We start from the raw sequence: 288358 nt of genomic DNA, 5'->3' as shown, positions 1-288358 counted from the left end.
TCATTTCTTAATTACTCTTTTTTTTTTTTTTAATTAATTATTGTGGTTATTTAGAAAGTATTAATTTCTAACTAATTAATTCCTCTGTTTTTTTTTTTTTTTGTTTTTTTTTTCTGTTCTTCAGACATGGGTGTTAAGAGTTTCTATTCATTGTGAAGGATGTAAACGGAAAGTCAAGAGAATTCTCCATAGCGTAGAAGGTAATTTACAAACATTTTTCACATTTTTTTTTTAATATAATTGTTGTTTTATAATTTAATTTTCAAAGAATATTTTTTTTGTAGCATTTTTTTATCTGAGTCTTTTTTTTTTTTGTTTTCCTTCAAGAAATGCTGAATTTGTTATTCCTACTGCAAAATATATAAATTTCTTGACCTTATTTTCTCCGTTCTTTCTTGTTCTACCCACTTTCTGCAGTACGAAGTAATTCTGAGCTGAATTAAATTCCATCTGTATCTCTAAAAATGCTGAAATTCTGTTTCATATACTCATAATTTAAACAAAACTAAAAACTATTGTTATGTACTATCTCCGATCTTTTTCTGTTCTACTCACTTTCCGTATTACAGAGTAATTTAAATTTCATTTTTCACATAAAATGCTGAATTCCTTACAAAAATTGCATGAAAATTCCGCAGGAGTTTACACAATAGATGTGGATACAAGGCAACATAAAGTGGTGGTTACAGGAAACGTTGATGCAAACACTCTTTTAAGAAAGCTTGAAAAATCTGGTAAACATGCTGAGTTATGGCCTGATTTCTACAAAAACGAACAACAACAACAACAACAATTTCAAAACCAAAACCAAAACCCAAATGTTGTTGAAGAACAGCAGCAGAATAACAACACAGAACCCCAAAAAGTACCTGAGAATAATCCACCCCAACAACAACAACAACAGCCACAAGTTAAAGAAGTTAGATTCGAAGCTAATATTCCGGCCACCGGAGATTCTCAACAACCACCCGGGAACGGAGGCGGCGGCGGAGGTGGCGGAGCTAAAAAGAAGAAGAAAAAGAAGAAAGGAGGGCAAAATGGTAATAACACTACAAACAACGCCGCGACACCGAACAACGGTGGTGGTGGTGGGAATGGTGAGACAGTTACGGAACAGGTGGCTAATGGTGGACCGCCAAGTGGCGAATCACAACCTCCACCTCAGCAAAATCCGAATCCGAGTCCGAATCCAAACCCGAACCCGTACCCGGAAAATGTGAGTCCGCCACGTCAGCACCCGCCAAATACTCGGGTATACGAGTACCCACCAACTACATACTACGCGCCTCCACCAGTGTACGCTGTTAGTTACAATACGGCGTATCCTAGCAGCAATTACACTGCTTCGTACTATTCTGCGCCCCCGCCTTATTCCTACGCGTATGTACATCACGGGGGTGACGTGGAGGGTTTTGCGCCGTTGGATTGGAATCCGCATGCTGCTCCACCGTCCGATTCGTTTGAGATTTTTAGTGATGAAAACCCGAATGCTTGCTCCGTTATGTGAGAGGAAACGAATCGGGTTATTTGATTTTAGGAAACGGATATCGATAATCGTATATCGTATATGTATGTATACAACTCGTATAAAGTGGGGGGTAATTTTGGTAATTTAATTAATGTTTATATCTTAATCTAGGTGCCAATTTGAGGAGAAATAAGGGGTCCTTCAAATGATGGTGTAATTTTCTTTATTCACTTTTAGAATTTATAATTGTTAAAACTAGTGCTAAATTTGGTTCTAGTAAGTTCTTTGTTACGGAGTAGTTGTTTAATGTATACAAACCCCCCTTTTTAATGTAAAGTGTATTTTGGCTTTTAGCTAATGGTCTAATCAGTATAACGGATGGTGTAAAAGGTTAAATTTTACTAGTAAACTTTGCAACTAGCCAACAACCACTAATTGTAAGATTTGTAACTACTTCTTGAAAATAATCAATGGGGAATTTTATTGTACCCCTTTGGCAATGTACTCCCCACCTAGGCAGCATCATTTTGTAGTGGATGCAGCCAATAGATAGATCATGTGTTTTCGGGTGGTTTTAAAGGTGTGAAGAAAAGGACTCGCTTGAGGGAGAGAAGGAAATTCCCTCACTAAGCCCTATAAAATTCAATCACTAGACTACAAATCTGAATTAAGAAGCGTTGTCACTACTCCACTACCTTAACTTCTATCGAGGTTGATATGATGGCAGGATGGTTGTGCCGTTGTATCTCATTCATATTCATATGTAATACAAGTACTCTGTATTATTTAACTTAACTTTTGGTTTGAAGTATGGAGGGTTGTAAAAGTAATAAAAGCGGTGGTGAGTAACTATTTTACAATGAATAGTAACACACGTTAATTAAGGAATAATGCGCGGTGATTTTCAGATAAACTTTAAGATCGATTAGATCAAAATATCAATGTATCAAATTACAAAGACTGAACAAAAGCTCTAGCTCTCGGAGACTTGGGGAGTGTAAATGCATAATGGTGAATTACAGACTTAGGCCCTATTTAGTTTACCTTATTTTTGCCTAACTGAACTAATCTGATCTGATCTGCTCTGATCTAATTTGATCTTATTGTCTGATTTGACTAAACTCTGACCTTAAGTATACGATAATCTGTAAGGAGGGATCTTGTTAGATTCATAATAATGTGTATTTTATTAATAAGTAATTTTTATAATTTTTTTCATTACGAAATTAAATATATTTAGCGATAAAAAATTGCAAATAAAACAATCACCTGATCTGAACTTATTTTTTCTAAATCTGAACTTATTTTTTCTGAAATAAGTTGAAATAAACAAGATCTTACCGTCACAGCTTTATACTTGAGTTTTGAGTCACTGGAAAAGAGCCTAAACCATTACAACTGACAAAGTAAAAAGAAGTGTTACATAAAGTACCTAAAAGTAAATGACTACAAAGTAGAACTAAAACTCAGTTTGAGTTCAAATAAATGGAGTACTCCACTGATACAATTTCATCTAGTGCTAGTACTAGTACTAATGTACTACTCCAATATAAGGTGTAATTCAATTTGATATTATATCACTCGTCTGGTAAAGGATATCTTTTCTGCTTTTGATGACTTGGAAAGAGTCAACTACTCATTTCTAAGTTTTGACTACTAAGGGTGCGTTTGGTTCGCTGGTTTCAGGAAAGGGAATGGGAATCATTCCCTTTCAACCTGTTTGTTTGCCACTTTTTCCCTCAATCATTCCCCCATTTCATTTTTCAAAATACCCCAAAACCCCTCTTCCCCATTCCCCACCCCCCCTTTCCCATTCCATTCCCCACCCACCCTAACCCTAACACTAACACCCATATACGTCGGTGGTGGTCGGACGGCGACTGTCGGCGAGCACCGGGGAGTGGTCGGGGAGGCTCGGCGAGCACCGGGGAGTGGTCGGCGATGTGGTGCTGTGGTGGAGGAGGGAGATCGAGCGTCGGGGAGCGGGGCTGGAGCATCGGGGAGGGAGTTCGAGGTGGTGCTGTGGTCGGTGGTGGTCAGCGACTGTCGGCGAGGGGGACTGGAGGGTCGGCGAGGGGTCAGCGACCGTTGGCGAGGGGGGCGCGACTGTCGGCGAGGGAGTTCGAGCATCGGGGAGGGAGTTTGACGGTCGGCGATGGGGGCTGGATGGTCGGCGATGCTCGGGGATGGGTCGGCGACGGTCGGCGGAGGTCTGTGAGGGTTCGGCGGTGGTCGGAGCTGCGCTGTGGTGGTGGTGCTGTGGTGGAGGGAATGATTCCCTGGTTTTTGTAACAAACAACCTTCCAAATTTTCCACTTTGCCATTCCATTCCATTTCATTCCCTTTGTTCATTCCATTCCGATTCCCTTCTGTCAACCAAACGGCCCCTAAGAGTTTCTTACTCTCACTTTTTTTTTTTCTTTTTTTGGTAATGATATGGCAAATTTTAAGGCCAGGTTTGATAATTACCGGAAAAAATAAATATTATGAGTAGGTTTGTTAATCAAAAAGTGATTTAAATATACTTGTGAGAGTATTGTTTTTTATGTTTCTTTTACGTAGAGATATATGTTAATTTTAATAATAAGTGCATTAATACCTACTTTCATGATAATGAGAGAGATAGAGATAAATGACAACTGAAAATGGAAAGAAAACATTAGTGACTTGTGATTAGGGGATTTTTATCCACCAAGCGCCGTTTGACAAGTGGACCAACCAGGTTCCGCCACGCGTCCTCCACGGACCACTTAAGACACGCCACGTGTCCACCCATGCCAAATGGGACAACCGGCCATCAAGGCCCATTTCAGTCTAGAAGCCCGTTCGGCCCTAGGTTTACCTTAAACCTAGAGAGTTGCACGCTTCCCAAGGCTATAAATACTCGATTAATCCTCATTAATCGGGGGACCGAATAATTTACAGAACACACTAATAGCCGGCTGATCTCGCTAGCAAAGCAGATTACCTACATTAAATACTCTCACCTAGAGAGACCTTATTACTTTAATTTCTGTATTAGTTACTCCTTAATCAGGTACTAACTTGACCGTTGGAGGCGGAGCTCTCAGGAGTCTCCGTTATTTTGCAGGTACAGGCGTCCGGTTCCAGTCTCGGAATTGTAACTCTCCCGCAGGACATCAGAAAACCCCGAAACATTTGGCGCCGTCTGTGGGGAGAGTACTTCAGAGATGGCATCCAAGTCTGTACCGACTCCAGAAGAGAGGCGTCCCCTAGACGACCCTCAAGTTCAGTCGGACCAAGATACCGAAAGTGAATTTGAAGTTGAAACTCATACAGCTCCAGACGGGACCCTAAGGGCCCGCCGTACCCGTCATACTGAAATAAGGGAACGGGAGTATCTTCAAACAGGAAGCGAGCCAGCAGGCGCACCGCTTGCTCGGCAACAGCCGACTGATGGGTCTGCTCCGATCACAAGGAACGAACTCATGACCTTCATGAGGGGATTCAAGGGAGAGATCCAAGAGTTGATCAACAAAAAACCGCCTGCTTCAGTCAAAGAGCAGGCGGCCAAAAGACCTTCCACTTCACTGAAGAGGAAGCCAGTTCAAGGGCGAGAGGCGACTCCCCATCCTAAATCTAAGAAGCGGGAGCCGTCTGCTCTTGATTTCACAAAACTCCGTTATCCTACGGGAAATAGGAAACCGGTTCGTCATATTCAGGCGGACGGGTCAAAGCAAACGTTCACAGATGCTCGGCACCTGCTAGAGCAGAAGAAGAGTGACCGATTATCAGAGTCGGCTTCTACTTCAAAGTTTCAGGACAGTTTGCGAAATGCCTCGACGAGGCCAACTCAGTCGTACCATGAGAGTCAGTCAGGCGGCACCTCCCGTCAGTCTGGCTTTCATAGTGCGCAGGCGGTACCAAATTTACCATTTGTGCCGCAACAACAATATTTTATGCAGCCACCTCCATTTGGTGGACCTGTAGCAAAAAACGTCCAACCTATGGACTGGCAGCTACGGCTGCTTAGACTTGGTGAACAGCCGTCGGCCTTCTCCAAGGAAATTACTGAAGCCGCTCAGCCGGCCAAAGTAAAAAATGTTTTAGTAGGCGCCTATGATGGCACTACTAACCCGGAAGACCATCTGATGGCATTCACCAACCTGATGTACCTTCAAGGGTTGGATGATCCCACTTGGTGCAAGTGTTTCCCAGCAACTCTCAAGGGAATTGCACAGCAATGGTTCGGCAACCTGCCGACTGGTTGTGTAAACAGTTTCAGGACGCTTGCTTACTTATTTGCCTCCAACTTTGCAATGAACATCCCTGCGAAGAAAACGACCCTTGATTTGGGAACAATTCAGCAGGGTGAAAAGGAGGGGCTTCGTTCCTACATCAGGCGGTTCAACCTGATGAGAATACAGATTCAAGGGTTACCGGATGAGGTAGCTTATACTGACTTTTTTAGAGGTCTCAAAGACGGGTCTACCTTCAAATTTGATTTAGTTCGAAAAAGGGTGGCGACTCTTCAAGAGGCCTTGATTGAAGCAGAAGCCTATATACAGGCGACTGATCTGTGTACAATGAAACAGTCGGACGGGAAGAGGTTCGACAATAGAGAAGGACGACAGAAACAGTCGTCCAACAAAGATGAAAAAAGAAAAGGGGTCTGGGCGGCTGATTCCTCTAAACAGCCGGCCAAGAAGAAAAAGGAATTCAAACCATACTCCCCAAAGTATGTGTTTAACAAGGATAACCAGTTTATCCTAAAAGAAATAAAGGGACGGCTCTCAATTGAGAAACCGCTCCCCATGAAGGGTTCTGCGAGCAACCGGAACCAAGACAAAATCTGTGCTTATCATGATGACATTGGTCATCACACCAACGACTGCATTAGTCTCATGCGGTACCTAGACCGCTTGGCTGATCAAGGTGATCTTGACACTTATGTCAAGAAATCTACGGGGAATACTTCCTCAAAAAAGCAGTCGGCCAAAAAGAATCAACAGGCCGACAGTTCCGATACAGATGATGCAGTCGTCTACACCATTGCAGGCGGCTTCTCAGGAGGCGGCCCCACTATTAGGGGCAACAAAGATAATATAAGGCGGTTAGATGTAAATTCCGTTCACCAAGAACGACCGTCCAAATATACATTTCCTGAGATTGTCATCACTGAAAAGGATCTAGGAGGAATAAGGGGGCCGCATGACGACCCTCTCGTTATTGAATGTAAAGTGGCCAACCAGAGAGTTGGTCGAATCCTCATAGATACTGGGAGCTCTTCAGATCTCATCAGCAGCAAATGTCTGTCAAAACTGAAATATCAGACGGACTGCATACATCCGGCCTCCCACCCTTTAATAGGGTTTGGAGGAGGAGTCGTCCACCCACTGGGACGAGTTGATCTACCCGTCCGCCTGGGCGAAAAAGGGGAAGGACGACACATGGTAGTCCGATTCCTAGTTGTAGAGGAACTCTCTGCCTACAACATGATTCTGGGTCGCCCAACCCTGAATAGTGCCAAGGCTGTTATAATCCCGTCACTTATGCTGCTTAAGTTTGAAAGGGACAATGGAACAGTCGGCTCCCTAAGGGGAGATCAGAGGATGGCCCGAGAGTGCTATCTCTCGGATGTCAAACCCACTGCTAAGGCCACTGGCTCAAGTGGAGAAAAAACAGACCTTGACAATGTCAGGGAAAGTGCGCCTGTTCAAGAAACAGGCGACAGAAAAAGAAAGGCGTCCCAGACAGAGTCCGCCAGAAAGGCAAGAAAATAGCAATCATTGGCAGAGGACCGGCCGGATGAGTTCCGCCCTCAGCCGGCTGGTGAGCATACGGACCTGATATTAGACGACTCCCGCCCTGACCGAACAGTCAAAGTTGGGACGACTGCTCTGAGAAACCTTGGTGATGACTTTCACAACCTGTTGAAAGAATACAAGGACATCTTTGCATTTGAAGTCCATGAAATGCCAGGCATTAGTCCTGATCTGGCAGTACACAAACTCGCTGTGGATCCGAAAAAGAAGCCGGTACGGCAAAAGAAGCGGAACCATGGTGAAGAAAGAGGTCAGGCGGCCGCCGCCGAAGTCAAAAAATTACTTGATGCAGGGTTCATTCGGCAATGTTACTTCCCAGATTGGGTTGCAAATGTGGTACTTGTTAAAAAGCCGAATGGCACCTGGCGAATGTGTGTAGACTACACAGACTTGAACAAGGCGTGCCCCAAAGACAGTTACCCTCTGCCAAAAATTGATAACCTGGTCGACTCAACAGCCGGCCATGCCTTGATGAGTTTTATGGACGCCTATTCTGGTTTTCATCAAATTCCTTTGTGGAAGAAAGATCAGGAGAAGACGGCCTTCGTCACTGATCAGGGATTATACTGTTATACGGTCATGCCGTTTGGTCTTAAGAATGCCCCGGCTACATTCCAACGAATGATAAACACAGTGTTCTTTGATCAGATTGGGAGAAACGTCGAGGCATACATTGATGATATGATTGTTAAGACTAAACTTCAGAAAGATCATCTGACGGACCTCCGAGAAACTTTCGCCACACTCAGGCGGCACCATGTCATGCTCAATCCCAAGAAATGTGTATTTGGAGTTGAGTCTGGGAAATTTCTCGGATTCCTTATCAACCAGAGAGGAATAGAGGCGAACCCTGAGAAGGTACAGGCGGTCATTGACATGCAGTCGCCTCGTACCGTCCGAGAGGTTCAGAAGTTAACAGGTTGTCTGGCGGCCTTGGGAAGATTTCTAAGCCGATCAGGCGACAAATGCCTATACTTTTTCCAGGCAATTAAGAAAAAGGCAAGGTTTGAATGGGGGCCGGATGCTGAGGCCGCCTTCCAGAAATTAAAGGTTCACTTGCATTCCTTGCCAAGGCTGGTCAGCCCTTTGCCCAAAGAAAATCTCTACATGTACCTGGCCGTCTCTGATCATGCGTTAAGCGCGGTGCTCCTTGCTGAAAGGGACGGCTGTCAACTTCCGGTCTACTTTGTCAGTCACGTACTGAAAAATGCCGAGTTGAGGTATCCCCTAGTGGAGAAATTTGGTCTTGCACTCTTCATGGCTGTTAAAAAATTGAAGCCCTACTTTCTGGCACATGCAGTCGTCGTGTATACCGACCAACCGATCAAACGGCCCCTTACCACCATGGAGTCCTCCGGACGAATGATCAAATGGGCCATAGAAATGCAGAGTCTCGAAGTTACTTTCGAGCCTAGAAAAGCAGTGAAGGGGCAAGCCTTTGCTGACTTTATTGTAGAGATGACTCGTCCTCCTGACTCTCAAGTTCCAGACCAAGTCTGGAAGGTATATGTGGACGGAAGCTCTACTTCAAACGGTTGTGGAGCAGGCGTCGTATGTCAATCTCCAGAGGGCGACAGGTTCGAGTATGCTCTACGCTTCAGTTTCCAGGCTTCAAACAATGAGGCAGAATATGAAGCTTTACTAGCCGGGATCCGCATGTGTAAGGCGGCCGGGGCAAGGAAAATAGACGCCTGTTCTGATTCACAACTGATAGTGAGTCAGTACAATGGCGAATACGAAGCAACACATCCGGCCATGATCAAGTATTTACAGGCGGTCCGACAAGCAGTCGGCTCCCTTGAGGATTTCCATCTGATCCAAGTACCGAGATCAGAAAACAACCAGGCAGATGCACTCTCGAAATTAGCATCATCCGCCTCCTCCGATACTCCTCGAACTGTGTTTTGGGAAGTAATGGAGAAGAGAAGCATCGAGGAAAATCCTATTGGAATTCTAGACAGAAGCTCAACCTGGATGGATTCAATCAGGGCATATCTGACAAACGGTACACTGCCGGATGATCCTCAACAGGCGGCATCACTGAAAAAACGAGCCTCCTGTTTTGAAATGATACAGGGGGAACTGCACAAGAGGGGGCACCTTCAACCCTTCTTAAAGTGTGTTACTCCTGAAAAGGGACGAGAGATACTAGATGATCTTCACTCTGATTTCTGTGCTTCCCATATAGGTGGTAGGATGCTTGCTCAAAGGGCAAGGCGGCAGGGCTACTTTTGGCCTACTTTGGAAGCAGATGCAATGGAGATGGTGAAAAAATGTGACAAGTGCCAAAGGTTTGGCAAATTAATTCACCGTCCGGCTACTGACCTCACTACCATTCACAGCCCACTACCGTTTGCTAAGTGGGGCATGGACATTCTGGGTCCATATACGCCTGCTACAGGCGGCAGAAGGTATATACTTGTTGCCGTTGACTACTTCACTAAATGGGTAGAGGCGGAGGCTGTAAAGGGAATCAAGACGAAAGATGTAATTTCATTCATTTGGAAAAACGTCATCACTCGGTTCGGGGTTCCCATGTCTATGGTTTTTGATAATGGTCCCCAATTTGAGACGCCTGTTCTCAAAAGCTGGTTGGGAGACCAAGGAATTGGACATTACTTTGCATCTGTCGGCCGTCCACAAGCAAACGGCCAGGTAGAAGCCTTTAATAAAATCATCTCAGACGGTCTCAAGAAAAAAATTGAACGAGCAGGCGGCCTATGGGCAGATGAACTACCACATGTTCTTTGGGCCATTAGGACGACTGAAAAAGGGGCGACTGGAGAAACTCCATTCCTCCTAACTTATGGTGCAGAAGCTGTTCTTCCAATAGAACACTACGAGCCGACTCTTCGAGTAATGCTATATGACGAAGAGGCAAACTGGGAAGCTATGCGCCTGGCATTAGATTCACTTCCTGAAAAGAGGGGCAATGCTGTTTTGCGCCATGAAATCTACCGCCTGAGAATGACTAGATCATACAACAAGAAAGTGCACAGGCGTCCACTCAAAGTAGGGGACTTTGTACTTAGAAAAATGGAAGCAGTTGGTAGGGCTAACGAGTCTGGCAAACTAACTCCCAACTGGGAAGGACCCTACCGAATCTATGCGGAAGTCAGGGACGGTACCTACCGTCTGGAAACACCAGACGGACAACCGTTGCCTCGAACTTGGAATGTAGATAACCTTAAGAAATATTTCTTTTGAATGATGTAAAGTAAAGAGCTACTTAATAAAGTTGGCACTTACTATTCAATTTTGTATTACGAGGGGCATGCCGTCTGTACCTTTACAGTCGGCTACTCTCCATTGAGTTTTTTCACTCTATCTTCAGAGGGGCATGCCGTCTGTTCCTTTACAGTCGGCTACTCTCCATTGAGTTTTTTCACTCTATCATCAGAGGGGCATGCCGTCTGTACCTTTACAGTCGGCTACTCTCCATTGAGTATTTTACTCACAATACTTAGCTAAAAAGATTAGGGCCTGGCCGACCCTGTGCCTAACAGGCGGCTACCCTTCTTTGACTTAGCACCTACGTTCACCAAGAACTTACCTAGGCCACCGGCCGAATGATCAGACCAGGCGCCTAGTCAACTGATCTAACTTTTAAAAACTAATCCGACCTGTCCCAACATTATAGCAGGCGTCCGGCGGCATCCATTCGGATGAAATTCGTCGCAGAGAGCAGCTCCCTTTTGGGTGGAACATTGTTCTATAAACTAATTACACGGCACCTATACGACTGTCCCAAAGGGCAACCACGTAGCCGTTTTTGAGACAAGGATAACTCTATCACTAACCAAACCAGTGGTAGCAGTTGACATCTGAGTCAGATGACCGCCTGTATTACTTGGGATAAATGCAGGGGGTACCTATTGAGTTAATAGCCAACAAACATTGGCGAATAAAGGGGTCTAGCCGGCCTACGCCGCCTGGTACCTCTACTTCTCAAACAAAAGTGACGGAGACTGAGTAACTCCAAAGTTAACTCATAGTCACTCCTTCAAATTTGGTATGGAACCTAAAAAGTTTGAGTCGTCCGCCTGTTTTATACAAACAAGGGCACTCGAACCCCTATTCCTACTGGATAACCTATTGAGTAAATAGCCAACAAACATTGGTAAATCAAGGGGTCTAGCCGGCCTACGCCGCCTGATACCTTTACTACTCAATCAAGATTGTGACGAAGACTAAGTAACTCCTATGTTAACTTAATAGTCACTCAAACTTAGTACTGAGCCTAAAAGGTACGAGTCGTCCACTTGTTTTTAATAAACAAAGGCTCTCAACCAATACTCTTGCTAGGTTAACAAATAACAAATTAGAGGCCAACATTGGCAATAAAGGGAAACAACCGGTACCCGCCGCTTGTTTTCCTACTTAAATTCCTTGGCTACTTGGTAATTCTATTTACTTGGTCAAATTGAATAAAGAGTTCGAATACCGATTGATTAAATGGCCGACTGATCATCTATCCTGGAAACAGACAACCAGTCGTCCAGGGGCATAGGCGGCATACTTACTATTTGTACCTGTCTTAACGTTCGGCCATACACAACAGTCTGTCTAGTGAGCAAATTTCAAATACTTAGACAAATTTGAACAAAAACAAAAAATTTGATTAAAATGAGCCGGCCATAAAAGACCAGCAGAATATTCAAAACCCCGGCCCCCTGGCCGGGTAATTACAAAGCAAACGGCACGCAGGCCGTGAAAAGAAAAAATATACTTAAAGCTTAAGAAGGGGGCAGTTCAGTATCAGCAGCAGCCGCCTGGTCAGCACTCTTCTTGCTGGACTCGGCCTTCGCTGCATCATCTTTTGATGCCTTTCCCCCAAGTGGCACAAGCGCCACAACCGGCTCTTCCTCCTCCAACGCAACGTCCATCGCCTCTTCTTCAGCAGCCGCCAGGATCTGTTGATTATATATTTCCGAACACTGGCGGTACGTTCTTTCCCATGAGGCAAAGTCGGCACTGGGGAACAGTCGTTCCCAGGTCATGCGTTGGATTTGGGCGGAGTCTTCCACCATCTCCCGGACGAGCTCTTGTTTTTCTTGCTCGGCCTTGTCCGAGAGCTCTTGGGTAAGACTCTTCTCCTGGTTCACCAGGCGTTCTTTTACGTTAGCCAAAGATTTCTCCATGGCTTCGTAAGAGTGCATTTTCTGACGAAGGGGCTTCAGCTCGGCTTTAAGTTTGGTGACGGTCCCCTCCAGCTCGTCAACCTTCTTTTGGGCCGCCTCTAGCTGAGCCCGAACAGCGGCGGTCGCCTGCGCCTGATAATAAAGAAGATCAATGGTCAGTACTTCATTTTGGGCAATTTGAAACATTGCTTTATCACAGCTGGAGGCGGCCATAGCCTTTGCGGCCTTTACCTCTTTGTTTTTCCGATCAATCGGCTTGCGAAGGCTGTTGACTCGGAGCAGGGCCTAAGTACAAAGAAAAACAGGCGTCAGTTTCCAATCAAAAGGGTTAACAGGCGTCCTGGAACTTCAAAAGGGTATACCTCAGCTAGGATCCCCGAAATTCCATCGAGGTCAAGGGTGCCGGCACCCTTGACCGCCTCCCTGTCAGAGGGAGGAACTACTTTAACCATTGACTTGGCTACCTCAACCAAGTCAAGTCCCTGGGGGCCTGCTGCATTAAGCAGAAGGAAAAACAAGTTAGACCTAATCAAGAAGGAAGCAAGAGTGAGTTTTTACAAGCAAGGGTCCATACATCTAGGCGGCCCCGCTTGGGTTTTTGAAGAAGTGGCCGGCTGCTTCTCAGCCGCCACTGTTTTCCTGGAAGACCCAGGAGAGCTTGCAACAGTCGTCCTCCGGGCCTTGGGGTCCGGCTGTTGCGAGGAAGAAGCCCTTGGAGTGCCAGACTGAAAACAAAAAGAGTTAGTATATGCATAATACAACTAAAAGGAGAAGAGTTTTCAAAGCTTACCAAGGGTGCCTCCTTGCTGGGGGAGTCGGCATACGACTGCTTCATTAGTGAAACCCGCAGCATGGCCGCCGCAGTCTTAGATGCTGTTATTTTACTCATGGCGTCGGCTGAAAGAAATAAACAGCAAAGTTAGTAAAAATCCCAAGTAAACAAGGCGTGAAAAAACAGAGTATTCGTCAGGCCGGCTACCTCTAGAGCACCGACTGCCGAGGCCACAGGCGGCCAAGAAGTACTCATCATAGAGCCACTTGAAGCTCGGGACGCAGTGTAGGGGTACTTGCTCTCGTACCCCTGAAGTAGAGTTCACCCTAGTCTCTACTTTGAAGAGTCCTTTGTCTAGGATCTCTCTTTTAGCCTTTGGGGGAACAGGCGGCATGCTGCGGCCGCCTGCAAGAAGAGGCGGATCCCTGTTCCACTTGTTAAATCGTTTGTTCAGCTCCGTGTCTGAACTCTCGATAATAAGGAAGGTGTTCCGCCAATCCTTCCATTTGTTTGCCTTACCTCTCGTCATGAGGTAACCCCTGTGGCTTGTTAGTTGATACCAGCCGGTACCTCCCGACTTAGGGGTCCGGCTGAGATAGTTCATGTGGGCGAAAGCCTCAAAACTTGGCTCCACCCCGTTCAGTTCGCACCCGGCCACATAGCCGAGTACGTTTACCCAAGAGTTGGGGGCTAACTGCCATAACCCCAGATCATACCCATCTAAAATCCGCTGAACAGCCGGATGTAATGGGAAGCGCAGACCAGCTTTGATGGCCGCCACATAGCAGCCAAAACAGCCGTCACCATAGCTGGTACCAGCCGGCCAGACGACAGTATCTTCTGGATCCGGCACAAACAGTAAATACTCCGGGCTCATTTTGTGGTTAGCAATAAAGCTCGCCACGTTGTCTCGCATGGTTGCGATCCGGCCCCGGGGCACCCTGCAGTAGTAGGGGGTGTTTTCCTCTCTGTAAGAGGCGGACGGCTCTGCCCAATTATCCCCCTTCTCCACTGCATGGGAACTTCTCGCCTCTTGTAGGCGGTTATGTTTTTCTTCTGAGTCAGAAGAACTATGCTCAGAAGAGCTGGAATCGGACTCGTCCCCTGACGAGTCCGAAGAGGACGACTCCTCCCCTCTCCTAGAGGGGCCCGCCTCCTCTCCCTTAGAAGGAGCAGAAGGTAAATTAGACATGTCCACGGTTAGATGAGAAGGGAACACCTTGGTCCCTCTCTCAGAACTGTCAGCTTGACAGTCGCCTCGTTCCACATCTGGCGCCTGGTCAGATGTTTCGCTAAGGAGTACCCTTTGGGAGGAGCCGTCTGAGTTTGATATTCTAGCAGTCTTTTTTGTTCTGGCCATCACGTTCTGCATAGACACAGATTCAGTCGGACTTTGTATAAAGGGCAAAGATGGGTCCAGAAAAGGGCAGGCGGCACTCCTAGTCCTAGATTCAGCCGTCCCCGGTGACCGGCTGATCACTAACTTAGGGCGTGTCGTGTGCTTCCATGGTGCCATTTCAAAAAATAAAAAGAAAATTAAGAGTAAGAGAACTGAGTTACCTGAATGGATGACAGTTGATGAAGTCCTGAAAGTTCGGGTCAGTCGGCTTGTCAGAACAGGCGGTAGGCAGAAAAAGTCCGAAAATGTCAGAGCAAGTTCAGGGGTCCGAATGTTCTCGCAAAAATTCTCAAATGTGAAAATGACCGAAGTCAGCACTTCCTTTTATAGGCAAAATGAGAAGGCGAAGGGTCGCTTCCGAATTCAAATTTGGGCGGGAGAGTCTCCCGGCCGTCTGCAAGGTGACACCTGTAACGGGCTGTCGCCTGTCACCGTGCGACGCCTGTCACAGGCGACACGTGACCAGTCGCGTGCCACCTGTGAGGGGCAAATGATTAGGGGATTTTTATCCACCAAGCGCCGTTTGACAAGTGGACCAACCAGGTTCCGCCACGCGTCCTCCACGGACCACTTAAGACACGCCACGTGTCCACCCATGCCAAATGGGACAACCGGCCATCAAGGCCCATTTCAGTCTAGAAGCCCGTTCGGCCCTAGGTTTACCTTAAACCTAGAGAGTTGCACGCTTCCCAAGGCTATAAATACTCGATTAATCCTCATTAATCGGGGGACCGAATAATTTACAGAACACACTAATAGCCGGCTGATCTCGCTAGCAAAGCAGATTACCTACATTAAATACTCTCACCTAGAGAGACCTTATTACTTTAATTTCTGTATTAGTTACTCCTTAATCAGGTACTAACTTGACCGTTGGAGGCGGAGCTCTCAGGAGTCTCCGTTATTTTGCAGGTACAGGCGTCCGGTTCCAGTCTCGGAATTGTAACTCTCCCGCAGGACATCAGAAAACCCCGAAACAACTTGCACGTGTTATGTAGTAGCCGTTTTTAATAATTACGAGTATTGCGAATAATATGAAGCAGAGACTTTACATCCAATGAAAGAAGTCCACGCATGGTGCAATGCAGTGACTTTGGTACCAATAATATTTTGGTCTTCATACCAAACTTTGTAGAAAGTAGGTGAAGGTATGTTTGGCTTTGTAATCATGTCTAATGTTTGTATTTGTCATGCACACATCCAACTTTCTAGTTTAAAGATAAGTTTTAAGGTTGTTTAAGTCTTTTCCCCCACAATGATTATAAATTTTATCAACGGAATTGTTTACTTGGTTAATTAGTTAAAAAAAATTGGTAATGGTTTTACAAAAATAAAATTGTAATGGGTACTATGGCATATCCTATTGTCTATTGATTTTTTGTAAATTTAAATTGTATAATTGTGAACTGCATTTTTCGAGCACTTATTAGGTACTACTCATACTAAATTACTATGGTCTTGTTCAATTCATCTTAAAAAATAATAATATTCAGTAAAAATAATTTCAATTTAGTAAAAATAAGTTCAGATCAGTAAAAGTATGTAACTTTAAAGAAGAAATATAATAGAAAGTCTTCCTTAAAAAATAATAATAATAATAATAATAATAATAATAATAATAATAATAATAATAGAAAATAAAAATAATTTCAGTTCAACAAAAATAATTTCAATTTAGTAAAAATAATTTCAATTCAGTAACAATATTTAAAGTTCAGAAAAAATAATTTCAATTCATTAAAATTATTTCAATTTTAGTAAAAATAATTTAAGTTTAGCAAAAATAATTTCAATTAAGTAAGAATAATTTCAGTTCAGCAAAAATAAGATAAAGCCCTAAATTAGACATAAAAGGCGTTAGCCGTGTTACATATCAACAATACGTTAAATTTTCCACTCAAATATATATAGCATATATTTTCTTTATCCCTTAAAGCATTTTTCTAATTTAAATTTGCCCATCAACTTTAATCATAGTTTTTTTTAGTAATGTAATAAAATCAAATTTTATCAAGAAAAATATGTTATTAAATAGGTATTAATATAAGGTTTAATAATATCAAATTTATAACAATATTTTTTACTAACATTTAATCATATACTTTCACTGTTCCACAAATATTGCAACAAGGATGAAATTATGCATCCCAAAACACGTTTTATATGCTAAATATCTATAATTATATAAGAGTAAAAATTATAAAAAGTTGATATTGTGAAAGTATTTTACGAGACGAATCTAACAAGACCCCTCATGACTATATTCTACTTTACGTATAAATCATAATATGTGGTCAAACAAGCATGATGAATAGTGTAAATAGTCTAGTTGTTGCAATATTACTAGAATGGAGGAAGTATATTTATGGTCAAATTAATACATTGATATACGTATCAACTTTGACTATGTCAAAATTTTTGAGATAAAGGTAGTATATTAGAAATACTCCCTTTGCACACATGTCAATGCACTAGTTTAGCTGTATTTTTATTTAATTACATATTAATGAAAATTATTTTTAAAATAATATTATGAAACTTTATATTAATACCCATCTAACAACATATTTTATGATAAAATATGTTTTTATTATTTTAGTAAAAAATTATGGTCAAAGCTAATATATAAATAGTGAAAAAATTCAATGTCCCAATTATTCTAAAACGAAAGGAGTAGATACAAAGTTTAAAAAATAATTTCAAAGTGTCAAATTCATAAAAAATAAAATAAAAATGACATAGTAAAAAGAAGCAAAATTTTATCTGATATTCTTAGGAAAGAAGGTGGAAATAGCCAATTATACTAATCTATATCCACCCCTCTTCCTTAAAAGTTGTGAATTGATTCAGAAAAAGAAAGAAGATCACAAATGCAATTCTTCCCCACCACTTCCTCTCTTTTTCCATCTTTTTCATTTTCATCAAAATCTAGAAACATCCCTTTACTAATAAGGTTTATTCTGTTGGATAATCATCATTCACTTACTTTGACATACCCATGATTTGCAAATGACAATTTTTCTTTTTTTTCCTTATATATACTTGTATGTATGAAGATATGTGCACAACATTACAACACAATAGAATATGATTTTAATATAAAAACTTTTGAAATTACTATCTACAGATTACAATTTTATGATGACTTACTCTTTTTGTTTTTAAAATAACTGACATATTTTGACTATTGATATTATTTACAGACTCTACTTTCACTAAATTGTAATTTATTGATAAAAAAAATAGTCATATTTGATTTTGTTTAATTCCCCTTATATATATATATACACGGTTTAATTCATGAGTTATTAAACTTGTCAACTAATTTGAAATATACTTCGTATGAAGTAATATATGTGTCTATTGATAAACATTTTCATCTATACACGAAGACACGAAATATGTAGTAATTAGAAACCATTAAATCTTAGACTAATTTAAGCTATTTCCTCTTTTATTTGTCTTAAAATGGTTTTAATTTTAGCAAGGTTACACTGTTTTTTTTTTTGTTTTTTATTTATTTATTTATTTATTTATTTATTTTTGTAAATATGTGTAATAATACAATACATCACTATGTATCACACTTTGTACATGGACTAAGAACTAAAATATGAGTAATTCATTACAAAAAAAAGAAAAAGAAAAAAAAAACTAACTACCATCACATATACTTGTATTTTCAATACAAAAATGTATGGATGGATAATTCTACCATAAATTATTCTTACGGAGTAGTAATAAAACTTTGTACAATTGTACATAGATCGATATTGAAATTAATGGGATAGAGAAAGTATCACACTTATAATTTGTTATACAAAATTACATTTAAATTCATTGTAACTACTCCTATTAAATTACCCAGTCGTCATACTTCGTAATATTCTAGTCAAAGTGGTATCATTGTCGTTACACATTCATGAATCAAAAAGTTGAAGAAACTAGTTAGTGTCAATAATAGGGCCTAAGCTAAGCTAAATATGTGAAAAATGGTTAACGTCTTAGCCAGCATGAAAGTGATTGAGATAGTAAAACAAAAGAAATGATACTTTTTAATCTCTGTAAGACTTTGATAAACTTTAAAGGATCATATAGAAGCGCACGTCGGAGGAGAGTTTGACAAATTTAACAAGGCTCCATCTTAAAACCAATTAATAATAGATGGAGTAGTCCATTAACCTTATACTTCGTAAGTTATTAGTTACTCCTTTTCTTCTATAATTTTAGTATGGAATAATTAGTTTCAATTCACATATTGATTATTTTGTAACAAAATTGGTCACAATAATGTATTCACATGCTGACAAGATCAAATTTTTTGTAAGAGAATCAATTAAACTGACAATTATGTATATATACATACTTCCTTTATTCCACAAATATTGCAATAAGGATAAAATCACGTATTCCAAAGCACATTTTATATGCTAAATATCTATAATTATATAAGAGTAAAAATTATAAAAAGTTAATATTGTGAAAGTATTTTACGTGACGAATCTAACAAGACTCCACATGACTATATTTTACTTAACGTATAAATCATAATATGTGATCAAACAAACGTGATGAATAGTGTAAAATTCCACTTGTTGTAATATTACTAGAACCGAGGAAGTATAATATATGTATACATAATACATTAGTAGGCCTTCCTCTCAAAGGTAATGAGTATGTAAGGCATAAACGAACACATAATTGCATACTACATATATATATGGTACGGAGCATATGATTCAACTTACGCCAATTAATTGTAATTCAATCAGTCGATCATGAGACATAGAAATGAACTTTTTGGCTATGTGTAGTGACATAGTGGCTCATGTTGGAAGCAGGAATCGGATTCCCTTAGATAAAGGAATCCAATACATGGGATATCTTTCTTATGAAGCCTCTCGATTTGAATTTTCTAGAAAACCTTTTGCAATTTCTAAAAGGTTGTTTGTTCATAATTTCTCTGTTTGCTATTAGTAGAACGAGAATGAAAGCCACCAAAAACAAAAAGGAATGAAGGAAAAGGAATGAAAAGAAAAAGAAGAAGTGTGTCATCTTGTTGTTTCCTCCCCTACATTGACTAAAATATACCTGTATCGGTGGTGGCGTATTGAAGTGAAATATACTTATAGACCCATTAGGTCTTTTTATACGGAGTATAGCTATTGTAAACTTAGTTTAGTATTTATCGTTTTGAGACCCACCCAATTTATATTTTTCTTATTAAGTTTCATTTTGGAAAAAATAAATGCATGTAACTATTTTTTTTTTTGAGGAAAAAAATGCATGTAACTTAGGCTCTGTTCACTTCACCTTATTTTTGTTGAACTTAAATTATTTTTACTGAAATGAAATAATTTTTGCTGAATTAAAATTATTTTTACTGAATTGAAATTAATCTTACTGAACTGAAATTATTTTTGCTAAATTGAAATTATTTTTACTGATTCTCTATTATATTTCTTCTTTAAAGTTACTGATTTTTACTAAACTGAAATTATTTTTACTGAACTGAAATTATTTTTGCTGAACTGAACTTATTTTTACTGAATTGAAATTATTTTTATTGAATTAAAATTAATTTTACTGAATATTATTTTTTTAAGGTGAAGTGAACAAGGCTTTACAAATGTGCAATCTAGCTTCTAAAATCATCTCTCAACTTGAAATCATTGGCTCACAAACTCACAAAAGCATAAGATTTAAAATCCTAAGGGCTTGTTTGGTAGAATGTGGGAAATGCAAATTCCTTGGAATTTTATATTCCCATGTAATTGAAATTTCTAGGAAATGCCAAAGTGTGTTTGGTTAAGCAAGGGAAGTGGAAATTCCCATGAGAAGTTCCACTTACCTAAATCTCCCTATGTAATTAACTTTCTCCATTTTGTGGGAAAGTGAAACTTCCTAGGAATTTCAATTTCCCATGAATTTGTCAACCAAACAACACCAAAGAATTTTAATTCCTAAGAATTTCAACTTCCCATTTTTTTATTGTCAACCAAACGATACCTAAGTGTAAGAAGACCAACTCAACTAAAACGTTTAACCAATGGTTGAAGGTCATCAAGATTAGTATATATACCCTATCGCGCCCCCTCACATGAGAGTCTTTTGTTTTTAAACTTGGATGCAACATGGAAACTCCCCCCAATACCCAGCCCAAAATATTCTACTTGAAAGTGAAGGGTGAATAAGATTTAAATCCGTGTGTCACGTTGACTTTTGATATCATGTTAATTAACCAATTTAATCAAGAGTTTAAATTGATGACTAAAGCTCAAGATTAGTTTATATACTTTATTACAAAGATTTTTACATATCACATATTTACCTAGGGAAGATTTTGAGGTCTCCCCCACAAAATTTGTTCGCATACTCGAATAAGCACGATTTAGTAAAAACATCTTATTCCTCTAAACGAAATGTTTTGCCACTAGATTAGTATTTACGTGAGGCATACGACTTTACAATTAAGCATGTATCAAAAGTTAATGTGCTAACTTTAGGTTCTAATATTGATTTTTCAACAAGTTAGGTTAGCTAACGTCAATAATTAAGCTTGTAGTAAGATGCATGGTATATACATTCATTAATTTCAAAACTATGGTAATACAGAATTTTAATTTCATTAATTGATCATGGTAGAGGAAAACGATTATTCATCAATTCTTTGTTTTATTCAACACAAAATATCAAAAAATGAGTTGATAATTTTGTAAGATAATTTATCAATATTTATCATTTTTATTTGTTTATATATGTGTCACAAATTAAAGGACAGGTTTTGCTATTTTTTGCAACAAATTTTGGCTGTCGCAAAATAGCTTATTTCTTATAGTGACCAATGTAAAAATTTCGACAAAATAAATTAGTTGAAATCAATAACGGATTACTAATCCTAGGTGCATGGAGGATCTTGTTTCGTCTGTTTCATTCCCTTTCCCTTCTTTGAAAGTTGAGTAGTTTTCATACTACATTTATCTTATAGCATGAAATTAAATTTTCTATTATTAATTCATAGTACACTCCATTTATGACTTTATGTAGCATCTAATTTTATGCGATATCCACACCCTATCGATAGCTCATTAGCTTGTCATTAGACAATCGGCAATAGATAGGTCATAGCATAGGTGCTTAAAAAGATCGAAACGTGACGCTATTTCCAAATTAAATCTGTATACATAGGTCATATTTGATTAAAGAGTAAATGTTAACAATAATGTTTCCCCTCTCTATCTAACTTCATAGTTTCACCATACCAGAGGTAGTCGATCTTTTCCGTTTTAAAATAAGTTCATTTTGACTTTTTACATAAACTATTCACATAATCTGACCAATGTTACTGATTTATACATAAAAAAAATAGTCTTGATTACTTATTGGAATCATTTCAATGTATAGCTTTTAAATATTTTTTTAAATATATAATTTTTACTTATTGATAATTAAGACTGTGGTCAAAATTTTACATTGGCGTATTTGCTCAGTCAAAATGGGGCATTTATTTTGAAATAGAGTGAGTATTAATTTTGGAGCTTGAGTCAATACTAGTTATAGAAAAATGCTACTCCCTCCGTTTCCATATGAATGATATGATAGACCCATATGGAATTAATCACATAAAATACGAAAAGAATTGAAGAATATTTAGAATCTAACATTAAAGTACAAAAATAGTTCATAATTAGTTTTGGCTTATTTAAATTTTTTGATTTTTTTGGGATAGCAACAGCCATAATTGCATAATTTAAGGGAGGGATTTCCTTACTTAGAGGCATGCCATCAATCAATAATCAATTTATTTTAGCAATCAGAATTGGATGATTTTACAGCGGTCGTTTGAAAAATGACTACTATATTATTTTAATGATATATAATATGATCGATTCATTTTTCACGTTATAAAAGGGCCACAATTAGTCTTATAATATCTACAATGTAGATATAATTATTAAAAAAATTTAATCCAACATAAAATAAATATTTTTTGAGAAACTATAAAATAAGAATAAAATTTACATAAATAAAACAAAAAATTTGATAAATAAAAAAATGTTGATAATACTATTTAATACCATTAATAAAGTTATATAATTAATTATTTGGAAAAAATATGTCAATTATGAACTATATAATCATTAAAACATTATGGTAGTCATATTTCAAACGAAAACTGTAAAATTTTCATCAGAATTTAATATGTATAAAATAGGAAATAAATACTAAGTTAAAAATGGAATACATTCAATATGGGTAGATTTTTTTAAAACGCCCAAAATAGTATATGGGACTAACAAATATAAACGGAGGGAGTAATTATTTTGGGAAGATCAAATGTTGCTAATTAATTAAGATTGAAATAACTATTAGCTTTGGACTAACCCTAGAGTAGAAGTGTAATTAAAGTCATTCATTACTTAATTTATTAAATTGATTAAAACAATCAACCGTTCAATTTATCATGAAAACTCTTCTACAATCAATCTGTCATTATCATATAACCATAACATAATGTCCCATAATCCCACATACATACAAACACAATTAAGGTCGATTAATCCCACAAGTAACGTTTTAGTTAGTAAAAACAATGTAAGCTAAGCATCGTTGTCTAAACAACAATAATGTAAATGATTATTATGATCTCATTCGTCTTGTATATATATGAGTTACTCCGTACTTACTTAAATCTCACAAATCAAAGCAAACCAAAATTTTCTTATCTTTCCTTTGAAATGAACTTTCTTTTATACAAATCTTTTTCATTATCATGTTTTCAAATGTTAATCGTAATTATAACTCTCTTAGGGGCAATCAGTTCTGTGTACTCGGGTGTTGATTCGGACCCTTACAGTACCTCGGGTGATGATCTAGGCCTTTACGATCCATTTTATGATAGTAACAACCCGAGTAACCCTACTTGCCAACCACCAATCCCACCTTTTGTGTTGCCTATTTACAAAGTTGATATGATGCAATTGCAGTTTGCTCAAAATATAGAGCATTTGGAAGCTGAGTTTTTCTTGTGGGGTGCCCTAGGGTACGGCCTTGACAAGGTTGCCCCGCAATTAACTCTTGGCGGTCCGCCTCCCATTGGAGTTCGGAAGGCCAACCTTGACAACTTCACTGAGGGTATTATCACAGAATTTGGCTTTGAGGAAGTTGGACACTTGAGGTTTGCAAATTATGCTTTATGTCCTATTTAATTATTCATTAATCAAAATATACTAGTGTGTGGCTCGGGATGAACCTTGTTTTACTTTGAATATCAATAAATATTATTTGAATATTTTGAACCATAAAATCATAAACTATATAATTACAAAAAATAAAAAAATTAAAAAAAGTAAACAATAATAACTATTGAAACTAAATAAACGCTTTCAAATTGATGTTTTGTACAAATTAAAGCATTTAGTGTGCTGTAATTGAATATGAAGCATAATTAAAACATAAAAGCTGGCAAGAACATTAATTCATTTGTTAATGGTCTTGTGTTCAACCCTTGTGATAAACATTTTTATTACCATTGAAACATGTTTATAGTAAAATAGATGATGTGGCATATTATGGTGACGTGGCATACTTCTAATACATGTGAAGGTTGCCACGTGACACATATCTTGTATTAGGAACTTAACGCTATTTAATAGATACGTATAGATATAACGAACCCTACTAACTTCTAATAAGTAATTATTATGTTAATTAATTTCCTCCCTTTTTTTTTGGTAATTTTCTATAATTAGGGCCTTAAAAAGGACAGTTGGAGGCATCCCCAGGCCATTAATGGATTTAAGTCAACAAAATTTTGCAAGGGTTGTAAATCAAGCATTTGAAAGTGATCTTAAGCCACCATTTGATCCATACAGAGATAGTCTTAGCTACATGTTGGCTTCATATATTATTCCTTACATGGGACTTACCGGCTACGTTGGTGCTAATCCGCAGATCAAAGGCTATGTTACTAAAAGGGTATGAAACACGCTGTCTGTTTTTTTAGTTGTTCCACTTCGATTTTTTACACTGTTCACAAATCAAATATTATATTTCCAAAAACGGAGTGAGCTAGTATTAGCTTAATTATTTTATAATTATTTGAGTTGTTTTCTTATTTAATTTTGCTTGCTCACTCCGTTTTTGGAAATAGTACATCATACTAGCTCACTCCGTTTTTGGAAATATTTTATAATTATTTGAGTTGTTTTCTTATTTAATTTCCAATAGTACATCATACTTGATCTTTCCATTATTAATTTTCCGAATTTAATTAAAATTTGAGTACAGTATCTAATGTCGATTAATTGGCTAACTAGTAACTACCCTTTTCATAGACTTTTAGCACGATAGTCCAGTAGAATTAATAGTTATCAGTCACGTTATGCAACTGATCATTTGGCCATTTAAAAACGTGTTTAGAATTTGATTTAATTTGTGGATTGTGACAAATTAACTATGACTAGTATAAGAACCTACCTTTCTTATCATATAGTAGTTGCTATAGAAATACATAACCCATTTAGTCAAATAACCAACACTTAAAAGCTGAACATCGGGATTTGATTCAATTCTTGTGTGTAAACCATGGGTTAAAATTTATTTGTATCAAATTGTCCGATTGGATAGGATTACATTCGATTTGGGCTTAAATTTTCAACAAAAAAGTCCAAACATAAATCGGACTAGATTTGACTTGCCGAAGTCCAATCTAGACCATCCAAATTTATACCATACCTATCACAAATTTTGTGTACATATATAGTTGGCAACTTAAGCATAAGAGTCTACAATGTATGTTCCAATTTGATTTTATATTGAATTGATTTTTATGCAGCTCTTATCAGGATTACTCGGAAATGAAGCAGGCCAAGATGCAGTAATTAGGATGTACTTATACGAAAGACGAATGAAACTAGTGCACCCATACAACTTCACCGTGGCAGAATTCACAAATCGTATTTCAATTCTAAGGAACAAATTGGGCATGTGTGGCATCAAAGACGAAGGTGTCGTTGTCCCACCCGAGCTTGGGGCTGAGGGTCGGACTAGCACCAATGTGCTATCAGCGAACCAAGACTCGCTTTCCTATGCGCGAACACCTGCTGAAATACTTAGAGTCTTGTACGAAACTGGCAATGAGCACCACCCTGGTGGGTTTTACCCTAAGGGAGCTAATGGTGAAATTGCTAGAATGTATCTTAAAGACCAATACTAGCTAGTTTATTTATGTTCTTCAATAAGTTTGTAAAAACACTAGAGATATATGCTTCATTATGAACACTAGTAGTAACTAGTAAGTCTTCCTTTGCGTCATACTATATTCTCCATCCATTTCTTATTACATGTAATAATAATATGATTTTCGCATTATCAGCGCACAATTTTAACCTTAGAAATGATAAAAATTTAATCTTTAGAAATATTTATTTTGATTAATCTAACAAAATTTTACATTATAATTAACATAAGTAGTGTTTATGTATGAAAAGAAAATGTAGTCAAAACTAATCTATATTTTTGCAAAAAGTCGATCATAATATACATTATTGATATGGTTATGCATGCATAGCCTTAGTTAGAATTTCAAACACGAACGTCACAATAATTTTAATTCGTCAATCATGCAATTCCACAAATCAAATCCACGCTCATCATCTCAATTCTCAACACAGTCGTCATCACCAATATAATGGCCAAATACGAATTAAATCAAAGACAAAACCACTATCTTCAATTCGTAAAAAAGTTGATTTCGTCCCATTGAATTAGATAGTTGATTTTGCATACAATTATTTTGTTTAACTTTCCTACACGACATAATTACACCATTCCATAAATATTTATCATCTTCTCTGTGGCTGTAGTACGTATTTCCAGCATTAAAGTAAAGATGGCATTGGTCAACATGGATACGGGGCATGCACAACAAGTTATTGTGAATTTTGCGCAGTACGTGAGCAATGCTTGGGCTACATTTTTTAATTTATTGAAAATTCCGGCAAAACACGCACAAAAAAAAAAAAAAAAAAAAAACCACGTTAAAAAGGTAAATTTTGGTTCAAGTACGTATGCATGAGTTAGCTTGGTGGCACATGGGTTTGGGCCATGGGACGGACCTAGCTTAGTTAGCTAGCTCAAATTTTTTCTTTGTTGCGTAAACTTATTGCCAAAAATCAATTTTCTTGTAGTGAATTAAAAATTCTTCTAACCCGTACTATCATATCATATTCATATATCCCCAGATCTGAAAATAAATAATGTCATGTTTGAATTGAATATTACTTTCATTGTGATTTATACTTTAAGGAGGATCTTGTTAAATTCATGTCGATTTATGCATTTATACATCAACTTTTCATAACTTTTATATATATATCGAGAATTAAAAATATTAATGACTAAAGTTGTGTTTTAGGAAGCATTGTAAACTCAACATTGTGCAATATTAGAGGAACGAAAGAAGCATAACAACAAAATCACCTTGAGGCCCAAAGTACGTACATAAATAAACTTGTCAAAGATAGTAAATGCACAATGCACATGATTGAATAAATCGATCCTATCAACTATCAAGATGTAATCTTGATCGTATTATCTTCCACAAAACAATTGTACAGAGTACTGATAAAGGTTGCTTAATCTTTAGAATAAAGTTGGATACTATTACGTATATTTACCAGGAATGTTAGTAAAATGACCCTCTTAGGACCCATTTATTTGGTAGATACAAGACTAGTATATATACAAGCTACTTGAATTTTACAGACAGAAACATCTCAAAGTCCCTTCTAAAACAAACACAAAATCTTTCAATTCATCGTGCTAAAATGAGCATTATTGTGTCCAAATTACCTTCATTATCATTCTCACAAATGTTATTAGTGATCCTAATTTTCCTAGGGTCGATTAGATTAGTATACCCGAGTATTGATTTAAATCCCTACGATCCAAATGATGTTCTAAGCTTTTTAAAACCGGTTTATGATAGTAATGATCCGAATTGTCGATCACCAAATCCACCTGGAGTGCTTCCGGTTTACAATATTGATATTAATTTGTTGCAATTTGCACAAAATATTGAGCATTTGGAAGCTGATTTCTTCTTGTGGGGTGCACTAGGGTTTGGCCTTGACGAGGTTGCCCCTGAGCTAACCCTTGGTGGTCCGACCTCCAATCGGGGTCCGAAAGGCTAACCTTAACAACTTAACTGAAAATATTATCAAAGAATTTGCTTATGAAGAAATTGGACACTTGAGGTTTTCAAATTGCACCCTTCATACTAATCACAAGTCATTTCTCATGTCTTATAATAGCAAGTTATCATATTTAATTCACGTATTGTACGTCTCAAATAGCTATTACAAGTATAACCATATCTGTAAAGGATTCGAATTAACCAATTAGCTAATTACTTATCATATATTTGCGCATCATATCACACGAGTATTGACCTAAATTGTAATATTTTAAATGGATTAATGCTTTAACATCTAACATTATCTTGTATTATTATTAGGATCATAAAAAAGACAGTTGGAGGACTCCCAAGGCCATTGATGGATTTAAGTCCAGAAAATTTTGCAAAAATCGTAAATAAGGCATTTGAAAGAGATCTCGAGCCTCCATTTGATCCATACAGAGATAATCTCAGCTACATGTTGGCTTCATACATTATTCCTTACTTGGGACTTAATGGTTATGTTGGTGCTAACTCACAGATCAAAGGTTATTCTTCCCGAAGGGTAAGATAATTGTTTTTTTTTTTTTTTTTTTTTTTTTTTTTTTTTTTTTTTTTTTGAGGAATTGTTTTCTTTATTTTGCTTATTTGCGTATGATTATTTTGTTTTTTCCTTCATTAAAACGTAATTACATTACTTTTATAAAATATTGTCCATTTACATATTAAAATAATATTGGGTTTAAAATTACCCAATGTAAGGTGAAAAGTTATTTTAAATTGGCTGAAAATAAAGCCTACACAAAAACCATTCGATATACACTAATACTTTTGTAAAGGGGGTGTATACAAAAGTTTTTGCTTTTTTTTTTTTTTTTTTTTTTTTTGTATTTTTGTATTTTTGTTTATACTTATTAAGCCATATATTTTTTTTAACTTAATCTTATTTTGAACATGTTAGACTTGTGAAGACATTATCTTTGAATTCAACTCTTAATGGTTTCTTTGATTAAAATTAATTGTTAAGCAGCTCCTAGCAGGACTTTTGGGAGTTGAAAGTGGACAAGATGCTGTGGTTAGGACGTACCTATACGAGAGACAAAGGAACAGAGTACAACCATATAATTTTACCGTGGCAGAATTTACAAATCGCATCTCAACTCTAAGGAACAACCTAGGCAAGTGCGGCGTCAAAGACGAAGGCGTCATAGTCCTACCGGAGGTTGGAGCTCAGGGCAGCTCTTCCACAAACATCTTATCGGCGAACGCTGACTCAATTTCCTATGCTCGATCCCCTGAAGAAATACTTAGGATTTTGTATGATACTGGCGATGAGCGTATTCCTGGTGGGTTTTACCCCAAGGGGGGTAATGGTCAAATTGCTAGGTCGTATTTGTAAGATCTAATCGCAAAGATATACAAAGTACGTGGTAATAACTATCTTTTTAGCTCGTGCAATACGTTTTAAAAAATAACATATATTTACGGTGTACTTGTATAAGATACTCTGAATTGAATAATGAAGTTGATGAATAAAATTATTATATGGAGTAGTACAAATGGAGTATATGCTCCACGTAAAAGTTTTTTTTTTCTTTTTATTTCCTACGTTTTACATAATTACTCGTAATAATTAACATTACTCCGTAATAATTATGTATTTAAATGATCGAACATTTTCGGGGGGAATTTTACAATTCTCTTAATAATTCAATTGATCATGCAATTCCACAAAAAATTTAAAATCAAATCCATGCTCATCTCATAACCACTGACCAAATTAAATCAAGACAGTACACTAAGCTAGCTTCATAACAATGTTGACTTCAATTCCCATCAATTTAATTTCGTTGATTTTGCATACAAAAACTTAGTTAAACATGCCTACACGTAATTATTCCATTAGTCTTTATTATCTTCTATATATGTGGCCATAGTATTTCCATTAATGCTTTCTTGTTAATACAAGTAAAGACGGCATTGATCCCAAGGTGACATGAAAACACATAGCACAACATGGATACGGTCGGGTAGGCCAGGCACAACACGTTATTGTTTATGTTGTGTCATTGTGAAGGTTTTATGTCTTCGTCAATTGCAATTACTAAATATATAATGGATCAAATTATGGAGATAATTAAGTTCGTTCTTTTGGATCATCATTTTATCATATCTAGAGGTACTTACGACCTTTGGGCAAGTAAAATAGTTCAAAGCTCAATTGAACGGATCCTATAAGGTCACACAAAGGGGCTAGATTGAGCATAAGAGGAAGAGGCCCATGTTGGGCCTCATCCCTCTAGGTGGTCGGCCATATGAGGAGTCATAAGGGGTTTTGGTCTTTGCTTCCTAGTCTAATTATAATAGGATTATAAATAGACTAGGTTCCTAGGGTTGACATACAAGATTTAGTGATCATTAGATCAAACCCTAATTAGCAAACATAATCCAACCCCTCTCAAACTCTCTCTCACTCTCGTCCATCCCTCTACTTGTGCGCCGGTGATGTGTACATGGTGGTGGTGGTTTGTGGTGGTGGCCGGTTGTCCGTAACGGTGGTGATCGTGGTCTTTCCTTCTTCATCCGACCAATATAGTGTTGGTGGACGGATCGTTCGAATCCCGTGGACTATGTAGAGGAGCAACGCTTGGGGCTCTATTCTCTCCCTAATTGTCAATCAATTGTTACGTGGAAATCACGCTTCAAAGGCATAATTATGTGATTCTTGTGTGTTGTGCATGTGATCCCATTTTAGGTGCGTATGAATGAGATTCATGAAATTCCGCTGAGAGTACCTAAATCCTTATAGTGGTATCAGTTAGCCTCTTGCATGAACACGTTTGATCATAATAATACGATTATTTTGAAGTCCGTATTCATAATTTTATAATCAATTAAGAGGGAGAATTAATTTAATTATGGGTCAATTATTATTTTAAATGTGATTTAACGTTTAGAATTGATTAAATGTGATTAAATGTTGCTCAAAATAGCCTAGAGAGGACAAAATTTTTGCCCTAATATGTTCGAAAATTTCGAACCCTATTGCTAATTTTCAAATTTTTCGAAAACCCTAGCCCTAAATTTTGATTTTGTGCTTGTGTTTTGATCAAATTCGATTTGATTCATGTTTTATAATTTTAATTAGGTTGAATTATGATTAAAAATGTTTTATGTATGATCAACAATTTAATGTTAAAAGTTAGAATTAAATTGGAATTGATTTTATGATGAACCCTAATTTTAAAATTGAATTGGTATTTAATTTTAATTCTTGGACTGATTTTAATTATTTAATTTTTCAAAAGTTGTTTTAATTAAATTAAAAAAAAAAAAAAAAAAAAAGTGGCTGGTAGCCACGGCTGGGTGGTGCAGCCACGGTGGCTGCCGACCGGTGTAGTGTCCAAGAGGGAGGGAGGGCAGTCGGTTCGAGGTGGCTGGGCAACAGCTGTGTAAGCGTTACAGGTTGCTGCCGTGGCTTCTACTGCTGTTGTCCGCTACTGCCTTGCGATAGTGGGTGCTGGAAAGCGCCCAGCCACCTGGCCAACTTTGGCTGGCCAACCAAGGTGGCTGGCGGTGGTGTGGTATATTTTTTTTTAAAAAAAAAGTTATTTTAATCATTTTCAAAATAAAATTAGATTTTATTTTGGGATAAAATCAAATTTCAAAAGGTTGTTATTTTGGTAATCATCCATAATTAAAGTTGTTAATTTCGGATAGGATATAATTGATTTTAAAATTATTTGATTGGCTAGTAATTAGGATAGAATCTCCTAAATTAGTTAGGATAATCATGAAAAATAAATATGATTTATCTTTACATATTAAAATAAGATTTGATTCTATCTCATACCAAATTTAAAATATATGATATTTTATATATTGTACTGAATAATATACGATATTATCTAATTACGAATTAAAAATATGAGATATTTTAGGAATTGCGTTGCCTTAATTAAGAATATTCGATATTTTAGTTTAGGCAATCAAGCATGTTGAGTGATTTCATTATGTGACATTTTTATAATATATGATATTATTATGCTATAATTAGACTAGTATGGCCCATAGATACTAAATACGATCAGCGCATAGTGATGTATTTTTGTAATCTAAATACGGTCTGCGTACCGTTAAGTATTTTTGTAATCTTTAATTTAAAGTAAATAAATTAGTTATTTAAATAGTTTAGTCTAATGAACCCATGAAGTGAAGGCCCAAAGGAGCAAGGTGGATGGAGATCCATGAAGGTTCAAGTGGGAGTTTTTTAAGATTAGTTTATTAGGATTAAGGGGCCATACTATGTCATGCTTTATTTTATGCATTAGTAGATTATGCATGCTAGGTTTTATTTATGTTGCTGATGATGCATGCGCTAGAGTTCACTATACTAATCACAACATAATAAATCTAGGTCCCGGTAATATTGATATTGCTTTTCCAATTAAAAACCCAACAACTCTTTGATAATTAATGATAGGTCATGCCAAAGCTGAGTGTCATTTTTATATCTTAGGTAACTTGGAGTAAATAAAGTTTTACAATTTTAATTGGTTATGCTCAACAAGATTACCTAAAGAGTTTAAAATCTTTAAGCAAAGGGTAATAATTAAGCATGAGATGATTAATTATTCAACCAAGAGTTGCAATTAGTAAAGAGTTTACTTACCTTGAAAATGTAATGGTTGATGGTAGGGCTAACCGGTCAACTATTACACGAATAAAGGATCTTGGAATCACTTAATTCAAATGGGACAATTATTTTGAATAAAGTGTTAAACTTGCCTATAGTTTTAATTTAGGTGCTTTAAAGATAAACATAGTTGAATTTTGCGTTTATTGAGTAAGTAATATATATTCTAGTTTTATAATTATTTATTATCTCCTCGATTGAAATAGAGTTGAGAAATATTCTCAAAAGTTAAAAAGATAATCCGCAAACCTATATCCTAATTTTGCTAAGATGGTTATAAAAAGACAAGTTTTAGATACCTATGTCACATGTCTAAAGTTGTTTTTCCTTCAACTCAAAATGTTTGAGTAAATCGCCAACACCATCTTCATTTTAAAAGTATTTCAAAGGGTATAATGAGATGGGAGGTACAAATCCTCTAAAAGACAAGTATGGAAACCCAATAAAATCCCTTATCTTCAATGTGATTGAATATAAGAAAGTGATTGGAGGTACCTATGATCAAAAGTTGATAAAACGACATTATTCTTCATCCATTTCATATGGTATTAAATAGTTGATTAAACTCTAATATGAATAATGATTGAATAGACTTAGAAAAATCATGAAAAGTGCTTAAAAAAGTTAAGCAAAATATTATTTTGAACCTAAGAGAAACGTTCTAAGTGGCTCAAAAGGGAAAGGTTTAAGAATATATGAGGACGACATTAAGGAGCTATATGCTAAGAAATGCAAATTAGTTGCTACTTCTAAAACCTAAAACTACTTATATGCTAAAAGTTGTTATGAACAGCAAATGTTTCCAATTAAATGGACCAATTCCAATTTATTAGAAACTATCTCATACAGTTGGAAGGTAAAAGTATGGAAATGTTCCAGTTTAAGAAGTATATTATACTTATATAGTATATTATTACGTCTTGGACATGCGATGTCATTTTAGTTCTCTTATTGAGAATTTAGTTGAACTAAAGGAAGAAGTATAGCTAAGGGTGAAATAAATCTACAAGTTAAGTTTAGAAGCAAATGTTGCTACGTCACAAGTAGAATCTACAAGTCTAGAAGCAAAATTTGCAACTTTACAAGTAGAAGCTTACATTCTCACCTTACCTTGTAATTTAGCAAGAATTAAATATATGTTATTTATTCTTGTCATTATAGAACACCAATCAATGTTGGTAATGACTAAGCATTGAAGATTCAAAAACACAGTGTGTTTTGAATTGTTATTCAATAATGACTAAGCATGGAGTAAATGTTATTCAATGCTTTATTGAATCACAGTGTGTTTTGAATTGCTAAATGGGTTAAAAATTCTATATGGTAGATATAGATAAACTATATATATATATATATATATATGTGGAAATGAACATTGCATACGGAAGATCTAAAGGGATGGACTTTCAATATCATTAGATTATGAATCTATTGATGTATGTAAACATCATTCTAAGTTTGAAAATTGACAAAGTCATCCTTTAGAGAAATGATGATGTGAACTCAAGATCGAATACATATTGATGTAAGAAAACCTAAGGTTCAAAGGCTAGAAACGGATAATGAAACTTCATTTGTGATATGATCACCTGTGTTTAGTTGAAGTATAAGTGTGAATATTTTGAAAAGTTCAAAAGGTCCAGTATGAAGTTCAGAATAAAACTTGGCAAAACAGTTAAAGTACTACGATCTGATTGTGGTGGTGAGTATTTAAGCCAGGAATTCAATAATCATCTAAGGGATTGTATGTGGAATTCTTTCACAATTAACTCCTTCTAGAACACCGCAATTGAACGGTGTGCCAAAAAGGAGAAATCCATGATGAACATTGAGATGTCAACTAGACAATATAATAAATGCATTACAATATAATTGTAATGGTGAAAGTTTGAATCAAGACATTTACTTGGTAATATATTCGAAGTATTGCGATATGATCGTAATAATGAGAATTTGAGTCAAGACCTTGATACTACATAAGTTAAATCAAGATGCAGCAAAGACTTCATATATGATATGGATAAGAAAAGTTCTTATAAATTCTTTCTACAAAACAAGGAATAAAAGTTGTATTAAATCGTTTAATATACATTCGATTCCTATATAGAGCACGGGGTACTACTACACAAATCATACTTAGCACAAAATGTTTGTTGCTCAAGTAGGTGCCCTTCTGGAAAGATGTCATTTCCAAAAGGTCAATGAGAGTAGTATAAATCTCGAAAAAGTTCGAGAAAAGCAACAAACAAACCATGATTGGTTCACCTCATGCCAATGTGCCTCTTCAAAAGGCAAGTGGGAGTATGAATCTCGAAAGAGTTCGAGAGCCTCGAAGGCGTTCGAGAAAAGTTAGTTTGAGAATCTCGAAGAAGTTCGAGAAGTAATCGAATAAAAGCAACAATATGAGGATGATTCACCTCATGTTATAAATGACAACGTGGGTCTTATTAAGTGTAGTGAGAATAATAATCATGTGTCGAAGGTAGCAATTCCAAGTGCACACCCTCCATTGTCGTTTCTCATAGAAAATTAAATAAAGTTGTTGTATAAGTTTCAATTGTTGCATAAAAACCCACAATGATGACTTGCATATCTAAACTTAGCCAAAGAAATATGATTTCATATTGACTAATTAATAGGTCTAAAAATATTGATTTTGAAACATAATGATTATGCAAGTGACAAGGATGATTTGACGACTCATAACTTCAAGTGATTTAAAACCAGGATAATCTGAAATAGATTTTATGTCTGAAAACAAGTGTGTGTCACTTGATCAACTTGCCTAATTGGGTAAGACCCATAATAAGCAAAAACAGACAAGGAAGGAAAATGTTTTCTGACCAAAGCAAAGACTTATTGTTAAGGGATTCAACTAATTCATAGTATGACTATAATGAAACCTTTACATTAGTCATGTTGCCAAAATCTATTAAAGATATTTCTAGTGATCTCTATCTAATGAAATTTGGTAGATGGATTTCAGAAACGCTTTTTTGAAATTGTTCATGAAAGAAGATTTGTATGTCATACAATCAGAATGGTTTTTGAAAATCTAATAATCCTAAGGATGCATAAAAGGTCCATCCATGGACTGAAGTTAGCATCATGGAGTTAGAATCTTCAATTTAATGGGTTAATCAAATCAGTTGATATCCTCATAAATGAAGGTCTTGTGTATACAAGATGTTTAGTGGGAGCTATATAGTCTTCTTGATCTAGTATGTAGATGACATATTTCTTACAACGAGCATTTATTCCATGCTTGAAGGGTCAAGTATGGATAATGCATTTTGTATAAAAAACCTTGAAGAGGATGATGAGTACATATATATGGGAATCAAGATCTATAGAAATAGGTCTCGAAGAATGTTTGAGCTTAGTTGATAAACTTTTTATATTGATAAGATTCTTATGAGGTACAACATTATATTGAAAGGAGTTTCAATCCCATAAAACATGGCACGTTCCTTAACAAGATTCAAGGCTTTGAGAAAGATTGATAAAATTAAGGGTTTGAATGATGCTCCTCGTGAATTTGGATGCATCATGTGTGTCATGGACTATACTCGTCTATTTGATTCACATATTTTAAAACATGTGGTGATAAATATCAATCGAAATCCAATGTAACATTGGAATACAATTTAGAAATTCCTAAATTCCTTGTGGGAAGGATGAAGGAAGATTCTTAATGAATGGATATTAATATTATTATAATATATAGAAGTTGCAAAATTCATGTTAATGAGAATGTCTCATGAATTGTATTATTAAACTATTTCAATGACCTAAAGACACAAAAGGCTCATTTGAAATGAACATGATGGTGGATGGTTTTGATTGTGTGCTAGGGAGTCACAATTCCAAAATCATCAGTTATATTTCCCTATGTTTATAAAATGTCCAAAATAATTATGAATTGATGGGATCATCAAATACGTGATTTGGTGAATGAAACTCCATAGGCGAACTAAATTCATAAATTATTTAAGTTCCTAGTTCAAAATCATTAAATTGGACGTAAATGGTTTCAATGAATGGACTGGCATGTAAGATTGATTGGATAGCGTAATTTCATCGGCTATAGGGGCATAGAGATGCTCGGTTAATCATATGGATATGTATGAATGATATATGATCGAACTATTGACCTACTTTGAAGTTCAAGTATAGAACTTCCGGATATATTAGTGGATTCCTTTGACATGAGTGGAACACTAATTTCATTCAATGATTGATTTAAATGTGGGACATCAAAACATTATTCCGTAAAAGGGGACTATAAAGAGTGTTACCTAGTTACTTCAAAAGTTGAATGGAAGCTTTGGTTGCCACAAGATTGAATTGAGTCTACCTATTTAATTAGGAAAAGTGTCATGGCCTCTTGAAGAGAGAGAATTGAGAAAAATGCATGGTCGTGCTCAAATGGATTACATAGTAATCATTATTTGTTTTGCAATTCTAACTCAGATTTCAAGAAATGATTTGTAAATTATTATGATTTCGACATGTGATTCAATTATATCATCAAATTGACACATATTGACTTAAGGAATTTGAATATTGCACACTTAGCTTGCCTCAGACAAGTGGGAGATTGAAGGTTTTATGTCTTCGTCAATTGCAATTACTAAATATATAATGGATCAAATTATGGAGATGATTAAGTTCGTTCTTTTGGATCATCATTTTATCATATCTAGAGGTACTTACGACCTTTGGGCAAGTAAAATAGTTCAAAGCTCAATTGAACGGATCCTATAAGGTCACACAAAGGGGCTAGATTGAGCATAAGAGGAAGAGGCCCATGTTGGGCCTCATCCCTCTAGGTGGTCGGCCATATGAGGAGTCATAAGGGGTTTTGGGCTTTGCTTCCTAGTCTAATTATATTAGGATTATAAATAGACTAGGTTCCTAGGGTTGACATACAAGATTTAGTGATCATTAGATCAAACCCTAATTAGCAAACATAAGCCAACCCCTCTCAAACTCTCTCTCACTCTCGTCCATCCCTCTACTTGTGCGCCGGTGATGTGTACATGGTGGTGGTGGTTTGTGGTGGTGGCCGGTTGTCCGTAACGGTGGTGATCGTGGTCTTTCCTCCTTCATCCGACCAATATAGCGTTGGTGGACGGATCGTTCGAATCCCGTGGACTAATTAGAGGAGCAATGCTTGGGACTCCATTCTTTCCCTAATTGTCAATCAATTGCTTCGTGGAAATTACGCTTCAAAGGTATAATTATGTGATTTTTGTGTGTTGTGTATGTGATCCTATTTTAGGTGCGTATGAATGAGATTCATAAAATTCCGCTTAGAATACCTAAATTCTTACACATTGGCTATGCTTGGCTAAGTTTTTACTGAAAATTCCACCACAATAAAAAAAAAAAAAAAAAAAAAAAATCGTTAAAATAAGTGATATTGTTTTGTTCTAGTACGTAAGTATGACATTATGTACATAGAACATAAAATGGGAGGATAATTACTTTTTTTTTTTTTTTTTTTTTTAAACCAAGGGGAGGATAATTACCTAACTAGTCAAAGATATTAATATATGCATATATGATTTGATAAAGGACACTCCATCAATGGTAAAAAAGATTTATGGAAACTATATCAAGAGTTGCATGCATGAGATGTGTATTAATCAATGTAAAGTACATCAAGATTAGCATGAGAGTTTATGACTTTTATTACATTGACAAGCATTATAAGTAAAAGACAGGCCTAGTGACATCAAGCTTATCTTGTATCCCAAAATATATAATAATCTTAAAGATTATACTTAGAGATCGAAGGATCACTCAGGCGGTGATGCCAATTTATTACTTGAGCTCTGAAAGTAGCTAGAAAAGGATAAGTTATAGATGTAAAGGAAATAGCAAGTTATAGATAACCTCTTGCTTAGATGGACCTTTGTTAATATTTGCCTTGTGAAAAACTCCTTGATTAGAAAAGAATCAGATGAAAACTCAATGCATGCATGCATGGCTTCAAACAACGACGACATTTTGGATAGTTTGTGGAAAAGACATTTATACCCTGATATAAACAAGTTTTGTTAATATAGGATATTAATTTGTATTTTCACAATAATGAAAATAGAAGTTTTAGATATTAACTAACCCATATGGGAGGGAAAATGAATAGTGTCAATTTTATAGGATAATTACATGACATAGTAATATAGCACAAATAAGCTATACGTTAGGAAAGGAGATTACGTTTTTGATATAGAGATATATGTACATAATCATGGAGGATATATGTACCTATATATTGTAAAAGTTCATAAAGATGCAGCTAGTCAAAGGTATTATATGCACATGATTTGATAAATCGATCATATCAAGATATAACCATGATATTATCTTCTAAAAAAAAGACGTACTAATCAAGGTTAGTAATTAAATGCCCCTCATAGTATATATACAAGTAACTTGAATTTCACAAATCATACTCCACATAAACAAAAACATCTGAAAACCCCTCCTAAACAAACTAGCATAAAGTTTTATATATCATCTTGCTAAAATGAGCATTCTCCTATCCAAATCTTCTTCATTATCATTTTTGGTGATCCTTATTTTCCTAGGGTCTATTAGATCGGTATACCCGAGTATTGAATTGGATCACTACGATTCAAATACTGATAAACCTGTTTACGATATTGATGTTAAGGTGTTACAATTTGCTCAAAATATAGAGCATTTGGAAGCTGATTTCTTCTTGTGGGGTGCGCTAGGGTTTGGCCTTGACAAGGTTGCCCCTGAGCTAACCCTTGGTGGTCCACCTCCGACCGGGGCTCAAAAGGCTAATCTTGACAACTTCACTCAAAGTTTTGTCAAAGAATTTGCTTATGAAGAAGTTGGACACTTACGGTTTGTCAATTATACCCTTCATACTTACAAGTCATTTCTCATGCATGTCGTATAATAGCAAGTTTAATCTTAATATTTTAATTCACGCATTGTCTCATAAAAGAGTCATTACAAGTATAACCATATATGTAAAGATTCTAACTAACCAATTAACAGATAAATTATCATTCGTGCATCGAACGAGTACACTACTAACCTAATTTATTATAATGTATTATATATTATTTTAACATTATTTTAATTGTCTTATTGTTAGGATCATAAAAAAGACAGTTGGAGGACTCCCAAGGCCATTGATAGATTTAAGTCCGGAAATTTTTGCAAAAATTGTAAATAAAGCATTTGACAGTGATCTTGAGCCTCCATTTGATCCATACAGAGATAGTGTCAGCTACGTATTGGCTTCTTACATTATTCCTTATTTGGGACTTAATGGTTATGTTGGTGCTAACGCACAAATAAAAGGTTATGTTACTCGAAGGGTAAGATAATTGCCTTAATTTGCTTGATTAATTACGTATGATTATTATGTTTTTTCCTTCATTACATTGAATTACCACAATTGTTGATTTTACTTGTTGCCAAATTACTCGGTTATTACACGTTTAGCACGTCAAATTGACATTTATATTATTTGAGATGTTTAAGAAATTCTATAAAATGTTACTATTCTAATAATAAGTGAATAAATATTGGAACTTATATCTGTATGAACAACTTACACTTGCAAAAACAATACACTTCGTATCTTTGAATTAAACCCTTAATGTTTTCTTTGATTCAAAGTATTCCTTAATTGTTATGCAGCTTCTAGCAGGGCTTTTGGGGGTTGAAAGTGGACAAGACGCGGTGATTAGGACGTACCTATACGAGAGACAAGGTGACATAGTACACCCATATAATTTTACCGTGGCAGAATTCACCGATCGCATTTCAACTCTAAGGAACGACTTAGGCAGGAATGGCTTTAAAGACGAAGGCGTCGTAGTCCCAGAGAAGCTTGGGGCTGAGGGCAAGTCTACAGCAAACATCTTATCGGCTAATGCCGACTCGATTTCTTATGCTCGAACGCCTGCTGAAATACTTAGGGCTTTGTATGTAACCGGTGATGAGCACACTCCTGGTGGGTTTTACCCTAAGGGGGGTAATGGTCATATTGCTAAGTCGTTTCTTAATATATAACCTCTAGCGTATATTATTTAATTAATTATCTTTTAGACTCGTGTGATATGGTTTAAAAATACAATGTACCTGTATAAGGTACTCTGAATTGTAATCATGTTTATAAATAAAATTATAATGGAAGAATCATCTATTTCCTGTTAATTACTTCTTTGCTTTATTACATTTGTGACATTTGAAAGTAGCAACAGAAACAATGCATTTTCTGTGTGTTCGGTCATATCGTGTGCCCGGCTGACACACAATAACATTTACTGAGTAACCCTTGATAAAGTAATCCCTAACCGTGACTCTTAAAATACATATAAACATTTATTCATAAAATGGAATAAAGTTGAAATTTTATTATTAAATCATGTGCAAATCAATGTACTTAATATTTATTTATTCTTGATCTTTCCTTTTTTTTCCTTATTGTCCTCGCATTACACTTAATTTCATTTGACTTCTAAAATACAATTTTTATGAACACGTATATTTTGGCTTAAATTCAATCCAAGAGCAATCCTAATATGCAAATGAACGATCCTTAAAATAAAAATTACTAATAGCAAAAAAAAAAAAAAATTACCCATGCATCCCACTGGTTAAATACTACGAGTAGTTCACAAATTTTCAGAATAACTGGCCATACAGACATATAATGTAGTAGAGGTTACTCGGTCGATTAGGGATTACTCACTTCCCTGGTTTGATGTGTGTTAGTTTGCCGTACGGTGTGGCTGACCACACTAAAAAGCGTTGCATAAAAAAATACTGTAGAGAAAAAGGAAAAATTAAAAATAATAGTTGGAAGACCAGGAATTGATTTTCGTGGCTGCTCGTTTAATGGTGGCTTCATTTCCATGCTTTCCAAGTATCCAAATTCTACACTTCTCTCAATTTTTCAATCATGCAATTCTACGCAAAAATTGAAGCAAATCCACGCTCATTTTATAATTACTGCCCAAATCAAAGATACTTTTCTAGCAACAAAATTGGTCGAAACTTTCGCTGTTTCGGCTAGAAACGTCGTTTATGCTCATCAAATCTTCAATCAAATCAATTCTCCGAATTCATATTCATGGACAACTTTAATCAGGGGTTATTGCGAGGCGAAAAACCCAAAAAAAGCTATTCAAAATTATCGATTAATGAGGTCTAATGGGGTTGAAGAGAACAGATTTACGTTTGTTTTTGTGCTCAAAGCTTATGCTATGAAATTGTGTCAAATTGAAGGGAAAATGATTCATGGGATGGTTTTGAAACTGGGTTTTGAGTGTGATGCGTTTATTAATAATGCTTTGATTAATTTGTACTCGAAATGTGAAGATTTTAGTAATGCACGTAAGCTGTTTGATGAAATGCCTGTGAATAATGTTGTCAATTGGAATACATTGATTACAGCGTGTTTTAGTTGTGGGGATTTGGAGAATGCACGTAAGCTGTTTGATGAAATGCCTGAACGGAGTGTCGAGTCGTGGAATGCTGTGATTGCTGGGTATTGTAAGTTGGGTCAAGCTGATGTTGCTAGGACTTTGTTTGATGAGATGGAAGAGAAGGATTTGGTTTCGTGGGCTTCAATGATTTCTGGTTATATACAGTGTGGATATGCAGCAAAAGCTTTGGAACTGTATAAGGAAATGCAGTTTGTAGGGATCAAACCGGATAGCGTGACAATTACTAGTGCTCTATCAGCTTGTGCTCAAATGGGAGCATTGGATTTGGGGAAATGGATTCATTCTTACATTATTCGGCATAAACTTACAACTGATGTACATTTGGGTACCGCGCTTGTTGACATGTATGCTAAATGTGGTAGTATTGATGTAGCTATGCAGCTATTTCGCGATATGACCTATAGGAATATATGCACTTGGAATGCGTTGTTATCAGGGCTCTCAGACCATGGCTATGGTTTGTCAGCATTGGAGCTTTTCAGGGAAATGAAATCTTTTGGTATGGCACCGAATGATGCTACTTTTGTTGCTGTATTATCAGCTTGTAGTCATGTTGGCGCTGTTGATGAGGGGAGGCAGCAATTCAACAGAATGCAGAGAGAGTTCAATATTACACCGAAGATTGAGCATTATGGGTGTATGGTGGACATCCTTGGCCGAGGGGGGCTTGTGAAAGAAGCTAAGGAGCTTATCAAAAGCATGCCCATGAAACCGAATATAGTCATATGGGGAGCTTTCCTGAATGCTTGCAGGATTCATGGTTATATGGACATCGATGATGATATAGTCAGCGTTCTCTTTCAGTTAGCTTCAGAAGATGGGGGAGCTTATGTGCTTTTATCAAACATTTTTGCGGCTAAAAGTGACTGGAGATCAGTGGAGGGTCTAAGGAAGGAAATTCGTGAACATATATCTGAGAAGAAAACTCCAGGTTGTAGTTCAATTGAAGTGAACAGCACAGTTCATGAGTTCTTCGTAGAAGACAGATTACATCCTAAGTGGGTTGAGATAAATGATGCTATCATGGGATTGAAACAGCATTCACAAACTGAGGATCATACTTGAGTATTATTTTTGCTTACTTGCGCAGTATGACAACAGATATGGGAAGGCACAGAAATTCCAGTGATCAACTGATCATGCTTGTAAAGAGGCAACACAACCTTGGAGTAATGCCAACAATAACATAGTATCGTTTTAGACCGTTAGAGACTTAGGGCAGCAATCTTACACTTCTTCTGATCCATGAATTAAAAAGCAGATGTAACTACTATGTCATTTTATGTCAAGTGGTTGAAACTTGAAAGGGTTAAATATAGGTAAATTTGCATTTGTATTGTGAATTGACATTCAATATTGTATTGAATTGATATTATTATATGACCTAATTAATTTTTAATACTAGTATAAATTTTGACATTGTATGCTACATTAGTTCAAAGTTAAACATTGTATGCTACATTGTATTTTGGGTTGAACACTTGAAATAATAATTTTAACCCATATTTTATTGTATTGGTGCATGTAACATTAGTTCGAAATTAAAATCACTTTTGGTATGGACGAATGCAAATATGCAATATTACTTTTTTTGTTACAATTGAAAAAGAAAAGCCTAAAACAAATCTGTCATACCATAGAATAAAGATGTAAAATGATTTAACCCATTAGACACCTAATAATTTAACCTACATGTTAGATATTCCTTTGAAATATAGTCAATCTTCAGTTACGTTCACACGGTTAATATCGAGAAATTATATAATAAAAACCGACGTGCACTACCCCACGCCATTTGCTTGGCATTTTTTCATATGTTCCTTTGATCTCTGTAATTGTTTTAGGGAGCTATGTAGTTTTCTCTGATTAGTTAATACGTTGCTAATGTTCTTCATAACGGAATTGACAAGTAATTTTCTTTCAAAAAAAAATTATCATCAAACTTCCTCGATAAAAAAAGAAATGTTTAATAGGGATGAATAAAAGATATTCGCAGCTTTTCCCGCCAAGAAGAACACAGAGTCTGGAGGAGAGAGAAAAATGGAGGTGAGTGTTAGCGGGAACGCGCTCAAAACTTTTGCTCGCTCCATCAACTGCCTTGCTAAAATCGGCAACGAACTCGCCATTCAAGCTTCTTCTTCTCAGGTTCTTTCACTTTCATCTCCAAATTCCTATTTTGTAATCAATTTTTTTCAAATACATGTTTCTAGGGTTCTGCTCCAAAAAAAAAAAAAAACCCTGTAATTTTAATTAGTGAAATTTTTTGTTGGAATTTATCTGAATTAGCATCAATTATCAGTATATTTGATCATTTTTTAGAAATTAACACCTTTTTAATTAATGATTTGTTGTTTATTATGCCGCCTGTTGTAAATTTTGATTAGTATTGATTGAGGATTGATTTCTATGTCTATGTTTTGTTGATTGGATTTATCTGAATGCAGCTTGCTTTCTACACTCTTAATGCGTCCCGTTCTGCCTATCAATCGATATCGTTTAAACCCGATTTCTTTGATGTTTGCTCGGTTCCTGGTAATCAGCAAGTTCAGTTTAGCATCCTCTTGAAGGTAGTACCTTGAAGGCTTGAAAGATCTATATATGGACGAAAAGTCATAAAAACATAAAATTACTTTTCTACTTGCATCAATGATGTTTCTAATTTCGAGTTTGTTAGGCTGTGTGTGCTGTCTTAAGGACTCCTCTTTCAAACATTGATCATTTGAGGGTGCATTTATTGGATGCTGATGCAGCTAAAGTCAAGTGGACATTAGATTGTGTCAATGGTAATCGATTTTGCGTGGCATAGATGATGATTATTTTGTACTTAAAATGGAATATTATTCTTACTTATTTTTGCTGTACTGTAATATTGGGTAGGCATGAGGAAAACCTATTGGATAAACTGTAATGTGGAACCCGATATTCAGCATTTGTCTCTCGACAGGGGAAGATTCACTAGCAACTTTGTTGTTAGGCCCCGTGATCTCAACAGATTGCTTTCTAATTTTCAGTCTTCTCTTCATGAGATCACCATCATTGCTACAGAACCATCCTCTTTTCCTTCAGAAGCTGAAAGTGAGATTGGTGGGAAGGCTGTAGAACTTCGGAGCTACATTGACCCTACAAATGGTATCGCTTCAAACATTCGAGGTTTCAAAGCTGATCTTATTATTATCTGAAATTCTGCGTGTTTTTAATGTTAATCTGCTAAAATGCAGATAGTGGTTCATCCTTACACACTCAGCTTTGGATAGATCCAGTGGAAGAATTCCTGCAATATGCTCACACTGGAAATCCAGTAGATGTTACGTTTGGTGTTAAGGAGTTAAAGGTACATCGTACATTCATACATGTGCAATCAGTACTGACCTATATATTAGTGATTTATATTGTTACCTTTGACTCTTGTATATCATTCTATCAGTAACTGAGAATTTCTCTCAATATCCAATTTCAGGCATTTCTTTCCTTTTGTGAGGCCTGTGAAGTTGATATCCATTTGTTTTTTGACAAGGCTGGCGAGTAAGCTTTCCTATCTGTTAAGTTTATCACTGTTCTAGATGATACAGGAGAATTCAAACAGTATATATTACTTCACAATTTTAAAGTATACACGTTTGTACTCAAGGATAATATTTGCTCAATTTGATATGATTTTTCTAGTCTCTAAGATGCTATGGTTAATGAATACTTCATGATCTAATATGGTTTTGATTTATCAACTGAAGGGCTGAAGGCTTCTTAGCATATGATGTGCAGGGATTAATATTTTTATTACACTATTAATATGTCATTTATTAGTCTCTTTGGAAATTGCATTGGCTCTTGTAGTCTGTAAAGATGAATATGAAATGATTGGTGATACTACTGGTGAAACAGGCCTATTCTCATGACACCCAAATTTGGTTTGGATGATGATGGATCTACTTCAAACTTTGATGCCAAGCTAGTTCTCGCAACAATGCTTACATCCCAGCTGCATGAAGGAAATCCAACTGGCCCTGTTCCATCAAATGGAGCCTTGAACAGAATGGCTAACAATGAGACAGGACCAGAACCTCAGCAAGAAAGATCAAGGGTACAGGCCTCTGCTCATGCATCTGAACATACTAAAATATGGTCTGACCTTTCAGGTATATGTTGATTCACCCTAGAAACCTATAACATTAAAATTATAAAGAAAAAAAAAAAAATCAGTCACAGTAACTTGGTTGTGAAACAAAACAGCAAGTGGTCCCAAATCTGTTGGTGGCAGTAGGCTGGTTCAAGGTGAAGGAAACACCATTTCCAATGAGCAGAGGGAACTTCAAAAGTTTGATGAAATGCAAATTTCAGAGCATCCCCCTGGAGGAGAAAATGCCGCTGGTGGTCCAAATTCGTATCCTTTGCACTACTCCCATACCTTTGAATGTTAATACCTTCTGGTTTCTTTGATTTTCCATTTGCTTTATTTCTAATTTTCACCACTAATTGCTGGGAAATGAGTCGCATGAGCTGATTTTAAGACTATAAATGATGTGTGATATCATTTCTAAAACAAATAGTTGATGAACTGGCATGTTGCTCCAATTTTAATCACTAATTTTTATGAGCCAGTTAGGTGTGTTCACCGAGCCTGATTCAACAGCTTATTGATATGGTTTGTAATACTGCATCTGTTAAATCAAATAACTTATGGACTAGTGTGTATGTTGATTATGCTTAGCAAAACAGCTTCAAAATATATGAGCTAGCTATTTGACTTGTTTAAAATAACCTACAATTGTATATAACACTAAATTTGAAATTTCTTAGAATTTTTTCTTGTGTTATAACAAACTTTCAAGCTGATTCAACATTGAGCTTTCCCAAGAACTTCTAATTTGTTTAACTAGCTTGGGAACTTTCGTCTCTCAACAAGCTGCTATTTTGCTTTCAACTACCTTTCAGCTATTTTAGCCTAACAGAGCTCAACAATAAGGAGTAGAAAATTTTATAATGAGTGCATTATTGTTAACCTAGCTATTAGCTTTTTAAAACCCCCTCATGGGGAGTATATTATGATGTTTAATAGAAATTGAAATTGTTTGATTTGTTCCCAAGATTTTGATTGGGTTTTCTTAATTAAGCCTTTAAGCTCTCATCATATGGAAACTGTTCAACGGGTGACACATCAAGGTATATAAATGTTCTAAATGTTGCAATTTAAAACTAAATTCATATAACAAAATGGTTGAATATAATCTTTCTTGCAGGGTTGCAAGAAAAGGGGGAAGGCTTTTCTCAGCGCCATCCTAGGAATTGGGTAGATGCAGATGAGGATGATGATGAGGAAGACAATGAACTATGTGTTCAGTCTACACCACCATACTACGAAGAACAATGAGAGTAATGGGTGACCGCTCTTCAATTGTAACTTTTGTAAGCCAATTGTCTCTTCCTTTGAGTGGATTGATTGGTCTTTAATCAACTTAATTGATTAATGCTAATTATAAATAGTTATATATTGTTGAATGTGAAAGCACACATGTATATGACCATATGCAATCCATATTTCAACCTTGTGATGCAATATAATTTCAGGATTTTTTTTTATTTTTTTTTTTAAGATTTTACATAAAATGCAGTAAGCTATCCATCACAATTTTGTGTCTAAAGGTTTGAGCATGTGCCTCATCAAATAACTTTTTCCACACTCAAGTTCAAAGAAATTCTGAGGCCAGATAATTTCTCAATTTTCTGTCTGACCCCAGAACTTTTTTTCATTCCCTTGTGTCCTCAAGCTTATTTGCTTCCTCGGTTGAAATTCTCAAGTGCTGGTTAAGATCTTAAATTGCTTTCAAAATTATCCCTATGTTCTTTTGGGCATCTATGATGCTACCTTTTGGCATAAATTAGACATCTCCCAGTTCTTTGTTCTATTCTCATGAAACAATTGATTGTGACATGCTTACCACTTCTATCTGTTAGTTATACTCCAAGTAGCCCTGAAGAGCTAATTTTCTTACATAGAATTGAAAAGCTTTTTATTTGGATGTGAACCAATATGAAGTACAAAAACTGAATTTTTTCTGACCTGTTACCTTATGAGAGAACAGAATGTTGCCTTTTAGTCAAGATCGGAGGCATGAAGTCATACTGACAGAATGCAGCTATCTGCTCTCATTTGTATTAAGATAACTTAAGCAATACAATACATTGATTGATTCATTCATGTATCTTTCTATTTTGCTATATCTGTTTCTGCACGAAGATGGCCTTTTCTTGTTTCAACAGAATGAAGGCAAAAGGACCCTCCATCCTCTGATTAAGAAATACAAGATTATAAATTCCAAACTTCATGATTTTTTTTTTTCTCAGTATATAGTAAGTACTTTTTCTAAGCATTGGCATCTTTGTCAAGTCCAAAATCATCTAAGTCTCTTACAATAGCAATTTTTATTCGAGTTGATGTTTGCCAGATCATGGAGGTATTGAATTTAAATTGGTGGGCAGCATCAAGTGGGGGGTTTTTGAATGATACATGACAAAGACAGATTACACACACTCTTTGAAAATCGATAATGAAGTTTCTAGGAAGAACAATACTTTGTCAAACTGTCCTTGTCAATTTATTACCAATCCTAACATCTTTTTATTCTCTTTTATGTCATCATTTCAGATAATCTACAATCAAAGTAGTGGTTCTCCTTCTGTTGACCTAATCTTATGAACTTTGATGCTATACTATACCCCCTCTGAAACTTCGCTATAATCCAATATTCTGAACTGATGACATCCGAGGAAAAAAGTTTGTTGTTTTGATCTAGGTGCTGGCCATTGAAAGTGCTGTTTTATTATTTTTGGGTTATTGAAATATGCATCTAGAGTAGTACTCCGTATCTAACATGCAAGTGATATTGTTTTACTTGTCTGAACAGAAGAATGCCTGCCTTAATTAAGCGTTTTGCAGTTTGCTGATAAGAAATATTCTTGTGACAGCAGATGTCAAGAGGCGACTGATATAAGCAACGAATTCCATGCCTAGTATTGCTCTGGTGTAGGTATGATTGAATGATTCGTGATCATATAAAATATATGATACACCTTTGATTTAATTATTTTTGTTATTAGAAGTAAATAGTTTTTTAATGATGCCATATGAATGTGATGTGTATTTTGACGGTTTATATTTGATGGAAGGATTTGAGTGATTTTAAGGGTGGAAATTTGAAAGATAGTCTTAGAAGGCAACGACTTCTAAGTTTGATTTTAGGAGTAACGATCCCAAAACCCTAGTTAACAACTAGTTTGAACCTTAACAAAGTTCTCTTCAAGCAAAAGCTCAATAATCTCAAATTATAATTCATAAAACATCTTGTTAAAATAATTGACATACAACTAGTATATATAGGAAAAATAAATCTATCCTACTTGCCCTGCAAGCAAACTAAATAAAAAGCCCTAATAATTAATTAATGAACCAAGAGAGCCCACTAATTAATTAACACAACTTTGGAAGCCCAAGGCCCCATAACTACTACTAAGAAAATAATAAAAACATTATTAAAAACTCACTTGTAAAACCCCTACTTTAAGAGTAAGGCAAAACCAAGAGAGTACCTAAATAAAGCAATAAAAATAGTTATAAGGAAGGGGACTCGATTCACATCATTCCCTCCCTCTTAAAAAAAAACTTGCCCTCAAGTTTCGTTCGGAAGACAAGGTACCAAGTCACTAGCCCTCATAGTAGCGCAAATTCCCGCTCCAAGAAGTACTTGAAAAGTATCATAATTCTCCCTATGCACAATCTTGAAAGGTCCTTCCTCTAATGGTTCATTCTTACCTCTAGAATTATTAAAGATTTTTTGAGCATTTAAAGATAAGAAAACATACTCACCAATCTCAAAAGGGTGTTGGTTTCTCAATGACAACATATTAGCCCTTCTTTCCTTTTTGTTAAGTTTAGGCATAATCAACAACTCTCTAGCAGGAGCTTGAATAGGTGGCGCCTTAGGGGGTAAAGGATGTAATTGGACTCTCTTATCCCCAACCTTCACTGAATAAACATTTGTAACACCATTAAATAACACCCCTCGATCATATTGCCAAGGACGACCCAAGAGTATAGAACAAGTAGTCATAGGTAAAATATCACACCATACACTATCAGAATATGAACCCATGGAAAAGTTCACCAAAGCTTGCCTTTTAACCTGTAGTCCATCTCCATCATGTAACCAATTAAGCTTGTAAGGAGTAGGATGGTCCCTAGTAGAAAGATTCATAGTGTCAACCAACTTAGTAGATGCAACATTGGTGCACGATCCCGTATCTATAATCAACGAGCAACTCCTATCACCCACTTTGCATATAGTATGGAACAAATTTTCCCTTTGCTCATGTGTAGTAGGAGGAACAAAATTAGCATGCAAAACTCTCCTTAAGATACCGATATGGTGATGTTCAGGTTCAGGAGTAATCTTTTCTTGACCCTCAAACTCTTCAAAATCAAACTCTTCCTCTGTATTGAGCAAACATGTACTCTCCTTCTCTTTCTCTTCTTGGTCAAGATAAGCCAACAACATTCTATGTTCCTTCTTGGATACCGTCACTTTGTTACCACAATCTCTAGCAATGTGTCCCATGCCTTGACACTTGAAACAAACTTTTTTCGCCAATGCAGCTTGTTCGGGAGTAACAACAATCATCTTCCCTTCATTGTTTGAATTGTTAGAGTTGATATTCGAACCCTCACCATTAAAGAATGACTTCCTCTCCTTGAAATAAGAAATTTTCTTTTCTTTCTCCTGTTTCTCAAATCTCTCTGCCAACCTTAAGACATCATCAAAGAACACATAATTTGATGTTTCCACCTTGTGAGAAATCGAAGGTGTTAACCCTTTTATGTATCGTCCAATCTTCATCTCCTCTTTTTCCTGCAAATCACAAAGCATGCACAATTTCTCAAACTCTTTAGTGTATTCAGCGACACTAAGATTCTTTTGTTCAAGATGATTCAACTTCAAGAATTGATCTTGGATAAATTCCCGTGGTAGGAACCGTTTCCTTAATTGTCTCTTCAACTCGTTCCAAGTATTAATTCGTGGCTCATCTTCTCTCAATCTCTTGGCACGTAAATTCTCAAACCATAGAGAAGCATATCTCGTCAGTTTTAGGTTTGCAACCTTGTAGGCTTTTTGCTCATCAAAACCTTTATAATCAAAGACCTTTTCCATCTGACGAACCCAATCTAAAAAGTCTTCGGCATCCCCATCACCTGTAAATTCCGGAAGTTCCAACAACTTCAAATCTCGATCATTGTCAATTGGAAAATTTCTCATGATTCCCCTAGGTTGTTCGTTGTTGATTATTCTTCCTTCCCCAATCACTTGAGTAGACAAAGTTTCAACCCTTTGATTGGTTTGAGCAATTTCTTGTGTACTCTTCTCAATTTTCTCATTCATTCGTTCAAGACTCGCATTAAAATTTCTCATCATATCAACAAGCATAGTATCCAGATCTTCCTTTGTTAAAGTACTCATGATGTCAAAATAATCACAGTCCTATTCGTGGCCAATTATCTCCAAAAATAATAATCTTGCAGCAAGTCGTACTAAAGGCAATAAAAATATTTTGATAAAGCAAACAAAGCAACTAATTACCAAAATACAATCACCTTAAATTAGTATGCTTTAAAATTCAATTAATACCACCGACTACGATAACTGCAACACAACAATAATGACGGCACAACTTATTCTTCTAACTAAACCAATACTTTGTAATTTGGCAGCAATTCCACTAACTCACCAAGCAAATTAAGAGCACATACCAACAAGTAAACTACTATGTAGAAGTTACGAGTACCTTTTGCACAGATACCAACGAATTCTGCAATTCATCCGCTTGAGTACGAATAAGGATTTTTTTTTTTCTTCTTATCAATCGTGTAAGTCGGGAGAACTTACAAAACCTGGCTCTTGATACCAATTTGATGTGTATTTTGACGGTTTATATTTGATGGAAGGATTTGAGTGATTTTAAGGGTGGAAATTTGAAAGATAGTCTTAGAAGGCAACGACTTCTAAGTTTGATTTTAGGAGTAACGATCCCAAAACCCTAGTTAACAACTAGTTTGAACCTTAACAAAGTTCTCTTCAAGCAAAAGCTCAATAATCTCAAATTATAATTCATAAAACATCTTGTTAAAATAATTGACATACAACTAGTATATATAGGAAAAATAAATCTATCCTACTTGCCCTGCAAGCAAACTAAATAAAAAGCCCTAATAATTAATTAATGAACCAAGAGAGCCCACTAATTAATTAACACAACTTTGGAAGCCCAAGGCCCCATAACTACTACTAAGAAAATAATAAAAACATTATTAAAAACTCACTTGTAAAACCCCTACTTTAAGAGTAAGGCAAAACCAAGAGAGTACCTAAATAAAGCAATAAAAATAGTTATAAGGAAGGGGACTCGATTCACATCAGAATGATATGATACACTGAGCTCATCTAGTTATTGTGAATAATATAAGATTCTCCTGGAAATGTCGACATGAATTTGTATTGTAACCTTTTTTTGAAACAAATTTTGTAGAAATGGGTGTTTTATATACTCATGTTTCAGCACTATGTCCAATGAACTTTACGGCTGAAATTTTGTCAAACATATGCGACTCAATCATATGCTATTCACAAATTGAATAAGCTTTTTTTTACTTTTGGAACTTTCCTATTCTAATTATTCCTAGAATTTTTTATTTTTTATTTTTTTTCCTTATGGAAATTCCAATGTAAATATTATTAATTTTGAGAAAATATTTTTGTGGTATCTATTTTCTAATAATAGTCCTTTTTTCTCAATCATTTATAAAATAAAATTGTACAACACAATTTCACTTACCTTTTGTAATAGTTTTTCAATTATTTATATTCAACCATACAACACAATCGCTCAATAACTCTTGTGAGGAAGTTCTATGATTGTAAAATCAAATACAAATCGACAAAAAGTACTTTCCCCTTTGGGATCATAATATTGATAATATAATTTGAACTAGTAATATAACAATTAAATAAATGATATATATGGTTCAATCGATTGTATCAACTAGTTATACAGCTTATGTTAGTTTTAGTTGTCACATTAATTGATATAATTTTGAACAGATGGAATATATTTACAACTATTACAAGACAAGTATGATTAAGTAATTAAAGAGTTAGATTGACAAAAAAATTTAAATAAAGATAGATGCTTAGATACTTCCTGATTAGATTTAGAAGATCAGAATCCAACCGTAGGTGGTGGAGAGTAATTTTTCCCCCATTTATATTAGTAATCAGATTTCAGACAACGATATTATGAAATGTGGACCCATATCTTTAAGGGTCAATGATTGGTTGAAATACTCATTGCATATTTACGTATTTATGTATTTCTTCACTTCATACGAAATACGAGTACAAGTATATGCTATGAGCCTATGAGTATTGAGAAACGACTTTTCTATAAAGATGACAGATTGACATTATGACTTAGGCTATGTTAGTTCAATAGAAAAAACTTACATGGATCTAGTTCACAATAATACTATTGTGGACATGAGCTTTATACACATGCAATTGACGTTATATTTAGTATAGTGACCCTAATTTTAACATAGTGACCTTTATTATTCATATTTGACCAGTATATAAAAAATTCATTATAAAAAAAACCCCCTCTTATAGCCTTTATAATGCGGTAAATACAAGTTAATCTCAGGGAGAAACAATTTTTGTTTATCTCGGGGGCAATATAGACATTTCCGTGCAACTTTATATTTGACAGTTGTGAGCCGTTACATAGCAGTCATAGCTTGACTAACGGTCTCCAAACTACCGTTAATTGAAACCCTAGAATTTAACAGAGGGATAAAATGCTTAGAGAGAGAGAGAGAGATGTATGTTCGCGAATGGGACGGCAACAAAAGAGCACTTGTGAAGCTGCTGGAACCGTGATATAGTTGCTGCATAATGCAGAAGGTCTGCGGTACATCAATTTTGTTATAGCAATTGAAAATTAGCAACTGCGGTACATCAATTGAGGAAGCACGATAGAGGTAAATCAATTTTGTTAGCGCGATGAAATCGATATTGTTGAATTGATTCAGAGTTTGTTGTTTGAATTATGTTAATTATTAGTAATTTGTTGTATATTTCGAATTCAATTGAATATATGTGAACTGTAAAACCTTAATTGTTATTGTTGCGTTCCATTGGCGTACCGTTAATTGTATTGTTAGTGTCGCATGCAGATGGCGTTGTGTGGCTGTAACTATTAGTTGCATTTCAAATCGTTAATTAACCCAGATGACGTATAAATGTAGGTTTGCCCTTTACAGCTTTGTTTAAATGATCTCGGATGAAAGAGTTTCGTATGTTTTTAGTTGTGGCAAAACTTCTCATTAGTATGTTGTTATATTTTGCTTATACCTTGTATGTCCTCCATAAGTAGTGTGTTTATCAAATATTGGTAACAATGTGCTAAACTGATGATGGATGTGGATTGGTAAGAATGGTAATGTAGATAATTTTGCTGTTGTGGTCATATTCCATTGTGAATGTGGTCATATTCCATTGTGAATGTTACCAATGTTGGTTTTGTGGGAAAGTTGGGTTGTAGATATAATTATAATGATTGGATTATGTGAATTGTACAGAGTATGAACCGAAAGCGAGATTTTCAAAGGAAACAAATGTCAACTGAATTGTTTAAGGTAAGGATGTTGAGATCTTGTGGTATATGAAAATCACATGATGGTAATGAATATGTTATTTAAAGGGTGAAGTTGTTGTGTAGGATGACAGTATTAGTGTTGGAGGTAGTGTCAAGGCAATGGGTGAGGTTATCAAGCAACAAGGGGAAGTATTTGGACGGGTATGTTACGTTGTTGCTGGTTATATTTGGAGACCTGGTTGTTTACGTGTGTTTTGTTTGTCTTATATGTTTCCTTTAATTTGCAGCCCCCCAATATGAGTTGTCGCATTCAAACCTTTTCTAGAATATGCCGCACTTTTGATGAGAGGAGAACTCGTTGGGTGAATGAAATGGGATTTGGTGTGTTGTTGAATGTTCCAACTGAAATTCATTTACCCCGGCAACTAGGGTATTGGTTAATGACACGTATTGATCCTTTGAATAGGCTTCTAATTGCTCCGGATGGTAATGAATTTAGGTTTTCTGCCAATCAGGTGCATTGGGTTTTAGGTATTCCAAATGGGGGTTTTAGTGTTCCAACTGGAAAAGCGATGTCGTTTGAGATGAAAGAAAAGGTGAATAGAATCGTACAAAAATATGGTCATCCCGCCAAGACAAATTCGCGTAAGTATGCAGGCCGTGTGTATACCTCTGTTGGCATCCCAGTTAATTCAAAAATGATGGAAAGGGTAGAGGGTGAGTGGCAGGCTGATGAAGAGGAGGAGTTTAAGATGTTGTTCCTGTTGTTGTCATTGGAGATGGTGTTATGTCCTACGCAATCACCGAGGCTCGGTTGTGATTTGATCCTCGCGCTTACCTGTGCTATGAATGCTGCGTCATACAATTGGTGTGATCTAGTGTTGAATAAGTTGATGGATAGTGTGAATAGGTTTGCACACCGCTTTTACTCTACTGGGGTTGCCGGGGGTTGGGGTTGTACCTTTTTTGTAGTGGTAAGTTATTTTGATTTTTCAAACCATGTCGTATGCACCATATTAGTTTTGTTGTATGAAATTGTAACTAAAGTTGGTCTAATGCAGCTGTTTTATTTGGACAAGTTAAACCGGTTTCCTGTGAAATGGGGTGAATTCCCACGAATTAAGGTGTGGGAATCCCATGACATCAGTGTCGCAGCAAAAGAGGATCGATTTGGCGTAGGAGTTGATTTTGGTCAGCTGGGGGTAAGTGAAATTAAGTGATAGCCAATGTCGTATGTGCTTGCTGGGATTTAGTTGTTGTTGAGTGTTGCTAATATCTTTTACGTCTTCTTTTTTGTTTGGGTAGACTCTAGATGTAGCATATGGGGAGACCCATCCGAGGGAAGCAAGAGATAGTAATGGGCCATCTTTTACTACTGAGGTAGAGTATTTGTATATGCGCTGACGAGCTGAATCGAAGTATTTGATTTGACGAACTGTCTAATTATTTATGTCTGGTAGGTTGTTGTCCATGAATATGTTAAGCCTCCTGGGCATATGGAAAAATTGAAGCAGAGGCGGGGAGCACCGCCAAAGTCTTTTCCACATCAAGGCAAACGACGGAAGCTATGTTTAGGGAGCACCTCCAAATTCTGTTAGTGTACGTTCTTCTGTAATGTACGTAATTTAGCAAAAGTTTTAGCTCGTTTTATTGAAAGGAATAATTTTTATGTGTTGAGTTTGGGCCTATTCATCTGTAATGACCTACATTATAGTAGTCCTGGACTCCTGGTGTTATTCACAAAGTTATCTGGGCCTATTATGTAATATACTCTAACTGTCTTAGTGAGTGGTGAGTAGTAATTAGGCTGGGCGGTTGGGCCTAGGAAAAATTTAAAACAAGGCAGTTCAGTTTCAGTAAGATTGGTTTATTTATGTATTTTTCTAACCGGGTATTCGGGTACCCGAAAGTAGCATACTTTCTCTCGTGTCCCGGGACCCGGCCCGTATGAAAGAGTTAAATTTATGTCTATCAAGGGCAATGTAGACATTCTATCACGTGGCTAAAACAACTACAATTAACACTTTACTTCTTTTGAAGCAATTATTAGGAGTCATTTGCTCCACTAAACCATACAAATAACAACAATCAATTTAATTCTTCTTTTTATTGACTTCATAATTTGTAATAAAACCTTTTGTCAAACAAGCCTACAGGAATTTACTGATAAGAATGGTTATTTAGTTGGTGCTAGGTTAGCACGTATATAGTAGTATGAATTATTGATATAATTTGATGATATATCGATGACAAGATTGTGAAGGTTAGAGTAGTGAAGGAAAATACCAATGATGTTTCTTACATGGTAAAGAGAGATTTTGCATTAGGAAGGTTATTGGCTTATACTTGTCAAATTGTAGGTGTTGATTTTAACTTAAGGCGTCTAAGTTTACTTATCTTGGTAAGCAAATTTCTGAATTACGTACTCCTAATCTCCTTCAAATGAAAGATGAAGAAAAATGTTATTGATTGTTGGCCTGGGCTGATCAAACTGGTGGTCATCTTCTATCTACTATTTAATTCGTAACGTACTTTACCTTAATTAATAGATAATTAAAGATTAAATATCCTAATATCAAACTCTTGGATCCTAAATCAAACACTAATAAAAATTGTGCAGATAACTACGTGCAATCCTTATAAGTCACAATTACAAACACCACTTAGTTGGCAAAAATACATCACTAACATGTCCATGTTCTAGTTAATGTACCAAAATGACCCAAAGATGCATCACAACTTCACAACTACGGCCAGCAACAACGCAATCTCAATCCCACAAATATGCCAATCTAACACCATTGTCGAAATGAAGATCACCATCAAATTCAAGTAGAAATGCCCAAAAGGATAAACAAAGGAGGAACTTTGCAGATCACAAATTCACATCAATAAATAATGATAAAACTATAGACTTTATCAATATGCCAACTTGCCAATCTGAAATTCAACTAATAACATTTCACCAAGTGATAAAGGATTTAGCAATGTACCATAACGATGAACAACGTAATTACATCTAAATCCTAATTTAGCATTGTCGAAATACAAAAACCATTTACGGACTTAATTACATATTTAGGGTTCGTTCATAACAGTAATTTAACCAAAAAAAAAAACCAAACTTACCAAAATCCATTCTTGTCTGCTTCAGGTAGGACTATTCCAGCCGTACATATCGGAGTCATAACTTGATCCTTGGCTGTCTGCGTAGTAGTTCCCGTATCCAGAAACAGAGTCGTCCTCGGAAGCCATACCAGCATCTTCATTTTCTTCATCTTCAGGAATGTCCTCCCTTGGCGCATCCATTATTAGTGCATCTTGTTCTTGATTGCTGGTTTCTTCACGAGATTTTGCGATCTTCTCGTTGTCGGGTTGATTCTCATTGTCAGTCTCTTGATCAGTCTCTTCCTTAGTCTCTTTGTCTTCCTCAGTCTCTTCGTCTTCCTTACTCTCTTCGTCTTCGTTAGTCTCTTCGTCCTCCTTAATTTGAGGTTGTTGATCTGAAACCCGTCGTTCCCCGATTATTTTGACATCGTCATCAAATTCTGGTTCAGGAAAAAACCGTTCGACTTCACGGACATCTTGACCTAAATCTCACTTCCTTTTTCGACTCGATTCCCCTTTTTCCATTTTTCGCACCACAGCATGTTTACCTTGTAGAAGAAACTCCAAGTGTTTGTTCATTCAGTTGTTCATTTCGGCAACATATAACAAAAAATCAGAAATTTTTTGGGGTTCTGTCTTGCTTTGATTTGGTATCCAAGACGGAGGGGTGAAAATTTCTCCGGAATTGGCAGTGCTGTCGGAACTAGCCATTGTTGTTGGTTTTTTGGAGGTTGAAGGAAAAGGAAAACTGATGAGTTGATGTGTCAGGGTGAAAAGTAGATGAAGGGACTTTATTAAGAAAAAAAAATGGAAAAGGGGGAAAAAAGTAAAATGAACAATACGGTTCAAGTACGGTAATCATGACATCATTGGGAGAATAAAACGGAAGTTTATTCTTCCAAAAGTACGGTAAATGTCTTCAAGTAATAAAGAATAGGAAAAAACTTTTGATATGTATCAATTCATGCACAGTATGTATGCACTCGTGTGTTTGGGAAATTTTTCAGTACTTTTATTTATTTATATTAAAATGATTTAAAAATATAAGGGATTATATTTACGTATTAAACATATACAATATATTTCGTATGAATCGTTAATTTTTCTTAAAAAAATTTCCATTAGTAGTTATTAAAATATAATAGGGGTTTTAGGGTATGTTGTTACTACTTATCTGCTGTATGTTACATAACATAGTAATGTGATATCTACTGTGACTTTATGATCCTGCACCTCATTTTATCAAATCCCTTTTTTTTTTTTACAACTAGTGTAACTAAATTTAAACCTCAGTTCTCAATATTAAAACTTTGGTGAAATATATTTTATAAACTCAATGACTTTAGTTTTAATTTTCTTTTTTTTTATTTATTTTTTTAATAAGATTGTGCTATGTATCAAACATATCGATTCATTTTTTAGTTTATTATTTTTCACAATATTTTAAGGAAAGAATAATACAATGCAATATTGTCAATGAAATTACATATTTAAAGTATACTTCAATTCATTCTTTTAAAAAGTTTTCTAAATACTTGGACGTTTTTACCTAGCTTTGTTCTGCAATTCATTTATATATTTATTTATTGCATTTATTTTAGTTGAATTATTTATCCAAAATAATTGTTTACACGTAACAAACTTATCGACCTTGAATATTATACGGAGTATTATTTACGAATACTTGTATATTCATAACAAGTATTTACCAATTTTCTCGTAATTAAACGGGTTCAATCATACAAACAACTCTTTTTTCTCTTTTCGTTTGGTTGATTTCCTCCGAGTTTGCCTTAACTCAAGCAACAACAATAACCTCACATCATCCATGAAAAACAAGTCTAGAGTATCAAAACCAAGATATATACATGCCACTAGTAATTGTACTTAGCTACTCTTAGTAGTAGCTTATATACATGGATATGATGCATGTTTTGGATTAATTCAATAGTAGTAAAAAACTTCTAACACTGGAAAAACAATGAACATAAGAAGTACATTGTACGGGTCAAACTTAAAATAGTACTCCCATTCGTTTTGATGTTTCCCCTAAAATGGTTTGCATTTGAAAGTATAGTTTAAGTAGAAGTTTAATTAACAAAAGGGGAATAAAGTCAATTGTACCATACTATGCGATTTTGTAATAATAAAAGCACCAAAAATATAGGGGGTAACTAATTTCACACTAACACAAATGGCTATCATGGTTGCCTTGCGTAATCAAGGATTAGGCCTTACTATGCCCAGTAGTACTACAATCTAGCAAGCATAACGATTTAGAACATAATGTCTTAATTACTACGCTAATACTAACGTAGGATAACGGTAAATATAAAATTACACATAAAAGTCCATGATTTAAACATACATTTGAAATGGCCAATCACAATAGATACCCCTTTTCTTAATCACGGTCCAACAGCCTACTACGAACTGTTGTTCATGCATCTTGGGCAAACACCCTCCTCCGTGGCAGTGGCATTGACAGTAGCAACCTATTAACAACACAATAAAAAATTTATGACAGGACTATGAAGTAAATTGTCACATAATTAAGGAGTTACTAATTAATAAATACCTTCAACTCCACTAACATCCTTGTTGGGCTGGAGTCCATATCTGTATTAGCAATGATGCACTGCCCAGATTTGACCTTGTTGTCATTCCAAATCACTGCTACACCCCCTGCATTGCCTACACTCTCGTCCAAGAGATAATCAACTTCAAAATTAAAGGCCTTCACCACTTCCTTCAAAGACTTTAGACCAATTCTTGCTTCGGTTATGATGAAAATGATGGGTTTGTGAACGGCCACAATTTGAAGGATGTTTGACTTAAAAGAAGGGCGACTAACACCACGTGCATTCCACACAAAAATTGAAGCACCTAAGGGAAATACCAAACTATCTTGTTTATACTTAGTTAGGAGTGTAACATCCATGAACCTTATAAATGGTTCAATCCAAATCCTACTAGCACGAACTCTGACAGTGATTTCACTAATATCGGAATGCAAATAAAATGCTTGGAAACCATCGGAGTAACAGGCTAGTTCAGTTGTTACCTCCCTAGTAGTGAGTGGGTAGACAGGGCCCTCAATGGCAGGATCAGGAGTAGGATCAATTATGTTAGGAGGAAATCTGGGATTACCTCACTGACGTCGTGAGGATTGTAAGTAAGCTCTTCCTTGTTGTCCTCGTCATTGAGCTTGTCAAAAAGCTCTCTCACATCGACCACACCCGCACTATCAATAATGTTAGGAAGGTGTGCAGGCACAAAGTCTGCTACACCGAAACCATACATGAGCATTGTTTGCAACCTTGGCTCCTATGGGGTTTCAGGGCTCCTTATGATGTCCCTAATGCATTGGTCATCTACAATCTGAAGCTTACCGTTTTCGGGGTTTGGTGACAAGTACATCAACATGTTAAAGTTCATTTCGGGTCGGATGTTGAGGTTAGGTTTGCGAAAAGAAGTTTTGTTTGGGGTATGAACAGCGTAGCAGCGAGGAGGGTAAACCGGGTTTTCGGGATCAAAGGGTTGGTTGGCCATTGTGAATGTGTTTGAACAAAATTAGGGTTTAAGGTTTGTAGAAGAGCTAAAGGGTACTATATTTAAAGCATTAACATGAGTACATGACCCATATAAATTATAATGACCTAGCTCCTACCCTACACATATAATGACCTAGCTACTACCCTACACACATATTTGCTTTGAACAAGTACAAGGCACATTTACAAATGAAGTGGGATGTATGTCTTGTCACTTCACCAAGATGACACAAATCTTCACTACTTATTATACGTAGTACATAAGCTCATAATTCGGTATTGGCGCATATGAATTATACTACATTACTACATGAAATATATTTGCATCTTGTCAAGTAAGATATGCAACTTATCTTTTACATTGGTAATATAAATAAGGTCTTCTGTAATTGCCGAATAATATTTAATACAAATAGTAAAAATAGGATTTAGGGTTAAAATGCTTAATTAAGTTCAAGTATGAAAATAAGTTATTAGAAAAAAATATAAAAAAATCATAATAATACATACTCGTATATACATTTAGGTGTGTATATATATATATTTATATATATATATATAAACTTATATATATATATATATATATACACACACACACACACACATATGTTCTATATATATACACCATTATATACACATACATATATACATATGTGTATATATATATATACGTATATATATATATACTATTTTATACATACTCGTTCTGTTTTTGATATTGAAATAAAATGAATCTAGTAAGAGTATGCAAAAAACCTGTTTAGGGTTTATCCAAAATAGAAATAAAATCGAAAGTTGCAATTAATTTTGATCGGACTAACAGGGCAATATAATTTAGAAATGATTAAAAAAATCGGAGAGAGTATATAAGTTAAAGGGAGGCTATGGTGTTCGCTTAAAAAGACCATTACAACACCCCTCGTCATCAACCTTTTGGAATAGTGTTAATTAGAACAAAATACATTAATAAAACACTGATTCTAGAAATCATTAGGTTAATTATGATTATATATTACTGCCTTAAATATAACATTCCTTTCATCATAATAAATAGTTATGTTGAAAATTATACACATTAATTTTTATAAACTATGTCTTGTAAATTACATACAGATTAATTTTTATAAACTATGCCCGCTAAAATACGCGTTGTACATTATATACAAATTAATTGATATAAACTGACACACGCATCAGATTAAGTTGATAATGTAGTACGAAATTGTTTCAGTAGATTTAATTATTTCTATAACTATGCTGCCTAAAACAAACTATCTAGTTTTGAAAACAAACCATCTAGTTGTGAAAACAATCAAATCATGCGTCAAGAGAGAGAAATATTTAATAAAACAAAAAATATGAGAAAGCCAACTGTTAAAGGACGTTGACAGCCACAGCCTACTATCAGGTGGTGAACCGTCACTCATGGCATTTATTCATTGGGATACCAATGCTATTCAAAACAAATTAGGTAGGTGTTACTTTTAAGTAGTAGAATAGGCTTAAAGTGCATATCATATCAAATAGCGTGTCAACATGGTTATATTCAGTAAAATAGAGGTTTTATTCAGCATGAACTACACATGAAGGTGTGAAGGGGTTATAGTCATTGGAGGAAGCGTGCGTATATCAACTTATACATTTTGGTATAAACACACTATATGTGGGAAATAATATTAATATGAAAAATGGTGGCTCTATATATGATGGTGCCATGTATGATTGGTGCCATGTATTCAAGTATGATGTATATGGATAAAATCAGAATAGAGTTGTAGGATGATACTTATCTAATACAGAAAAGGAAAGAGATCAAACATTAACGGAACACTTCGCACAAATGTTAACACTCAGAATAATATTACTCCGTACTGCGTATTAGCTCTACAATTTCTCCTGAAGTAATAGTATTTGTTGTAATGTTTCACCCAAAATGGTATGCATTTCAAATTTGGTTTAAGTAGTGGGATAATAATATACGATGGGCCCTAATCAATTTTCCATACGACGCGATTTAGTTTTTATAAAAGAAACATTAATATCAAGGTTTACAATGTTGACACACACACAAATGGCAATAATTGTTGCCTTAATTGATTACGGATTAGGCCTTACTAAGGCCAAGTAGTAGCAGAAACTACCAAGCACCAAAGTTTAGAACATATTGTCTTAATGACTACCCTTATACAAACCAACAGTACGGGAAATGTAAAATTACAAATAAAAGTCCGTGATTTAAACATTAACTGAAATGGCCAGTGACATCAGTCAACCCTTTGCTTCATCACTCTCCAGCAGCGGTCCTTTATGCATCCTCGCCAATCGCCCTCCTCCGTGACAGTGGCAGTGGCAGGAGCAACCTATTAATCTAAAAAAAACACCAAATACTTTTATTAATAAAGCAATCAGAGTACATTGTGACATAATTAAGTTATTCAGTAATCAGAAAATTACCTTCAACACCCCTAGCAGCCTAATTGGGTTGGAGTTCATATCCGTAGCAGCAATGTTGAACTCCCCAGAAATGACCTTCTTCTTATCCCAAATGACAGCTACACCACCTGTATACCCTATACTCTTGTCCAAGCAATAGTTCACCTCAAAATCAAAGGCCTTCACCACTTCCTTGAAAGACTTCACCCCAATTCTTACTTCGGTTATTATGAAAATGATGGGCTTGTGAACAAGCCCAATTTCAATGATGTTTGACTTAAAATAAGGGCGACTAACACCACGTGCATTCCAAACAACAATTGATGCACCTAAGGGAAATGGAAAATTACCTTCCTTATATTCAGTCTGGAGGTTAACATCCATGTACCTTAAATATGGGTGAACCATAAACCTACAAGCACAAACTCTGACAGTGATTTCACTAACATTAGAATGCAAGTAAAATGCTACAAATCCATCGGTGTAACAGGCTAGTTCAGTTGTAACCTCCCTAGTAGTGAGTGGGTACACAGGGCCCTCAATGGCAACCACATGAGTAGGATCAACAACATTGAGAAGGAAAATTGGGATTACCTCACTGATGTCGTGGGGATTGTAATGAAACACTTCCTTGTTGAGCTTGTCGTAAAGCTCTTTGACATCAACTACACCCACAAGATCAGTCAAATTGGGAAGGTGTGCAGGCACGAAGTCAGCTAGGCCGGGACCAATCATGACCATCCCATGCAACTTAGGTTCCCATGGGCTTTCAGGGCTCCTGATGATGTCCCTAATGCACTGGTCGCTAATAATTTGAAGATTGCCGTTTTCAGGATTGGGAGAAAAGTACATATACTTGTTGAAGTTTATTTCGGGTCGTGGGCCGGTGATGTTTGGTTCACGGAATGTGATTTTGTTAGGGGTAGGAACAGCGTAGCAGCGGGGAGGGTAAACCGTGTTTTCGGGATCAAAGAGTAGGTTGGCCATTTTGAATGTTAGGAATTGTAGAAGAGGTTAAGGATACAATATTCAATGCAATAACATTACTTTTATAGAGATGCAAAGGGGGTAGAGCAGAAGACAAGTAACTGAATTGCTACGTATGCCCTAACGTCTTAATACATTAAGGAAGCCTCGTCATCAACCTTTGTTCACCTAGTACCATATTACCTATAATTAAGACACAACTGATGAAGTGGTGAACAATGAAAAAAGAGTACTTATTACGTAGTATTTGGTCTAGAGTAGAATAACATGATTTACCGTCTAATATTCAAGAAAAAAGGATGCATACTACCCTACCCTTATTCTCTGAACAAGTACAAGGCACTTTTACCAATGAAGTGGGATGTATGTCTTGTCACTTCAGCAAGATGACTTAGTTCTTTACGATATTTGTGGCACTAAAACTGTAGTACACGTTAAAGATATGTAACATACAAGTGAACCATGCAATTTAGCTTTTACTACAAAACATAAAGAATTCCTTCTATAATTTCCGAATTATATTACATATAAATATTATATTAGGGGGGTAAGGTATAAAGTTCCTAAATAAATTTATTATGAAAATGTATTATTAGCAAAAAAATCCTTTACAATTCTATATATATATATATATACACACACACATATATATATTTATACACACACACACACACATATATATATATATATATACACACACACACACACATAAATATATTTATGTATATACATATATATATATAAATAAATGCATGCATATAAATACATATGATTTTGTTAAAGAACTGAAATCAAAGTCATAAGTATTGAATATGCAATTAGCTTATACATAGAATTGTTTTTTGGAAACTATTAATCACTCTCTCCTATGCAAACTATTATCGGTAACGTAGTACGTAACTATACAATATGGCCTGTAATGGATAGGGTTCAAGGTGTAGGGTTTAGGGTTTAGGGTTTAGGGTTCAAGGTGTAGGGTTTAGGGTTCAGGGTTTAGGGTTTACGGTTTAGGGTTTAGGGTTTAGTGTTAAGGGTTTAGGGTTTAGGGTTTATGGGTTTAGGTTTTTAGGGTTTAGGGTTTAGGGTTTAGGTTTTTAGGGTTTAAGGTTTAAAGTTTAGGGTTTAGGGTTTATGGTTTAGGGTTTAGATTTTTAGGGTTTAAGGTTTAGGGTTTAGGGTTTAGGGTCGAAAATTGATCATTCAATAATATTAGATTCAAGAATAGATATATGTATTACATTATATGCATCATTTTATGTGTACGCAATTTAATACAATTCCCCGAAGTACATTTGATGTTGTTATATACTACGCAATTTTATTTGACATTGTGTAAAAGATTTACTTATACATTACATTTATTTCCCCTATTTTCCAGAAAACTTTTGCCCGTATTATTTTCTTCTATGCAATTGTGCATCTATTAATATAATTTGATATTAATTATATTTGCTTATTTTTTTACGTTAACACTGTGATTTGAATGGAAGGCACATATTAACTTCTATCCATGGCACTCTTTTTTGTAGCGACAAAAAATATGCAATTTAAAACTGCTTTGATGGTCTTTTCATGATTGATTTTTGCTGCAATATCTACTTTATATTAAAGTCTTTCACCTATGACAGCCTAATAGCTTTAAAGTACCGTCACTGATGCCTATTATTCAGTAGGATACCACACCTATTCAATGCAAAATAGGTAGGTGGTAGTGAATAGGTAGTAGGCAGGAAAGAGAGTGCATAACTTGTCAAATAGCGTGTTGAACTGAATATATTCAGTAGGATAGAGGATCTATTCAGCAGAAAATATGCATTGAGCACAGGTAGTCTAGTCAATTATGTACGAGTGATGTATTATATAAATTTAGTGGTTTTTTTTGTAAAGAAAATATGCAGTAATAATTAAAATGAGGTCACTGAATTGGCTGGAATTATGACTTAGGTAGTAATCGGTGCAATTTACGATGTTTATAGGTAGTTATTTTCAGTATATTTTTTATTTTATTTACAGTAATTCACAAAATCCGTTTGGTGTATTAAACGGTAGGTAGTAATTAAACGGTACTTAACACTATTCAACCAAAAAAAAAGGTAGTAATTAACTAAGACAAATTTTCTGAGTTAACTAAAAACAATTAATTTTATCTTAAGTAGCGACTCTCCATATTCTTTTTTTTCATTTCGTCCAAAGGCACGGTTGCTCACAGTCCCAAACCCTACTGTCTCTTTTAACCCTTCGTAGTTCATACGTCGTCATCTCAAAGTTCTTCAAACGCTTCGTTTTCAAGGCTCTTTTTCGTCTCAATTGTTGTCCATCCTCCACCCCATATCTGACTTGTCTGAAATAGGGAAATTTGATCCACTTGTCAACGCTTACCTTGCCACCGACGACGTCGAAGAGGAGACATTCATTAAGTCCCTTATTTTGTCTCTTGGTCGCTCGTCTCCCACTCCACAAGAATTATACGACTCTGGTGAGGCTGGCCAATTATGTTCTGCCTCCACTTACAAGGCTCTGGGCGAGGCGCTTGAACGGTTTAGGGAGGAGGACCGTTCGAGTAAGGAAAAGGCAACCCTGAAGATCCGGCCTAGAAGGAAGGCGGCTATGGTGGCTGGAAGGAAGATGTGTGGGCTGCCAGATGTGAAGTATGTTGTTATCTCCTCAGATGATGATAATGAAGGGGTGAAGGCTTCATCACCTCCTTCTAATAAGGCCTGCCTTCCACCGGAAACTGCTTGCCCTCCACCGGAAACTAATGAGGCCCTGCGCCCTCCATTGCTATACTATGTGAGGAGGAAGAACCGTACGGTTTAACCCTCCAACTGATTCCTTGCGTAAGTGAGTAACGATTCGAAACCCTAATTACTGTATTTATTTTGAATTCAGAATGTAAAATTTTTTTTACATTCTGAATGTTGATTTCATCTGGTGGGTTGTTGGCTGTGATGACTAGTTATCTAACATGTTGGAATGAATGGTTTTTAGGAGCTTGCCCATTGTTTAATCTGATATGTGGGATTGTAGTCACATCTCATGGATTGTGGGTAGTTTTGTTGTAAATGTTGGGATTGTTGTGGTGCGATACACTGATCTGTTTGTTTACTCGAATATGCTAATCTGCCGAATTTGAAATCTATCCTACTGATTGTTGTTGATTAATGTGTATTCAGTCCCTACTGGATGGATGTGTTAGTTAATTAAATTATTTGATGGACTACGTTGGATACGGTTATTTTGATTCATGAGTCATAAGGATGATGTGTACATGATTACCACCCTCATTGGGTAAAATCTTCAGAATCCCTTATTATGTCCCAATTGTTTTAAAGCAGGGGTAAGTAGGGGCTCAGAATTTATGCCATGGTTTCCTGATTTGTACTGAGTCCCCTTTCACCCTTTATAGTGTGTTGTATACCTATATAAAAAGTCTACATGATGAAGGCAGTCGAATAAATTTCACTAAACACAGGTGTTTTGCTCCAACTTTATGCATATTGCTGTTGTTATTGAGCTAACCGTGTGACTTAGTGATGTATGCAATACTAACAAAATGGTATGCATCTGATGGATTGAGTACAAACATAACAGGTCTTTGTAGTGCAGTTCTATTTATGTACATATGTACTAAACTATTTCAAATAAAAAATCAAAACATTTATAACAAAGGACATCTACAAGTTGAATTGTTCTTTCAATGCCTCTGTTAATTTACACCTCCGTAACTATTTAACTATTTTGTTGGTCTATTTACTTTGTTCCAAACAGGTATATAATGTGGAGGGCGTGTTAATTTTTTGTGGAGGACACAAACAAAGCAGTTTCATCTGCAGTACCAAAATCAGCTTATCTTTGGATATTTTGGGTATATATCGCGTAGGTTCTTTTGGAATTATGTAACATATATGGGTGAATGTATGTTTTAACAACAATTAATTGTAGAATGTAAATTTGTGATTGTTTAAAAACGTAGTGTATGCTTGAATTTTTGGATTAAATGTTTTGGATTTAAAGTCTTTTGTTTGATCAAAACTATGAATGTTTTAATGGTGGACATTTAAGACATTTGTTTGTGAATGTCTAATGACTTAATATGTTAACGGGACCGTGATAACGAAATCTTTGGTAAGATGAACACATCATGTAGTAGTAACATTCTTTTTGCATTCCAAAATTATATCTTTTAGGTTTAACTAATAGAGAATCAAACCATCCTAGTTGATCAACTTTCTTGAATTAGTTCTAATTTATCAAAGATTTGGTCATAAGGTATTATAATCGATCTCACTTTTCAGCATTTGAAAGGAATTGGTACAATGGTAGTCCGTATTTAAGGTAAAATGACCTAAACTTAAAAAATAATTGATCAAAGTTATGGAGGCCCCCACGGAGTACAGTAGTACTACCAATTTTCGACAAATTTGGTACAGATTCTACCAAATTACCTTGCCGCATTTATTGAATCGCTTTTATTGTCTAATGCAACACAAAGCCCCAAACGCAACCCTTTTTCTCTCTCCTTTCCCCCCGCATCTTACTCATCCTTTCCCCTCCTTCTCTCTCATGCTACTCCAACCGTCTTCCCTATCAACTATTCCAGTCAGATTTATCCAATTCACCGGCCGCCTACTTTACTGCCGTTTGTCTCCATTTCGTTGCGCCATTGCGGAATTTTCCTATTAAGGTGAGATTTTTCCAGTACATCCATACGTATTTATCGACCTATCTTACGACACTATACCCAGATCTAAATAATGAACTCTTGTTTTGTCGATGAAACGTAATATTGATGGAATATTGGTTTCAGTTATTTATAACATGTAGTTGTTTAGTTTCTATGTTTTTGTTGGACGATGAAACTATGAACTCTTGAATTAGTGATTGATGTTTTGTACTTTCTTAAATTTTCCGGATTGGTCGTGACCTTGTTTTTCGATAATGTCTTTGTGTATTTTGTTGTTGATAAGGACCTACATTCTAGGAATTTACATCTACTCATCTCATTGGGTGTCATTTGGTATTTCATCAACCATGTCATAAGTGTTTAGGGTTTAGGGTTCATGCTTAGGTGTGTTGATCAAATCATGTAAAAGGGTTGTTTGTTGCGCGATTAGGGACCCAATATCGAACGGATCTTAAATACATAGTGTTGGTGTCTTTAAATTACGGCTCCTTCCTTATTTGAGTGAAAGTGCTCGCCCCTTAATTTTGTGATTATATTAAAAAGTTTTTGAATGGTGACATTGTACTCCTTGTTTTGTTAAGGCAATCATGACTCATCCTAAGTACCCAAGTTTTGATGCTGTGGTCGACCAATGGAGCCAAGTTACCTTGGTGAGTTTATATTTTTCAGTTATTAATGCCATGGTTTTATTTAGGGTTAAATTCTTAATTTATTGCACCTTTACAGCCAATTCCAAACAGAATTGGTAACATCATTGAAGGTGCTCCGATTGTCAAAGTTCATCGAGGAAACGAACCTAAGGTGTACTCTGTCCAAGTGCGGTTTTACCCGTTCGGAACTGGGGCAGATGAACATTTTGGCAGAGGATGGAGCAAGTTCATGGTGGAGAACGACATTCAGCAAGAAGACTTGCTTGAAATCACTTACCAGGGAGATAACTACTTTCATGTGGTTGTTTTCAGGGGAGGGATAGAGATCCGAAGTGTCGATCAGCCCGATGTCATTGATATATCGAGTTCGACTGATGGTAATCCCAATGATGGTGATGACTCTAATGATGGTGGCTCTGGTGAACTGGCGGGACACCCTGAGTTCACAACGCGATTCACGCAACCATACATTAAAGTAGGGAGACTGGTACGAAGTTTTGCCTTATTTTTTGGTTTTAAGCGTTTATGCAGAAGTATAATTTGGATCGCATAATGTGAATTGACTTAAAACCAACAAATTATTATTCAATAACATGCTTAATTACCCTTCCCGTTCCCCCAACATTCCTAAGTTTAACTATGATATTTATAAGGTCAATGCATCGGGTGTTTTACCTAAGTTTCACTTTGTTAAAGTTAACTTCTTTGCCTATACGAACAAGTAAAATATATCAAAGAACTAGATTAATTTGTATTCCCATGACAACTCAAGCAAAGCCCATTTTAGAGTCATGGACTATAATTATGACTTAACCAAATTTGTGTAATTTTAAAATGTATTGTCTGGATTCTCTTTAGGCTTGAAGTTGCCATTCTCAGGTTATATTGTTAACAACACCAATTTTGTAGAATGTGCCATTGGCTTTTGCAAGAACCCATTTGGACTCCTTGGGCCCTGAAACGGCGGTTGATGTGTGGATGAGGAATACGAAGTACACCTGTACTCTGTATGTCAAAAGGGACCAAGGAGGCGTAATTAGGCTATGCAACATCAGGAATGGAATAGCTGCCATAATCCGGGAGTGGGAGATTATGAACGAGAACGAAATTGTGGTAAAGCTGAGTTCAAAATCTCCGCCGGCTTTCAAATTGTCCTTTGCGTAAACCATTATTGTTCTATTCAGATGTAAATGGGAAGTTGTATTTGGTTTACCTAGTAATGCTACATTAGGTCGTTGTAATATGAACTCTGTTAAATTAGAAGTGTATTTTGTGTCGACTATATAATAACTGAAAAAGTCTATTATCATAATTTGGGTAACAATGGTCAATATGATGTGCTAATTGTGCATGTCGTGATAGAGTGGAGATAAATAACGCTGAAGTGGGTCATAAGTTTAAGTTTAGTAAACTATAACTAAATAATATTCAGAATTCCAAATTTTTAAACTAATAAGTAATCTGTACAATTCATAATAAGCATATTCCAGAAATAATTTACTTAATTATGATTATATATTACTCCGTAATAAATTTGATATTGTTAAACCGTTCTTTTCATTATATATGTGTGAAGAAATCATAATAAGTAGTAAAATTAAATATAAATATTATTTTGTAACTGACACACGCATCAGATTAAGTTGATATAGTAGAACGTTTTTTTTTTTATTTGTAGGGTTAATTATTTTCGTAACTATGCTGCCTAAAACAAACTATCTAGTTTAGAAAACAAACTATCCTAACTGTGGACAACCGTCACTCATGACATATATTCCGCAGGATACCCTTGCTATTCTACACAAAATAGGTAGGTGTTACTTTTAGGTAGTAGGAAATAATTAAAGTGTATATCATATCAACTGAAGTAGCGTGTTACCAAGACTATATTCAGTAGGATAGATGTTTTCTTCAGCTGAAACTATGACACAAATCCGTCACTACTATTTCCTTTTCAAACTTTGACAGCCTACTTACTATTGCGTTCCGTCAGCCACGCCCTATATTCAGCAGGATATCAATGACATATAAAACAAAATACATAGGTGATAGTTGTAGTTAGTAGGCAAGAAATGGCTTGTGAAGAAGATTGTATTCAGTAGGATCAGCACCGTCAAAAACCGAACCGAACCGATCCGAGTAAACGTTAAACCGTTTAAGATCCGAACAAAATCTAAACCAAACTTAGAGGAAACAGAACCAAACTTTTAAATGGTAGAATTGACTAGTAGATTAGTACATAAATACAAATTACTTAATTAGATATGACTACATGAGTGATTGACTAATATGACTATACGAGCAATTGTCAATTTAGCATAGTTGCATAACATATTAATTAACAGTGTACTAGACCATCCTACTCGGTAATATACTAATAGCATTTCAGTATGTGATCTATTAGACTCAAGTTAAAAGTTACTCTTTCTTATTAACGAGTCTTGATTAACAGTCTTGTTGACTAATTATTTTAACCGAACTGAAACCGACCCGGAAGACTTTTGAACCGATTTCAAACCGACCCGATTTCAAACGGAACCGAGTTCAGTACCGAAACGAAACCGAACTGTCAAACCGTTTTGACAGTAATAAGTAGGATACAAACTTCCTTAAGTACAAACACATGGGTCTTTGCGTGATTACCTCAAAGTATAGATTTTGGTGAGCCATGGCTATTTCTGAAAATTAAAATTAAACAAAATTCAGTAGTTGTTGTAGTGATGAGTGATGACTACTCCCTTTGTGGTATTATTTTTTCCCCAATGCCCATTTCCTTTACAGTTTAATCCTTCATGAGTTTTTACCCTTATCTTAAAATCTTGATTCGTAATTTTGATTTAGAACCACTTAATTAATTTGTTACACATTATACTTTCCAACTTAACTAATTACAAGCATATACGTACGAGGATATAGTTTCGTAGAGGACATAGTTATTACTAACTTAAGTACGTTAGTGGAGTACATCACCGCATTCACGGGGCATGTGTATGCCTATTTATTATACGTGAATGTATCAGTTTTATGTGTAATTGAGTTTGTCGATGGACTATCTAACATGCGTTAAGTATATATTGCATTAACGTATATACTCTTCATATTGAGCATTTTGCATGTTGTGTAGCCGTGTACGGTGAAAATGGTTTCCTAAAATGAAAATCAAATAACCTAAGATAAAGTTGGACTGCACTATTGCGTTGGTAGTGGAGCTTGTACATAATCCAGAAAATGGAGGTAAACATTCCCGCCAATAAGATATCCCGCCAAATTACATGAAGGCCCTCAGCATGTGGCAAAAGGCTATTGGGTAAAATGACATATAAATATACATGCCTCTGTGAAACCATTTTGCATATCCAGAAAAACCCATGTGTACATGATCACCATGCCTTCAACACCAAGAACTATGCATACCCTATCACCCTTAGGACGACCTCATCCTCACACAATTCCAACCAACTCCAACCGTACCACTCCAAAGTCAAACAAAAAAACACCGATTCGAAATAGGAGGTTTCATAAGAAAAACAGCCTTCTGGCTACGATACTCAGTCGGAATGCCATTAGGACCCTCCTGAAGCATAAGGTTGGTATAGAACAACCACTCCCTAAAAAGGGAAAACTGAAAGAACAAGTGGATGCTGGCTTAGCATTGACACGGTCAATTGAGGCCATCAACAGAGCTAGGTTGCAGCTGGAAGATCCTTCTGGAACAGAATTAAGTGTTCCTTTGATGGGGGATGATGTCTCTGAGCCCTTAGAAGGTGAGGGGCCACCTCCCTTAAACCACACAATCCTTGTTAAGAGTAGGCAACGTCATGATACAGGCATTACCTATGAGATAAGAGATGATGAAACCTTTGAATTCATATACGAGGATTATTCATCACGAGTTGATGTTTCAGTCCATGAATTACTTATTAAGAAGCATGGCTTGTTAGTGGCACGTACTGCCACAGCCACATCAGCCAGAATTAAGACCAGAGATATACTATATGTCTGTGGTGTGGTACGAGTTATTTATTGCAATGCAGTCCATACAAAATATTGTTGTTATGATTGTTCATATATATTTCAGTATATACATGTTCAATGTCGTGATCTTTGACAAATAATAACGGAATATTGGTTTACCAAAAATGCCAGGATCCCTCGAAGAACATGGACACAAGAAGGAAATTTTTTACATGCGCAACACTTGCACACCTATCCATGAAGTGAAGGTGCAATGCAAGCTTACTTCAAAGCTTAGGAGGCTATGCTTCAAGTGGGGTGAAGTGGTGGGCAAGGAACCTAATACAATAATGCTTCTACACCAAGATAGAAAGTTAAATAGAGTGCTCACAGTTGGTGAGGCTGGCATAAAGAACCTAGACTACGTATATGCTTGTCCTGAAATTTGACGTTAGTAGTTGTTGTCGTAGGCAACTCTAATTTATGTTAGCCAACAAATACAGGTGAAATTAACGAACGTAATGTGGTTATTTTGTCACTTTTTTAGCCACATTCTCTTAAGTCTCTAATCAATACCCCTTTTGGTGTAGTTTAGTACTGGGATAGTTGCTTTGTTTTTTATTATTACTAGGTTGCAAAGTCGTCATCAATTTATAACTATTGGCTAACTTGTTTTATATTATGGTACGTACCGTCGATCTTTTGAACTATATGAATGAAATGTTAGTATCAAGTTAGACGTAGTTGTATTCATTCACCATTTTACTTTTGGTACTATCAAATGTAATATATTAGAAATTCTTTATCCAATGTTCTTTCAATTGCAAATTTTATAAAATAAACAGATAACTTGGGCCAAATAATACCTCCAATGGTTTCTCCATTGTGAATTTTAAAAATAAAGAGATAACTTGGGCCAAGTAATTTACCCCCTCCTGGTATTTCAATTGTAAAATTTGTAAAAATAAAGACATAACTTGGCCCAATTAATTTACCCCCTTTTGGTCTTTCATTTGTAAAATTTTTAAAATTAAAGAGATAACTTGCCCCAAATTATTTACCCCCAAAACAGTTCTATTAGTTGCAGAGTTAAAATTGGGCGAGCCCAAACTAACTTATAACATTATAAACCCAATCTTGAACCAAAAACATTTATTTCGATTGCATGCAATGCACCATATGCTTACATATTGTATCACAATTCAACAAGTTCTGATCCAGTGGCTATCCTACGATTTCGAATTCTACCATTATCCTACAATATCAAATTCGTTCCTATGTTTACCAACTCATTATCTTGGTCATCAAACGATATCAAATTTGATCTTTTATCTCTCGTTTTAATGGTACTTTATAAGGTTTCAAGTAAAGCCGGACTTCATACCACACTTTCAATCACTGAAAATAGGATCAAAAAGGGTACTCTAAGTATGGCACTTACACTTACTTTTATCTAAGAACAAGACCAAACATTATGACATAAGGGATAATATACTTCAACGTCATTAGCACATCTAATACAATGCGTGGGAAACAACTACACGCCCAAACATAAAGTAATTAGGCTTGATGAGTATTAAGTTCCTTCGTGAAAGTTCAATTCGTGATCACTAGTCCACCCCTGGGTGGAGATGTTGAGCTCAAAGTCATCACATGGAACATCATCAGCAGGAGCAGTTGCGAAGAACTCCGCGTACGGGTTCGGATGTTTCCTCCTTTTGACCTACAACCAATCAACCATTATGAATGAATTGCCGAACTAAGATAGCATTTTGACAGATACAACAAGCAATTTCCATACCGGCAACTTAGTTGCTTGGAGTGATTCATCTACGTATCCTACATGTGATTGTTTCTGGGCTCTCTATCAAACAAAAAATCAATTACATTACCAAATACGGCCAAAGTCATTGAATGAAATGGATGCACCAAAACAAAACCATAGTGGGCAGTGGCACCGTACACATACCTTAGTGTTTTTCCCTTTGGCTGCGTTGTATCCTAATTCAGCCAACGTCTTGTTCCTTGATCCCTTTGGCCGACCTCTAGGCCTCTTTTGATTGACTGGGTTTTGTATAAAATTTCCTGAACTTTTTCCTCCATCGACATTACATTTCTTAGATGCAGACTTAGGAGTGCCTTCTGGTGGAGGTGGATGTGATGACCCTATTTCTGATCCAGGGCCATTTGTAGACATGACCTTTGCACGTTGCTCATTAACTTCAGCTCGGATCTTCAACACTACTTGTCTCACTAGCTCAACTGTTTCGTCATCAACGGCGGCTGCTTCATCACACAATGCCTCAAGGTCTGGAATTAGCTTGTTCCATCGCACACATTCATCTGTTTCAGTAGGGTCATGGTATGCAACTTTGACGCGAGTGTGCTTCCTCAACACATCCTTTCGCCACCGATTAAGCACATAGTTCGATGGAATTTCAGTGACCAAGTTTTCATCCCACACTCTAATGATATGCTTACAAAGAATCCCATCCTTTTCAAACTTCCTACAGTCGCATCTAATATGTTTACTGACCGGGTTAAAATTAAGTGTGTAAAACCTCCTGGAATCAGTTATTATTTCCTCATTTGTACCTTCTCGAATAACCCAAACGCGATCCAAAACCAAGTACTGAATTTCAACTTCACTGATAATTTTCTCCTCCTTGATCTGAACATATAACAACCTAGCACATTCCTTTTGAAGTTCTTGAAACTTCGAATCAGTATATATTTTTTGAAAATACCTTTCCACTTTGAATCCACTCACAAGTCTTCTAATGTACTTGGAATCCCTTGCATCAGCATCTTTCTCATCCGCAACCCGCTTCTTCATCGCTCTGTTATATTTTTCAGGAAACTCGAATAGTTTTGTTTTACGGGTGACAAAGCAATCGAAAAATCGGTTAATACTCTCTACCCTCTGTGTAGTTTTCATACCCGCCCAAAAGTACTCTTTCATGTAGGTCGGCACCCACATGTGCCTCTAAATAAATAGATCTTGCAGCCATTCATTGTCCTCCAACCCATAGAGCTTCATTGATTCACACCATCGGCTTTCAAACTCTTCTACAGTGAAGCTGTCATATATTATATTCTTCAAAGGATTCTGGAAATCATCGTACCTGTCCTTGCATACAAACAAAACTACGGGTTGAGTTTTTCATAAACTCAGCAACACTAATCAAATTCTGGACAACAGTGTATGCTAAATAAAATAAACACAACACCATGGATTGATCAACAAGCATTCCTGTATAATGAACAATACTACTTGTAACGGCATGAACAATCACATAAAGACCAACGACAACATTAGACAATAGTGAAATTATCTTAGCCTCCTGCAACAATGCCTTAAACCACCCAATTGTGTTGTACATCTTAACTACAACTGACAGCGCAAATTAAGCCAACAAATACAACTCACAACTTACAACACACATCTTTAACCTATAACAAATATTGAATGAAAATGTACCAACGTAGGCAATACTTACAAGGCACACTTGCCAAGTTTCTCTGGAAATTTCCGCATAATATGCCATATACACCATCGATGTCGTGTGTTAGGCATCACTTCAGCTAAGGGCTTCCGCATAGAAGCTGCTTGATCGGTGAGTATGGCCTTTGGAGCTTTATTACCCATACAAGATACCCACTGTTCAAAGATCCATCTGTATGTATCACAATCTTCAGCAGAAATGAGGGCACAACCTAACAGAATAGACTGGCCATGGTGATTAACCCCGACAAAATTTGCAAAGGGTAGCTCATACTCATTTGTTAAGTACGTGGCATCGAAGCAAACCACGTCTCCAAAGTCCTCATAAGCAACTCGACTCCTTGCATCCACCCATATGACATCTTTTAACCGACCTTCATCATCCAACCTATTTGCATGGTAAAAATTCTGATTATCTGCTTGCATGTAATCAAAGTACTCCATCATGGCTCGTGCATCTCCGCCTGCCATCTTCAGCCGCCTTTGCTTGTACACTTCATGCTGAAGATCCTTAACACTTGGCAAGCTTCCATTCTCAGTGCCTAAACAACCGCGAATTTGGGTCACGGTGAAACCTTCATTAAAAAAATTTATCAACCTCCTTCGTACCGTTGAAGTCAACTTCTTCATGCGATACTCTTTAACCAAATTTTCCATGCTAGGACATAGAGTGTGAGTATGCTCCAACACAACGGTTTTCAAAGTCCACAGGCCATCAACGTTTAAACTCCCATAAACCCTAGCATTGCACTCACATTTCTTCGATTTACGTTTTCCATGTTTAAGCTCTACCTCCCCTATAGCCCCATTCACATTGCCAAGACTTCCCCCAACTTCCATGTACTTTTCCCTTTTCTTTGCCTCACGCTTCGCCCTCATGTTGGGTGCACCCCAACATTCGCACCTCCAAAATATTCCTCTTCTCTCTTTTGTACTTGTGTATGATCCTTGCACTCTAGTAACGCCAAATCCACAATGCTCAGCATATGTTTTGTAGAACAACTCAATTTCCTCCCAAGATTTAAAGAGCATTCCAACTTTTGGAGGCGGAGCACAGTTAACCCCACTCCCCTTATTGGTACAAACTTTACTCTCCAATGTCTGAATTGTCATTGGACAAGGGCATTCAGTTGGATTGCAAGTTTTGTCATTCGTAAACAACGTAGATGTATTACTTTCAACTGCCTGAGCCAAGGTTATTACCTCCAACTCAACTGCATTCACATCCTCATATTCTTCCTGCTCATTTCCATCTATACCAATCTCCATCAAGGAACCAACCTCTTCACAGTCCCTTGGAAAGGTACTGAGGCTATCTTCTCCCAAATCAGACATCTTACCTAACACTTACTACCACATATATCATGCAAAGGTCACAAATGCTGGACGAGTACACAACACAATGCACTACAACACACAATAATCATAATCCCAACTGAATGATTTCAGAACCCACTGCATAATTTCTACAATACAAAATCAAAACAACAAAATATATCAAATTAATCAACAGAAGGGTCCAATTCCAAAGTAACCCAGTACCAATTAAAATTGGGTCATAATTAATCAACTATGGTGAAAATAATCTAACCTTTACCAAATTCAAACAACGAAATATATCAAATTAAGCAACAAAGAGTGCAATTCCACAGTTACGCACAACCAATTACCAAAAAATGGACCCATAAGTAAAAAAAAAAAATCAAATCAACTATGGTGTAAGTAAACTAACCTTCAACAAGAACCAGAATTAAACAAACGCCGTAAACTGGGCACACGTACACCACTGAAGACGAAAACAACAGACTCCAACCACGAAGAAGACGGCCAAACCACCATTCTCGAAGTTCTTTGTTACTGTGAAAATGCGATTGTGAGAGAGAGTGAGGTATATGGACTATTTCAAAAAGAAAGCAAATTAACGCTTCAAACGTCTGTCACGCCGTCTGTTAACGGCAAAGTGGGCCAACAATTACAACAACTATTTTTTATTCAACTACTGTTACGTGGCAGCATAAGGTTGAAGGGATAAATTTTGAGTGTTGATCCCAGAGATTAATGGGGCACCGCTCTTTATAATGTCATAATGACTTTTATTTCAATATGATAACCTTTATTTTAACTAGGGCTTTCAACGCACGCGATGCGTGCGGTATGGCTAGCCCTTTGAGAAAGAAATATTAGTGTGGCTTTTTATGTCCTATGCCTATTTGCATGATATTTTATTATAACTATTTACCTATAGACGATAAATGTGTTGGATGTTGTGTAGTTGTATCATGTTCGAAATTTTTTAGTAAAGCTCCTTTGATTTAGCGAGGGAACAGTTAAAAAAATATTGAGTTCTAAAAATACAAATGTCTAATAAAATTTAAGTACTTGTTGAGACTAATTGAATAAATTAAACAAGACATCACACCATTATATACTCTGTAATTCTTGTACTCCATATATATATGAAAATTAATTTATACTACTTTTTTAAATAGTGTTTAAATTCTAAATAGAAAAAACAAAAAGAAATAGTGAGAGTAAAAGATAGCTTTAAATATAAAAATAACCTTTTTATTTATGAATCATTAATCAATTTAGGGGATTTAAGAGACAATTTTAAGGCTTTGAAATCTTGGGGGCAAATATGTAAAAGAACATTTTTAGGGATATAAATGTCCATGCACTATTCATAAGAGTTTTGTTATACTTTTGATAAGGTAGGTAGGGATATAGTGACTTTCTTTTTTTATTAATAAAACAACTATAATGGCTCTATTATTAGTGGTCCACAATAAATTAGTGTGAACCAGGTCCATTTAAGTGTTTGTATAGTTCAATTTATTTAAGCGAATACTCGGTATTAGTGTATTTCAGGAATAAGGATACATCATATTAGATTTTTCTCTAAATTTGAGTTTAGTTTTCGTTAAATATTTTTTATTTCTTTTTTTTTTTTTTTTTGAACAAAATTTTTGATTTCCTTATAAAAAAGAATTATGAGATGTGAAAAGTACATATTACTATAAATATATTGACATCTCACTTCATATGTTATTTAACAAATTAGTATACAAATAAGGTTAAAGTTTACTCAATTTTAAAGTTAGACCAGTTCTAATTAGATTAGAAAAATTCAAATCAGATTATGTAAACTGAACATACTCTATCTATCTATGCCTATTTTATTATGACTCTTTGAATTCTTTACAATGACATAATATCGTATATCAAGTTGAAGAAAATAGCAGAAATCTACATAATTATGTTTTTTATAGATCATCACCAAAATAAACAATGTATAAAATTTGAATAATATAAACTGCAAAAAGGAAGTAATCATAAGTCTCATCAAAATCTTCCTCTCCAACCTATTCACATTCTAATTTTTCATTAAATATTATTGAGTTCAACAAAATTGATACGAGTATCATGTTACATGCATATTTTCTTTTTTGTAGGCATCATGTTACATGCATATAATCACTATAATATTGTTTAGGCTTTTTTTTTTAGGCTGATTAAAGTTAAGGTAAAAGCTAATGAGCGTCCCCGAGGTATTAGATAAGAGAACTAAAAGTGAAAATATTAAAGTAAAATTAACATTAATTACACCGATCAATGCGTATTTTGTCATGCATTCCGAACTTAATACTATTTTCAGTAATATATTAAATAGTTATCTAACGTCCCGAGACACTTGTTAGCAAGATCCTAAAGTTAAATAAGAAATAGAGAATATACTAATACTTGAGAATACACTAATACTTGTTATTTAGGTCTAGATTATTAGAGAGACAGGCGAAAATCATGGAATACAAGTGAAAATAAGACAGCTGGGATGAATAAAGGCTGGGCTTAAGACGCGCTAACAGCATTGAAGCCGTTGTCAATTAAATAAGTGGGGCCCAATCTTCATTTAAATCTGGCCCAAACTTCTTTTGTGGGCCCACTTCTAAAGCTTCTTATTCGCTTTTTCTCCTAACATGTGGCTTCACTATGTTTCTCATCTATCATATGTTCGGTTGTTCACATATTTCCTTTTCAAAATATTTTTCATTTCAAAAATGACCATAATTAAATTCAATTAAAATTGTGTACAGAAATAAATAAATGACTATGATGCAGCTTTACATTAAATAATCATGTAAACATTTATCTTGAGGTATATTCATTATTTAAGTGTTTAAATTTATTGCAATTCATAGTACATTTTAAAATCGATTCTTTTAGTTATGAACATGAATGGGTAATTTACATTAGATAATCAAGGTCGGCTTAATGGCTGGAGGCGCTCCTTCGGTCTTTCCACCTATGTCGGAGGTGCAGTGCTTGATTCTCACCCTAAGTAAGTGGAATCCCAAGGATATTTTACAATATATTTCCAATAATGTTGACAATTCTTACATTAAATTTGGTAGTTAGAGCTTATTTTTAAAATCATGAAGTCATCTGTTTGTCATATTAAGAAGTTTAATAAGCGAAATCAAGTGAATAATTGCACCATTAAGATAATAAAAATAGAGAACAACATGAGCTTGAATTTATAAGCATTTATGATCAATAAATGGGCCGAAACCAAAATAGAAAGACAATCAGTTTCTTTTAATTGGAGTGAGTTTTTATTAAATTATTAGTACTAATTACTAATACAATTTTTCCTAGTCATTGATTTTGAAATTTTTATCTGCACCTATCACAGGATGGGGGACTATGAGGAATCGAGCCCACATCACATTGGAGGGACTCCTCCATCCTCTATAGGTTTATCCTTATAGTTTTACTATACGTCATTAATTTTCCTCCATGGTAGAATGTAATTCCTCATTTTTTTTATGTTTTTTTTTTAAAAAAAAATGAAAAATGAATTCCATCAATAATTTTGTTTAATTTAGGGGATCAAATTTAGCTTTATTATCATTACTAATTTACTATTCATATGACTCGTGAAATACATTGATTAATCAATAAATTTTTTTGAAGAATAGAAGCAATTAAGAGATAGAAAAAGGAGAAAAATATCTTCCGTAAATGAGATGACATGCATATGCGAGAGAAATGTACTGAACAATTTTCATTAATTAATTCTCGACGGTAAAGGTGAACTTAAGGTTAGGGTTTCCTCGCGTAGCCAAGGTTAGGTTCAGTGAGGGGTTCTTTGCGTTGGCGTTGATGATTGTTCTTGGTGTTGGGTTGGGTTTCTGCTGGTGAGGTTTTATCAGGTTTTCGTTGCCTTTTCCTCTATTCTCACGCAAATTTGTGTGCTTGTTTTCTTTTAGTTGTTGTTATTGGTTTTGCTTTAGTTTATTTATGTTGTTATTGTATAAGTTGCTTGTTTTGTTGCTTGGGTTTTTGTCAAATATTTCTCTTTCTCTAATCGGTCATGAGTTAGAGTTCCATAGAGTAGTTCTAGTTTTGGAAGTTAACGAAGTGTTGTCGTGGTCTTTTGAGCCTTGTTGGTTGGTTTTAAGGGTTGTGAGATTAAACAATCCCTTATTAGTTGGGTTGGTGGTCCTGCTAGTAGCCTTGTCGGGGTATGAATGTGTTACCCTGGTAGTTAAAACATTTCTCCAGGGGGTGAAGTTATTTGCGCAGGTGGATAGTTTTCCCTACAATACATATGGAGTTTGCAGGAGGAGTGTGGTCTTGAGGGAAGAGTTTGGTTTGCAGGTCTTGTTGCTAGCTAGGTTGTGGGATGATATGGGCATTCATGCAATTGCTATTATCCTTTTGTTAGTTTGGGTAATGACAAGGTCAGTCATCGCTATTAATTAATCAATATCTTGAAGGAGGCTGCCCATCTTTGATGTTTGGGTTAAGCAAAATCCTCCATTTTCTGGCATTCTCTGTTCATAGAGTTGCAAGAAGAGAACCTGCATTTGGATGCACGGTTTCTCATAGAGTCGTTAAAGTATATGACTTTATAGGTTTCGTTCCCAGACTCCGAGGATGCAGATATGCTTTTCAATCCCTAGGAGTGGAATGGTGTCACAGGTCCGTTCTTCAACAACAGGGTGCACATTTCGTGTTCTTCCATCTCCCAACAATTTCCAGCACGATTTTCCTTCGCTGTCAATGCCAGTCCGGGTTTTCTTCAATGTTTATGATCTGCGCTCTTGGTCCATTTCGATTCTTTCAGTTAATTCGGCTTCTCTTGATCCACAATATGGATGTGGTTCGGTTTTCTTGGTTTTCCGGACTCCGCAACTATTGGTTTGCTGCATGACCTTTTCAGTATTTTGTTCTCTTCGTTCTTCCTATAATGGTTCTTAGTGTGTGTCTTTTAGGTTGTTTTGTGTTCTTGTATTAGTTTGCGTTTAGGTTGTAATACTGTTTTTTTTTTAAATAGAATTTTTTGTCAAAAAAAATAAAAATAAAAATAAAAAATTCATTAATTTTCACTTGCGACTTTCGATTTTTATTTCAATAAGAAATTCTTAGGACGACACATGTCTAGCTTATGCTTTTATAATATAGGTGTAGATTTGTGTAAAGTTAATTCATTAGCACTTTGTGAGGGAACGACATCAAAACATGTACTCATCGTTGTTTGTATTATATACAAGTAGATGTTACTCCGCATTTATACATGTTGTGTTCGGCTTTCAAGTGAGAACAAAACCGTATTATTTGTAATCTCTTTGCCCTTTTTGTGTTTAAGGACTCCTGGGAAGTTTATATTATTCCTATATCATTTTATTTTAGGAAAAATTGCATTAAATAATACCACCTTTTACCCGCCCACTAAAAACAAGTCGACCTTTTAATTATATCTAAATAATACCATCTTTAATTGGTGTCCGCTTTAAACAAGTTTTACCTACAACCTAAATAACCGGTTATTTTTTTTTTCTTTTCAATAAATTCTTAACAATGTTGTTTAACAATGTAATTAATTCCTAATTAAACTTTAACCATGATCTTTAAAAAAAAAATTAACAATCAACTAAATTTAATTAAAAAAAAAAAACACCCCTCCCCTCACCATCAGCCACCATATATCTTTCCACCACACTCCAACCCACCGGCGTCAGCCCCGCCGGCACTGCTAGCCCAACTGCCCCTACGTCACCCCTCCCCCGAAATCCTAGAAATTTCCCTCCCCCACCCCTGAAACCCCTAACGCTTCTTCCCGGAGACTTCTCAACTTCAACCAAACACATACGACGATTGTTCTGGGGTGGGTTCAGCGGCGGTGGAAGCAGTGTTGTTGAGTTCAAGGAATCAGGGGTGGAGACGATTGTGCAAATGCGAGAGAAATTGTGGGATCTGGTGGTACTGGTGTTGTGGAGGATTCGTCGAATCATTGCTCAATATGTCAATGAGCTTAACCCCATGATTTTTGAGTTTTCTGGGTTCTCTATTTGTTGTATGTCAATGACCACAACCACCACGAAACCACCACGAAAAATAGGAGTATAAGTTTAAGAAGGAGGAGATAATAGGAGTAGGAAAAAAAAAACTAATAATAATCATTTAAAAATTAAAAAAACAAATTAAATTCTAACGAATAAAATAATGACACGTGTCCTATATAACTTGTTAAATAGTCACTAACCGGTTATAACTTGTTATTAGCGGATAACCCCCAAAGATGTTATTATTTAGAGATAATCAAAAGATCGACTTATTTTTAACGGATGGGTGAAAGGTGATATTATTTAATACAATTTTTCCTTTATTTTATGTAAAAGAATGATTTAGGTAGACACTTTTTAATTTACAGTTGCCTTTGTTTTTTTCTTTGTTTTTTTTTTAACCAAACATGTAAAATAAAATAATTTAACAATGCTATTGATAGTAGTTGGGAAGTGGATAACATTTTGGAGTAACTATATTTGCATGACTAAAAAAGTGGAGACGCGTTTCAATTGAAATGCAGGAAAGTGCAATGATTATTCAGGTGATATTTTTGTGGTGGCCTCAGGCGGCCCTAAGGTGCCATTTGTTGTGCAGTATGGAGTATAAGTTTGGAAAAATATAACATTAATAAGAGCTACTCAATTTATAATTTTTAAAAATAAATTTATATACGAGTACCAATTAATACCATATTTTTATGAATTATCAATGGTTATTGGTTATAGTTACGTAACATACTTAAAAGTTAAATAGTTGTAATTTTTATGAAACAAACGAAGTACTAAGTATAAATTTGCGGAGTGAAAACATATAATCTATAGAGTATAGACTATTTATGTTGTTTCCATATTTTTGTTTGCAAAAAGTAACGAACGGGTCCTATATTAAGTTCAATTGTTATAATAATTTAACTTAAATACCAAAATATACACATACTTTATGTTATTACTGTATGATCATGTATTAATGTTGTTATAGGCACCTAATATTATCTGTGACATACAATGATTGGAAACATTATCATATGATGTGATAATGTTGGATTTTATATGCATCTATTGCTCTTTTTGCCTAAAAATAAAACAAGGGCACTAAAAACAAACCACCAAAAAATGCTATAGACTTGCAGTTGAGGTATATATGTTATTCTTAATTAAAGTTGATAGCTAGTAGCTAGAAAGAACAAATCAAAGAAGGTATAACAGACAAACTACGCATTCATATATAATAGAATTGAAGTAACTACTACTATTATTACATAAATTACCAAGTTGGTGTTCTTGGTTAGTAAATCTACCAAACTAGCCTAGCTTTGCTGGTGTGATGATCAGGCAGGTTGTTAATTAAAAATAAAATCGGAAAAATAACACTCCGTATATATTAATATCATATACTTCTTATAGCATTCACCATATATGGAAAATTAGGATTGGTATGTAATCGTTCCCTCGTTCACCTTAATCCTTCTTTCTTCTTGTTTTATCTATGGCGGGTAGATCGTAAAAGGGTTCTTTAATCATCTTGCTTAACCTTGTTCTTCCCTTTAGAACTTAATATTTAAATCAGCTTACATTAGACTTTCTTTGTTGTCAACAAATAAGTTTCTTAGGTATGTGTTTTTAAAATTTTAATATGGGTTAGGTTGTTTCGAAAATAATTTAAAAACAAGACTTAATTAAAGTGACTACTAGATAATTGTAACTTTGTAAAATCGTTAGTGGGTGAGAGAGCTCACACCTTTATCAATCTCATGAGAAACGGAGGTATGGTGTAAGAGAAAAATGTGGTGCGGGATGATTGAAGATTTATTTACGAGTATTCGGCCTAAGAATGAATACCAAAATATATATAGTTATTTGTGGACCAAGCAAGTATATATTTAATAATTAAAATGCATTTTAATTTGCAAATGAAATCACTCCAAAAACAGAACAACCAAAGTCCAAAGGCACAACATATGAACTAAAAGAAAAATGACGCAAGAATGTACCAATATGCGATTAAATGGTCTAGTTCTACATTGAAGGCGCAACTAATTAAAAGGCCGGCCTAAACAAAAGATAATAGGCAATAATTTCTAATTATGACATTTAAAATTGTCCAAAATGTTATCATGACATTTGAAGGCAATAATTTCTAATTATGCACACTAGGTGCAAACCAAGGCAAACTTTTTTTTTTTTTTTTTCTTTTGTTTTTTTGTTGTTGTTTAGAGAGTCACAAGGGCGGGTGATAGAATCGATCCCAGGATCTCCTGAAATCAGGAAGGAAGCTCTAACCACTTGAGTTATCAGTATAAAGCTTAATTAGCTTATAAATAATCGATTGTAAGCAAATTCTATCCTATTTTCACTTGTGTAAATTTTTTATTTTTTATTTTTTGACAGGAATTTCACTTGTGTAAGTTAATTGTATCGAAACATTAATTTTTTTTTCTCTTTTAAATATTTAAATAAATTAAAAAATTATTTTAGTTTAATTTAGTTATTGGTGGATTAAGTCCTAGCACAATACATACCTCCTCGTGTCATACAATTACAAGATATATCTCCATCTATAATTTCCGCGGTGCTTTATAAGGTTGACTAGATCATCAACGCGGCGTGCAAATACGGTATTGATTGTGAAACTACGGCAGTCACCAGTATGTAAATTGGAATATCCTCGTGTATTTTTTGCGATTTTTCGTTAATACCCTTGTTGTTCGTAATTAGAATCCTTCTATACGACAAAAAAAAAAGTAAGAACAACAAAATGAAATGGAGGGAATATATATTTTTCCCATTTAACTTGCAACGCATATTATAAACTCGATTCTAATTATGTACTCCGCAATGCATGCGTACATGTACTTGTAATTACAATCGTAAGAACAATAATTAATGAAAATCGATAACAAAGAACACCATACATATTCAAAGGTTATAATGTTAGTTAAAATTATAGCATATATTGATGAGTTTAGGGTATTGGGAATGGTTCATGTCTTCATGATACGCAAAGTTATTGATGTTGCTCCTAGCAAAATCATTATTAATGATTGAATATGAAGTAAAAGGACATTAAAGATGTACATTAGAAGTTAAGTGCAATAAAATATGATAATAAAAGTAGTTTCTTAATTTAACAATTCATTTCATATATATTGTCCTTTTTTAAACAACTTTTTTTTCGGTTGTTAATCTAATTCGTTTACTCCTACTAGTTTATCATAATTATCAAGACTAAGGAAACGTAATTACTAATACAATTATATGCAATTAACTATCCTTTGATGTTGTAAAGTAAACTCCTAATAAGCATTACATGAAGGTTTCATGCCTTGCCACTAAGTCAAATTGACTATGTAAACTTGTTAAACCATCACCTAGCTAGGAAGAGAATATACTAAACTTCAATTCTAAAAGTAATATATGGGTAACTATATTACGTACATACTCTATAAGTCTAATTTATACTTCGTACTAGGGGTGCTTATCGAGTCGAGTCGAATTTTGGTCGAGGGTTGATCGAGTTGAGTTCGAGTTGCTCCCGAGCTGCTCAACTCAATTAGCGCCCTTACTTCGTACTTTAAAACTTTATACTCCGTAGTAATTAGTAATAAAGACTAAGAATCATACACATATAATATTTTACGAAATCATATAGCAACTCATCAATTTTCACATGATTAATGGAGTATAAAATGGTATTTGTAGCAAGGCCTGCAAGTTAGTGCTCAAGCATTACACGAAGACATGCAAGCCATCTGATAATAACAGATTTTATATTTTACGATCAATCATTTGTTTATTTTGCAACTATATATCTCTAACCCACCAATACAATTTTTCCTCTTAAAAACATTTACAACACAAATCATAATAATAACTTCAAAAAATTGGTTTTATGTTATGGGCGGTCCAAAATGTCTCATTTTAATCTTAGCCCTTAGTTTCTTTGTTGTAGGAATCCTGACCGTTGATGTAGATCCCAAATCGCTGAGTCAACCCGATTGCACCGATTCGATGGTGGAGTGCACGGTGGGGGACGAGTTCGACGAGTCGGAGTTCATGGTGGACTCGGAGACAAATCGGCGTATTTTAAAGGCTAAATCAAAGTACATTAGCTACGGTGCAATGAACAAGAATAAAACGCCGTGTTCTCGACGTGGTGCTTCTTACTACAATTGTAAGCCAGGTGCACAAGCTAATCCCTACAAACGTGGGTGTAGTAATATCTCCCGTTGTAGAAGGGGTTGAAACTTTAATTACGGGCTCAATCGGTCTGTCCGTATTTAGTTGTCACGTTAAAGATTCAGATGACACGATTAATATTTCGAACGGTGGTAACATATACGTTAGTTTATTTCTGAACTCTGATTATTGCTATTAGTCTCTTACTTTGTATTGTATATGTCAAGTAGTTTAATTTGGGATGATCCTGAATACACGAGGTTACATATCAGCTACAACGTTTATTCTTTGTGGCTTTGTTTACCAAATATCTTTTTACTTTTACTTTTACTAACCTCTTATAAATTTTTTACCACTTTTTCTTCGTGGTTATGATTTATGTGTCAAAATTCCTTAACCAAAGGTTTATGTTTTAATAATTATGTCATCTAGAATATTTGATGGATTATGTGCATTATTATTAAATGGATGAAGTTGTTGTTTTGACTTTTTTGGTTAAAATGGGGAATGACTAAATTAAGTTGGGTGGATTGGTTGTTGGTGGGTAGAATTGGCATTTTGTAAACTTATACGCGTTAGACAACTATTGTTGTGGTATTATTTGTAGAGAATTGGTATTTTCTTTGTAATCCCCTTGGTTTTTATAATATTGTACTACTTCTTGTTTATAATAAAGGTCTTTCTCACATCATCAACATGTGATTGACTAATACTTTATTTGTTCTCCTAATTCTTGTTTATTGTAGATGTCAACTAATTAGATTAGTAACATTTTCTTTTAAATAATTACATCTTTTGACTTTTCATGTATCAAAAATTAGGATTAGGCATGTAATTATGTAAATGTACATTTTTTTTTCATGACTATGGCTTCAAAACTCTTCATGAATATTAAAAGTAGGTAAAAATGTACACAAGCATATAGTTTTCTCCCTACTTTTTTTTTTTTTTTTTTTTGTTGTTGTTGATGTCATAATTCTCCGTAATTTTTAATATTAGGAAAAGTGCATAAATGTAAGTACATTATCTTTACAGTTATTGCTTTCTAAGAAACTAGAAATATGCTTAGAAGTCAATTTTGTTTGGATAAATTCAAGGTTGATCACCCTATAAGATGACTAAACTCTAAATTAAACTCTTTTATGTATGAGATTGAGCTGAATTAATAAATAAGAAATGTATAAAATCCTTTTTTGGTGAATCCTCTAGCAAGTATGGCGTCTGCATTTATTTGTTTTGGGGTTTTTGGACTATATTTGAAATACGACTCATAAACAAATGAACAATTGTATTCAATTCTATTCTACATACTCCGTATTACTTTTGAGTTGATCAGATTATGTCAATTTTTATACCTATCAAGCTTAAAATCACAAGTTTTATACATCTAATGTAAATCGGATCAATATTACTAAGTTTACTACGGAGTATGGGAGTATATATTGAAATGTACGGAATATAATTGACAATTCGATTCGATTTAGATAAAATTATTGCCTCGTCAACCTTCACGGATTGCGTGACATACATGTAGTACAGTAGTAGTTCATATCATCTCTGAAGTCTTCAAACCAATTTACCATTTCTCAATTAATGAGACCGCTTCTCATATCGTCTTTTCGAAATGCAATTCATAACTTTGTGAGTTGTGACAGTACATCATTTTAAATTTTCCAATTTTTTAAAGGCAGTAGGAACGTCATTTTCAGTTGGACTACTTCCAAAGTTTGGAGTTCTTTTTATTAAATTAAAATAATCTCCAACTTATACTCTATTATCAATTTTGGTTTTTGTTTTTTTTTTTGATATACCAAAATTACAACTGCTTCTCAAGAATATGCTCGCCCCCTTGCTAAAAGGTCTGCAATTATCCTCCACGCCGCCACTCCCTCAAGTCCTAACCTCAATAATTACAAAACTTTACCATCATGGCCAATTTTCTAAATCGCGCAAGGGTTAAAAATTAATCTGTTAACCTAAATTCAAATAAATTCAGATAAAATAAGTTACAAAGATTAATAAGGGTGTTTAAATACAAATAAAAAAAACAAAAAATAAAAAATAGAAAATTACATAATAATAATAATAATAATAATAATAAAATCTGATAAGTTCAAATAAATTAGTCGAATACAGGTGTAAGAACAACATAGATAGAGCCATTTTTCATATTCCTTCCAACAGGTCAACCTTTACCTTCTTGTCTATTTCAGGACAAACTTTCCATGAATGAATGAGAAAACATAAACTCGTATCGTAAAGCTAATGCTTCATTTGGCATCGCTATGGTTTCCTTTTTTGGTTTTTGTTTTTCAAAATTATATGATATATGTAATATAATAAATAAAAAAAATTAGTCAAACTTATTTAAATCATGATAATTTTGAAAACTGACAACAGAAAAGTGGAAATACCTTTTCTTGTTTTCTATTGTTGGTAATTTGTTTTCAAAAAAACATAAAACTGAAAACAAAAAATGATGTCAAACAAGCCCTAGTGAGGGAGCAAAGGTGTGTAATCTTCACTCTAACTTATTTTATTAGACATGACTATCTCCGATTTTCATATTATATGCACACCTGATTTGGCCTAATCAACCCTGATAAAACCTAATACAAAAATCTTAATTTTTTTTAAAGATAAACATATCACAACCTTAAATACAACCCTGCACATATCATTTCCGCATGATAAAAGACAATTGAATCTCGTAATATTTTACTCACAAGTCAATTTTCAAAACTATGCAACAATTGATGATATAAAAAATTGTTGTTGAAACAATATAATTCTCCAATTGTAATTTAATTTAATTAATTTATAATATCATAAGATCTAAATTTAGTAAATTAACAAAGTCAATTAATTTTCTTAATAATTTACCTTAATAATGTCACACTACACCAATCCTTGCACATGTTAATATCTCCCATAAAAAAAAAAAAAAAAAAAAAAAAAGTAAATCATTGAAATGTCCTCAGTCCAATGTCAAACGTCTCACTTACCAGCTACCACCTCTCAGTCTCTCACGCAATTTTCTTTTTTTTTAAAAAAAAAAAAAAAACAAACCTCATAAATGGCAATGTTCGTAAATACTCCAAAAACCAAGTCCAATTTCCTAACAAAACCGCTACTTATATTACTCTACTTCCACCCTCTAACTAGCCGTTCCCATTTCACAGCTGTCCAAACAATCCCTTATTCTAGTGAGAGAAACAAACCCCAAAAAAACCCTCATTTTAGAGAGAGAAACAAACTCAATCCCAAAAAAATTCAACCTATTTTCCAGAAGTGAGTGAGAAAACTATCCCACAAACAAAAATGGCCGACAATAGAAAGCTAGTAGCAATAATAGCCGTTGGATTATTCCTAGCACTAATCTCAACCGTAGATGCAGGGGTGGATCTTGATCCAACGGTAATGGGGTTATTCGGAAGTGGATCTGGGTGTAAAGGAACAGTTGGTGAATGTTTGGGTATGAATGAAGAAGATGAAATGGATTCAGAAATCAACAGGCGTATTTTAGCAACAAATAACTACATTAGCTATAATGCGCTGAATAAGAATCGAGTTCCATGTTCAAGACGTGGTGCTTCTTACTATAATTGTCGTCCAGGTGCTCAAGCTAATCCTTACTCTCGTGGTTGCAGTCGTATCACTCGTTGTGCAAGACGCTAAGAATTTTTTTTTAATTTTTTTTAATTTTGTTATTATTATTATTCCCCACTTCTTAATTTTCTCAAAAAAAAATTGGAAAAAAATGTTGTAATTTTTATTATTTTTTATTTTATATTAATTCTATGATTTGGGGTTTGTTTGGTATACATGGATAAAAAGAAGGTAAGAGGAATTTAAAGATGGGTCTGTTGTTAATGTTAATTTGATTATTGTGATACACTTTTTTTTTAATGTGTTATATTGGTAATAAATATTTAGTTATTCTTTTTATTTCTAATATATGAGATGAGATGAGATTTACTCATTAGTATAAGTTGTCAAATTGAATTTTGCTTGCTACTTTTTTGTTCCAATTTTACCCCTTAGTGTGTTAATTTTTGAGATAGGTGGTGTGGTTGGAATTAATTTTGGAGTGTTTTTGCATGAAATTTAGGCTTCAATTATTATTGTTATTTGGTAAAAGTTGACATTGACTTGTGGGTAATATGAACTAAAGGTAGTTGTATAGTTGTATTGCATCTTTAATTGGTGACTTTAGCTTTTGAAATTTTGAATTGTTCATAGTTACTTTTCTTAGCCTTTGTATAAAGTCACAAAGTTAGAGCAAGAAAAGAATAGGAGAAAAATAAAGTTCGAGATTTAAGAAATGTAAAGTATTGTGTGAATAGAATGAAATTCTTTTATCTTATGATTGAAAAATAGGAGGAGGGATTGTCTAATGTAAAGTAATGCACCACGGGAATTTCATAAAAGTTCCTGTTTATAAAATTTCAAGTGGTTCTAGAGTTTAGGCGATGTTGTAGACGAGATTCAATTTGGTGTTAAAATGGTAGGAACTAGGAAGTGTGTAATGAGTAACATGAGTAGGAAATTAAGAATAATTTTGGGCAGAATTAGAGGGAATTTCTGCTACATTGTTGCCATTTTTTGATTAGTTCCCAAATTCCTGGATTTTTGGCTACAAAAGGGAGATTTTGTTCTTGCAGTCCTAGCCTCCTAGGAAGTGACTTTTGTCCAAAAATAAGTAATCTGAATTTTTAGTATAAGTTATTTCTTGATAGATACTCAAGTTTCTTCCACATATCAAGCCGATTCTAGAGCATTAGACCAAGAATTTGTCAAAATTGTTTCAATAAATTACTCCGTACACGATATATGACTTCCTAACATCGAATTCAATCCAATCCAAGGAACGATTCCTTAACTCTAAGGGGCGGCAATTGCCAAAATACAATAATTGTACGATTTTGATCTCCCTTTCAAAAGGGTTGGTACTTGGTAGTTGTCATGTTATTCAAGTTTTTATCCATTGCTAATAAAAAGTTACACGACATGTACAGTAATTTACTACTACAAAATTGTAGTGAAAACTGGATGTCCTTTTAATGGGGAAGATTTTGTATCCCAGCTAAAGAAGTGGATTAATGAGTTGGCAAGAATAAGCATATGGTCTTTTGTCATTTTGTACTAATTTTGTAAACAAAAGGAGATTAGTGAAAGGGATCCACCAACTATGTCATTAACCAAACATTACTATTAACATTAAGGATTATATTATACTTTGTATTATATTATTTCTACCATATTGAAATATTATAATTGTACAAGTATGATTGAGATGGCTGGAATTTGGTGGCTTTGTAGTTGCAAAATTAATTTGCAACTATGAAAATGTTTGGTTGTAAAATTACAAATAAGGCCATATCACATGGGAAATGGGTGTACCTAATGATTTTTGGAAGGAGTATATTGTGGATTGATGAAATTTCTAAGAAGAAGTTGTTAATAATTTGTCTGTCATATTTAAAATTTCAATTAATTTAAAAAAAAAAAATTGTTGAGCTGTTTTGATTGAATAAGGTGGGGTCCATTCACACCTATTGTAGATAATCAATCAAATCAAAGAAATAGAGGAATCGGTTTGATGGTGTATGTTGTGTGATTTGCCAAACAATATTGTGGGGGAATGGACCCCGTACTAGATTCCTAACTCTTTTCTTTTCAACACGGAGCTTTCGTAGATTTTTGTGGTCACTTTACAAGTTTTATGGTTCTAGCTTGTGAGTGTGGAAAAGGGAAACCCAATTGCATACACTGATGACGTGTTGTGTTCGAGAATTGGATGAAATTTCGTTTAAATCATGTCCTATGCGACTTCGTAATTTACTTCATATAACATTGTAAAAAATAACGTGTTTTTAAAATAATTTTACTTTTAAAACGGTCACACTAAATTTTGAGTTCATTGAAAATAAGTTGATTAGAGAGGGATTTTTTTGTTGGAAATGCCAATTTTTTTTTTTTTTTTATTATATATATATATTTTTTTAATGTATGATCCCATTTCTCTAGTTTTTAGATTCCTTTAATCCTTTTACTCTCACGTTCAAGTCTAACAAGCCAAACCCTTGAAAGCAAAAAAGAAAGATAAAGAATCACCTCTAAATTGTCTATGATGATTGATGGGATTCGATTTCATAACCTTAAAGTCATGAAAATTAACCACAAGAACCAATGGTATTTTGTACTTAGTAACATGTTCATGTACTAGAGTAAATGGATGTAAGCATACATGCACAATAAATAGCATACATTAAAGAGTACTCATGAATTCATTATTGTGTGCATGTTTTCAATACTTAGTACAGTACATTTAAAGAACATTAGGTAAAAAAAAAAAAACAATCCCTACCTAATTTTAGTAAGATGAGCAAAATCAAACCAGACAATTTGCTCTTGGCAACATGAACTTTCAAGTTATTTGTGTAAAGAATTTCTAATAGCTCTGTTCGTAAAATTTGCACTTCTTGAATAAGACAGTAGTATTCTCTCCAAATATGGATTGAAAACTGTAAGAAAAAAGAAGAGTTTGAAACAACTTACCGACAAGGAGGAAAGAAGAGAAATTCTCACTTGTAATAAGGTTTCATATGCTCTAAAAGCTCATATCTTCACTTGTTGATGGTGATCGTGTCATCGTGACATGAAAGAACTTTTCAACTACCAATCTAAGTGAATGATGTTTGTCTATACCTTTATTTATTACTCTGTGTTTCTGTGTTTGTAGATTTTTTTTCAAATACGTTATTGTGAAGTGACAAATATAAGAAATGTTAATGAGTTTCCAAAATCTTAATACGTAGTAATATACTCCGTATTATGTTAAAATCTATAGTACAAAGTTAACAATATGCATACACACATGACACATGCACGTACACCAAGCTTTAGAGTTGGTGGGGAACTCACGTTGTGACTTTGAGATCATGAGTTTGAGTCTCACTAACTACAAAATGTTTGGGAGCAAGGGGATTCCCTTACCTCCCCCTTTACACTCAAGCAATGACCTGCGGAGCTTGCTGGCTAAACCTGTGAGGAGTGTCGGTTCAGTAAGATCCTTTAACCAAACATATCTAGGTGTGAATTTGTCATCTAAATACTAGTACCAAAGTAATAACCAAGGAGGGGAGCCGCTGCAAATGCCACTGCGGCTTGGACTTGTTGGGTGGTCTTAAATGTATCATACAATCTATGCTGTAAACCGTTTTTGCTAATGCTAGAACAGCCTTGCTTCCTTTGCATAATTGTTGTCATCCCCAACAAAGAGAGGTGATGTTAATGTAGATGCCGCGATGATTAAGGAGAGTTAGAAAGGTGTCACCAATGGAAGTTGCTGCTCGTTTCGGGGTGATAATTGCCCTGAGACTTGAGTTAATGAAGGTTGTGGTGGAAACAGATGCAAGAAATGTGGTGAGGGCAATTAATTCTTATGAGTGGCAGATCCCCTAATGACTTGATTTGTTGATGATAATAGAATAGGCACATTAGTTCATGTTTTGATGTTTATAATATATATCTGTCAAAGTAAGTAACCGAGAATGTAGCTGAACATCTTGCTGCTCACTTGTCCCCTTTTTCCAACCTCCTCCGAGGCATTTGGGCCTAGGTGGAACTTCATATAACTAGTTAATAAAGTTCCTTCCCTACTGATTGCTTTCCTAAAATAATATTCTTAAAGTAGGTTTTTTTTTTTTTAAAAAAAAAAAAAAAAAAAAAGTAAAGAGCTTATGCCAGGAATCAAAAGAGGTAATAAATCATGACAAACCAAAATAGAAATGAGGACACTAAATTGGAGCGTAGGGAGTGTGTTGTTATTTGTAAAAGACGCAAGAAGGATTGACGAAATTAATAAGTGTGATTGCATGAACACCGGTTTTACGTGCAGTGGTTTACTTACGATGAGTTAGCTATGACTATGTCCATAAACAAACGAGATGAGAGTTTCATTGATTTTGAGGATTGTGTAGATTGATGAATTCTTAAAACAAAGGGTGTCAGCGGAAAATCAAAGCCTACGCAACAGATATCGTGATTCATAAATCCTCAAATCACTAAATAGTGCATTTCACCCCTAGACCTCAACAGCTAATTCACTAACCGATTAGCAAGACCCCTGTGATCGTCGTTCAAATAAGGCTAACTTTTTTTTTGAAAGGAAATAAGGCTTAACTTATTCGGGGCATTTCCTAACATCGTACAGAGTACTCCGTATTTTGTACAAATTTTAGCCTTTTAGGGGGGGGGGGGGGGAAAAAATCAATATTTCGGGATTTCAAAAGTAGCACAGTACTAGTGGTCTCGATCTCGCTATCCCAAACAAACTACTAGCGTCAGCGTTGATCTTGTAGGTTGAGATACTGTAAAATCAGAAAATAAAGATTAGAATGTGGGCTGAATTTCTTAATGTATGTATAACGCTGTAACGTGTTAGAAACATTGTCTTAGAAGCAAAATTCGTCCCGACTATGGTGCAATCGGAGATGGCGTTGCCCCCCAAGATTTAACACAGCGATCTCCCTTAATGTGCACTCAAAAAGAGAGATTAAGAAAGAGGAAAACTAAAAATAATAGAGGAAGAAGAAGAAAGAGTTTCTGTGTGTGTTTCAAAAGACACGAAAAGATCAGTTTATAAGGATGAAGAAAACCGTAACCGTTGGAGAGAATCAAGCCACAAAATAATAGTGGAGAAAAATTTACTAACATGTTCCAATAGGGAACGTATAAACACTTCAAACATCAAAAGTATAAACACACATATTTAAACTAAGTGCCTAAGATTGAGGAGAGTAAATCCGCGTACGTACCACAAACCGGCTGGACGGCGGCGGCACCACGCATATGGGGATGCCCCTTTCTAGCCCACAACAATTGGGAAAGCACTTTAAACATCAAAGTATAAACACACATATTTAAACCAAGTAAAATTTACTTCTCCAACCAATATGGGACAAAACCCCTTTTTTTCCAATATATAAATCAAGTAAAGCCTTCTTTATCCCATCAATGTGGGACAAAGAGTTTTCATCCAAAATAAATAAAAACTTCCTTACCATTATTTCCAACAGAGGTTGTTTCACTGAAACTCGAAACCTCGATATTGTTGGCATCTCCACATTCTTGTAGTTTAAAACTAGAACACTTTATTTTTGTAATAATATGAATATGATGAGCTTATCAACTATTCATGTAAGAGTGTAAGACAACCATACAATAATTAACATTGGCATTTAGTACCAACCATTTACTAAAGTTGAAATTTAGCATTATCCTTGGTTGTGGGCCTTGTGGCCCATATTCAAATGAATTGTAACTTTTTTACATGGTTTAAACTTAATTCTAGATATTTATGTAGGGTAAAGGATAAATATTTGCCCCACAAAAATTGAAGTTGTCAAAATAGCCTTTCTTTAAACTTAGATAACTAACACTTAGATATTCTACCTTACTCTCCTCAATCTTAGGGATTGTCAAAATTTGTACAATATGTGTTGAAAATGAATAGTAAATAAGGCCAAAATTTGTACAATATGTGTTAGAAAATGAATAGCGAATACTGACAATGTAAAGGAGAAGTTAGAGTAAAGCATAAATACAGTCCTTCAACTTTTGTATTTGTGCACTTTTAGTCCCTCAACTCTTGTATGTGCACTTTTGGTCTCTCAACCACCTTAATTGGTGTTTCTAACCAAATAGTTTGGGACTTAGCCTAATTAACATTAGTTTATGGACCATGACTCATAATTTTTTTTTTTCCTTTTTTTTTCGTCAGAATTTATTATAAAAAGAATTTTTTTTATTATTTGTCATTTTTCTTCTTTTTTTACAGCATTGTTTTTATCATCAATATTAAACTATTAACTAATACTAAAACAAAACGTTGCTGACATCATCCCTTCTTCAAATTGTACGCATGTCACTCTGATATAAATTTTTTCCCGCCAATTTGCTACGATGATGTCATTAGTTTTTTTTTTTTTTTTTTTTTTTTTAACTTTTACTTTTACCTTTGTTTTTTTTTTCATATACTTTATCCTTTGTCCCTACCGAGTCCTTTTTTTTACAGGTATATTAATATTTTAATGTTTAAAAGGTCCATTGATTTATATATATAGGGTTACAACGATGAGTTCTAATCACGTTGGGAAATCTCAAAAGATATTTACAGAATATTCACAAAACTATATCCTTGTATACAAAATAATATCTAGAATATTTACCATATTTTATCAATTATGACTTCTTTTTTTTTTTTTTGTATATTTTATAAGTAATATGCTTACAAAAGAAATTACTTATCATGTATACAAAAGAAATTACAGAGTAGAAAACTTTCTTTCTCCATATTATAAAAAATCTTACAATGTGGTTTGTTTAAAACCGTGCATCGCACGGGAACTAAACTAGTTTAAAATCTAAAGTAAGTAAAAACAATACTTTTCTTTAAAAAAAAAAAAAATCACCTGTTCTTTTGATGGAAAAAAAAAATAAAAAAATAAAATTAAGCTTGATCTTTTCATGGCTTCCACTCTCCCCCCCTCCCCTCCTTCTCTCTCCTCCCTTCTCCCATGTCTTCCAACTCCCTCTCCTCCTTTGAAAATGGCTCCCATCCCTAAAAAAAACCCAACATCAACCACCAACAAAACAATGAACAAACCCTAAATTCCCCCTTCGAAATCTCCGTTGAATCCTCCCACCATGACCCAACAATTGCTCGCATCAACAATTATTGCTCGTAATTAAGGATATTTAAGAATGTGTTGAATTTAGCCGGATTTAAGGATTTATCTGGGTTAATGTAGATGTAATTGTTCTCTAATGGTGGAATTAATGGTGATTCGGATGGTACGATTACAAGGATTAAAATTACTTCGATTGATGAAACATTTTAGGCTTTGGTTTGGATTGCAATTGCGGGCTGGTGTTGGAGATGCGGCTCCACGAATTAGGGTGTGCGAAGGTGGAGGTTGTTGTGGTGGAGATGCGGGAAGGGGGAGCTGCGGTTGCGGCGAGTTGAGAGGAGGAGTAGCGGCAGAGGTGGCGTTGTGAATTAATGCAAGTTGCGAGGTTAGGGGCAACAGGGGCTTTGTTTGGTGGTAGTTGCGGGGGGGATCGAGTAGCAGCAGTGGTGATTGGGGGATTAATTGGTGGATGCAGGGGAGTGAGGGTTGCTGGTGTTGTGTTGGCTGTAAATTGGTGGGTTGCGTGGTTGATTAATGACGGTGGTGATGCTGCGGACTGGCGGAGATGGGGCTATGTGCCTATGTGTTTGTGGCAGGTTGTTGTTGGTGATATGGGGTGAGAGAAGGTGAAAGCAGGGGAAATTAATACAGTATAGTTTTATTGATGCAAACCATAATCAAAATATTAATGTTGATGAAAAAATAAATATTAATGTCAGATAAAAAATTCCTTTTTAAATAAAAAATTGACAAAAAATAAAATAAAATAAGTTATTAATGAGTCATAGTTTATTCAAAAATAAATAAAAAAAATTAATAAGTCAGCCCCTAAACTTTTGCTAACTAGGCTAGGTCCCTCAACTTTTTGGTCAGAAACACCAAGAGTGGTGGTTGAGGGACTAAAAATGCACAAATACGAAAGTTCAAGGACCGTATTTATGCTTTACTCGGAGAAGTTATCCAAACTCTTTAACTTAAGAACCTTGGACAGTAGGTATTTGCACAAAAATCTGAGCATTCTATGGGCCAAAAGGACATGATCAAATTATATTTGATAAAAATGATTGTGTTAACTGACACTCATGCTATGTAGTTATCTATTACGGAGTACAAGTATCACCATTCTTCATTACTTGATGATCACCATAAACAATGATTTACAACGGATTCGTAAAGACTAGAAGGCCAATGAAGGCATAGATGACTTCAAATCAAAACAGAAAATAGCCACTCATCAGACCATGCCAGTATTTCTTTTTAGCCCAACAAGTTCGCAAATAAAATAGCAGTCACTATCTAGAAGAATCAAAATGAAAGTACTTACATTCTAAACAGTGAAGGATCTACGATATTCTGACCCTAAAAACATGCATGTTTTCAACAAAAATGCAACTGAACTGAATTCTGCTGATGTCTATATATCTGCATCAAGGAAATTATTTGACAAAGAAACCTGCAACATCGAAGGATCCAGAACAATTACACTACAGAAGTCACATTAGAAGAATACATTATCAAACAATGAAGTTTCATAAAATTAATTTTTTGAAGAGATATGTTTATTTTGACTCCCTTATGAAGCAGAAATCTCTGAGTAAAATTTGATTTCCCACCTCACAGGAGCATATGCATCATGAATTCATAATGATGCACCATACACAAGAACCATACAAGTGATACGACTATATAATCTATTATTCATAAAGGATTATAATGGATTATATAAGATATACTTCCACTGTTTTTAATTGACAAGTTTCTTTTATCATGTTTGCCACTGCATAATTTCAACCATTAAAAACTTTAATTGCCAATAAGTAAAGTTCAAATCTAACAAGATCTCACATGATTAAACTTTTCCTTGTGTATAAATCATAAAAGACTGTCGAAAGGAAGTGTGTGATTAGTGTTAAAAGTTACAACTTGTCAACTACAAAGACCAAGTATTTGTTATCACCAAACTTATAATAAGCAAAACACAAAGTCACTATAATCATAATATACAGTGTTTTTTTTTTTTTTTAATTTCGATACTGATTGAAATGGAGAAAATGGAAAGGAAACTTAGGGGAGAAAAAACTAAAATTCCTTTGGGTTACTTGCTAGGTATTGGATACATTCATTTGTTTGGATAAGGACTTCTTGTTATCAACTTTCCTTCCAGCCAAAATCGACAATTTGGGATGAATAAAATACAGAGTTTAAAAAGTAGGTCTTTATTATCGCACCTTTTCCTTCCCCATCAATTCCATTATAATATTAAATCCAAGCGTAATGCTCTACTTTTTTTTTCCCTTCCTTTTCTTTCCCATCCACTTCTGTCTTACCAAACAAACTGATTATAAGTATATACTTAATTTATTCCAAAATACTTGCAACTAATCATCTTGACACTATATCTAAAAATGTGAAAAAGCTCCTGTATATATTGATAAATAGGCAGGAAACTAGAAACACAGGGATAATAAAAGCAGTAAATAACAACATATATAGCTGAGTAGAGCAATCAAGTTGGGAACTAAGAGATATACCTTTTCCCCGAGTTTAAATGCAGGAAGACCTTTGTATGGGCATGTGCTGCACCTAAAAGCATCTCCTAGTCCACACTGTAAATTTAGGAAGCCCAACAATAATTTCAATCACATTGACAACAAATAATAAGCAAACAAGCACTATAAAAAATATAAGCAAACAAGCACTATATTCAACACCAATTAGATCTAAACACAAAATGCAATTGCAGCCATCTTCCAAAATAAAAAATATTCTGCATTAAAAATATCAAAAATTGAACTGATTAAACACATACGCTGCCACATGCAGACTGAGGATTATCCAGTTGTTCCATTGTCAACCCCAATTTTTCAACTTTTTGCTCCTCCTCAGCCCTTCCACATGTACAGTTCTTGCAAGCTTTCCTAGTGCTTCCAACTTCACAGTCCCCAACTGTAGTGACAAAATGGTAATTCCTTGAAATTTAAGAGGGAGGGGGGGGGGGGGGGATATAATTATATCAAGCACTTACCAGGAGGCAGTTGTGGTTTCTTCAGATCTTCCTCGGTTAATAAAGAATCCTCATCAATCAAATCCATATCATCATTGATTTGAACCTTTGGCAAACCTTTAGAGGCTTTGAGGGAAAAAGAAGATCCAATGTTCCAAGATGGCTTCCTCGCTTTAACCTATAATAGAAGATATATTCATCAGATGAATTCAACAAAAGACGCATAAATCCATTATCAATTTGTTTCAAGGATGAATTCTGTAATTCGTTTCAATCTATGACGAACCTAGTTATTCTTGCCTCTATAAGGAAGAGAACAATGACGCCAAAATTGCCATAACTAAAAAGTCTCAAACCCAACATCAGTGAAATTTACACCCACTGCAACATCAGGAATCATCAGAGAGAGAGCGAGAGACAAAGAAGTGAACAGGCATAGAACACTGGCATAAAGGATAGGTTCTAGAATAGTAGATATTATGTTCCCAATTAAAAGAAGTTTTCATAATCAAGCAAGCAAATGTAACATGTTCAACTCTTAATTTTTTAATTCTACATATCCATATCATTTGTATTGATGTAGTTTTTCTACTATTTACATGGATCAAATGACTTCCTTCTTCACAATTGTAAACATATAAAGACATTCACGAGACAAATCAACTTTGTTTTCCATAAAGTGGTCTCGCTAGTTTAATAAACAAAGGACCTATGGAATAAGAATCCAGCTCACAAGAGTCATAAACTCATAATACGAAAAAGAAAAAAAATAAATAAAAAAAAATTCATCCATCCCAAATTACTCATCCCATTGCTTTTGGCATGCTTGTTAATGTAGGGGAAATATTAGAGAGAAAAAAGCAGGTCGAGTCTGGTACACTTAAACGCAAAATTAGGAAGGAGGGAGTATAATTTTCTTTAAACCCTAGTTAGAAGTTATGGAGCCATCCACTAAAATGGAGACAATACCGAATCATTTATCTAATAGCCTAACAAGATCTACTTATTATGCAACCTAATTTAAAGATGTGGATGTATCTAATGATACCACATCCACTGAATGTCATCATTGCTTCCATAGCCTAGCAAGAGCACCCCTCCTTTCCCCAAAGGGCCCAATAAAAAGGGATATGGAAAAAATAAGCAACTATGGTAGGAATCCTAGAACAGAGTTTCTCTCCAGCAATATCTTCAAGTCACGAAGAAGATTCAGCAAACTTATTTCCAACATTTACATAGGCTCATGTTCTGGTTGAAGTAGTATGTAGGCAAACATTTATGAATAGGTGAGAACAGTTTAGTAGAGCCTAAAAATAAATGATGCAAGTGGAAGAAAAGAAACTTTCACAAAGCCACTTTAAGTTGTTTCTTCTGGCCATACGCACAAACAGTTTTTGAGAAAGAATATCTACGAAATGACAAATTAACAAGGACTTGACGGTCTAGGGCACTGGCATAAATATTATCTTGCATGTGCAAACAAACAAAACTAAAGCCTTGTTACCAAGTGGATGGGGTTGGGCCGGTTGGCTACATGAACCAAGAATCTATTTCCTTTGGTCATCATGTAGATTTTCTCCTCCATTCACTTCTATCCATTACTACTTGCTTTTGCAAACCCACTTTCTTTGTGCTATCTTTAACTCCCTCCATCCAAGTCATCTCGAGCCACCCTAAATGCCTTTTGAAATCACCATAATCCCAACCACATACCTTCCTTACCAGTGATGTCTCACACGCTCAAACCAACATAGTTGACTCTCCTTAGTCGCATCCTCCAGCTTTCCTTCCAAACATCTACATTCCTAACTCTATCCTTGAAGGAGTTTCTACACATTCATCTCAAAAAGTACATGAAGCTCCCCATAAGCAGCCATGTACTATGACTGGTAAATATAGAATATTATTTTCTTACTGACAAATAACAAATCTCAGGTATTCTCAACACCACTCCATACAGGTTATTTATCACCTCGTTCTTTTATTCACTTTTTTCAGCCATAATTCAGAAATATCTCATTTAGAACTCTGATATAGATCTATCAGAATGCATAGAAGTTTTATTCAGGAAATATGAGAATCGGTACAAAAGGTACTTTTTTTTCAGCCATAATTCAGAAAGATATCACGTAGAACTCTAATATAGAACTATCAGAACGCATAGAAGATTTATGCAGGAAATATGAGAATAGCACTAAAGGTAATTCACTAACTTGCATAGATTGAACTCCCGTAAAAGTGTCTGGTTGCTGCAGGCTAGCTTCTGGTTCCAAAAATCCTGCTACAAGTATCTTCCGCTCCAGAGAAGAAAGAATCTGCAGATCACCAAAAAAAATTATCAAGTTTTAATGGATAGGTGGACACATGCAAAGCCACAAACCATCAATATTTACATCAACCAAACAATATATTACATTGTCTGAAGGTAAATCAACAGCAAGTCCAGTCAGATGAATGATAACATTTCCATCTGGCTTCAAAATTCTAAATATTTCAGCAAGCAGTGAAGCAGCAGGAAAATCGTGTACTTTGGAGACACCAATAACAGTATCCATGGATGATGGGTCCAAAGGCAGTGTACCTGATAAGTTCATGCCATTAAAAAATTCACAGTAAATGTTGTGCAATAAATGAAGGTTATTTTTGCAAAAAAGGATGTTGAAAGATAACACTATTGAGAACACTATCACAAACTCAGGATCAAGATGTGTGACAGCGGTTCACAAGTAGACGAAATTAGAAATCAAATATCAACCCACTTTACAGCAATGCCTTCGACACAAGCAAGTGAAAAGGAGGCACTCAAACAATAAGCTGATATTTTGTTTAAGATAAGTGTAAATATAATAGAAAAATGACCAATTATTTCAAAAACAACAAAAAGAAAAAAAAAAATAATCAATTGCATTAAATCTTCTGAAGTCCCAGAAAACCTCCAAAGCCCAATAGCATGAGTCTCCATGTCCCAAATTGCCAAACAATTCTGGATAAACAAATTCACAAACTGATTTGTCTAAAAAAAATTGGCTTAGAACCATTCCTAAAAGTCTAAAACCATTCATTCTTATTTGTATGAATGTGCTACATAAACATTTCCAGTTTAGAGAACTTTCATATACAACGAATATCAGTTTTTAGATATGAACAAGTTTCTGAAAAATTACTTTGAGTTGAAGCCATAGTGATAATCAATGCATTATCGGTCATCGATCCTTCTAGCTTCAGCTTGTTTACAATACTAAGATGCAAGATCACGTCATCAGTAAGTGCAAGCATTGCCATATTTTCCTCCTGCAATAAAATATGGCTTTAAATAAATCAAATGTACTTCTTTACAAAGCCATTCAAGTAGTGGTACTCAATATGAAAGAATATGAAATGCATTCAAGAATAGGTGTTTGAAGATTGCAAAATATAGGAGTTTGATTTGAATTGATTATACTAATAAACAATAACTAAGGAACATTGCAACAAACAACACTCTTTCCTATCCTTTCATAATTTCATTACATAATGTGCTTTCAATGCCTTCTCTCCTATTTTTTCTTAAACAAGGACTTTGGCAATTAATAAATAGGCAAAATTACTTGTATTTTTTTCCAATTAACTAACTGTTTTTAACTCACTTGCTACACTCTCTCTCATCCTTCTTTATCATTGTGCAATTGGTAACTGTAAGTAACTCAAAGAAAGACCCCTCTCCATTTTGTAATTATGTCCTTGTTTTGACTATGTGTGCTTGTCAATACACATCTTGGACCATTGATTTCTCTAATTACATATTAATAATACTATTCGATATTCTTACAACACCCACTAAGACAAATCAAGCAAGGCCCCAAAGTGAAATACGGTGGTGGGCAGTTCAAGCCCACATCACATGAGTTGGATGAGTAGGATGGATAATATATGGTCAAAGTGGAGCATGTTAAACAAAATAACAGATAAAGTGGTTGTTAATTCACTGGTGTTCATATTAAAACTATTGATACAAACTAAATTTTTATACAGCCAAAGCATGATTGAACTATCTCAAGCACCAAAAACTAAACACAAACTCAACTACACCATACAAAAACTAAGGACGCAATCTAAAACATCAGTGGCATGTTTTACACAAACAATGGAAGGTCTATGACTATTTCCATCAATACTCAATAGCATCAAAAGAACAAGGTGTAAGCTTGCTTAATTCAATCCTCCTTAAAGCCTAAAACTCATATGCCTCAAAAGTCACATTAGTAACCACCCTTTAAAGTCTAAACACTCAATTTAAGATGTATGAATTTTAACTAGAACTCATACGATAATCCCTGTATAGTCAATTCAACCAGGCCCGTCCCTGAGCGAGCGCGGGAGGCGCGGCCGCCCTGGTCCGGGGAAAAAGGTACATTTTCATAGTTCCGTCCTACAGTAAAGAGTTATAAACAACAGTATGCAACACATTTGCAACCAAAATTGATTCAATCATCAAATTAGGCTCCAAAGATCTTGTTTAAGAATATCAACGTAAATTGCACATAGAAAAAGTCTAGCATCAAAATTGATCGCAATAATCTTTCATGACCTGAGTAGTTATTGCATTAAGTTCAAGAATCCACCTTAGTAGAACCCTAAATCAATTATACTGACAATTAGATCGTCGATAAACCCTATATCATAAAATTGATATTCGATTATTAAAATAACAAAACCTTACCTCAGAAGCTGCTTCAATGGAAGAGAGAAAGCTCAAAGCTACTTCAATGGAGAGTTCAGAATACGCGCTGGACTACAGAGATAGAGAGAGCAGAGAGGTGAAGTGTAAAAGTGAAAAGGAAAAAACAAAATAAGAAAACGTACTAGAAAGTACGAATTGCCGAACTGGAAGATTAACTTGCGCTCATATACCCCGTACGGAGTAATGTCTCAATGGGCTAGGAAATTCCGTTTACAAATGATAAACGGAAAAATTTTAAATAAATTAATCAATAAAACATAATACTAAAACAGACATCAGGAATAATATGTGTCACTTTTTAATGCTATATTTTTCCTTCAAAACTGTTTTTTTTACCTTTTATTGTAAATATACTTTATATATATTCATCAAATTATTTGATTGTGAGAGTGAGGGGTAGCTCAGTTGGTAAGAGCTTCCCTCCCGATTTCAGGTGATCCTGGGATCGATTTATTATTATTATTATTATTATCTATACTATTCAATCTATAACGTAATATTAAAACAAACACTAGGAAGAAACCGACTCTAGAAATAACATGTGTCACAATTTGGTGCTGTTTTTTTCTACGGTGACATCAACTACTTATTGTAAAATATACTAAAAATATTCACCAAATCATTCACTTACTGAAACAAAATATATATTTGTGACTCACATATTTTCCATAAAATATTATTCTAACGTCTATTACTTTGTATATATATAGAGTATATATTATTTCCTAATCCTTATGCGGTATTTTATTCCTTTAAATCTTCAATATATTATATATGCAGTAATTTTGTAACAAAAATAAATATGCGTTTTAGAAATAATTGATTCATACTTGATTATTACTATTACTATTACTATTACTATTATTCCCTAGGCCTTCTTTTGTTATTCATATATTCTCTATTTAGAAATTTCAAAATGTTTTAATTTCTTGTTAAGAAACGGCTTTCTAATAGCATAATTTATTCTTTTTACAATATCAATCTTATTTGATTTATTTTTAATTTTTATTTATTTATGTATGTCAAAAGCACGATAAATTAGATATGTTTTCCACTATCCTAAATTGTATCAAATACACTATAGTAATTATTTATGTTACAATCTCATAGTGTTTAATATACAATTTTACAATACTTAATTATTTAGTTAATAAAAAGAAAAACGATATCAATTTATCATTAAAATTTTAAACTTATTTGCCTAAATACTCTGTCGTCATTATATTTCATGTTTCATTTCATTATATGCATTAAAAAAAAATACTATGGTTACATATTTTGTCCACATGCAATATACAAAATATTTTATTTTTGATTTTAAAAATTTTTGTATTAAATTATAAACAATAGTGAAATTAATTACCGTGCATGGCACGGGACCTAATCTAGTTAATAAAAATACCTAGTCAGTATAGCATTTTTGTGACTATATTTTGTGCCCATTTTTAATAAAAAAATGTTGATTATTTACAGTTTTACAAGTTTTGTTTATGAAGGTGATAAACTTGTATTTTATCCACAATAGATACCTTGAATCTGCGTTGAAGCTGAGGATCCTTTTATTCTTTTGTACTCCGTATTTAATCAAAACAAATAATTCAAATAAATTTAACATGTCAAACTGATCTTTATAATAGTAATTTTTTTAAAATGTAACTATCAAAATCAAAATGTAACCATATAATTAAGACAGTAAGTAAAACATAAGAAGTATCGTACTGTTCATATGCTTTAATAATGGTATGTAAAAAATGCTTGACTTAAAACCTTTGAAGATTAAGAAAGTCACAATTAGGCCAATGGGTGATATGAACAGTATAAATTGCGTATAATTTTTAACATAACTTAATCAACAACCATAGCATATCATATCATAAATCACTAATAAATAAAGTCGGTTTTGCAGCCAGGTCATGAGACAGCGACACTTAGCATTCCAATTTTTCGCCAAGTGTCGCGCCACGTATAAGATAAATAGGTATTAGTTATTTACTTTCATTTCAGTGAAAATAATTGAAGTTCAATAAAAATAATTTCAAGTCAATAATAACATAAATATCTATTTACAAACAAAACTATATAAAGTACACTACATATGATATCGTATGTCAAAATATCCTACATTATCAGAACGAATTATTTGACCGTATTTAACATTCAAGTAAAAATGTGATCTTAAAATTTTATCAGCCATCTGGGCATCGCCTGGGCACAAAACTAGTCACTAATAAATAAAGCCGGTCACACTGTTAGGCCACGAGATAGCGACACTTGGCATTCTAGTTTTTTGCCAAGTGTCGCGCCACGTAGGCGACAAATTGGTATTATTGTGACACATATGATGTTAAGTAAGCGAGTTTGGATAGATTTTTTAAGATAAAAATGATGTATAGAGTTTTATTACCACTACACTTCTAATATTTCATATATACAAAATTAATCATAACTTTTAATAAATATCCTATAACTCGGTTTTATTTCCATCCTAAAATTCGTTTCAAAAAGTTCTTTAAAATAAGATCCATTTATAATATATTTAATTTAGTTAAAAAAAATAACAGAGAATTAGTAAAGATAAATTTTAATCAGTAAAAATAATTTTGATTTGGTAAAAAGACTTTCAGTACAAAATAATTTAAGCACAATAACAATAATTTCAAGTCAATAATAACATAGATATCTATTTACAAACAAAATTATAAAAAGTACACTATTCTATAAATAAGCGATAGGATATCATATGTCTAAATATCCAGCATTATCAAAAGGATTACATGACCGTATTAATGAACATTGAAGCCAAAAAATTTATCTTAAAATTTTATCAACAATTCAGGCATCGCCTGGGCACAAAAGTAGTAACTAATATATAAGCCTAAAATTTTAGCTAGACCACGAGACAGAGACTCTTGGCATTCCAACTTTTCGCCAAGTGTCGCGCCACGTAGCGACCGCTAATTATCAGTACGACACGTAGGATTTTTTTGAATATATTTTTTGTAGAACTGGATAAAAAAGTTGGTTTAGTGTTTTATTTTCAATAAAATTTGGATAGATTTAGTAGGATAAAAAAGTTAATTTAGACTTTTATTTTCAATAAAACTTTTGGTTTAGAGTTTTATTTTCAATAAAATACCAAAATTTCTATACAAATGACGGATCCAAAGAGTTACAATAGGAATTTTTTTTTTTTTTTAAAGAGACTTGTTATAATACATAATCGTTTGCTTAAGTCTTAACATGCAACCAACCTTTCCTTAGGTGTTCCGAGAAAATGAAAAGAGATCACAGCTTTAGACAACCGTTCTTTGTGGTTGTACATTATTATTTCTATTTTTTTTTAATTTGTGTGATTATTAATCCATAAAATACCCATAAACGGACAAGTATGATTGTCAAGTGATTATTAATCCATAAGTAGAAAATTTAAATAACATATATATTTTAGATAAAAAGTTTTATTTTAAAATTAAATAAACAACTCAAGCATCACACGGAACACAAAACTAGTTATTATATATAAACCTAAACTAGCTCATACAAAAACACACATACAATAATAAAAATCTCTAAACAAGTTCATGTACTATTCAGTGCTCCTTATTTAATAACTCTTTCCTTCCATGTTTTTGCAAACATTGATTGTACATGGTTTGAACCCATGATCCACAAGTTTGAACACTAAAATCACATCACTCAAAACAAAATATAAGTAAATACATTTTAAAAAAAATTATAAATGTTCTCATGTTCATGACATTTGTGTTACAGTTGAATTTTCAAATGGGTCGAATCCTACTTATAAATTACGGAGCATTAAAATAAACACACTAATTTTAAAATCATACACATCATCAACATAAAACTTCAAAAAGAAAACACCAAAGGGAAAATTAAAATTATTGTTAGGAACCTTAGGATATAATCGAAACTACTTTTTTTTTTTTATAAAGAAAATATAGGGTATAGTTGGAAGGTTTTTTTTTTTTTTTTGTTGTTGTTGTTGTTGTTTAGACAGTCACAAAAATAAGGGTGAGAATCGATCCTAAAATCTCCTGAAATTGGGAGAGAATTTTTAACTACTTGAGATATCCCTCACTCTCGACATAGTTGGAAGATGACACTTATCAAACCCTTAGGATTCGGTAATTGGATTTTTACAAGATAATCTATTTAATTAAAAAAAAAAAAAAATTAACATGCTTTACTCTTATGATAGGTCTTATCCCATGATCAGTAGACAACATACCATACCCAATCCACACGTATACGTAGTCCATAACTCCATATACATAACCTTCAGATAATTATCATTATCTCCATGTCCCACCGCCCATAATTTCAAAATGACTTCATCATTGATAAAGACAAACAAAACAAATCTTACCATATCTCCCTTTAATATGAACTAACTCTACGTAACTCTACTAATTAAGAATTAAAACAAAATGTTTCTAGACTTAATTTTGTACGATATAGATGTTTCTAGACTAGATTTTGTGTAATATTAAAAACATATCTGAGATAATAAGTTGTAAGCTAGAATGGATTATAATTAGAAACATTTAACACAAATAATAATGAAGTATTTACATGTCAAAAATGGTACTAGTATTACGTAATAAAGTATAAACTTATGGAAAAATCACTCAAAGATTGTAATCCGTATTTTCAAAAATGTGTTATATGACAAAAAATGATCAATCATACACTAGTGTTAAATGACTTAAATATGTAACTTCTACAAGGTACAAAGTATAATAATAATAATAATAATAATAATAATAATAATAATAATAATAATAGTTGTTTGGGTCCAATTTAGTCAAAATTGGGCCTAAGCACTAAATGATCGAATTAAAATCCCAAGGTCAAGGTTCAACTCTCCAATTGCTCAAAGGTCAAAGGTCAGCCCACAAAGTAAGCCAATTGGGCTAAAGCCCAACCTCTCCATGTATGATGAGGTATAAAAGCCATCATATTGACACATTCACGGGGAGATAGGAGATTCAGATTCATATGCTCATTCTGGCATTCAGAAATATTCCACAAAAGCCTCAAGCTACAAACTCTCTTGCATAGTGTCTTCCTTTTACACATTGTACTGACTTTAGCATCGGAGGGGCCTTCCTCGGAAACACCCCCGAGGCTAGTTTACGCGTGTTCACTGTGCAGGAAACCTTCGGCCCAACACAACTTGGATCGAATCCAGTCTTCTCCATTTCAGTGGACCTTCGGCAAGGTCCCATTGTTTTCAACCGAAACAATTTGGCGCCGTCTGTGGGGAAGACTTTCAAAAATCTTTAAGCCAAATTCCTAACCAAGATCATCTTGCAATTATCTTAGCAGCCATGGCTAAGAACCGCAAGAGCAAAAGCCTCCGTCAAGGAGCGGGCGAAAAGCCTAAAACCCCTACACCATCGTCCTCGCCGGACCGGAACTCTCCCAAGGGTGCCGGCTCGGGGGGAGGATCACACAAGGAGGATTCCCTATCTCCTATAATGCATGACTCTCAATATAGGCCGGACCACTTTCGGTCTAGCAGGGGTCAGTCTGATCAAGGACATATTCAGTGTCCCAAAGCCAACCATCGGCTGCACGGCCTCATTACCACACTCGGCCGGGGACCCCTTTGACGGGGCCCAGTTCGGAAGAGGTGGCAAGAGCGCTGGCAGTACTCATGGAGGCAATGAGGGCACAGAATATGCCACCGCCTCGTGATCGAACTCCTCCGCATACCCGGCATCAGCGGAGGAAGTTAGACCATGACGGTGGGAAGCTTCCTTCCTTCCGGGAACTGGAAGAGTGGGAGGAGGATTCTTGGAAAAATGAAAAACGGAGGAAAAAGAACTCTCAATTATTTAAAGGATCCTCATCCTCAAGACCAGCAGCGCATAAGAGCAGCAGCTCAGCTTCTCGGCCAGAATCTACTCGCCGGGAACCTGAGACTGTTCGCAGAAGTGTCCTTGACCGACTCGGCGGCCAGGAACCGAGCGTGCGTAGTCGCCTCTCGTTCCCTGCAGCCGAGGCCCAGACTTCCCAGCCAGGGACGAAAACCACTCCTACCTCTCTAAGAGGGCGGAGCGCGGTCCCTTCGGCCAGGAACAAGGGCAAGGCAATTATGCTACCCGCTAGTTCACCATTCGAGCAATGGATACTGGAAGAGCGCGTTCCCACGGTTAAAATACCGTCGCATATCACATATGACGGGACCACGGATCCGAAGGACCACGTGGCCTCGTATGAGACTCATATGCATCTTTGCCCCAGATCCGAGGCGACTTGGTGCAAATATTTCCCAACCACTCTCAAGGGGGTCGCGCAAGCGTGGATCTCCAAGGGAGTAAGGCAAGGCTCCATAACAGGTTGGGATGATCTGTCCTCCAAGTTCAGGAGCAAGTTTTCCACGGCAAACCGCCGAGAGAAGACTACCGCAGAGCTCATGAGTCTGCAACAGGGGGAAACCGAAAGCCTCCGAGACTACCTGACCCGTTTCAGTAACGAGTCATCAAGCGTCTCCCAGCTGGACCAGGGGCTAGCTGTTTTTGCAATGCAGAATGGCCTTCAGCCAGGAAAATTCCTAGACTTCATGGTCATGCATACCCCGCAGACTTTGGAGGAAGCTCTTAGTGCTTCGGATAAGTTCATCCGAGCCGAAGAATGGAATAAAGCAAAAACCCAACCTCAATCCGGGGGAGGGAAACAGAGGCAAATACCCTTGTCTGAAGGCCAAGGCCATAAGGCAAAGGGAAAATCAAAGGCTCCGGAGCCATCTCCGGCCAACGACCTAAAGAAGGACAGGTTTGCCTCATACACAGGCAGATACGAGTCCTACACTCCGCTCTCTCTTCTACGCGCCAAAATTTACAGTGTGACGAAGGAGGAGCAGAGTTACCGAAAGCCGAGACCACTCCCAGAGTGGTATCAGCGAAAAAATAAAAATCAGTGGTGTGAGTTCCACGAGTCTTCGGGCCACAACACTGAAGAGTGTATCCAGCTGAAGGACCAGATAGAGGACATGGTCCGGAAGGGATACTTGAAAAAATACATCGCGGATCACCGCGAGAAAAAAGAATCCGAGAGGCTAGCAAAGGACCCTCGGCAGGACCTCGATTTCCCCCGGAAAAACAGTAAAAAACCGGAGGGGAAATTCCCTCCGATCAATGTTATCTCGGGAGGAATATACTCTCGGAGGGAGCACAAGCGTCACCTTAGAGCTTTGACTCACCAGGTGAACAACGCTGACATTCAAGCTCCCCAGTCGCCGGTGCCGAACATGACGTTCACAGCCGCCGACTGCCGGGGGATTACGTTCCCTCACGAGGATCCGTTGGTGATCATCGCCACGGTGGCCAACCACGACGTCAGTAAGGTCCTTGTTGATGGTGGCAGCGGAGCAAACATTCTGTTCCGAAAGGCCTACAACCAAATTAAGCTGAAGCCCAAGCACCTTACGCCGGTACCCTATCCGGTATCCGGGTTCAATGGGGCTTCAACTTATCCAGATGGGAAGGTGACACTTCCTGTCACCATCGGTTGCGATGAGGCAGCCCGGAACGTCATGATTGAGTTTTTGGTCATCGACGCTCCTTCAGTGTACAACGTGATTTTGGGGAGACCCATAATTCACGAGATCCAAGGGGTCGTCTCAACTTATCATCAGCTGATGATTTACGTCTCAGACGCCGGCTTCCCCGAAAGGATACAGGGCAACCAAAAGGACGCCCGAAGGTGCAACTACCTCAAGCCATCCAGTAGTCGCCCAGATAACGACAAGGATGAGGAGGAGAAAGAAAAAGAAAGAGAGCCAAGCACCAAAAAGCCGAAAGGCCTAAGTGCTTCGGCCCAAGGATCCGTGCCCAGAGAAAAAGGTCCCGAAAGGGAAAAGGTTGACTCTTCAGCTGAGCCGCAAGACTCAGAGAGCCAGCCGAAGAACACAAAGACTGGGACACCTGCTGACATTGGCAGCAGACCAGATTCTGAAGAGTCCAGTCCCTCGGCAATGGACATGGACCAACAGACTGAAACAGTTGAGTTGGCCGAAGGAGATGCTGAGAAATGTGTAACAATCGGGATGGACCTTGATCCTAACACCCGTTGTGAACTTATTCAGCTCCTTCGGGATAACAGAGATGTGTTTGCTTTCTCGGCAGCTGATATGCCCGGGATAAGTTCAGACCTCATCTCCCATAAGCTTAATGTTGACCCAGCGTGTCGACCAGTTAAGCAAAAGAAGCGGAATTACTCCGCCAATAAGAACCGAGACATCGCAGCCGAAGTCAAAAAATTATTGGAGGCAGGGTTCATTGAACCTTGCCAATATCCGGAATGGCTGGCAAATGTGGTGATGGTTCAGAAGCCCAATGGTACCTGGAGGATGTGCGTTGACTTCACGGACCTAAATAAGGCTTGTCCAAAGGATTTCTATCCCTTGCCAAGAATCGATCAGCTAGTCGATTCGACAAGTGGCCATGCCTTGCTTAGTTTCATGGACGCATTCTCGGGGTATCATCAGATCTTTATGCACCCCGACGATCGAGCCAAGACAGCATTCGTCACGAACGCTGGGGTGTATAATTACAAAATGATGCCCTTCGGATTGAAAAATGCGGGGGCAACCTATCAAAGGCTGGTGGATCAAGTTTTCGCCGATCAAAAGGGCCGAAACATGGAAGTCTATGTTGACGATTCGATCGTCAAAAGCAGAAAACTAGAGGACCATGTAAAGGACCTGGCTGAAACTTTCGCCACCTTGAGAAAGCATCAAATGAAGCTGAATCCGAAGAAGTGTGTCTTCGGCGTGAAGTCAGGGAAATTCCTGGGTTTCATGGTCAGCAAAAGGGGGATTGATGCCAATCCCTCTAAAGTCAAAGCGGCGCTCGACCTTCCTGAGCCGAAAACAAAGCGGGATGTTCAGCGGCTCACCGGAAGAATGGCAGCCCTCTCGAGGTTCATTTCCAGAGCTTCGGATAAGGGGTTACCCTTCTTCAAAGCCCTGAAACTCCCGAAAACAAAAGAGCTTGTTTGGGAGGAAGAGCAAAAAGACGCCTTTCAACAGCTTCGGGAGCATCTGGCTCAACTCCCAACGCTGGCTAGCCCAGTTGAAGGAGAAACTCTATACCTATATGTGGCCGTTAGCCCGGCCACCATCAGCGCAGTATTGCTGAGGGAAGAGAGTAAGAGTCAGCAACCGATTTATTTCGTCAGTCATACACTGACGGATGCCGAGACCCGCTATCCTCTACTCGAGAAAGTTGCTTTCGCGGTAGTAGTAGCTGCTCGGAAGCTGAGGCCCTATTTTGATTGCCATCAGATAGTGGTCTTAACTGATCAGCCATTGGAAAAAGTTCTTGGCAAGGTTGAAAAATCCGGTAGGCTAGCCAAGTGGGCTTTTGAGCTCACCGAATTCAGCATCAGCTACCGTCCGAGGGCTGCCATTAAGGCTCAAGCCCTGGCGGATTTCTTGGCCGAATGCTCATACCAAGAAGTGCTGGACAGTGAAAAGAAAGTCTGGACCGTGTTTACGGATGGGTCTTCCACCGAAAACGGTTCGGGGGCAGGAGTAGTGATAACTTCTCCCGAAGGCCAATCCGTTGAGTATGCACTAAAATTTTCTTTTAAGGCCTCGAACAATGAAGCCGAATATGAGGCAGCAATCGCCGGCCTACAATTATGCATCTCCTTGGAAGCCGATCATGTCTGCTTAAAAACAGACTCTCAGCTAGTTGCATATCAGATCAGTGGCAGCTATGAGGCCAAAGAGCCCTCCATGATAGCTTATCTTGCCAAGATCAAATCAGTCATTGCAGAGCTGAAAACTTTTGAGGTTCAGCTGATCCCAAGGGGTCAGAATACTCAGGCCGATGCACTCTCCAAACTTGCTAGTTCATCTTTTACCGAGCTGAACAGGTCTGTATATGTAGAAGTGCGTCGAGCAAGAAGTGTCGACGAAGCACCTGAAGTGTGCTGCGCCGACCCAGAGCCTAGTTGGATGGAACCCATTTTAGCTTTTAAGCTTCGGGGAGAAACTCCTGAGGACAAAGCTTTGGCCTCCAAAATGAAGAGAACCAGCTCTAGGTTCATTGTCTTCAGGGGGGAACTTCTGAAAAAGTCCTTCTCAGCCCCATTGCTGAAATGCGTGGGACCAACAGATGCAGATTATATCCTGCGGGAGATTCACCTCGGCATCTGTGGGAACCACATTGGGGGAAGAACCTTAGCCCACAAGGCATTGAGGGCTGGATATTACTGGCCCACCATGATCGCAGATGCTAAGGAGCTGGTTCGGAAATGCGAAAAATGTCAAAAATATGCTCCAATTATCCATCAGCCAGCAAGGGATCTTCAGCCGATCCTTAATCCACTCCCGTTTGCCCAATGGGGACTGGATATACTGGGACCATTTCCAGAGGCTGTGTACCAGAAAAAATGGCTGATAGTTGGTGTCGACTACTTCAGTAAATGGATCGAGGCCGAAGCAGCCTCGAACATTACAGAGCAAACTGTCAGAAAATTTATCTGGCAGAATATCATCACTCGCTTTGGCATCCCGAGAGTATTTGTCTTCGATCATGGGAGGCAATTTGACAACTTACCGCTTAAGCGATATACAGATCAGTTCGGCATAAAACTGGCATTTTCAGCAGTATGCCACCCGCAAAGTAACGGACAAGCCGAAGCAGCAAATAAACAGATCTTAAATGCCCTCAAGAAGAGGGTGGAAGATCAAAAGTCCAAATGGCTAGAGGAGCTCCCTGGAACCCTTTGGTCCCTTCGGACAACTGAAAAAGAGGCAACGGGCCACTCACCTTTTGAACTGGTGTATGGTGCCGAAGCCGTCCTTCCAGTGGAAATTGGCTCGGAAAGCCTTCGAGTGCACCATTTCTCGGCTGAGAATGAGCGACTGATGAGGGAATCTCTCGATTTCCTCGACGAAGTAAGAGACTCAGCTCGAGATAAAATGGCGGCCTATAAACAGAGAGTCAGCAAATTTTATAACCGAAGGGTCCATGCAAGGCCTCTCAAAATTGGAGATCTTGTCCTTCGGAATGCTGCTGCAGTTCAGAAAGGCCGAATCCATGGGAAGCTCTCAGCTACATGGGAGGGGCCTTATGAAATTTATGATGAGCTTCAGCCAGGGACATACCGACTTCGGCAGTTGGATGGAACTGAGTTGAAAAATCACTGGAACGCTGATGTACTGAAAAAATATCATGTGTAAACCCTTCGGGGCAGAACAATCTTTGTAAGTACATTTTGAACTAATGAAAGGCCTTGGAGCCGCCATTTATATAAATATTTACAACTTTTTATCCTTTCAAAATTTTCTCGGTTCTATCTACTCTTTAAGGGTTTTTTATTCAGCCTCGTCTGAAACCTTCGCCTTCGGGTAACTGGGCTTCAGATTGCTGACAAAACTCGTCTTTTTAAAGAACACTGGTCTTTCAGCTGAAATCAAACTTCAGTAAGACTTGTTCTCCAAAGACATGAGTCCATGGACAAATCTGGGATATTGCCTTAACTGAGCCTTGTATCCCAGAGAGCCATTATCCGAAACATTGCCTTAAGTTGGCCCTGTGTTTCGGGTATCCATTTTTCAAAGATAGACAGAAAATCAAGGATAACAGCAACAGTTGAAAATTTTTAAATCAGCCTCGTCTGAAACCTTCGCCTTCGGGTAACTGGGTTTCAGATGGCTTACAAAACTCGTCTTTTTAAAGAACACTGGTCTTTCAGCTGAAATCAAACTTCAGTAAGACCTGTTCTCCAAAGACATTAGTCCATGGACAATTCTGGGATATTGCCTTAACTGAGCCTTGTATCCCAGAAAGCCATTATTCGAAACATTGCCTTCAGTTGGCCCTGTGTTTCGGATATGCGTCTTCTTTAAGAACGCTGGTCTTTCAGCTGAAGTCAAATTTCAGTAAGACTTGTTCTAAAGAGGTTAGTCCCAGAAAGCTAATATCCCAAGCATTGCCTTCAGTTGGCCCTGTGTTTCGGATATCCAACTTTCAGACAGTCAATCTTCAGTAAGACTTGTATCCCAGAAGCATTGCCTTCAGTTGGCCCTGTGTTTCGGATACCCATTTTGAAGAAGTTCAGAAATTGCTTATTCAATTGAAGTCATACTTCAATTTCTGTGGGGGCAAGAAGCACTCAGTACAACTATGTTCGGCAGAGTTGAAGAAAAGAAACAGTAAAGCATTCAAAAGTAAAGCAACTGAAGAAAAGAGCATTAGATTAATATTTCATGCTCAAAAATTGAGCTACAAGTTCAATAATTCAGTATCGGCAGCCGCCCACAAGCGGAAAATAACAGCTGCCGAAATACGTACATAAGCAAAAAAAATAAAACTGCTGTACGACAAGGCAAGCTGAAGCAAAAAACAAGGCAAAAAACTCAGAAAGCGGCAAGTCTAAAGTTAAGCACATGATGAACCGCAAGATTCTGAAGACGACTGCCCGAGTTCCTATGCTTCAGCCGGAGGATCAGACTGGTCAGCGTTGAGCCCCATGGTGGCCTCAGCTCCAGCAGCAGAAGAAGCGGGCTTTGCACTTTGCCGAGCCTCCCTTTCCCTCTGCTCAGCTTCCAACTCCAGTCTTTCAGCTTCCTCTTCGGCTTCCTCAGCCTTGAGAATTTCAGCTTCGGCTGGAGTTGCATACTTCATGTGAGGGTCTTCGGGATTCTGGACCCACTCAGCACATTTAGACCAGTCCAGTTTCGGCTCAGCATGAAGGCAGACTCTTCGGCATACTCGGAATCCGTTTCTGAAACCCATCTCATATTCCTCTTGGGTATAAACACGGACCTTGAGTAAAGCCTCAGCATCAGCCAGCTTCTTCTGGGTCTCCTCCAAGTTTTCCTTGGATTTCTTCAGCTCATCAGCGACTTTGGAGGAGGAACCTTTCAGCTCATTCAGCTCTTGCTGAATTTGGAAAGCCTTTGTCTGAGCTTGGACCATTTCAACTTTCTGGATCAGCAATTGATCCTCAGCCTCTTGGAATTTAGCTCTTTGGGCTTCAGCAGCAGCAGCAGCCTCTGAGAGTTGGACGTCTTTGGCCAGGAGCAACTCTTCAGCAGCCATTCGGCTGGCTTCAAGAGCCTCTAGACGCTGCTGCACTTCAGCTTGTGCAGCAGTTCCTTCTTGAATTCGGCTCTCAACGGCAGCCTTGAATTTGGAGACGTCCACTCCCATATGCTCCTGGAGGAATTTTTCCCCTTCCATCAGTGGGGGAAAAACTTCCTTCTCCATAGCATCGCAGAAGGTTTTCAGGGCTTCGGAAGCTTTTTTCCCGTACTCCTCAACCTCCTGCTGCTTCTCTTCAGCTGCTGCTTGCTTCAGCTTAGCAAGCTTAACTTCCTCTTCAGCCACCTTCTTTTCGTGCACAGCAGCGTCTACCCTATCTTGCAGGGTATCTATCAGCTCTACAGTGAGAGTCTGATTGTGCACGAACTGAAAACAGGAAGACAAAAAAAAAATATAAATAAATATAAATAAAAAAAATATATATATATATAAAGAGCTGAATTTCGGAGGAAATGAAGGAAAATTACCTGCATCATCAGCAGTTGGTTAGACCTGGCTGGGTCAGGAACTGATCTGCTGGATTCGCCCATCCCAGCAGTGGCCTTCAGCGACCAGATCCTTGCCCTGTCTACTTCGGACATGCCAGCAAAATTGCCGAAGTAGGCTGCAGCTCCTTCTCGGTTTTGACCCCATATGAGGTCCCAGATGTGATCTGGGATTGGAATTCGGGGGGCCGAGAAACCCATTTCTCCAGAATGCAGAGTCTGGAAAGAAGGGAAGGATGACGATGGAGCTTGATTAGCTTTGGTTGTCTCAGCATCATCCTTCTCAGAGGAGTCAATTACTATGACCTCCTCTTCTTCAGGGGTGAGGACGAAAGCCTCAACCTCTCTTGCGATGTCTGCCGTGAAGCCCTCAGCGCTGGACATCACGGCATCCTTATTTTCGTGCTCATCAGCACTCTTCTTCATTTCTTCTGGGACCCCTCCCTTAGGTTCGGGAGTTCTCTGATCCACCTCCATCTCAGGAGGTGGCGGAGGGGTCTTTTGAGGAGATTGGGGTGTTGGCTGGGGAACCCTCGGCGATCCATTGCCTTCCTCAGGTTCCCTTATTGCGACGCCGATGGTCATCGGCCTCTGCTGAAAGTCATGAGGGCCGATGATGGCCATCCTTCGGCGCCTTTTTAGAAGGGGCTGCTCGTCCATATCTGAGTCTGAAGACTCTTGTATTTGGTCTTCGGGACGAACAGGAGCTTTGCCTTCTCTGTGTCTGTTACTCTCTTCAGACTGTAACAGACAGGGGGGAAGAAGAATGTGAGTAAAAAAAAAAAAAAAAAAACAAAAAAACAAAAAAAAAAAAAAAAAAAAAAAATTTTGTTGTCTGAAAGCTCACCGAGGTTTTCAGCAAAGCCTCGTCTTCTTCAGTTGCTCTAGCTGCAGCTTCGGCTTCAGCAGCTCTGGAGGACCCTTCTCCTCCTTCGCAAGCCTCAAGTACCCGTGCAACCTCTTCGGCTGTGCGGGCAGCTTCAGCTTCTTCGTTCAGCAGCTGAAACAAAGGGTCTCTCTTCTTCCACCAAGGCTTCTGCCTCTGGTACAGAGCAACAGCCTCAATTTGGAAGTGGGAAGAATCCAGATGAACTTCCCTATGCCTCGGCTCAGTGATAGACGGGGCCCGTTCAGTTACAACTCGCTCTCGGTTAACACCAAGACGAGCGTAGTTAATACCAACGTTGGTCTCGTCCCGCTCTGAAAAAAGGAAAGGGAAAAAGTTTAGCTCAGATATGTCGGCACAGCATAAAAAAAAGCAAAGCGAGAGAAGAAAAAGAGGTTAAAAAGCCTCGGCCCCAGCCGAAGAAGCTTACCATCCTTAAACTTTCGGCTGAGGCCAACAGCTGCTAGCATGTTCTCTTGGAAAACGTAATGCGTATCGGGGAGCCAAGTCTCCGGGATATGCTGCATTCGACCACTTCCCCCCGGGTTCGGCAGCTTGCCGAAGATATGTTGCTGATCCAGGTTCGGATCCGCCCCGTTATCTGCGGGGGGACCTAGACTTCCCATTTCGGGATCAGGCTCAGCTAAGTACCGGGGAGCGCTGAAGACGCAAGGGTGGCCCGGATCTGTGGGTGCCCTAACCCAAATCCATTGACCTCTCCAGTCCTTGTCTGAAGAGTCATTTGGCCACATGGTCAAGTATTGGGGCCGGGACTCAATCCGATACCACCCAGAACCATGGCTTCCGTGCCCACTTTGAATATTTGGCACTAGCCGATGGAGCTTTCTGAAGCAGTGCAGGTTCGGCACGTACTTGAAGAACTTGCAGACCCATAAGTATGTCATCACCCTTCGGATGCTGGTGGGGGTTAGCTGACATAGGGAAATGTTGTAATGGATCAGCAAGTCTCGGACGAAAACGTCCAAAGGGAACCTCAGCCCATACTGAAGCTGTCTTGTGTACACCCCCACATACCCCGGGGGTGGACGATGGATTCTATCGGATGCTGAGGGCATTCGGCACCAATATCCATCAGCTTCAAAAATGCCGTAATGCAACTCAATTTGCTCGGCAAATCGATATTGATCGGCGTTCTCTACCCACCATGAGTAGGGGCGGTTCTTTATCATGGCCGAAACGACTTCGGCATTCTCCCACTCTGAAAACCCAGGGAGGATATCCCAAAGGACAGCGGGAACTTCATCATCCCGTCCAGAAGCGCTCGGCTCATCCGTTCTTTGAGGAGGAGCCGAGGAAAGGGGAGTCGCCCTAATCCCTTCAGCAGGGTCAGACTCCGGCCTTTGACCATTCCAGGTCCCAATCCTGTTCCTAGGATCGGGAATCGGCCTTGCTCTTCTTGGAGCACGGGCTCTACCTCTAACTCCTCTTGCCATGGATTATTTCGAAGAGAAAAGTCGAAAGAAAAGGGGAAGGAGTTCGAATTCGAAGAAAAAATAAACTGAAATCAAAGGAATTTACCTTAATCTGAAGCGAAAGTTGCCGATTTACGAGTTCGTAGTGGCAAGTCTCAGTTTCTAAGCTCAATGCTCGGGGAATTTGCGAAGTTTTGATGCGGGTTCTTGGTTTCTCTCTCGAAGAATTCTGGGTTTGTGTTGGTGAATAAGTGAGGAGAATGACGCGCCTCTGTTTATATCTCCAGGTACGGGATACGAAGAGTCTGTGCTTTAATTTCTCTTAAATACCCACTAAGTAGCCATTAAACACATGTCTTGTGATTAAACTGCCCATTATCCGTCCAACTTCCGCAAATCATTAACCGTTGTTATCTCATTAATTACGGTTTAAATTCAAATTTTTGGATCAATTAAATCATTTACTTCCCTCCTTTTCTGAATTAAATCAAACCCGACCCGTCATCCTTCCAAATCGGGTCTGGGGGGCAAGTTGTTTGGGTCCAATTTAGTCAAAATTGGGCCTAAGCACTAAATGATCGAATTAAAAGCCCAAGGTCAAGGTTCAACTCTCCAATTGCTCAAAGGTCAAAGGTCAGCCCACAAAGTAAGCCAATTGGGCTAAAGCCCAACCTCTCCATGTATGATGAGGTATAAAAGCCATCATATTGACACATTCACGGGGAGATAGGAGATTCAGATTCATATGCTCATTCTGGCATTCAGAAATATTCCACAAAAGCCTCAAGCTACAAACTCTCTTGCATAGTGTCTTCCTTTTACACATTGTACTGACTTTAGCATCGGAGGGGCCTTCCTCGGAAACACCCCCGAGGCTAGTTTACGCGTGTTCACTGTGCAGGAAACCTTCGGCCCAACACAACTTGGATCGAATCCAGTCTTCTCCATTTCAGTGGACCTTCGGCAAGGTCCCATTGTTTTCAACCGAAACAATAATAATTAATAACTAGCTCTTATAACTGTTATAAGTTACTGTATAACTATCATATATGAAATAATACTCCTTTTTTTGTATTTTCTTGTTCAACTCACCTTTCATAATGATTTACTTATTTTTACCAAAACCTTTTATTATTTTACACATTCTATTCTTAACAAATCTCATTTTTCCATTTACATTACATTCTCGCGAATATTCTATAATATTTTTACATATTCACATTTTCTGTATTTTTTCATACACCTAAACGCCTTTTTATTAATAACGTCGGTAATAATAAAACAATCCGGAAATAATATACGAGTATTTATTTAATTATTTTATACAGAGTAGATGGAAAAATAAGGAAAGGCAAATGGTTAGCTTAACGACCAAGTAGTCAAAATAATGCCCAAATTAAGCAAACTATTGGTCCGCATTTATTAATTTCTCCCGCACACGGCTTCCCGAATTCCCACCCCCCTTTTCATTTCCTCTATATTTATATGCTTCATGCATTTCGGTGATTCACTCATCACATCGTCACCAATTTCCAAGACTTTTCTCTCTCCTCCTCCTATTTTCTCTCCAGATTTGGAACGAATCAATCCTTCTTTCTTTGATAAATTCATTAGACCAACGAATTTCACGCCAATTTATTCCTCAAATTTCTTGTTTCGTTAATTTTTGTTCTTAACCCTAAGTTTTGCGCTTTGATTCTTGTTTGAGAAGGCGTTGCACAACATGGCGGAAGGTGATTTCAAAGTTGAGAAGCAAGTGGTATGATTTTGTTACGTATTGTAGTTTTCTTTCTAATTTTGTAATGTTTTTGATTTTTTTCAATTGACTTTACAATTTATGATATATTTTTTTTTATTTTTTGATGATTTTCTTTTCTGTTTTGGTGTGTTTGACTTGATTCAGTTATTGATTTGATTTCTAGGATTTTGATTGCTAATTGTCGATTTGTTGCTCGAATTTCTTTATTATTTTCAAATAATTTTTCGCTTGTTCTGCTACAACGTCTGTTATTTTTCCGGGCACAACAATCTTTTAATTCTGTTTTTTTGGATGTTTGTCTGAATTAGATAGACTTTTGGTTTGAATCTGTATTTTTACTTTTTTTTTTTAAAAAAAATTTAAGAATACTAATGGCGTAATTAAAGTGTATTTAGTGAAAAGATGAATAATAATGGCGTTATGAAAGTGTAAATTGGAACTTGGATTGAGAAACATTTGCTACAATTAATAATGAATGATTGAGTTATGAAAGCATTTTATAAGAAGTTACTGATCGTTGTTTGTATGTTACAGAAGAGTGGAAGCGAAGAAGAAAGATTGAAGTACTTTGAATTTGTGCATTCTACTGCACTGCAAGCCATTTTATGCTTTTCAAACATCTATGGTTATGCTAAGGACAAGTCCGGGCCGTTGAAGCCTGGTGTCGAGACTGTCGAGGGTACAGTTAAGACTGTTGTCCGTCCGGTTTATGACCGGTTTCATGAAGTTCCTCTTGAACTTCTCAAGTTTGTTGATCGCAAGGTCAGCCACTTTATTCTGATTCCTGTTATATATCCTTCACTCTTGGCCATATTTCCTCAATTTCAATAGTGTTTTGTTTTGTGTTTGCACAGGGTACTAACAAGTACCTCGTATCACTACTAGATTGTGTTAATGTCTTGTTAAAAGCTATGAGAAAAAAGGATTCTTTCGATGCTTTTTGCTGAGATTTCAGTTGAGAATGTTGTGAAATGTGAATAGATTGTGTCTATCCTCTTTCGTGAATGTTATGCATATGCTATTGTTTGTTTTGACTTCCCAAGAGGAGAAAATTAACATCTTAGCTGGTACTAGACTACTTGTTCCTACTTTTTTTCATAGTGGAGGTTTTTTCAATGATGATATTTCTTAAATGAACACGGTCAATTTTAGTGTATTGCGGTAATTGTAATTAGACATCATTTATGTTACATTTGGATATTTCGTAGCATTGGCATGTATAAAATAGTAGGATCATGTAGTCTAGTACCAGCTAGTATAAGATGCCTTCCCATTTGATCATCATTACTGTAAGCTAATACCATTTGTGATATGTCATACTGTTCATTGCAAAAAAGAACTACAATTCTGTATTTCTGATTATGTGTAACTGATGCTGGCAGGTTGATGACACTTTGTCCAAGGTGCAGCATAGTGTTCCACCCCTAGTGAAGCAGGTATCCAGCAGAGCTTTCGATGCGGCCCAAAAGGCACCTGAGGTAGCTCGTGGTGTAGCCTCAGAAGTTCAACGTGTAGGTGTGGTGGATACTGCATCTGGATTTGCAAAGGATGTCTACACCAAATACGAGCCCACAGCTAAAGAGATCTATACCAAGTATGAGCCAGTAGCAGAGCAGTATGCTGTTTCAGCATGGCGGTCACTCAACCGCCTTCCCCTTTTCCCCAAGGTGGCTGAGGTAATTGTTCCCACAGCAGCCTTGTGCTCTGAGAAGTATAATCAAACTGTGAAAGTTGGTGCTGAGAGGGGTTACAGAGTTGCCAACTATTTGCCCTTTGTGCCTGTTGACAAGATTGCGAAGGTGTTTGAAAGTCAGGATGGGGAGACACAGACTGTTGCTGCTGATGGAAATGGTGTTGCTGTTCCTGCCGCTGCACACTGAGCTTTTATCACTCTTTTTATAACTTGCAAACAGGAAAAAAAAAAAATAGAAAAAAAGAAAAAAGAGGATGTTCATAGATCATAGCTTGAAGCTTTTGGTTATGGAATGCAGTTTTGGTTGTTAGAATATGTTAGTGGTGTTTCTGTTCAGTTCTTGTTTTCATGTTTGGTTTTGGGAAATCTATTGCTTTATTCTTCAGACCTTCAGTTGATGGTAATGATGTATAAATCTGTTCTGGATGCTGTTTTAAGAAATCTTGTTTTATAAAAAGATTAACATTTTGCTGTACTTGACTTCTCGTTTCTTTGATAAATATTTGCTGGTACTTTGTTGGTCTCTGTAGTATGTCGAGGATGGCAAGTAAGACTTATGGCAGTATCGTATGTTGTGGTTTGTGAACCGCCTTCAATAGTATAATACACAAATAAATACGAAGTAGCTTGCTAAGTTGCCATTATGCACCATGTTATCCAGTTGGTGACTTGGTGTATGGAAACATGGCCTAAGAAGTTAGAATAACCCGGCTAAACACTCTTCATTCACAACTGGTAAGTGGTAACATGTTTCCTTAGTTCAGTGAGACAGTGACTTGAACAAAATTCTTGAAATGTCTTGTTAACATGTTATTTTTGAAGTGAGATATCGAATATTTAATAGAAATTCTTGGGAAGAACTTGTCCATATACTAGCCATGACAAAATTATCCACAACTAATTATTCGATCCAACTTACATGATTTGGACGAATGCAAACAAGGTAGAATTGAATTGAGCTAAATTCAATTACTTCTACTTATGCCATTATTTGAGTTATCATTTTTTGCTAATAGAATTTGAATCAAATTAACCCAAAACTTTAACAATTCGCCCCAAAACTTAATTTTAGTATAATACTAGGTTAGGATCCGTGCGATGTACGGTTTATATAAAATCTATTTTTATAATTTGTACTTTATTTAGAAAAATGGATAAATATAAATAAGAATTATGCAGGTTATACAAAAATATTTGTAATTTTATAGTTTTAGATTTTCATCAAAATTATGATATAATACTTGTTAAACGTTGCCTAATACATATTTCAATGTAGGAGTCCATTTATTAGTGTGCTATTTACAATTGTTTCATTTTTTAAAGATAAATCAATAGGTTTAGTTGTAAAGTAAAAGTTTCTAATATTCAAATTTCAAACTTGTTAAATATGGCATCATCCATGCATTTACCCGGGAAAAAAATTATTATGTGAATGATATGTGGACAGTAATGACGTCAGCAACGTTTTGTTTTAATAATAGTTAATAGATGAACACCCACACATATACAGTCAATTTTCTCAAATAAGTTTGAAATTGATCAATTTTTTTTTTTTTTATAAAGTATTTAAGATTTATGTTCAAAAAAACTTTTACTTACTCTACCCTTAGATAATCATAACAATGTGGACTTTTGCACCATTTACACATTAATTTTTAAACATACTTATATATACAATAATGTGTTTCTGAAATATTCTAAAATTTATCATTACTATGTACATTAATGTTCAAAATTATACACTAACAAGTACAACAACCACCTGTGATTATTTAGGAATGAGTTAAGGATTATAAAGAATTAAAGACTAAAGAGTTTCAATCTATTTTTTTTTAGGTAAAATGAAAGATTCTACTGAACCACCACCTCTAAGCTCATAAGATTTCGTCCAAACCATATAAAGCTAGATTGCTTACTCGGTTATTCCGTATATTGTCTATATACATCAGGATGCACGTAATAAAAAACCGAGGGCCTCTAAATATAGCCCATCCTAATATCCTATTAGCCCAACTTCTAAGCCCCAGTCATCACTGCCTCTCTCTCTCTGGAATCAGCTGCTCAGCCTCAGCAGTAGCAGGCTAACCAGAAACTCAAAATCCCCAAAACTAACAACAAATTAAACCACCATTTTCAGATTACAAAGCTTGAAAAATCTCAGATTATTATCCATGGCAAATTGTTTGCAGGTTCCAATGGCTTCTTGCTCAATTTCATCGTCTTCAACCTCAGTTAATTCAACTAGAAGAAGTTTCAGAACAAATTTATCGATGAAACCCAGAAATTCTGCTCAAATTCCTATGCCCCCAGTTAACCCTAAAGACCCTTTTCTTAAGAAACTTGCTTCGGTTGCTGCTAATTCTCCCGAAACGTTTCTTAATAGGCCTCTTGATTCGGATTCTCCTCCTTATTTGGATTTGTTCGATTCTCCTCAACTCATGGCTACTCCTGCTCAGGTACCATTTATAACTGCGCTATTACCTTAATTTCTTCCAATTTTATCGAATTTATATCTTGTTTTACTGATGGTTTGAATTTTTTATATGGTAATTTTAGTAAGTAATAACAAGGGATGATAACTATTTTGGTGTTTGTTGTTTGATTTTGATGGATTTTGTTTGTTTGAGATTGAATATTGAGGGTATAGTAGAGGAATGTAAGGATAATTGTGACGATTATATATTTACGATTCCGAGGAGGTATCGAGTGGTGATGAAAAGTTGCGAGGAAAACAAAGCGCAAGTCTTGTTAAGTGTGACTTAGATAGAATTATAGGAAATTGAATTCTGGTTAGATAATGTAAGTGTAGTCTGTATTATGGAGCTTTGTGATGTTAGTAATGTTAACTAATGATGCCGAGTGTGACACCGTGATTAGCTTGAGTAATAGGGCCTTAGGGGTCTTGAGAAGTTCTCATAGCTACAAGGGTAATTGAGCAGTCTCTTTGATTACTTGGTTTTTTTGTGGAGTTTGATGGAACTTGCATTTTTGAGATTTGAGTATTGAGGGTGTTGTAGATAAATGTGAGATTACTTGGTGAGGATATAATTATTACTTTATAAGAGGTGATATTAAGTGTAATTGGAAATTCAGGAAGAAAAGCAAAGTGTGTACTCATGAAAAAGATTGTTAGGAGGGAAAAGCTATTATAAGCCGATAGATAGAATTGAATAAGATTGCTATTTCAGTACATAATGCTAAGAGTAGCCTATGAAGCATTTTGGAATGTGGAGGCTGTAGCATTTACTAGTACAATTGTTGATTGTGGATGCCACAATTAGCTTGTTTCACGGTGTTCATATTAGTGATTTTCTTGCATTTTGTTTTTCTAAAGGTGGAACAAAGAGCATTATGGTCATTGCTATAGCTCAAAATTCTGGAAAGAGTTAAATTGTTTGCTCCATGAGCAAGCTTACTTTAAATGATTGTAATGGCCACTTTTTTGTTGTATGGTCTTATCTTCTCATCCATTTCAGCATGATGTCCAATATCTGATTCTTATTCTGGAGATCTTCTGATTCTTTACACTTGCTTGATTTTGAACTAGGTGGAAAGATCGGTTTCTTACAATGAGCACAGGCCGAGGAGGCCTCCACCAGATTTGCCTTCTTTGTTGCTTCATGGAAGAATTGTTTACATAGGGATGCCTGTAAGTATTCTTGTGCAATTATTCTGTTTTTTTGTTGTGAATAATTAGTGTGGGGTAGGTATACTGAAGTTTATGATTTTAAGAACTATAATTTTGAGACTCTGTGTTGTGGGGTGACAGGTATTTTGTAATTTTAAGTTGTCCAGTCATACATTAATTCTTGTATTTCATTAATCTTGTGGCTGCATTGCAGTTAGATTACATTTTCACTTTTACGAATAAATATAATTTGATACTCTCATCCTCTCTCCTCCTCCCCAATGAAGGCTTGGCTAAGGCAGAGGTATATAAATTAGTTGGCAACTTGGCATCATGGACTCAAGGTAGTAAAAAGAACCTAGTTAAAATGCCATTCTGATGTGTTAACCCATTGAGGGGACTATACTGTTTTCTGGGTATTCACTATTCAGTAAGCTAATTTAGTGATGTTGGTAGTATACTGTACTCACGGATCTGGTCAATAAGATTTCCATTTAGAATGGTGGTTAGATATAGACATGAATAAATTAAGGCAGTGTTTGGTGTGAAGTGAAGCAATGTTTGTTTGAGGATCTGGTTTGATTTATTATAAAATTATTCTGCTGATGTCAAATTGTCTAATTTATTTTGTCCTTAAGAAAAGATGACAAGCAATATGATCATAGGTAATGCTTATGTGTATCCCTCCCCTCTTTTTGTCTAAGTGTTTCAAGTTGCTCTGTTTTCTCTCTTAAAAAGTTACATGCAGATGTTTGTAGTATGATTAAAAAATGTGATTCGTTGCCAGTTGGTTCCTGCTGTCACGGAGCTTGTGATTGCAGAACTGATGTACTTGCAATGGATGGATGCAAAGGAACCTATATATATTTATATAAATTCTACTGGTACCACCCGGGATGATGGTGAAACGGTAAGCTAATGTTTGGTGTCCTTGTATTTCAAGCAATCTGTTTTGGCTATACAAGGCTATTTTGGTATTGAATAAGGTGGACTAGATGACATGTAATTATAGACTGTTAGCATAGCTTTTTCTTAAAAATGGCATGAAATATTATAGGAAATATACTTGCACAGTTGCACCATTTCCTTCGCTGGATATAATGAAGAATATGGAAAGAATAAATGGAATATTTATCTTGTATATGTCTGTATTGATAGTGTTAAAGAAAATAGGTAGGATTTCTGATCCTATGTGAAAGGATCACAATGGTAATGGAATAAACATATTAATACTCTAGAAGGGGGGGGGGGGGTTGAATAGAGTATGGGCGTTTTTCGCAAAACTGAAAATGTCAAGGCCTTGAGATCAGTTACAGGGCGGAATAAACTGATCTTTGTTTTATAAATCAAGACTTTGAAAATTATTTAAAGTAAAACAGTTAGTAAGCAGAAGGTTATAAACGTTTGTTTTGGATTTTGTTAAAACTGTTTAAAACAAAGAACGAAAGTAAGAATAAGGCAAAAATAAAAACAGAAATAAACACAAGGAATTGTTACGAAGTTCAGCACAAAGGCCTACGTCTCCGCCTAGGGTTGTCCAACCCGTAGGATTTTAACCAACTTTTATTTCTTCCCTTAGAGTTCTAAAGCAACCTAGAAGATCTCACTATCTTCTCTCCATAGCACTTCCCGCTACACCTTAGACACTCAATTCCCAGAAATAAAAGCTAACTCACTTTTACTATACTTTGAGTATTATAAATTTACTCTAAGTATATCACTCTTTTGATATATACTTTTTCCACTCTTAGATACACTTTTCTTTTCTCTCCATCTAATCACACAATAAGGTATTAAAGAATTTAGAGAGAAAATATTTAACACTCTTGCTATAGTGTATAAAGCTTGATAGTTCTTGAGAGTTCTCGTCGTTGTTGTTCTTGTTGTTGTTTTTTCAGCATATCTTGACGCTATTTATAAGGCCTTTAGGCTGATTTCAAAACGTTGCAAAGCTGACTTCAAAGGTTTGAAAGTCTTCAACAGATTTCCTTAAATCTTGCTTCAACAGAATTTTCAGCCCTTTTGAATTTTGAACGTTGCTTTTCATCTTGCTGTATTTTTGGGATTTCAAAACCAACGTTCAGCTTGCAACAGAAATATTCAGCCTATCTTCAAGGGATAAAAACAAATATATTTGAATCTGAAAAACAAATTAGTTAGATAAGAATAAAGATAAATATCTTATCACAATACAAGATAAATATGTTAGAGATAAATAATCAGAATATTATCACAATATATTTATGCAAGACTAAATAATTATCCAATCCAAAAAATTCGTCCAGCCCAAAACAACAACTTGTCACACGTATTGGCTTTACACAAATAGACATATAGAACAAATATCTGCATAGTCTACTTATAGCCTGAGGTTTAATAAAATAACATATTTGCAACATGGGTTTGACTTCCATCATTTATAAATAAACAAAAACATTAAGGCCTATCAAGGTGGAGTCTTCACTATGTAAGAATATGCCTGGTTTTTTTGTGGCTTTCCAGTCGTATGCATGCCTCATATTTGAAATCTCTTCTGAAACCTTCTAACTTTTGTAATTAATTGATGCTTACATGAGTGGATTATTGTTAATCAACGCAATGGTGTAGATGTCAAGTAATTTTTTTTCGCTTCTTTCCTGCTTTCTGTTTGTTCCATCCTCTGATCATTCACATGTAAAAGGCTAAACTTGTTTGATGAAATGTGGAGGTGTAATATAGAAGGGTTTTGGCTATCTGGTCCTTTGATACTTCAATTGGGTAACATAAAATGTGTAAAGTTATGACAGTTATTCTTCTTTACGATGATTTTTGGTTGCTGAGGTTTTGTATGTCAAGTCTCAAAACTCACTCGGTCATTCCATCTACTATCTTTTATTTACTTTTCTGCTAAAACCCTCTTCTCCTGTTGCTGGGCTTGGTACTAATTGGAAGTTTGGCTATCTATATCTATATTCTAGAGCGTAAAGCTTATCGGTTTATTCTTAATGATTTTCAGGTTGGAATGGAAACCGAAGGTTTTGCTATCTATGATGCGATGATGCAGCTTAAAAATGAGGTAGCTTCTTTCTGTCTATTTGCATTTGCTGGATTCTTACACCTTTTAACACTTAGGTTGCTGTGTAATTTCTTGTTCCTTGTCATTAGTCTTAAATGGGAAGTCAAGTGACATTTGTAGAGCTTTCAATTTGTCAATAAGCTGAATAATATAAAAATGATAAAGCATGCTATTCATGAGTATTGGTTGAAACAGTGATGGTTGCTATATGATTCTGGTCTACCTGGAGTGCAACTAGTGTCAGCTTCATGTCAGGTGGCAACTACTTTGATTCAGTCACATGTGCCACTTAACATTCAGTCCCAATGTAAGCCAAGTCAGGCTTTCGAGCAATGATTAAGTCAAGCAGATGAGAGAGATAATGTTATCTATTTAGATGAAAAGGACTACAGCTATACAATTTAGGGTATATTTAGTTTGGTTGATGAATATGCAGTGTGAGTTTGTCACTAGTATTCTTATTTTCTGTAATTTGTTTTTCTTTTTGGTGTTGGTGTTGTTATTTTTATCTACTACAGCTATAATCCATTGCCACCTTAATTACCAAGTTTATTAGCACATGATATGTTTTTACCAATGTTATTAATTAATGTTATCACCTTTTGAATTTTTTATTATTGGCTTGTGGCCCGGTAGTCCAGTACTATTACTAGGAACAGGAATTCGGACAATCCTCTCATAATTATAATTTACATTTTCACATCCCTTCTTTCAATGAATATTTTGGGTCTCAGTCTTCCTTTCAGTTCCTACTCCTCAGAGTCTCTCTAGGCAGTTGTTTCTTTTAGTTGAGGCAGGAAAAAAAAAAGTGAGTGGAAGAAAAATACGAAGTATATTTAAATCCATTTCATTACATTTAAGAATTTATTGTAACATCCTACTTTCAACCCTTTACTTTATTACTTCAGTTCCTAAATAGTGAGTACGGTCAGTATTTCAATTTAAACCAAGTAGGAGAGAGTGTATAACGCGGGGCTTGTGTTAAAAAAACTGGGAGAGAGTTTTATAATGGGTTTCGTATGGAAGAAAGAGTGTGTTTTAAGTGGGGTATGTATAAGGTAATATTAATTAATATATGAAATAAACAAAATTGTAACCTATAAAAAGGAACAAATGAAAATAGAAAGCTTAACCAACAAAAGAATGGAAGTAGTAATGTAGTATCAGTTACATGCCGCGATCCATTGTGCTATCTTTCTCGTACCTATCCTCTTTTTCCCTACCTCTTGAGTTTTTGCAGTTTTTCTTGTCTCTTCTTGCCTCTTTCTCTCCTTCATTGTCAGTTCAAACCTTGCTTTTGTGTTGACTCTTGCTTGCTTTTCTTAAACACCAAAGATCATCATATGCACACTTTTCCTCTCCTCCTATACCTGTGAATCCTGTGATGTACCAATTTGGCTCTAAAATTGATAGAGCTGAAATGGTCCTAGATGTGGTCCTTCCCGTAGCGAATCTGCTCAGGTGTGGTGGCTCTTGGAGTATTATGGACATTTAGATTGGTGATGGAGACATGGGAAGTGTAAGGCTTTTTAACTAGTGATTTGATGTATGCTAAGCTTTCATTTACATATAGACAAGATCAACTATTTAATGGTTAGCTGCCAACTTAGAAGCCGGAAAAACAGCATTTACCAATTGAGGCCATAATCTTAACATGTACCATTGTATGCCCACGTAGATGCCTCCTTGTTTTACTATCTATTGATGATTTCTTCCTTTTCTGATCAATTATGTGCTTTTGATGATAATATCTGAATGAGCTTACATTTGTTGCACCTGCTTTCTGTTTCTGTAAGCATTTTTTTGTTCCTTAAATTTGTCATTTGCTCATTGGTTCTGCTTCTTTGACATTATTGCAAGTTCAGATACACACAGTTGCTGTAGGGGCTGCTATCGGTCACGCTTGCCTGCTTCTTTCTTCCGGAACCAAGGGAAAAAGGTTTATGATGCCGCATGCCAAAGGTTTGCACATTTATATTTGTTTGATGGGGTTATAAACTTTTTATGCATGAGCTGAACATATTATTTTGCTTACACACTTTTCAGCCATGATCCAACAACCTCGTGTACCATCATCTGGGTTAATGCCAGCAAGTGATGTTGCAATTCGTGCAAAAGAGGTATGTTTGTATCATATTCTTCCTATGGGGAAATTCTCAGCAAAACAAGTTCCATTGTTGCAAATTTTTTTTGACATTTTTGATAATATTATTTATGCTTGAAAGCTGTGGGAGTACTGGAGTAGTTTATTCTGAAGCAGAAGTGTTGTTATAAAATTACACTGGATATGATCTTTATCTAGTGTATTCAAGATGCTAATTTATCCCATAACTCGTTGCCTAGGTCTTTTGTTTATTCCTAACGAGGCCCTAACTTTACCTGTGGTAGCACTATAATTTTAATTTTATAGACATTGTAATTGTATTTATTATATTATGGTACCGCCAAGCTTAAATCACTGCTCCTGGCATGAGTCATGACCATAAGACAGCATGATTACATGTAAAATGTATGTGAATGGAAATGAAATATGAAGTTATATGGGCAAAGAAGATGAGGTTCATCCCTGTTTTTAGACTTTAATTCAGCCTGTATTTTGATTTTTATTATTCATCTACACCATCTGACTCATTGAACTTGGTTCATTAATGTGATTTGAAATGGCCCGAAAAGTTAACTAGTAGTGCCACATGGTTCCTGTCCAAAGTTGTGAGATAGTGAAACACTGAAACATTATCCCATCACCGGGGATGATTTTGAGCCTGACTAGCGAATGGGAGATGCTTATGTGGATATCTGACCTCATCATATTTCCAAGACATATAAAGCTTTACGCTTTGTTTGGATAGAAGGAAATGGAAGTAAAAGAAGAGAAGAGAAAAGGAGGACAATTTCTCTTGTTTGGGTAAAGAGAGAGAGAGGGGGGGGGGGGGGAGGGAGAAAGGGGAAGGATCCATTTTCTTTTATCTTTAATAAGCATAATCCCTCCAAAATTGGAGAGATTTGGAGAGAAAATGGAGCTCATCTCTCCCTTCTCTTTCTCTTCCCTCCCCTTCCTCCTCTTTCCCTTCCCTTACTTTCCTTCCTTCTTTGCTATCCAAACAAAGCATTAGTCCAATTTGCTCTCTCTACAAATGAATTCCGTTCCGGGCTTTAAATGTTGAGAGCTCCCAGTTAAGCCCTCTGGTTTTATTTCCACTTTCATGTTTACTTGAACATTAAGGGTCAACCCTGGTCTTAGCTTGCTGTTTCTTTATCTGGCTGGGATCTGTGCTAGGTTAATGGTGTTGAAGCACCCTAGTCATCATGCTGATGTGGTGACCCAAGCCAGTAAAATTTCAGACTTATGTGAAATGCTGTCTATATTGGCTTGGGTCATCATGTCATCATCACAATGTGGTGACCTTTATTTGAAACCATTATGCAAACACGATGGAGGTTAACTAAAGTTTGAGGAGGGTGTGTGCCTTAATTCAACTGCTTGAATCTCTTTGCTGATACCAGATGTGATCATGGATTGCTGTAAACATTGATAATATTATCTGTCCATATGTTTCTAAAATTGGACAATATGTTAAAGTATTGGCAGCATCCAAATCCTGGTATTAAAACGATTATTTCACAGTGCACAGCTTGACAGAGTCCAAGTTAGGTATGCCACTGTATATAACTGATCATTTTGTATCTGATTTTAGATTCAAGAAGTGATGTAAGCTCATGAAAGCAAATACCATGTCGTTGCATGTCATTTTTAATTTAAATCAAGTCTTATGCTTGACAACTGGTGTGGGAATCTGATCTCGTTGAGTTGCAGGTAATTATAAACAGGGACACTCTTGTGAGACTATTGGCTAAGCACACAGAAAATGTAAGTATGACATTGATTTTCTTGCTGTCTAAAACAGAATCTGTTTGTGAGGCATTTATTCAATCAATTTGTTTGTTATATTTGTTATCAGTCTGAGGAAGCTGTTGCTAATGTGATGAGAAGGCCATTTTACATGGATGCAACCAGAGCCAAGGACTTTGGTGTCGTAGACAAGGCAAGTTTCTTCATGACTGATGCCTTCTAAATTTCTTGTGTTACATACTTTAATACTTACATGGTTCTTGTATGATTTCATCTATAGAGTGCTTCAATCATAAAGTCGATTTGCATCATCTTTATAGAAAGCAAAAAAGGTTGATGTATGAATTTACTGATCTTGTCACAGATTCTTTGGCGTGGCCAAGAAAAAATCATGTCTGATGTTTCTGCTCCTGAGGACTGGGACAAGACCGCTGGAATTAAAGCTGTTGATGCTATATAACCTCTTTATTGACATAATTTATAATTCTCGGTAAGTATATCATTTCATGGCTCTTCCTATTCTTTGAGCAATTGAGCTATATTGTAATTGCATAATATGAATGTGTATGTGTTCATGTGGAGGCTTCTAAATCTAGCTAAGCTTACATTTGGTTGGGGAAAAAGTTTATAGAAACAGGAGGGGAAGATTTTGTTATGGTAGGTGATCAAGATCATGTAGCAAGAGAGTGACATAGAAGGGAATTAAACATCTAATGGCCTGAAGAAGAGGAATTAAGGACAACAAAAAAATTGACATGAATACTTTTTCGGATGTATAGGAAGACTGCCACCTTTCTTGAAATAGTAATTCTTTATGCTTTATGATTCAAGTCCCCATAAATTTTCCTACTATAAGGGACGGGGAGGGCATGGTAGTTGGATGCTTATAACTTACAAAGGGTTTTATCGTGATTCATGCCTTACATTTTTATAGCCAAGTTTAAGGGATTAAAAAATATGACTACTATTTGGGGAGGGATAGATTTATTTCACTGGGAGTATCTTTTTAGGCTTTGATAAACCATGGCATTTGATGTTCTATGACTTCTTTCCCCATGAGTTTACAGAAGAGAAACTTGGTTGTAGCATTAAATCTATTTATGAGTAATACATACTCATATTATTTTGTACTCTGTATATCATATATTGGTGCTAGTAAATTTTGGTAAAACACCTCATTTTCTCAAGCTTTTTCTTTTTAAAAATTGGTGGTCACCATCTTGTATTGAAGGTATTTTCTCCATTGTGACATCTGAGTATATGCAATTAATATCGTCCATTGGGAACTGGGGGAAATTTCATCTCATAGAACTTGTGTTGGCTTCAGATACTGCTTGCTGATAGCAAAGCAACATGGATTTGGCAGAGCATAACATATAAATGGTGGCTTGTGCTGGCAATGGGCTTGTACCTATATGACCGTGGAAAATTTCTGAAGATTCAAGATTTAATCATGAAAAGTCACGAACTCATGTAAAAGCCAAGCTATTTATCTAATGACGATGGCTATGTACATTGCAAACTGATCTGAAGATAGCCAGCGTAATATAGTGAGTTTTCATTGTTTCATATGCTGAGATTCTGGAACTTAAGCTTATTAAAAGGTTTAGTACTGGTTTTGTAGATTATGTACAATTGCATCCAAATGTATATGATTTAATGTTACTCCCAAATTCTTGTTTTATCTATTCATGTCTTGAGGTTCACATGGTAATTTTATGTTTATTTCTTTGAAAAAAATTCAAAATGGTAAAACTCAAATTTTCTGATTAAGGTTTTTCCATACACCAAAGTTCCCTTTGTAAGAGTTGTATCCTCATCAACCTCTTTCCACCTCTCATGTAACTGTATATATGTTGCCATAATCTAAGCACAGTCTATTTCCATAGGTTATACCTATACTCATTCCGAAATATTCATTTGTTTTTTTTTAATAGATGCATCTTTTTAACATTAATAATATCAAAAAAAAATATAGGGAAAAATTAACAGAAATAATCCGAACTTTGGCTCATTCTCCCAAAATAATCTCACTTAATAATCTGAACTTTAATGTAAATTTTCTTCTAATGGTCTCAACCGGTCATTTAACTTGTTACAACAAGTTGTCTGATACATGTTAGCATGAAATTGGCCAAAAAAACAAAAATAAATAAAATACATTAAATTAAAAAAAATAATTAACTAAAAAAACCCACCACCACCTTCCCCACCAGCCCAACCACTTCCCTGCCCCCAGCCCCGCCCAATTCTCCAGCACCGGTCCCGCCTCCCGCCGCGCCTAGACCCATCCCCTTTCCCTCGCCGGCGCTTCTTCTCCCCCTACCCTCTGCGTTGCCCCCTAAACCACCATCTTAACAAACAAATTAACAACGAGCGGGACCAGGTCCACCATCAGAATCAAGAGATTCAAATTCACGAGAGCCATATGACTATTAGGTCTTCTTCAAGAATCCAACAGTCGAGCTGCCGGCAATGGCGGATTTGAGCTTGGGATGAGAAGCCCTAGGAGAGCCGTCGACGTCACCGGCGTCGCCATCTTCGTCCATGAGATCGACTTCCTCTGGTTCGAAGTCGACCACTTCAACGTCGGGTGCCGCCACTGTTAAAGCTTCGAGTTGTTGCTGTTGTTGATGATGATTTTCTCTGTCCTAGTGCTAGGGTTTCGAAGGTTGTTTGTTAGGGATTTTTCGGGGGAGGGAGAGGGGTTTCATGATGGGGTTATGGTGGTTTAGAGGCGACGCAGTGGGAGTTCTTGGCGGATGCCGGCGCAAGGGGGGTCTGGGCGCGGCTGGGGGCGGGGGCGGGGGCGGAGGGCTGGGCGTGTGGGGGCAGGGAGTGTGGCTGGTGGTGGTCGGTTTTTTTATAATTATTTTTAAATAGTTAGTTATATTTACTTTTTTTTTTTTTTGAAACATAGTTATATTTACTTAATTAAGTGATAATTGTTAACTAATATTTTTTTTAAAGAGTTAATTAATATTTTTAACCAATTACGTGGTGACATGTGTAAGTTAAATTTATTTATTTTTTTTAAAAAAATCACCTATTCAAACGGTTACAGGTCACTTGGGACCATTAGAAGAAAATTCACATTAAAGTTCGGATTATTAAAAAATAATTCAAAGTTGGGATTATTTTGAGCGAATGAAGCAAAGTTCGGATTATTTATGTCAATTTTTCCTATAAAAACTTGATATTTTGATAATATACATTGAATAATTTTAAAATATTTGTTTTTTTTTCCAAATACACGAGTGTAAATTAAGTTAGTGATTGATTATGATTTGAGAAGGGTAGACATGATACTTGTGTTCTTTAGCGAGAGGAACATGGGAGAGAATATAGAGGAGGAAAGAAGAAGAAAGGAGAATATGACTAAACTAATAGGGAAAAGGTATAAGATAACTTATTTATGCAAGTATATTCGGTATCCTAGAGCCTATTAGACTCCAACTAATCTGAATTCAAGTCGGGTAGACTCGAAGGGAAAACTCTCCCAACAAGAATTGCTACATAATTATATGATTTTTTTTTTTGCTAAAATATGAACGTATGTATCAATGTATCATATAATGTAATGCTTGATGTAACTCAAGTGGATGGCAGTTGATGAATGTTCAATACACAATCTTTGGAAAATTTTGCAAGCATTCATTGTTATGACTGTAATATGTGTAAGTTTCCAATTTGTTATTTTGAATGTTTATAAATTTAACATCATGATTTGTAATCGGGCACATTAATAAATGACATAGCAACTACTGCATACAAGTTATCAATATTGGTAATCAATCATAACATTTAATTTCATGAGATTTAATCCACATACACTCGTTGTATACAAGTTTTCGCCAAGACCAAAACGCCGCGACAACCGTACAAAAACCAAAACAAGAAAGAGAGGGAAACCAGCAGCAACCAACAAGGAGGGGAGAGATACGAGTAGGCGCAATCCTGAAATGAGGCACATTTCTCTCTCCTCCTCAATCAAAGTGGCGCTACTCTTTTCTCTCTCCTTCACACTCACTTCATCTTCTTCATCCTCTTCCTTCTCCTTAAACCCTAAACCATCTTTCCCATTTTCTCTCTCCTCTCGCAACCCCTCTTCTCAACCTCCCAAAGCCACAGTTGCAGACCTACTCTCTCTCCTCGGCCCCGAAGATCAAGCTTCCAAGGTTCATCCAATTGTTGCGAGACAACTCAGGTCTTGCTTCAGATTTCTTGTTCCGTTCAATTCTACGTCAATTGATGATGATGTTGATGTTAAGCGGAGGTCAATGGTTAGTGTTGTTGGTCAAAGGAGAGAGAATGAAGAGGATGAGTTGATTTTGTGGCCGCCTTCCTCGGTTTTGGAACTTGCTCGCCTTTCTGTTGATTCTGGTGGTGATCCTGCTGTTGTTCACCGTGCCCTAGATCCTACGATCATACCTGTGAGTTTTTTTTTTCGGAAATTTTGATTTTCATTTGTATAATGCATAGTTTGGATTATGGCAAATGAAAACAAGAATCAGAAATTAAGGTTGATTTCATAAGATGATTTAGTAAATGCCAAATACACAATTGTTAAGGGATTTTGTGAAATGTTTGTTTAAATTGGTTTTGATAATGTAGAATAGAGCAAAAGGTGTGCACAATTGATGTTGAGATGATGATCAATTAAGAACAATAATAATGCTCATTTGGTTTCCAAAAATTAACTGCAAAATTTTGCTCCTTTGGAAAATAAATAAAATTTTGAGTAATAGAATTTTGAATAATTTGAATAATAGAATTTTGAATAATGTGAAAAAAATAGAATTTTGAATAATTTGGTTTCTAAAAATTAATTGATGTGACGAAGTTTTACACTAGCTGTCACTGGCCTACCGAAACCCTCCTCCTTTATCCAGGCTTGGACTTGCAGTGGGTTATGGTGTACTGGGTGTATAATAGAAATTGTGTTCAAGGGGAGGACGGTATGTAAAAGTCACTGGAGAGTCAGAATGAATAATTCATTTCTTGTGCTAAGATATGATTGATTCATTTCTATTGGAAACCAAACAGATTTCCCTCCAAATCTACGTGAAAATTTTCTATGTAAAGTAGGTCTTGTATAAGATTATGTGCACTTAAGACTAGGCTGGCTTTTTATGTGATTATGAGTTGTGGCTTTGATTTAATTGTTTTGCTCTTCACTCGAGCAATTAATCAATTACTTGTACAAATCTGATTTGTAAGAATGAAATAGGAACCCTTAACTATGAATTGTTCGATGGAAGCTTCCAAAATCTAGAAGAAGGTTTTTTTTTGTTTGCTTACATTTTGCATTTCACTCCCTGAATCCATATTGCTAGGTCAGTAAAAAAAACCATTTCATAAGTATATACTTGGTTGACACTCTGAACATCCATGTAATAGGTTCCTGATGTTGAAGGATCGAAGGAATGTAAGTGTCATCTCACCAGAACTCCCTATGGCTGGCATTTCATAAATGATGTATGTACAAACTAAACTAAAAATCTTTAGGTTCTTTAATGCTACAGAGCATTATGATTTTCTTTGTTCTTCACAGATTATGTGAGATGTTATTCAACCTGCAGGAGTTGAATGCTTATCTTGTTTTCTTATTTGACATGATTGCTTCACGGGGTCCAAGTGTGGGACTTGATGTTTCTTTAAATCGCTATGACTTCTTCCATGGTCACCTCTTTCTTGCCAAAGACACCGGAAGACTTGGAATATTGTAAGTTAAATTCCTATTGTAACTATACTGCTCTAGAAATGAGCATAATAGAGAAGACAACATATCCTATCTATGGCAATTTGCACAGTGCAATCGTGAATTTAAAGCTGTAATTGAAGTTGCAGTATGATATTGTTTAAACTCCATGGTGCTAGATCATAGTATTTTGTGGGGCAAAAAAATTTTCCTCAACTTTGTGGCTATAAAATTGTTTGTGGTTGTTTTTTGTACAATTCTCTTTATACCCTTGAAAAGTGAAATGTGTAAGAGCCTAAGACGTTGACAGTTGGACTGGATTTTGGTTTATGAAAATATAAGAGTATGTCAAATGCCAGAATTTGGTGGAACGAGAATGTGAGGTGTTTGGTGACTTGTAGGATCAAGAAGTTGGAAAGTTATTGAGGTTTTGGAATTGGTACTCCGTAAGATGTTGTTGATGGTATTATGAAAGTTTCTTAGTGGGTGAAAGATTTGCCTGGATAGCTATTCTGCTGTTGATAAAATGTATATATTCAGAAACAAATAAAGAAATTGTTTAATGTATAGTAAGTATCATACCAGTGGTTAGAGGGAAATATATGCAGTCTGCATTGCGAAACACACTCTTTTATGTAGACTCCTTGGATAGACAAGGAAACCTGGATTTAATAGAAAACGAGTACAATGGGTGCTTGTTTTAATTAGTTTGTTGCTGTTCCCCTGATCCTTTATTTAGATACTAAATTCTTTCTCACTTGCTGCATTTATGCCAAAAAAAATGGCAGGTTCCATGCTAAGGAATACCCAGCCTATGACAAAAAAGTCTTTCCATATAACATGGGGTACTGCCAAAGAGGTCAGTTACTATGATCAGAACTCCTTTCGATTCTGGATTAAACAGATTTGTGGTTTCCAAAATATAAAAATAACAGTTTTTTTTTTTTTCCCCTTTTTGTTTTCTTTTTGATACTTGAGATTCCATTTTCTTGAATTAAAAAAAAAAAAAAAAGATGAAGCTCTGCACACTTGAGAAACTCGAGCTTGATATTCTCAGCAAGCAGACTGTATACAGCCTATAGACTCTATACACTAGAGAAGCTGGAGTTCAATACTCTCAGTAAGCAAGTCACTCTCCAAAAGATAAAAAATTCTACAAACCATGGGCACTAGAAGTTGGGAATTGGGTCCATTCACTCCATTGAGAAGTCAAAGCAAAATTAGTGAATTGCTTTCTGTTAGCTTGTCCAAATGTGATCTAAGTCATGAACTATCCATTGCTGATTGGTTGAAAACATATCCTAAGAGCCAAGAATGCCTAGTATCTTTACCTAAATTTCCGTTATTTGATTTTATTGTAATTGTGAATTGAACTTGGGTAGCCCTTATTGACCAGGATTGTAACCTATTTGAATTGAACTTGGGTTGACGATTCATGTTAGCCGGCCCCAAATCATTATGGGACTAAGGCTTTGTTGTTGTTGTTGTTGTTGTTGTTGTTGTTGTTGTGTGATTAAAAAGTGAGAAGAACAAAGCTGTAATCTGATTTTCTAGTTTTTGTAGTATTGAAATGACTTCTCTGACACTATTGGCTAAAGTCTTAGCTATAGTTATACTGATTTTAGTTGGTTAGTATCATTCTATTATTTGCAGGTTCTGATCTAGCTTATGACAGTACAATGAATTTACGGAACATTCTTTGGTTAGCTCCTATGCCGAGCGATTCGAGTAAAGCTTGGGCTGCGCCTGGTACATTCACAATTCTACTTATTTCCTTGTAACTGATGTATCTTATTACATTTAGATCTACTCATGAACTTCATCATGATCTGAATATCATTGGATTGTGTGTTTTTTTTTATTGTTGAGGAAGGTGTGGTTCTCTGGTAATTGAGATAGCATCATTATGCTCACTTTGAATGTTGCTGCTTCTTAGCTTTGTTTGCTACACCAACAATAGAATGGAGGTCAACTACCACCAATTATATTCTTCTAGATTGCTGACAGGGTTTTGATTTTCTTTCCATCAGGTGTCTTGGTTGTTTTGGATGCTCGTCCTGATGGTATTATATACAGAGATCTCATACCTGATTATGTACAATTTGTACGGACATTGTATGAAGGTTTGGCTCTTTTATCTGTAATCTTAAATTTGTTTTCTCGAAAGTAAATTTCTTTTGAATAAGTAGCTTTATCGTAACAGAAAAATTTGGAGAACTTGCTGTGGACGTAAACTACCTTAATGTGGGAGGTACCTCCCCAAATTATCAGATCTTCCTGTGTTGACTGTCGTCAAGGTCATTTCTCATTTGAGAATAAGATTAAGCATTTAGATGTAAGTTCTATTTTCTGAACCCTCCAAGTTCAATATTAAGGATGTGTAAGATACTCTGTATATAAATTGCTCTGTATTGATTTGTATGAGCACTGTATATCTATTCTTTTCACTGAATCGCTTGCTTGTACGAGTAATAAAATTTTCTACAATTAACAGCAATAATTTTGGCTTTTCGCTATCTTACCCGTTAGATTTTCATGTGTATGAATGATAGTTTATCAAAAGTACAAGATGATCAAGAGACATAATTGTGTCTAAGGTTGACAATTAAGTCTTAGATATGTTAAATGTTAGGATCACGCATTGTTACATTTAAATCAGTCTTTCTAGAGTGTTGGCCAAAAGATTGATAATTAAGTGATTGGGAGTAAAAGCCAGGCTGGTTGAATTCTATAAATAATATAAGCTTGTTAGCCCTAAATTATGAATATCAGATCAATACTTGTTAATGTGTGACCCTATAGGTTCATTAAATATTAGTAATAGACCCAAATAGAATACATTCTTATCACTGCCAAAAAAAGACTACATTCTTATAAGTGATCAACAAATTTATATATTACCTCCGGTTCTTATTACTCGCAACAAAGGAATATTTTATGTCTCACAAATAATACCCCTTTGTTGCGAGTAATAAGAACCGAAGGTAGTATTAAATTCCACTTGTGGGAAACTATATTGATTGAACATAAGGTTAGATAATAGATATGTCTAACGCTTATATGAAGCAAGGCTTGGTGTAGTTGGTAAGGAATTCATCTAGTAACTTTGAGGTCTCAAGATTAACCCTTTTTTATTAGATACTTGAGATATCATTCGAGTATGAACATAGAATTGTTATTCTTTGTTTAATTTAACCTTTTAATGACCAACAGGATGACTATTATATGACTTTATAAAGTACTCCGAATCAATCTCCCAAAGGTGGAAAAAAGGTTTAAGAATAGAATTCATAACAACAAAACTATCACATTTAGCCAATGTCCATTACGGAGTATGTACTTGTGCCATCCAAACAATCAGCAGTCAAATAAGTACCATTGCGAAATTACCCCATTGGTATCTTGTACCCTTGTAACTTTGTAAGCTGTAACGATATTGTATTGTCTCTTTTTTAAAAGTGGTTATTAGTCGATAAGAAAGAATTTTTCCTTTCTCTTTCACCCACATGCTTACTTATTTTTCTTTTATTAAAGAATCAAACTTTAAATTACTAATCTACGAGCAAATTCATGTTAGATAAACGAGCATTGTTTATCAAGGGGTTTGGATGTACTTTCATTTAAAAAGTTAAGGGCAATACTGACATTTTCCATGGACAACAAATTGACGACGTTAGAAGGCATTAACAGAACATTTTCTCTAACAACATAAAACACTGGAATCATGATGTTTTGGTAACATAACTAACAAAAAAAGGAGATTAGTTGCTAGAATTGATGGTATTCAAATCGCTTTATCTACTAAATATTCGTCTTTTCTTATTCAATTGGAAAAGGATCTTCTATCTGAGCTTAATAATATTTATAAAATAGAAAGAATTATTTGGGCGCAAAAATCTGGTATGGATTGGAGGAAGAATGCTGATTGTAATACTAAATATTTTCACTTGATAGCTAACATCAAGAAATCTAGGGGAAAATTTTTATTGGATCATTGATGTAGACACTCTTAAGAATATGGCCAGGGATTATTATATACCTGTCTTTAATTCTGTTGCCACTGATGTTTCTCTTTTTAATAATAATTCTTTCCCGAAAGTCTTGGATCATCCAATTATGGATGACCTAGGTCTGCCTCCTTCTTTGGAGGAAGTAAAAGTTGCCCTTTTTCAAATGGACCCCATCAAATCTCCGGGCCCAGATGGGCTCCAGCCTATTTTTTATCAGAAGAATTGGGATGCAATTGGTTGTTCAATTAAAAACTTCATTTCTAAATGTTTTATTAAGGGTTGTATCCCAAATTCCATTAATGATTCCTATATTTCCCTAATTCCAAAATGTGATCATCCTTCTAATATGAAAGATTTTAGACCTATTGGCCTTTGCAATTCCATTTATAAAATTCTTACAAAATGTATTTCAAATCGTCTCAAACCTATTATGAATTACCTCATTAGTCCTTTTCAATCTAGCTTTATCCCTAATAGATCTATAGAAGAAAATGTCATCATTATTAAAGAAGTTTGTCGTCACTTCAATAAAGCTTCAAAACATGCAAATGTTTTAGCTTTGAAGATTGATCTTTCAAAAGCTTTTGATAGTCTAGAGTGGAGCTTTATTAAGGATACTCTCCTTAGTATTAATCTTCCCTCTAATCTTGTTAATCTGATTCTAAGTTGTATTTATTCACCTTCGATTTCTCTTCTATGGAATGGAGAAATTACTGAATATTTTAAACCTTCTAGGGATATTCGTCAAGGTGATCCTTTATCACCTTATATTTTTGTTTTGTGTCTTGACCGCCTTTCTTCTATGATTCAACAAAAAGTTAACCAAGGGGATTGGAAGCCTATGAAAATTGCAAAGGATATTAATATTTCTCATCTTTTTTACGCTGATGATGTTTTCCTTTTTGGAAAGGCTTCTACTTCTAATATTCAAGTTATGATGAATACTCTTGATCTTTTTAAGAACATTTCAGGTCTATCTATTAATATTCAGAAATCCTCAGCTATCTTCTCCAAGAAAATGAACCATAATGTAAGAAGGTTAGTTTGTGAAATTTGTAATATCACCGATACTACTTCGTTTGGTAAGTACCTTGGTATTATTATCTCTCACAAATGTTTGAGTCTTAGAGATTATTTTCCTTTATTGGATAAGACTTGCTCTAAAATCAGAAATTGGCAAGCTAAACTTTTAAACATGGCCGGAAGATGCACTCTTATAAAATCTGTTTTAAACTCATATCCGATTTGTGCTATGCAAACTAATATTCTTCCTTGTAGTGTTCTCAAAGATCTTCAGAAAAATTGTAAACGTTTCCTTTGGAATCGTGTCAATCGTTCTAGATATATCCCTAGAACTAATTGGAACGTGATTTGTGATCCTATGGCCAAAGGTGGTCTAGGCATTAGGGATCTAAAGAGATGGAATTTATCCTTTATGGCTAAACTAGGTTGGAAAATTTTAACTCAACCTCATAAGCTATGGGTTCAAATTCTTACTAAAAAATATCTAAAATATTCGAATTTTTTAGACTATAATGTAAAAGCTTCGGACTCCATTATTTGGAAGGATATTCTATGTGGAAGACCTTATCTTAAAAAAGGAATTATCATTAATATTGGAAATGGGGAGGACACTTCTCTTTGGTACCACCATTGGATAGTAGAGTGTCCTATATATCTTATTCCAAATATTAAGATCCCTGACTCAAAAGGTCATTGCCGTGTTTCTATTATCATGAGAAATAAAAAATGGTATCTAGATGATGTTTCGAATATCATTCCTCCTTCCCTTTGCTCTTTAATTCTAGCCTATCCTATTCCTTCTCTTGTTAATGTCTCTGATAGACTTAAATGGATTCTAGACAAATCGGGGGGTTTTACCATTAAATCCGTTTATAACTCCAATAACCTAACCAACAATCTTAATTCCAATTTCCTGTCTAACTTTTCTTGGAAGAATTTGTGGTTTTAAGTATAAAATGCTTGTTTGGAACCTAGTTAGGGATATTCTCCCAGTTGGAACTACTCTCTAAAAGAAAATCCCCTTCTTTGACCCAGTTTGCATGAGATGTGATGCTCCCCATGAAAATACTATTCATTTATTTAGAGATTGTCCTAATACTTCTGCCTTTTGGTCCTTGGTCTTCCAAAATATAACCCTTGCTGATTTCGATTACCATTCGTTTTTTAACTCTAATCTTTGATTGGCTTTCTTTCAATCTCAACAATAGTTACACTTGGAAAATTGTTTTTGTTGTTAGTATTTGGCATCTATGGAAAACTAGAAATATGGCTATCTTTGAGAAAAAAAATGGTTTTTATAAACTCGACCTTTAATAAATTCTGGGTGGATTACCATTACACTCTCAATCTAAAACAAGAACAGGTAGCCAGGCTTCCTTCTTCAGATTGTGTCTCCAGATTGTGGGCTCCTCCTCATAATGGATATTACAAGCTAAACACTGATGGATCCTGGATGGGCATTAATAATGCTGGTGGGGGAGGTGTTCTTAGATGTGACAAAGGCCTGTGGCAATTGGGTTATGCTTCCAGCTACAATGTTATCTCTCCTGCTGCTACTGAATTATTGGCAATCAAAGATGGTTTACTGGCTACTTGGGCAAGGGACATTAAGTTGTTAGAACTGGAGACTGATGTGGCTGACTTAAAGAGAATGTTAGAAGATCCAGATTCCTTCAAGGACCATGATCTAGGGAATATTATAAGAGATGTGGCTTCTATTCTGAGTAGAACCTGGAAGGTCTCTATTTTTCATGTAAACAGGGCTGTTAACCGTGTTGCAGATAAGCTGGCAACCATGGGCAGGACTAAAGTAAACCCAGGACAACCAGTCCTGTACCTATACCCACCAGCTGAGCTCTTCGAAGCATATGCCTCTGATATCCCTGAGATGGTGGGCATTTAGTAATGACTATGCTCCAGCTTCTGGTCTCCATTATCATGTTGAAAAACCTGTTTTGGGCTTGCAATCTTTTGTGTACTGGTGTTTAGCTTTCTTTTTACCTTTTGTGGTTATTCTAGTTTACTACTTTGGTTTCATATGGTGGATAACCTTAAAACTCTATATCATGTATTTTGCTAATATGGAGACAACCTTATTTATGTAATATATGCAGCTCCCTTTTGCGTTAAAAAAAACCCGAACATTTTCTCTCTCATTCTTTAATATTCTCTCTTCTAGCAGAACATTTTCTCTCTCCTAAATCAGAGCACTCAACCATTGAAGGTGTGGGCAATCACCATTCAATTGAGAGTTGGGCAAGAGGACGTAACCCTTTCCTCTAAGGGTTAACCATACCATTCTTTTTACCCTTTTCAATTAAGGTTTTCGCTTAGTTTGGCGGTGAAGCCACCGGAATTGTGGTGGCAAAAGTGGCCTGGTGTTCACGAAAAAGGTGGTGGTTAAAGTGGCCTTGTGTTCATGAAGAAGGTGATGGTGAAAGCGGTCTGGTGTTCACGAAGAAAGTGGCAATTACAATAGAGGAGCAGTAAAGCAAGAAGGTGGAGGATGAAGAAGATGAAGTAGGAAGAAGAAAAGGAAAAAAAAATATATACTTCCTCCGTTCTTTTAATATTGCACCATAAGGGTTGGGTACAGGTAGTGGGAAAAAGAAAGAGAAAGAAAGGTAAAAGTACAAAATTGTCCATGTGATTGTTAACATCATTTGAAGAATCAACCCTTAAAAGGTAAGGGTACATACGGCATTTGTAGTGTGAACACAAGCATTTGTTTTCCTAAATTGGATATGGTGCAATATATGTGAAACTTCCTTAAAAGGCAAGTGGTGCAATATTCAAAAAACGAAAGAAGTATACCAATCTGAAGCCTTACTGAATTCATAGTTTCAATTTGAAGGTGGAGCAATCTGAAGGCAATCTGCCAATCTCGGTGCTTCTCCATTTTTTTTTTAACTTGGCGTTAATAGTGGTCCCTAAGTGCCCACCTAACAACAGAGCGAAAACATATAATTTTGAAGCCATTTCACGAAAAACAAAGCAAAATATTTACTGAATTGCCATGATAAACGTAAAACGTGTATCAAAGTGTGCAACCTGGGCTCCCTCTTAATCTACCTCTTTTTATCTAAGTTGCACAAAAAAGTCATTTTTACCTTAAAAAAACCAAAAAGGGGTTTGTATCTCAAAAAAAGGGTCCGTTGAGCGCCGCACATCTATGTCATAATAGATCCGAACACTTGCCCTGGATCAACTTCCAGATCATAATTGCTCTAGTAAATAACTAAAAAAATAGAGAGATGGAAGATAGAAAGAAGTGAAAGAAAAAAATTCTAAATATCTCTCCGAGGTTCCCCAATTATTTGAATGTTGGCAGGTCTCTTTATATGTCTTGTCCGGAAAGAGGATGACTCAATGATTATTCGTTCGCCGGAACCAGAAGTAAAAATTTTGGTAGATAGGGATCCTGTAAAAACTTCGTTTGAGGAATGGGCCAGACCCGGTCATTTTTCAAGAACAATAGCAGTTTTTGACCATCAGTTTATGCTGCCCTGTTTTGATAGGCTCAGACGTCTTCTTCGGTCATAGTAGGGCTATGCCCTGAATGAAGGATAGGTTCACTCCGGTTCAGCGCAACATGTACACAGGCGCAAAGCCCAAACCTATAAAAGTGGCCTCTCATTCCTTAGGGAGTGAGAGGGTAAGGGAGAGAGGGTGGGTGGCCCCTTACGCGCTTTTTTAGTAGGAGTTCAATGTAGTCGGATGGAACGGAAGCGTATATAGGAAACGAATCGGGCATCTATGGAAAGAATAAACCTTCTGCGTTATCTAGTAAGCTGCCATTTTCATAGAAAAAAAAGAAAAAAAATGGAATAGGGAATCACTCGGAGTCTGAATAAGATCAGCAGGAAACGCGATATGATAGCTCATTCCCGAGGAGAAGAGCTAGGAGAACTTGGTTCACTTCGGCTAGCTACCACTTATTCTAAGGTTTCGATTCAAAATAAGTGGTTAGGTTACGCTACTGGTGGACTGTTGCACAGAAAGGCCGACAGAAGCAACGTTTTTAGCGCGCTTTCCAAAGCGCTTAGCTTCTGCTAGCGGCGGGGCGGCAAGGCCATTAAGAGGCCTCTCCATAGCATCAGGTAACCATACATGAAGGGGAAATTGGGCCGATTTAGCAACTGCACCGGCAAATAACAAGAAAGCACATAAAATACAAAATAAGGAATTCACCTCGTTATTATTAATTAAATTTTTAAATATTTCAAACAAATCTCGAAACTCGAAACTGCCTGTTATCCAATAAAAACCTAAAATTCCGCAAAATCGAGCAATGGATCTTAAAAGAATTCCGCTTTGAATGGCGCGACTCTTTTCATTTCTGCGCCGGTGAGTTATCTCCTCTTTTCTTTCAATCGGCACACTCAACGCAGATAGCTCTGGTGACCCCGGCTTCTGCCTCTATCAGGCTTTTCAAGACTTACCACGCTTCCCCAAGAAGCCATTTTTAAGGATTCGACGGGCCCGTAAAAAAAAATGAGGATCCTTCCCAAACAAAACCAGGGGAGGCAGCAGCCCCCACCTTCACCGCCACAGCCCATAGTAGTTATTCTTACCCTCCCAGGGTTAGAACCGATAGACATTAGGCCTTGCTCGATGTTCTCCACCATACATGTCTACATGATTATCAACTTGAACATCATAAGATAATTTTAGAACATATAAGAAGTGCTTCCAATCTTCTACACTCCATACTCCATATCTAGAGGAATCAAAATCTGACCCGACCAACCCAATTTGAAAAGTATCCGATTTAAATTTCTACTCATATGAATACAATAATTCGACCCGAAGATTAGAATTGACACCAGCTCTATCCATGTGTAAAAAAAAAAAAAAAAAAACAAAAACAAAAAACTTTTAACAGTATATCTATATCCAACCAACCTTTATATTGTGGGCCCCAATCTTTCCACCAACCTTGAACCTCCCTTATCCAAAACCTAAATATCTCCCCTATCATGCGCACTACTCCACCTTTCCCCCGGCGCATTTTATCACACTTTCCTCCAACATCCTAAACCACCGTCGCTTTCTTTCTCTTTCTCTCTCCTCCAAACAAACAAACATCACTTTTCAGATTTTCTCTCTCCTCCATTGAAATGCTGGGCCAGCAATACCAGTATCACTACCACCATCTCCTCGACAGAGGCGATCTTCTCAAAGCTAATGCTCGCTTCTTGCAGCTTCAGCTCCGCCAACGCTTCCGTGTCGCCGTCGATCGTCACCTTTACCGTCGTCGTCATTCTCTCTCCTCTGCCGTTGATGGCCGTGTTTCCTCCGCTGTTAAGCGTTGCTTTCATCGCTTTCGTGATTTCCGTCGTAATTCTCTCTCCTCTACCTCCACCTCTGCGTCTCCCTCTTCTGCGTTCTCTCGCATTAAACGAGGTAAGTTTGTGATTTAGTATGAAGATTAGTTCGATTGTTTTGTTATGTGGTGAATTTATGTTAGTTTTGATTTGATTAGTTTTGTATATTGCATCAATTTGTAATTGTTGTTTGAACTTACTATCTGCTTGAATTTGATCATGATTGGATTTTTTAAGGTTTGGTGTGATTATGCGTTGAATTGATGTTTGTTTTGATTTAATCAGTTTTGTATTGAAATTTTTATGATGATCAACGAAGTAAATGATACTAGTATTTTGCAATAATGTATAAATTAGGCTGCCTCAAATCATGTAGTTTAATAATTGTTGTATGAACTTACTGCGGAGTTTGTGGAAAAATTTGATCGTAATTAGATATGTTAGGGCAGATTGAGGGTGTATTTGAAGTGGATGAAGGAAACGGATTCGAATGAAATCGAGTGAAAGAGAGTAAGGGTAACGATAACCATTTGATGGATTGTTTGGTATCACGATGAATCAGAATGGCATCAATTGAGAGGGGGAGGAGGGAAACTGAGGAACGTAACATTCTGTGTTACCAAACTTTTACCAATTTGTTGGGGGAGGGTAGTTGAGTAGAAACTTTTACCATACAACTACTTATAACTGAAATACTTCAGTGATTCTGTTTTCAACTCCATATATATTCATACCAAACATGTTTCAAGTGTTACAGTGTTTTATTTGATGGAAATGGGATCATTTAACTGTTTCCATTACTTGTTTTTTGGTATGAGAAGTGTAGTAATACACTCCATTTCCTAAGGGTATTACCGCCCATGTGTTACTCTTCTAAACCCTATGGTAACAAAATTGCTTTCCCCCTCCATCTGCAATTTGATACAAGAGATTCCTTTTATCATGCATACCCAAAAAAAGAAAAAAAAAAAAAAAACTGGTAACAACACTTAGCGTTACTCTTTCTCCTTATTTGTTTTCTTCCCAATGTTCATACCAAACATGCATTAAGTGTTAAATCATGTTTCATGGATGTTTGGTATAAAGTTGGGAAAGGAAAGTATTGAAGAGGAGATAGGGTAATGCTAATCACTACCATTTTTTGTTGTTTAGTATAGAGAATGAAAATTATCTTCTATGTCAAATCGAGGATTGAGGCTATGAGGAGGGTAACTTAGTTACCTTAGGGTTATAAAGGGTGATAATGGTTAGCTTAAGTAAATGAAGTGTGTTACCATACCCTTCATACCAAACAATATATAATGGAAATCGTGTGTTAGTTCCATTTCCATCACTTACAAATTAATATACTAAAATGCACTTATACATAAATTAAGATATGGATTTGTATGAAATTGTTTGTTAATTCTGTGAAAAAATTGAATGTATGCAGTTAAAAGGGATATTTATGCTGAAGAAGAGTCAGCTATCACCCGCATGGTTCAGGCTGTGGCAGTACCTGTTCTTGGGAATGTTTGCCATGTATTTATGCATGGACTCAACCGTGTCCAGGTATGAGTCGTCCTGGACCAGTATTATATTCTTTGTTATTTTCCTTGTTCTTTAAAAATCATTAAATTCTTGAATTTGTCTGATTGACAGGTTTATGGTGCAGAGAAGTTACTTAAAGCTGTGCAGAATAAATCTAAGGAGAAGCCACTAATAACAGTTTGTACCGTTTCCTTTTATATTCCTTTACTGCCTGGAGTGTCCCCTTCCAACCATTGTGTGAGCGCTTGTTCATGAGTTACATTTAGAGAGTTGTACCTTAGGTGATTTGGGTGTTTTGGATGATTTGCGTTTGTGTGCATGATGGTCTTTTGTTTATGTTGGTTACTTGCTTTATGTTGAAAAGATGATCTATCAACAAATTAGAACAAGAATTGCTCTTAAATGAAGGGCACTTTCTATAATCACATTAAAAGTCACAATTTAATTGTTGTCCATCGCAGATGCGTAATATATGTGATGTTGAGTAAAAGATTGCTGTTGGCGTGACATTTTTTTCGAAATATCACCAATACTGGCCTATCATGGACTCATGCTTGTTTTTATATGGGCCTTAATAGCTTGATTAGCTGAAAAAATATGTATACCAGTCAATACATCGCGTATCATTTATGGTTTAAAATTATGCATTTTTCCTTATTTCGTAGGTACTAAGATTTGTTGAATTGTATAGTTGTATCTCTGTAGCTCTATACATAGTGTGAGGGAGTTCTGTAACGCTCTACTTATACTTTGCTGTATTAATGGAACTTGAAAGCAAAAAAGGATAATATTTTTAGGGAAGAAGGCAGCTATTTCATTGAATAAAGATTGAATCTTACAAACAAGGTGGCTTGAGGCCACGACTCTCTACTAGCACCTTTAGGGTACAATGCTCTACACTCTAAGTTTACCAATCACCAGCTACCTAGCACACTCCCACTCCCCTTTTTCTTATATGTACACAATCAGCCAAAAAAAGAAAGAGGACAAAAAGTTGCAGCTGTCATTCTTAGAGAGGCTCTGCCAGCAATCCTTAACTTGGTTGATTTGGTGGCTCCTCTGCTGGGCCTTGCAGCTGCTGCCCTTTCTTCCTTCTGCGCTCATAGGTGATCCAATCCTTGTTGTGCTCGCTATCCACGGCATTCGTTGCAAGTTCTCTATAAGAAGGGGAAGAAACATGATCTGATGTGTACTTGTGCATTGCAGGTTAGTAATCATGTTGCTTCTATGGATGATCCACTTGTGATTGCCTCGTTGCTCCCTCCAAGTGTTCTCATGGATGCTCAAAACTTAAGATGGACCCTCTGTGCAAGTGATCGATGTTTCAAAAATCCAGTCACTTCTGCATTCTTCAAGTCTTTAAAGGTTCTGCCTGTTTCTCGTGGTGATGGGATATACCAGAAGGTATAGCAGTTTCCTTAATATATAGGAAAGCATTGCTACTGTAATGTAATTTTTACATTGTATGATCAATATTGTACCATCTTATTTCAACTGTTTTACACTGTATCTGTGGCTTTACCTGCTCCAGGGCCTGGACACAGCTATATCTAAACTAAATAATGGCGGATGGGTCCACATCTTCCCTGAAGGTAGCCGTTCACGAGATGGTGGGAAAACTATTGGGTCAGCCAAGAGGGGTGTTGGGAGGTCAGATCTTTTTGTTTTATAAACTTTATAGTCTTGATATTCTGATCCGTATTGCTTTTAGAAATCTTCATAATATCAACTTGCCCCTTCCACCAAAAAGAAAAAAAAAAAAGTAATCATAGTACAGATGAAAGTGTACTAACTCATGAGAAAGTAGAAAGTCTGATAAAGAATTAATGAAAATGTCATAAAGATCTTTAGTCCTAAGTTCTAACAATGCATTTTTAATATCCTTTTCTTTATTGGGTTTTCCTTTAGGGGTATTCTTGATAAACTAATTTGGTTATAAAGTTCTAGAGGTGCATTAATTGAATCATGGTGTAAACAGTTACCAAGGTAGGTGAAGGGAGAAGTTGGATTTTAAAGAAGTGGTTTTAAGAATTTTTTTTTAAATAATCCAAGACAAGGTCATCAAAATGAATTTCTATCTTATCTAAAGTGGAGATGAGGAAAAAGTGCTATTATAATTGGATTCCCTTGCTAAGTTACTATAGCATTTAACCAGAGTTGTAAGCTTGTACTCCGGAGTAACTAATATGAATTATAGCATTTGACAGAATTCCAAAATTTCAGTTGACTTAATTTTTCTACACAAATTACCTCAGCTTGTATCTGTAAATGCATACAAATGAAAGAATGATTATAAATGGTGAAGAGGAGGACCCCTTAAAAAAATATAGCAGTAGCAGAAGAAAACTTTGCATATATAAAAGATTGAATATAGAAAGGAACTAGGCATGTTCAGATAGCTAACATCTAGTTAAAATTGCTTTTGCAAACCTCATATTGGCGTTGCATATGGACTCCTAGTTAAGCTATTTTAAACTTGTTTATTGGGGTAAGAAACCTCCAATCGTATGACTTACACTTGTAAATGATGTACTTCTGAATAGAGCATTGACATCTGATAATGAACTACTACCTCCGTTTCAATTTATTTGCAACAATTACCATGAATGGATACTACAAATTATTTGCAACAAATGTTTTCTTTCCTTTTTTATTTATCATTTTTTTTCCTCTCTCTCTCTCTTCATCATATGCAAACTTTTTTTTTTCTCTCTCCATTTACCGGTCACAAACAAATTTTCCCTAGATGTTGGTGAATGTCACATCGTTGCAAATGAATTGAAACGGAGGTAGTATATGTTTCTTGACAAGAAAGCATTGCATCTCATCTATTTTCATGCTTTGCTTTTATTTATCACATGCATTTTTCAGAGATTCTTTTTTTTTTTTTTTTTTTTTTTTTTTTGGGGGGGGGGGGGGTGGATAATGAGGATGTGTAGTTTGCACTCATATGATATGCTTCTGAATGTTGCAGGATTATAAATTGTTTGTGTCTGTGTGTATTTTTCCTTTTACAGGTTGGTGTTGGATGCTGACAAAACACCAATTGTAGTCCCGTTTGTGCATACTGGTATGCAAGAGATTATACCTATTGGAGCCAGCTTTCCAAGGATTGGCAAGACAGTAAGTCAAACTTAGCTGTTCCCAGATTTTGCATGCATCACGTAGTGTCGCTCATCCCGCAAAACTAAAGAATAATACTTATTTATTGTTTGAGGGTTAAATGTAATTGTATTGATTCTTTGTTATGCAATGTTGAGAATTAGTGCAGTCTCATTTCCTTAAATCATTGACCTGTGCAACTGTTTTCTTGTTAATTTGTTTTTCTGGCATATCAGTATAATAGCTTCTGTATGTGAATTATGTAGGTGACTGTACTAATTGGCGATCCTATGGAGTTTGATGATTTGCTTAATGCTGAAGAAACAGATCTTGCATTGAGAGGGAATTCATATGATGCTGTGTCTACAAGGATAGGTCAGCGACTGAATGAACTGAAACTCCAGGTGGACAAATTGGCCCTTGAGAAACCTCGTCAAATTAAAGAATATGCCTTAAAGGGCATTGACCGAGCTGCTGAAATCATGCAGCAGGTTGATTGGGAGTCATTTGGCCTGAATAACTATATTTTATCTCAAGACGACTCGGAAATGTCTGAACTAGAAAGGCAAAACAAAGAAGTGATTCACTCACATCAAGAGGAATCTATTTCTGAATTCGATGAAGGGACTAGATATACTAATGGCAGCATTATGTCTAGAATCCAGAGTTTCACAAATTCTACAGATTATATTGGTTTTGCTGCAAGAGGCGTATTACCAAAGCAGTTGAACTTTGTGTCCAGGGAATATCAGCTATTGAATCCCTTGAGGGCATGGAAACGATACTTGGAAGCTAGTTATGGTTCAAAAGTGAATTTATGCTAGCACTTGGTAGTGAAGTCGAAATTAACAGTATCTTTAGTTATAGCGGCTTGCCTTGAGTTGGCTTTGTGTTCTTCCCAGTCATCAGCAGTGGCAGCGTACTGTAACCCTGAAAATTGTACATATAAAGGATAGGATTATCTGACAGATGTAGATATGAACTAATTACTTCTGTTCCTGAAGGCAGCAGTTTTTGTCCTAGTTTGTAGTTTCAACCCCCTGAAACTCAGGAAAATGCCAAGTTAGAGAAGTTAGGGATGATGCTGAACATTCTGAATGTATAATTTTTGTTTCTCCTGCTGTTCAACTTTGTCTGGAGACAATTTTTTCTGTAGTCGGCAGGATATTGTGTATGATTTCTGAATACTTAAGTTTTGTATTGTTTATCGAGTTTCTTAGTTGATACTTGAGTACCAATATTGCTGCTTCCAAAACCATTTAGGTGCTTGATTAATTTTTTCTTTTATATAATCCGAGTCTTCTCAAGTCTCTTGCTTGACATTCAAGAGTACAACTAGTGGTGGCAACTGTGGCGCGGTGCTCCCATGCATGAACTTGCATGATACTCAATTTGATGCTTGTTAATACAAAGTATATTTTATAGGACAGAAGTTGAAGAAAAGAATTTATAGAACATAAGGAGATCCGAGCTTGTTATTAAAATGTTGATAATACTTCCATGTTAGGCTACTTTAATCATTAATTTAAAGTAGTCAAATTATGACTTATTAAGGTTTGGGTAAGCTAAGTCTTGATAAGGTAGAAAAATCTTCTGGTAAGTGTTCCTATAATTTGAATTCAAGACTTGAAATTAATTAAAATTAGAACAACTCCTTTATCATCTAATTCATACACGTATACCTTACTGTTAATGTCAATACGGAGTAATTAAATACTAGTACAGGACTATTTGTATCGGATTATACGAACATGGACCCCATCCCCCAATATACACCATTATAAAAATATAATTTGAAAAATAGAAACGGACAGAGAAAGTCCCATCTCCCATTTCACCACAATAATTAAAAAAAAGTGTCGCAAATTCTGCGCTGAAATCATTTCAAACCCACGTTACTACTTCCTTCCCCTTCGCACTTTCTACCCAGACTCACTCAATACTTCAAACCAACGACACCCGAGAGAGAAAATCATTTTTCATAGAGAGAGAAAGCTCAACTTCCATGGCGGACCATGACTCTGACCTTCAACTTAGCGATAAACAGAAGATTGAGATTGCCAAATGGTTCCTCTTAAACTCTCCCGCCGGCGAAATCCAGTACATTTTCAAAGGTCGTTTTCTCTTTCTCTCTCCAATTTTCGTCGCTTTTTTGTTCGGTTTTTTATTGTTGATTTTTCGTTGTTTTTTGAGATTTTATTGCTGATTTTTGCGGTTTTTTGTGTTGTTGATGATGAATAGATTTGAAGACGATTTTGAAGGATGATAATGTGCATAATTTGGCTGCTTTGGAGGCGTTTCCTCAGTATAACAAATCTCATTTGATTTGTCTCGAGCTTCCTGATAGAAGTGGTGATGTTAGTGTTTTTTTCGACGGTTTTGAGCATTTTACTTTTCATTCTGTTTTTATTGTTATTTGGTTTGTATTTTAGATGTTGAGCTTTTTGATGTTTTAGGGTTTATTACTGGAAATTTTTTCGGATATATTTGGCTGCATTGTAAAATTGCGCTCAAATTATAGGTGTTTTTGTTGAGGGAATTACTATAAGTAGATTAATCACAGATGCAAACCTTAATTCTTGTGCTAATCGGTTTGATTATATTGACATTTAATTGCTGAGCTACTTTTTGTTTGATGTGTGTGTAATGTTGCACCATGTCACTAATTTGGTTAAACAAGATTCTTTATACTATTTCTATTTTTGTTGCTTTTTTCGATTTTTCGTTTTTGAGTGCTTTTTAAGATATGTTCTGAGGTATTTGTGTTTAAGAATGTAAAATAGTGGAATTCTGATGTTAATTATTTGATATTGGAGATAAAATATGTAGTGTATCCAATGACATGGGATCTGGGATGTGTGTTTGTGAATTGTGATGTCTATGAAAATTGATCTTATTGTTTCGTTTCAGGTGATAATTGCACCATTCAGTGAGGTTGCTGAGAATGAGTATCTTGATCCTAGGACTGCCCAAGTTGCTATTGTAGATCATGTCAAACAAGTGAGTCTTTGCTGTCATTTGCTACTCTTTTCTAACCCTGTTTTGAATTTATAGCCTATGACCAGGGTATGGTGCCTTTTTTTTTATTATTTTTTTATTTTTTATATATGATGTACTTCATAGTACGGAGTACTATTTACACCTTACACCAAAAGAACAAGGATCAAGAATGAAATTACATATCTCAAACTGGAATTTTCTTGGACTTTTTGGGTGACCATCTTATGTCAATTTCCTCAATTTTTCTTAAATGTTGGATTGTTGAAAAGAACTTGATAAGTCTGTCTTAATTATTTGCTCTGCATTTAGTATACTCTTTTTCAGCTTTCTGTTCCTTTTGACACCCATCTCCCACATGTATTCCTGTGCTATAACTAAACTAAACTGGAAATGGTAATATGTCTATGCTCTTTGTAATATGTTATCCCTTTGTCATTCTTACCTTTGACTTATCTTTGCTTGTTTACTACAAAGGAATTACCCCGGGGTGTTTGGGCTACATTTTAATCTAGATTGGTTTTTAATATTAAAGGATTGGATGGAAGCATGTCTGCATGTAAGCTTTTGTCAAATTGATTTCTGTTTCATAGTCTTGTACTTGTCTTTTAAATACATGTTTGATATGATAATTATCATAACTTGCTAAACTGGCTCAGGCTTGTACAGAGGCGAGACCTGCTAGTGACGAGGAACTTCCATCTTCCTACATTGAGGAATTCAGGTGGTTAAATACTTTGGTACTTTTTCTAATATGAAATGCCATGGTGAATGAAGATGCGCTCTGAAGTATAGACTTACCCTTAAAGCCAGGACTTTTTTTAGTAGTCTAAAAGCTGTTGGTGATGATAGAATTATGGTTAATTAGCTGTTATATGTTTTTTCTTAGATTTATGGCACTTGTCACCTCCTGAAACAGCACTGCTTGAATTCTAGCTAAATCAAATGAATGAGTAGGATCATATATCTCTCATATGCAAGAAAATGTTCAGTTGGATTACATTTTTTGTTCTTCTAGGGACTGGATTCAATTATTCATTTATGATAACAGTCAATTGAATCTAAGTATCTAACTGACAGCGCTTAAGATACTAATTCAAGTTTGATTAAGATAAGTTGCATGTCCTGATATTCTGGCTTGCGGATTGAGTATATATAAGACCTTTCTCATCATTGCACTCTAAACTCAGTCCTGTTGATCTGCAGTTCTATCTTTTGACTTTTGTTACAGATGTGCTTTGGATGCTGAAGTCATGAAATATGCTAGTGAAGCTTATCCAAAAGGGTTCTCTGCAGTTTATTGTGTAAAGGGAAAAGATGTGGAAGAACCAGGGTCTGATTTTGAGTTAGTTGTGGTTATTTCTGCCGCCAGGCTCAGTCCTAATAATTTCTGGTGAGTTCATCTGTACTTATTTTCCTTAAGAGCTACTATTATTTCTCTGCTTTCCAGGCTTTACCCTTCCTTTTCTTGTTTTTTAGATGTTAATTCGGATAGCATTACATGTCTAGTCCACCTTGTGTTTTTGAGTCGGTGAAATTTAGAGGTCTAGTTAGAGCTCCGCTCATGAAGTCTCTATGCTAAGTTTTTTAATCAGAAATTTTGAGCGTGTTGCACTTATATATATATACGAATAGAGAATATATAATTTGATATTCATCATCATTTCCGGAAACATTTGTTGGTACTGTGCAAATGTCAATTTCCTTTTATCTAATGCATAGAAAGAGAAATAGCTACCTTGCTCTTAAATTTCATTTTGCAGTCGCCTAGTGTCTCAGAAAGCCTGTAGCACCCTTATCGCTCTAGCTCTCAGTATCTTGTTATATTATTAAAATCCAATACTATTGTCATGTTCCTAAAAAAAACAACTGAAGATGTAATTTGCATTATACTTAGGTTGGGATGAGATTTTATATTTCTATATGTTTTGTATGTCATATATGTTTCTATAGAGCTGTTTCAAATCATGTAATATTTTCTTGATACATCTCAATTAATGGTCCCCCAATGGAAAGTTTTTGGAGCTTATCTTCCAGCTGATCATTGATCTAAAGTATCTTTGGTGTATCACACAGCAATGGAAGTTGGAGATCGATATGGAATGTTGAGTTCAAGGATGAGGATCAAATGGTGGAAATACGAGGCATATTGCAGGTAGTTGCAACTTGCAATTGGATAGAATTGGGGTTTGGGGATATTTTCATATTTTCTGTTAAATGAAAGAAGTTACTTGAAGTTTGATCAATGGGTTCTGAAATTCTTATTTATTTAACTTGTTTAGGTAGGGGCTCATTACTTTGAGGAGGGAAATGTTCAGTTGGATGCAAATCATGAATGCAGTGATTCAACTCTACTACAGGTGAATTAAGATTTAATATTTTTCATCTGTTTTTTTTTCAATGTTGTCATGTTAATATCTGGCTAGGGCATTGTCATTTCGGACCTACTGATTGGTATGCTAGTCATTGTTGAAGAGAATCTTGGATTTCTTTTCTGAAGACCTGTAATTCTGACTAATGAAAGTTCTCACCTAGCGACGGGCGTTGGGCTTACTCAGAGTTATATACTTCGTAACTTGTTTGGTTGTTCTGTTTGCAATAATACTACCGTCGAGATGATGTAGCTAAGTCACGCTCTTGGAGCTATCCTTCTGAGCTCTCTCCCTAGTAAGCTATGCTATTGCTTATCTTCAATGGGCATACACACCTTTACAGTGCTACTTGTGAACATAATAGTGTAATACACACTTGGATAAATGTTATTGGGATTCTTAGTTATACATATTACCATTATATTCTGTAAGTTTCATATGCCTTGTGGACATACATTGACTGTGTAAAGAAGACTTTGCCCTGCCTTGAAGCAAGTTAACTTGTTCCCAAATGGATCTCTATTGATGGGGTTGGCTGCAGGAGCTGTGTTTATGACTATTTCCCTTTTGCTTTTTCCTTCCCAAGAAGAAAGATGTAGTCTATCCTTAGAAATATGTGCTTCTATCGCATATTTGTCTGATCTGTGTTTCACCCTCTACCTACTTAATTAAACTGCTTGTGTCCTGCGTAATTTTTATTTTGTTTCAGAACCCAGAAGATTCAGCCTTAGCCATTACCAACATCATTCGGCATCAGGAAACAGAGTACTTGGCAGCTCTGGAGGTAATTTTATTTGATTTTCTGACAGCTAGCTTGGATAAATTAGGATGTAGAAGGGAAAAGGTGATAATGGTATATAAAACAACAGTAGCGAAGGGGAGAAAGGCTCCTATTCCTTCAGGTGTCTTTAAAGTAAAAAAGATCTAACACATTTCGTTGTTCTGCTGCCCTTGGCATTGCAAATTTTCAATGAAGTTGAATATCCTTGATTTCCATTCCACCTTTTTTGTTAATGTTTTGGTTTACTTTTAGATATTTTCTGTATCCTTTGCTGATTACTTTTCATATACAGGCTTCATACTTAAAGCTACCGGACACCACTTTCAAGGTACTTTCTATCCAAGCTTCTTGTTGCTTGTTTTGTAACCTTTTATTATCCAGCTATTTCAGAATCTTAGTTTCAAACTGTTTTATTATTTAGAAACAGCCACTTTGTAAATTTGTTTTGATTGTTGTTTCCTATATCTGATCTTATATGATCTGCAAAATTTAAAAGTCATGGATGTGTTGAGGTGCTACATGAAAGAGTTTTGGCATAGATGTTCATTTGTCTTCACAACTCTCTCTCATTGCTTTCTGAGACCTCTTACAATTGTGATGGCAGGATCTTCGGAGAAAGCTACCAGTTACTCGAACTTTGTTTCCTTGGCACAGCACTATGCAATTCAGCCTAACAAGAGATATTGCGAAGGAACTTAACATTCGAAAGTGACCAATGCCAAGGCTGGCCTAGTATATAATTCCTCGGTCTTTGTGAATGAATTGAGTTTCTAGAGTTAGATTTTCCTCCTTATGTAATCCAATTTTCCAGTTCAAGGTTCATCATTTGTTCGATGACACTGCTATTACTTGTTTTGATCTTGGTTTTGATGTAAAGGTGTATAGTTGATAGATTGGATGCCATTTGTTAGTATAAAAATGGTGAAACTTGTGTATCTTGAGTTACATTCAATCTGAAGTCAGGCTGCTTGAGCATGAATAGTCTTTACTCCCCCCATTTTTACTTAAGTGCCCCATGTTGAATTTTTTGTACTACGAAGTATTTACGTAATCCACTTTGACATATGTTAGCATTTTTTATAGAATGGCATAAGCAGTTGACAAAATTATCTCAATTCACCCGTCGCCTCAATTGATTTTTTCCACATTATTTTTCCCGGGAATTGTTCAATGAGCTTTTCCTAAATGAGCTTTTTGATCCCAAAAGGCTTTTTCAATAAGCTTTATTCCAAACACCTAAACTGGCTTTTTAAAATGGTCAAACCTCTAATAAGACTCAATAAGCTAAAAGCTCTTCAAAAAGCTTTTACCAAAGGCCAAATTGTCCATAAATACCTAGAAATTATGATTCATCAGCCTCACTTCTGCTCAAACAGCGTATTTTACATACTCTGCCTTCTCCGGGAGAGTGGACAATCCACTTCTTCTTCTCAAACACGATGAATGGTGTTGCTGCTTCAATGGCGGAGAGCTGAGTCTCATTCACATCTCTGCCATGGCATTTTCTCCTCAAAGATTAATGGGGTTTGCCAAAAATTCCAGGTACTCCTTTTTCTCTATCTTCTCACTATCCTCATTTTCTCAATTTTCCACCATTGAAGCATCCACTAACTTTGAACAACAACAACAAAAAGAAGATGGAAATCTTTCACTCATACACCCAAGTTCTAATAATGGTAATCTCGACGAATCTAAGGTACTTGCTGAACTCTCAAATCTATTACCTGTTCATCGGACAACTACAATCCCTAATAATCTCTACATTCCTAATCCAGTGGAAACCCTTATTGAAAACCAAACCCTAATTAGGGTTTCCCCGGATGGTTTTTTATCGTTAGAAGATAAATTACGTGGGGTTTTTCTTCAGAAGTTAAAGAGTAAAGTTTTGATAGAAAATGCCTTAACTGCTGCTTTAGGTGATGTACAGCTAAGTGTTGATGTTGTTTCTAGGGTTTTAGATAAGGGAGACTTAGGGGGTGATGCTATGGTTTTGTTTTTTAATTGGGCGATTAAGCATGATAGTGTTGGTAGAGATTTAGGGGTGTATCATGTGATTCTTAAGGCTTTAGGGAGGAGGAAGTTGTTTGATTTTATGATGGATAAGTTTCGAGAAATGTATGTTGAAGGGATTAATATGAATTGCGGAACAGTTGAGATTGTGATGGATAGCTTTATCAGGTCTCGCTTCGTAGCTAGAGCGGTGGAGTTGTTTAGGAAATTGGATGAGTTTGGGATGAAGTGTGGTACTGAGGAGTTTAATGTGCTATTGAAGTGCTTGTGTAAGAGAGCTCATGTGGGCACTGCAAATTCGTTGCTGAATTCGATGAGGGGAAAATTGGTGTTTGATTGTGTGACTTACAATGTGGTGATTGGTGGGTGGGCGAAGTTAGGTAAGGTTAGTGAAATGGAGAAGTGTTTGGAGGGGATGGTAGAAGATGGGTTTTGTCCGGATTGTGAGACATATAGTTGTCTTATTGAAGGCTTAGGTAAAGCTGGTCTGGTTGATGATGCTGTTAAGATCTTCAAAAGTATGGAGGGTCAAGGGTGTCGACCTAATATAGGAGTTTATAATTCAGTAATTGCTAATTATGTCTTTGTTGGGAATTTTGACGAATGCATGAAGTACTGTGAAGAAATGTCAAGAAATGACTGTCCACCGGACATAGACACTTACGCAAAAATTATTTGGGGTTTGATAAAGGCTCGAAAAGTAGCTGATGCACTTGAGATGTTTCATGAGATGTTGCGTCAAGGGGTAACTCCTACCACTGGGATGGTAACCTCGTTCATTGAACCATTGTGTAATTATGGTCCACCTCATGCTGCCATGATAATTTATAAAAGTGCTAGAAAGCAGGGGTGTAGAATATCATTGAATGCCTATAAGTTGTTGCTTATGAGGCTTTCCCGATTTGGTAAATGTGGAATGCTTCTAAAGTTATTTGATGAAATGCAGGAAAGTGGATATTCTGCTGACATTGATGTTTATGAGTATGTTGTTAATGGATTGTGCAACAACGGACAACTTGAGGCTGCTGTATGTGTTATGGAGGAGGCTCTGCGTAAGGGGTTCTGTCCAAGCAGGCTCATGTATAGCAAACTGAATAAGAAACTCATGGCTTTTAACAAAGTAGATAGGGCTTATAAGCTTTTCCTTAAAGTAAAACAAGCTCGTGTTAATGAAAATGCTAGGAGATACTGGCGCAGGAATGGCTGGCATTTTTAAGATGGCTATTTGTGTCATTGTGATGCATCTTATTGAGATGCAAAAAATGATTGCATCAGAGATGCTCAAAGCCACATCTCTTGCTAAACATCAAGGCTTTGCTGATGACAATGTTGAGAACTAGTAAGAATATGGGTCTTTCATTCATCAGTCAAGGACGGGGATTGGATCTCCAAATTGCATATTATATGTACGTGCTTCAAGCCTTCAATTGATATCGTGCAGGTAAGGTTAAGGTAGTGCTTTTTGTACTGTTCATTTTCTCTCTCACACTATATTAATAGCATTATCCATAGATTTTTTTGGCAGGGGAACCAGGAAGGGAGTTAATTACTTAATCTGGAAATTAATTTATGGTCTCTAGGGTATGAATGTTTTTTCAATGTGTATCTATATCTATGGGATCCAAGATTGGTTATGTGTCTTTGTGTTGTGCATTTATTGTTTATTTTTTTTAAGAACCATGGGTATAATACTATAATGTACTTTGGAGTTGAAGGCTTATAGAGAAGAGATTATTTCAGACTAGAGTTTATGTATATGTAATGATGCCTAAGCAGCCTAACACATTATTTCTCGTAGAGATTTAGCCATGAAAACTAAGGTACCCTCATTTGTATAATTGTATCTCAGTAGTATAGGGACACTGCATTTTGAATGCAATTATTGGCTCATGCCTTGCATATCACATTTCTACGAGTTTAAGACAGTTCTCTCTCCATTGCTTAAATTTTTCTTTCTTTTTTTTTTTTTCATATATCCCAACACTTCCTCTGATTTTACTTTTATTCAAAATTTCTAAAATGGTTATTTTTCAAAGAAAGCCATTGTAACAACCATAGAATTTGCCAACTTGTGTGGTAGTGGTTTCTTTTACCGAAAACCATTGTAGATTCATTGAAGCATGCATCAATTGCTGTACAAATATTGGTGATCTTGGGCAATATTCATTTTATATGAAATCCGTAGCTATTCCTTGTAATGAAAATTTTCTATAGTTAGGTCATCACTGGCACAACTTATCTTTTCATTAGGATGCAAAGAGCTTGGTTGCTTCTGTCCCTAACACACTTACAAGACCTGCTAGTTTTATGGCATTCAACATCTTGTTTAGTTCTGCTGATGCATACTTGTCATTTGGTGCCCACAGCTGGTTTCTGGGTCAGAATTATAAAAGGTTTAGAATGGTTGTAAAATATGTGACTCTCAGATTGCTCCCTCTTGTTTTTGACTGACAGTCATTAGTTAGTCAGGGTTAGAGACAAGTACTGTATGCTAATTTGATCTAATCCTTTTCATTCATATCTGTGAGAATATAACTTGACATATTTTAAAACAGCAAAATGATTTGTGATTTTGCTCTTTCTCAAAGTACATTTCTATGCTGACCTTTTGAATTAACACCTTTTCGCATCATATGTGCCAAATCTTATCTTTATTATATGTGCCCTTCTTCGGGGTCTTGCTGGAATGATGCAATTTAGCCAAATCTGATACAAATGTGCTCCTTGTGGCTTTCTTTCCTAAGGTCATTATATTGCCATTTAAGTCATCTTAATGACCTCTTGTGTGCACTTGATGATCTTGGATGAGATGTCACAGGTTGTAGCGTACTGTGTGATTGATAAATTTTGGAGATAGGTTTACATGCTGACCAGATAGCTGCCCTGGGCCTCATTGTACACTGTACTGTAGATGAGAATAATTTTGAAGGTTTTTATATCATGCTTATGTCTTGTTATGATGCTAGCATTAGGCATAATTCTGTCAATTGCTCTTACAGTTTTACAGGTGCTGTTTTAAAACTGGTTGTTACTTCCTCCTTCTCATACTTAAATTGAAACAATTATGTTGGAATGTGCCTTTGCCATCCTCCATTTACTAACGCCCACCTTCCCCTTTTGTTTGTACTATTTAGGGTTTTGTCACTTTTAAATTTTTGGTTGGGTTTACTAGTTATGTGCTGATGGAGGGAGCATATGTCAAGTCTGATGTCTATGTGAATTCTTGAATCTTGAGTCTGTACTGTTAACAGTGGTGAATTCACATTCTCAAAGATTATTCAGCAAGCAATGCATTTTATGATTGTTCTTTTCACAAGTTGGGTGCACGAGAAAGGCAGTCCTTGGCCAAGATTTGCAGAAGTTTATATTTGCATGTATGTTCTCATGTGTCTTGCTGTCTGTTTGTGTGCTTTCATTGTAGCGTACAGTCTGTGCTTAACCATTTGTAGTTCCAATGACTACATGCACAAAATGATATATTAATCTATTTGCAGAAATTAACCTGGTTTCCCACTTTCCCAGGTGATAGGCAAATTTAAAGAGGAGAATATTTGCTGCAATACCATTAGGTGATCCGAAGCAATGCCTTTGATGAAGGGGCATGGTAGGTCGTCAGATCATATCCCCCTTGAAAGCTAGCGCAGGACTCCTTAAAATTTCGCAGTGAAATAGTAAAATTTTGTTATATTTGAATGTTGATGGTGTTCACTGGAAGTTTTTTTTATCTTCGTAATGCTTATCTCGAGTCTACCAGTTTGTATATCTCTGACTCTATGATCTGATAATGCCTACTATATATACCCCATGGCTCCATTGTATAAAAAACCAAGTATATTACAATAAATTGGGACTTCTAGGTTGTAATGCTACTTTTTTTTTTTTTTTTTTTTATGATTTTGTGCTTTATAGCTGAAAATATTGGGACTTTTCTATTGTTCTAATGCGAAATACGAAATGCTAACTGTTAAGTTGGTTTATACAGAGACACAGAGTATATACAGACATATTACAAAGTGTTGGTTCAACTCAGCTTTCACTATTTCCATATCACCTAGGCTAAAATTACTTATGAATGACAGAAGGGAGTCTACAAACTCAAGTGAGCAATCAAGTGGCAACACAATTGTCATCTGTTTTTTACAACTGATTTAAACCATACCAACCCAAGAAATACACTACGGAGTAGCTTTGTGTATCGGAACCTACATGAACACTCAAATATGGAATTTATTTTGACACAAAACTAGATTGAGAATTTTTTTATTTTTATTTTTATTTTTATTTCTAACGCTAGATTAGGAAATTGTTCATACAAAGTCTATAAACAACATTAATTGCAAAATTTATAATATCTTCCAAACTTTGGTAAGACTTGATATTGTTCCTAATTATTAATTAGGTAATAAAATATATCTTTCTACTATATAATATTGTCTCCATACTTGGGAGTATTATACTAATAATATGATCATTTGTTTAGTTGTTTCTTCGATGCTTTTGGGAAGTGTTAATGGAAAAACACAATCTCAAAAACCTGTTCTAAATTTTAAGGTGTTTGATCTTCAATTAGTCCATAAATTATACTTTTATTCATTCTTATTATGTAAATAAGTGAAGGTGTTTGATTTAATTTTTAAGGTTCTTCTTTTCTTGTATATATTACGGTACCCTGATATATTTCTATTATTAATTTATTCAGACTTCAATCGAACAACTTTACAACTGCGTAGATTTCTATAAGCAACCATCCTTCTATCGTTTGACATTAAAAAGTCATATTTCCAAGGTAAATATATAAACTCCTTTTGTGTTTTTTTTTTGTTTTTCCGTCTTTCCATTTACTATATATTCATTTGGTCAACATGTAAAAAATTGACTTGCTTGGTTTTGGTTGGTATTTCACAAGAATGCATAGTCATGAAGGTTCTTGTTAGATACATTTTGATTTATAATTTTCAAATATCAATTTTCAGTGACTTTTAATATTGATAATAAAATATATTAATCATAAAATAAATAGGCGAATTCAAATTGTTGCATCTAAATATAAATGTAGGAAGATGTGTATACATGCAGGTAGCATCAACCCTATCTTTTTTTTTTTTTTTTTTTTTTGACAAAAGCAAATGATATTAATAAAATCAGAGTTTACAACATATGAAATAAAACCTAAATCTTACTACATGGCTTTTAACATTTAAGCCTTTCCAACATTCGACAATAAAAACCAAGATACATAACTGGAGTTGGCCGGAAAAGTTGCGAAACAGGACCTCTTTATAGGCCCAAGAGCGGATACCCACTTCAAAACACAACGAGAGCAGAGAGAATCGAAACTGTTTGATCATGACTAGTTTAACTATACCTAGTGGGATCAACTTATCACCACGTAAGGTCTTCAAACCGATCACATGGACATGTGACCTATCATTCCTAAGCTGTTCTTATTTGCAAGAAAGCTTTAACAACGTCGAGGCTCGTGAAACCCCAAAACAAAGTTTGGGCGCCTGCTTCAGATAGAAAACATCTGAAAGGAACCTAAGGGTGAAGGACTCAAGAATGGCACTGTTCCCATTTTAAGAGCTAATGTTCAAGATCCTAATCCACCTCGACCAACATTCATACCAGGACCACTAGAACATTGTGTGAATTTTTCACGACTTAAATGTTTAATCTCTATTAATTTGTGTGATATTTAGCACAAAATGTCTTAGATATTGCTCTTTAATTTCTAAAGGCATGTTTGATTTCAAGTGGTATGCAGGTTATATAATATATACTTATATCATTGTTACTTTTGTGTAACTTCTATTTGCCCAGTTATTTTGGCAATATGATACTATTTGGACGAATTGTTGGACAACACTTAATAGGGCCTAAAGAGAAAGAAAGAATTCCGAACCAAAAACTTCGCATTAATAGCCTTTAGAGGCTAAGACTAATATTTTATGGGCTATTACAAAGCACTACTATACATGAACATACTAAGCCTATATGTAAGTTTAAAGACACCAATATGAAATAGCACCAATAAATAAACTATGTGAAAATTAATTTTATTTGGGGTATTATCTGTTGATGCAGATTGCTGTTATTCAAACAAACATTGATGATTCAAATAGAATTATTCTCAGCTTTTCTTTTATCATTTTATTTAACTAAGTTAATTAATGTTATAATATTTGTGTTTGTTATAGGTAGGACAACAAGTATGTGTAAATCATGAATGTGGTGGTTTTGTTCAAGTGCCAACAAATGTACCTCTAGGCTCTATCCCGGGTGTATACTCCGAAATTGGTGGGAAACAATATACTTGGAGTATAACTATTGAAAAGGTATATTGGAAATTGATTTTGGCACACCCTTAATTAATATCGGCACACATTTATGTGAGAAGATCATAAAAAATTGTGCTCTCACATAGGGTGTGCCAAAATCATTTCCGGTATACTCGTATTTGTTGTCAATTATTATTAAATTATACTAATATATTTCATGATATCAAAAGAGGATCTAAGAGATGGAGGGATGGTTAGTCCCTCTATTTTCCCCTGTGTGACGGAGGTTCGAACCTCAGTGCATCTTACCTATAAAAAAATAATATCAAAAGTAACAATTTGAATGTATCACATGCATGATCATCAACACAACTAAACAATACACACAAAGAGTTCCCGTGTGTGTATATATATATATATATATATATATATACACACGATATTTCACCAAGTTACACCTACTTGCCGAATTGCCATGTTCAAAAGTTTGGACGGCCACCCATGTATTCTAGTCATAGTTTTATCTAAGAGACCAAAATTTGATAGGGCTAATCACTACTCCAAGGTATTTACCAAAAGAAATATTGGAGGGAAAATTAAATTTTTTTCAATTCACTAAATCTCTCCTAATCCAAAAGCATTCAAAACTTCCATAATTAATTACATCAATGTTAGTTTTGGAAGATCTTCTAAATAGGAAAATATCATCAGCATAAAAATATGAGACATGTAAATAGGGCGAGTAATTTTCATAGATTTCCAAAGACCTTATTCAATTAATTTTTTTTTTTCCTATTATCATAGAAAGACGACGCTCGAGACAAAGGACAAAAATATAAAAAGACATCCCCCCTTGTTTAATGCCTCTTGAGGGTTTAAATTCCTTAGTAATCTCACCATTCTAAGGAACTGAAATTTGTGGAGTAGTGATGCAATGCATGATGATATTAATTATTGATGAAGGAAAATTAAAACCAAGGAGAGTTTCATGAATGAAATTCCACTCTAAATAGTAATTAGCCTTATTTAAGCCCAACTTCTATGTTATTGCTTTTATATATATATATATATATATATATATATATATATATATATATATATATATATATATATATATATATATTGTGAGCTATTTCCTTTATTATAATAATATTATCCTTTGTTCCTTTTCCTTGAATGAAACTAGATTGAAGGTGGCTTCTTAATATCCAATACAAGTTTCAACTTAGAAGAAACAAATGTTGTGACTAATATATAATGGTGTTACAAAGACCAATAGGTCTAAATTGAGATAAATTAAATAAACTGGGTTTTTCAATTTAGGGAATTAAAGAAATGTAAGATTTATTAATGAAAAAAAAAACTTTGTATTTTAGTAAAAAATAAATGAAATTTAAAATTAATGATTAATTTTTTTTACTTTTGTATTTTCAACAAACCAAATATTATCAACATTATTATTCCCTTTGTTATTTTTAAGTGGTACACTTTGACTGGTACATAATTTTAGGAGTTCAATAGTGTATTAAAAAATTACAAAAGAAAAATAGTGAGGTTAATATTTTATTGAAAAGTAATAAATGTGAGTGAGAAAAAAAGTATAATACTTGAAAAACACGAGTTCATGTAACACTAAAAAAAATGAAGAGAGTATTTCCATCATCTTTGGTTACGTAGTACAAAAATATTTTAATAAAGAGTAGGATGTTGAAGACATAACAAATGCTGAAAAGCATGTTGCTATTTATTGGAAAGGTTATAGCTAGAATTAGATATTACTACTCATATTATTACTAACGATTAAATTAACTAAGGCTATTTTTAAACTTATTCACATATTTGCTCAATTTTTATTTTCCAAAATTCAATGTATTGCTGAATATAATCAACTTGTTGGTTGAAAACTTGAAATTAAGTAAATTAATCTAATTATTCAATTGAAAAGATGAATAAGACTTGATAAATCATTGCAATTGTGCTGCGAGATACTTATATACAAGTGTTGTATGGGCGTTTTGCGGAAAAACTTTGTAAGATTGAGAGTGAGACTTGATAAATCAAAGCTCTACTTTTGCTCGGTTCTGCATCTTCTTCTTCTTCGCCATTTTTAGGTAATCTTCTTCATCTTCCTCCTTTTCTCCCTCTTTCTTCCTGCACTTCGTCTTTCAATTTTTCCCCTTTTTCTTTTCTTATTTCTCCTCTTCCATTGCTATTTCATTCCCGATTTTACTCTTATCATCCCAAACATTTTGATTTTCATGTTAATGCTGATGCTGATGATGACCCCAAATTGTTTCTCAAATTTGTTAGACAACAATCCAAATTAGGTTTTTCTGATGTTGAAACCCCCCTTTCTCTTTTCGATCATATGAAATTGATTCGCCCACTTCCTGGTATTATCGATTTCAATATGCTTTTTTCATCCATGTCCAAGATTAAACCCCACCCCCCTTTCTCCACTGTCATTTCTCTTTACAGGCAGCTCTTTTTCTTAGGTCTTCGTCCTGATCTTTACTCCCTTAACATCCTTGCTAATTGCTACTGTCGTTTGAACTTTGTTGATTTGGGGTTTTCTGTTCTCGCCAACATTATTAAACTTGGTTTTCAACCTGATATTGTCACCTTTACTACTCTCATCAATGGCTTCATTCACTCTAATCAATTTGAGAAAGCCGTTCCATTGTTGGATAAAATTCTCAAGCTTGGCCTCCAACCCACATTAGTCACTTATGGTTCTATGTTCAAAGGTCTCTGTAGGTCCGGTGATAATGCCGGTGCTCTCAAACTCCTTATAAATATGGAGTCTTATGGCCATTTTATGCCTAATGTTGTCATTTACAGCACCATCATTGATAGTCTCTGTAAAGACCAGTTATTACCTCAGGCTCTCCTCCTTTTCAAGGAGATGAAAGTCAAGGGAATTTCCCCCGATGTTTTCACCTATACTACCTTAATTCGAGGTATGTTAACTTTGGGACAACAGAAAGAGGCTCAACAAATGCTGACTGAGATGTTAAGGAACAACATAACTCCTGACATTCAGACCTACAGCATGTTGATTGATATGTATTGTAAAGATGGCAAGGTTGGTGAAGCCTGGGACATTTTTGAATACATGACTAAGACAGATTTGGCTCCCAATATCATCACTTACAGTGCTCTGTTAGATGGATACTGTTTACATGGTGAGATGGATGAGGCAGAAAAGCTTATGGATTTGATGGTTGAAAATGGTTGCAAACCTAATGTAGTTACTTACAACAGCTTAATCAATGGCTATTGCAAGTCTAAAAAGATTGACAAAGCTCTTGGCCTGCTCCAAGAGATGCATTTTAACGGATTAGCCCCTAATGTTATCACGTACAACACTCTTATAGATGCTTTGTGCAAAGACAATCAGCTCAAGCTTGCACACCAGTTTTTCAAGGAAATGGAAGCTCATGGACTAAAGCCAGATGTAATAACTTGGAACTCATTACTTGATGGCATGTGTAAGAATGCACAAATTGATGAGGCAATTGCAACAATGAAAGAAATAGAGACTACTGGAGTGGTCCCAGATACTTTTACATACTGTATTCTTATGGATGGTTTGTGTGAAGCTAAGCGCCTTACAGAAGCAGTGGATATTTTCACTTCTCTGCCCGCGAAGTGCTTACAGCCCGATGTATTCAGTTATAATATTATTGTAAAAGGATATTGCAAAGAGGGTTTGCTTGATGAAGCTACTAAACTTGTAAAGGAAATGGAGGACAATGGGTGTTCACCTGATGAGTGTACCTACAACACTATTATTAAAGGATATCTTTATGGCAAGGATATCAGCAAGGCATTGGAACTAGTCAGTACCATGAGAATTAAAGGGTTTGCTGCGGATGCTTACGCGGCTTCTCTATTTCTTAGCTTCATAACTGATCATGCTGTTAGCGATTCAGACAAGGCTTTGCTTCGAAAGTACTTTGAGATATGAATTGTAAGGTATTTGGCTTTTGATAATTTTAAATTATGGTTTATGTTTAGATCCTGCTTCTCTGGTTATCTATAGTTTTATATGATATGACGATGTTACTATATTACTTGCATTGTGTAGTGCTGAGGTTGAAATTTGACTTATGATTATGGTTATCTATAATATTAATGGAGTATTGCATTTGGAGGCTTAAAAGTATCATGTATCAATTTTTATTTTTTTTTTTTTATCAAGTAATCGTTGCATCAAGCTTTTAATACTTTTTGAAGTCACATTGGGCATGTCTCTTATAGTCACATTCCCCCCCCCCCAACCCAACCCTCGGTTTCCGTGGTTATGCTTTCTTCCATACTAAGGGTGAATCTATAAGTGTTGAAGCTATAATTCCTCATATTAGTAATTCGCATAAGAGATGCAGTTTCTCAGTTTGCTTAAGTGTAGTTCAACGAAATATGTGGAGTTTTAGGAAAGAATGCTCTGCTAGCTTATATTTTATGTTTTGCTGTTTCGTTTTCTGGGGCATTGATCATAAGCTAGGAGGCTGTTGATTATGGATGATGTTGATTGGTCTCAGAAGTTGGAACTAAATGTAGCAAGGTAGTCATATACTCATATTATGACTTTTCATTCTTTTGGTTGCTTGGATGAGTTGGATCATTCTAGCATTTCTCTAGACTTGCGTTGTTATATACGATCATATTCATTTCCTTCCTATTTGTAGCACAAATTGAGGAGCCATAGCTTTGGCAATAGCTGGATTTGTATCATGATAATCTAGCAGCTGCAATTAACGATTCTTTATTGTCATTGCAGATTACAACACCAAGTCCATCTTTAGTTTTACATTATATCCCTTTTTTTTTTTCTTTTTTTTTTTTTTTTTTTAAGTTTATGGATTAAGTTTCTCTCTCTTATAAGAAAATCATTCCTAAATTTTTACTCTGTTTTTTTAAAAAAAATCAACGTACACTTAGACTAATGCTGAGTTTTTGGTGGCTTAATATTTATTTTTTTGAGGAATTTTGTGGGAGGTTTGTATGAAAATTATAGATTATTAAAACAAATATTGGCTAATAGTTTAATCAAATAAACTCTGTTGTCAGACTCATCAAGCAACTCCACTTCAAGCTTAACATCTTGATCTTCTATATATATATATGAAACTGAAGTCGAAACTCACAAATACAAATCAAATCGATAATTTCCATTCCAAAAAAAAAAAGAGCAAAATTAATAAATCAAACAAAAATCAGAAACGAAGAACTCAAAAATTGAAAACGAAGTACTTACCTTTCCATTTCGTAACCAAGTTCAGTAAGATTCGATTGTTCGTCGCTTCGTTTCATTCGCATTTCACTTTGATTTGCTGCGAAAATCTAGGGTTTCATTGATGAAATGTCAGCTTCAATTATTCGATTTGACTTGATTTTTGCAAGTTTTATGAACAATGTTAGCAAAATTTAGGCAAAAATCGCAAGAAATTTGTTGAAATTGTGTTCGACTTGAAGCAATTATGGTGGTGTTTGGAGAGAAAATCCGGTGATTTAGGAGAGAGATTAGAGGGAAGTTTGGGTTATTTTTGAAGAGAGAGAAAGTAAATGATGAGGGGTTATCTACTTGGGTATAATCTCATCCATTGATTAAAAGTCAATGGTCAAGATATTATGTTTTTAGTTATCAGCTTTAAGCTTGTTTTCACATGATCCACTTCCTATATATATATATATAGGATCACCATGTTTAATTTGGAGTTTTTTCAAAGCTAAAGGTTGTAATTCTGTAATATACTTCTTATTGATAGCTTTGTCCATTACTTTAGTAACATGCACAAGTGTTTATAGCCCTTATAGGTCATTAATCCTCGTTTTATTGTTGGTTTTCTATACTAGGTTTTTGACTTGCGATTATGGATGGTTGAATTCTAGCAAAAGTCGCAGATTGTGGAAACATACTTCGTATTATATTGCGGTGTCATGTAAATCATTGCGTTTGAGTTGAACTCTACAATCAACATTAGTCATTAAGGTTAGCTTTGATCGATTACGACCTTGTATCAGACATCAGTCACACGGGCCAATCCTTTTGAACTTGGGATGTCTGATTAAGTATGATGAATAAAATCTTGATCTGGAGGAGTGATTGGGTTATATAGCGTGGTGGTGACTTTTGCAAAGTCACTACATACCATAAAATTACCCTTATGCTCAAGCTTAGAATAGGATTGGTGGGGGATTTAGATATTTGTAGTCTTACTGGTGGTTACCCTGTTCCTACATCATAAATAAACTATTAGCAGTATATACTATGACTTCACATCTTAAAATATACACAAAAGAAACGCTGACTCTACGGTTAATTTAGTCCTTGAAATCTAAATTTGAAAATGCCCCTTGGAGTCTCTTTATACTATATAGGCAATAGACAGTTGGCAAAGTTACTACCTTAGATGTAATTTTCTTGGGTTTTATGATTTCTAGTGATGCTTTAAGCTGTAATTGTTGAGATATGTCCTTTTTTTTTCTATGAAGGTGCCAAATCTGACACTTATGATTATATATGGAACAGGAAATGATATTTGATCACCCTGAAGATCAGAACTGAAAAATTCCCTTGATGAGCAGATCTAGTTGCTTAGTCCAAATGCTTGCTGATCAGTAAACCAAACATTAAAGGAGTTCTAAGCTTTCAGTGAGGTCTCAGGTTCTTTTTAGCTGACACAACTTGTGGCTTATTAAGTTATTCAACATCGTCATTCCATTTAAAGTCTGGTTTGCTGGAGTCTCCTGGATTGATCTTTGATTGTATGTGTCAGTGACTGGAAAAGTTGACTGGTTTTTGTCAAAGAATGTGTACAAGCTGCAGGTTAAGGATTATGATATATTCACAAGTTAGCGCTGGACGAAGGCATTGATAAGTTAGTGATTGAAACTAGAAAGTGATTGCTTGGGTTTAATTCAAGATATGCGTGCTCAATCCAGTGGCTTAAGTTTATTTCATTTAATTGTTGATGATATTTTAGATTTATGTTCTATGGTTGGAGGTTACCATCAAAATTAATGTAGTTATCTTATCTTTGTATATAGTGACCTTTATGTAAATGTGGTTAAAATTGATATAGTTACTCTACTTTTGTACATAGTGACTTTTATGAGAATATGATCAAAATTGATATAGTTACCCTATTTTTGTATATAGTGACCTTAATGTAAATGTTGTAAAAATTAATATAGTTACCCTATTTTTGTATATAGTGACCTCTATGTAAATATAGTCAAAATTAAAATAGTTACCATATTTTTTTATATAGTGATCTCTATGTAAATGCTGTCAAATTAATATAGTTACCCTATTTTTGTATATAGTGACCTCTATGTAAATGTGGTCAAAATTAAAATAGTTATCCTATTTAAACCGTTAGATTTTGTTAGTAATAATGGATGGTTGAGATTTTCTGTTTTTAGTTTTCACCATAAGTCCTGTTTTCAGCGGAACCTCCCCGTATATATATATATAACGTAGAGTCACTATATATAAAAATAACGTAACTATATACAAAAATAGGGTAACTATATCAATTTTTACAACATTTGTCACTATATACAAAAATAGGGTAACTATATCAATTTTGTATTCATAGACGTCACTATATACAAAAGTAGGGTATTTGACCACATTTACGTAAAGATCGCTATATACAAAGATAAGATAACTATATTAATTATAGCTTGCAATGTTGCTGAAAATCCAACAAGCTTATGTTCATCGCCATATCTATTACAAAACAACAAAAGTAATAAGTGATATTTTAGGGAAGAATTTGAAATAAGAATCATAATATGTTGCAAGTTGAAGCTTTAAAAATGGAAAAAATTAAAACCAAAGGAAAAACACCAAAATTAAAACATAAAGAAAAATTATAACCAACTAAATGTGCCAAAGTTTGTAGACTAACCTGCATAAGGAGAGATTGAGGCAGTCTACACATGCCAAACAGCTTTAATGCATCAGCTAAGCTTATACTACCATATCCTTCTATACACCCAGAAAAAGAAAGAAAGAAAGAAAGAAAAAAAATAAAAAAATTGTCAGTGGTAAATTGAACATAAAAATAATACCCAATTTTTAAAATTTGTTCAAGGATTACATATCACGATCTAGAACTTTAAGACCAATTGAAGTTTCTGAAAATCTTTGGTACCATAAATATTTGGACCAGCTGACATTGACATCCTTTCATGAAAAAGAAAGAAAGAAAAATTATGCAATGTTACATGAAGATGAGATGGTTAACTTACAAGAGAGTACTCATACAGTCATACTAAACCAAACCCAGACCACCACAACCACCAACACCACCATAACCCCCAAACCTAGACCACCACCACCATCGAAACCCCCAAACCCAGACCATCGACACCATCGAAACCCCAAAGCCAGACCACCACCACCACCGACACCACCAAAACCCCCAAACCCAGACCACCACCACCACCGACACCCACCAAAAATACCGAATCCACCCACAAACCCAGCGAAACCACCCACAAAATTTTGCTTAAATTTAGTTTGCTTGACCTACAAAATATGAAGAATCATATATTTGAAAGTAAATCTTAATTCCATTGAAAATCTTCTAATTATTCAATTGAAGAATCAATTTGATGATGATAAAAATAAACAAATAACTAATTCAAAACTCAAATAAAACATTGTGTATATGAAATCAAATAAAAATCGTAAGAGAAAAGCTGATTTGTTAGCTCCAACATAAAATCGATGGCGTTATTAATGAAGATTGAAGCTAATTCAACTTTAATTTGATAATTATAACAATTTCTTTAAGAATTGATGACCAGAGATAGGAGAGAAAAAGAGAGAGGAGTGAGAAAGGAAACCATGAAATTATGGAGGAAAGAGGAAATAAGGGAGGAGAGAGAATATATTTCAGAAAACTTGATGTGTTAGACGGCTTATAACGCGAGCGTAATCTAATCCATCCAATACAAATCTGACGGTCCTAATCATCCGTTTTCAGTTTTCACCATAAGATTTGTTTTCACGTGATTCATTTCCTATATATATATATATATGCCTTATTTTTCATAGCAGGTGTATGTCCAATCATATTCTAATTTGCAAATAAACAAACAAAAATCTGCAAACAAGTGAAGTCTGCGAACAAGCATATCACAATTCTAAAGACTTTTTTTTAACCCCTTTTGCTTCATTCATTTCTTTTTTTTTTCAGAATGGGAAAAAGAGAAAAAAAAAATAACAAAAGAACACCAGGTGAAAATGACATGATTTCGAACTTATAACTATGCTATCAGATCCAAACATGAATTTAATTCAGCAAGTTCCTAGTACCTTGAAGATGCAAAATCTTCAATGACACAACAATTTCAATGACTAGTTATTTTGCCAAAAAGCTGAAACATGCCTCAGGAAATACAATTAAAGCATCTCAAGTAATGGATTAAACTAAGTAGATGCGTGCAACAAGCCAACAAATGAACAAGTGTAATTACGTACAATGGTCAGATTGATCTTTGCAAAGTAAACACAACTGGTGTTATCGATCTTTAATGTCATGTTCTTGTATTTGTGCCATGGCTTAGATACAACTAAACTTGAGCTCTAGTACTGATAATATTCAGAGGAAGTTATCAGAAAATAAATGCAACTGACTAGCAGATGGAAAGCAAGCGCATCAATTGGATACAAATATTACAGGTTACTCCACATTTGCTTCATATGTTCCAAATAACAAGCGTTAAGGTCTTTGCTTACAATCAATCAAAAAACATTAAATATAGGAAAATTTGCGAGGAGGGTCCTTTTAAGTGATCGACCTTGTGAGTAAAGTCTTTTTTATGAAAAAGGTGGCACAAAAGGTCATTTTATGGCGATTGGGTTGTGAGGAGGGTACTTTGACCAAACTCTGACGTTGACATACATTTTCCGGCCAAAAAAAGTCACGTGACCACTAAAATCGACTTCTTTTTTTTTTTCCTTCTTTTTTTTTTCCTTCTTTTCTTTCCTCTGACCTCCGCCCACCACACCTCCACCTCCGGCAAAAAGGAACCCCATCCCTTTCCCCCACCCATTCACCCTTTCAAAAACACTCCAAACGAACCTTCCCTTACGCAACACCAACAGCAACCCACGCAACACCAATCAGCCATCGCAAGTAGCCACCACTCCACCAAATTCCAGCCAACCGACAACGCAAATAACAACAATTACAGCAACAATAATGGCAACCACAACAGCGTTGCCACCTTCCCTTCACCGTAAACAGCCCACCTTCACCGCCAATTCCCTGCATCTCCAACCAATCAACCTCCTCACACTCCAACAACAGTAGCAGCCCTTACTTTCTTCGCCACCAAGCTCCACCGCTTCACACTTTGCAGCCACCGTATATAGAACCTCCTAGCTCTCCCCTTCTCCACCACAAACAGCGGCAACAATAACCAATTGCAGCCATCTATCCACTACTTCACCAATCTGATGAAGATCTGGAAGCCTCGTCAAATTAGCATATAATAACCAATTCCAACATTTTTTTGGTTTAATTTCAATAATTTTTATGTTAAATTAGCATATAATATGTGAATCTCGTCAAAGCTTATGAATACCGACTATAATTTAATAGAATTCAATCGATATTTTGCAACTCTTTTCCGTCTTTTAATTTTACCATCGAGTTTTGTTAGAGATAATAGTTGATAGGATAGTTGTGAATTAAATTGGGCTGCAATATTGTTGTCGTTCTAAGTGAATAATATTATGGCTAAGTCATTGATTGGTAGTAACTTTTGCGGGGTGAATTGGATGCTGATAAATGTTGGGTTAGTATTGTCGGGTTATATCTATCAATCCTTTAGGGTATTTTGTAGTTGTAGCTTTTTCTGGGTGAATTGGATGCAAGTCATATATATCGATCCTTTAGGAAATACAGAGTATTTACCGGGTAGTTGAGAATCTGTGTTTTTAGTATTGCTATGATACATTTGATTGCAAAGGGGAAAGGGATGTGGGCGGAGGTCTGGCCGGAAATGCCATTCATGGAGCCATGGAGGTGTGGAATTGAAAAGGAGGAAGAAGATGAAGAGGAAAGAAAAAAAAAAATGCTGATTCAAGTGGTCATGTGACTTTTTTTGGCGGAATATGTAAGTAAACGTCGGAGTTTGGTCAAAGGACCCTCCTCACAACCCAATCGCTATAAAAGGACCTTTTATGCCACCTTTTTCATAAATGGACCTTCCTCACAAGTTTAACCACTTAAAAGAATCATCCTCACAAATTTTCCTTAAATATATGACTTACCACTTTACAACATTCACTCACGATGTCTATTGTAAATATCACACCTATAGACCAGACTTTTGGAGTAAGGCTTGGTGCAAGAATTTACGGTCGTGAACAAATCCTAAATTCTTTATGATCCACCTACGACTTATAACAGTTAACGTTGCCTCAACAGGCTAAGCCATCTGCATCAAGGTACTTGAAATTGCAGTTTAAGGGTAATTTACCTGCTACACTCTTTACCATGACCAAAATAGAAGATCAAGACGTTAAGCTTGAAGTGGAGTTGCTTGATGAGTCTGACAACAGAGTTTATTTAATTAAACTATTAGCTAATATTTGTTTTAATAATCTATAATTTTCATACAAACCTCCCACAAAATTCCTCAAAAAAATAAATATTAAGCCACCAAAAACTCGGCATTAGTCTAAGTGTACGTTGATTTTATAAAAAAAACGGAGTAAAAATTTAGGAATGATTTTCTTATAAGAGAGAGAAACTTAATCCATAAATCAATGATAGATGGAAGAGGTCGCATCGATTTCATGTGGTGGAAATGGGAAAGGGGGGTTTCGACATCAGTAAACCCTAATTTGGATTGTTGTCTAACAAATTTGAGAAACAATTTGGGGTCGTCATCATCAACAGCAAGAAATTTAGAGCAATCGGAATAACAACGAAATCCAAGTAGAGAGGTGAAGAAATTGTAATAAGAATTGCAGTGAAGAAGATTACCAGATTTAGTCGCCATCTTCATTGCTCAACTCAGTTACTCAGAGGCAGAGTATCTGGAAGACGAAGTAATTCCTCAGTTAAGAGTTTTTAGGGGTTGAAGCCTTATTTCCCCATTCCCCACCCAAAACCACTGCTCCGTATTACTTTTTATTATTACTCCGTATTATTTATTTTCTATCATATTCATTACTTTTCAATAATGATACTAAACCTGTATCATTATGAAAAAAAATTTAATCGTTAGTTTTAAATTTCTAACTTGTATGGGTTATAATTATAAAGCAAGTAAAGCTAATATTGATACTAAACCTTGGACATATTTGGTTATGAAATACGGAGTAGCCGAGTAGGAAACACTTTTATCTATCTTAAATTCTTAACTGAGGCTGTTTAAGATTACTTCGTTAGGTTCTATGTTTTCGGTTCAAGTCATTATGTAACTTTGGTTGAATTGGATTTGTCCATGTCTTGTTGGGAAACTAAACTACAATGTATTTCAGCTTCTAAACAAGATATTTTACCATGCATGTTGAAATATATTGGTTTTTGGTAGGTTTTAGTATTTCCTAAATGTTATAACCTTATTTTTTTTTTTTTTTGAGGAATACTAAATGTTATAAGACCATTTCTATCGGTGAGACTGAACTTTGAGTATTGAAATACAAAATGAGTTGTTTTTTTTACCTCCAATAGTGATACCCAACCCACTTCTCAATTTAGCAACTCATGTGAAATCTAATTTCTCAATTGTAAGACTCTCTAAAGTATACTAATTGTAAGTTTTTTCAAAACAAAACAAATATATATATATATATATATATATATATATATATATATATATATATATATATATATCAAAACTGAAATAAATTACAAAATATATTATAATTATGATAAGAGCCCACACGTTTTGTCAAATGAACTCAAAGTTGGGTATCTAAACTTAGCAACTTTCTTTTGGAGTTGCTAAGTTTAGATACCAATTTATCGGTATACTTTGTAAAAAATACTTTCTCTCGTAAAAAAAAAAAACTCCCTCAAGTCTCACCATTGGAGATAGTCTAACTTGAGCAGCATTATGTGCATTATCTTTAACATTGTTGGGTTGGTTTGCTTTGGTTCTGCCTCACACCAGGCCAAAACTAGCAGGCCCGTTCTTGACATTTTATGGACCCTAGGCAAAGTAAGAAATTAGGGCCCTTATAATAACATGTTAGCACTTTTAGTATAATAGTTTCTCCATGTTTTTTAATAAGTGCTCTATTTCTGTTGGCCATATATACCGATTGATACAAATCTTTGATCATGATATCTTTAATTATCAATATGTATAAATTATAAAAATTAAAAATTAATAATTTATTCATTAAGACAATTCAACAATTACCCACAAGACTAAATTTTATCTTATATATGAATCACAAACATTAGTCAAAGTGAGCAAATAAATAGTGCAAAAATACTAATGGATCACTTAATAAAAAAAACAAGTGAGTAATATTTATACATTTAATTCAATTTCACAAACTGGTAGTTAGTTTGTTGTCGGAAAAAAAAAAAGGGGAAATGTTAGTATAATTACTAATTCATAGCTATAATCTCACAACTGATTATCTTTTTTTTCGTGGAAAAATGCAAACTGAAAAAAAAGTTCTTCTTAATATGAGAAATAAATTAATAAAAAGGTCAATACCATTTACAGAAAAGTATAAGAAAATATCATGAAAAAAAAGAAACAAAACAAGGTAATAAAGGTCACCACAAAATTAAGTAAAGAATGACATGGGAGAAGTTACCGATGCAAAAAGTAAAAAAGAGTTAGTTAGGGGAGTCGCTCCTTGCACCTTCTTTGAAGGTAGCACTCCATAGTCTAGCCCGCTTCACTCCGCTGGACTACAACTAAGTTTTATGTTGTAATTGTATTCATTTTTTTTAATATAGAAAAATATGTGCTGAGATTTATGGCCCCTTCTAGCCCTGGGCCCTAAGCCGTCGCACCTCTTGCCTATGCCCAGGGTCGGGGATGAAAACTAGTGTATTAATACTTCTTCTCAGTGTCGATTTGTTGCACAGTTGCACAATTTAGCCAATGGGATTGTTTTTCCATTCAAGCATAAACCTTTCAGATGAATATAAAGCAGTGCAGTCTGATTACTTACTCAATTGCCTTGTCGAAAACAGTCTGATTGTGGGGATACCCTTTTGTTTCTTTCTTCCTCTCAAAATTAGTTGTGCTCATGACCTTCTTGCACCTCTTACAAGTCTATACCCAAGGATAATAAGATCATGCCTCAAGATCTAATATTTATTACTACAAAACAGAAATTCTATGCTGTAAACCAAAACACAAATGAAAAACAATCAGTCCAAATTAGCATGCTATACAAATACAGTAAAGCCTAGTAATATATACCGATATATAATTCCCCTCGTGAGGAGGGGTTCTTAATGTTATCCTTAATATGTGTGTGTGTGTGTGTGTGTGTGTGTGTGTGTGTGTGTGTGTGTGTATGTATATATATAGGGCTTATGGTGAAAACTAAAAACAGAAAATCTTAACCACCCATTATTACTAACAAGATCTAACAGTTTAAAAACAGAGGCATCATCCTGCATATTCATACACCAATTGGTCATCAACAGCTTCACACTTCAAAACACTATGACTTGATAGATTAATTAACAAAGCCAAAACATTAATGAATTTCTTCCCATGCTTTCAATAATCTCAGATGTACTTGCTACCTCTCTCCCCAGCATACCCACTGCTTCCAGGAGCTTCCCCTTCCATCTCTCTCCATGCCATACCACCACCACAACTGACACCACCGAAACCCCCAAACCCAGACCACCACAACCATCTAACACCACCAAAACCCCCAAACCTAGACCACCACCACTACCGAAACCCCCAAACCCAGACCACCGACACCACCGAAACCCCAAAACCCAGACCACCACAACCATCAACACCACCAAAACCCCCAAACCTAGACCACCACCACTACTGAAACCCCCAAACCCAGACCACCGACACCACCGAAACCCCAAACCCAGACCACCACCACCACCGACACCCCCAAAACCCCCAAACCTAGACCACCACCACCACCACCACCGACACCCACCCAAAATTCTGAATCCACCCACAAACCTAGCAAAACCACCCACAAACCCACCGAAAATCACCGAAACCACCAACAAACCCACCAAAAAATCACCGAAACCACCCACCCACTAAACCCTTAAACCCAGACCACCCACAAACCCACGAAAATCACATCCATAAAACCCACAAAAACAACCATGGATGTTGCTTCCCTTCTTGCCACAAAACCACCATAGCCACGACGATGTTGCTGGTATTGTTTGCCGGAGTCTGAAAGTGAAAAAATCTGAAGGACCACCATTGATGTACCTTTAGCTTACAAAGAGAAAGTGAAAAAGAAATTTCAATCACATTTACCACCATTTCCATCTCATTTTCTGTTAGATATTTAGAGTGTTGATAGTTGCGCGCTCGCGTACCATAAAGAGCGCCCACGCAAGGTAGGCGCGGCCGCGCAAAGAGCGCGCCTAAATCGCGTACCTCTCTGGAAATTGGCAATTTAGAAGGATGAGGTTGGCGCGGCCGCGTGTCTGGTCGCGCCTAAACCGCGCCCCTCACTTAAACCGCGCCCCTCACTGCCTTCTTGTGAAATTTCGCAACTTTTGTGAGGAGCACCCGCTCCTCCTGGCAGTTGCGGTTTCGTTTTTCTTTTAATTGCGAAATTAAAAGAATAAGAGCAGTTGATGATTTTATCCTCTCTGTTTTTTTCTCTCCAAGTTTTCTCTCTTCTTCACAAATTTTCTCTAAGAAACTTGCAATCTCTTATAGAAAACTCCATCAATTAAGTTAATTGTTGAGAATTTGATCATCATTCTACATATCTTAGTGCTAAGATTGTGGAGTTCGTCTATTGTATCTCAAAGTGAATTTCTAGTTCAACCCAAGCACCGTTGTGGGGGAAATTATCGCTTTAAGAAAGTGTTTACACGCCTTAGACGAGTATCAAGTATTGAAGACTCACGTGGTCCATGGTATTCTCGTGTTCTTGGTTGTTTCTTTGACTTGGAGTGAGGCAAGTGTAATTCTTCATACTTGTAGTTTAGTTTGTTTTTCTGTAATTTTACTTTCTAAACTTGTTAGTGTTTGGTTTGTTGGTGTAATTGGTTACATTTTACTTTGTAATTTCTTATTTCACAAATTCATAGTGCTAGATTTTGTATAAGTAGGAACTATAATTTTCTAACATTTTCATCCACCTTCAAAATTCTTCAATTGAATCATCAATAATCTACATTTCTCCAATTAATTGCAACGACTCACAGTTCATCACCTATAAATTTCGTAATCAATGTTATCAATTTTCTAGGACTTTTTGTAATTAGATCGAAATCACAATGAGTAATCTGATCGATTGGTCAAAATAATCTAGGTGTAATTTCTCAAGTGAGGAGAGAGAGAAGAGGTGAGAAAAAAAATCCCCAAATTTTGTACGTAGTACTATCAAAAAAGAGAGGAGAGAAAATTAACCAGAATGAGGGGAGTGAGAATAAGAAATTTGTGGCTACGTGATCAAATAAAATGAATATATCAGATTTAATTTTATTGTGGCTACGTGATCAAATAAAAGAAATTTGTGGCTACGTGATCAAATAAATTGAATATATCAGATTTAATTTTATTGAATGACATGCATCTAATCTCAACCATCAATTTGGCTTTCAATTAACTTTCAATTAACATTAACAGTGCTTGTAATCCTTCAGTGATTATTGGACTTTGGCTTGCTCATATTTTTTGGACTGCCTAATGTGTAGCAAGGTATGTCCTATTCTCTTTATACTATTACTATACTCAGAACAAATTATTGTCTTTAATTTGTGTTTCATTCATGTTTTGTTGATGTGTACACCAAGTGTCTGATGAACCTCAATTGGCATTTCGATTTAGCTTTTATTATTGCTTGAATTTTACTCTCGTATGATGTATTTGAGATTTCTTGATAAGTAGCATCAATTATAACGTCAAGGCTTCTCACATTTTGTAATCTTAAGATTCTGGGAAGTAGGTAGTACATACTTTGATTTGGTCATGGAATAAGTGAAAAGAAACTATCATTACTACGGTACTACCTAACTTACAAGGCTTTGATATTTTTAAAGGCCATACTCTACATTTTAGCTAGATCAATATAATTTAATCATATTACATATTTACAATTATCTTCAAAAGCAAGTTTATAAGCTTTTAAGGTGGGTGGTAAGCGCATTCAGACCTGTAAGGACAAATGGCTCCCTCCTCCACCAGGTACATACTCCAAAACTCAACTTAAAAGGGGATGACAAGGTGGGTATTGGAGCTATTTTGAGAGATAGTAGTGGGGACGTTCTGATGGCAATGTGTGATCATAGAAGTGGAAGAAGGGACTGCTCATCTCTTTGTGTTTGTATCATGTGATCATAGAAGTGGTCCTGCCCAAAAAAAAAAAAAAAAAAAAAACACATCACTTTTTATGTGATTTTTAGTAGTCTGTATCATGTGATGATCGTACGAAGCAATTTTATGAGATTCTAATTTAATTTTGTTCATTTTCTGGTTTCTTAATGTTTTATACTCGTTCAATTAGTTTGAATGTAAATAGATCCTTGTAATCGATTTGTGATTTTTATTGTTATTCATTCTAGGGACTCTACACCTTTCGATGGGATGTTGGTGGCTTTGGTGGCACTCGTGAGTTTATATTTGCTGTTGGTGGCACTTGTGAGTTTATATTTGTTGTTTGGTACGAGCATTTACACTCATGATTAACACAGGGACAGCCTGTTATTCTGTAGTCGTATGAGCTGGAACACGATTGACCCACTGGTAAACCTGCTTAAACAAACAAATCAGTTAAATTGTGCGACTTAAAATGCTTTATAGAAAAGTCAAGGTAAAATAGAAATGTTAGCAGATAGTTTTGTTTACCAATTGCAATAACAAAAAGGAGCACCAACAGTGCTGATTTGACAGTCTTTTCCATGTCTTTGGATACTTAGGAAGCTATTCGGACTCGAGTTTGGGAAATTGATGTTTAAAGTTAATTTTTGCAAAAATATACTGATATAACAATCTTTCCCATGTCTTCTAATACCATGAAGTTAAACAGCAAAAGCACAAGGTTATTCAGAGTTTCAGACAGACAAATGGTCTATCACTCTTATGTATATATACATTCTAGCCTAGATGTTACATCTGCTTCTGTGTTGTAAGCTATCGCCTTAGGATCTATAGTCAGACTATTATTCAAATTTGGAAAAAGTTTAAAATCCAGAAAATTTACCATTGTTTTTAGGTGAGACAGAGGACTTAAATCCTGCTATTCATCTATTTCCCTCTTTTAAGACTTTCTCTTATGAAATGACAAGCTTTAAGAGTTTTGAACTGCACTCGGCGATGTATGGATTAATGTCAATGAGAAAAACAAGAAGAAAGGTATTCAGGTTAAGTAAGCAATGCACCATACCCTTGTTCAGTAAAGCCTCATTCTAGAATGAAGTTATGAAATTGTACTTGGCCAAAATTTGGTCCAATTTGTGTTTTTTATCCACTACTACAAAACAGCCAATCAACGACAGAAAAAAATCCGACGGAATTCCGTCGGAAAGCAGCGTCGCAATACAGTTTGTAGGAATTTCGCGATATTCTGTTGGAATGGACCTTTCCGACGGAATATGTTTTGTCGGAGGCAAGTTTGACTAAATTGGGAAGACCGTCACAAGGTTCCGACAGAAAATTCCGTTGCAACAAGCCAAGCTTCCGACGGAATATTCCGTCGGAATATACCTTTTCCGACGAAAAATTCCGTCGGAATCTACTACATTCTGACGGAAATTTCCGTCGGAAGCTTTAATAGAAAAAAAAAACAAAAACCCACCCACCACCCCCACCACTAGCCCACCCCCTGCCCCCCTACCCACCCATACCCCAGACCCACCCTTAACCCAGACCCTTACCACCACCGACACCGCATTATTCCCACCCCAATACCAAACCAAACCAACACCACCACAACCCCATCCCAACATCACCGACACCACCACAACAGCCCACCCACACCAAACCAAATCGACACCACCACAACAGCCCACCCCACCACCACCAACACCACCACCATTAACCCCAAAAAAACGGCAATAACCCGTGACACCTCAACAAAAAAAAATCAAAACAAAAAACAGAAGCAATTATTCAAATTAAACAGATCTAAATCATCACAAAATTCAAAATTTAACAAAAACAAATTATATTATACAATTATCTCAAATATTTTAACTTAAATATACAATTATTTCAAAAAAAAAAGTTATACATTTAAAATTTGAACAAAATAAAACTAGATCTAATTCTAACCAAAATAAATGTAGATCTAGAATGAGATATTGACGGTACGACTGAATGTGACGCGGCGGCGCTGGAGGTGACGCGACGGCTGTACGGTGTTGTTGATGTTGTTCTTGCGCGGCCTTGGTGTTATCGGTGGTTGTTGCGATGGTGGCATTGTTGATGATGTTGGTGGTTGCGTTATTGATGATGTTGGTGTTATTGATAATGTTGCGTTATTGATGATGCTGGAGGCGAAGAGGAGAAAGGAAAGAAGAACACAGAAGGAGAGGAGAGAGAAAGAGAAGAGGAGAGGAGAAGGGAAAGAAGAACACAGAAGGAGAGGAGAGAGAAAGAGAAGAGAAGTGGAAAGAGGAGAGGAGAGAGAAACGAGAGAAAGAGGGGAAAGAGTGGCGGAGAGTGAAATGAGAAATGAAAGGTTTTTTTTCCGTGTTTTAGGGTTAGGTTTATGTTTTTTTTTTTTTTTTAAAAAAAAAAAAAAATCAAAAATCCGACGGAAGATTTAATTCCGTCGGAAATCTCTTACGGATTTAAAATCCGTCGGAAAATATTTATTTTCCTACGAATTTTTCCTCGGAAACTAAATATTTTCCGATGGAATTAAATTCCGACGGAAACCCATATCCGTCAGAAATTTCCGACGGAATATAAATCCATCGGAAATTTCGTTTTTTCCGACGGATTTTTGTATCCGTCGGAAATGGACCTTTTCCTAGTAGTGTATCGTCTTTATCATCTGCCTAAACAATACTTAATGCCAGAGTAGTAAATATGAACCACTGAATATTTTACAACAATGTGAGTACATGTCCATTTCCTATTACTGTTGACACTCATTGTTCAATGTGAATATTAATGTCTAACGCGTATCAATTTCTTGATCTAATGTCACCTTTCGTGTTCAATGAGGGAAGGTTACAATGTGAAACAACTAATGCTAATTCTATTCATAATATGGAGTTAGCTCACAAAATCTTCTTAAGATATAATAGTTGTCTGGTGGCTCACATCACATTGGCTGTTGCAATGCAAATGTTCAGGTATAAAAGCTGGAGATTGTGAATAAAGACGCATCGGCTTCTGGTGTTGCAGATTCTATTCATAATATTTGGTGTTTCCTTCGCTTGCAGTCTCAGACGCGTCCTAATCCTGTAGGGCCACCAAAATCGACTGCTTAGCCTGCTGGACCTGGCCCTGCTAAAGGATGGTGTGTGCCTAAACAACAGGCCACTAATGCACAACTGCAGTCCAACATCAATTACGTCTGCAGCCAAGGAGTTGATTGCAAAGCCATTCAACCAGGTGGTGTTTGTTACAACCCGAACAATGCTAGGGCTCACGCGACCTATGCCATGAACACATTTTACCACACAAATGAGCAACTAATTATTTGCTCATTTGACAAATGAGCAACTGATTTTTTGCTCATTTGTCAAATGAACAAAATAATTCAATGCTCCTTTGTCAGATGAGCAAACTACTTAATGCTCATTTTTCATATGAGCAATTAATTATTTTCTCATTTGATAAATGAGCAATTAAATTTTTGCTCATTTGTCAAATGAGCAATTAATTTTTTTGTTTATTTGTCAAATGAGCAATTATTTTTTGCTCATTTGTCAAATGAGCAAAAAAATTCAATGCCCCTTTCTTTAATGAGCAAACTATTTAATGCTCATTTTTCAAATGAGCAAATGATTCTTGCTCATTTTGTCAAATTAATGCTCATTTGTGAGTGTGTTTGAATGTTTTAAATACAATAGCCTACTAGCTCAAGGGTAGAGCATTGTGCAAATGCACAAAAGATGTGGGTTCGAATCCCACGTAGGTTCATTTATGTAATGTGGAGACATAAGTTTGTATGAGAGTTTGATTGTAACAAAGTTTATATAGTTATAAATTATTTCAAACCATTTTTTGCTCATATAATTAGTACGAATTTGATTTTTTTTTTAAATTAATTTTGTTTATAAAGATAACCTATGTAGGAATTGAACCTACATCCCCTATGCATTTACATAATGCTCTACCAATTAAGCTAATAGGTTCACATATGACATGTTGTAAATTTAAAATCCAACTACACTGCAAGTAGGAAATCTCAGGGTTTAGCTTTAACAAAAGTGATTGCTCGTATAGTCGTACTATGTTCACTGCTATATAGGAAAGCACAGCCATATGGATTTCCTGTAATTTACCGCGTGTACAGTAACATAAACCACGTTCCAAAACACATACTCCTTATGCCATTCGCACTAGAATCACTATTACACTGTTCGTTGTTGCTAATCATTTCTGCAGAATATTACAAAAAACAAGTTAAGAACATAATAAAGTAGAAAATATAGCTTTAGTTATATTTGCTCATTTTAAATTCTGTTTGCTCATTTTTATTATATTTACTCATTTTAATTCTATTTTGCTCAATAACAAGTCAATAACACAATAAAAGATAAAAACATAATAAGAGAAGAGGAGGAGCAGTAGAAGGGTGCCTGTAGTAGCAAGGGGGCAGAATAAGGGGTTGAATAGCAGAAGGTAGACTATGTTCTACACTACAAAATATGACATGTAAGAACTCCCAATTCAAACCATGTAAAAGAATTTTACTACTAATCATAAAAAACACTATATTTGTGCAACAAAAAGTGAACAAATAATCAACTTTGCTGCCTATAATAGAACATGTATGATATATTTGCTGACTATGATATATTTGATTTTTGCCATTTCTCACCATCTTCCTTACACCATATCATCACCACCACCACCACCACCAAACTCTCTCTCCTTCCTCTGCCCCTGCACCCTACCACCACCACCAGCATCACCACAACTTGTCTCACTGTCACTCCCCTGCCACCGTCGCTGTCCCCTGCACCCTACCATCACTAGCTTATTTTCCTCATTTTCCTCATTTGCTCATTTTTATATTTGCTTTTTTTTTTTTTTTTTTGTATTTGCTCATTTTAATTATGTTTGCTCATTATATTTTTTCTATATTATTTCACATATTTGTGAAATGAGCAAATAAGTATTTAGGAAGCACAACCCCAACAAAACAAACTATCCTAGCAACATCAACAATATGAAACAATTATACTCAAATTTTAAATAAAAACACAACAATATGGTCAAGAAGTCATAATTTAAAGAAAGTGTACATGTACAATTTCGCCATAGACCAAATCATCAAAAACTTATCCCATCAAAATATGCTCACACAATGTCACAAATCTCACCTTTTTTTTTTCATTTTTATTTATAACCACAGTTTAATTTTACCATCCTTTCCGCCGCTGCTGTCGCACCCTCACCCTACCACCACCAAATTATTTTCCTTATTTGCTCATTTTTATATTTGCTCTTTTTTTTCTTTTTTTTTTTTTTTGTATTTGCTCATTTTAATTATGTTTGCTCATTATATTTTTTTCTTATATTATTACACATATTTAGGTTTGCTCATTTTCAATTTATTTGCTCATTTTAAATTTGATTGCAAATAAGAACTTAATAACATAGGAGCATAATAACATCATTCGTAAATAAGAACATAATAAGAACATTGTACTGAATATGCTGACCATAAATATAGTGCTAAATTTGATTCAGAATAAAAATTAAGCCATTGTCAATGATTGTACAACTCAATTTTTTGAATAACTCAAATAATGCTTCAATTTCATTCACCGTAAGCTCAAAATCAAATTCGAAAACTAGATCCACAAAAAATTAAAATTAAATGAAAAATCATCAAATTCCGGAAACTTACATCGAGATTCACGAGCAATTGCGAGTGAGGTCGGTGTGAACTTGCTTATGATTCCGGAAACAAATCGTCGATCTTCAATTTTTAATCTCCATTGTAATCCCATCTTCAAGTTGTTTTGAACTTATCAAAATTGGAAGAAGATGATTTGAAATTATCAAAATTACAAAAATCAGAACAAGAAGTTTGGGAATTCAATTAAAATTATCAAAATTAAAATCAAATTAAGAGAAATTCGAATAAGAGAAATCAATTCGAAACTTGATATTATGCAGCAGTGAAGAGGAGGAGAGAGAAATCCCACCTTCAAGCTTTAAAGAGAGAGAAAGAGAAGTATACAAATTGTACGTAATTTGGGTTGTGGGGGCTGATTTGTTTGTTTTAAGAATTACATTATTGCCATTATTAGTTGAACAATCTCAGCTGTTGGATTAATACAATCTAATGGCTGAGATTTGTTCTCACATATGGGATGAGTTTTCACATAAGAGGTGGTTCTCATCGGATCCCGACCTTTTATATATATATATATATATATATATATATATATATATATATTTCTTTTCCTTTTGCACAAATTACTGCTCATTTCTGGTTGTATCATTGAAGCGGGTAATTCTATGTTTCTCTTCTTGATAAACATAAAATTTATCTCATAGGGTTAAACTTGTCTATGTCCCCCTCCACCATTTTGTTGTTTTTTCAACGGTTTGATCTGCGCACCTAATGATGGTAGTGCCTTTTATATTAAAAACTAGGTTAGGTCCCGTGTCATGCACGGTAATTTTTAATAACTATTTTTTAAATTAACATTAATTACATTATATAAAAAAAATTGACTTTTGTATGTTATATTCATATCAATTAAATGCTGGAAAACAACAAAAATGGCAAGGAAAAATCACACTAAGAATGATCAACATGTGTCGTTCTTGGCAAGTATTATTGAAGTATGTATAGTTAATTATAGAGTATTAATTGATTGATATTCCAATCATAATTATTCAAGGAAATAATCAAAGTATCATTTATTGATTTGATATTCACATTTCATTCTTTAAGCATGTAGCTTCAACTACATAATTTAAAAATAATAAAAAGAGCGAAGAAAAAACTAAATGTAGTACATAATATTTCTTTCCTTAAAAAAATAGTCCATATGTCACAAATAATCTTAATTTTTTTTATCATTTTTTTATGGAAAGATACATCAATCTTTTATTATACTTTGTATGTAATTATTACTTTATATATGTAAAAGATTTGTTTCTTAAATAGATTTTTTTTTTCGAAAAAAAACTAAGGACACACCAGGAGATGACACGTGTCATTGCTGGTGTGTCTTTTAGTATATTATTATTGAATTATTGATTATTTATCATACTATAACACACACACACACAAAAAAAAGAAAAAAAAAAGAAAAAAAAGTGCTTAATATCTATCATAATCGACTACATTTTAATTATAATGGAAATAATCGCTTACCTTGGAGTAATAATTGTTCATCTTCTTCAATAAGGTGTTGAATTCTCTTTTTTAATATATGTCATTTCTTCTTTAATACTGTACATATGTGATAATTTTTCTCGATCGTCAAAATGGAATGTTGTGACTTGTGAGAATGATAATGGAGGTTTCAAGTGATTGGCTTCCTTCTTTGTCTTTAAAATTTGTTTTGCTAACTAATAATCCTAATATTCAATTTATGCGTCTTCTTTGATAATAATTAATTAGTTTCCTTTTTTGAACAATTTATGCGTAATAACCTTAGCTTGCAAGGGAAAAAATTGCCTATTGTATCTATTCTGTTGTTGTGGAAATGTATTTGGGATATTTATTTTTATGTAACTATGATACCAATTAAATAAGTCTTTTGTGTGACTACATTGAATTTTAAGAGTAATTTTTATTTATTTGTACAAGTAACCTCATTTATTACTGTCAACTAAAAATAATTAATTAATTGTCTTCGTACTTGTATTATTTATCATGGCACTGAACTTGAGCTCTAGTTTCTATTTTCTAAGACTACCAGATAACCAAAATTTTTTAAAAAAAATTAAAAAAAAAATTCTACACGACTAATCTCAATTTTTGCTACTGAATTTGACAATCCCTTTTTTCATAAATTCAGATAATTGGTCTTGTTGGATAATTTTCTTAATATGCAATGAAACTTGTTACAACTCCTCTTTTACCATATAAGAATAATTGTCATATGCATGCAATTCAAATATAAAACAATTTATGTGATATTTTTTCTTGTGATTTTTTGTTGAATTATTAGATATCAAAAATCTGTTCCCCCAAATTATAATTTCTGGCTCCGCCACTGTCACGTGATGCCATAATTTTATCAGTTTTCGAACTTGTATTGCTATAAGTAGGCCTACTAAACCAAAGGGTATACCGTATACATATCTTCTACCTCATTAGAGGTGAAGACCAATGTGACGCTTTCACATTAAAAACTTGCATCTTTTTTAACCTTTAAAGTTATGCAGGATAACAAGTAGTAATTACCATCAATGTGACACTTTTGTTCGAGTGTCAAAAGATGTACTTCTAGGCGTTATTCCGGATATGCATTCCGAAATAAGTGAAAAACATCATATTCGGAACATTAATAACTGCTCTTATGTGGAGTACTACGGTTAATTTTATTTTTTTGAAAGGGGGTACTACGTTTTATAATTAGTACTAGATCCTCCCCATTTTCTACGAGAGTTTCATTCTCCAATTAGGTTTCTTAATAATTGTTAACATATGAAAACGGAAAATAATAGACGGAGTGTATCATAGTGTAACAAATAATAGAGCGTTTGGTCCAAGCCTAATTCAAATAATAGAATAAGATCATCCCCATTTTCTATAAGAGTTTCGTTCTCCAATTAGGTTTTGTAATAATTCTTAACATATGAAAATGGAGAATAATAGGAGGGGTGTATCATAGTGTAATAAATACAAAAACGTTTGGTCCAAGTCTAATTCAAAAATTAAAAATCCCAATGTATAATGTATAACTAATGTCTCGTAATAAGCAAACCGAAAACACAAATGAAATAACCCGCTTGATTGTTCCAACCTTTGCTTGGAGTTAAAACTTAAAAGTCCGATTCTCATCATCCCAACTTCAGATTGGGTGGTCTAGGGTATCGTGGTGGTTTCTTTCCATGCTATGTACTCCGTATGACGATATATGACTAAGATTTTATTGTGAGTTGAGATCCCCTAATCTCTCGAGGAGTAGAAAAAAAATAGGCTCTAAAGTTCAACTCGAGGAGTAGAAAAAAATAGAAAGATAACCAAACTAGTAAAGAGAGTAGAGGGGGTTGACACTTACCAAGATGAGCGATACGAGCTAAGTCAGATTGAAATTGATGAAGAACAACCAACCAAATCAGTTGATTCTGCCCATGAAAAACAGAACGAGCTACCTTCTGAAAATTCCAACCAGAAAAAGCGCCTTGATTCTCTTGACATTTTTAGAGGCTTTACTGTTGCTGTAATTTCTCTCTTTTTTTCTTCACCCTTTTCATTTCTTTGCTTGCTTCAATAATACTTCTGATTTTTTTTTTTTCTTCAAAGTTATGAATTTCTTAACATAGGCTTAGTAACTGAATTAAGTTAAATGAAATTTCTTAATCAATACTTCGAACTTATCAAATAGCTAGTTGAACGGAATTTTTAACCTTTAATGAGTAAGACCTTAACTTGTTTCAAAAAAGACTTTAACTTTTATAGCCTTAATTTGTCAATTATTTGCTTTTGATTTATGATTAAAGTTGTAAAACTCTCTGCTAAGAAACTCTTTCTCTGCAAAGGTTAAATTCTTGAGTTGGGCATTTGAATATTGAAATTCTGAATGTGACCATGTTATTAATTTCTAACTAGGCTTTTGGCCCGTTCGGCCCGTCCAACATTTTGTATGCTTTTGAACATTGAATATAATAATGTATATTTGAAAATGATTAGATGGGGTAATGAATTACATTGTTAAATAGTAGCATGAACCCATGGTTGAGTATTGGTCATAGTTAGTTTGTGAGCAGGAATAGTTTTGCCCCGGCCCTTTTACAATTGATCTTTATTGAATTCTAAATGATTAAAGAAGTTAAATTTTGGAGTATTGAATTCAAATGAGGCTATTAACGAAGGGAGAAGAAGATTGAGGGAATAAAATTGAAGGCAAAATGGACAATTAATTTTGATTTAAGGTTGAATTGAAGAGAGGAGATGAAGATGAGCCGCGTGGGAGAAATGAAAAGTTCAGGAAGCTTAATATAAGAACTAAAATAGATAAGCTTAGACACGTGGCTTTTTTGGGTTGAAAAAGTGAAGAAGATAGGGAAGTGTCACCGAATGATGACACGTGTGTTTTTTGGTTTTAGTTTTTAAACTAGTTTTTTCCCGTGCGATGCACGATTAAAATTAATCATTTTCGTCATTTATGTTTAGTTGCATTATATTTTATATGAAGATTAGAATTAGATATAAAAATAATATACATTTAAGAAAGTAAAAAAAAAAAAAAATGAAACCACGGTCAAACATCAAACAAATTAGGTATGTGAAAATATAAATTAGGTATGTGAAAGTATAAATTAGGAGAGAAACTTGGTTAATTGAAAAATTTATATAAAAATTTATGCTTTGAAGTCAAAAGTGTAGATTAAAAATAAAAAAACAAAACCATTAATAATTGATGACATTACATATAGAATTGGAGGGAAAAATTTTAATGTGAAAATGACATGTAAGATTGTTTGAGGGTTGATTATGTCAGCAATGTTTTGTTTTAGCAATAGTTAATAGATACTAACTAAGTAAGTATAGATGAGCTTAGCTAGTTAAGGACTTAAATACCCGCATGACCCGAGATTAAATTTCGTCTACATCACTTTCCTTTCTATGGCTCTTCTACACCCAAAGAAAAAAGAAAAAAAACATGATTATAAATCTTTATAGTGTTCATCCTTGACCAAACAATTTAATCAGAATGAATAACTAGCCAACAAGGCACACTGTTATGAGATTGAAGGTCTCAATTTGTTAGCCATTTGACCTGTTTTTGTGACTTGAATGTCATGTTGATATTGATACACAAGGTATGTTGATTATCCAGTGCAATAGAGCTTTTGTTAGAATTGCTTTAAAAACTTCAATTAGGTGCTGTGGAATGAATATATCTGCCTCCTATTATCTCATGGGGATCAAGAGGAAATTTGGATATTCTTTTTTCTATCTTCATAAAAACTCCTTAATATATAATATAAACATCATGCTACTTACATAGAATATGTCCTGGGCATTTAAGCTGTGAGGCCTGTGTATTGGTTCAACAGGGCCCACTCTACTGTCGAGATTTTTCTTTGTTCCTTACTTGGATATCTTTTGGCCTTGTGGGTGGAATAGATTTAATTGGGTAGAAAAGAGGTGTTTAAACATTTGTGTGAAAAAATATGGAATGATGTCAAAAAATCATTTTGGGACTAAGGCTTTGTTGTTGTTGTTTTATTACACCAGCTGTTGGCTCTTATTGACTTAAAACCATCATTGTTGTAGCTGATGATTTTAGTGGATGATGCTGGAGGAGAATGGCCTATGATTTCACATGCACCATGGAACGGCTGCAATTTAGCTGATTTCGTCATGCCTTTCTTCTTATTCATTGTTGGCATGGCAATTCCTTTAGCCCTCAAGGTTGGATTTTTTTTTGGAATGCTAATTACATACAAATTCCTTGCGCTTCGATTAATTGGAAGAATATACATATAATATGGTTGTGCTTTGTGTGTTCTTATCTTGATCAGAGGGTACCGGACCGACTTATGGCTAGCAGAAAAGTAATCTTTAGAACCCTTAAACTTATTTTATGGGGCATCCTTTTGCAAGGTTAGTTTAACAAACTAAACATGTGTATAGTCGTTATATATATGTTCTTAATCTTTATGAGCAATTAAAGTTAAAAAAGATAACAAGAAGAAAAGTTAGAAGCTAACACTTAAAATTTCATTGATCTAAAGGAGGGTACTCTCATGCTCCTGACAAACTGACATATGGAGTTGACATGAAAAGAATTAGGTGGTGTGGAATTCTCCAGGTGATGTAACTCTCTCTCCCTATCGAAACTGTCAAACTGAAGTTCTAAAAGTGAAACTTTGGGTTTGATGAACCATATCTGATCTATTTTCAGAGAATTGCTCTGTCGTATCTGGTTGTAGCCTTGCTGGAGATTGCAACAAAATCCTTTCAAGCCAATTATCAAATATCTGGCCGATTCACTGTATTTAAGTTATACTGCTGGCAGTGGTGCGTAAAATTTATTGTTTAAATGGCCTTTCTGATCGCTGTTATTTCATTTACTCATGGCTTGTAAATTTGGGATATCCTGACATCAACAGTTTGTTATCGATCTTGAATTTGTAGGGTGGTTGGAGCATGTGCTCTTATTATTTACTTCTCTGTGCTGTATGGAGTATACGTCCCCGATTGGGAATTCACTGTTCAGAATGCAGAGAGCCCCGATTATGGGAGACATTTCACTGTAAGTCATCCCTTTGCTTACACTTTGCCCACATTATCTGAGCTGTATTTATGTAGAAGAAACTCTTGTCTTACTATTGTAGGACTGCCGAATGGTAAACTGCTACTCTAAGTACTACCTTCAATAGTCTCGTAAGTACTTTTTCACTAGAAAATGTTTTCACTGGGGACTTCATCAGAAAACAGCTTTTCTACTAATCTTGACTTGTTAAGGGTAAAAATATGTGCAAATTGACCTCTGCAGACCTCACCTAATGTGTAATCAGTATTGAGTGGTGTAACTTATTGTGGGATCCATTTACAGAAATCACTGATTATCTTTGCCTTTGATTGTTAAGTCTGTGGGATATCAGTGCATGAAGTGACATCTTTGTCTTGCTTCTATAGCATTTGTTAGTCTTGGTATTTCTTCCTTAATCTCTTCAAGGTTATTGGAAATAAAAAAATAATAATTTATATTTTACTAAAATTATGTTGTGGTATTCCTACTTTTTTTCCAAGTCCACAATCTTATTAGATTTGGAAGGCTGATGAGAATTTAGCCATAACATTTTGCCTTTTTTATCCTGTTGTTATATATGCTAAATTTTCCGATGTTTATGTTACTGTCCTGGTTTTGAATAGTAAGATTAGCTAATTATATCGCAGGTGACGTGTGGTGTCAGAGGAAAATTGGACCCTCCATGTAATGCAGTTGGATATGTTGATAGAATATTGCTAGGGATTAATCATGTGTATAAACATCCAGCATGGAGAAGATCTAAGGTGAGAGATGAACTTTAACATGTATTATAGTGTAAAGAAATTAAACAAAGAACAGATTAGCTGAAAGGAAAATCCTATATTAGTTCTATATAATTCTTAATAAAATCTATGATTTGTTGTGCTTGTTGGAAGTACTGCAGGCTTGCACTGCAAAATCTCCTTACGAGGGGCCTCTTCTGGAAAATGCTCCCTCCTGGTGTCATGCACCATTTGATCCAGAAGGGATTTTGAGGTTTGTTCTCCATTTAACTTCATATTAATGAGTTTATGCTCCTGTTTGTGGCTGATGATTCATTGAATGATAACTTATAAGTTATAACTCAATGATGGGGGGACCTGGCTTGGTTTTGAGCAAATGATTCATGCTACTTACAAAGTTTGTTTCTGTCTGATTCTATGAAACAAAGTACGATTTTTTTTTTTTTAACCTTTTATTTTCTGCTTCCATCTTGCTAACTATGCTATCCAAGAGGTTGCAATGATTTTGGCTGTGAAAGTTCTTTAAATCATTTTTGCTCATGGGAATGCAGCTCAATATCTGCCATACTTTCAACTATCATTGGAGTACATTTTGGCCATGTACTTATTCACATAAAGGTTGGCCCTTTAATAGTGATTATACTAACATAATCCTTGTTTCAAGTAATTTCCACTCCACTGATTTTTTTTTTTTTTTTTCTTCAATAATTACAGGATCACACTGGCAGATTGAAGTATTGGGTTTCAATGGGTCTTGCCCTCCTTATCTTAGGATTCTTGCTTCATTTCACCAATGGTAAGTCCAAAATTTTCTTAAATATTTTTATGGTTGTGAGTTGGGTTAGGGGAGGGGGGGACTTCAGTTGATCTGTTGACTATTTATTCCTGAAAGTTTTCATCAATCTCTTAACCTCTAAAAACAGCAATCCCTTTGAACAAGCAGCTATATACTTTCAGCTACATTTGTGTGACATCTGGTGCAGCAGCCTTTGTATTCTCGGCCTTTTATGTGCTGGTACATTACTTTAACAAAAGCATCTACAGTTGTGATTTTCCCTTCCTTATCCCTTCCAGCTTGTGATGGATTTTCATGGCAGGTTGACATTTTAGATGTTAAATTTTTGTTTCTTCCATTCAAGTGGATTGGCATGAATGCTATGCTTGTCTTTGTTATGGCTGCTGAGGGAATTTTTGCAGGATTTATTAACGGGTGGTACTATGATGATCCACACAATACACTGGTAAGTAAGTAGTCTTAGTACCACATGACTCAAACTGTATCTTTTACTAAACTTACCAAATCATATTGAGTTAGTTCCCTGTGTGAAATCTGAGTCAAATTCTCCACTTTTAAAATTAAGCCAGTAGTCTTTATATTAAGTAGACTACTTGTGGAAGTACCTCAGTTTGATATAAGTGAAAGAGGCTCGAGATAAGATTCATGCTGCATTCTAAAAGTATTGTTGGATAATTATGCTGCAGGTATACTGGATTCAACAGCATATTTTCATTGGAGTTTGGCATTCAAAAAGAGTTGGAATCCTGTTGTATGTGATCTTTGCAGAAATCCTGTTTTGGGCTGTTGTTTCTGGCATTCTGCACCAGCTCAAGATATACTGGAAGCTCTAGCTTTACTTACTTCATTGTATAGTCTTGGTTTCTGTTGTTACATACCGTTGTAATGATTGGCAAAATCATGTAACAGTTTCAATTGTTGTAATGATTTTTTTTTTTTTTTTTTTAAAAAAAAATCTTCCTATCCTAAACTTTGCAACAGAAATTAGATCTACTCCGTATTATGAAAAAGGTTTCATAGACTCATGCCATGGTACTTTGATAGATGTAAGTGTTTCTCTAAAAGATAAAAAATCCTTTTAACTTTAAATCTTGGAGTTGTTTTTTTTCATGAAAAGATGTACATGGTGAAAAAACGTGGCAACACATCCATAACTAATGTTAATCGAATTGTGATGAAAAAAAAATAAAATCAACATAGAAATTAGTAGTACTAGGGGTGAGCAAACCAGATACCCGGTCAAAATTTTAGGATCCGGACCCGGAATTGGTTGAGATCGGGTCCTAAAATTTGGAACCGGTACAACCGGGTCCTAAAATTTAGGAATTGAAATTGGTTCCACCGGGTACCGGTTCCGATTCCGGGTACCCACTTATATATATAAGTGTTGAAATATAATACAAATCATAATATTTTTTTTGGTTTATTTTTACTTTTAGCGTTTAATACTTATATTTTTATATACATTAAGTTATTTTAATTATATTAAATATTAATATTTTTTTTTATTTTACTAATTAGTTACGTTCTACATATAATTGTTTTTCTAAATCTATTTTGTACAATATGTGTTGCGTAACCGGTATAGTAGAGCGGAGAGAAAAATCTAGAAGTTTTAGGGTTTTGTTTGATAGTGGGTTTAGAGTTTTATAAGCAATTGGGCTTAGAAATTAAAATGGATTGTAGATAACTCTTTAATTTCTTAAAAACACAAACAATCCACATACTATATCATATACAACCGGGTACCCAGTGGATACCGGGTCCAAAATTTTAGGATTTGGAACCGGAACCGGTTACAACCGGGTCCGAAATTTTGGACCCAGTCCCAGAACCGGTGAGACCAGTTCTGAGTCCGGACCCGACGGGTCCTAACGGGTTCCGGGTCCTGTACCGGATACCCTGGGTCTTTGCTCACCCCCAAAAATTACTATTATATGTCTTTTGTTTAATCAATCTATGTACTCCGTACTACATATGACTAAATTTTAAAATCGTATAATACAGAGCATAATAACTTACAAAATACTTCATTAACATAATAAAACTCCATACTTTTACTCGTACCCATTTAATGGTAGATCAAATACTTGAGCATTCAGTCTATATTTCAATGCTAAGAATCTAAGATTAACCATTGTTCGTATATTCAACCAGTAATCGAAAAGAACTTCAACATGACCCAACCCGACCTAAATAGCTCGACTTTTAGTTCTATCTATGCAAATGTGAGATATTGAGCCATTTTCAGATTGCTTGACTAAAAAGATTTCACAACCAGGAGACCCTATAAAAAATCGTACTACTCGACTCAACACACTTTCTCGCTTCATAAAATCTTTGGTTCGTTTCTTGCGCAACAAACCGTCTCTGCCCCTTCTCTCCACTCGCCGGTCTTTCTCTCTCTCCGCCGCATCAGCTCGTCGGTAACTTCCAGTACCTTCAATGGCGTCGGCGTCGGCGGCGGTGATGTCGGAAGATCCTAACTTCCAGGAAGACCAACTCGCCAATTTAACAACTGAAGACATCGTTAGGGCTTCTCGCATTCTCGATAACGAGATTCGCATCCTTAAGGTTTTCTTTCTTGCTTTTTTCTTCGTTTTTTTGATTGTTTTTAGCTTGATAATGGCGGAATTTCGATTTAGGGTTTGAAGTTTTGTGAATTAGTTCGATTGGATTAATTTTGTGATTTTTGGTTGTACAGGAGGATGTACAGAGAACGACTTTAGAATTGGATTCATTCAAGGAGAAGATAAAGGAGAATCAAGAGAAAATCAAGCTTAATAAGCAACTTCCTTACCTCGTCGGCAATATTGTTGAGGTATTGATTGTGATTCTATGTTTCTTGTTGGATTCTAATTTTGTTTATTGAATTCCAGTGAATTTTATTTTATAGTTGCAAGAAGCTTCAATTTTATTGAATGTTGATTTGATTTGATTGCTAAATTATACTTATGTGCAATTAGGGTTTTTACTACTGATATTTAGAAACTCAATCATGTTTGCCCGATTCAATTTTGCTTGGGGTCACGGTTAAGTTTTTTAGAGAATTCGAGAGCGAGATGAGTTATTTTTGTTGCTTGTTATCTGGTAGTCAATTGCCTGCTAGATTAAGATTTGATCTCTTTCAAAGTACAGCATGGGTTGTGGTTGCCCTCTCACTTAGAATGACAAGTAAAGTAAAATGAAAACAAAGAAGAAGGAAAATTAACTTTATGTTTAGGTTAAATCTCGGATCTTTACATCAAATGTAATGGTTATCATGGAGTAGTTTAATCCACATTGGTTGAGATTGTAATTAGTGATCTGGTATCAGTTTGTTGCTTGATCTAATGCTAAAAAGGCATAATTAAGCTTCTGCTTAGTGTTCATCTCTGAAAGTCCCTGCATAATTGCATGTTTGGAAGGTACTTGTAGAGGATTAATTAGTAAGTTATGTTGCTGGATTTCTGGCATATGGACTACATCTCTTATCTGCCATAGCCCATAAGGCCGTAAGTGTATATTTCTGTGACCGTAATTGCCAAAAGGTTTACATATCTTTGGCCTAATTTGGTAACAAAATACCAATTTCCGAAAAGTATACCTTTGATTCTTTTTTATTGTCTCGTTTCACTGCTTCCCAATCCACATATTCAATCATCAAAAGTAAATATCTTCATATGCGTATTTAAAATTGTAATATTTAAAATTACACATCAAGAAATTTAAGATGAATCAAACAAGATCCCATGCAACTTTATTTTTCCTTATTTTTTCAAGAGACTAATAGCTCCATTTATAATAGAATCTACAAAGATTTTGAATGAAATAATAAAAAAAGAAATGGAGATAGTATTATAAAAATGATTCTTTATGTTAATTAATTTGTCCTTAAATAAAATTTATCTTGTTTATACGGACAATATTACACCGTAATCAATTTGAGTTTGTCTTGCATATTCCCGATTATCCATATTTATATGTGCCTTGGTGGACTTCATTTATGTATTGTTGCTCAAGTATTCCTTATGGTAGACTAGCCCCAATTTTGAGATGTATCCCATTTAGTGGACATGAGATATGAATCAATCAATTATTGATGGAGGTTTAACATTAATTGGTCGTTTATTAGCAGACCTTTTGTATGTGATTTTTGATAGTAAGCTATTTGCAGCCTAGTTATCCCAATTTCTTACTTTTATGTCTCTCACAGATCTTGGAAATGAACCCAGAAGATGAAGCTGAGGAAGATGGTGCTAATATTGATCTTGACTCGCAAAGAAAAGGAAAGTGTGTTGTGCTTAAAACATCAACCAGACAGGTGTGCTATCTTGGTGCTTTTACCATGTCATTTAGGATTTGTGTTGTTAAATTTTTAATGTGTATAATATATTTGTTCCTTATTGGACCTTATGCTATATACATTTAATGGTTACAATTTTTTTATTTTTTTTTTCTTGGGGGGGAGAGGGGTGTGGTGGTGGGGACGGGAGGCATCATGTTTTTTTTTTTTTTTTTACTTTTTAGATGGTTTTGGTTCTGAACATCTCTGCATCTAACAATCTTACTGCTTTGTTTATTAAGGAATTTTTCGACTTTACTTTAGAAACATTGTCGATGTGATTTTTTGGTGTAGGAACTAGGAACTGCCCTTATTTGTATATGTGATGTCACTTTGTAACAGAAACAAGTACTATATGCCAATGTCTTCAGTTAAAGGCGCAGTTGTTGGGTTTTTTTTTATGTTTTGCCGTATCATTTTAGGGTTTCTGACTTGTTTTCGCAAAATTTTGCATTTATATTTTGATTCTTTGCAGACAATATTTCTGCCTGTTGTTGGTCTGGTTGATCCTGACAAGCTAAAGCCTGGTGATTTAGTTGGAGTCAACAAAGATAGTTATCTGATCCTGGACACACTACCTTCAGAATATGATTCTCGAGTAAAGGCTATGGAGGTTGATGAGAAACCTACTGAGGATTACAGTGACATTGGAGGCTTAGAGAAACAGGCAATTTTTCCCCCTATGTTTCTCTACCATTAGTAAAACTTATACCTTTATTTTTACATAAATAATTGTTCTCGCTTCTACAGATCCAAGAGCTTGTTGAGGCTATAGTTTTGCCAATGACACACAAAGAGCGATTCCAGACAATAGGTATCCGTCCACCCAAAGGAGTGCTTCTTTATGGTCCTCCTGGAACTGGAAAAACTCTCATGGCAAGAGCATGTGCAGCACAAACAAATGCCACTTTTCTGAAGTTAGCAGGCCCTCAGCTTGTCCAGGTTTGTTTTACTTCTGCTATTAGATGCTGCCGATTCAGGCTTGTTTAGAGTTTAAATTTGATTCATTTACACTCTGCTGGAAAGATGAGTGAAGCTTCTTTTTTGCCTCACTTGTTTTCAGATTGTAGAGCTGTATATTATGTTAATGTGTCAGCTTTATAGGACAAGAAGGACTGACAATGCTTACTTAAAGATTATGCTGAATTTATTATTTGAAACTCGACTCTGGAGAGGTTCCTATAGATTATAATATGTAGGAGTTTATGATTTAGGAAGTTTTACCTGCTTCATCCACTATTTGGGGTGTGGTGATTTCTGTGGTGTGAAATTATACCCTGCTAAACTTGATCCAATATTCTGTTAAATCTGATGGCATCTGGCATTTTGTTTCTTACAACTTAGATATTGTTTGGCCAAGCTCTTGAAATGGTTTCTAGACTTACGAAAAAAGCGACTGAGTCAACTAAGTGGTTAAATATATGTAGAAATAGATTCTCAATTAGCCCAAATCTGAGAAACTGAATTTGGAGCTTCTCCAAAATGTTTCTTGGGTAGCCCTATTGCTCTTTTAAATGAAACTTCAACACAGATGTTATAATGCTCTTATTGTTTTAAAAATATGACTCCTCTTCAAAAATTTCTCCCTCATCATACCAAAGTAACGTCTCCTCCTTCCCTGACCCTAGCCCATCCATCCCACCAACTCCAGCTCCTTCATTGTCACCACTAAAATGCCTCCCGAAGATTGACAAACAGCAGTGGAACCCTATTTTTCACCAGCTCTCCTTAACACTTTGTTTGGATAGCTAAGTAGAAGGGAAGGAAAGAGAAGGATGTGGAGGGAAGAGAAAGAGAGGGTAAATGTGAGTTCCATTTTCCTTCCAATTCTCTCTAATTTTGGAGGGATGATGCTTATTATAGAGGGAGGGAAATCTTCCTCCCTTCCTTCCCCCAATCCATTATCTAAATAAGGGAGATGGTCCCCCTTCTTTTCTCTTCCCACCCTATCCTTCCATTTCCTTCTATCCAAACAAAGTGTAACTCCTCTATCAATGGTGTCTTTCATCTTATCCAGCTCATGGAGACCCTCATCATCGTACTTGCTGCTGTTTCTCTGAATTTTGAAGGTGGTGATAGTGGATGGAAATTTCTATTTTATCATGTGGTATGGGTGTTCATGGAGTGTTTGGTTTGAGACTTGAAAGGCAGTGAAGATGAGATAAATCTGCATACAGGAATGGTGTTGGAGTTGTTGACCACTAAAAATAGAAGTAGAATTGAGGGTTGCCTTTTTTTTTAATTTATATAATAATAAGAATATGAAGTTCATCAGTGGCACGACTTACAATATCTACATACACAAAGCATATTTGTAAAATGTAATTCATTTTCTACGTGTTTTTGTAAATTATTTAATTGGTTATGTATATATAAATTACTAAATTATGTAAATAATTATGAATGTCTGACTTTAGTTCATACCAATGGTACTGTTAAAGTGATTATTTCTGATTAAGGTTAGTTAATATTATTAGAAGCAAGATATATCTGCGCACATGAAAGTATAGAAATGAACAATGGGCCAGACTGATTAGGTTTTTTATTGTTCTTGCTGCTGTAACTCTGTAAGGATTGGGTTGATAGTAGTTTTTTATAGTTTTGGCTGCTGCTCTAAGGACCGGGTAGTAGAATTCCACTACCTACACTCTTTAGTAATATGTTAATTGATGGTTGTTGAGTTTTGTGAAGTGGGTGTTTAACAATGTAGATTGTAGAAGGGAGAAGGATTGAAGTTGTATGAGTACTGGATGTATGGTATAGGAATAGGAATTCAGAGACTTCTCATTATCAGGGAGTAACTATTGTAAGGAGTGGTTTTTTGCCAAGATAATAAAAAACCTCAGTATTTAGGCCTTGTTTGGTTCACCTTATTTTTACTGATCTGATCTGGTCTGATTGTCTAATTTGACCAAACTTTGACCAAATTTTGACCTTTAGTGTACGATAATCTATTAGGAAAAAATATATCAAGTGGGATCTTGTTAGATTCGTAATAATGTGTAGTTTATTAATATGTAATTCTCACAATTTTTTTCATTACGAAATTAAGAATATTTAGCGATAAAAAATTGCACATAAAACGATGTTTTGATCTGAACTTATTTTTTCTGATCTGATCTTAACTGAACTTATTTTTCGGAAATAAGTAAAAATAAGTTGAACTAAACAAGGCCTTAGTTAGTACAAAGTAATATTTTTCATGAGTGAACTCTATAATATCAAAATTGTACTTGTGCCATCCTATCTGGGGCCTTTTAAACCTAGCCTCAATCATATTGAGAATTACATCCAAATTAGTTGCACAAACATACCTACAATATTACTGGCTTGTTTTTTTTATGTCTTACAAAAATAAATCCATGTCTAACAGACAAATATGGCTGCAACAGACAAATATGGCTGCTTCACGCAAATCCAAAGGCTGGAAAATTCCATTTACAATAATTGTTTTGCATCCTTCAGACTAGAGCTAAGACATTCTTGTGGAACATGTTAAGAGCTCTTATTCATAGTGAGGTTGAGTTCATGGAGGTTGAAATTCTGCTGGTGAAAGACTAGTAGTTGTTGCTATGGAATGTTGACCCCTATAATTGTTGACTGTATTGGTTAGATGTGGCTGCCAATCTGCTGTGTTTTCATAGCTTGAAGACACTTGAAGAATTTCTTGATTGCTAATTGATCTGATTGTCCATGACTCTGATTTCTGTAGTGAAAAGTTCTTTGCTACTATGACTATTTTTCTCTCCCAAAATGATTCCAAATGTAAAGATGAAAAAATTGATGGAGTAGCTTGTCATTGATGCACCTTTTAATGTCATAGTCATTTCCTGAATATCTTTGCAGCGGCAAATTTAGGTGTTGTCTAAGTTTCTTGCTTTCAATTGATTTAGATGTTCATTGGAGATGGAGCAAAGCTTGTACGTGATGCTTTTCAACTTGCGAAAGAGAAGGCTCCTTGCATCATATTTATTGATGAAATTGATGCGATTGGTACCAAGCGGTTTGACAGGTGAGCAATCCTATTGCCATTGTCTAATTATTTATTGAAATTGAGAGCAAGCTTAAGTTATCTACCAAGACATCTTCAGTGATGGTTCATTAATGTAATTCTCTGCTAACTGTGTGTTTCTTGCACTGCAGTGAAGTGAGTGGTGACAGAGAAGTGCAACGAACTATGTTAGAGTTGCTAAATCAGCTGGATGGTTTTAGCAGTGATGAAAGGATCAAGGTTAAATTTTTTACTGTATTCCAAAAATAAAAAAACCAAATGCTATTTTATCATCAATTTTTAAAGCTGGCACTTCTAGATTGCGTAACAATTTTATTCTCATCTTATATATTCCAGGTCATTGCTGCTACCAATAGGGCTGATATTCTGGACCCTGCCCTCATGCGTTCTGGTCGATTGGACCGTAAAATTGAATTTCCTCACCCTACTGAGGAGGCTAGAGCCCGAATTCTGCAGGTTTGTATTCCAGAATATTTTAGTATCTTGTTAAATTTGTCTCTTTTGTTCAATTTATCGATTTCATTGGATCTCTTTCCCAGATCCATTCAAGGAAGATGAATGTTCACCCAGACGTGAACTTTGAAGAATTAGCTCGGTCGACAGATGATTTCAATGGAGCACAATTGAAGGCTGTCTGTGTAGAGGCAGGCATGTTGGCTCTTCGCCGAGATGCCACTGAGGTGCCTTCTATCTCTAAACCTAATATGATAACTTAATTGTCTCTCTCTGACAAACTTGCTAAATTAAACCTTTTTTGTTGTCTTCAGGTGAACCATGAAGACTTCAACGAAGGCATCATTCAAGTTCAAGCTAAGAAGAAAGCAAGCTTGAATTACTATGCTTAGAGCTCTCTTTGCTTCTGTAATTTGAGATTTTAGTTTTTTGCAAATAGGCTTTTATTGGTGAGCTTGGTGGCTCAAATGCTGTACGTGGTGTTTTCCAAAGTTTCAATAGATGATAAATTTGGCTCATTGATTATTCAACTACAATTTCTTGCAGTACTTAGATTCAATATCTTCTCACTAATTTTCATCAATTTTTTGTACCTGAAATGCTAAACGACCAGAACAAGAGACCTAGCATAGCATGAGATGATATGCCAGAACATGAGACATAGTACATGAGAGTGTATTCTCGGTTTTCCCTTGTTATATACAGAGATGGAAAATATCTTAAAATAGAAACTAAACCATTTTCATATATTTCCACTTCTGAAAATTGGTTTCTGGCAATAATTTAGCTCTTTTAGTAGGCGTGAAATTCATAAGCGTCACAAATACCATAAGTATTGATCTCCTCCTTGCTCCTTCTAAACATAGGAGTCAGTTATGAGATTCTTCATATAACCAGTGAATTATGTATGGGCATGACTATCAAAAATTATAATTCATCTTTGATGTTCTCTCATCTGTAGTATAGCATTACTGCCTCTCTATTTATATGGTGAAGCATTAATTTATCAAGAATAAAATTGAATCCTGAAAACTCCAGTTTAGCACCGTTTTTTGCACTCATCTAGGAGTAAGGACTTCATCACATGCGTAGTTGCATTAAACAATCATTTTAATATGAGGGGTTAACAGCATGCAATTTGCACTTCTTTTATTTAATTTAATGGAAGCTTAATGTAAGAAAATGTTGTCAGAAAACTTTCAAGGACGGTGTTTGCCAATAATAATTGTCCATTTGTCGCATGTTTTAAGATTTTCCTTAATCAGTCCAAATCATACTAAATTTTCCACCAACAGCTCATAACGTACGTTTGATGTTTCATCAGTATCATGACATAATGTCAACCCAAATTAATTGAGGTTATTAAGAGTCCCCCATACTTTCAAGATGTCCATTTATTCTCCATTCTCTTCAGGATGTTCCTAAATAACCCCACACTAATAAATATTACCAGAATCGATTACAAAAATCGAGAAGTCTTCACTATGATTTGTAATCACTGTAAATTTCAACATAAGATGCACGATCAATTTCTATTCGTATTCCTTTTCCTTGTATCAGTTCAACTGTAAAATCTCAGCAACACCCAAGATAAATGGATGTCCTCTCAATTCAATATGAGAATAAATTAAACAGGTTCCAGCAAACCAGCAAACCATTGATTTGCACAATTCTAATATCCTTTCTGAGAATCTCTACTGCTATATTTGGAAGAGTACGAAGTAGTGCAGATGTGCTTACCCCAGCCTACATCTGCATAGCGAGTAGGGACCAAAGATGCAGCATAGATAACGAATAGTACAATCAACTATAAATAGATTGCTTATTCTCAAATCGCTTGTATATATGTTAATATATCCAGTCTCAATCAAGCAAAACAGTAACACGGGGGAAGGCTAACCAGCCGGTGCCACCATCCCACATGGTCAAAACATACAATAAGTCGACAAAAGGAGTTAACAAAAATACTGCAAAAATAAAACTTAGAACAGCTTAACCTAGAAAGCTTAAATTACGTCAAACACCTCTTGAGAGGTGATTTGCACACAGCTCGTTCACTCAGCACTTGATTTCCTTGAGACCATGGGCAAAGTACAAGAAAGTTGGGTCGGATGCGCCTTCCTTGTAGTAAGCAAAGACTGTTGCACCATCATCATGCATGCTCTCACCGACAAAACTGCACAACACAAATAATTAGCATTGTTAGCATGTTCCATTGTAATTAACCAGATGCAGGATTTTAAAGAGAACAGATGACACTTCCATAGCAATTAACTAATAATGCAACAGCATAAAATATTACAGAACTCAAACATTCTCTCAAACCTAACACAGTTGCCGCATCTAGTTTCATTACCTTACTCATCATAGTCATCAATGGTGATTAAATAAGATGAAAGCTGATCTAATTTGACAACTATGGTAGAATATGAATTGTCAAAAACTAATGTTTGCCATAGTATAAAAAAAAACATACAATTGAAGGTCGCTGAGCTTTGACATGAGAAACTTAGTTGCTGCCTCAACATTCTTCTTGAACTCATCAGCCTTCTCAGGCTCCAATTTGCCAGTGAGGTTCTTGATGTATCTCTTTACCCATGCAACAAATTGCTTCTTATCATAGGCAGGTTGCTCCTGAAAAACAAGAATATCAGTGACATCGCATAATTAACTAGCAACTTCCCACATAGCCACAAAACTAGACTACCATTACCTGTAGCCTAAAGATTTCGACAATGTCAACAACTTTGACAGCCTGGTCATCAACACCTTCATCCTCCCCAGCACCTTCAGCAGAAGGGTTGGCACCAATGTCGACATCAACACCACCTTTTACAATCCACTGCAAGTACATAAACACATAACCACATCAATTTAGTTGCAAGCCCAGAAAACCATAATTCAAAACTCACAAGAAATGAAAAGATTTGTACAGATTCATACCTTTCCATCTACCTCCCAAAGGCATCCATTGAAGAGTTCCTTGTAGGGGTATGAGTCGGACAAAAGCTCATCACCTAATAATTCCGAGTTTCAGTTGAATCCATTAGATAACAATCAAACGAATACTATACACACGAAATATTGACAAATCTCACGAGCAAAAAGCAGTACTTCAAAATTAAATTGTTCGCCGAGTTCCAACATATCTATTCGTGAAGCTTTCAGTGATTATATCTATTCCTAAAGCTTTCAGTGATTTATAGACAAACCAAAATTCAACAATGATCAGATGTCGAAAAATAACCATCAAAGTTTTTGCAAGTTAGATGTAAATCAAATATCACCATAACAAACCCATGTGAATATACATGATCAAAGACAAAAACGATAAACCCCATATACAGTTCAATTTCACAAAAGGTGAAATCTAGTAACATAAATCGTATGAAACGCAGATCTAATTATCTGAATAGATCAAAAATAAGATAAACCTTCATCGCAATTCTATCAACATCGAAATCCAAATAAATCTATAAACCCTAAATCTAAAACCCCCAGTAAATAAATCAAATCTCCTAGATCTAATCATCAACAATAAATTCCAACAACTAATCAAACCATAAGTTTTGTCGCATACGAAAAACATGCAGCTACAGTAAATCGCAATCAATCCAATCAACTAACTAAACCCCACAAAATTAAAACCCTAACTTTCCAGTCAAACACAAAATCAAACACAAATTCCAAATACCCAGAAAAATACATACGAAATTACCCAAAAAAATTGAAAAAAAAATTGGAAAAAGAGAATACGTACCGCTAATAAGGTCCTGGTAAACGAGCATGGTTGCAGACTTTTTCTCTCTCTCCTGCCTTGGAATTGTGATTTGAGATTCGTTACGCAACCAAGAGAGGATGAGAAAAAGGCTGTGAACAAGAGAGGAGTTTCAGTGGTGCACCCCCTATCTATATTTATATATCTAGGGTTTTAGTATATATATATATATATATATATATATATATATATATATTTTGGACACCTCTCTTCTACTAGTACTCCGTTTGTGCAATTGTGCAAGTGTGCAACTCTTTCTATTATTGTTGGACTTGGACTTTCACAATGTCACAATTGTGACAATTCTAGATTGTGCATTTCCGAAGAATTTAGTATGGGACTGTCTCATATTATAAAGCGCAAAAATGTCATATTTGTAACTAGCTTGTTTCATTTAATCTCTACAAAGGCTTTTCTCACCATATATTAATTGGTTTCAAATTTAATATGTTCAAAATAATTGTTCATTAGTACAAATGAGGTAATACGAAGGATAAGGGGTAATAAGATTAGATAAGGTAAAATAAAGGCTAAAATGTTCATATATGATAAATTCATAGTTAATAAGATAAGGTATGTAAAATTCATGTTGAGTATACACCACAAATCAAAGCCCACGTTATTGAAGCGTCACTATATCGGCCTCAGTACTAAGGGTGCGTAAGTAGAGTTGGTCTATAAAGGGATTAATCATGTTGGAGTAATCATGAGTCTAACAATAACTAAATTTGTTCTTAGATAATTGTTGCATTTTCAAGTTATGGGGGTCAAAAAGCCAAAATGCTTGTATTCCCTTTATTGAGTCTACTTTTGATATCCAATTTCCTCAATACTTATGTTCATCAACCAATTGTTGCCCTAATCATTTTTTATCATTTAAGAAAACAAACAACAACGACAGTGAACTAGATAATTTGGGTTTCATCTAATAAACTAGAGCAAAGAAAGCCATACATACGTAACAAGATGAATAATCTGCTAGCATGTAAAGTATAGTCTGTTACTCTCAATGTGTCTAGTCCGCCAACCCAAATCAAGTTAACGTGAGAGGTTTTGAATCAATATGACAGTCTCACCTACAAAAGTGACTAACCAAAGTGTGTCACGTGGTCGGATGTTCCAATCTCAAGCTGACTCGTATATCAAACACAACCCAAAGTGGCCAACTAAAGCGTGACACGTGACATTAGAAAGACATTAATGATGAAAGGCTTAAAAGCCCACAAGTAAACATCGTACGACGGTGCCCCCCAAGGACACATGTCGTTCTCCCATTAGGTAGCTAATCAAGCCACATTATTGCAATATTCAAGACATAGTCCCAAAAACGCTTCAACTTCTATTTGCTTTCCCTCTCAAGATATTCTGTTTCCGATCTCTAATTTGATCGTCAGAGGTGAATATTTTATGTGAGCCAAAAAAGAAGAATACTTAAACATTATACCGCAACTTTATATGTGCATTTATTAGACATCATATTATTTATAGGCAACAACTTAAAAAAATCTAAGGGGTCGGGCCCTTACTCGCCCCTGGTTGGGTAGTTGGGGTTTCAAATCGAGTAAGGGTAGGGGTTTGGGGTTGGAGTTTTGGATCAGGTAAGGGGGTTGGGCTGTTAGAGCTAGGGTTTTGAGTCGGGTAAGGGTGGGGATTGAGGTTTCAGTTTCAATTTCGCGAGTTAAGTAAGGAATGAGTATTTGGGTTCCGTGTTAGGATCCATGAAGGAGATAGCTCGAGAGGGAGAAGGCTAGAAGGTGGAGAGCAAGAGGGGGTTTCATGGTGGTGGAGGTTGTAAGAAGGTAGATTGGTGATGATGACAATTGACATTTAAGTAATTTATTATGTTTTAACTATGGTTAACGTGTTAATGAAAGTATTATAATTAGGGTCATTTTGTAGAATTTTTTTTTTTTTAAAAAAATGGGGCTATCATTTTAGTGTAGCAAAATTTAAAGGTTACAATTGAGAATTTTCTTTAATTTAATTTTAAGAAAAATGTTATAATCTTAATAAAAATAAAAAATAAAATTTAATCTCAATAAAATTAATTTAATTTTTCAATAAATATAATATAAGTTCAGCAAATAAAATAAAATAAAAAATAATTAAGTAAAAACAATTTAAGTTTAATTTAAATTCATTAAATTTAATAAAATAATTTAATTTTAATAAAGATAATCTAAGGTCCTGTTCACTCCACCTTATTTTTGTTGATCTGAAATTATTTTTACTGAACTGAAATTAATTATATTGAATTGAAATTATTTTTTACTAAGTCTCTAATATATTTTTTCTATGAAGTTACTGATTTTTTGCAAAACAGAACTTTTTTTTACTGAATTGAAATTGCTTCTGCTGAACTGAAATTATTTTTACTGAATTTTTTTTTTAAGGTGAAGTGAAAAGTGCCTAAGTTAAGAACAATATATACTCCGTAAGTCCGTATTCATTAACTCAATACAATTTAGTACTTTGTACGAATTATGGAATAATTCAAAATATTACTCCCTCTGTCCCCTAATACAAAGCCTCATTTTCTTTTTGTATAAAACAAAATACAATGCCTCTTTATATTTAAAGGTTGTATTTTTTGACATTATTACCCTCTTTTTAATGTTAATTAAAGTTTTGTATTAACTGACGTGTAAACTGAAAAGTTAAACTAGGACAGTTAAAAATATTATAGATTAATACAAAATAGTGACGGTGGGTCCCCCATTCTCACAAACTCCCCCAGTTTTCCATAATCTATGTCTTCTTTCTCTCTCCTCCATCCTTCCCCTCTTTCCAACACCACCCCACTGCTTCACCACACATTCCCCCATTAAAATCCCTTTAATCTTATCTTCTGGATTCACGATTCTACTTTGATTCAACCCAGCTATTCAATTCCACCAGCAAAACTGTTCAATTCTAATCTTAATTTTAATTTTTATGCTTGAATTGTTCTGGGGTGTGTTATAATCGAATCTTTCGGAAATTTATGAATTAGGGTTTCCTTAATTGAATTGGGGGAGGATTTAAACTTAATTATAACGTCATGGGACTTGATGAATCCGATACAATTGCTGATGCCGATGGTGGGGGTAAATCTTTGAGTTCATCCAATGTTTCTTGCTCAATTTGTCTCGAACCTGTCACCGACAATGGTGATAGATCTTGGGCTAAGCTTCAATGTGGTCACGAATTTCATCTGGGTATGTGTTTTTGTCAAGAAATTTGAGATCTAGGTTTTTAGTTTTGCTGCTTGTTTGATCCGATTCTTATGCTGAATTTTGCCGGAAATTGTATTGATTATCGTGAAAAACTGGTAGAATTGAATACATATGTTGGGAATTAGGAACTTAGTGGTTGGGGTTGATGCATGATTGGGGGGAATTAATTTAAGGCAATTGGGTTGTTGAGAAAGATGATCACAATATTAAAACTGAGCTAGAAGTTTTGCATGGATTGGATGGGTGGTTAATACTATGCTTAAAATATTTAAGCGTGAGAGTTGTGAGTTGTGGATTGATGTTAACTTGTAAGATTAGTATTATGGACTACACGGGGCGATTGCTGGCTTTTCTTGCCCCTCATGCCGTATAGTATTCCATGATCATATGAGTATGTCCTTAATTCTTAGTGTTTCGTCAAGCTGTGTTGAATATCGTGATTTCTTAGTGATATGATCATATATTCATATGTGTATGTCCTTAATTCTTTCTCACCACAACTTCAGAAGGTAGAACTTTACATGGATCATCAAGGTAATTAGCGCATTTGTCTATGCTCTGTCTCAATTCATTGTTATGGTAATTGTAATTAATCAAGGCGTCAATGGCAAGTGAGAACTTTGAAGGGACTTCGTAGAGTCGACAATGTGTCTGAAGTGTAATTTTGGAGAAAGTAGGGATAGCTTAAATGTCAAGGCTTCCTTGAAATATCTACCAAACTTAATCGAAAACTCTAATGAGACAGAGGGTTGGGGCTTAAGAAATCTTAAGTTATAAGAGATGAGGATACCTTATCAGTCTTGTAGTCAAATTAGAATTTAGAAGAGTTAGGTTATTACAAATGATAATAATAACAGGGTTGTTACATTTTGATGTTAAGATGCTGGAAATAAGACTTAGGTTATTAGGACATGTTAGTAGGCATTCCAATGCTTTAGCTTGGAGATGTGTGAAAATTGTTCCAAGGAATTGTAGGAGATGAAAAGGTAAACCTTAGAAGCTTTGAAACAAGGTCTCCCATTTCTTCCTCCGTCGTGAGAAAATTGTTGTTTATTCCGAGTATGCTCACGACTTCTAATAATTGATGCTGTTATCGGTTTTTCAATGTTGAATTTTTTGGAAGCTGCTTGTGTAGTTGATGGTCTGCTTCATGTGGTGTTGCCCTATTCGTCTTTGCTGATATTTCAATCCTATATTTAAAAATTGTGGTGATCTGCAGATTGCATCGGTTCTGCTTTCAATATCAAGGGATCAATGCAATGCCCAAACTGTCGGAAGATTGAGAAAGGTCAATGGCTTTTTTCCAATGGTTGTCGTTCATTTACGGATATGATGGATGACTGGCCCCATGATGAGGATCTTTATGACCTAAACTACTCTGAGATGGTACTTATTTACAGCCATCTTGATCAATATAAGTTTATTTAACATAGTCAGTATAAAAAACAGTTTGTGAGTTTTTATGAGCATCTCAATTTCAAAAAGGTTGCTTTATTTCATATCAACTTGAGTCAAGGTCTGTTCATATTTTCCTTGGATACTTAGCATTGTATGCTCATGAACATTAATGTTAGTAATTTAGTAAAGCTATTTGGCCTTTTCTGTTCATTTCGGCTGGCTGCTTCATTTTTGTTATCTGACAATTTAATCTTGCCTATGGGTTGGCATTTATTCATAAGACTTCTCATGTGCTTAATAGTCATTCTCTTGGCTCTATGTACTTCCTCCACTGCCCCCAAAACTGAGACTATGTAATTTGCTCTGATTTATTTTAAAAAATTTGCGTGTGTATTCATCCAACTATACACTTGACATTTCTTAAAATAAAGTAGAGTAACTACATGATCTCAATAAATGGTGGATTGCACACTCAAGCTTACTCAAAATAAAGAGTGTATATTCATTTAACGCACCAATAGATCCACCAACTTGCTGTAGTGGATTGCATACTCATTTATAATCCATATTTTTTGTTACTATTAGTCTATTAGTCATTCCTTGTTCATTACCAAAATTGGTGCCTGGTGACTCTTGGGTTATCATCTGCTTATTTTGGAGTAGTAAGTTTATGGGAGTTTTTATTCAACCTTTTTCAATTTTATTTGTCATAACACTCGGCTGCCTAAGTTTAACACCTTTTTCTCAAGCCCCAACCATCCACAGCCACCCCATTTTCTTACCCAACAGCCCCACCCTTGATGTCAAAATCTCTGCCACTATTCTGACAGTATCAGTAATACTATAAATAAAAACAAAGAATCAAGCCTTGGTGACCACTATTAGGATCAATGTGCAAGCTATCGAGTCTTGATCAAAGGTCATGGATGTTAAATTGTTAAGTGGAGTAGAAGGCTTTGAGGATTTATGAGACATAGAGGATCTATAGTAGATAAGGGGGGTGGAAGGAGAGTATTTGGTTGGCTGGAAAACAATGGATCATAGTGAGTTAAAGAGTCTTCCCAGTTTCCCCGGTGATGGTCATATTTTAGGGCAAGCAATTCTAACCTTACAAGAAATTGGAACCATGATGGAAAAGGATTATCAGAATTAATTACCTTAGATGTAAGACGAGAAATTGATCTGATTTGTACTTCTAGCAAATTTCCCATTTCCTCTCATTGACTCTAAATACTTTGTTAGTAATGTGAAAGTAAGATGCCCCTGCAGTTTGGGGGTTCCTAGGGGGAAGGGGAGTGGGGCATTGGTTTGGGAAAATAAAGCATCTCAGTGTATTGTAAATGTGTAGGTTTGTATCTAAATCCACTTTTGTATTACCAAAATTGAAGAGCCAATCTTTTGCTTTGAAGGCCTGGGCTTGGCTTCAGTGAGATTGATGAGGGATTCTTATAATGATTGAAGTGGAAAAAATTCATTTGTTGCTCAAATATAGTTTTATACTTTTTATTTATCGACACAGTAGCTCACGTATCTGTGGTTTTTGTGGAAATTGAGTTTTCAACCACAATACAATGTTGAATGCTCATGTGTACTGACCAATTACTGTCTTATTTGTACTCAACAACCTTGAGAAAATTTAGGAAATGTTGATCGGATGTGTTTAATTTATTTGGGCTTTAAGGAAGGACCCAACCCTGCCCCCAAAGAAATGTGGTTGTCCTTGTTTGAAGGTGCATATTGTGGACTTATATTTTTTTTAGGCCAACTCTAGAAATTTAAGCTCTAATTTAGTTCTAGAGTATTGTGATGACTGATTACCCTACATGATTGTTTCTTTTCTCATTGTGAATAATCTGCATCACTCTTTAAGTCTCTTAAAGATCCCATTATTGTCTGCTGTTGTAGTGCTGATGCAGGGATATCAGTGTATTTATAATTTAGGGTTATGTGATTTTGGAGCATCCTTGATGAAGCTTCCTTCAGCTTTGCTGGATTTTCATACCTTCTGGTTCATATCATTAGTATTCTATATTACAACTGTTCATAATGCAATAAGTTGGTTTCTTTTGTTAATCTCTCCACAATACCATACTGAGACAATTAGCTGTAATTGCTTTGATATGCAAAGGTTTATTTACTTTGATTTGTTTGTTGTTTCCATTTGCAGTTTGGACTTCAATGGTGTCCATTACCTGCGTTTTCACGGATTCCCTCTTTTGAGTAAGCATGCCTTCACAAATTAGGATCCTTTTATACTTGATGTTTTCTAGATTTCGTGGCATTTTTCTAGTTTGTGTGCTATTCTATCTTTTTAATGTCTCTGTGATCAACTACTTCCCCAACCCTGGTTGATGCAACTTTGTAGAGCAGAGTTGTGCTGCTTATTGAGCTGGAGTCATGCTTGTCTGTATGCAGCACTAGCTCAAGGTTTCTCAGTTGGATTTGTTGCTTTGTTAAAGCCTATTAGGATGACCTGACCCAGCCTTGATCTGGGTTAGTTCTGGTTTTTAGTATGAAACCATCCATTTGAAAACTTTAGTCAGCTGTCTTAAACACTTGCACATAAAGACTACCATTTTTATGTTATATGCCCTTAAAGATGATTGCGACAATAGATCTTTAGATGTGCTATTGCATCTTAAATTACTTCTGCCCCTTCTAGGAACACTCAGTGTTGATTAGACTCTTGGACACTTCAAACTAAAACAGACGCTTCTTAATTTGGTTTTGTGATCAATATACCTTATTAACATTATGTATATAGTCATGACCGAGTGTGGTGTTCTCTTTTATGATTACAATAACTGGGTTTTTGTAAACTAACTGAAAGCCTCTCCAAGGCTACAAGTGGCTCTCATGCTCTTCAAGACTATAGCTCTCAGCTAGATGCATCATTGTTCACATGGCTCATACTTCTTCTATTTGGAACTTGTATGAGGGATATGATGGTGTAATGTTTTGTTCTGCTCGGTCACTAGATCACAACCTTTTTTGTCAAAGTTCTTTCCGCATTTAGAGCAACACATGTCATTCAAGCTGCCCTCTTCAATCCATTTTGTTTCAATCATTGATCAATGATGTAATTATATTAATCGTCCCAAAATTTGCTCAGCCATGCATAACTTAAAAGCATCTCATGTCATTTGCCTGGGTCACTGACACTCTGTCCTTGTGTCATGAAGTCTTACCAATTTAAATTATACGTTCCAATCCATGCCTGTATCATGAGTGGGTCACTGGTTTACATTGATCTCATGCCAGGAGTGAGTGTGGTTTATTATATGAACACCATAGACCCAGTGTAGCTGTTTCCAATTGGACTTTGTTTTTGTATGATTTTCCTTCATTCCAGTGTTGCTTCAAGATGTAGTGTGCCTCTGTGTTGTCCTACTTTAAGATTGTGATGGCTTTTTTGGTTAACTGGGCTCTTGGCCATTATTTTTGTTGAATCTCCATATTCTAGTCTATGTATTTGACTACCTGATGAGTGATCTGCCAGTTTTACTCTATTGTTGACCGATGACTGCTTCTTGATGAGTTACTTTTCTTATCTTTGCAGGGAGGGAGAGTTCCCATCTACTCCTTGTAAGTTTTGTTTTTGCATTCGCCTTATGCTGATAATGTTTTGACTATGGTGGTATTTCAATTATTAAACTTTCTTTTTCTTTTACAGATCATGATTTTTTGGGTCAACAAGCTGTCTATGCTGAACATACGGCTGTTTCATCTTCTACACATCAATGCCCTTATGTTGCATATTATGGACCAATTCATTCCTCATCCTCAAACTCTGTTGGAAGCGTATCTGATGGCTCCAATTTTAATAATCGTTGGGGAGGGCCATCTGGACCCAGTGAAATGCCAACTTCTTATGCCTTTGCTGCCATGGACCCCCATTATCATGGTTGGGAGCAACAGTCCTTGAGTTTCTCTTCTAATGGAAATCGGTTGGGTGCTTCTGATCAACCTTCAGCTCCATCTTTGACTTCGAGATCCTCACGGGTGAATTCTGATTTGTCTAGATCAGGGTCATTTGTCCATCCATTTGTTGTAAGCCACAGGTATGTGCTGACAACCATGGCAATCCTCCTTTGGCCTGCTCTTTAATTGTTTAGAAGTATATTTTTAAGCTTTGCTTTGCTTTTAGGGCCTTTATGGGATTGGTCCAGCTGCTCATGCTATTTAATCTAGCCTACTTGTTGAAGGATAAGGGAAAATAAGCTGGGTTTCAGAAAAGTACTGACTATCCGTTAATATGAATTTTCAATGGAAAGGATTAAGGGTTTTGTTTTGGAAAACTACTGAGTTGGCTCCTACTTGAAATTGATAAATGTTGGTATAATTTCTACCACAATTCCACAAATACTACAGTCTTGAATCTAGTAAAGCAACCTTATATTGATTCTCAAGTCTTTTCAGAGAGACCAACCGTATGGAATTTTGGTTTTCCTGCTGTCTTTTCCCTTTTTTTGCTTTGGGTGATGGACATTTGCTCTCCCTCTTACATTGAGATGTGTTTGATCATTATGTTAGATGTGACAATGTTTGTATATTTCAAGATCAAGTTTTACCATCTTGTTTAGGTAGCTTGTCAGGCAATTTCTAATTTTTGTGTACACAATAATCATCATCTCTCCTTCGTTGGTCAAAAGTTCAATACACTTGGGTGTTACTATTGTGTAACTGATGGGGCTTGATGACAAACTTTGTTTGACCACTTTTGTGTTTCATCTAATGGCTGCTTGATATTTTATTATCACAGTTCTGGCAGCAGGGTTGGAAGTTCTGTCACCTCATCTATGATTCCACCATATCCAGGCAGTGCGGCTCGAGCTCGTGATCGTGTACAAGCTCTTCAGGCATATTTTCAGCCACCTAGCAGCTCCCCGCCCATGCGCGCACCCATCATGTCCAATACAAGAAGATCCAGTGGCCATAGAGGTTTGTCCCAAGGGGCCCCAATTCCCTCATCATCTGATCAGACGAATGGAGGCTTTTTTGTATACCCATCAAGTACATCCACTCGGAGCTTTCCTGAAGTGGAGAATCCAATATCTAGCAGGTTCCATGGGTGGGAAAGAGACCATTTGGGTTCTTTCCCTTTAACTCAGGGTGATAGAGACTCCAATTGGCTTCCCCACCAGGTTGTTGGTGGGTCCAGCAATTTCCGCCAACGACATGGATCTGAACGGACACCATCACAAAATCGGTCATAAGACCACACAGTCTATCCTTTTTTTCGTTATTGGGTGAAAGCGGAAAACAAATTGCCAATATTACAACTGCAGAAACCAATGAAATATGTAATGTGTGAAATGATGCAGAATGGTTTTATTTGATGTTTCGCTTGGAAAAGCGAGACTCCTATTTGCTGTTGAGTGGATCCTGAAATGGTCCTTTCTGGCAGTGGCTTCATTGAAAAGCTTAATTGCCTCGAGGGTATTTAGGATAAGACATTGAATTGTAGATGACCGTTGGTTTATGCAGAGAGGTGTCTGTTGCCTTAGAAAGCGAATTGGGGTTGTCTTGCTAGAATGCCTGAAGGTTTGTGAGAAAGGGGGGACTGAATTCTGTTGCATGTTAACTTAATCCCCGTATATTTGTGGTAATTGTATGCAAAAATCCAAGAAGTTTTGAACCATTATCTCTTTTCATTTTTTTGCAGTTCTAACTAGATGTAATGGCATTGATAAGTAGGTTCAAACCAGGCTAGTCATTGGACTTTAGGTCTTGTCTTAATCACCTAAGTTCTAAATCTTCTAATTGTTTAAGAATTAATGTGGTCAGATGAGACATGTTTAGGAGAAATAACCTTTAAAAGATCATTTAAGATAATGATAAACATTGGTTAATTAAAGGCTACAACACCACCACATTGCGTTGCCGCCCCTCTTCCCTCATCATCATCCATGACAGCCAACATGGCAGCAGTCCAGCATCCTCACGAGCAACCCACGTCCCTTGTAACACTAACATCAATAGCCACAACAAGCACCAATTCAGCCATGAAGCCAATTAAAAAAATTAGGGTTCGTATTCAAATAGAATTGAGGATTTTATTGTGATACGCATTGGATCAAATTTTACAAGAATGTCAATTAATTCCCTCTTCTCCCACACTCTCCACCACAAGCATCACACGCAAGCCATTGTCTCCACCACAAGCGCTAATGCGTATGCAACCCTTGGCAACATTAACCAATTGAGGACTGTTTTGAGTAAAAATATCCCCCACATATATCACTTTCAAATTTAATTGAAAGTTGAGATCTTTTAAAGCAAATCACCACAATAGTTGTGAGTCCTTGTGACATATAATATCAATTTTTATTTGATGCAATGAGAGACTTGATAGAAAAAGTCCCACATTAGCATTGATTTACTTATAAGTATTTACTCTGCACTCCAATTCCAAAATTTAGAAAATTCAGTCGAATTGCAAGGAGGAAGAAATATGAAAATTGCACAAAAGAAAAAAAAAAAAAAAAAATGGGAGTAACGTGGTGATTTTCTAATATTGCTTACAATGTACTTCGGCATCTTCATGCGTCTAATCAATTAAGGTAGTAAATTAGTAATATACTACATATCTTAAGGAATGACAAATTAACACTAATTTGCTAAACTTTACAATTTTATTTCCAACCGTCAAAGGTTCTTCAAAGAGGGATTCAACGCTTTAACTTGTATGTGTAACAATTGGTGTTTTTATTTATTTATTTATTATTATTATTATTATTATTATTATTATTATTATTATTATTTTATTTATTTATTTATTTTTTTTTTTGAGATATAAAAAATTCAATTGTTACATATAATATGAAGCTCCAGTAATTATTAGAAAGTGAGATTACCTTGGAAAAGTCGAATTCTCTAGCCTCTACATATTCTTCCGTCTCTACAATTCAGGGTTTAATTCTTCGATAAGTCACGGACGCACAAGAAGGGTATTCAGCCCTTTATACTCCGTACAATTACAAGGATTTTAGCATAAATTTAATTGGGTTTATTTAGCCAACGGGTTTCACAAACCATTTGTACTTTTGTTAAACTATAGTAGCTTGACTAGCTTAAGCTTTTACCAAACATTTATAAAAGCAACAGTGCACATAAGAATCTTACAACCACGATTATTAGATCATTTATTGACCAACTAAAGTCAACCAAATTAGTCAATTGCTTAATAGAAAACTAAAAATCTGCAACAGCAAGTTCAGGTACCCTGATGAGAAATTCACTAAATCTGATCTAATGAGTAAACTTCTCGCACCCTAGTCCCAATATAGTAAGACAGTAAGAGTGTACATTATCAGCTTAATCTAACAATTCTACTCCCAAGTATATGCTACAGCACAGCTCTTTAACGTTACACTCTTCTCGATTCAGCAACGCTCCTCAGACTCAACAGAACGACTCCTATCAGATCTTGCCTGCAATACACAACATTGCATGTTAACGAATTTGTAGATTACAAAGCAGTTGGAAAAAGAGTATAATTTACAGAACATAACAGAAGAAATCATACAGCTGGTGAACGTGATCGACTGACACTTCTGCTAACAGAACGACGAACTGGAGATTTGGACCTTGATAAAGATCTGCAAAGTGAGAATTGGTAAAATGTCAGTCTAAATGAATTTGACAGCTTCAGCAATTTGTCATAAATTTGACAGCTTCAGCAATTAGTCATGATTTTAACAAGAATTCAACAGGGTGATTTTGGACCTTGGTTTGCCGTTACTCAAAACTATACAGAAAAATTTACACCAGTAAGGGGAAGTGGAAAGAGAACCATTTTGGACTAGAGCAAGAAATTCCAACCTTACAATCCAGTCAGAGAGCCATTTTGGACTACAGCAAGAAATTCCAACCTTACCATCCAGTCAGACCGGTGTGGAATATCATGTTCACCAATGAGAGTAGCAAAGAAGGCCCAAAACCATATTTCGCACTTAAATTGCATAGAACATTGTATCTACCAATATCCTTTACCACGAGTCCTACCAACTCTCATGCTTATGCAATTGGGCTACAAATGCTCTGTGTTCCAAGACACTAGAACACTCATGAGAATCCCGTTCTTTCTTATAGAACCAAAGATTCCGCCAGCTCACATCCACAACCTCCACCAAGCATAATACCTTTATAATTTATCCAACAATCATAATTCCCAATAGTGAACACATCCAACAAATATAAAACGACGCCAGCCTGGATGGAAATGAGCAAGGTTTGATGTGCAAATAGATCCAAGCCCCTATGTCCAATCCCCAGACTGCCGCAAAGAGCTGGATCTACGAAACAAAGAAGACAAGCTTCATAAACTCATTAAAACAATTCGGCAACATCTCATATGTTTCAAATACGACCGTGTCCTAAAAATCCATCAAGAGGCAGGTTTAATTTGGAAAATCTGTCTGTCTTATCTACATGATCATTTTTAAATGTTCCATCTTTAGTTTCAACTTATCCCTAGAAAATGCGTATTTATTTACTGGACAAAACTCTACATAACTTGAAAACAAGGCATAGTAAGATTAGTAACAAAAATACGGTTCCAAATTCATCAGATCTAAAAATAAAAAGCATAATGTCACTAGACATGGTAGAGAACTAGAATGCCATGTCCTCTAACAAATTCATCACATCATATGGCATGTACGAGACAAACTACCTGCATGTATCCAAATCTCCTTTTTACTCACCACAGTCCATCGCTCCAACTACAAAAATTTAAGTAATAAATCAAAATGAAATTTGGCACCATCCTTTACTTTTCAATTTCATTGACAGAAAAAATGCAAACAATGCTAACATAAAAAGCACACATTGCCACCCAAAACAGGTCAATAGCCTACATATATGACACCCGACTGCACATAAATGCATCTGATAGGCAGCAAACCAAATAACCAATACCGTGCAGATGTTAAATGATTAAAACAGATGGAACATAAAGAGACAATGAAAAAGAAGATCATTTCTCTTGGTCCCAAGAAACCTAAACTACATACTATTCCATACTCCATTCTGGCATCACCCAAGACAAAGAACACTCGTAGACCCAAGAAAAGAAAGCAAATGTGCACTCGATAACAAAATAAACAACAAAAATGTAAGCACAAATAGAAAATTTAGAGGGGGAAGAGGTTACAACTTGTAACAACAACCCAACATTTGCTGAATGCTTGATGGCCTTCCCAATAATCTAGAGAGTCAAAAAGAATGATCCACATATTTGTAGATGATCCAGTCTTGCAGCACCCAACACTAGTAATATGAAAGATACATACTCTTGTATGCTGATCCAGTCTATTTTATGCCATTATCTGTAACTGGCTGATACCAAGATAACCTCAAATTATTTCCCATAGAGATGCTTGCCCATTAATAAACCACAAGAATTCACACTATGGTTGGTACTAGACTTGCTATTACCAAGAAAGAAGACCTCCTGTTAATAGGCTGTTATACTCCGAAGTGGAGTACATCATAATGTTTCCCTCTTATACCAGCCAAAAGGATAATCAGGATAATCAAACAGCGCATTGTTTAACAAAGGTTAAATCAGGGAAATTTAGTGCAACATAATCTTACCAATTACATAATCCTGGCTCAACACTAGAAGCTACACATGTAACCTAATTATCTTTCAATTAAGATTAAGCAGGGATAATCAGTAGAATATTGCCTGTCACCAGAATCTGGCCCATCAATAGAAGCTAAACATAAACCAACTAGCTATGTCATTGGTATAAGCTAGGCAGTTTCTTGAAATATAATGAAACACCAATAGCCATCTAATTAACCCTTAAACAGGCAAGTAATTGATACTAGAAAATGTCTTAAGGTGATTAATAAGCACAAGTTACAAGAGCAACAACATACCTAGAACGAGAATGAGAAGGGGATCTCGAGGGAGACCTTGAAAGAGATCTGGAATAAGAACGTCGTGAACTTCGTCTTCTTGGAGAAATGCTGCATCAGAGTAAACCACATAAACATGCTATCATATCGTGGAACTTCACAACAATTTCCAACTTAAAACAAATAACAGCACCTGTAGCTGCGGCTTCGGCTTCTGCTTCGGCTATAACTACGGCCACGGCTGTAGCTTCTACTTCTCGACCTATCATCTGGACTCAGACTCCTAGAGTACTCTTTCACCTACAGGCAAAAAATAGATTAGGAAAAGAAAAGAAAAAAAAGAAAAAAAATTCAAACAAATACACATATTTCAAGAATCAGTTCTAAGTAAGACATACTCGAATATAAGCACGAGAGAATGCATTACGAAACTCAGAATCATCCAGCTTCCTGACCTGCATGACAAGTAATGCCGAATTAAACCCCAAGGAAAGGGACATAGAAAGCAAAAACTGTCTCTTAACAACATACAGAGCCAAACTAACTTACAGCACGCTTCATATCATCATAACTTGCATATTCAACAACTCCAGTCATGCCTGCAAAAAAATAGTCAATCAGATGAAGGGTATTATATACAGATATAAGCATGCAATGCACAAAACATCCCAACTTTTACAGATGAACCCAAAAGACCTAAACATATTTTTTCTGGACAGTTGAGCTCACAATAATCCAAACTATGACACAAAATGAGCGAAGTTCAAATTAATGCAGCAAGATAATACTCGTCCTTCAACTTTAATACGTAGTACATACACATCAGCATCTATCACATGCAGGCTTGCAAAAAGGACCATTGGCTTTTTTAGGTAGAAAGATAAATAATATCCCATAGAAAATAGTGAATACTGTGACGGATTCCAGATAAGACATAGAAATTGTCTAAAACAAGAGGGTGTAAAAAGCTTAAGGAAATATATAAGTTAAACAGAAAGGAGAGTATTTAGTCAACAAATAAATATAAGACCAGATGTCACAGGTTCTGTCTAGAATTAAAGCAATAAGACGGTTTCTGTCTAGAATTAAAGCAAAAGGATTAAGTTAATAGTCCAACTATTCTTCCATTTTTGTCACCCAGTGAACCAGATAATATCCAATCCTTACATATTTCATCTTCATAAAGTTGAGTGAATACATTGTAATGATCCACCCTAGGGTCTCCCAATCATGCTGAAGTACTCCAACTCTCCAAGTGTGGCACCTAAGGGCACTATGGATTATGACTGTATCCAGAAAACTGTTTTCAGTATCATTACAAGAAGAGATCAAGGCCTCTCGAATGATTATCAGTACACACTTCTGCAGGATAAATCAATACACCGTACATAATAATAAAAGTTATTCTCTCCTTTGCTTTGATCTGTCTCTTTATCATAACTATTCCTCTCTGAAATGTTGCTGGGACAGCTTATATCATTACAATATATTCAACATAAGATGCACGGCAGCAAAGCATAATTCCACCTTAAAGCACCCACATCACCAAACCACATTGAGCAAGCAATCACAGACACGGATGCAAGAAGCACTTAAAAAGCAGAAATTAAAGGCATCAAGTGCACCAACTAACCACCATAACGACGATCCTTGAATACATCTGAAAAACAAACATCCCCGGCTCGTCGCATGTGATCCTAATAATGAAGAAATAAATAAGTAGATCAGAAAAAAGCATGAACAATAGACAGTGGATATACAATGGGAAGGGGAACATTTAACATAACAATCATGCACGAGACACAACTGCACAGCACAATGATTCCTTAATCCTATCTAGCTTAAAAACTGTTATCACTCACCTTAAGGTCTTGCCAAGAAGCAGATGATGGCAGTCCAGTGACCATGACTGCACAGACACCAACATAAGAATTTCTTAGAGCTGTAAAATAACCAAAAAGATGTCACTTGAGAAGCAAGAGTGCAAGACTAACCTCTATAGTCAGTGTGCTTGGGTGCTCCACCTCTATAACTGCTGCCTCCATAACTGCTGTGACGGTCAGATGATAGGGATCCTCGACCACCATGAGCAAATTCCACCTAAAGAGTTAAGAACACCATTGTAATTGTTGCAAAAACAGACAAAAACAGAAGCTCAGATAGACGGGCAGCAAAATAGGTCCCAAGCATACTAACCCGCAAACGATGCCCATCAAAATCATAACCATTCCGACCATACACAGCATCTTCAGCATCTCGTTCATCTTCAAACTATAAAGAACATATAACAAAAAAAATGAACAAACTGAGAAATAAGGGAAAGAAACTACAAGTTCATAACATAAATCACCCATCTAATCCCAGCTCATTCTCTCCCCATCGAAATTGATCTCACCTCAACAAATGCATAACCAGGAGGCCGTGGTGGAATCTTCAGATCAATGTCGACGATTGGGCCATACTGCATCAGAGCGTAAACAAATAGTGAGTAGTCGCTTGATTTACTTAGCTACCATAATTACATTTTATACATCTTTGATCAAGAGCCACTAAAGTAAATTCTAGTTCCTGGGTTGGGCCATACTAACATATTCGTTTGAATGCTACCAACACTGGTTTAAAACAGAATAATAAACCCCCAAAACACACACACAATAACACAAATTTATTATTATTTACTTATTTAAAATAAAACATAAAAATCCACATACAGGCTATATATTTGTTTCCTACGTAAATTTTTTCATGAGCGAGAAACACGATCCTAAATTCTTCTCTATATTCTTTTGGCCCAAGAATGATCATCATTCAACCATTCTTAATTGACACTTTTAACCGAGAGCATCACGAGCCATTGTAAATGACTTATTACATCACAGATATTTTTTATTTTTTCAGAATTGACCATCAATGCCCGTGTATTTCTCGCACACAACACACATGCTGGTTTAAAAAGATTGATCATCAATATATTTTTTTCTATCGTTCAACAACACAATATCACATATGGACAAACCAATAGCCTAAATATTTCTCATCTCTTCTGCATTGGCTAATCCAGAAATAGGTATGCCTAACCAGCTACTACAGTATTCTGTCAATCTCAAAAGGCTAGAATAAATAAAGCCTCCGCAATTTAGTGAAATGTGAAATACAATCTCAAAATAACTACTGTAGTTATCAATATATCATGACAACATCAACAATAGCACATATAGAACATTCATCTCTACATACACAAACTTAACCCTGGATAATTACTTTTAAATTTGTAGAATATGAATAATTCATTTCAAGGACAATTTTCATCTCCAAGATGGGGTCGCCACATAAACTTATATAAAGACCAACCTTGTAAAAGATATCCTCGACTTCTTTCTCGCGAATATCACCGGGGAGATTACCAACGTAAATAGTACGGTAAATTCGTCTCGTCATGTTTTTCTTCAACCCTTCACCAAGATTAGAATTTGACAAAAGCTGCACAGCAAAATATAACCAACTATCAGAAATTTTCAACAGGGGACAAACAATACCTTTTATAAAAAATTTAATATAATCTTCTTAGATTTTTCAAATACAAGTATTAAATTAGCTATGAAGATATTGAATTCAAATTCGCAAAATTAATCTGAAAAGTTAAACACTAAAAACATTTTCTTTAAAAGAATATTTCGAGCTCGTGTCACAAACTACAGAGTATTGAATTGAGCTAACTACGATTTTTAAATAAAAAAAAAATTAAATCAATTGCGTTTAAAAAAAAATCAGTTAAACATCACGAAAATTCACAAAATTGAGCTAACTACGAATTTTTTTTTAAAAAAAAGAAATACGAAGTATAAAAACTTAGAAATTTTTATAAAAATAAATACGGAAAATTAAAACTCAAAAGAAAACAAAAATTCAATGTTAATTTAATTGAACAAGACGTCGATGTACGATCAAATTGCAAAAAAAAAAAAAAAAAAAAAAAAAAAAGGTAATTGACAACAAAATCCCTATATTGAATTTAACAATACAATAAATTTCCAATTACCACAAATCGATAATAATCCAAAACCTAATTTTTATCTACCCAGCTAAGAAATCGATATATTAAAAAAAAATGCCAAAAACACCAGAAGAAAGAAGAAGCGAAATTACCGAACTTAACTACTGGTACGATGAAAGAGTTAACTGAACAACTTATTAATCAAAGAATAATAAATTAAATTGAATTTTCGATGATTATTTATAGCACAATAAAATCAGAAGAAAATAATAATAAAACGGAAAAAAACGAGAAGAAGATGTAACTTACCGTGAAATATAGAAGTCTCTGGAAAGCAGTTAAGAGAGGAGAGAGAAAATAGGGTTTTTATAAAGGTGGAGATTGGATTCGGTGCTTTTTACCTACGGTTTTATTGTGCGCCAGACGTTTGATCTTTTTGTTTATCCACGTGGCAGTATCTTGGGAGGGGATTGCTTTTATGTTGTGCTTTGTTTGGTGGCTGAAAAATATATGTTAATATACTCAATTATTATTTATTTCTAATAATTCCAACTAAGGTTTATTATCTAATAACTCAACTATTTTATGTGTTTGCCTCCAATAGTCCCAACGGTCAACACCAAGTCAACGACCTGTTGTAACAAGTTACCATGACACATGTCAACATGTGATTGGTCCAAAATTTTAAAAAAGTTTAAAAAAATAAAAACATTAAAAAAACAAAAAAATTCAGCCACCAACAACCACCGCCAAACCCTAACCTCACCCATTAACACACCGGGAACCAGACGTTCACCCCCATTAACCACCGAAATCGGCTGGCCACCCCATCTAACCTACCCTCGACCCCCGAAACCACCCAGCCAGCCACACCGCACCTGTACCAGCCCCCGAAACCACTGCGCCACTACACAACTACACAGCCACCCCCGAAGCCACCAACTAAACCAGCCTCGCAATTCTCTTCAACGCTAGCCTCAACGCACAAGAAAAGAGCAAATTGCGATCCCGTTGGTTGCTGCTGTTGGCCGGAATTCCTTGGTGGCGAGCGGGACCTAATGTGCGGCCGGAGTGAGGCTTCAAAAGGAAGTGAAACCCTTGACGGGGTTTAACGCGCGGTTGGAAAATCGGGGATTGAGAAGGTTGGACAGTGAGTTTTGGGGTTGGGAAGGGACGACCGGTCCTTTACGGGGGGTAGGGAGGTGGGCGGTGGCCGGTCGGTTCTCGGTGGGCTGGGGTTCGCTTAAGGTTTCACGGGGAAGGGGAGGGGGTGGCTGGGAGTTGTTTTTGTTTATTAATTTTTTTTAATATTACACCAATCACATGCTGACACGTGACTTTAAAAAAATAAAAATAAAAAAATAAAAATAAAAAATAAAAAAATGACCCTTTCAGCAGGTTACCGGTCATTGGGACCATTGGAGGCAAACTGACCCCGTAGTTGGGATTATTAGATAATAAACCTTAGTTGGGATTATTAGAAGTAAATTGCCAATAGTTGGGATTATTAAAGTGTATTTTTCCTTTCTTATTTGGTGATTTTTGGAAAAGATACAAGGAAAGCATCAAATTCAAAACTAAAAAACTAAAAAAATAAAAACCGTCTTTTGGTAGTGAGGATGAGAGATTGAACATTTAAGAGTAGGAATGTCAAGGGGTAAGGATGGATCCCAATTTGGCGGGTGGTAGGATGGTGATGGAGGTTTCAAAAAAAAAAATTAAAAAAATAAAAAATAAAAAATATACCCGTCATGAGGGATAGAGCGGGGGTGAACTTTAAGTTGTACCCGGCCCGCTTCGGCCACTAAATTTTGGCTACTAAGCCTTGGGAATTAAATTAACACTACGGTTAAGGGTATTGTAATTATAACTTTGTGATTGTTGATGTTTAATGTGTCTTCCTTCTTATTCCTTATTTAAAATTATTATAGATATAGGCTTAATTAAAGATGATTGTGGGTTATGTTATGTGCGAGACCTGGCTAGACTTAACCCACTCACTACATGTTGTGCTGAAAATTTCAAAAGAGTAAGAAGTAATTCACAATTTAACACACAAAGCCCAAACCCACGTTTCATTATATTGTGCTAGCATGACTAAGACAAATCTAACTTATTTTAGCATCATTGGACTCAACATGAATAGTAGCGTGTTGTGTTATGCTCGTTGTATTTTTTTCGTTTTGTGTCGTGCCTACCTCTTGCTCATGTTATGTTGTATATATTATGAGTAATTTAGAATATTCTCTCATCTTATGAAAAGTGTTAAAATTCCAAATAGGAAGAACAAAAAGAAACGCATGGAGTATTATATAAATTAAAATGTTAATAAGTTGTTGTATTTACGTTAATGTATATTATTGACATATTAAGATTTATTATTTTCACTAATACATATTAATGATATTGATAGTCAAAGTTGGAAAAAAAAAAATATATCAAATGTGTCAATTATTATTGAATAGAGGGAATAACATAACATAAGGCTAAAAGTATTAAAATCAGAATTAACCAGTCTTCCCTTTTGTGCCTTATTTGAATTTATTGTAGGTATATATAGGTTTGATCAAAGTTTAAAGATGATTGTGGTGGGTTGTGCCATGCATGTGTTTGCCATGGCTAGACTTAATCCACTCGCTACATGCTGTGTTGAAATTTTCAAAAGGGTGACCCACACATATTTTAAGCCCATTTTCTTCCATGTTGTGCATGACCAAGGCAAATCTAACATATCTTTAGCATCCTTTAGATCAACATGCAAAATAACATGTGTCAGGCCAACCTCTTGCCCATGTTGTGTCTTTTTTTTTTTTTTTTCATGTTGGATCGTGTCATGTTATAACTAAGTGTCATCTCTAAACTTGATATTATATCTACCGCTTACAGACAACTATTTCAAAAGATAATTAGCCATGACATTGCACTCTTTTTTTTTTTTTTTTTTGAATTACTCCATATATTATTCTTACAATCCCTTCTTGTTTTGTATCTAAAACATCACTTTCCTTCCACATGAGACAACTTGGTTTGGATTCCAAGACATATCTCATACATCATACACGTATCTACTCTAATTTACTCCATTCATGGTTGGTTGTTATAAATATTAGGACTTTTAGGAGCAAAGGTGTCAAAAATCTACGTAATTGATCTGATTCGAAAAAAAAATAAAATAAAATTTAATACTAACCTATTTAAACACAATAATTTAATATGACTCAATTTTTTTCTAAAAAAAATCACTCAATTTCACCGAACTTGACCTGAACATCCGATTTAACACCTCTAATTGCGAGCACTAGAAAGGAAAAAGCCGTGTATTGACCACGGAAACAAATTTGGTGTCCCGAAATCCGCCAACGGGTTTGAAAACAGGAATTTCGGGTAGGCAGTATCAAACTTGTACACTTTCATTTGCCTGCAACTTCCTCTCTCTCTCTCTCTCCCCTCCCCCCACCCAATTCCCGCCCTACCTCTATATATCTCTCTCCTTAATATCTCACCGCTTTCTCAATATTCCTCAATTATTATCTCTCTTTCTTTTATCAATTCTGATTTCTTGATCTTTATCAATGGCGGAAGAATCCAAAACCACCATGGAATCTGTTAGGTCTTGGGTTGTTCAACACAAGCTTCGTACCGTCGGTAATTTCTTCAAATCCCCTAATTTGATTAATTTCACCTTATTTTTTATTTTTTATTGTGAATAGAATTTATGGTTTTGGTTTTGCAGGGTGTTTATGGTTGAGTGGAATTACAGGATCTATCGCGTACAATTGGTCTCGCCCTCAAATGAAAACCAGTGTTAGGATCATCCACGCTAGGTTAATTTCTTGATTTGTTTATTCTTTGATTTGGGGTTGTTTATGTGTTTATTATAAATTATGAGACATGGTTTTGGTTAATTGTGGTTTAATAATCATTAATTTTTGTGTTTATCTTCTTTAATTTCTTCATTAAGATGCATGCAAAGGGTTTATGTTGTGATTATATATAATAAAAAAAGAAGTTGGAAGGTGTTATGTTTCTGAATTGAATTAGCCTTACCTTTGTAGAACAATTTCAGAACTAGGGTATTAGTTTTGAAATTTTGGATTCAAATAAGGGGGGGGGGGGGGTATGCTTTAATGTTGAAAATTTAGCTTAGGGGATGCATAAATTTCACTTGGAGAGTATATATGGCCACTGAAATTTATGAATTCAGTTGCTCCTAGACTCCTAGTGCATTTTTCTTTATTTGAATGTATTGGTTTTATGAAATGATCATTGAGATTATGCCCAAGGGGTAGTGTACTTTGATGGGAGCCCTCCCGTGTTTCGCTGTTTTGGTCTATGAAGTACCGAAGGTCAAAGAAGTTTTAGAGGTTGAGTTTTGTAGAGAAATTTATATCCGAGGAAGAGTGATGGAAATGACATAGTTTAATCAATCAAAGCCTTAATCCCCTAAGTACGGTTGGCTACATGAACGAAATTTGATTATTCTGTGTAGTCATCAACAAAAGTCTTCCTCCTCCATCACTTACGATCCGATGCCTCATCCTCATGTAAATCCATATACTTCATGTCCTTCATAACTCCTTCCAACCAAGTCATTTTCGGTTTCCCTCTCCCTCATTTAACCTCTCCATGGTTCCATTCTTCCACTCTTCGTAGTGGTGCACCCTCGGGTCTCCGTCTTACATGCCCAAAGCAAAGCATGCGATTTTCCCTTAGTTTGTTTGCCTAGACATGACAGAGTTGATTATCTTTTATCGGATTTGTTGGTATCACCTTTGTTGATAGTCGGAGATATATAGCATTTGGAAATGTCATGTTTGGTACATGCGATACAAGTATCAGTTGTCCTAAAGCTTCATATATGGAGATGATTGGTTTTTGGTGAAGAGTTGAGAATTATGCTACATAGCTACTATGAATGCATGTTCTAGCACTGTTGAAGTTTATGACTTTTGATCACTTTTTATACTCTGAGAGTTACCTTACTTGTCCTAGTAGCCTCTTAAATTATGAATATATAGGATAAGAGCCATGAAATAATTTTTGAAGTGTTGGTACTACAAACTTGAATATTGCTTTTATATGGAGTCTGGGGTACTGGCACCATCCAGCTTGCCTTTTACAATTAGTTTCTTATATTGCTTCCGATGACGTTGAGAATACATTTGTTGGACTGACTTAAATCATGGAGCCGAGATTTTCAATTACTTACTCTCTTGACTTCAATCATATGCTGCAGTCGTTCACGAAGATTCTTATGTAGGCTATTGCTCTGACATTTTTTTACTGACATTGCAAGGTTTCTTAGACCAATTTGTTACTGATTAGGAAATGAGCTCATTTATAAGGCTGCCCTCGTATTGTTTGTGATGAATTTTTATTTTTTTTCTTGATTTGTTAAAGTATGTTAACTGGAGGATAGGAGTTGGTTCTACTGGGTATTGCTTTTGTTCTAGGCTAAAATTAATATGTAGAAACTGTTTTGGAGATGTTTCTAGAAATTGACAATGTCAATAAGTCATTTGTATGTTTCAATTTGAAAGTATAGAAAGCTTGACATTAGTAATGAGTTGAGTACCTTATGTTGCAGTAAGTATAACTTTAAAAAGCTCCTAACTTCATCTTGTTACATTTACATGGATACTAAGATGCCTATTATGCTACAAGACGAAAATTAAGATATATTAGTATCCATGTATATATATTCTACCTTTGCTTCATGATTAAAGTATTTACTTGATGTACATACCTGCTGACTATGTCATGATTCTAATGCAGGTTGCACGCTCAGGCCTTTACATTGGCTGCCTTAGCTGGAGCTGCAGTAGTTGAATATTATGACCATAAAAGCTCACAAGATAAGGAAGCTCAGTATGGGAATCTTGTTCCTTTAGATAATTCACACAAGAATTAAGTGGATTTTATCTTATGTGACCTTCAAACAGATCAAAAATTTTCTAAGAATTGTACATATGGGGTGCTGATTTCTCCCTTTGTGTACTTGTAGGATGTTTTTGTTGTTATTTTCTTTCTTCTCCCAAGCTATACTTTTACAGAGTATATACAATTCTGGAATTTGGTAACCAAGCTCTGTAACATACAATTGATAATGAAAATAATCCAATTTTGGTGAAAGTTGAATTTCTACACTGTTTTTCTGGATTCCTGAGAATGAATGTGCTTTGTGTGTTCTCACTGTTGTGTATGTGTATCCACAGCTGCAATTTAACCAACATACGTGATGGATACACTGCCTTTACTTATCTGTTTGAGGCTTTTTTTTGCATTGCCTTTTGGGGCGTATAAAGTTAGACATACCCTGTGGTTGGCTTTTTTCTCATTGAACAAAAATGATAAAGAATAGGGGATGGAAGGCACTCATGGTAGGATGGGGATTTTCCTTGTGAGGGAAGTGGCAAAGTACTTGCTCATGGTAGGAGGGGAGTATAATTAACGTGCAACAATAAGAAAGGGAAAGCCATACAGTTTGGTCTTAGAAGAGAGAGTGATTACTAGGCAAGGCAGAGCCTAAGGGTGACATGGCCTGGCACGAGGCCTCGTGATTTCTAGGCAAGGCAGGGCCTGGGGATGACATGACCTGGTACAAGGCCTCATGATTACTAGGCATGGCTGGGTCTGGGGGTGACATGGCCTGGTACAAGGCCTTGTGATTACTAAGCATGGAAGGGTCTGGGGGTGACATGGCCTAGCACGAGGCCTCATGTGCATGGTGTGCTGGTGGCCTGGGGTTGGCACAATCAAGACTTATAATTAAAAGTAAGAACTGGCACAACAACTCGACCATAACAAATCCTCATGTTCTACACCTCTAAACTCTTAATTTATCTGCTCATTATTGAAACACCTTCAGTATCACACTTGTGTTCAGAGAGAGAGAGAAAAAAAAAAGAAAAGGAAAAGCTAACTTATCATGTGATCTGAACTGTTAAAGCTGCTTGCCTGTGCATGAGATCTCTGCATTTTTTGACTGCAGTTATTCCTTTCTAAAATCTCTTCTATTACTAATAACAATATCAATATTAGTTTGTTTCAGATCTTACATTATGAGCAACAGATATGTAATTAATTATTATAACAGATTATCTAAGCATAATTTCTGCTAAAAGTGTGTTACACAAAAATAAAACATTCTGTGGGAATTATTGTAACCACTTTTTTTAACCCCCTAGTAATGTGATCTAACTGGAATTACCATCTTCTTTACATAAGTTCTGTTACATTTCTGTTCTTTTCCATCTCTTTTCTTTGCTATTAATATCTTCACCAGAAACTACAAGACTATCAGAGTATGAGTGTTAGGTGTTACTATCCTCTTATGAATCTCAAATCATTTCTTACAATCTTACAATGTGTTTCTTATATTTGAGCTTTCTCTTCCTTCTGCCATGCCCTGCTAGAGGTATTGGACATCTTCCTGCAGCCAGGACAGGAGGTAGCAAACTCACATCGATTTATCAGCTTGGCGATTCCTTATCTGATACCGGAAACTTAATCATTGAGAGTCCAGACGGAGTTGCCTCAGCCTTTGCTCGGCTTCCTTATGGTGAATCTTTCTTTAAGCATCCCACTGGTAGATGCTCAAACGGGCTGCTAATGATTGATTTCTTGGGTAATTTTTGACAATTCTTCATTGTTTTCTGGATTTCATTTATGCTGTTATGCATCTTTAATCTCTTAATTTCTTTCATTGATTCGTTGCTTGTGAGTGGTGAAACTTCATGTTGGGGCAGCAACAAGCATGTGCTTCTGTTTCGAATCATTAATATCATGTGTCAATGCAACATTCTTACTTTGCTAAACTTTATAAAGTTTATCACTAATAATATTTTTTTTCCCCTTGACATTATCAAAATTGTTTAGATTTTTAGTTAAAGCTGTCACATGTAATTGGTTAGTCTATGTAGTCACATGTAATTGGTTTTTGTTTGTGCTGAACTATAATTCTCAATTAGGATTTCCTTTTCCTGAATGCAAGAGTCATGGCTTAAGTATTTCCCTGAAATCTCTCATTTTCAGTAAGTTAGATTCGATACGATAATATGGAAACGTTTGATCAATTCAATTTTTACATCATGTTCTATCAAGATTTAGCTTTTACATAACAACTTTACTTTTGAATGTAATGTACTACCGTTTTTTTGTTTTATATTTTAATTTTCTTAAATTCCACTTCTTTTGGTGACTGATTAATTAGCAAAGGCGTTGGATATTCCGCACTTGAATCCATACTTAAGCAGGGATGCAGTTTTCACTCATGGAGTAAATTTTGCGGTTGCTGGTGCCACAGCATTGCCAACAGAGTCTCTTGCAGATAAAAACATAGTAAATCCTGTCACAAATAGTTCTCTCAGTGTACAGCTTGATTGGATGTGGTCACACTTCAATTCCATTTGCTATAATGACCAAGGTAAACACAGTCATTTGCGTTGCAAATTCGCCTATTCTAGCTAATATACAAATAGGTTTCGGTCTTTTCACCTTAAAACCCCTTGTTTGAACTTTTTTTAGGTATGAATTGAACTTGGTAGCCATTTACAAACTTTTTGATCCTTATCTAAACTTGTTGAACGTACAGTTTATTTTCTTATGGTGCCCTTGTCATACACACTTGACTTGGCATCTAATGTTTATGATCTAATTGAAATTGTTCAACAGACTGTGCAGATAAACTCAAGAATTCCCTATTTATTGTTGGGGAAATAGGAAGCAACGATTATTACTATGCATTGTCACAAGGGAAGACGATTGAGGATGTCAATAGCATGGTTTTTGATGTTGTCCAAGCGATTATTGAAGGCGTCAGAGTATGTTCTCCAAACACTGAATTATAATTATAGCATCTCACTTTCATCTATTCTTAAGGTTGGTGTAATTGTGCTCTTTCAAAGTATTAATTTTGTATTATGTTGTTAATGTTGTTAAGAGGGTCATCCAAAATGGTGCTACCAAGATAATTGTCCCGGGGACCTTTTCTTTCGGGCATTTTCCTGCCTATATCACAGCATGTCAAGCCAAAAACTCTGCAGCATACAGAAAACAGCGTCTGTTAAACAACTTGTCACTCTATCACAACGATGAGCTAAAAAAGAGACTTCAATTGCTGAAGCAAGATTATAAGAATATTACCATCTTCTACGGTGATTACTACAATGCTTTTAATCGGCTTTTGCAGAATGCTCCTCGTGTTGGTAAGTGTATTGAGTTTCTGTACATTTAAAAGGCTTGCACATTTTGTTTTTCGCCATATAATTGAAACAAAATTGCTTCTTGATCTCCTTCAGGATTCAATGGCACATCTGATCTTCGGAAAGCTTGTTGTGGAGCAGGAGGGCGATTTAGTTTTAATCCGAATAAAATGTGTGGAGCTCGAGGGGTTCCAGTATGTGCTAACCCTGATGGCTATGTAATTTGGGATGGTTTTAATCTGACTCAAAAAGCATATAGGATCTTGGCGAGATGGTTCTTTCAAAGTACAATCTCTCCCTTAATTAACTCATCTTGACAATTTATATACATTCTTTTTTGACTGTTATGGAAGTATTCCATGATTTTGATTTGCATTGCAAGTGTCTATGAATGTCATTGTCTATACATTGATCTGATGATGTACTACCCTGAATCGGACCAGTTCAGTAGATATAAAGTCATGCTCATATGTGTAGAAGTAAGAACTCCGAGTTTATATCTATCAAAAAAACTTGAAACTTGCCTATTAGTCCTCAAGATTTTCAATATGCATGCGCCATTGCGCTCTATAAGTCCCTAAATTCCCAAACAATCTACATGGACTCGTGTCATACATTTTAAGCATGTCACAGTTATAAATGTGAGTTGCACATACATACGCATCAAATTCTTTTCCTGTAAAATGTAAGTTGCATGAGTGCTTAATTTGGTCCGTCAGTTATGCATCTTAAACAGAGTCGTGCATGCTTGCAAGCTCTTCATACTAGTATAAATCAATAATTCAAAACTCATGCAGTCATGCTAACAATGAATAAATGTAAAAGTTACAAAACAAACCCATAAATTTACAAGAAAAATGGAGGTAGTTGCACTAATTAAACATGATTACTTCAAATTCTACGACTGTATCATTGAAGCCCTTAGTTCATTTTCTCAATTCAAATTCATCATTGCCTTTATTTTGATCCTTGCCTTTATCCACATCACTCGGAGGCGTGCCAACATCTACCTTGTCGATTTTGCGTGTTTTCAACCTCCAGAGTTCCACCGTGTTTCCATAGGTGCATTTATAGAACACTCAGCACTGCGAGAGAAAGAGTTCAGAACATCAGAAGTAAATGAGTTCGAAAAGAAAGTGATCACGAGGTCAGGGATGGGAAATGAGACTTATTCATCAGTAGGAATGGATATCATTCCTACTGATGGCTCTTTAAAACAAGCAATAGGAGAGGTACAACATGTACTTTTCACAGTTGTTGAAACTCTCCTTAAAAAACACAAAATTAGTCCTAAAAGTATAGATATACTTGTGACTAATTGCAGTATTAATTGTCCAACACCTTCATTATCTGCTATGGTTATAAATAAATTCGGGTTTAGAAGCAATGTAAGGAGCTTTCATCTCTCAGGAATGGGGTGTAGTGCTGGAATCCTCGCGATTAGCTTGGCTAAAGACTTGCTTAAAGTTCATAAAAACTCTCTGGCTTTGGTTCTTAGTACTGAGACTATTTGTTCTAATGTTTACCTGGGGAAGCAGAAGTCTATGCTGCTTGCTAATTGTTTGTTTCGGATGGGGGGTGCCGGCATTTTGCTCTCTAATCGGAAATGTGATAGAGCCGTGGCTAAGTATGAGCTAGAACACATAGTTCGAACCCATCTTGGTGCCAAGGATGATGCTTATGGGTGCGTATACTTTTTATTTTTATTTTTATTTTTGGTATCGCATACACGCATGATTAATACAGCAATTGTAATAATTGTTCTCGAATGATGTAAACAAAGTTAATGTTAAGTGGGGTCCAATATCTTTTAATCGTTTTATTGAGTGTTAGGTGATTAACATGTTAGCCATTTAGCCTTACTCTTTATAATCGCTAAATTTTATCCATAAAGTGATTGAATTTGCAATTGTTGTAGGTGTGTATTCCAAAAAGCCGATGATGAGGGCAAGGTAGGGGTATCCCTTTCAAGAACGGTGGTCCATGTAGCAGGGGAAGCGTTGAAAACCAACTTGACTATCCTAGGACCTCTAGTGTTACCCTACTCGGAGCAAATACGATTTGCCTTCTATTTCGTGTGGAACAAGCTTAGGCCATGGAAGAAGAAGCAAGCTCCCTATGTCCCGAATTTTAAGAAGGCGTTTGATCATTTTTGCATCCATGCCGGAGGTAAGGCCGTGATAGATGCGATCAAGGATAGGTTGAGTTTAAGTGATAGGGACGTCGAGGCATCTAAGATGACACTTTATAGGTTTGGGAACACTTCATCCTCTTCTACATGGTACTCTTTATGCTATCTTGAAGCTAAAAAGAGAGTTAAGAAGGGTGATAGGGTATTCCAATTGTGTTTTGGGAGTGGATTTAAGTGCAATTGTGCTGTTTGGAAGTGTATTTCTAAAGTGGTTAGCAAGGATGTTTCCAATGCATGGACTGATAGGATAAATAGGTATCCTGTTGATGTACCTGAAATAATTGAACATTGAACACAAATAAAACCATAGTCATGATAAATCTTGTTTATACAGCTTTGAAACATCAACCTTTCATAATATTAGCTAATTGTCAATTAATGATAATAATAGTCAAAATATGCACCGAGAAACATACATGATCAATATGGAACAGTTTTATAAATATGAAGATCTTATTTGAATCGTTTTGATCTAATTCTGACTATAACAAAAACAACGTTTTAAACTAAGGTAAACATCACACATTCCACTTTAATTTTCGGTCATTTTTATTTATACTACTTTAACTTTAACCTCTTCTTCTTTTTTTTTTATTTTTTTTATTTTTTTTAGTGAGGATGACGTTAGTGCAAGTATGATGTGGATTAAATGATCCTCTTTCAAGCTATAGCTAAGTAGAGTAGGACTACTACTACTATCATTGTCACTATTATCCATGGTTCCTTTTGCCTCTAGCCTACATATACACAAGTACTACTACGTCTTATTACAAACTCACACTCTTGCTGTCATTCATCTCTTTAATTTCAGTCTTAGATATTTGTGCATTGCGTGTTCATCAACTTCCTTCTTAGCTTTCTGATTTATTATTCCTCATTTTCCCCTTTTACTTCAATTCCTACCTTTTTCCCCTCTCTGTTTCCTTGTTTTTACTGTCATCGATCTTTACTCCTTTGCTTGTATTTTAAGGTTTCCTCTCTTCTTCTCCTTCTTCATAAATACTGTCTGAATTCATGAGTTTCATCAATATGGGTTGTTTTGTGTTGATTAATCACATTTATTAGATTGATGGGTTTGTGTGTATTAATCTTAGCTTATGATTTTAGCTATTAATATCAAGTGGTGATCACACAAATGTTTTTAACACCTTATCAGCCGGAGTAAGTGAGTAACTATACTTATGAAATACTCCGTATATAGTACTTCTCCTCGTCAGGAATGTATACCTTTTTGTACAAAAAAATTATGAAATATAGTTCAGATTAATTAAGTTTTGAAAAACTATGGACTGATAAAGGTTAATAAAGGCTAATTAAGTCCATTTTAAATTATACAATAATTAAAATAAAGTTTACCAAACTTAATTAGGTAAGTTCAATTAATTCAGATAAGTAAAAATCGCGTAAGTAGAACAGACTTTTTGAACAATAAACTCCGTAGCTCAAAAAAACACAAATGAGAGTAATTTCTTAGGGGGAAAAAAAAAAAGTTGATATAGAAAGAGTAATTTTTAATAATAAGAGTCCTATCTTAATCAATTTCCATTTATGGTTAAAAAAAATGGAAGAAAAGCTTGTGAAGTAGAGTGATAAAAGTGAAACTTATTTTGACACAAGTAGAACCTAGCTCTGACTGAAACTGAGAAAGAAGTCCCCCGCTATCTTAGGCAAAATCCAGACCAATTTCCAAGCTGCTTTTTTTTTTTTTGTCATTACTCTTTTTTTCTGACTCCCATTATCAATTGCAACTCGTCAACCTTACGTACTCCATACCATAATCAAAATTTTTCTAATGTCAGATTTATTTATTTTATTTTATATTTTTATTTTTTTTCATTTTGTTAATTTTCAACTTTGTAATACGAATACTCTATTATACATTACATATGTTTAGAATTGGGCATCATGGCATGGATCGGATAAGCACAAGGAGGTGGAGGACCAATCAGGCACACAACCAAAAAAAATAAAATAAAAATAAAATTATTTAATCAAATAGAGGCTAGGGCATGAGAGTCACACTAGTGGATTTAACCGTTTAAGTGGTGTATAGACATCATTTTTAAAAGTTGGCACAGATTTGATACAAATATACGACGGGCTAGTTTGCGTGTCGGTACACTTATTTTAGTCAAGCTGTACATATATCTATATATACATGAGCTCTTTTTCGTTTTCTTTTTTTATTTTTTATTTTTTATTAATGATTGGCACGAATTTAGTAAGATATGAATTTTTCTTAACTCATTTCAAACACAACTTGCTTGAGCATGAGACATATTGATACGATAGTTGGCTGCACAACTAACTCATGATGACCAACTTTATACACACTTCAATACTTCATCCCTTTATTTTTTTTTTAAATGTAACATCCTCTAAACATACATTTTAACGAAGAGCTTAAAAAGGTAAACACACTTATGCCTTCCCTCATAGCAATGTCTAACTTATATTTCCTCCTTTCCCTTAATATTGTAACAATAAATCAATAATCATTCTAAAATATTTTATATATATTGTAATTTTTTCTTATTTGTACTCCGTATATGTTTTTCTCTCCATATCTCTCTCCATCACATGGGTTTATGTTTCTATTTCTCTCTATCTATCTCATGTTAGAATCCATGCTTATATGATTATATCCCTTGTTACAATATTAGAAGAAAGGAGAAAACACTATACAATAATTAATTTGTCGATTTACCTTTCTAAATTTTTTTTAACCTGTATGTCAAAGAAATGTGTTGCGATTATAAAAAACGAAGGAAATAAAATAATTTAATTATATTGAGGTTTTCCCCCGTACTTGACGAAGTTATCTGCCAGTTGATCTGTTCTGCAAGCTAAGTTCACTGACACTCTCATCATTCCCATCCAATTTTCTAATTTCATGTTTTTTTTTATTTTTTAACCCTTTTCCTCTGTTCCTTCTGCTTTTGGTAGTTTGTTTGAATTTTTTTTTACCCCGATATAAAGTCCAATGTATGCAACTATGCAATGCATGCATCTTTTTTTCCTTATTATTGAAAGAATTGACTTTATTTTGTGTGTTTGAGTAAAGTTGTAAGACTTGAAAATTAATTCCATTGGACAAAATTGGAAAGTACTTCTATCAAGCTGAGCCTAGGACTTTATTTACAGATCCGTACGTGCTCACATTAACACTAAACAAAAATTTGAAAAAACAAAAACAAATATTTTGAGTTAAGGTTTCATGGAATTGAACTCTTTTTTCTTTCTAGTTTGTTCTACTACGTACAATTGTTTACTTGTATAGAATATGAATGGATGATTTTAATTTGTGTTTCTTTAGCAATAATATGATGAAGCTCGAAAGGATAAAAATATATCGGAGTACAATATAAGTAGAGAAAGCTAAGTTACGATAACTTATTGTGAGACATTTAATTGAATTTACTCGGTTCTTCACATCTTCTCTAATAAGTCTCCTGTTCTAAGATGTGCTTACTCCAATTTCACATCATATTATTATAAATTGATTATAAATTACGATTTACAACACTATATGCGTCTCTGACTATACTGACTAGTATCTTTCTAGCTTAGTTTTCTACTTCTCTTTGTTAGAGGACTAACTTTAAGCTGATGGTTGATGTCCAGAAATATGTTTTATACTCTATCACTCTAAATGCATGCAGTTCTTGAGTTATCATTAATATATATAGCTATATAAGTCTGTAAATACATTATGCTGATTAAGTTAATTTTAATAATGACTAGACCAGAATTTAATTAATGATGTAACGAACTTTGTCCAACATTATTTACACAATACAACCGGTTGCTACTTGCTAGTATATACAGAGCAATATGGTTTTGCTCATTTGCACTAATTAAAGAAGATCTGTTTATGCTCTTGTTACCCATGCATGACTTGCACGCACTTGACAAATTTGACCATTTTTTGCAGGTTTAAAAAATTAAGCGATGTGAGAGAAATAAAATAAATTTACTCATATTTGTAAACGAACAACATTAATTTGATTATTTTTTGCAAATGAACAAGTACGATAATTGGTTATACTCCTTACATTGTAAAATACTGTAAAAGTTTTAAAGTTATACTGCTTATTTTTTTCATTAGCTAAGTCAAATGTTGGAAAGCAGATTACTGCAAATAATTCCATGCCAAATATTGAACTTTGAATTCTATAATTCTATGATATACTCGTACTAACCAAGGGAAGAACATAAGTACTCCATATAAAATACTACGTAAAAAACATTTGAAAGTTGTTAATTATGTGGACAATTATCAACGAAGGACTACGACAATAAGTATCTATGACGTTATGAACAATAATGACACGAGATTGAACTCGTATACGTCATTTATTTTTTGTGACTCTAAATTTACAGTACATACTACTGTAGAGTAGTAAAACAGATTAAAATTACCTAAGATCCATAAAATTATAATACAAACCTCATGATTAAGTTGAGAGCATCCATGCAGAAGATCGAAGAAGAGAAGTGAGAAACTCATGTTGGAGTAGGAGAGCACGTGCAAAGCTCGTGAACTAAGAGAGCTAGCTTGCACGTGCCCTGCTTCTCCAGCACGAGCCACTCACTCATAGCTAATTGTTGTGATATCTTCCTTGGTTTTATTCCTTCCTCACTACTCGGCCTATTTATATACAAAGGTGGAGGAGAGAGTGTGTGTGTTAAATGGGTGGAGTCTTGGAATGGCCAATCCTTTAATGCAATATGTGGATATATATATAATAATATTTCCTTGTCTTAGCATGCATATAGTTTTATACAAGTAAATAAATAAATAAAAATTAAATAAGTGAAAAAAATAGGGTGGCAAATGTGAGACACTGAGACCTAACTCGAGAGAAAAGAAAGTATTGAGAAAATTCATAAAAAGAAAATGGAGCAAATAAATGTGAATGGTCAAAAACAAATAACGACCAAGTAAAAAGATGTTAGGTAAGCTATAATAAAGAGAAAAAAAAGAATTTAATAAAGATACGAGTGCTTCTATTAGAGTTGAATTTTAAAAAATTGTGAAGCTTGATTGATAAAAAAAAAAAAAAAAAAAAAAAAAAAAAAAAAAACAACTTAAAATGAAAAATACTGAAAATATGAAGTTTTCACTTTTGTGATTAGGCATTAGATTTTTGAATTAAATGAGACTTTTACTTAGTAACAGAGGGAGTGATAACGATACTATCACTTCCTCGTAAAACTAAATAATGGTACGGATCGGAGTAGTTAGGTGATGTTTGGTTGGCATAATAAAATGTGAGAATTGAAAATTCCTAGGAATTGTAATTATAGAGAGTTGTTTGGTTGACAAAAAAATAGTGGAATGGGAGAAGTAGAAAATCCTAGGAATTTTCACTTCCCACAAAATGTAGGAATTTAATTACCTACCTCCCCCTAGATAAATATAAATTTCTATGGAAAATTATTTCCCACATTGCAAACCAAATAACTTTAAAAAAAATCCCATGAATTTAAAATTTTAAAGTAAGCAATAATTCCCATAAATTCCAAATTCATGTGATTTTCTATTTCCTTGGTTAACTAAACTATCGCCTTAATAAATATAAAAATTAGTTTGCATGAACTAACTCAAAAAATAGGGTTAATGATATAGCTTAGGTTTGCATGACTACTATAGAGGATATGATATTTGAGTGTGTTACATAAATAGCGTGGTAAACACTCATAAACTTCAACTTTAAATGCAAAAGATAGATTTGGTTAGACAAGGAGTGTGAGTGTCAATTCAAATGTCCCAAAATTATCACATTTTTAAGCTTTGCTTGCACTCCGCGTGACTCAAGTCACCGCTAGATTTGACTCCTTTTTTTGTCAGCTTGGTGCGTGTGCATTCTGCCTACCCTAGCTACCCTTTTCTTATTCATCTTTAACGGTTCTACCCTGCTAGTAGGATTTTTTACTACGTAATTTTTTTTAGAAGTTTAGAACAAACGTAATGGCTATTTTATTGAAAAACTTTTTGATGGCTACATAAATGGTAATTATATTAATGAATAAAAAGTTTAAGTTGTTTGTATAATCGCCTATGATTTAATTAAGGAGTCACGATGCAACTATGGGAATGTAAAAATTATTGAATGTAAATCATGTAATGCAAAGGTAAGTAGAGAAAAGGCTTTTAATTTGTCTCTAGTTTACAAAGTGCTCTGTATTGCATTATATTATAGGCAAAATTGGCCTCAATACTCTGAACTATTGCTTAAGTGCACCGAGCACCCTATACTTTGCATAGTAGCCAAAACACCACAAACTAATGACTTGGGTGCGAAGCATACCTTTAGTGAGTTTTTCGGTCACCATTTTCACCGGAACCGGTAAATTAAATTTTTATTTTTTGATTTGCGTGCTGAAAAATGTCCCGTTAAGATTTCGGGGGTCATTTTGACCCTTATGCGTCCAAATTGAACTCGAAATAAGCAAAAGAATAGCATAAATACTTTGTTTTGCATGTTATAAAATATCTCAATTTGCGTGTCATTATTTTTAAGCCGAATTGAGTCATTTACGTTATTTTTTTTTTCTTATTACGAGCTCAATTTGGACCCTTAAGGGCCAAAATGACCCCCCGCAACCTTAACGAGACCTTTTTTCGGCATGCAAATCGAAAAATAAAAATTTAATTCATTGGCTCTGGCGAGTATGGTAGCCTGAAAATTTACTAAAGGTACGTTTTGCACCCAAGTCATTAGTTTGTGGTGTTTTGGATATTACGCAAAGTACAAGATGCTGGACGCACCCAAGCCATAGTTCAGAGTGTTGACGCCAATTTTGCCTATATTACATTATACACTACATACGTGGGTTTTATAAATGACGTTTGAAGTGAGAGTGAGAGATAACTCAGTGGTTAGAGCTTCCTTCCCGATTCCAAGAGATCATGAAATCACTTGTCCTTGTGGCTCTCCAAACACACACACACACAAAAAAAAAAAAAAAAAAAAAAAAAAAAAAAAAAGTTTGAAGTGCTCTAAGTAATGATTTGGGACTTTGGGTTAGAAGGTGCGTCCCTATGTGGCTATGTATTTCTTTGTTTTGCATGTGTTCGTGGCACATGTATGTGAGGTGTGAATCGTGTGATCGTCAATCATTGGAGAAAGAAGCAAAAACTAAAACCTACATCTCATCATATATATATAGACTTTGTTTAATTCAATGGCTCATACGATCATATATTAGAAAATTCAATTTGTACATTGTATATGTGGTAAAAATATTTCATAAATATTACAAGTAGAAGATGTAACCAATCAACTACCCAACACAAATTCACAATTCACATAAATGAGTTAAAAGGACGATGGGATTGCTTTCACAATCTAGTTATTAAGGTGGACTAGGGTGGTGGAAGTATTACTTAGTTCATGGGTAAAGAAATAGTTTTGATTTATTATTTTTGTTCATTGGACAATATCATGTATAACCTTGTTTCATCTCTTCTATGTTTACCCAATGATTTATCAATCTTTTACTCAATTTTCTTACTTAATTCACTTCTTTCTAACACTCATCTGTTTTTTATTATATATTCTTAAGTTGTGAATGTGCATTATATAGTAGAAGAAAAACTACTTCGCATATTTCTTGTTTTCGATCATCATTATAATTTATTAATTCAAATGAAAATAACATTTAATCGTTGTTTGACAAATACATAAGGAAAAAAACATGCTCACATAGCATGTTATTTATTTTATTCGTCCTGGTACGTTGCTTCACAAAATAATTTGAATTTTTTATTTTTAATATATGTATTTGAAAATAAAATATTTTGTAAATGTTTAAATGTATGCGTTAAAAAATTGTGTAGAACGTTAAATAATAAGATAAACAAAAGCTTTAACTGTCATAATTATTAGAGAATAATAATGGAGATAGTATTGAGTACTTTTTTAAGCTTAACAAATGTTTTACGCAATATTTGATATTTAATGGATAAAAAGCCATTAATATCTTGTAGCAATGTTACGAGTGGAGGTGGATAATGATGCATGGAATTTGATCTTGGGAGGGACCGGAATGTTGCGTGTGAAAGCAAAGATTATGATGATTTAGGAGGAGGTGCTATTATTGTTGCCGAAGAAATTTGTGCTTCTTTTAGGCAAGGCAAGGTTAGTCCCTTGTCCCTAGGTTGATTTGATTCAAATGTTGATTGACTTTTTAATTGCGTTATGTTTTTAGTATCTTAGGAAATTGGACAATTGGTCTTAGGAAAACTATGCTGTTACAATATGAGCGTTTAATCCATTTCGTAATTTTTACACTCTAAAGAAAGCCCTACTTGTCTTCTTGGTTAAGGCCTTTCAACTTCGTTGTTGAGGAAGTAAGTACATGTCAACACGTGAGTATGTGAATTAAGTTGCCGTCGTAATTAGATGTGTATGAAATTGTTGGTGATGTGTCACCATACTATTGGTTTGACAAAAGCAAAACATTTCAATTTTCTTTTTTCCCAATTGGTTCATGTGGGCTTTTGCTCCACAAAATCACAAATATAGAGTTTGAAGATGAGGAGACTCTACAAAGTTTGAGATTTGTTTCCGAGTTTTTTTTGCAAGATGTCCTACGGGAGAGTTACGTTACTAAGACTGGCTTCTTGCTCGGATGTATCTGTAACGAACGGAAGCACTGGTTGCTCGGAGTTCCGCTTCCGACGATCGAGTTATTACGTGTACGGGGAGTAAAATGCCGAAAGGAAGTAAATCTTCTCGGATCCCGAGATCAGGTATTTTCTCTGATGTGAGAGAATTGATTGTGATGTAATAAATGAACGTTGTTTTCAAAATGGGGTAAATGTCCCTATTTATAGGGCATTGGGAATAGTGCTCTTATGTAGGTCACTTGACCTAGATTTGGTGGGTTACGCCGCTTTTGCGGTTTCTCGGGAAATGGGCCTTGAAAGCCGTCATTCCCTTTGAATATCTGTATGCCACGTGTCAAATCCAGGTAGGTCCATTTGGATTCCTCCTAGGGTGACACGTGTCACATTCTCATTGGTCCACGTGGTCGGGGTAAAAATCCCCAAATCATTTGCCCCTCACAGGGGTCACGTGACGCGCCTCGTGGCGCCTGTGACAAGTGTCACGCATGCACGGGTGAACAATATTTTAACTGTTTACCTTCTGGAGTAAATTTCAAAATCCCCTCTATAAATACTTTCACTCCCTCATTCTCGCATATTCACGAAAAATCTTTGAGAGAATCTTTGACTTTTAAGAGAATTTGATTATTGCCGCTTGTGTTTGATCCGCCTGCATCGTAGCCGTCCTAAGCAGTTTCAACAGTACCTTCATCCAAAAGGTAATCGCCTATTTTCCCTCTCTTTTTTGCTTTTTAATTACCGTTTGTATTTGTTTTTCCTTGTTTTCAAAATGGTTTCACAAACACACACGGCACGACCTAGGATAGCTGTCAGCCGGTCACCCGGGACAGCTGAATCTAGGACTAGGAGTGCCGCCTGCCCTACTTGGACTCCCCTCTGCAAACATCCCCGAATCCGACCGTCTCTGTGTCTGTGCAGGCTACTATGGCCATAACAAAAATGATGGCCCAAGGCCCTATAGATGGTGAGGAGAACGGCGACACTATTAAGGTGCCAAGAAATGAAGTTTATAATTACCCACCCGACCCTCCAAGTACGCCGAGTGATTTTATCTTGAATGAGTCAGATGATGGCCTGGGTTTGACAACAATGCATCCGGCTCTGAGCAAGGCCTCAGTCGGATGCTGCTCCTGGCGGTTCCAATGCTGGAACAGAGTCGCCTGTGCCTCATAAGGAGCCCGAGAGCTCTGATTTTGATTCTGAGTCTGCGGAGGAGGCCGCCTCTGCTAAGAGAGGGCGAGGGGAGGCTTCTTCCTCTGCCCAAGAAGAATTCACTCCTTACTTCACCTATATCTCAGCTAGCACCCAGAGAAATATGCGCAAGAAGTTGAACGACTTCCGAGCCGCCCATGTCATGGGGGCCAAATATGAAATTCATGTTCCTGATTTGGATGACACGGTCGTCTGGCCGTTTGGGTCCAGTTATAGAGACTAGGGGTGTTCAGATCTGGGTACCCGCGATTTCAGGTATCCGAAAACGCGGGTACCCGAGTTTTCGGGTACTTAATTACCCGGCCCATGTCCCGACCCGTGAAATCCGGGTACCCAAAATTCCCGGGTCGAGTCAGAGGGTACCTGAATAAAATTTTTAAAAAAATGTAAATACATATGGTTTAATGGCTGCATTCGAAAGAATTAAAAAAAAAATAGTACTCATACACAAATTGAAGATAATTAAAATTCAACCTAAGAATCATAAGAAAAATAATAGTTGCAAGCTTGCAACCACAAATAATATACAAAATATCAAAGATAAACATAGACAAAAGTCACAAAACACCATTAACATTCACAAATGAACAACCCAACTTTCAAATTCAAATATGAACACGACAATCAAAACTCATACTCGCGCGGTTGCCGACTTGCCGCAGCGGTGGGAGATCTCTGCCGTCTCGCGTGGCTGTGTCGCTGCAATGGGACTTGGGAGATCTCTCATGTGGTTGTGCTTGTGCCGCTACGGTGGGACCGAAGACCTCTACCGTGGTTCGATTCACTGGGCTAATGAATGCTTGCTCTTGATGTTAATTTGTTGTTGATGCTAATTGCGTGATTTGCGGGTTGATGTTTGCTCTTGATTTTTGCTGTTGATGTTTTCATGATTTGTGAAATTGTGACTATGAATCTATGAGTGAAGGGGAGAGAGAAAGAGAAGGAGGTGTGGTGTGCGTGAGTTGTGACTGTGAGTGAAGGAGAGAGAGGGGGAAGAAGAAAATGTGTGACGGCTGTACACACATAAAAGTATAAAACCCTAATTGCCTAGCTACAGTATACACATAATCAAATATTTAAAAAAAAAAAAAAAGTTAGCGGGTCAGCGGGTACTCGCCTAACACAAAAGTCGGCCCATGACCCGACCCGCTACACTTCTTTTTTAGCGGGTTGGGTACTTGACCCGTCAATTTTGAAAAAAATCAGAAAAATACCCGCTTAAATTTATCGGGTCGACGGGTCAGCGGGACGGGTTAATCGAGTCGGGTATTTTTGAACACCCCTAATAGAGACCAATGCTTCGGTTGTTACGAAGCAGCAATACAGGCGGGCCTAAGATTTCCCCTTAATCCAGATGTGGAGAAGATTATGGATGGTTACCGCCTGGGGGTTTGGCAACTTGCCCCCAATTCGTGGGTGAACATACTAGGGTATATCGCCGCCTATAATATGCTCGGGGTAGAGCCGGCCTTCGAAGCCTTTGCCTCAATGCATTATCTGAGCAAAGCCCCTTAGTCAAGCGGCCCTAGTTGGTATACACTGACTTGTCACAAAGGGTACATGATGACCGTGGGCAAGGAAAACAAGTGGAAGGACCGGCGAAACAGATTTTATATTATCTCTTCACCAGACACTCGGAGGAACCAGAGGTATAATTTCTGGAACCAAAACCCATACCTTCTAGGCACAAAAGCTATTCTCTTGCCTGTAACTGAGGAAGGCTAGGATCAAATTCTGATGCCTGGTCTATTTAAGGTCACCACCAAAACCATAGAGGGAGGGAATAGGAGAGAGATAATTCTCCACAATTACATCCCTAGGTTTGAGGGGCTGATGGATGACACTTATCTTGCCGCCTGTGGCCTTATTACAGAAAAAACCAGAGGTAGAGGGCCGGATGAGTCTGCTTAGCAATTTTTATTTTTTATTATTTATTTTTTTTACTAACATGCATCCGACCTTTTATGCAGAAGAAGCAATGGAGCAACTCTCTCCAAGCAAGAAACCTGCCAGCTGTGCAGCCGCCTACCGCCAGATGATAAAGCATAAGTCCTAGACCTTCAAAAAGATCAGCTTAACCATGTAAGTTTTTCACAAACTCTTTGTTGGTAGGGGTGGCAAACGGATCGGATCAGGTCGGGTTCGTGTTCGGGTTTTCGGGTTTCGGGTCAGCTAACCCCCAACCTGAACCTGATCCATATAAGTTTTCGGGTTGAAAACCCCAACCGGAACCTGATATTTTCAGGTTTGGGTCAACCCGAAAACGACCTGATTTGACCTGATTTTTTTTTTTAATTTTTTTTTTAATTTTTGTTATTACCTGAATAACCTGATTTTTAGTTTTTGATTACTTAAAAGTAAATAAAACCTGTTTTTTTTTTTTTTTTTTTTTTTACTTAATGTTTTCAAACTTAAAATTTTCAAGAAAACAAAATAAAGTCTAGCACTCTAAGAAGTTTAAATGCCTAATTAATTATTACATACCAAAATAAAGTTTAATAAATTACAAATCACAATTAAAAAGAGACAAATTTATTTAAAGTAACAATCTCTCGAATCTTCTTCTCACACTCCCAGAAGAAAGCTGTTGTATATGAGATTATGGGCCATGGGTGTCTGCAAAAAAATATAACAAAATAAACGATTAAAAAGACAACTCAAGAACAACAAATCAGAAACATCTCAGGAAAAACAACCAAAATAGCAAGAACAAATCAGTAAGAAAACAACAAAAATTAGCAAAAAAATCAACAACAATCAGCAAATCAGCAAGAATCAAGAACAACAAATCAGCGAAAAACAAAAATTAAAAAGACATGCACAATAATTTTTCTCGTAAAAAAAAAAATACAATCAACAACACAAATTAACAACACAAATTTTAGGCATATTAAGACTATTATCAAGCAAGAACAACAACAATAATCAAATACAAAAACTGTATTAAAAAAAAAACAAAACAAAACGGAAACAAAAGTAATTACCTTTAAGTTGACGGCTTGAAGGAGAGGAAGATTTGAAGATGGAGAACTGGAGATCGAAAGCAAAAATCAAGAATGTAGAACTTTAGAACTTGAGATCGGAAAAAACCGAAATAAAAACGGAAAAAATCGAAACGAAAACAACAAAAATTAACAAAAAAATTACCTTTCAGGTTTGACGGCTTGAAGGGGAGGAAGATTTGAAGATTTGAAAAAAAAAACGAGAATGAAAAATTCAGAAATTAGAACTTCAAATCCAAAATAAAAATGAAACGAAAACAAAAACAATTAATAAACATTACCTTTCAGACGTTGAGGAGTGAGAAGGAAAGATTAGAGCCTTAGAGGACAAAAATTGAGAACGAAATTAGGGTTTTTACTCAGTGAGAAGAGGGAGAAGTTGAGAGCTTGAGAACGAAAGAGTGAAAATGAAAACCAGAGCACTAAGAAGTTTTAAGAGAGAGAAAATGTGAAATTAGGCGTGAAATGAAAACGGCTGATAGTTGTTTTTAGGGTTTTTGTTTTTAGGTTTCAAACTTTCAATTGGGCTTGGGCCATCAAATTATCAAAATGAAGTTTTTTATTTTTTTTTACAAGACTTTTTTTCGGGTTATAAGGTCGGGTTCGGGTTGACCCGACCTGATTTTGACCCGAAAATAATTTCGGGTTACGTGGGTCATTTTCGGGTTGAAATTTTCAACCTTAACCTAACCCATTTAATTTCGGGTCGGGTTCGTGTCAACCCATTTAAGTTTTTGTGTCGAAATTCTCAACCCTAACCCACTATTTTCGGGTCGCGTTCGGGTCGGGTTTTCGGGTCGGGTTAGTTTTTTCCACCCCTATTTGTTGGTAGACATGCGGACTGTGCTGTCCTATACTGACAGCTTTATCCTTTTAAATTTTTTTAGGAGGGACCAAACAAGCCTCCTGTTCCCCCCAACTTTGGCGAGAGGCCGCCGAAGTGCCCGTTTACGAGAGATGACCGGACGCCTTCCTAATCAAGGAAGTCAGTGGCGCAGAAGAATCCCTCAGCCGCCAAATCTGGAGAAGACTCACACCCCACCACTAAAGGCAAGTCTCCTGCTTCCCCTGAAGCTCTCAAAAAGCTGGACGCCCCTAAAGCGTCAAAGAGCGGCAAGCCACTCACTGCTGCTGTCGGCTCAGCAGCTACAGGCGGGCTTGCCCCACGCGGACGTAAAGACAGGCGTCCCTAGGATTTGGAGGTTGACATTCAAGGTATTAGTGCCTTTTACCCTTTACCTTACCCTTGTAGGGTAAAGTCTTATCAGCAGTCGCCCAACAACTCCGAAGACACCCGATCTATAGGTCGAGCTTATGCCAACTTCTCACCAAGTGTTGAATGTGCAGATGTTACCCAGAGGCTAGATATATAGCAATTCGCCAAGAACATGCTTAAGGTCGTCTCTCCTGAGTAATGGGAGTCTGTAAGAGGGGTTGGCACTCTCAATTTTGACGCCATATTGGCTCTTCTGGCTGAGGTATAATATCTAAGTTAGAATTCTTGTATTCTTTCTGTATCGTCTGTTTTTTAACAAAGCTTTTGACGGATGCAGGCGATGCTGCGAGTCAATGGTCTCAAGAAGACGTTCTCAGACAAACAAAAAGAGGTAAAGAGTGCCAAAGAAAGGGCCGCTCTAGACCGAGCCATGTATAACATATGTAAAAATGAAGCATTGACCCATGATATCCTGCATTCAAAAGCGGATTTCTACCTGCAGGTTAAGCAAAAAATAGAGGCGGCCCAAAAGAGGGTGACTGGGCTTGAGGCCCAACTAAAGACCGCTAAGTTCGAGCTTGAGACGCTTGTTGATACGGGCAGAGAGACCGACAACCTTCGCCGTCAAAATGAGAACTTAAAGCGGAAGTTGTCCAACCAAGAAACGCAGTTGAAGCAAAAGTTTGAGGCCGGAGCCGAGGAAGAAAAGAAGCAGTTGATCTCTGACAATGAGGCTGATTATGTCACCCGGATGAAGATGGCCTGGAAAGTTTCGTTTCCTGAGGACGACTACTCTGTCAAGGAGTATTTTTTTGACGAGTCCACCGATGCACTTAACAAGCAGCAAATGCAGTAGGAAATGGAGGACGCGTCCGGGGATAAGGATGTGGCTGATAATGAGGGGCTCGAGCATCGTGAGGAGCATCCCGATAATGTAGATGGACAGCCGGATGGTAATGAAGAGGAGCTCTCCCCTCAAGCAGATTAAGCTTATGCTCTTTTCTTTGGCCTGATGGCCTGAAAGTCATTTTTTCGGCCCGCGTGCCGAGTATTGATGTGTCTTTACCGACGGTGGAGTCGGGTTTTATCAACAATTTTCTCTTCTCTTCACCGATTGTAATATCGATTAATAATTTCTTTTGACCGACCATGGGGTCAGTTTTTTAATATGAATCAGCTGGCCGATTTTATTTTTTTGATTATTGGTTCTTGAATTTTTTCTATGCATGAATTTGACTAAGTATATAGCCTTTTTGTTTTATGCATGCGGCTCTCTCATTATACCAGATGCTCTTGTCCTTGGACGGCTGTGCGCTTGGTTTCAAAAAGTGGGCTGATTGACTTAGAAATTTTTGGTGCTTGAAAGGGTATGACTAATTTCCAAGTCAATCAATCATTATGGTGATTGCCCCAAACCAAGCGGTCAGTCGTCCATCAAGCAGATGGATAAACTTTAGGTAGCAGATGGCCATTGGCCATATTCAGTCGTCTTGGACGAATGATTTTTTGATCAATTCAATCATTAGTTGTAAATGCTAAGTTTTAGGCTTAGCTTTCAATTCCAATTAGGCCCGACTCTGCTTCTGTTGAGCAGGCTGGCTATCCCGTAGGGGAGTCTGGGAGTCTGTTTTTTGTGCCGTCTGTATTGCCCCAAAGCAATAGCAGGCGCCTGATAGCGTTATTATCAATTTGATAATATTTTGACCCAAGGTGGAATAATGGTTGAATATCGCTTGTTATCACATAGGCCATGCAGTTATTTGAGCCGTTTAGGTCCCATATTAGATTCTTCAAGGTAAACAACTACGACTAAGGCCTAAATAAAGCAATCGGTTGGGTCGTCTATTATATGTGTTTATAGAGTAATGTACCACCCAAATGGGAGATGCTCTCTGTAAGCGAATTCACCCGGATGGGCGTCGCCGAATGTCTCACTCTTGTCAGAGTAGACGGTTGGTTCACATTTTGCCGCACGTACATCGCACAGGCGGTGTTCCCATAGGGAGACATATCTAGTAAAAAAATAAACTAATTGAAAATAAAAAGCATTTTTCATTAATAAGCCTTTCATTTGCAAAAATTTACAAGTCTCAGAAGTAGTACTTTTTCAAGTTATCTACGTTCCAAGTTCTGGCTAGCTGTCTGCTGTTTGGTATTTCTAGGTGGTAGGTGCCGCCTCTTACTTCCTTATAGATCCGGTAGGGACCTTCCCAATTGGGTGTCAACTTGCCTTGCTAATTGGCCCTACTGTTGCCTCCATCTTGCGTAACAAAAAGTCCCCCACTTTCAAGGGCCGCTTGTGTACTCTCTTGTTGCAGGCTCTTGTCATTCAAAAACGGTAAATCTCATGGCGCAAGGAGTCATTGCCCCGTTGTTCTGGGAGTGAGTCCAATGCCAGTCGCATGACCTCCCAATTAGCCTCTTCGTCATACAACATGATTCGAAGATTCGGCTCATAAAGCTCAATAGGCAAGACGGCTTCAGAGCCGCATACCTTGAGGAATGAAGTTTTGCCGGTTACACCTTTTGCTGTGTTCTGATGGCCCATAGAACATGAGTTAGCTCTTCACCCTACAGGCCGCCAGCTCTTTCAATTTTCTTCTTAATGTCGTCTAAGATTAGCTTGTTGAAGGCTTAACCTGGTCGTTTGCTTGGGGTCGACCGACTGATGCAAAGCAGTGGGAGATCCATTGGTCTCCCAGCCAATTCTTGAGGGTTGGCGTCTCAAATTGAGGGCCATTGTCAAAGACCATAGACATAGGTACTCCGTAGTGGGTGATGATGTTCTTCCAGATGAAAGAGATGACATCCTTTGTCTTGATGCCTTTGACATCCTCGGCCTCCACCCACTTGGTGAAGTAGTCAACAGCAACTAGAATATACCGTCGTTCGCCTAGCGCAGGTGTATATGGACTCAAGATATGTTGGGTTTTGCAGTGTCCGACACCGCACGGAAACAAAACCAGAAAACTGGATCGCATGCATAATAATTACAACATAAACAAAAGCATGCAAATAAACAAAACACGAACACATAAAGAGAGGAGAAAGAAAGAAACTCACCCTAGATGCGTGCTTCGCTCACTCAATGAGCTCGTACTTGAAAGCTTCAAGCTCCGCAAGTGCGAAACCTCCGACGGCTCACACCCTCGCTCACCGAACCGGAACCGGCCCCTGCCCCGTAGCTTAAACGGGACTAGACCAAAATTAACTTAGAGTTTACGAACTAAGGTTTTCTCGCTTTTGGAGATCTCTTAGAGCTCACCAACTCAAGTGAAATTCCCAATACCAAATGATTGGTATTTGTAGAGAAATGTTCCCAAGAATTCCCATCATCTTTCAATGTGGGATAGTTGGTAAAATGCCAAAAGAAAGATTTAATTTAATTCTAAATTAAATTAAAATGTCAAGGTAATCATCAAACAACAAGTGTCACAAGGAGAGCATGGGGGTAGGTGTGGACCACAAGGGGAGGACTACCTTTCCCTTGCTACCCAAGCAAACCTTCACAAATGACCGGCCCCAATAGGAACCGGTCAGCTGGCCGCTCATCCTTGAGCAATAAGGCGCGCCACGCAGGCAGCCTTTGTGCTCGGATGGGCCAACCAGCTAGGCCCATGCGCTGTTTGCATGCCCAGCGAGCCTTGCGCGCTTGTGGGCTGCTGAGAGGCTGGTGCTAGCAGCAGCTAGCTAGGCCCAACGAGCTTGCTAGCTTCTGGCCTTGTTAGCGCTGCTAGCTTGCTGGCACGCTAGCATGCTGGCGCGTTAGTAATGCTAGCCTGCTGCGCTAGCGCTGCTAGCATGCGATGCAAGCTAGCTCGGCATGCCGCGACTGCCCTTGCTAGCCGCATGCCCCTAGCTCTCGCATAGATAGGCCATTCCGAGGCTAGGGCTATACGTTGTGACGTGTTGTTTGACTGATTTTTCCGTCTCGTCGATCCCTAAATTTGACTCGACTTTCAACACTCTAAGCTCGGAATCCGACGTTTTAGTTTGTAAAATCTCTATCGACTCATTTAATCCTTTGGATTAATTCGTCACTTTGATTTGGTTACACGATTGGGTGTGACATGAAGGGTTCAGTCAAGAGCAAGCTGTAATATTAACTATACATTAATAAAACTGATCGGAAGCGGCCTCCAGCTAGGCATTCCGATCACTTGACCTCACTAAATAATTAGCTTTCCTAATTAATTCTGAACCCTCTATCGGAATAATACACTTGCTTGTTCGAAGGACACCATTCCTTTCAAGATATCCACGCCCCATTTGGCGAATGGTACTGGGATATGAATTGTCGTTATATCAGTGGCCGGACAGTGGATGAGCTAGCCAAATCTTTGGCACTTGTCACATTTCTTCACCGTTTTTGTGGCGTTTGCTTCTAGAGTCGGCCAGAAATATCCTTGCCGCCTGGCCCTTTCTGCTAGAGCTCTGTCGCCTATGTGTGAGGCACTGAAGCCCGAATGTAGATCTTCCAGAATCTCATGCCCCCTTTCTGGGGTGATACACTTCAAAGGAGGAACATAAAACCTTTTTTGAAAAGTTCTCCATTGTGAATCTCAAAGTTGGCCGCACATTTTTTCATTGCGACCATTTCTGGATATGTATCCGGCAAAGTGCCGTCTAGAAGATAGGCCAAGATGCCGTCCATTCAGGTTGAACTTCAGTCAAGTACTCCAATGGGATCTTCTTCGATACTTCTTTTTTCCATCACTTCCCAAAAGACTTACCGAGGTGTATCACAGGAGGCGGAGGATGCCAGTTTTGACAGAGCATCCGCCTGATTGTTCTGCGACCTGGACACTTGACTTAGGTGAAATTCGTTAAGTGTCCCAGCCTCTGTTCTGGCCGCCTACAAGTATTTTACCATAGCCGAATGGGTGGCCTCATAGTCACCATGGTATTGACTAACAACCAATTATGAATAAGAGCAGGTGTCAATTTTCTTAGCCCCTACCGCCTTACACATGCGTATACCGGCTAGCAGAGCTTCATACTCAGGCCCGTAGCAAGGGCAGGGCAGGTGGGGCGCCTGCCCTGGGCCCGTTGTTAGGAAGCCCAATTTTAGTTAAAGCCAAGGCCCCTAAAAATACAAAGCTATAAAGAGACTATAAAGACTAAAATATTAATTTTTATCAAGATATGGAGTATACATCAAACATTTCTTTTTCTCATTGGTTTTATTCACCCTTAATTTCGCACATACTATAATATTCAGTTTCCAAAACTGAATTTATTCATGCCTATAATAATCATGCAACAAATCCCCATATCTCACTTTCTTTCCCTATTTCCAAATTCTGACCATATTCATTTTTTTTTTTCTTTTCATATAAATCTCTATCCCTAATTATATATTGGAGATGAAAATTATTATAAACAGTGATATATTGTCTCAATTTTCTACAAGAAAGCTTGAATTATATCTAATCCTCCTTTAAAGTTCATGATTCTCCAGTATAATTTTACTTCTTACTTCTTAATTTCTTGATTTGTTTGATTGGTTCCATTTGTTTATCTAAATTTGGGTGAAAAGTTTCTAAGTCTTCTGTTTTCACTCTTTCATAGTTTCGTTGAATCGCTTTCTGTTATGGTAAGGTTTATGCTTTTTTTTTTTTTTAATTATTCTTTTTCCATTTTAAAATTTTACACATAAATTTTACAGTACCCTTTTTTTTTCATTAAGATAAACTATGTTGTAATTGTTGTCAATTTGAATTTGAATTTGATTTTTTTTTTTTTAGGGAAATTTGAATTTTAATTAAGATAAAAATAAAGTAACAAAAATTCCCTAAATTAATAAACTGATTGAATATTTGAATGCAATTGATGCACCTGTGTAAAGATAGGATTTTGGCAAGAAAAAATGTTAACAAATCAAGAGCGTTACTTTTTATGCTTTAACTTTTAAATTATACACGTATATTAGATGGAGTGAGCAATAGTAAACAAATATTTTTATATGTTTGCTCTAGGCCACCAAAATCTTTATTCATTTTTCGAGAGCTTTGTTATTTTTGTGTTTTTTTTTTCTTCCTAATTTGACGTGTGGAGTTAAAATTGAAGCAATTAATCTTTTGTTTTGCATACCCTACTACGATTATAAAACTAATAGGGCCCCAAATTATATGTTTGCCCTAGGCCACCAAAATCTTAGAAACGGGCCTGTTCATACTCGGCCTCGTTGTTTAAGGCTTGAAACTTGAACCGTAGTGCATATTCATATTTGTCCCCTTCAGAAGATTGGCATATAATTCCTGCACCACAGTCGTTCATAGTAGAGCTCCCATTTACATACATTTTCCAAACCTGATTAAGGTTTTCCGGCTCAGCCGGCCGTGTCATTTCAATAATGAAGTCGGTGAACGCCTGACCCTTCACTGCCTTCCTTGGTTCGAAAGTGATTTCAAGGCTCTGCATTTTGATAGCCCATTTGAGCATTCGGCCGGATGATTCTAAGGTTGTCATTGGTTGCTTAAGTGGTTGGTTTGTATAGACTACCACCGGATGTGCCAAGAAGTATGGTTTAAACTTCTTGGCTGCCATAAAAAGAGCAAGGCCAAATTTTCAACCATTGAATACCAAAGTTTGCGTTTCGAAGAACATGGCTCACGAAATAGACCGGGAGTTGATTGTCGTCTCTCTCAGCAAGGAGAACAGCGCTAAGAGCATGATCTGAGACGGCTAGGTACATGTAGAGCGTTTCCTTGGGCAGAGGGCTAACAAGCCTTGGCAAGGAGTGCAAATGTTCTTTCAATTTTTGGAAGGTCACCTCAGCATCATCCCCCTATTCAAACATGGTCTTCTTTCTGATTGCTTGGAAATAATAGAGGCACTTGTCACCTGACCGGCCGAGGAATCTCTCAAATACCGCCAAGCAACTGGTTAAATTTTGAACTTCTCTAACGGTGCGGGGTGACTTCAAGTCAATGACCGCGTGTATCTTCTCTGGGTTTGCCTCTATCCCCCTTTGATCAATTAAAAATCTGAAAAACTTCCCAGACTCAACACCAAAGACACACTTCTTAGGATTGAGCATGACCTTGTGCTTCCTGAGTGTGGTGAAGGTTTCTCGGAGGTCAACAAGATGATCTGTCTGTAGCTTGGATTTGACTATCATATCGTCAATGTACGCCTCTACATTTCTTTCGATCTGGTTGATGAAACCGTATTAATCATTCGTTGGAAAGTAGCAGGCGCATTTTTCAGGCCAAACGGCATCACAGTGTAATACAATAACCCTTGATCAGTGACAATTGTCGTCTTCTCTTGATCTTTCTTCCATAGGGATATCTGATGAAAGCCTAAGTAGGCATCCATAAAACTCATCAGGGCATGTCCGGCTGTAGAATCGACCACACTGTCGATATTTGGAAGCGGACATGCCTTCTTCAGATCAGTATAATCAACACACATGCGCCAGTCCCATTCGACTTTTTTACAAGAACAACATTCGCAACCCAATTTGGGAAGTGACATTCCCGAATGAATCGAGCGTCTAAAAACTTCTTAACCTCGGCGGCTGTTGGCTGACTTCTCTCCTCGCCGTGATTTCTTTTCTTTTGCCTAACAAGCTTCTTCTTTGGGTCCACGGCGAGTTTGTGGACAGCAAGATTTGGGCTTATGCCAAACATCTCTTCCACTTTGAACACAAATATATATTTGAATTCCTTTAACAGATCATGCAAGTCTGCCCTCAACTTTGCAAAGGCAAACGCCCCCACCTTAACAGTTCGCTCCGGACGTGTGTCATCCTGAGCGATGTTAATGTACTCACCAGCCGGCTTGGGACAGAGTTCATCTGACCGTTCCCCGGTCAGTGATTGCTATTGCTTCTCTTTCTTGACAATCACCATCTAGTCGGCCTTCTGATCTCCATTCAAGGAGCCAACAGAACCATCATCTTTCTCAAATTTCAGCAGCATGAGGGAAGGGATGGGATAATGATGGCCTTGGATTTGTTCAAAGTCGGACGACCTATTATGAGGTTTTAGGCGGTCAGCTCTTTTACGACCAAGAACCGGACGACCATATTGCGCCCTTGTCCCCTGTCCCCCATCCGGATTGGTAGATCAATCCGGCCGAGTGGGTGCACAATTCCACCCCCAAAACCAACCAAGGGGTGAGTGACCTTGTGCATGCTGCCTAGCTTATACTTCAACTTGGACAGACAATGCCAGCTGATAATGTCAGACGAACTGCCTGTACCAATAAGGATCCGACCATCCTTTTGGTCGGCCACCTTACATTCAATGACAATGGGGTCGCCATGCAGCCGGCAGACTTCGCCCTAGCTTTTTCAGAGATGACGACCTCAAGAAAGGTATCGACAGACGTCTGGCCTTCATCGACCGAGCTGACATCCATTTGTCTAACATGGTCCTTGGTGCCTTTGATAGTTGGGCCCACATAGACAAAGCCGCCTGCAATGGTGCTGATCATATCCGGATCAGTGTCCGAACCACTATCATCCTTTGCTAACTTTTTTAACGGATGCTTGGGGTCCGTCTTCAGGGTCACCTTGGACTTGAGGATGTAAGATTTCAGCACACCCTTATCAGCCAATCTAGCAACCGCTTGAGGCTATACCAGTCGTTGGTATCATGACCAATGTCCTCATGAAAGTGATAGTACTTATCCTTGTTCCGGTTTTTGGCCGGACCTTTCATCGCCGTGGGCTTCTTAAGCACCACCCGGTCTTTGATTTCCATGAGGATGGTGTAGCAGTCATTGTTAAACTCGTACCTTAGAACGTAGAGAAAAGAAGTTTGGGCGGTCATTGACAGCTAATTAGGGTACTCAACCGCCCAAACTTCTTTTCTCTTCTTTCTCTCTTCAGCTTTTTGAGCCGGTTGATCTTGCCGACTCCCTTTTTGTTTGTCAAACTTCTTTGAGTCCGACTGCTTGCTAGAGGAGCAGAGTTCATTCGCCTGTACATAGGCTTCTGCCTCTGATCACTGGATAATAGGTCATGGTCTACTATCCTAGATCAAATCAACAATTTATATTCCTAATCTTACTCTACAAAGTTACACAAGATAGTGGCAAGCTATGGTCAAACCACAAAGACTAAGTGTATCAATTTGAGCTAATTAAACTAGTAGGAAGGTTGTGAGATAGAGTGTGGAACAAATAAAACACTACTTAAAGCAATCAACAAGATACAAGGGAAAGGGGAATCCAATTATATTAATGAATCCAATAACAAATTGCAATTAGATGATCATGATCTCAATTAGGAATGATTAACACACTCAACTCAGTCCTGCGCAATTAAGCATGCTAATTATCCTACTAAGCTAATTCACTCCCGTGCAACTAGCCTAGCATAGGCATGGAAGAATCTAGAATCTCAATCAACTCACTTTCGCACAATTAATTAAAAGCACAATTAAAAACCTAAAATCAATTAGCTAAAAAGATTCTAATCATTATAAGCATCATCCATACACAATAATCAAGAATCAATTGCAGACTAATCACAATCAATCACTCAATTCATCAATATAACCTTCATCCATTTCCCTAGAACAAAATCTAAGCAAACATAATGAAGAAAAACATGGAAATCAAGGTAAAACAAGAATAAAAACAAGAATCAAACAAGTAAACTAATTCTCTACTCTAATCAACAAAGAATTAAGCAAAAACAAGAATTAAACAAAGCAATAAAGGCGAGAGAAAGTTAGAAAAGCTCATTGAATAATTGAGAAGAGAATCCACAAAATTGCTTCTTCAAGCTCTCAAATCTCCATTGGATTCCCAAACTTTCTCTCTCTAAAACTACCCCTAAACTAAAGAAAGAAAATCCTAATCTAAGCCTAATCCTGATTAGAGGAGAGAGAAAATGTAAAAACTTGCTTCTTGAAGTCTAAAGAAATCGTCTATATATATTACAAGAATAAAAGGGAGAAAAATCGGAGATGAAACGCGAACAAAACCTAGAACACCGCGCCCGCGCTCGAAAAGGACGCGCCCGCGGTGGCCGGAGCCGCGCCCGAGGAGGAGTATCTTCGGGGCATCTACAGGTTGAAATGAAAATCTGGAAAACCAAAGCATCGCGCCCGCGGGAAACAAAGCCGCGCCCGCGGTGGCTGTGCCGCTGCTTGTGCTTGTTTCATTCTTTGCTCCTTTTGCTCTTGCTTGGTTCTTTGCTCCTTTTTAGCTTTAAGGCTACTTCTAATGTAATTTTTCGGCCTTTTCTCATGTCATAAAAATTGAGGAATGTGCCAAGTACCGAGACAAATAGACCAAAAGAGATAATAATGAAAGATCACATAGAAAAACACGCAAATCAAGCTAGAAACTGAGCAAAGAATGCATTATTCACAACTAAGGCCTAAAAAAATAAATTAAGACAATATTAACTAAAACAAGACTAAAAGGACTAAAATTAACCAAGAAAGACAAAATTAAACCTAAAACAAAGGGAGAAACACACCCTTAAATGTGTCATAAATGAAACTTATCAGCCTCCCTCAGCACTTCCTGAAGAGTGAAGATTCTCTTCCGGACGAGGTCAAACTTAAAAGTCGACCCATCCCTCAGACCTTTGAAAAAGTCAGTAAAAGCAACTTCGTGATAGGCGTGTCGCGAACCTAACAAAAATAACCTAACTATTCCTCCTAACTATGTAGTCGGGCAAGTAAGGGTCGAATCCCAAGAGACTAAGGTCTACCTAATTAAATAGACTCGAGAAATCACTAAGCAAGTAACCAAATCAAGAATGAAGAACACTAACAACTAAAGTACTAAATAACACAATTAACTAAGAATGAGATAATCAATGAATTAAAGCATCCAAGATCAAGCTTTACCACGAATATAATCAAAACACTAATGAATCTACCCCCAATAACAAGTCAATTGACAAGAGGAAAAGCATTCCCTAAACAATACCAAAGATCTCTTCCAAGTTATCAATGGCTTCCCATATCAACTATCAAGCCTATTTCCATGGAATCAAGTAATAAGGGACATTAAACACAATACTTAGCTTCCTAATCATCCAATCACCTACTTCCGTGATAACCTTCAAACCCTTGATTGAAATACCCAAATCCCGTTAATACCCAACTTCCGTTGCAATAAGAACAAAGGGTTGATAATAATACTAATTATTCCTAATCTAGCATTGGCATAAACACAATCAATTAAGCATGTCAATTGGGATTATTATTGGAGAAATTAAAGATTCAATTCATATGTCAATCATATTCGGGCTTTTTAAGATCCCGGATTAAGAATCTACTCACACATATTAACAAAATCAAAATCAAGATTCAATAGACAAGACATAATCAATAAGCAATAAGAAATAAAAGAGAAATGAAATAGATGAATACCAATTGCTTCAATTGAAAGAACTTGAATTGTTGATGAACAATAAACCAAAACTAAGAGAAGAATTTAATTGCTTAAAAGAGAGTAAAACTAGGGTTCTTAGGGAAAACTAATACTAGAGGATATAATCAAAAGTATTCTAATTGTGATTACAAAGGGTATCTATACCCCCAAAAAGATAAAATTACGAAATTACACAAAACAACTTCCGCGAAACAGTGCCCGATCCAACCGGGCAAGGGTTGCCCGATCGGGCGGTGGAGGGTGCTGCGACGTCCTGCCTCGTTGTTCTTCTATCTTCCTGCGCCCGGTCCCACCGGGCAAGCCACGCCCGATCGAGCGCGCAAGGCGACTTCAAAAACTGAGATGTGAAATCAACTCTTCAATGCCCGGTCTCACCGGGCGAGCTATGCCCAACCGGGCGCGTAGAGTCTGTAACAATACTTCATAGCTAGCTTTTTCCTTCTTTGCCAAGTCTGACCGGGCAAGCTATGGTCAACAGGGCATGGGGAAAATCTTCGTCTTCACACACTAACCTCTTCTTTAACTATCCAAAACATGTCCGATTCATCCAAGAAACTTTGTATTCCTATGAAACTCAATAAAATAGATAGAACACACTAGAGAACAGATTGTTAGCAAGAAATGGCTCCAAAGAGCCCAAAACCATGCAAATATACATTGTAGAACCGGGGTAAAACATGGTATAAAACACATACATCACTTCGTCAGACAGTCCTTGGATCTGGATTCTCACGAAATTGAACAGCCTGACAGAAGAACGGAACCCCTCCCTGTCTCCCTGAATAACCGTGCCCAAGTTGATGCTTGTCTTCTTGGCAGGTATGTTCATGGAAAAATTTGAGGCGAACAGGAACGCAAACGTCTTGAAATTGTTTATGCACCCAGGCGGCAGGTTGCCGAACCATTGTTGGGCAAATGCCCTTCAGTGTAGCTGGAAAGCATCTACACCATGCGGCATCATCCAACCCCTGTAGATACATGAGGTTGGTGTAGGCCATCAGGTGGTCTTCGGGGTTGGTGGTGTCATCATAGGCACCAACCAAGGCATTCTTAACCTTGGTCGGTTGTGTCGCCTCGGTTATTTCCCTGGAGAATACAGAGGGTTGTTCTCCACGTCTCAGCAGACATAGCTGCTAGTCCAGGGGCTGGACTTGATATGCCGGCTGATCTCCAAAGAGGGCCGGTTGCTGATAAGGTTGGACAAACAGCCTGTATGTTTGATGGGGCACATACGACACCGAGCCTATCATTTGAGGACCTGTGTGGACAGACTGGCCTCCTGACAGATACTCGTGTACAGATGGGGAATACCTCATCTAGGTATTCCTGAAGCTGTCTGGCATTGTCGACATTGAAGTCGTGTCAGACAGTTGGTTGTTCCGCTTTTACTCAATGAAATGCTGAGCATCAGCGTAAGTCTTCGTGCTGCCATCCGGTTGTACATGCCGGATGGGCTTTCTCTGATTCGCCCCTGGGAGACGAATATTAGTCTAGTCAATTAAGGGTCGGTCCCCCTCCTTCTGTTTAGATGCGGAGTGGGCTGCCTGTCCTTGACCGGAATTGTCTTCCCAAAGTGAGAAGGTTTCTTGGACGACTATCCTTTGCTTGAACCAGCCGTCTGGGTCTTGATGAGATATCTCATCTCACCTTTAAAATTCATCATGAACTTGAAAAACTCCTCACGGGTGATGTGAGCATTCTGTCTTGTAAGCTGAGGCTGGTCAACTGACTTGCTCGGACCCGCCTGGTTATCGCCTCGTTCCCTGTTATGTTTTAAGCCAAAATCATTCATTTCGTGTCTCTCAAAACCATTTATTTCGTGTCCTCTTTATAAAAACGTCCAAACTAGTTTATTTTGGTCCATGATTCCGGTCCAATTATTGTGAAGTTGGATGGGGTTTGAAAAGGGCTTTCCAACGACATATTGTAAGCCCAAATCCGACTTATAACGAAGAAGTTATGGCCAAAATACTAAACCGAGCCCTAACTTAGCCTTGTCTGCGACCCGATGATCATGTGGAGGGTCCATTTACCTTAATCCCATTCCTAAACCAATTAGGATTTATTACAAGTTTCTAAAAAGTTGTTTTCGATCCTAAATCCATTAGGATTTATTATAAAGCTTCTAGAATCCTCTAGAATATTCTAATTTATCCTGTTTTCGAAAAGATAAAGAACGATTTAAGAATTTGATTTTAAATAAAACATCTCTTTTTTTATAATCCTAATCCCGGTCAAAATAGAATACGTACGGATATTTGGTTAACCTAATCCGATTGGGAATCAAACTCGCACGGATTCTTATCTTTTCAAAACTGTCGCAGAACGGCAGAACCATCGCTCCGCGATAGTCACATCACGCCACAATGGACCCTGTCGCGCCGCGGTGAACCTAACACACCGCAATGGTCCCGACGCGCCACGACAATCTTGTCGCGCCGCGATGGAACCTGTTTTATTCCGATTCGAATTCTGACTCTTTTCTGATCCTTCGACCCTCTTTTTTCCTTATAAAGGTCGTTTACTTCGTTTTCAATCATCAACAAGTTTGATCAATAACAATCATCATCTAATCCCGTCTCTAATACTTTTTCTCTCTCTTGATTCTTTTCTTAGCCTAGCCTTAACACGTCCTAACACATCCTTGATACTTTTCCCAAGCAAACACCATACCTCCCTCACGAGCTTAGAATACTCCTAGCCAATCTCAAAGTTGCCTTCGACCTCAACGTGAAAGGTTAATAGTTCTGAGAGTTTGGTCCCAAATATCTATTTCAATTATTATCTAATTTATTTATTTATTTGATTTAATCTTTCTTGGAGTTTACTAACGTGTGTATTGTGTTGATAGAAGGAGAGATACGAGGCATCAAAGTAAGTAATTTGATTACTTAATTATTCGTTAGATATAGAAATCATGTTAGGATGTTGATTTTAATTCTTAGGATGTTGATTTTGATTCCTAGTATCATGTTTAGGGTGTTAATTAATATTTCTAATATCATACTTTCCAGTATCATGTTTAGGTTAATGCTTTGATCTTTATTATTAGTGACATGCTAGGGTTTGTTATTAATCCGTTTAGTATCATGCCTAGGATCTTGCTAATCATGTTTTAATAATGTTTTGATAATGATGATGATTGTTGTGTCAATTTTATGTTGCTTGATTATTCATGATTTATTGTTATTGCTTGATAAAGCCCCTTCTTGCAAGTTTAAAGGGAATTTGTACTTGAAATCACGCCTAATAAGATAATTAATAATTTGATTTAGGGTTAATATGATTTTAATTTAAGTGATCACCAATAATAGATTTATTTATTTTTTTTATTTTTTTTTATGCAAATAATAGATTTATATGTGCATTAATAATCAACCAACGTAGATTAAACAGATTTAGGGCTAACTTGATGTATGTATGTTGATCGCAAAGCATACATGAATATCATAAGAATTAAGTGGAGGCCGATTTAGGGCGGGTTCAATCTCTTTTAGGTTGGATTCGTACCATCATCCCCGAATATCCAGTCATGGTTCCGGACCATTATGGAGTTAGCGATCTCCGTGATCGTGAATGGGGTGTAACCTTCACACCCTTGAACGGTTTACATGTTCTTAAAACTTATTGGCGACTCTTTTATCTCTAGCTTCTTTCCCTTTGGACGCTACCATGCCTAAACGCATGATCACAGTGAGGCTCAAGGTTGGGTTTGAAAAATTCCCTACAGGCCGCAAATACTTCGACCTCTGGATCCGACTATGTATCGTGGTTCGAATAGACCTCAACTGACGGATGCTTTTCCTCAGGAGGCGGTACAGTCTCTTGAGAAACCATCTTAAAGGTACTCTCCCCACAGACGGCGCCAAATGTTTCGGGTTTTTTGCGAGATGCTCTACGGGAGAGTTACGTCACCAAGACTGGCTCCTCGCTCGGCTGTACCGGCCGCGAACAGAAGCTCCGGTTGTTCGGAGTTCCGCCTCCAATGATAAAGTTAGTACGTGTACGGAGAGCAAAATGCGGAAAGGAAGTAAATCTTCTCGGATTTCGAAATCAGGTGTTTTCTCTGATGAGAGAGAATTGATTATGATGTAATAAATGAACGTTGTTTTCAAAATAGGGTAAATGTCCCTATTTATAGGCCATTGGGAATAGTGCCCTTACGTAGGTCACTTGACCTAGATTTGGTGGGTTGTGCCGCTTTTGCGGTTTCTCGGGAAATGGGCCTTGAAATCCGTCATTCCCTTTGAATATTTGTATGCCACGTGTCAAGTCCAGGTAGGTCTATTTGGATTCTTTCTAGGGTGACACGTGTCACACTCTCATTGGTCCACGTGGCTGGGGTAAAAATCCCCAAATCAAGATTAGTTTATCCTTTAAACCTCATCTCCAGACCCTAATATTCTTGCCTTTAGAATAAGAAATTGACAACTTTTATTCACGGCCTTAATCAAAGCTTCAATTTATAAACTTCAATTTTTTGATGTGAACAAAACTATTGAATGAGCACACATTTTTATAGTGACTGGTCACACAGTGGGGTCAGCCATCATGGGGTTTATTTCATTAGTGGTATAGTGGTTACTCATTCAGAGTTACAGGGGTTACTTCGTTAGTGTTATAAGAGTTACTTGATCAGTGTTATATGGGTTATTAGTTGATTATTACAAGGGTTATTCGGTTATTGTTATAGGAGTTACATTGCTTTTTTCAGCCGCACATCAAATACGCTGTTGAACGAGACCTTAATCATTTTAGAGCAATGTTAAAAAATATATGAATAAAAATAAAAAATAAAAGTCCAATTCAGAGCAAGCTCTCTACACAAAGATTAATTTTTATATGGGTTACAATGAATTGTTTTGACATATCAAAACTAAGTCAAAGCCCAAAACAAAGCAAGGCCCGGTTAGCCTTATAACCCACCCGGTTTCACCACTCACCCTTTTCTCCGCCCTGCCGCCGGTTTCCCTCGCCGTCGCAATCGCCTTCTTCTTCTCCACGGAAATCTAAGTTTCAATCGACTTTCTGCTGCTCATCTTAATCTTCTGGTATTGATTTTCTCTCTCTTCCTGCTATCTTAAGCTGCAATCGCTAATAATTTCATATGAATTTTGTTAAAATTGTTAACTTCATTATGATTTCGTATAGAAATTTAGTAATTTTGTAGAAGTAATTTAGCGAAATAGACGATGATGAAATGCAATTTCTAGCTTAACTTTGATGTGCGTGATTATGTCAACAATTTGTTTGTGTATTTTTTTAATTCAAGATGTTCTTCATGTTTTTGAATTTCTGTGCTTGACTTGATTATTTTAGCATAAGCTGTAACTGCTGTATAAAATTTTGCAATGAATTGCAAATTTGATTTGAAAATGGTTAATTTGGGCCAACTGTGGTGCCAAACTTGGCAAAGTATAGTCCATTTGTTACTAGGAAGTACTTGAATTTTGATTAATAACATTATTGATTATTCATAGTAAACATATTTTGGTGCAATCTCAATTTTTGATGTTGTTTTGAGTCAAGTCGAGTTGCACCAAACTTGTATTGGTAATTTGGTATCACCTCTTAGGCTACTGGAACTTGTATTGGTAGTGTGGTAGTATGAGTTTGTTCTTTGATGCAATAGCAATGATCATATTGATCAACATGGTGTTGGTGAACTGATTGGTTTGCTTTTCTGGATCTAGAATTCAGTGAAATCACAAAAAAAAAAAATTGCTTTCCTATGAATTTCAAAAAGAAATGTGTATTCTTGGGGTTTTGGTTAGAATGTGGGCTGATTTCATGTAAATACTTGTACTTGAGAGGTGTTTGAGGTTATGGTTAAATATTATTATACAAACTTGTTGATTAAGGCTCAAAGTAAATTGATGGTTTACTTAGAAAGAATCAAAATTCAAGTTTCGATAGTTTATTTAGAGTGGTCATTCATGGGAAATCTTATTGTAATTTGGAGGGCTTTGATGCTTTGTTATTTCTTTTATGACCCCCACAAAAATCGCTACAACCAAAAATCTGGTTAGTTGATGTGACATAAATTTTTAGATCATATACCAATAGTGTATTTTGCAATTTCTGGATATCAGATACAATCCAAAGTACATATGTTTTTTTGGTTTAGATACCCAATCAATGCTCCAGCCCCTAACGCAGCTAGGTATATGGGCTGCCATGAAATGTCTTGTGTCTTGATCTGAAATTGCAACCTCAGGTTTAGTCTTTTAGATGATACTTAGTAGTTAGTACTCTGTGATGTTGAAAGTCGAGGCTGATGAGGTTGAGAGTTCTTCATTTTGTTTCTCTATTACTCAGTTTTCAAGTTTAATTCAGAAAGAAATTTCTCTTATCCATTGAATGTCATATCCTCTATTGAACCCCCAAAAATTTTATTGAACGTAAAATTCATACTGGTAATGGTAGCAAAATTCATTGCAGGACAAGATGGTGATCCCACCACCAGTCAGAGCTCCAAGAATCACAGAATTTCTGAAGCCATATGTGCTAAAAATGCACTTCACAAACAAATTTGTTCATGCTCAAGTCATCCACTCTCCAACAGCCACAGTAGCTGCTTCTGCAAGCTCACAGGAAAAGGCCTTGAGACCAACCATGGGAATCACACGAGATGTGGCAGCTGCTGCTAAAATTGGGAAGATTCTTGGCGAGCGCTTGCTTGTTAAGAACATTCCTGCTGTTTCAATCTTCTTAAAGAGAGAACAGAAGTATCATGGTAAGATCAAAGCAGTGGTTGATAATATGAGAGAAGCTGGTGTGAAATTACTATAAATTGAAGCAGAACTTTAGTTATGATATTAGGTATCTAGAAATTTGATATAATGTCTCAAGCTGTTTTTCAATTGTGATGATGGAAAAGAACATCTTAATCCCCAGTAATGAAGTGTAGGAATCTGATTCGAGCATACTTTTTCTCTTTCAGATATTGTGGGTGAAATTTGAAATGCAGTTATGCACTGGCTTATGTATTGTGTATTCATTGGCGAGTTTAAAATTTCTTGCCTGTCTTTTTTATTGAATAAGAAAAGGTATGAAACTTTGTGTAACTAGCTCATTGTTCTTGCTAACTAGGAGTAGTCAAAGTTACATCGCTATCGGCAATTCAACTGCAAGGGAAAATAGGAAAAAAGTTTCTTCCATTTCGTTCTATCATTGTGCAGGTCCATATAAGCCATGCTGGTCTATAATCATCATTTTTTTTCAAAACCAATAGTGTTTTTGTAGTTTTCTCGCGTCCAGAGAGATGGGCGATGAATCTCGCGGTCCATAGAGTAGAAAACACAAGCCAGTTAAACCAGGTCAGAACTTGCCGTTGGCTGAATGAGTCAGGGACTTGAGTCTTTCATCAGTCTCACTTTCATGCCTGATAGTAGATCTACCTTACCAATTGCAACTTCGTAGCCTGCTATAAAATTGTCGCCTAATTTTTAGTTTTGAACTGCCATTCCACAAATTTAATTTCAAATCACCAATTTTTCTAGCAATACAAACTATGGATGAATCATCAAAATTAGTGATATATTTCCACTAAAACTTCTCTTATAAACACCTCTCCAACATTCATGTCTAATAATCATCGCACAAAATTTCACCATATCACACTATTTACAATTACCAATATTAACTTAAACCTCCTCAGTCCGGCCTCATTGTAGGATCAACACATCCAACTCTTAAGATAAATTCGATCGGATAATAAACTCTCATACATTGGCCAAGTGCAATGGAGAGAAAAAATTGTTCTCATCTCTGTAATTTTTACAAAAGACAAGCATGAATTCTTGCCTTCTTTTCAGTAAACTTTGGTCTGGATTAGTGATTTAGTGGACCAGTCCATTTCATATTAACCCCTGTGAAGCTCCAAGTGCAGTGCATGTACCTGCATTGAGAGGGAAATCTAAACATCATGGGGCGTCAGGGGCGAATATATAGACAGTCTGTAAGGAAGAGTCTGAACTAAATACACCGTACCTAAAGTTCGATCTAAACATGTGATACTTACATATGATGTACAAGCTAGAGCTAGATGTTTGTTACTCTTGCCATAGAGGACAATGCATGCTTATACACTTTAGTGATCTTACCACTTTAAACTATATTTTTCTAGTTTCAAAGATCTTTATCATACACTAATACATATGCTACACGCCAATACCTCTATCACTCCACTTAGAATAAATTCTTTCAAAGGCGGTCTTTGCTTCTGTTCAAATTTAGTATGTTACCTCGTTGATTTAAGTTACACTAGCAAATGTGACAGCTAATTCTACAAGGATGAACATTTCAAAATAAAGCAAGCAAGCATACCAATTACCAACACCGTTTTACTATATCATTGCTCAATAGTATCAACACCCTAATTGCGCGCAGAGAGATAAAAAAAAACTGGATGAAAACTTTTTTTGGGAGGGACCAGGATGTCAGGAAGTGTATGGGTGTGTTTGGCCCACTGGGACTAAGCCTTTTTTTTTTTTTTTTTTTTTTTTGGAAAGCACTGGGACTAAGCCTAAATCTTCTGAAACTAATCTGGCCCAATATACTCATAACGTTTACTTGCCTAATCTCTCTTTTTTTTTCTTTTTTTTTTTTTTTTTTTTTAAACAAAACAATTTATTAATAAAAAGTCATACGACATCTACAAATAAAATCTAAATTAACAAATACATAAAATTGAATCAAATTAGGGTTTCCTTCATCAAAGTTACGATCGTTGAATAGATATTGCATTGTGGTACATCTCTCGCACACATCGCTGGAATATACAGCTTTTTCGGAAAGACGGTCTCACTATTTGTTGTAGCCATAAGGATGATTTTCATCTTATTCACTTGGACGCAGTTGAAAACTTGACAACCGTTGTGATCCCGAACAAATCTTTACCAACGAACTGATAATAGAGGAAAAAATGATGATTACCTTATTCATAAACCCTAACACACAAACAAACCCTAAACATAAACTAACAAAAACTAACGACTCCACCATTGGGAGACGGACGAATATCTACACTACTCATGTAGATTTATTGAAATCTAAATTGCAAAACTAAAGAAAATTAAGGGAAAAGGGTCGAAAATAGTCTAATTTCCGAAGATTATTTAAGGGAAAAGGGTCGGAACGTTTACTTGCCTAATCTAGTGCAGTCCATTATGCCTAAAAGTACTATGGTGGTAATGGGACATATAGAAGTTACGATATATTTATTACACCTGATTTTCACTTAAGTAAATATATTACAATACTATAGATTTTATAGTGTAAATAGAACCTAATTAATTTGAAAATTCAACTTGAATATTCTTTATTAAATTTTATTAGAACTTATTAAAATATATTGAAAAAATGGAAACTAATAATCTCACTTTTAGTGGGTCTTCCATAAACAGTCCCACATTTTTAAATTCCAGAAACAATTCCACCTTTGACAAGGATCTTCCACTAACGATCCCTTTGACCTACAACCAGTTAAACAGGTTTTTTTTTTTTTTTCCTTTTTTTAACTAAATCTCTTCTCCGACCACCAATCCACCATCATGGCCACCCCATTCTCACCCTTTACCTCCACCACCGAACTCTCCAACCACGCCAGAAAACCCTATAACCACCCCCAAAACCCAACCCCCAACCACCCAGCCTGAAAACTCAACCCTCAGCCCGCCATGCTCCACCACAGTCCACAACCCTAAAAACTCCACCCACAGTCCTGAAAAATCCTCCCGTCTCTGAAAACTCAACCCTCGGCCCCAAATACTCCACCCTAATCCCGAAAAACCCCCACCTAGCTGGCTAGCCCTGAAAACTCAACCCATAGACAGAACGACGACGTTTCAAATCAAAATTGGGGTCAAATTATGCTCGCCATTGAAAAGCGACTCCCAGAATCAAAATACAGAAGAATTAACGACTATTTCCACTCGTAAACGACGTCGTACGTTCGGAATCTGCAGTATTTCACCAATACACTTTGAATAACACCGGAATTTCTGTAATTGAAGGTGTCGCCGGGAAGAGGAGAGAGCTTGACGACAATATAGGGCAGTGACGACGGCGGTTTTCTAGAACACCCGGCGGCTATTGTTGTTGGGTTGCCGAGGAGAGGTAGTTGCCAAGGAGAGGTAGTTTACGGGGAAAAGCAAGGGCGGGGACGGGGACGGGGACGGGGAGGGGAATGCAGTGGCGGGGCTGGGGGTTTTGGTTTTCTATTTAATTTTTTATTTATTAGTTTTGTATTTTTTAATAATTAAAAATTAGAATAAACCTATTGAATTCCGACACGTGTCTTATAACCTAAGAAATCGGTTACCAAAACAAACCAACCGGCCAGGGATCGTTAATGGAAGATCCATGTCAAAGGTAGGATTGTTTATGGAATTTCAAAAGGTGGGATTGTTTATGGAAGACCCACTAAAGGTAGGATTATTAGTTTCCATTTTTTCAAATATATTTTCCTGAAGTTATTAACCCTTATTTCCATTTATTTTCCTAAAATTAGTGAAAGGTAAACAAACCTACCTTAGTTTTAAACTGTTTAACCATAACGCTCCAAATCTCGATCATAAAATAAAATATAACTTTCTTTTTGAATAAATACTCTGCATATATCCTGTGCATTAACATGAATACAATTATACATTTAACAAAAAAAGGGAAATTCTCAATGGTGCTCATCAGTTTTTTATTTTTCTCAATGGTGAACAGCGAAAATTTCGATTATGTTTGGTACTCATATATTATTAGTATATATTAACAATAACATTAATAATATATTTTGGTAAATATATTTACTATGATTGGTTTCATTATTATTTTTTAATAATTAAATAATTTTAATTAAAAAGAAAAATCACCTCATCCCCACCAGTCACCCCCGCCCTTCTGTATTTTGATTAGCAGTGAAGAAGTGGGAGCTCCAGTTGGGAGTTTTGGGGAAGGGGTTGGGTGGTTATGGGGGAAGGGAGATGCGGCAGGGGGATAGTGGATGGCCGGCGCCGGGGGGCAAGGGAGGGTCGCGTGAAGGGCGGGGGTAGTTGGTGGGGATGAGGTGGTTTTTCTTTTTAATTATTTTTAAAATTAATTAATTATTAAAAAATAATAATAAAACCAACCCTAGTTAAATATTTTAATCAAAATATATTATTAATGCTATTGTTAATATATACTAATAATACATAAGTACTAAAGATAATAAAAAAATTTGTTGTTCACCATTGAAAAAATAAAAAATTGATAAGTACCATTGAGAATTTCCCTAAAAAAAGACACTACTAGAAAATAGGCCATTTTCGACGAAAAAATTCCACCGGAAATACCCTGAATTCCGTCGGAAAACCTGTTTCCAACGGAAATTCCGTCGAAACTGGTTGTCGGAAAAGATTTTGTAAGAAAAACGACATTCCGACGAAATTCCTTCGTCGGAAGAGATTTTCCGACCCCGGAAAAGTCTGTCGGAAAATGCTTCAATGAAATTAAAAAACAACACGCCGCACCACCACCGGCACGGCGTATCACCACCTCCAACCCCTAACTAACCCTAACCCCAACATTAGACCACCACCGCCACTACCCCCCACATCAGACCACCACCAACCCCTAACTAACCCTAACCCAAAGCCTAGATCGCCACTCCCCCCAAACTAACCCTAAGCCCAGATCTAAACTATACCCACCCTAACCCTAAACCCACCTAAGTCCACAGCCACCACAAACCTGCGCCACCCACCACACGGACACACATCACACACACACACACATTAACCACACCCACCACCACCGAAAATCCTAACCCAGATCCGCACCCACCACAACCCACAACGACCCACAACCCACCTTATTTCACCACCCCTCATCCCTTCCACCCAACACCAGACCCACCACGACCACAACCCAAATTTTTTTTTAAAAAAAACACAACAAAAACAAAAGAAAAAATTAAAACACGAAAACATACCTTAAAATTGAAATAGGCTACGAATTTAACCTCAATTTGGTTTAATAAGGCCAAATTCGATCATTAAAAGTCTAGATCTAGACTTTTCAAGGTTGAATTTGACCTAAAAACCTTAAAAAAAAAAAATCAAAATCATGTAGAATCGGGCCGGCATTAAGCGGTAAGGGACTTGTCGGCGTGTTTATCGTCGTCATCGGGGTTAAAATTCGTGGAAACAATGGATCGGAACCCAGGAAGCTCCGTAGAGAGGAACACCGTATCTTTGGGTGTTGGGAAAATCGGCGGAAAAAGAGAAGAGAGGACGAGAAAGAAGAGAATGGGCGAAGGAGAAAAAGAGAAGAAGAAGAAGGAAGAACAGAGGAGGACAGAGAAGGGGAGAAAGGAGAGAGAAGAGAGGAAATGAGGAGAAGAGAGAGAAAGAAGAGATAGTGAAAAGAAGGGGGCGGCTGATACTCTATTAGGGTTTTGTGGGTTTTATTTTATTTTTTTAAAAATAAAAATTCCGTCAGAAATTATTTATTTTTCGACGGACAAATCCGTAGGAAATTTCCTACGGAATAAAATTTGTCAAAAATTAAGCTTTTTCCGATGGATTTAAATTCCGTCGGAAAATTTCCAACGGAATTTCTAAATTTGTCGGAAATTTCCTACGGATTTTAAATCCGTCGGAAATTTAGTATTTTCCGACGGATTTTCGTGTCCGTCGAAAATTGGCCTATTTCTTGTAGTGAGATATTGTTAATTTTTAGATTTAAAGAGCTAATTTTTAGTAATTGTTTTAAGGGGTAGATGAATCTAGACGATTTGCTGGCCAGCTAAGTAAGTGTAAGAGAATCTAAAACATGGGGCAGATTTTGCAAGATTAGTATATTTATAAGGGGACACGTAAAATTAATAATCTATTCCCTTCACAACAGTAGGTTATAACATCTCATAAATCACAATCTTCCCTTTATTATTTTATTGTTTTATTTCGGACATTTGATGATCTTACTTTGTAGTTTGTACTAGTCATACATTTTATTTTTGTAATTCCCTAGTTCGCCCCCCTCATTACGACATGGACAGTAGTAGTGTCGATTTGATAATTGATTTGATTAGTTTAAATTGTGGAGGTCAATTATTGATTTCAAATCATGGGAAGAACATGCTATAATAAAGGAACAACAAACAAGTGGGTGATAAAGACTCATAAAGAGGATTGAATTGAACTAATGATCGATGTTCTTCATAAAGGTTTGTCCATGGGGGTTGTCTTTTCTTTCTTTTTGTTAGAAGTGTTGAAAGAGTCATAATGTTACTAGGTGGCTTTGTCAACAAAGTTAATTACTACTTCGTATATATCTCTCCTGTTAGTTTCGAGATGTACTGTCATGATAAAATTTTCACCTATCCATTGAACATTTAGTTATCAATTTGAGCTGACGTGGCTCATAAAAGGTGAAAAATATATAAATTGATCACTTATCGGCTTGTATGTATATCATATTAATACGAAGTACGTTATTTACAATAAAAATATTATATTCTAGCTTGTTCAGTTTATTATATTAATTAATTAATAAGGTTTTTTTTTTAGTAAGCTTATAAATTTTGTCCTATGAAATCATCAATAGAGTTCATGGTAAGCAATTATCACCAATAATTATTGCCCTTGAATCTTTGATTGTCATGTGATTCATGTCAAAGGTGCCACCTTAATTTGGTGCTTTTCTTATTGACCTTTTGTGGGAGTTGTAAATTGCATGGACTATGGAAGGTACACCTACGAATTACGAAAATTCAATTACTTAACATGGAATAATAAACTATTTTACATTGATAAAATAATTTGTATTTTTATCTCATTGGGTAATTGAAGCATAAATTACTATGCAATACCAATCCAAAGACACCAATCAATTACAGTGTATACCCAATAAAAACATATCCTCAATTTCATACGTAAGTAGTATTTTCTTTCATTCTAGCTGTATCCTCATCAAGCCTCTTATCGATCTAGGGGTATTTTGGCCTTTTATTAATTAGTGTAATTGGATTTTGTTGGATATTTCACTATCGAAAATTGAGTGAAAAGTCTTCCTTCAAAAATGGAAGATAATGTCTTTTTATGTTTACACGTATATAGCTACATATACTCGTACACATGCTGTTGATGAATAGGTGACTCGTACTAGTGCAGCCTTCCACTGCTCGATCGGGCATGCCTTGCCCGGTCAGACCGGGCGGTGATAGGTGTGGCACAGGATCTTGCAATCCCCACTGCCCAATCGGACATGCCTGGCTCGGTCAGACCGGGCGGTGAGGGTAAGCATTGTAAAGTGTCTCGTATGGATGTTACTTCTCGCGCCCGACCGGGCATGACATGTCCGGTCTGACCTGGCGGAAGAGGAGTACGATAGAGACGCGTTTTTTTGCGGTGGTTTTTAGAGTTATCTTTTATTATTTTGAAGCCCAAGTATCTTTTAATTGGGGATAATATAAAAACTTCCTGATATTAGTGCTAGGGTTACGAGAGACAGAGAGAGAGCCATTCTTGAGAAAGACTTGATTCATCTTTGTAATTCTTTGCAGTTTATAGTGAAATCATTGATCTCGGTGCCCGTGGACGTAGCTATCACATTGATAGTGAACCACGTTAATTCTTGGTGTGTTGCTCTTATTGTTTGCATTGAATTTCTTTGTTGTTTTCTTTATTGTTTTCGATCTTTGCTTCCGCTGTCGCACAACACATGCACTACACAACTCTTCTTTTATGTGTGAAAATGTTTCAAGTCAATTATTGCTTTATTGGTTGTATAAGCATGTAGGGTAGTTAAAGTAATACATACTTTTGTAGTTCCGTTTCATAATACACACAACAATATGATTTGTAACATTTTAAGAAATTTAACAATTCACTTTAAAGAAAAAAGGTAGAAACAAAATGAGTGTAAATTCCATCTTGTGAGTGATATTGCAATTAATTTGGAATGTAACGTAAAAGTAATAGTGCAAGTATTAGATTTATGAGAAAAGAAAGGAAAGATAATTTTGTATTACTTATTTGGGTTACTAAGAGATGACGTGTTGTATTGATCCATTGGTTTGACTAATCGGTACATTAGATGTACAATATGACTACTTGGTTGTATTAGTTGTTTGTAGAAATGCACACTAGAAGGTGACAGTAAACTAAAATGGTAGAAATGTAAGTTATTTTTAAAGAGTAAAACTCCTGTTTTCAAATGATCTTCTTGCTTTGATGGCAGTTCTCTCATCAAAATTAGTTATATATATATATATATATATATATATATATATATATATATATATATATATATATATATATATATATATATATAAAATTAAAAAAAAAAAAAAAAAAAACATTTAGAAATACAGAGATTAGTAACTTCTGGACAAAGTTGGTATTTAGCTAACTTTCATTACCAATTAATGTAAAGGTTAAAATTCCTAATTTTAGACCAGTTAAACACACTTGGCTCATTATCATATACGAGTAGAATTTAAAATAGTGAACATATAGTCATCTTAAATTAGGAGTAGTATCAGGGGCAGAGCTGCAAGGGGGGCTGGCAGGGGCCTGGCCCCCGTAGCCTAGCCCGCGGCCCATAACTTTTTTAACTTGACCCCTGCAGATTTATTGTATATGTATTATTAAGTAAAAATTAATAACACATAAATAGTCTTGCTTTAGTGGTGAAAAGGTGTTACATGATACCACAAGGTCACAAGTTCTATTCTTCTAACTCTCCCACTTTGTTTGTTGTTTTTTTTAATCTTTTATTTATCTTTTTATGATCCCACTTCTTTCTTTCTTTGTTATTTTTTTTTTCTTGTATAAGTTGTTAAATGAAGATTCAATGCTTCAAATTCAAAATACTTTGTCTAATTTTGATTAATTGATGACCATCATGATTTTGCCTTTATATGATGTTGTGACATATATTAAAAAAACGCATAACTTTTTAAAATCTAAATGTTGTATATTGCTAGTTTATCTTTTTTTTTTTTTGTTTTTTGTTCTTTTTTTTTTTTTTTTTTTAATTTCAAATTATTTGGAGTAGAGTTTGCCTTGATATGATGTCGTGACTAAAACAAAATACATAAGTTTCTACATTTTACATGTTGTATATTATTAGTTTATGTTTCTCTTTATTTTAATTATTTGTTACCGATTTAGAGTAGTTTTTAACTTTTTCTGTGAAGTACTTTATATTTGTCTTGTGATTTGTTATAATATTAAGGTAAAATGATGAACTCTGTAAAAAAAAAAAAAAAAAAAAAGGTAAAATTATTAACTTTGAATTTTGTATAGAAAAATTTTCATTGTTAATGCTAACACGAAAGTATTTTAGCCCTTGAAAAGATAATAGCCTTGGCCCGTTAGCTTTTAATTACTGGCTACACCCCCTGAATAGTATTATGGAGTTTTTTTTTAAAAAACTCTTTTTACCAAACAATCTGCAACTTTAGCACATCACCATATATAGGATTCAGAGACTCTCGAATTTTCCATTACAAGTGTTGTACGATCTATGCCATCACGTTTGTAATATTCTCAAATCCCAATCCTCTGCAAAAAAAAAAAAAATCCCAAAAAAAATCATTCAAAAAGCGGCAAAATTAATCACTGTATAAAAATCTCAACTTCTGACAGTGGCAACCACCGTAATTATCCACAAACCCAACCCCAAAGCAATAAACCCAATCAAATCCAAGGGCAAATCC

At 36.0% G+C, this 288358-nt stretch overlaps 24 protein-coding genes, 3 long non-coding RNA genes and 1 pseudogene across 41 annotated transcripts in view; 21 read left to right on the top strand and 7 right to left on the bottom strand.

Moving 5' to 3' along the window:
* LOC110736864 (heavy metal-associated isoprenylated plant protein 36-like) overlaps positions 1-1869 on the top strand; it is a 2105-nt gene extending 236 nt beyond the window's left edge. Inside the window, exons 2-3 of the mRNA XM_021917196.1 lie at positions 125-200; positions 639-1869. Coding sequence (XP_021772888.1) covers positions 125-200; positions 639-1507 — 945 coding nt within the window. The 3' untranslated portion in view covers positions 1508-1869. The remainder of the gene's footprint in view (positions 1-124; positions 201-638) is intronic.
* Positions 1870-23246: 21377 nt separating this feature from the next.
* LOC110736863 (desiccation-related protein PCC13-62-like) lies at positions 23247-25847 on the top strand. The gene is made up of 3 exons (XM_021917195.1): positions 23247-23744; positions 24319-24544; positions 25404-25847. The coding sequence occupies exons 1-3, from the start codon at positions 23305-23307 to the stop codon at positions 25782-25784; spliced, it is 1047 nt and encodes a 348-aa protein (XP_021772887.1). The 5' UTR covers positions 23247-23304; the 3' UTR covers positions 25785-25847.
* A 1549-nt stretch (positions 25848-27396) lies between these two features.
* On the top strand, positions 27397-29631 carry LOC110736050 (annotated as a pseudogene).
* A 9153-nt stretch (positions 29632-38784) lies between these two features.
* On the top strand, positions 38785-40509 carry LOC110735906 (desiccation-related protein PCC13-62-like). Its single transcript, XM_021916083.1, has 3 exons — positions 38785-39327; positions 39584-39809; positions 40135-40509. The coding sequence occupies exons 1-3, from the start codon at positions 38981-38983 to the stop codon at positions 40507-40509; spliced, it is 948 nt and encodes a 315-aa protein (XP_021771775.1). The 5' UTR covers positions 38785-38980.
* A 395-nt stretch (positions 40510-40904) lies between these two features.
* Positions 40905-43440, top strand: LOC110736861 (pentatricopeptide repeat-containing protein At4g18840-like). Its single transcript, XM_021917190.1, has one exon. It carries the CDS (start codon positions 41355-41357, stop codon positions 43011-43013), a length of 1659 nt encoding a protein of 552 aa, XP_021772882.1. The 5' UTR covers positions 40905-41354; the 3' UTR covers positions 43014-43440.
* A 307-nt stretch (positions 43441-43747) lies between these two features.
* On the top strand, positions 43748-49768 carry LOC110736862 (cell cycle checkpoint control protein RAD9A-like). Of its 3 annotated transcripts, none has more exons than XM_021917191.1 (11): positions 43749-44093; positions 44393-44515; positions 44623-44731; positions 44826-45077; positions 45167-45279; positions 45406-45470; positions 45828-46081; positions 46176-46326; positions 47065-47105; positions 47183-47348; positions 48912-49768. In XM_021917191.1, exons 1-10 carry the CDS (start codon positions 43989-43991, stop codon positions 47311-47313), a joined length of 1344 nt encoding a protein of 447 aa, XP_021772883.1. In that variant the 5' UTR covers positions 43749-43988; the 3' UTR covers positions 47314-47348; positions 48912-49768. The 3 variants fall into 3 exon arrangements, with proteins under 3 accessions (XP_021772886.1, XP_021772883.1, XP_021772885.1); XM_021917193.1 differs by having other exon boundaries at positions 48909-49768; XM_021917194.1 differs by lacking the exon at positions 48912-49768 and having other exon boundaries at positions 43748-44093; positions 47183-47520.
* Positions 49769-75587: 25819 nt separating this feature from the next.
* Positions 75588-76973, bottom strand: LOC110735905 (protein FAR-RED IMPAIRED RESPONSE 1-like). The gene is made up of 3 exons (XM_021916082.1): positions 75981-76973; positions 75813-75875; positions 75588-75734 (listed from the first exon to the last, which is right to left on the bottom strand). The coding sequence occupies exons 1-3, from the start codon at positions 76971-76973 to the stop codon at positions 75588-75590; spliced, it is 1203 nt and encodes a 400-aa protein (XP_021771774.1).
* Positions 76974-92142: 15169 nt separating this feature from the next.
* LOC110736860 (rapid alkalinization factor-like) lies at positions 92143-92951 on the top strand. The gene has a single exon (XM_021917189.1). It carries the CDS (start codon positions 92366-92368, stop codon positions 92720-92722), a length of 357 nt encoding a protein of 118 aa, XP_021772881.1. The 5' UTR covers positions 92143-92365; the 3' UTR covers positions 92723-92951.
* Positions 92952-100763: 7812 nt separating this feature from the next.
* LOC110736858 (anamorsin homolog) lies at positions 100764-107644 on the bottom strand. 2 transcript variants are annotated; one of them, XM_021917188.1, is made up of 8 exons: positions 107445-107644; positions 105910-106036; positions 105160-105326; positions 104959-105060; positions 102767-102923; positions 102551-102672; positions 102273-102347; positions 100764-101194 (listed from the first exon to the last, which is right to left on the bottom strand). In XM_021917188.1, the coding sequence occupies exons 2-8, from the start codon at positions 106025-106027 to the stop codon at positions 101156-101158; spliced, it is 780 nt and encodes a 259-aa protein (XP_021772880.1). In that variant the 5' UTR covers positions 106028-106036; positions 107445-107644; the 3' UTR covers positions 100764-101155. The 2 variants fall into 2 exon arrangements, with proteins under 2 accessions (XP_021772880.1, XP_021772879.1); XM_021917187.1 differs by having other exon boundaries at positions 102551-102687; positions 107445-107641.
* Positions 107645-124801: 17157 nt separating this feature from the next.
* On the top strand, positions 124802-127284 carry LOC110736857 (stress-related protein-like). 2 transcript variants are annotated; one of them, XM_021917186.1, is made up of 3 exons: positions 124802-125116; positions 125654-125878; positions 126499-127284. In XM_021917186.1, exons 1-3 carry the CDS (start codon positions 125081-125083, stop codon positions 126994-126996), a joined length of 759 nt encoding a protein of 252 aa, XP_021772878.1. In that variant the 5' UTR covers positions 124802-125080; the 3' UTR covers positions 126997-127284. The 2 variants fall into 2 exon arrangements, with proteins under 2 accessions (XP_021772878.1, XP_021772877.1); XM_021917185.1 differs by having other exon boundaries at positions 124805-125116; positions 125651-125878.
* A 1505-nt stretch (positions 127285-128789) lies between these two features.
* LOC110736856 (ATP-dependent Clp protease proteolytic subunit-related protein 3, chloroplastic-like) lies at positions 128790-139056 on the top strand. 2 transcript variants are annotated; one of them, XM_021917183.1, is made up of 10 exons: positions 128790-129265; positions 130357-130458; positions 131225-131347; positions 133433-133492; positions 135358-135454; positions 135539-135612; positions 137307-137360; positions 137452-137535; positions 137707-137832; positions 138670-139056. In XM_021917183.1, the coding sequence occupies exons 1-9, from the start codon at positions 128981-128983 to the stop codon at positions 137800-137802; spliced, it is 975 nt and encodes a 324-aa protein (XP_021772875.1). In that variant the 5' UTR covers positions 128790-128980; the 3' UTR covers positions 137803-137832; positions 138670-139056. The 2 variants fall into 2 exon arrangements, with proteins under 2 accessions (XP_021772875.1, XP_021772876.1); XM_021917184.1 differs by lacking the exon at positions 138670-139056 and adding an exon at positions 138574-138663 and having other exon boundaries at positions 128981-129265.
* A 2089-nt stretch (positions 139057-141145) lies between these two features.
* Positions 141146-145564, top strand: LOC110736855. Of its 2 annotated transcripts, XM_021917181.1 has the most exons (7): positions 141148-141775; positions 142743-142820; positions 142925-143067; positions 143832-143902; positions 144697-144792; positions 145074-145166; positions 145247-145564. In XM_021917181.1, exons 1-7 carry the CDS (start codon positions 141155-141157, stop codon positions 145327-145329), a joined length of 1185 nt encoding a protein of 394 aa, XP_021772873.1. In that variant the 5' UTR covers positions 141148-141154; the 3' UTR covers positions 145330-145564. The 2 variants fall into 2 exon arrangements, with proteins under 2 accessions (XP_021772874.1, XP_021772873.1); XM_021917182.1 differs by lacking the exon at positions 143832-143902 and having other exon boundaries at positions 141146-141775; positions 144677-144792.
* A 7507-nt stretch (positions 145565-153071) lies between these two features.
* LOC110736853 lies at positions 153072-159259 on the top strand. The gene is made up of 7 exons (XM_021917180.1): positions 153072-153482; positions 154836-154954; positions 155045-155110; positions 156140-156337; positions 156465-156583; positions 157951-158056; positions 158302-159259. Exons 1-7 carry the CDS (start codon positions 153197-153199, stop codon positions 158857-158859), a joined length of 1452 nt encoding a protein of 483 aa, XP_021772872.1. The 5' UTR covers positions 153072-153196; the 3' UTR covers positions 158860-159259.
* Positions 159260-159687: 428 nt separating this feature from the next.
* On the top strand, positions 159688-165198 carry LOC110736852 (F-actin-capping protein subunit alpha-like). Its single transcript, XM_021917178.1, has 10 exons — positions 159688-160149; positions 160277-160392; positions 160946-161035; positions 161692-161756; positions 162264-162425; positions 163109-163187; positions 163315-163392; positions 164114-164188; positions 164478-164513; positions 164790-165198. The coding sequence occupies exons 1-10, from the start codon at positions 160041-160043 to the stop codon at positions 164895-164897; spliced, it is 918 nt and encodes a 305-aa protein (XP_021772870.1). The 5' UTR covers positions 159688-160040; the 3' UTR covers positions 164898-165198.
* A 363-nt stretch (positions 165199-165561) lies between these two features.
* LOC110736851 (putative pentatricopeptide repeat-containing protein At5g43820) lies at positions 165562-170059 on the top strand. 2 transcript variants are annotated; one of them, XM_021917177.1, is made up of 2 exons: positions 165562-167636; positions 169718-170059. In XM_021917177.1, the coding sequence occupies exon 1, from the start codon at positions 165681-165683 to the stop codon at positions 167409-167411; it is 1731 nt and encodes a 576-aa protein (XP_021772869.1). In that variant the 5' UTR covers positions 165562-165680; the 3' UTR covers positions 167412-167636; positions 169718-170059. The 2 variants fall into 2 exon arrangements, with proteins under 2 accessions (XP_021772869.1, XP_021772868.1); XM_021917176.1 differs by having other exon boundaries at positions 165562-169569.
* Positions 170060-174588: 4529 nt separating this feature from the next.
* LOC110736848 (putative pentatricopeptide repeat-containing protein At1g12700, mitochondrial) lies at positions 174589-176967 on the top strand. Its single transcript, XM_021917175.1, has one exon. It carries the CDS (start codon positions 174842-174844, stop codon positions 176441-176443), a length of 1602 nt encoding a protein of 533 aa, XP_021772867.1. The 5' UTR covers positions 174589-174841; the 3' UTR covers positions 176444-176967.
* A 3107-nt stretch (positions 176968-180074) lies between these two features.
* LOC110736849 lies at positions 180075-181406 on the bottom strand. Its single transcript, XR_002514285.1, has 3 exons — positions 180739-181406; positions 180396-180475; positions 180075-180214 (listed from the first exon to the last, which is right to left on the bottom strand). It is a non-coding gene; the product is annotated as an uncharacterized LOC110736849 (long non-coding RNA).
* Positions 181407-198962: 17556 nt separating this feature from the next.
* LOC110736847 (heparan-alpha-glucosaminide N-acetyltransferase-like) lies at positions 198963-204841 on the top strand. Its single transcript, XM_021917174.1, has 13 exons — positions 198963-199199; positions 201260-201397; positions 201508-201589; positions 201721-201797; positions 201891-202006; positions 202124-202241; positions 202889-203005; positions 203146-203237; positions 203536-203602; positions 203699-203780; positions 203908-203999; positions 204082-204225; positions 204467-204841. The coding sequence occupies exons 2-13, from the start codon at positions 201263-201265 to the stop codon at positions 204611-204613; spliced, it is 1269 nt and encodes a 422-aa protein (XP_021772866.1). The 5' UTR covers positions 198963-199199; positions 201260-201262; the 3' UTR covers positions 204614-204841.
* Positions 204842-206038: 1197 nt separating this feature from the next.
* On the top strand, positions 206039-213138 carry LOC110736846 (26S proteasome regulatory subunit 6A homolog). Its single transcript, XM_021917173.1, has 10 exons — positions 206039-206354; positions 206485-206601; positions 207976-208083; positions 208580-208771; positions 208855-209046; positions 211998-212116; positions 212248-212335; positions 212453-212572; positions 212656-212796; positions 212884-213138. The coding sequence occupies exons 1-10, from the start codon at positions 206226-206228 to the stop codon at positions 212959-212961; spliced, it is 1284 nt and encodes a 427-aa protein (XP_021772865.1). The 5' UTR covers positions 206039-206225; the 3' UTR covers positions 212962-213138.
* Positions 213139-214381: 1243 nt separating this feature from the next.
* Positions 214382-216489, bottom strand: LOC110736845 (translationally-controlled tumor protein homolog). The gene is made up of 5 exons (XM_021917172.1): positions 216330-216489; positions 215513-215586; positions 215283-215411; positions 215046-215203; positions 214382-214745 (listed from the first exon to the last, which is right to left on the bottom strand). Exons 1-5 carry the CDS (start codon positions 216355-216357, stop codon positions 214628-214630), a joined length of 507 nt encoding a protein of 168 aa, XP_021772864.1. The 5' UTR covers positions 216358-216489; the 3' UTR covers positions 214382-214627.
* A 2586-nt stretch (positions 216490-219075) lies between these two features.
* Positions 219076-226604, top strand: LOC110736844 (E3 ubiquitin-protein ligase RFI2-like). The gene is made up of 6 exons (XM_021917171.1): positions 219076-219544; positions 220782-220948; positions 223128-223180; positions 224520-224545; positions 224634-225021; positions 225723-226604. The coding sequence occupies exons 1-6, from the start codon at positions 219388-219390 to the stop codon at positions 226174-226176; spliced, it is 1245 nt and encodes a 414-aa protein (XP_021772863.1). The 5' UTR covers positions 219076-219387; the 3' UTR covers positions 226177-226604.
* Positions 226605-228024: 1420 nt separating this feature from the next.
* On the bottom strand, positions 228025-235277 carry LOC110736843 (serine/arginine-rich-splicing factor SR34-like). Of its 7 annotated transcripts, none has more exons than XR_002514284.1 (14): positions 235134-235277; positions 234182-234310; positions 233226-233291; positions 233027-233101; positions 232825-232930; positions 232693-232739; positions 232464-232527; positions 231380-231429; positions 231229-231285; positions 231024-231130; positions 230852-230941; positions 229638-229686; positions 228489-229278; positions 228025-228393 (listed from the first exon to the last, which is right to left on the bottom strand). XR_002514284.1 is itself a non-coding variant. In XM_021917167.1 (13 exons), the coding sequence occupies exons 2-13, from the start codon at positions 234266-234268 to the stop codon at positions 228346-228348; spliced, it is 870 nt and encodes a 289-aa protein (XP_021772859.1). In that variant the 5' UTR covers positions 234269-234310; positions 235134-235266; the 3' UTR covers positions 228025-228345. The 7 variants fall into 7 exon arrangements, 3 of the variants coding, with proteins under 3 accessions (XP_021772859.1, XP_021772860.1, XP_021772862.1); XR_002514282.1 differs by lacking the exon at positions 229638-229686 and having other exon boundaries at positions 228489-228561; positions 228785-229257; XR_002514283.1 differs by having other exon boundaries at positions 228489-229257; positions 235134-235275.
* A 2924-nt stretch (positions 235278-238201) lies between these two features.
* LOC110736842 lies at positions 238202-240962 on the top strand. The gene is made up of 3 exons (XM_021917166.1): positions 238202-238469; positions 238558-238648; positions 240600-240962. Exons 1-3 carry the CDS (start codon positions 238397-238399, stop codon positions 240733-240735), a joined length of 300 nt encoding a protein of 99 aa, XP_021772858.1. The 5' UTR covers positions 238202-238396; the 3' UTR covers positions 240736-240962.
* A 107-nt stretch (positions 240963-241069) lies between these two features.
* LOC110736840 (GDSL esterase/lipase At5g03980-like) lies at positions 241070-244511 on the top strand. Its single transcript, XM_021917165.1, has 4 exons — positions 241070-243249; positions 243498-243646; positions 243766-244030; positions 244124-244511. The coding sequence occupies exons 1-4, from the start codon at positions 243210-243212 to the stop codon at positions 244342-244344; spliced, it is 675 nt and encodes a 224-aa protein (XP_021772857.1). The 5' UTR covers positions 241070-243209; the 3' UTR covers positions 244345-244511.
* A 321-nt stretch (positions 244512-244832) lies between these two features.
* LOC110736048 (3-ketoacyl-CoA synthase 7-like) lies at positions 244833-246560 on the top strand. The gene is made up of 2 exons (XM_021916201.1): positions 244833-245711; positions 245946-246560. Exons 1-2 carry the CDS (start codon positions 244885-244887, stop codon positions 246508-246510), a joined length of 1392 nt encoding a protein of 463 aa, XP_021771893.1. The 5' UTR covers positions 244833-244884; the 3' UTR covers positions 246511-246560.
* Positions 246561-256529: 9969 nt separating this feature from the next.
* On the bottom strand, positions 256530-258386 carry LOC110736839. The gene is made up of 2 exons (XR_002514280.1): positions 258301-258386; positions 256530-258258 (listed from the first exon to the last, which is right to left on the bottom strand). It is a non-coding gene; the product is annotated as an uncharacterized LOC110736839 (long non-coding RNA).
* A 53-nt stretch (positions 258387-258439) lies between these two features.
* LOC110736047 lies at positions 258440-259846 on the bottom strand. The gene is made up of 4 exons (XR_002514189.1): positions 259352-259846; positions 259216-259231; positions 259053-259098; positions 258440-258684 (listed from the first exon to the last, which is right to left on the bottom strand). It is a non-coding gene; the product is annotated as an uncharacterized LOC110736047 (long non-coding RNA).
* Positions 259847-276407: 16561 nt separating this feature from the next.
* LOC110736838 (50S ribosomal protein L18-like) lies at positions 276408-278726 on the top strand. 2 transcript variants are annotated; one of them, XM_021917164.1, is made up of 2 exons: positions 276408-276707; positions 278083-278726. In XM_021917164.1, exon 2 carries the CDS (start codon positions 278104-278106, stop codon positions 278446-278448), a length of 345 nt encoding a protein of 114 aa, XP_021772856.1. In that variant the 5' UTR covers positions 276408-276707; positions 278083-278103; the 3' UTR covers positions 278449-278726. The 2 variants fall into 2 exon arrangements, with proteins under 2 accessions (XP_021772856.1, XP_021772855.1); XM_021917163.1 differs by having other exon boundaries at positions 276434-276707; positions 278098-278726.
* Positions 278727-288358: the final 9632 nt, after the last annotated feature.

This window comes from Chenopodium quinoa, unplaced genomic scaffold, assembly GCF_001683475.1.
Source record: "Chenopodium quinoa cultivar QQ74 unplaced genomic scaffold, ASM168347v1, whole genome shotgun sequence".
Taxonomy (NCBI): domain Eukaryota; kingdom Viridiplantae; phylum Streptophyta; class Magnoliopsida; order Caryophyllales; family Amaranthaceae; genus Chenopodium; species Chenopodium quinoa.
This window is presented reverse-complemented; position numbering and strand designations above follow the sequence as displayed.

Bases quoted from the DNA above. Each gene is read 5' to 3' on its own strand.
- LOC110736863 (XM_021917195.1), top strand. From the start codon at position 23,305: ATGAACTTTCTTTTATACAAATCTTTTTCATTATCATGTTTTCAAATG. The intron at 23,745-24,318 runs GTTTGCAAATTA...TTCTATAATTAG, and splicing joins GAGGAAGTTGGACACTTGAG to GGCCTTAAAAAGGACAGTTG. The intron at 24,545-25,403 runs GTATGAAACACG...ATTTTTATGCAG, and splicing joins AAGGCTATGTTACTAAAAGG to CTCTTATCAGGATTACTCGG.
- LOC110736862 (XM_021917191.1), top strand. From the start codon at position 43,989: ATGGAGGTGAGTGTTAGCGGGAACGCGCTCAAAACTTTTGCTCGCTCC. The intron at 45,471-45,827 runs GTAAGCTTTCCT...CTGGTGAAACAG, and splicing joins TTTTTTGACAAGGCTGGCGA to GCCTATTCTCATGACACCCA. The intron at 46,082-46,175 runs GTATATGTTGAT...GAAACAAAACAG, and splicing joins AATATGGTCTGACCTTTCAG to CAAGTGGTCCCAAATCTGTT.
- LOC110736851 (XM_021917177.1), top strand. From the start codon at position 165,681: ATGGCATTTTCTCCTCAAAGATTAATGGGGTTTGCCAAAAATTCCAGG.
- LOC110736845 (XM_021917172.1), bottom strand. From the start codon at position 216,357: ATGCTCGTTTACCAGGACCTTATTAGCG. The intron at 215,204-215,282 runs GTAATGGTAGTC...CTTGTTTTTCAG, and splicing joins TCGAAATCTTTAGGCTACAG to GAGCAACCTGCCTATGATAA. The intron at 214,746-215,045 runs GTATGTTTTTTT...TGTGTTGTGCAG, and splicing joins AAGCTCAGCGACCTTCAATT to TTTTGTCGGTGAGAGCATGC.
- LOC110735906 (XM_021916083.1), top strand. From the start codon at position 38,981: ATGAGCATTCTCCTATCCAAATCTTCTTCATTATCATTTTTGGTGATC. The intron at 39,328-39,583 runs GTTTGTCAATTA...TCTTATTGTTAG, and splicing joins GAAGAAGTTGGACACTTACG to GATCATAAAAAAGACAGTTG. The intron at 39,810-40,134 runs GTAAGATAATTG...ATTGTTATGCAG, and splicing joins AAGGTTATGTTACTCGAAGG to CTTCTAGCAGGGCTTTTGGG.
- LOC110736048 (XM_021916201.1), top strand. From the start codon at position 244,885: ATGGAGGTAGTTGCACTAATTAAACATGATTACTTCAAATTCTACGAC. The intron at 245,712-245,945 runs GTGCGTATACTT...CAATTGTTGTAG, and splicing joins GCCAAGGATGATGCTTATGG to GTGTGTATTCCAAAAAGCCG.
- LOC110736840 (XM_021917165.1), top strand. From the start codon at position 243,210: ATGTGGTCACACTTCAATTCCATTTGCTATAATGACCAAG. The intron at 243,647-243,765 runs GTATGTTCTCCA...AATGTTGTTAAG, and splicing joins CGATTATTGAAGGCGTCAGA to AGGGTCATCCAAAATGGTGC. The intron at 244,031-244,123 runs GTAAGTGTATTG...GATCTCCTTCAG, and splicing joins GCAGAATGCTCCTCGTGTTG to GATTCAATGGCACATCTGAT.
- LOC110736842 (XM_021917166.1), top strand. From the start codon at position 238,397: ATGGCGGAAGAATCCAAAACCACCATGGAATCTGTTAGGTCTTGGGTT. The intron at 238,470-238,557 runs GTAATTTCTTCA...TTGGTTTTGCAG, and splicing joins ACACAAGCTTCGTACCGTCG to GGTGTTTATGGTTGAGTGGA. The intron at 238,649-240,599 runs GTTAATTTCTTG...ATTCTAATGCAG, and splicing joins GTTAGGATCATCCACGCTAG to GTTGCACGCTCAGGCCTTTA.
- LOC110736860 (XM_021917189.1), top strand. From the start codon at position 92,366: ATGGCCGACAATAGAAAGCTAGTAGCAATAATAGCCGTTGGATTATTC.
- LOC110736838 (XM_021917164.1), top strand. From the start codon at position 278,104: ATGGTGATCCCACCACCAGTCAGAGCTCCAAGAATCACAGAATTTCTG.
- LOC110736853 (XM_021917180.1), top strand. From the start codon at position 153,197: ATGCTGGGCCAGCAATACCAGTATCACTACCACCATCTCCTCGACAGA. The intron at 155,111-156,139 runs GTTTGTACCGTT...TGTGCATTGCAG, and splicing joins AGGAGAAGCCACTAATAACA to GTTAGTAATCATGTTGCTTC. The intron at 156,338-156,464 runs GTATAGCAGTTT...TACCTGCTCCAG, and splicing joins GTGATGGGATATACCAGAAG to GGCCTGGACACAGCTATATC.
- LOC110736848 (XM_021917175.1), top strand. From the start codon at position 174,842: ATGAAATTGATTCGCCCACTTCCTGGTATTATCGATTTCAATATGCTT.
- LOC110736856 (XM_021917183.1), top strand. From the start codon at position 128,981: ATGGCAAATTGTTTGCAGGTTCCAATGGCTTCTTGCTCAATTTCATCG. The intron at 129,266-130,356 runs GTACCATTTATA...ATTTTGAACTAG, and splicing joins TCATGGCTACTCCTGCTCAG to GTGGAAAGATCGGTTTCTTA. The intron at 135,455-135,538 runs GTTTGCACATTT...CACACTTTTCAG, and splicing joins TATGATGCCGCATGCCAAAG to CCATGATCCAACAACCTCGT.
- LOC110736857 (XM_021917185.1), top strand. From the start codon at position 125,081: ATGGCGGAAGGTGATTTCAAAGTTGAGAAGCAAGTG. The intron at 125,117-125,650 runs GTATGATTTTGT...TGTATGTTACAG, and splicing joins TCAAAGTTGAGAAGCAAGTG to AAGAGTGGAAGCGAAGAAGA. The intron at 125,879-126,498 runs GTCAGCCACTTT...TGATGCTGGCAG, and splicing joins TCAAGTTTGTTGATCGCAAG to GTTGATGACACTTTGTCCAA.
- LOC110736855 (XM_021917181.1), top strand. From the start codon at position 141,155: ATGAGATTTAATCCACATACACTCGTTGTATACAAGTTTTCGCCAAGA. The intron at 141,776-142,742 runs GTGAGTTTTTTT...TCCATGTAATAG, and splicing joins TAGATCCTACGATCATACCT to GTTCCTGATGTTGAAGGATC. The intron at 144,793-145,073 runs GTACATTCACAA...TCTTTCCATCAG, and splicing joins TAAAGCTTGGGCTGCGCCTG to GTGTCTTGGTTGTTTTGGAT.
- LOC110736846 (XM_021917173.1), top strand. From the start codon at position 206,226: ATGGCGTCGGCGTCGGCGGCGGTGATGTCGGAAGATCCTAACTTCCAG. The intron at 212,117-212,247 runs GTGAGCAATCCT...CTTGCACTGCAG, and splicing joins GGTACCAAGCGGTTTGACAG to TGAAGTGAGTGGTGACAGAG. The intron at 212,573-212,655 runs GTTTGTATTCCA...TCTCTTTCCCAG, and splicing joins CTAGAGCCCGAATTCTGCAG to ATCCATTCAAGGAAGATGAA.
- LOC110736858 (XM_021917187.1), bottom strand. From the start codon at position 106,027: ATGGCAATGCTTGCACTTACTGATGACGTGATCTTGCATCTTAGTATT. The intron at 105,327-105,909 runs GTAATTTTTCAG...TGAACTTATCAG, and splicing joins CACTATGGCTTCAACTCAAA to GTACACTGCCTTTGGACCCA. The intron at 105,061-105,159 runs GTAATATATTGT...GGTGATCTGCAG, and splicing joins TTGATTTACCTTCAGACAAT to ATTCTTTCTTCTCTGGAGCG.
- LOC110736847 (XM_021917174.1), top strand. From the start codon at position 201,263: ATGATTTTAGTGGATGATGCTGGAGGAGAATGGCCTATGATTTCACAT. The intron at 201,798-201,890 runs GTGATGTAACTC...ATCTATTTTCAG, and splicing joins GGTGGTGTGGAATTCTCCAG to AGAATTGCTCTGTCGTATCT. The intron at 202,007-202,123 runs GTGCGTAAAATT...TTGAATTTGTAG, and splicing joins AAGTTATACTGCTGGCAGTG to GGTGGTTGGAGCATGTGCTC.
- LOC110736844 (XM_021917171.1), top strand. From the start codon at position 219,388: ATGGGACTTGATGAATCCGATACAATTGCTGATGCCGATGGTGGGGGT. The intron at 224,546-224,633 runs GTAAGTTTTGTT...TTTCTTTTACAG, and splicing joins AGAGTTCCCATCTACTCCTT to ATCATGATTTTTTGGGTCAA. The intron at 225,022-225,722 runs GTATGTGCTGAC...TTATTATCACAG, and splicing joins CCATTTGTTGTAAGCCACAG to TTCTGGCAGCAGGGTTGGAA.
- LOC110736843 (XM_021917167.1), bottom strand. From the start codon at position 234,268: ATGACGAGACGAATTTACCGTACTATTTACGTTGGTAATCTCCCCGGT. The intron at 233,102-233,225 runs GTGAGATCAATT...TGTTCTTTATAG, and splicing joins CTGGTTATGCATTTGTTGAG to TTTGAAGATGAACGAGATGC. The intron at 231,286-231,379 runs GTAAGTTAGTTT...CTTGTCATGCAG, and splicing joins ATGATGATATGAAGCGTGCT to GTCAGGAAGCTGGATGATTC.
- LOC110736852 (XM_021917178.1), top strand. From the start codon at position 160,041: ATGGCGGACCATGACTCTGACCTTCAACTTAGCGATAAACAGAAGATT. The intron at 161,757-162,263 runs GTGGTTAAATAC...CTTTTGTTACAG, and splicing joins TCCTACATTGAGGAATTCAG to ATGTGCTTTGGATGCTGAAG. The intron at 163,393-164,113 runs GTGAATTAAGAT...ATTTTGTTTCAG, and splicing joins GTGATTCAACTCTACTACAG to AACCCAGAAGATTCAGCCTT.
- LOC110735905 (XM_021916082.1), bottom strand. From the start codon at position 76,973: ATGAAAGAGTACTTTTGGGCGGGTATGAAAACTACACAGAGGGTAGAG. The intron at 75,876-75,980 runs GTATGTGTACGG...TTTGTTTGATAG, and splicing joins CCAAAGGGAAAAACACTAAG to AGAGCCCAGAAACAATCACA. The intron at 75,735-75,812 runs GTATGGAAATTG...GATTGGTTGTAG, and splicing joins TCCAAGCAACTAAGTTGCCG to GTCAAAAGGAGGAAACATCC.
- LOC110736861 (XM_021917190.1), top strand. From the start codon at position 41,355: ATGCTTTCCAAGTATCCAAATTCTACACTTCTCTCAATTTTTCAATCA.